This window comes from Podarcis muralis, chromosome 3 (assembly GCF_964188315.1).
Source record: "Podarcis muralis chromosome 3, rPodMur119.hap1.1, whole genome shotgun sequence".
In the NCBI taxonomy this organism is placed as follows: Eukaryota; Metazoa; Chordata; class Lepidosauria; order Squamata; family Lacertidae; genus Podarcis; species Podarcis muralis.
The window spans coordinates 82,550,843-82,806,397 of NC_135657.1; the positions used below are offsets into that span (position 1 = coordinate 82,550,843).

Genomic DNA, 255,555 nt, shown 5'->3' on the forward strand with positions numbered 1-255,555 from the left:
CACTGCCCTTCTTTGGGATTGGGATGTAGACTGATCTTCTCCAATCTTCTGGCCACTGCTGAGTTTTCCAAATTTGCTGGCATATTGAGTGTAGCACCTTAACAGCATCATCTTTTAAAAATTTAAATAGTTCAGCTGGAATACCATCACTTCCACTGGCCTTGTTATTTGCAGTGCTTTCTAAGGCCCATTTGACTTCACTTTCCAGGATGTCTGGCTCAAGGTCAGCAACCACACTACCTGGGGTGTACGAGACATCCATTTCTTTCTTGTATAGTTCCTCTGTGTATTCTTGCCACCTCTTCTTGATGTCTTCTGCTTCTGTTAGGTCCTTTCCACTTTTGTCTTTTATTATGGTAATCTTTGTACGAAATGTTCCTTTCATATCTCCAATTTTCTTGAACAGATCTCTGGTTCTTCCCATTCTGTTGTTTTCCTCTATTTCTTTGCATTGCTCATTTAAGAAGGCCTTCTTGTCTCTCCTTGCTGTTCTTTGGAAATCTGCATTCAATTTCCTGTATCTTTCACTATCTCCCTCGCATTTTGCTTGCCTTCTCTCCTCCGCTATTTGTAAGGCCTCGTTGGACAACCACTTTGCTTTCTTGCATTTCCTTTTCATTGGGATGGTTTTCGTTGCTGCCTCCTGTACAATGTTACGAGCCTCCATCCATAGTTCTTCAGGCACTCTATCCACCAAATCTAAATCCTTAAACCTGTTCCTCACTTCCACTGTGTATTCATAAGGGATTTGACTTAGATTGTATCTTACCGGCCCAGTGGTTTTTCCTACTTTCTTCAGTTTAAGCTTGAATTTTGCTATAAGAAGCTGATGATCTGAGCCACAGTCAGCTCCAGGTCTTGTTTTTGCTGACTGTATAGAGCTTCTCCATCTTTGGCTGCAGAGAATATAATCAATCTGATTTCGATGTTGCCCATCTGGTGATGTCCATGTGTAGAGTCGTCTCTTGTGTTGTTGGAAAAGCGTGTTTGTGATGACCAGCTTGTTCTCTTGACAGAACTCTATTAGCCTTTGTCCTGCTTCGTTTTGATCTCCAAGGCCAAACTTGCCAGTTGTTCCTTTTATCTCTTGATTCCCTACTTTAGCATTCCAGTCCCCTATAATGAGAAGAACATCCCTCTTTGGTGTCATTTCTATAAGGTGTTGTAAGTCTTCATAGAATTGGTCAATTTCAGTTTCTTCAGCGCCAGTAGTTGGTGCATAAACTTGGATTACTGTGATGTTAAAAGGTCTGCCTTGGATTCGTATCGAGATCATTCTATCATTTTTGAGATTGCATCCCAGTACAGCTTTCGCCACTCTTTTGTTGACTATGAGGGCCACTCCATTTCTTTTACGGGTTTCTTGCCCACAGTAGTAGATGTGATGGTCATCCGAACTGAATTCGCCCATTCCCGTCCATTTTAGTTCACTGATGCCCAGGATGTCAATATTTATTCTTGCCATCTCATTTTTGACCACCTCCAACTTTCCCAGGTTCATGGTTCTTACATTCCAGGTTCCTATGCAATATTTTTCTTTACAGCATTGGACTTTCCTTTCGCTTCCAGGCATATCCGCAACTGAGCGTCCTTTCGGCTTTGGCCCAGCCGCTTCATCAGCTCTGGATCTACTTGTACTTGCCCTCTGCTCTTCCCCAGTAGCATGTTGGACGCCTTCCGACCTGAGGGGCTCATCTTCCAGCGTCATAACTTTTATATGCCTGTTGTCTTTGTCCATGGAGTTTTCTTGGCAAGGATACTGGAGTGGCTTGCCGGTTCCTCCTCCAGGTGGATCACGTTTGGTCAAAACTCTCCACTATGACCTGTTCATCTTGGGTGGCCCTGCTCGGCATAGTTCATAGCTTCTCTGAGTTCTTCAAGCCCCTTCGCCACGGCAAGGCAGTGATCCATGAAGGGGAGTGAGGTTATACTCTGTACTAAATAGCCATTCCCATTACCACATGACGGGAGGATAAAAGTTCATATTCAGTCAATTCTGATAGCTTGTCCAGCACAAGGATCCTGCTTTGTATATCTGAATAATTTTCATGTGTGGGATGGGTCAGAAATGAGAGCAGCAACTACACTGCTGCCTACATGTGTGAGATGGGAGTAATGGCAGCATATTGGATATGGGTCCAAGAACTGTTGGTCTAGGAATATGATTTGACACAGAGCCTCCTTGCCCCTGCTTTGCACATGTCAAACTCTATTGGTTGAAAGAGAGTCTCTTTGTGGGTGCAAAGTTTGATCGCATAAAAGCTGCACCTACAGCAATTCCCTTTTGCTATGGGGGCGTACTGGGAAGAAAAAACAACAATATCTGATCCCCCATCTTGGGAATTGCACAAACCAGCTGTTAATTAGGAATCAATGAAGCAGTCCACTCTGGTTCCTTTGTTTTACCAGTCTTAAGTTCAGTTTGCCACATTTCCACATCAAATTTTGCAATTTTTTATTTTAAAAAAGTCCTAATGAAAATCCACCAGCATTTTAGTGAAAATGTCTTATATTAGACACCTTTTTGCAAGACTCTTTCCCTACTATTATGCATTTAAATGTTCTTTTTCACTATTACAGTGGTACCTCAGGTTACATACGCTTCAGGTTACACACTCCGCTAACCCAGAAATAGTGCTTCAGGTTAAGAACTTTGCTTCAGGATGAGAACAGAAATTGTGCTCTGGCGGCGCGGCAGCAGCAGGAGGCCCTATTAGCTAAAGTGGTGCTTCAGGTTAAGAACAGTTTCAGGTTATGAACAGACCTCCAGAATGAATTAAGTTCTTAACCCGAGGTACCACTGTATTGGAGTTCCTGTAGGCATCTGGTTGGCCACTTTGCGATCCCAGCTTGCACACACACACAGACCACCCCCATAGCATCTTCCTCCTCCCATACGTTGCAATTACAATGTGCCCTGTTCACTTCCCACACAATTATGAAACCAACATCGCCTCCCATTCTGCAGCACCTTTCAGACCTTCAGCAGCAGGAGGCCCTATTAGCTAAAGTGGTGCTTCAGGTTAAGAACAGTTTCAGGTTAAGAACGGACCTCCGGAACGAATTAAGTACTTAACCCAAGGTACCACTGTATATGCATTTTTAAGAGCATTTCTCCCTAATAATACACAAATTTGTACACATTTTTGTTGGGACCACTGCATCACAAAATTCAGAAAAGTGCAAATGTAAATTATACTCATGCCTCAGTTCTTGGATGCAAATTAGGTAGGTTTGCATTAAGATAGGAAGAAAACCAAATTTCTCCTCCATCCCTAGCTATTACCCACATGTTCCTTGATAGGTGGAGAACAGATGGTGACAAATGAAGTCTTCTGGCATTCATCTGTGTTTGCTTCTCTTGACTGAATGAATGCTTCAGCTTCAAGCACTGCCCTGCTATGCTTCACTTGTATGTTTATAATGTCCCATTGAAATACAGCCATTAAAAAAAAAAAACAACTTTGCCTCTTTAAGAATGTATAATTATTTATGACAGCAAACCGGCTAGAAGAAGCACTTCTAGATTAATTAACAGTGACCCATAATTAAACACAGCAGTACTTTAGAGAAGCAACAGACCCTTGATAGCATTGCTTTTGCTATAATGAGTGTTTATCATCCTTGTTTGCTTTCACAGTGGTAGTTATCAAGTTTAGTTACCAGGTTTTTTAATTAAGTGGAAATGTGGATAAGGTACTGTAAAAATACCCAGGATTTACAGATAGCTCTCAGTGTATCAATTCCATCAGAGAAACATTCATGCGGCCCATTCCTGTCTTTATTTGCAAGTAAATAATTCCCACTAAATTCACTTGAGTTTATTCCCATGTGAGATGATGCTGTTCATATCAATGTGCTGCCAAAACTTCCAGTGGCTGTCATGGAAAGTTGTTTTGTGTGTGTATATACATTTTAATGAAGTGTAGGTGTTTTGTATGGGCTTTTCTAATGGTATGATGTGTTTATGTTTATGTTTTAAAATGTGCTGTTAAGCCTATTGTGAAAAAGAAGTTTTGCAGTCTTTTCACAAAGTTGCTGTATATCTTAAGTTTATTAACGTTAGCAATATGGAAATTTTGCAAAATACGTTATCAGTTTTTGGTAAATTTTAATGCACTTACAATCTCAATAGCAAAGTTTGATAAGAGAGTGCTGGTGCCAAGTAATTTTGTGCAAACACACATTAATTTAGTAATATGCTAAGTAGTAGATTATTCTGTTCTGAATATGTACTGGGTAACTAATAATCAAATCTTGGTTCTGCCAGGTGGTATTTCAGTATTGGGCTCAATGCTTTTAAGCATTCTTCAAAAACTTTGATTCCATTTCTCTGCCTTTCCTAGTGACCATGATTATGTTTATCTGTTTTGTTAATTATCCTTTAATAATGAGTATCTTGGCTACAGAGCAAGTACAAGGCTTTCAGAGAACATTCAGTCCTCCTAGAAAATCCATTCATTGTCGTTGCAGAGGTGATGTTGCATTGAGAATTCCTGCAGTGTGTAAAAGAACAAAATCTCCTAAAGAATAGACAACTTAGTCTTTTCATCCTCTCATGTTGTGATTTTTACATGGCTTAATTATGGTTGGAGTTGCACGTTGTTCCCGGTATTTATGAAAGAAGAAATATCACCATAGCTATAGTGCTGCTGGTATTCTCATGTGTAGCTCAGAGTAAACCCAGAATTCCATCGTTCAAGATGGCTGATTTCCTGGCACAAATTTCTCTCTTCATTTCCAGCAGGCTGGAAGAAATATTTGTTCAGAAAACATAAATCTATACTCCTAAAGACTGTAAAAAATAAAAATAAAAAATAGGCAGCAGGGTAGGTCAATTTGGGGTCCCAACAGCAGCGGCTTTGTAATCCTTGCCACAAGTAGATCAAAGAGGGTGATCTTTGTTTTCTTCTGCCATTGTTTAAATCCCAAGTAAAAATAGAACTCTGACCAGGTTCAAATGAAGGTTGTTCTGAGAGCAACTTGTTCCTGCAGCGCTAGGAAAGTTTCTTGCCGCCAGTGCATCTCACAGTGTGAAGCCTAAGCAGGGCAAACAAAGATATGCAAGAGAATGAAAAGACCAATCCCATCATTATCCCTGCTTTTCTGGAAGATGTGTAGCCTCTTTTTAACCAAATAAAGATAACAGTACCCTGGCACAAATATAGGATAGGTCAATGTTACAATAGGTCCAACTATTATTATGGAATGGAATGCTGATTTGTAGAAGGAAATACTTAGCATTAACAGCATTGCAAATTTTGTTCGGCTTCAGGCTGCAGAATGCATTCCTCTTACTTTCCTGTCTCTGCCCATGAAACCTTCTTTTCCCTCCCCACCCCCTCCTAATCTCATTTGGAATTGGATGCTCCAAGTTGTGACTGCTACAGAACTTTCCTGCTGAGTCATGACATTGCTTGCTCAGACATTGCTAAAGCAGCCTTTTCATGGTTTGTTTGTTTTTAAGGGAAAGGCTCCGCACCGTCAGCTTGCTGGAAGGATGTTCGTTAGCTATGATTGCACCTCACCAAAGTAATGGGCTCTCCTACTGCTGTCATTTGCCGATGCTTCTTGATGTGACATAGGCCACATGACTGGGATGTCCAAATGGCAAGTGTTGACAGGTAATGGTCACTAGAAGAAGGCTTCCGTTGTTTATCATGGTGCTACTGAAAGTCTACTGGGAGCTGACAGATGCCACTCCAGAAGGTTAATAAGATGAAGGCAGCTCCTCCAGCTGGACCATAAGAGGGATTATGTCTGAGCAGCAGATAAACAGCTTATTCCAGAAACAGACACTGCTTTTTTTTTTCTTGTTTAAACTTCGTCACTCTTCTCCGAATTCTCACTCCAGTTCTACTTTCATTCTCTCTGGGTTATAGGTGTGAGCTTGAGAATTTGCTCAGGTTTTCTGCATCCACACCTGTTATTACACATCAGGCCAGAGAGCATTCTAAAAACGACTTGGGGTTTGGCAACCCCTTTCGGGGGGGTGGGAAACGCAGCTAATAGGAAGTTTTGTTCCTAAAGTCAGTCCAACGTAAGTTCTGTTTCCTGAATAACCAGCCTTGAACATTGTGAATGATAAAAAAGCAGCATGCATCTGAAAAGTGGATTAATATTTCTTATAATTTGGCTCGCGCTCCAAGTTCAAGGAAGCAAAGGTAAGTATATCTTAAAGTATATTGATGCTTGAGTTGGGGGTGGGGTTTACCTGAGAGGAACAAATACCGAATTTACTGTGTGAATGTTAAAATGTGTTTTGCACTCCAGATTTGGGCATTTCATTGAAGAGTAATTTTTGCTATAGGATTTGTTATTCCTATTCACGATCGCTGTATTGCAGAAACTTTTTGTGCTACCCTTCATAAAAATTCCTAGTATGCCTGATTCAGTCAAATTAGCCTCTGTCAATGATGCACTTCACTTTAGACCTTTCAGTAAGACACATATAATCAAAAAACCAAAAAAGGCAATAAATTTGAAGAGGTAAGTATGGATTTCTGTTGAAAATGTTTAATCCAGCTAAAGTTGGTCATTTAAGTTAGTTGCAAATCCACTACCAACTTTTCCTTTTAGTTTCAGTGAGGCTTAATTATAAATAACTTTTGGGTGGATAATGTGCTTCCATTTCATTTTAAGAGAAACTGCTATAGTTCAAATTGCAGATGTACTTGTCATCAAGGTGTTTTTGTGTTAATGATAATGCTGTACAGGGATTAAAAACATTATTTAAGTGTTTGCTGAGAAAGGCATGAACTAACAATGATAATAAAATGGTACATACTACTTTTGCAGTGAATTAATTTTAAAAAACAAACAAATACAGTCTCACTTTATTTTAGAATGGCGTCCTAATATAAGCAAAGGCATTTAGTCTACATCAGAACTGGGCTATGTTCCTTCTGATGAAGTGAAAAGTTCACATGCTTTGAATTTTGTGTAACAGAAACAGCATTGTCACTGTTACGTTTCCCTTTTTCTTTCTAGGCAGAAAACAGCAATTGGGTGGGGGGGGGTTGTTATTATTTAGTATTTCATTTGGTGTACTGATTTTCTTTCCTTTTTAATAAATATATAAATTCACATTGCTATGATTGGATTTTTTTAAAAAGCAAGGATTCAGTCCACATTACAACTCTGGGTTTGTCCAACATATTTCCATGAAAAGTGAAGTACAAAAAATGAGTGGATTTTAGACTGTCTCACTCATTATTGAATAACTTCATACATATACCAGACGTTTCCATTGTGCAGGTAAACGTCAAACGGGATTCAGGATCAAATCTATTTTTATTGGATTGTCAAAATGAGTAGGGATAGATTAATGACAGTGTGTTCCCAATACTGTTTTGAAATAATGTCTCTAGATGAAACAATGCAGTCATTTTTCTGCTATTTTTCTTAAGCTGCCTGATAATAGGAAGTATAATCATTCACTAACATACTCAAATAGCTGTAGCAAACACTGATCAGAATCAACATTGAGAATATTTGTCTAGAGAAAAATATAATTTAGCTAAGTAGTAGTACCACTTACAGTTGTCTTTTGAAACCATTGTTTGTTATTCCATCTTTCATTTTCACAATCCAGTTAATGTAATCCTTTAATACTGTTTTAAAAATTGGGACACCTGGATGCTAGAGAAAAGTGAATGCTTATCTGCAGCAAGAGCTATAAGCAAAATGTGGGTAGAGATTCACTGCTCTTGCATTGAATGAACCTTTTAAAGCAATTAAAACAAACTTATTTGACAGCTTGTCAATTAACAAGGGTATGAATCTTGTAGCCTTTTTTAAAAAAGAAATTTATTATACGGAAATATATGTTTGTTCTTATATAATTCTTGAGGATTTCAACCCGTCTGAAATTAGGAGTTAGTAGATGACATTTTAGGAAGAAGAAAGTAACTATCTGAAACTTCCTGATAGAGATTATGAATTATTTCCCCAAGAAGTCGTCATTTAGAGGATAAGGCACAAGGCAACTACCTGGGTCAGGAGGGGACAGGAAAAGGATTAAATAATAAAATCTATTTTTTCTTATACTTTGAACCTGCACCAGACAGCTTAACTCAAGATTATTTCTGTGCATAGGGGCTATGACAGATCAGAAGATTTATCTTAAATAGTGCTGGTATTTGTCAGTTTGTGTTACAGTCTTCCCAATGTGATTTTTCCCCCTCCCCATTTTTCCTTTTTGGAAGTATGGGATGAAAATGCATGCACATATTTTGATACCCCTACCCTACCCACTTGATACTAGAGTCTTGTGGCATCTCAAAGACTAACAAATTTATCATGTCCACAAAGCAGTCCACAAAGGCTTGTATCATAACGAATTTGTTAGATGGCAATCCTAATTCCACATACCAGGGAGTAAGCCTTGTTGAATTCAATAGGACTTATTTCTGAGTCGAAATGGTTAGGACCACACTGTTAGGCTTTGTTGTTTTGGTTGCAGCAGGATAACATGGCTAGCCTCTAGAGATTTGAGCAGATATATGTTTTATTTAAATGTACTGCCAGGAAGTTGTCGTTATGCCTGGACAGTGATTAACGCTATGAGAGTTGCATTAGAAAACTTCAATTATTTGTTCAGATGAAAGGACCGCTTTGATACTGGGCTCATCAGTTTCTTGCTTGAGTAAAGACAGAGACAGCAATTATGCAGCTGCCCCAGAGCCAATTGTGATGTAGGTTCTCCTCATCCAACTATCTTTTAGAAACTTTCCACAACAGTAATGTCATCTTCCAGGAAGGTCTGTCATGTTAGATTCTACATTGGGATGTGGACAGTCATGGCATAGCAGCTTACTGTGATGGTGTGTATACGGGCCTACTCTTGACATAGCAATCTAAGCCACATCCTAGAATTCAGTTTCTAATCTTGGCTCTACCTCTGTTTTTCAGCAACTATTAGCTTTGATAATGGGTCTCAGACACGAAACACCATTTCAGAATGAATCTGATACCCAAATGATACCCTATTCAGGGAAGTTTTTAATATTTCACGCTGTACTGTTTTTAACACTAGATTGGGAGCCGCCCAGAGTGGCTGGGGAAACTCAGCCAGATGGGCGGGGTATAAATAATAAATAATAATTAGTATTATTAAATTGAAAGGCAGATGCAAGACATTCTGTCATACATGGACAAAGTGCTATGAAAGCATTAATTTGACTTATATACTGACTTCCTACTTATATTTAACTAACTTTGTTTTCCTTACAACAAAATTCCCCCATGACACAATTGAAATAGTATATCTTAATGGTTTGAAGTTGCAACTTCAAGAACCTTCCAAATATCAATGCACTGGTATAAAAAATAAACTAAAATAATAATTGTAAGTCTTCTTGTTAGAGAATTAGAGGGAAATACACCCAATGTTAGGAGGAGATTTCCAGATGATTTGACCCACATCAGGAATATAGGAAGCTGCTGTTTACCAAGCCCAAATCCATTGCTCCATCTAGCTTAGTTTTGTCCTTACAGTGATTTGCCGCAGTTCCCCAGAGCTTCAAGCAGTGCTCTTTCTCAACCTGCAGATGCAGAGATTGAACCTGGGTCTTTCTGCCTGCTAGCCACGTGCTGTGCCACTGACCTATGGTACTTCCTCATCCTTTCTTAGCACAGTAAAGCTATTTGGAATTTCCTCTTCGGGCTCCATGAATATTAGGCATAATTCCAATGGTTGCTCAGACATGTTCTTAAGCTGGCAACACACACACATCCCTCCTAAGCAGAATTCTAGTCATTTTTATTCCACACCCTGAACTACAAATACAAGATGCATGATCATTCTTGTCACAATATTATTGACTCCTTTTGTTGTACATGAAAATTATGTCATGGTGAAATGTTGCTGAAAGCATTAAAACAACAACCCTATATTGCATTTAATTGGGTCATCCACATGTGAATGTACTATCTCTTGATGATGTTCCATCCCTTGATGGCTTTTCACACACTGTGTTGCCTTTGTGGAAACAGTGCAATATTGTTATATGGCATCAAAGCATAATTCACACATCCATGTTATCATCACATGATTCAGGAGTTACTCGGTGAGTCATATGAATGTGTGGACATGTTCTTTGTCTAAATTACTTACACGTTGAGATCAAGTACCTCTACATTGTGTCCTTTCCTTTTCAGAAAAGAATACGAGGATCATGTGGTTCATGGAAGCCTAATGTGAGTTTTAGGTCAGAGAATAAATATTCACCAGTTTATTCAGACAGGCGCACAAAAGCTTTCTATGTGCTTTGAGAAATCATTCTAATTACTTCTGGCTTTCCACTTCCCCTCCTGACGGCCTCAGCAGTGACTAGCAACTGTTAAAGATCTCTGTTTATATAACTGACCTCAAGAAGAAGGTTAAAAATATCTGTACCAAGAGGCCCTCATCACAATTTTTCTTTTGTTTAGGCAAGGCTACAAGCTTTTGAGTGCTCAACACCATTCCACAAGTTAAATTTTCTGTTCACAGTGGAAATGCTATAGGCAGTTGTATTGGCTGTATGCAACCTGTTCTCTAACACAAGACCTGGGAGTGACCTTTTTGTATTATTGAAGTATGACTTATAAATTTGACATAGGGATAAACTAGTCATTATGATAGATATGCTTGTCATATTTATTGTATACCATCCATCTGGGTCCAAACTATTATGTTTTAAGATCAGGAGGGGGAAGCCTTTTGCCTACTTCTGAATGAAGATATATACAATGAAGTGTTTGAATTGACTGTGTTGGTCAGTTAGATTAGATAGAGGCATTGCATGCTTGACTCTTGATAGCATGGTGACTAGTGTCTTATTCCTCTGAGACAAGTCGACTTGATAATAACAGGGAAAATGGGGGTTTGGGAGAACTCTGGAGTGTGAGAACAAGGCAACTAATGCTAATAACAGACCTTTGTACAATAATGATCCAAATCAATAGGTCCAAATTAATACTGAGTAGTACTGTACTCTTGGCAGGAAGCTCATTCTATTGTAGTCTGTGGTCTGGTGTTTTCTTTTTAATTTCATAATTTTGCTGTCACTTCAAACCGGTCAGAAGAGCATTGCAATCTGTATGCTGTTCAGTTGCCTGTGTGTTCATATGGACGCATTTGCATTTGTGTGCACTGGAGACAAGCTCCATCTACTCTCCCAGGATAGTTATGTGCCCATATTTACAATCCTAGCCCAAGCCTGGTTTAAAGACAAAGAACCATAAAGAGAGGCATTGAAGTTGCTCATCAACAGATTGATGAGTTTACAGATCACCTAATCGCAGTCTTCCCAATATGGTGACATGTACTGAGTTTCTATTTAGAACAATCATTTACAGGAATCATTTCTAAACTAATTTGTATCTATCCTTTTCAGTTAACACATGCAAATTTAATGTCTTTACCTCCTCTTTTTTGGTGATGTGCAAGTGGTCAGCCTACAATCCCTATTCTGGGTCACTTCTATAGACTCTGTGGCAGGGGTGAGTGAATTGATCGATTGGGGTTTATTTGTTTCTCTTTTTTCCCATTTTAAGTTTAGTTGTCCACATTTCCACATCCATTTGCAAATTCTTTTTTAATTCCTCATGGAAATTCATCAGCGTTTTAGTGTGAATTTCTCCCAATACACGCAGTTCTGTATGGAATTTTGTCTAACATTTTTATGCAAAGCAATAATACAGTTTTATGGTATCTTCATTAAGGTATGCAATCTTTTTGTGCAATCTTTGCCATAGAGTATGCATTTTTCTAAGCATTACTTGCTTGCAAAATACAGAGAAGTGTAGATTTCTAAGGCTGTTTATCTTTCAGTTCCTGTACTGCACATTAGGTAGGTTCACCTTTAAATGCAAACTCAGTTGAATATCCCTCCCATCTCTACACTGAGGAAGGAGCTGGTCACTGAAGAATGGTAACCCTAGGAACTCAAGTGAGCAATTTGTTAAGAAGGCATTTTGAAAAGGCACAGAAGGGGACCAAAAAGGCCCGGGGGGGGGGGGGGCTAGTACCAAAATGAAAACTGTTGTTGGTAGACAGGAATATTTGGGCATAAGGTACCTCAGTATATATACTTGCACGGGAGAATAATTAGTGTATTTAATGTCCCTTCAATTGCTGTTTTTTCTGAATTTTGAATAATTTATTATTAACAATAACTTATTATTTATCCCACCTCTCTTAAAAGGTCTTCCAAGTGGCTTAGTGCATGAGTCTGTGTTACGTTTTTCTTCAAAGAACCAGCCAGCTCTTTCCAACTCGGCTCCTTTCTTATTTTCCCTAGAGGACCAAATCCTACTTTGAACTAGCCTTCACACTCTTTCATAGTATAAGTTTGGAACTGCCTTATAAAGAGGCAAAATGTTAAGATCAAGGCATGTAATGGGGGTGATGGCATTTATATAGAGCCTGTATAGCTCTATACATTTGTTGTGCTTACTGCTGGTATTTTAAATAGTAAGATTCCCTAAGGGCCAGCTGCTTTAGTACATCCAGTTGAGAGCTGATGAATGGCTGCGAAACCCAACTTTTAGCAAGCTGTATCCATTCACAGGAGAAGGGAGCAGAATTAGTCCTACTCTAGCAGCTCCAAATACACAGCCAAAGCTCTACACAAGCAGGAGCTACCCTTTTAACTTGTATTATAAGAAAGGGAAAGTTCTGAATGTGAATATTCCTCCCCCTCCATTGAACTGAATGGGAAATGCTACTACTGGAAAAATTTGCTCAAGTTGTATAGTATGTGAATGATACGTCTTTCTTATTCAGCTAGCAGACTCAAGTATTATTTCTTTGTTCTGACTGTATTGCAATGTTCATATTATAATATAAGCATATTCTTGATTGGATTTGCCCATCTGCCACATTTAAATACTGATCTGTATTTAATTATTAAAGCTCCCTTTCCATCATTAGTTTTGCCTAGTAATTTAAATACAAGCAGTGCAGCAGCTGAAAATGTAATTCTTGTTCTTAGCTTGCTTAGCAGCATATATAAGAAAGCTAATAAAATTATCCACTTGATAATTTTTGGAAGGGGAAGTTGTCATCCAATACTGCTTTTGTCTCTGAATTTATGCAACTTTTCCCATTAGTAATTGGTCTACAGTGGTACCTCGGGTTAAGTACTTAATTCGTTCCGGAATTCGTTCCAGTTTCTTAACCTGAAACTGTTCTTAACCTGAAGCACCACTTTAGCTAATGGGGCCTCCTGCTGCTGCTGCGCCGCTGCCTCACAATTTCTGTTCTCATCCTGAAGCAAAGTTCTTAACCCGAGGTACTATTTCTGGGTTAGCGGAGTCTGTAACCTGAAGCGTATGTAACCTGAAGCATATGTAACCCGAGGTACCACTGTACTCTGAAGGCAGTATGCCTTGCTAATCAATCAGGCAGTCCTGCCTGCATTTTGAAAGTATCTTATGGGACAGAAATAATTTGCTTTTCATAGCTTTCCAGCATTGGGCTGACCTTCAGGATATTATTGCCCCTTCCTCCAAAAGTATTCAAATTTTAGCAGGTTTGTTTTATGCGATCACCTACAGCTGTTTGGTCCACATTCTACATTTTGTTAGTCTTCTATTTTACATAACCATATTATTTATGCTTTTTTGCTATGGGCAGCTGTGACAGTGCCCCTCAAATGAGTCCATTATTTCTCACCAATTTCCTCATGCTATAATAACTCATTCTCTGCTCTCTCTTCTTATTTTGAGTCTGCATCACTATGATCTACTTTCATTCTGTGTGTGTGTGTGTGTGTGTGTGTGTGTGTGTGTGATAGAGAGGTCAGTGGCACAGGCGAAGCAATCCTATGTAGGCCTACTTAGAAGTATGTCCTATAGAGTTCAGTGGAACTTATTCTCATGTCAGCATGCATGCAGCCTTGTACTCAGTTCTTAGTGTCTTTGCAAGGGAGGAGGGTGGCTCTTCCAGTTAGCTCTGCCTACTTGTGATTCCCTGATTCTTCTACCCCTGGTGCCACCTACCATCACCTGCCATTCTCTGTGTTCTCCAGTTTGCACCTAGTCTCAAGAAGGAGTATGCAAGCAACATGTTGAGGAGAATGAGATGTGAGAGTACTATAGAAAGGTTTGTAGTAAGTAATAACATTAATCTATAAGTCAGCTGCCAAAGATTTGGCTAGTGTTCCCCACTAACCAAATATGTGAATTTCAGAAGCCTTTGAACTGTTTGGTCCTCAAGTTTAATTTTCATACTAAAACACACACATACTTAAAAATTGGATTTTCCCACTAAATACACACACGCTTTAAAATTCAAGCTAATGGTTATTCCAGGGACAGCTTTTGGAAGGAAAACAGTACTGAGAGAAGAGTTAACCTGTCTTCTCATGCTGTGGAGAGTCTTGGTCCATACTGGTTGCGGAGGATCTGAGTGGTGGTTGTCAATGAATTTGTCATCAACCAATGAAATGATCTAATGATCTAATGTTTGACGCTATCAAGTGCTGCCATGAATAGGGCACCAACATTGAGGGCTAGCTTGTTCCAGGAGGACTGTCAAAAGAATTTGGGTGACCATAGCAAGGGGAAAGAGTTGTTAATAGAAAGAATAGTGCCTCAAAGACGTACCAGCGAGTCAACATTTGCACAGAATTACGAATAAGAAAAACATTACATAAATGTTAAGTGATAATGAAAGGTCAGCGGTGTGTGACAGATGTCTGCCTATCTACAATTGAATTATAATTGGGGAGGGGGTAGAGTATTTCCACAGCTGTCTTCACAGTACAGAAATCAGGAAATGCCTTTGCAAATAACCAGAACTAAGTAAAAGGGCAAAATTATCATGCTTAGCCAATATGCCACATGCAGATACAACACTGATAATAGCATAAAATATTTGTTATATGTGGCAAATCTGAGGCTGGAGATTAACTATCCATGCTTCTGAGGTTATTTGAAAATATATGTATTAACAAACTCATATATGTAGTGCTTCTAAAGAGCGAGAAGCTGGATGGAGCCCAAGACTGACAAGTCCTGCCATTAGCTGTGGTAGGACTAAAGTAGAACGGAATGTGGTTACTAAGCAATGCAGGATACTCAAAAGCACTTCTTAAAACTGTTACTTTACATATTCTAGAATTGGTCTAACATTAAAAATGGATTCTAGGGCTAAATCCTTTCACAAATTACTAAAGCATGCTTACACCCAGCACAATTGAACAGCTGCCTCTCTTACTGAGAGAGGGAACTAAGCTGCCCTGTCGAGTGAATGTTTTAAAGTGAGTGGGTGGGGTGGAGGATAAATGGGAAATCCTTCTCAGACTTGGATTTTAATCCAAGATGGTGGATACTTTGGGGCTTGTGATACATTCCTGTTCTTTGAGCTGCCAAAGTTTCCTTCTTGGGACAAGCTAGGTAAGCTCCATCAACACCCCTACATTCTTGCCCCACTTGTGGACTTCCAAACAGTTGGCCACTCTCAGACATGAATCTATAAGGTCCAATTCAGCAAGCAAATTCATATATCCTTGTCCTGAATTTTCACACGATGTATATATGTGCTCGGTGTGTACTGATTAGCTATTTAATCCTGGAATACTCCTCTTTGTCACAAGCAGTTGAATGGGAGGCTGCTGGTCCCGCACTGTGTTTTACAGCAAGGCCCTTTGCTACTTTCTGGTGTTTGAATTGTATTTGTTTCGTTGAATACAGAGAGCAGCCTTATGCAGAGTTAGGCCAGCTATGCAACTTGCCACAGTTCAGAGAATGGTTAAGAGTCAAGACACACGATGAGTTCTGCTACTATGCATTGTGCCCTCCCCAGGGAGAAAGCAGAACTACACCTTTAAAAATGATTTGGTTGGCTGTGGTATCAGGTGCAAATGGGAATGGATCGTCAACACCCTACTAATAAACTTCTGTTGACTTTTAGAAAAAGAGAGAACAGGTATATCAAAGTTCACCTGTCAAGGATTTAGAATTATGTGAAGCTAGGATGAGTCAAGCTTAATCGCCTACAGAAGGAAAGGAAGGGAATTCATAGTAGTATGAGTAATTTTCATGTCACAGGACTTCTTAAAGGATATATTGTTACTGAGAGGCTATAGAACTTGGCAAGTGAGATATTTTAAAAGGTGCTCAATGTGGTGGCTTGCATTTTGTTGGTTTTGCTCTTTGGTGGAAAAAAGGTATGTAATTACTAGTAACTATATGTAAGTAAGATATGGGGGAGGGGCTGGTCAACAATGGTCTTTCCAAGTGTGGAGAGCTTGAAGACACGGGATATTGGGTTTATCTATTTATATTTTAGAAATGGATTACAGGGGAGATACAATTACCTCACAAAGGAGGTGAATGTGTTCTCGTCTTTCTGTGAATCCTTTGTCTGCCTTACTTCCCCCTGGTCTGGGAGAGGAGGGCCTTGACTGTGCCTAGTGACGAAACAAAAAGTACATGAAAGATCATGTGAGAGCAAGTATGTGCGGTGTTCAAAAAAGTGATGGGAAATGAAACCTCTGAATGCTTTCTTTTTGCCCTTTACAGCAAATATTTATGCTATCTGCAAGAACCAGCTGCAAGGGGTCTTTGTTTAGGCCAAAGTTTCCCAAACATAGGTCTCCAGCTGTTTTTGATCAGCTCCTATCATCCCTAGCTAGCAGGACCGGTAGTCAGGAATGATGGGAAATGTAGTCCCAAAACAGCTGGAGACCCAAGTTTGGGAAACCCCAGTTTAGGCATTTTTAAGAGGAACCAACCCCAAAGACACTTGCGTTTGCATCATTTAAAGGTGCCAGAATGTAAGCACCACTTAGGAAGGTAAAGCTCCCAATTATTCATTGCAGTTGTGGCTTTATCTGCCCTACACCTAACATCATGTGGGCATGACTAGCTAAAAACAGCTTTCTGAGCAAAAGTAGAACATAATTTAGCCTGCAGGCCAGAAATCCCTCACTCCTGCAGTGGAGTGTTTGATGGGGACTAGGGAGGCCTGAGTTCAAATTTCTCAATGTGTTAATGAAAAACAGATCTTGAATGAAAAATAATAGATTTGTTTACTGGGCCCAGGAAAAAACAACAACCCAGCATGTGAACTACATCGTGTTGCCACTTTAATGAGGCAAGCTGAGACAGTTGTGTCGGGCACCAAGCACCATTCCTCCCACTTGCTTGCTTCACTGCCTGTACCAGCCATACTCTACCCATCTCTGTCCACCCACCTTGTGAGGCTTTCTGCCTCCCTGTCTCATTCTGAAGAAGGGCCAGAGGTTTTACCATGATTGAGGAAGGGAGGAGAGGAAGACAAAGAGAGAGAGAGTCTGCCGGTACTGATGGCAAATTAGCAATACAGTGGTACCTCTGGTTACGAACTTAATTCGTTCCAGAGGTCCATTCTTAACCTGAAACGGTTCTTAACCTGAGGTACCACTTTAGCTAATAGGGCCTCCCGCTGCGCAATTTTTGTTCTCATCCTGAGGTAAAATTCTTAACCCAATGTACTACTTCCCAGTTAGCGGAGTCTGTAACCCAAAGTGTTTGTAACCCAAGGTGTTTGTAATCCGAGGTACCACTGTATAAGAAACCAGCACTGCGGTGAGGTAATTTTAGATCCTGGACTTAATGGTTGTGTCCATGTGCAGTACACCAGTTGTAAAGCACATGTTTAAGACTACTCTTCTGCCACCCCGCACTTGACCCAGCCTATGATTGCAACGGCCTCTACATTCCTGATAGATTAGAACCAAAACACCAACCAAAAATAGCATGGCAACTCTGTTAAAAAAAGAAATACTCTGAAAATGAACAATTTCTGTACTTCACACTCGCTTAAACCATAATGTCATCTCCACAACAGGAGTAAAATGGAGTTTTCTGTGTCTCAGGAAAAGAAGTAGGAGAAAAGTGCAATCCGTTATGCCAGCCCTGCATGTTGCTGTGCCCATTCTTCATGCTGGATCACAGAATGAACAAATAACAACTAACTAAATAAAAATAAGAACTTTTGTGAATCAGTTTAGGCCAGTGCTGGCTGGGGCTGATGGGTTCAGTATATCTGTGGGACTTCAGGTTGGGAAAGACTAATTAGAAGTTTACAGCATAATCAAGGTTTTATTCTCCCCGCCCCATCCTTAGAATTGTAGAGTTGAAAGGGTCATCTTGTCCAACCCCCTGCGATGCAGGAATCCTTTTGCCCAATATGGAACTCAAACCCAAGACTCTGAGATTAAGAGTCTCAGGCCAACTGAGATATCAAGAAGTTGTTCCATACATGCTTCACATTTGTGCCTTATGACTGAAAGGTTTTGTATAGTGCTGCTTTTCCACTTTGGCAGTGCCTTAGTTCATGCAAGGTTGGTTGTTGTTGTTGTTGTTGTTGTTGTTGTTGTTGTTGTTGTTGTTGTTGTTGTTGTTTACAAGTCCCTGTCAAAGCCTTCCCACTTATTGAATATCTAGTCTGGCTCTCCTTAGGTGTGCTGTTTCAGCAAACTGTTTTATTTGTGTTTGATGCTCATTTTGCCTGGTCACAGGTTAGTGAAAAACAATTGATTGTTGATAGAAATGGAGCTGAGAAGTATGGCAGAACCACATTGCTGTCTTCTCTTTCCTTGTTGTCAGTAATATATTAGAAGGTGTGTGTGTGTGTGTGTGTGTGTGTGTGTGTGTGTGTGTGTGTCCTGCCCTTGCAACCAACACTAAGATTTGTGCAAAAGAATAGTTCTGGACCAGACTCATATTATCCAGGTGTTTTACTCTCTGTGTGGAAGAGCACTTGTCTAAATGGTCTTAAAACATACTGGAATAACTGTTCCCAGCTTGTGTGTTTTGAAAAAGACATCCATTGGAATGTTAATTAAGAAATTATGCAACAGTCCAATGCACAAAGGAAGCTACTTTTTCTCTGACATATTACCGGAAGTGTCACTCCCCCCCCCCCCAATTTTTTTCCTGTCAGTTCAGATTCAATTCATTCAATTCCAAATCATCACAATGAAGCATATATTCTCTCTTATTTTCTTTTCATCTATCTAACAACCACTGACATAATAATGAATGTTTACGGCTTTGCTTGAAGCTATATTCTTCATTTCAGAGAGTAAGAGAAAACTATAGACGTAGATCATTCCTGCTACGTGGAAACTTGTCATGCTCCACTAAATATTTAGCTCTTAGTTTTCCTAATATTCTTATTTTCTTGTAAGCTTGATTCTCTTGAAAGACATTTGATGCCTTTTCTCTGTCCCTTACTGAATTTGAACTATTTCCAAATGCAATTACCATCTACAGTCAATTCATCGGTATCTAAGTTAGCTACACACATATTGTTGGCCTCCTAGACAAATATTTTCTGCCTCAGAAAGTTTTCCAATTATCTACACATTTTACCATTTCCTTTTCATGGAAGGTCTTTAAACAAATATTGGGATGCTATTTACCTTTCCTTCTTTTAGGTTGCTTGTGCAATTAAAAGACAGAACTGCAAAAATGCTTCCAAAGCATCTTGAAAAGTTCATTTAAAATCAACATTATAATTTTTTTTTAAGCATCAGTGAATAAAATTGAAAATATAATTACTTCACTGACTGCTCCTTCATTATCTCCATGAAACTGATAATGCAGCTTTTTTTTTTGAGCCATTGAAATTCAAAGCTCATAATTTCCTTACTGTTAATTCACACGCACCTTGAATTAGTATGTCATGTATAAAGTTGTGTTAGGCATAATATCTAGACTAGCAAATTCGCTGTACAAAGTTCTGCATTCATTTATTCAAGATTACTTTCCTGCATAATTTCCCACAAAAAGGTTAATGTCAACTTTCCCAGTGCTTTGGTATCTTTCATGAGCCAGAAGCAGATGTATCCTGGTGGGGCTGGGAGTGCCTGGAGTGCATGTGACTCGAAACAGCCAAGCATAAGCTGCTGAATGATGCAACAGGCAAACCCACTTTGACTTGAAAGAGAAGATAAATGTAGCACAGTGGACGGTAATGCATACATTAGACAGCAGATCTACACCCAGTTCCTTGTAACAGAGGCAAGTTATAACGAAACATTTGTCATGTTGCTGGTATTTTGAGGTAATAGTTTGTTTCCTTATTCTTCAGTAAATGGGGGTTGACTACTCACAACCATCTGTGTACTGTATATCATTTTATTGATGTATTTTTTTCTCTTTGACTTTCCTTTAACAGAAACCCCTAATAAAATGAATCGCGGTGAAGCAAAACATCTTGCAGATGCTTCAGGGTCTGAAAAGTCAGAAAGAACAACAAAGAGGTCTAAAGTATCCACCATCCGAAGGATATTTGATATGGCGAAACATCGAACAAAGAGGTCTTCTTTTTTCCCAACTGGAGTGAAGGTTTGCCCTCAAGAGTCAGTGAAGCAAATTTTAGCAAGCCACCAAGCTTATTATAGGCTAAGAGGTGAGCATGCCACAATTTGATCTGCTTTCGATATACCACGCAATTATTTTTGTAACAAGTACCCATAACCTATTGGCTCATAACCTATTGGCCACATGTTTGCTTTTTCTTGAAAGAAAAGACTTTGAAAGCAACTCTGTAGGCAGTGTTATATCTTTCCTGATATAAGTGGTGCAACACTGCCAGTATATTAAAAATGACCGTGTGAGGTCCCAGTGTTATACTTCAAGGTTTGCTGTGGAGAAGCTGGTGTCAAAATTCTCCTCAGCCGTGAAGATCCGTGGATGACCTAAGGCAAGTCAATGAAAGTCAGCCTAGGCCAGCTCACAAGGTTGTCTGATGCTAAAATGAGATAATTTTTAATGTATTTTATGCTGCTCTAATCTCCTTGGAGAGAGAGTGAGGTACAAATGTGACAAACAGTCTATAAGCAACAATTTATACTGAATCAGACAAACAGTCAGCCTGGTCTTGTACTGTCAATTCTGCCTGCGTTTCATCTCTTCATAAGTAACCATGTAAACCTGGGGTAAACAAAATGGTGTCCTCAATATGAGCTTGACTACAACTCCCAGAGGATTTCACAGAGGCAGCTAGTTGACTGCTGTGGGACATGGGACTTGATGAGCCCTTAGTCTTCTGATCCAGCAGGGTTCTTCTTGTTTGTTGTCTTCTTAAATTGCAGCTTAATTCTAGAGATGTTGTGTTGAATCAACGGCATTCCAGAGGCAGCTTGCCCTCCACACACACTGAATCCTAGTACAGCCCAATGTGAGCTGTGTCACATGAATTTCTGGATGATGTGTTTTCATTCTAGTAAAAGTAGCACAAGGTAGAAGTAGGATTCTTTCATGCCCTCCTGCATCACTTAGAACTATATTTAACCTAAGGACATCTGGAGATTTGTGCTGCACCAGACCAAAAGAAGGGTGTTGGAGGAAGGTTTTCCAAGACACACAGGCTTTTGAGGGGCTGTTTATAATGATGTAGCTGCTTTGAATTAAAAGGATCCAGATAGCGTACACCTGCAGTCCAAGACAAATTTAATAGTTTAGTGAAGCTGTTTGAGTTTGTCTGCTAAATATGATAAATGTTGTCCCTCTTCTGGAGCATCAGCAAATGCAGAAAAATTGTCATGTAGTTCCACATATTTCTGCATCTCTCATATTTATGTTTTGTGAGTTAAGATGTTCTGCAAGAATGTTTGTAGAACGTATATAATACATTATCTTGAATAATTCATCAGCAGCGGTGCCATAGGTTTTGTCACACATGAGTTTTGCAAATGGGTTAAAAATGATTCATGCATATCAGGAACTTGTGGTGTTTACAGAAAAACTGCAAGCAGATAAATTTTCTGCCATTTATAGAATGGAATAAATCCAACCTAGAACTGTAAAAGTGGGTGACTTCCTATTTGCCCAGAATGGCACCTATTTTCTTCCAGACCTAAATACCGCAAGAGGCAACACTCTTACTACTGTAGAATCACAGGGATAGGAAAAGTATGGTTAACCATTCCCTTTCCAGCAAGAGCCTCTCCCTGCATAGTAATTATGCTTAGGAAGAAAACAAAGCCCTCTCACTGGTGCCAAAAGGAACATTTTTTTTTCCAGCCTAATTATAGTCCTGGGAGGTAAGAGGGATTCCTGTTTGTATTGCTGTGTGTGCTCCTCTTTTTATGCTACGATCCCAACAAAAATCCCGACAAGATGTGGTGTGGGGCAAGGAGAAGGCATGGCTGGGTGTGACCTGCAGGTTGGTGTTCTCTGACTACAGGATTCCATGCATGCTCTGAATGTTAGTTGGTATCATTAAACAAAAAGTGATTGAGCAGGAGACGTAGTTCATCTGCCAAGGAAGAGTTAAAGCATCAAAGACTGGGAATGTTTAGCATGGTGTGCTGGCATATTTTGGGTATAGCTACTTCAATAGCCTCTGAGGTACTCCTTAGGTAGTGGTTTTACTCAGTGGTGTTTCCCTGTTTGTTGAACAGCCTCCTCAGTGTGATGTTTCTGTCTCCTTTGCTCTTAACATTCGGGAAGTTGAAATAAATTAAAAAATTAAAAAATTGTCTTGTACCACCTTAGAGACCAACTAAGTTTGTTCTGGGTTTAAGCTTTCGTGTGCATGCACACTTACACAAAAACTTATACCCAGAACAAACTTAGTTGGTCTCTAAGGTGATACAGGACAATTTTTTAATTTTTTTCAATTACGTCAGACCAATATGGCTACCTACCTGAATTCGGGAAGTTGTTTTTTATATTGTTGTATTACCCTTACAAAAAAAAGCAGCTACCTAGAATGCAGCTACCCTAAGCAGCTACCTAGAATGAACTAATGAGGATGGAAAAGAAAGTTAACCCTTTTATTTCAGCAATTATTGAATTCACCAAGTCACAATGTTTGCTTCCTTGAAGTGAGTGTTTTGAGCTTCCTTAGCAATTTCCCACTCAAATCTATGTTGAATTTAGTAGCACCATGGCAACTTTTAGCAATCAATTCAACAACACTTAAATCTTGCATTGCACCAGGTCCTATGCACCATTCAAGTTTCTGTCCATGGATGCCTCTCGTCTGGTTGGTTCCATGGCCAACTGTTTTAGGTTAGTCATTAAGGACACCTAGAAATGTTACCTCTTTTTCATCACTGGAACATGGTAATCAAAGTCACTCATCATTACAATATTTCTTCCTACGGCTTCCTCCTTTATTTCACTCTATATCTCAAAATCACTCTGGATGTTTTCAGCAGGGGATGATGGTACCTTCCTAGTACTAAATTACTCTTAGGGCCTTGTATTGCCACCTAAGTGATTCTGTGGAGAAGTCCTTTTTGGATTTCTAGTTCGTTCGACACTAAAGTAAAGAATGTTGTGGCTCCTAATATGTCCTTTTGGTTTGTATTTGTATCCAGAGATAGCCATGTCCCACTGGCTTTCTCTCCACTTCACCATGTTTCTGTTTTGCCCATTATATTGATGCTCTCCTTTAAAATCAAGCACTTCATTGGCTTGCCCATCTTGGCACAGAAGTCTCTAGCATATAAACACACATACATGGTGCCTCTCTCCAAATTTCTCTGGCATGTGTGTTTTCCTCTATGGCGCTTTGGCCTTTGTGAATGCCTGTCGTGCCCCTCTGCACTTTCATTGCCTAGTTACTCTAATCAAAAACATTTTCACCCTCATCCCTTAGGGATGATTCATCTGTAACGGCATGGCCCTCCCTTCCATTTGGCTTTTTCCTAGGGATCAGTTTGCTCTGCCACCTTTTAAATTTAAGTGCAAGCAGTCTGGTTGCACTCTGGTTCATGTGGAGCCTTTCTAGAGGTCTGGCTTGGCCCAAAATATTCTCTGGGGCCTAATAAATCTAAAACATCCATCTCATGCACACATTGAGACTCATCAGCTGTAGATGGCCTCACATCTGGAAGAGGTTGCATTTTAGAGAAATTACCTTGAAAGATTCTGCTTTCTACCTAGCAACCTAAACTTTGCTGCCAAGATCACACAACTACTTTCCCCCATGTCATTGATACGAACATGCACCATGATCACGATCTCCTCCTGAACTGTACAGGCTATCTAGATGACTTATGAGTTGTGATCTGCAATTTTGCACCAGGCAGGCAAGTCACCATGCGGTCTTGCACACTCATCACAAACCCAGCTATGTTCTGATTTAATCACCCACTGCCAGGAGCCCCTGACCCACTGAAGGAAGTACTATCAACGCAAAGGTTATTTATTCAGCCTCCAAGGAATGAGCCCATTCAAAGAGATCAGTTCAAAAGAAGGAATATAGTGACATCTATCATATCACTTTAAACAGAAAGCAGTGGGGAGGGGGACATAGCTCTTATTTTGTGTGCACACTTTTGTAGTATTTCTTACCTGTTCCGTTATTTATAATTTACTGTAGTGTTAAGGCTTCTGGTGGTAAAGGCTTCTTTGGTTAGGCAGATGGCTGGTTAATATCTCAGTTGGATTAGTTGATGGCTCATCGATGGGTTATTTATTCACAGTATTTACCACTTTTCAGGCAGACCTCACAAAGCAGTTTACGTACGATTACTACAACAGTAAGCATTGCTTTTTAAGAAACAGTTGCAACAGAATGGATAAGGCAACTTGTCTGTTTGGAAGAAGCTGTTGCTGCTGCTGCTCCCCTCCCCTCTGGGCAAGATGGTCCTTCAGAGGCCCCCTGTGGTGGCAGTTGGGGGGGGAGGGAGGGAGGGAGAAGAGGCCACAGAGGGATATCAGTGGTGACAGTTCCTCAAGTTTCTTTCTTCTCCCCTCCCCTCAGGAGAATACTTTATTTATGAATTGCTTCCCATGATACCTTCCAAAGTGATTCACAATATGATCAGAGTTATGTATCTTAAAACAGTTAAAGCAATTGCATATATAAAAAGCAATCGTATACAGGCACACATACAACAACAGCAGATACATTGAATCAAATCCAGCATACCAACTTTTGCTACCAATTTAGATACCCAAATACTAATAATGATAATAAAGTTGCATTGATTATTTAGTATGTAAACTAGTCTGTCTCCTAGTATTCAGCGATGGTAGTCTACTGTAAATTTTTGGGTTTATTTGCCTAAATTATGTATTATACTACTTTTCCTAACTATTCAATAGTAAGATACAGATTGCAGCTGCATGAGCTTATTTTTGTCATCAGTCCCATACCTGAGTTGAGCATTAAATTATGATGCCAACCTGGGCCTTCACCATGCAGGGTGGCAACACCTATGAGCACTTCATGTTGATTATATGAGATGCACAATAATGCTTCTATGTGTGGTGATTCACCACCATATGATTAAAGAACAGCAGTTGTTCTTCCCAATTATGAAGTGTGAGGATATCTCTCTTTATGAGGTTTGTGATAAAAGCTTACAGAATCTTTCTTTCGTTCTTTCTTTCTTTCTTGCATTCATTCTTCCTTGCATTTTCTCTCTCTATGCAATCCTTGCCTATATATTTCTACAAATGGATTTTCAAAAAAATTAGCAAAATTAAATTGCATAGCAATTCTTGATTTTAGACTGCAGTTCTCTTCATGCGTATGGGACTGAGCTTTCTTTTTCAGGACTGTCTTTAAGGTATGGAGGCTTTTATGTCATGAGTTTCATTGCATCTAGAAACTATGCATTTCATATCCAGGTGAATATGGAAAGAATTCCCACAGGCACCTGTTATATTAGAGTTCAAAAAGTAAAATTCCTGACAAAGTTGTTGAGTCCCAAAAATAGTGATTTTAGGCTTTTGGAGCTGTTTCTGCTGCTTTTTCCATCGTGTTGCCATACATCTGGGTATTTCCTGGCCAGCCCCAGAGGCACCATGCACCTCGGAAGCTTGTAGCCTGGGCTGCTGCAACAAACAGCTGTGCAAGCTTTTGGTATGCAGAGATGTGAGAGGGCATCAGAGAAGGGAGAGAAGGAAAAAGGGACAGAGGCCAGTGTTGCCCGCGGCAACCCTGACCATCATTCAAGGCACCCTAGGGTGCCATTGCACACTGGTTGAAAAACACTGTTCTGGGGAAAGGCTCTGGCTGCCAGTTTCCTCCTCTTCCTTAGTTTCCATGTTGCTTTTGTAGAGCTCAGCAGGAAGGATGGAGGCATTAGAAGTAGAATTAGTTGGCCATGCTAGTCATTGGCTCTAGCGCCACCTGCTGTTGGCTTCCTGCTTTCTGTCCCACCAGTTCCAATGTATACCAGCCGCTACTGCCAACTTCCTTTGCATCTATACCCTCCATCCATTGTTTGAGGGCAGATATTGTGCTAAAAGCATTGGATCAAGGCCGCCATTGATATATCTCCCTCCCCATCAAAAAGGGGGGGGGGAGAACCAATTGAAATTTGTTTTTGGCTTGTTTTTTCCTCTCAAAAACTCCCCTCAGACAAGATACGTTTCGTCTGTGTAGTGCCCAGCTCCCTTTTAAAGCTATTCAAGCTGGTTTGTACGATATGGCAAAAAAACAAAACCTTGTTGCTTTTCTTTGTTAGGAATTAATTAATGGGCTTGTGTAGTCTGACATGCACACATTCATTTATGAACAGCAGGTTGTTAAATATTTGTGTGCACGTTAGTCCTCCTTTTTGGAGCTTGTTGTATTAATTGCACGAGGCTGCTGACAGAGGCTGAGCAGAGGGGACTCTTGGAACTCTTCCTTGCAGCCATGAGATTTTACCCTACTGTGTGTTTGTTCTGAAGCGTCATCCCAGCCTTATTAGTTTTGTGCCTTTGCACATGCTTGCTTTTATTTCCCCAAATGATACAGAAGCCAGCAGTTGTTCCACAGCTGCGATGGCTGTTATTTTCCACCAGTAGCTACAGTTTTGGCATGCGGTTCGGTTAGTTATTCAGCATCGAGAGGGAGCACTTTAACTTTTAACAAATTAGAGCCAATGTACAAAAGAGGAGAGTTGTTTCCATGGGGACTATACATCAAAGCAGGTTTTCTTTTCTTTTTCCTGGAGGGTCATTTGAAACGACAACAAATGAAGCGGGAATATAGATGCATAGGACCACATAATTATACTTCGGACAGTATAACATTTATGAGTCAATAGATTCGGGGGGGAATAAAATGTACACTAGAATTGGCATTATCTATGGCTAGATTATTTCCATCTGTGCCTAGGCAATTCTTTCTGTGGAACAATAGGAGAATTTTTCCCTTTTACCACAGGATGCTGATCCAGCTTCAGTAGCTTGGTTACTGTTCAAATGTAATGAATGAGAGGGCATGCCCAGAGAAAAACACTTTTTTTTTCAAAAATACACCATTTCAAGAGCATTTTTGTATCATATTGGTAGCCCTACACTGTAAAAGGCTGCAGTAGGAGCCATGAGGATCAGCTGATAAATAACTATGCTTTCAATAAAGTGTGGGTTTTAAAACCCTTTGAAAACCATTTCAGGAATTATCTGGGCATGAATGTGAGGAAAATACTTTACTTCCAATAGGAACCGGCCATAGTCACCTTTCTTTATTGCAGCAGCACTAGGAACTAGTTCTGGTGACTAGCTTTAGATTTTATAAGGTACAGGTATAAAGCACTGTGAAATCCTGTGTTGGGGAATAGTTTTGCAAGGTCTAGAACAGGATATAAAAACTGGATGGGTGTATGTACTCAAATAATGGTTCTGTAGTATTGCCACCAAATATCTAAAAAGCTATTACTTGCCCAATAGCTCGAATCTCTTGTTTATATGATTTGTTGTCACCAATTCGCCCCACCTCAATCAGTGCAGCTTTTTGCAAACAGCAGTTTCATCTATCCAAATCTGTGATTATTCAGATGCCAATACATGCGCAACTTGCACTTGCCCTTCAAAGCACTTTCTTTCCCTCAAAGAGTTCTGGGCACCATAGTTTACCCCTCACAGAGTTAGTTTCCAGCAACCCTTAACAAACTACAGTGCCCCGAATTCAAAGGTAGTTAATGTGCTTCAAATGTGCACTAAATATGTCTAGTGTGTACAGAGCCTTGGAGTAGTAGGGGTATAAAACATGTCTCACAGGGAGTTAGAGTTGACATATTTTATTGCAGCAGAAGCCTGTTTGATTGAGGTAGAAAATCAAGAGGAAAGGCATTTCTCATTATTGTACTTGCCAGGGTATTTCCACCTGTCAATGTAACTTTTAAAAGCCACTCTTTGGAGCCTGCTATTTTATTTACTACCATCATACTTAGTGCAATTTTCCTGCCATAGGCCTGGTTCTTCCAACCACACATTGCCGCTTGATCATAACCCCAGCTAAAGGAGCCAACAGTTCAATAACCACCCCATACCCATGATTTTCACTATTGATTAATCTGAAGAAATTAGTGCTTCGTGACTGAGTTAACATGTTCACCTCCTAATTACAGCTGAGCAAGCTGCTGTCCTTTCTCTGTGTCTTCCCTTCGGCTGAGACCTCATGATTTTCTGAAACATTTTTAAAAAAATCATTTTGGGGAGAAGGCTGAATAGAACTATAACCACCTAGAATTACAGTCGCAAAAAGGCATATCACTGGGGAAACAAAGTCTATCGTTTGGAGTAAGTGGCTTTACTGTAAGCTTTATTGAACAAATAAATAATTACTTCTGAGTAACTCCCACTTAAGTGAAATGCCCTCCCAATGCATATTTATCAGGCTAATCTTTCTATGCACATCTGGCAAAAACACGACTGTTTTGGAAGACATTTGATTATTTTATTGGCTTTGTGGTTTTATTTCTGTTCCTCTATTACTGTTTTTTGATATATGAATGTTGTGTGTGTGTATGTCCATTTTTAGTAGGTATTTTATGGTATTGTGTGATGTTCTTATACTGTAAGCTGCTTTGAACAAATCTGTAAAAAAATTAACAATGAAATAAACATATGAGGACTAGTTCTGACTAAACATACTGATGAGCATACTGCACATTTCTTCCCAAAAGGAAAAGAATGGGTGTAGGGGGGTGGTTTTGCCTAGCTTTGAAGTTGCTAGACAATTCTAAAGAGAGAGGCCACCAGTGGTCCTTTTGCTTCTTAAAAAAGTTAGAACTAGTAAGCGATTGAATGAGCTTCAGAGTTTGGGCAATTTGGGCATTTGTGGAGCAGAGTTCCATGTAACCCAACATTTAGCTGTATATTTTGCCAAGTAAAGTGCAGGCATTCTTATTCTGTTTTCTCAGTCTGCCAAGAAGCTGTATGGGAAGCCTTCCGGATCTTTCTGGATCGGATTCCAGATGCATCAGAATACCAGAATTGGGTCACTGCCTGTCAACGAGACACTTTCTGCATATTTGACATTGGGAAAAATTTCAGTAATTCTCAGGAGCATCTGGAGATAATTCAACGGGTAAGACCTAAAGACTGTGTTTTCTCACACTGAAGAATGTCTCTTTTAAAAGACCAAGGCACATCAAAAAAAGATTTAAAGGGTCCACAGTGGAAAAGAAATGGCATTAGACTGAATCATGGCATTACAGCTTTCCATTTTATGGTGGAAGAAACTTATAAAACTTTCTCTTTTTAAATCTTTTTGCAGCGAGTAAAACACAGAACCTTCCAGGATAGGTAAGTAAACCAAAATAAGAGTTCTCTCCAGTTGATGTTCCTGCCTTCTGTAAACAAAAATGTAAAAGGTATGTAAGCATTTTGAATGCTATGTACAGTGGTGCCTCGCAAGACGAAATTAATTCATTCCGCGAGTTTTGTCGTCTTGCGATTTTTTTCATCTTGCGAAGCACGGTGTCAGAAAAGTTTTGGAAAAGCTTCAAAAATCACCAAAGTCTTCAAAAACCTCAAAAAAGGCTACCACACCGCGTGCTATGAGTTGCTCCTCGAAGTCAAGTCGCAACTGTATTAACGGTGTTAAGAAAAAGGAAACAAACTTGCAAGACGTTTCCGTCTTGCGAAGCAAGCCCATAGGGAAAATCGTCTTGCGAAGCAGCTCAAAAAACAAAAAACCCTTTCGTCTTGCGAGTTTTCCGTCTTGCGAGGCATTCGTCTTGCGAGGTACCACTGTACCCGTAGCTTATGTGTATGACATACATTTATTACACCTGCTACAGTTAAGAAGAGTGTAAAAAATCCTGAGTCTGGTATGTCCATGAATGACTCCCTCTAAAGGTCCAGTTACAGATAGGTAGCCGTGTTGGTCTGCCATAGTCAAAACAAAACAAAATTCCTTCCAGTAGCACCTTAAAGACCAACTAAGTTAGTTCTTGGTATGAGCTTTCGTGTGTATCTGAAGAAGTGTGCATGCACACGAAAGCTCATACCAAGAACTAACTTAGTTGGTCTTTAAGGTGCTACTGGAAGGAATTTTGTTTTGTTTTCCCTCTAAAGGGTGAGTGATTCAGAATCACACTCTGTTCATAAATAATTTGATCCACAATCCTATCCAGGAAGATTTGGGCATGAGCTATTGTAGGCTGAAGATCTTTCAATCTCCAAAACGATTTCTAAATAGACATAATGCAATATTCAGGGGAGAAATGAGATGGATAATGTCAAAATTGAAGTCATATAAAGTTATTTACTTCTGACTGTATATTTGTTTGTTTAAAATTCCATGAATTTTTCAATAATGTGCCCTGTTACATATACCATTCTGTAATCTGCTTTTTATCAACATTTCCAAATTCAAGATGTCCAGTCCAAACCTTTTTAAAACAGTTCTTGTGATCTCATATGATCGGAGTAAAGTCTGGCTAGGAAACCCCAGAGATTCCACTTTCAACAGAGTGTGAAAGTTGGTATATAAGTTTCCATTTCATTGGTTCTCATGACTAGACCACTTGTGTGAGCTGTTAAATGTACAAGAAAGCATTCCTGTGGCTTTAATCTGAGCTTTAGCAGCCACCAGATCAAGCAGAAAGAATTTTGAGAAGACCTTTTGTTTGGAAAGATGTTACTTTAGATACAAGTGTGTTCTTAGATATTTGGCCAGTTATAATCTGAGAGAGAGAAAAGAACATGGAGTACTCTTCATTCATTCATTCTTTCTTTCTGATTGCCAAACTCTTTTCTCCTTACAGTCCTCCCCTCCCCCTCACTCCAATCATTCCTCCTCTGGCAATGCCATAGTAATAAGAGGGCATGCTTTGGATGCATAATGTCCCAAAATAAGCCTCTGCATGGCACCTCTAGTTGAAAGATACCAGGTTGCAAACGTAGAGAATTGAGAGAATTAAGAGAATGTGGCAAATGGATGTTTTAGAAAGGGTCAACACCCTAAATTAGAAGAACGTTTAGCTTGTCATAATGCAAGACAAGACCCTCAAAGAAGGAGAACACATAGATTTCCTGACTTTCATCTGTTGTGTGGTAGCCACATGAGGTGCCGTGTCATGCAGAATATTGGAACAATTCATCAGAAAGGAAAGGAAATATTTTACCTCCGTGAAAATGACCCCTGTGGTTGTTTGTTGTGGCACTTATTTGTTTTATTTACTATTGCTTCCACTACTACTCTTTTGAAATTGGATCAGTTTTGTAGAGGGCAAAAATTAAAGGAACAGCGTGAATGGAGAAAAACTGAGTTATAGGACCAGTTCACGCATTATTTATAGAAAGAAACAAAAGCAGTCTTTTACATTGCCTAAAAAATAACCCTGACTAGAGTTCATTACAAGTGCAAACTGAAGTGAGACTACATTTGGTGCACTTGTATGTGAATTGGTTTTCCCTTCTGAGGCCTTCACATCATTGCCTCACCTTACCTTTCTCTGCTTGTTTTCTGTTATACCCTTTTATGACCTTCGCTCCTCCAACTCTATTAGCCTCAACTTTTTGCCCTCTTAGAAGCAGGTACAGCTGGCAATGATGGAGCTGGTTGTCATCCCTCACTGCCCCCTGTGTCTGAGCTCCTTTTCTGACTATGAGAGCAGAACCACCTTTTTATTTCATATCCCCCCTCAGAACCCTCTGGTTTCCTAAGGATTTTGGTATAACCCCTTAACTCTCATCCCCAGCTTTAAGCAAGTCCATGTAATATTAAAAACACGATAACATCAAACATTAAAAACTTCCCTAAACACGGCTGCCTTCAGATGTTTTCTAAAAGTCAGATAGTTGTTTATTTCCTTGACATCTGATGGGAGGGCGTTCCACAGGGCTTTGGATTTCACACTTCTCTGAATTTTGCGCTGTAGCTCTTGGTTTTAAGGACATACACATTTTAAATGTATATTTTAGGATAAAATGGAAGGAACTTGATATCACAGGAAACATTGCTGACAGAACAATCACCTGTTCTGGGGATTTCCCCATCCCCACCTTGAGCCAATTTTGGGAGGGTGGGGGGTAGAGACGAGGGAAAACAAGTTGTGCAAGTCCTTTGTGTAGGACTTCCGCTGATAGGACTCATTAGTTGAATCTCACCCAGTGTATTTAGAAAATTTTACATTGAGATAGAAAATGTATTTAAATGCATTTGTGATAAAGCGTATATATAAATATGAATTTTTGTATGGATTTATTTTTTAAAAAACAGAAACAGGATGCCATTGACTTATGAATAAACAACTTGCAAAATGGACAGAGACCAGAAACAGACTGATTCATTTATGGATAGTGTTGTTGTTGTTGTTGTTGTTGTTGTTGTTGTTGTTGTTACTGTTACTGTTACTATTGACAGAAATGTTTTAATTATTGGGAGGGTATTTAGAAGCATTTATTCCATTATTTGGGCTGTGTCTATAAAACTAAGGCACCTGCCCAGCCAAAATAAGCAGTTTTAAGTTCCATTGATGTAAGTGCAAAGAAGAGTGAAATAGAAGATTCATTATCCTATTGAAACCAATAGAACTTTAGAGAATACCTTTAGTTGAATCAAGGCCTTAATCTGTATGTCAAAGAGGGAAGAATTCCTGTTCCTTTCATCTTCACTGCATAATTTACAGTGTTCCTTATTTCTTTCTGATAGAAAAGAGGAAATTTCTACAGAGAAAACTAGTGGCAAAAAAATTGAAGAACCTTCTGTTGCTACAGGTAAATTAAAAGATGTCATATGTTTCTATCCATTAACCCTGAGTATTATTGTTACTTGTTGTTCAGAACTCTGAAATATAATGGGTGTCGCAAGTGAAATATGCTAATGGCATGTGTTTGGATTATAAATCTCATATCTTTCCCGTAGCTTTCAGTGCTTAAACCAGAGCATTTAACTGTGCACTATTCATCTTGTTTCTGCTGTAAAATACTTCTCAGAAAATCTGCTGCGGTTTGCTAAAAGAAATAATCAGGCAGGAAATTGGCAACACAGAATTTCATCTGGATGGGGTTTGATGGTATGTTGTTGAAGGTAATGCTGTTGTTCGTGCAACTGCATGAACGGCTTTCAAAAACTAAATGGCAGCATTGAAGGGGCCATTTTGGTGTGTGATCCTAGCAGGGATGTAGGAGGTTCAAAACCTTTGCCCCTGCTATGGTTCTAGTCTGTGTTGGGCCCCTCACTCTGTACCTGCTATTTGCATTGAAATAAAACCTTCCACTTGCACCAAAAGTCTTTCTTCTAGTGCAAATAGTAGCTACAGGGCTCCTAATCTGGATTGGGGCTACAGCAGAGGAACAGAGGCTTAAAGCCCCTACAGTCCCACCCCAGTCAAGGTCCTGATCTGAATTGGGGCCCTTATGCCTACTATTTACTTCAAAACATTCTTTACGTAATTGTTAATTGCCTGAATTGTTAATGGCACATGTTGTTTGGCCTTTAAAGTGAAGTTCTAACTCATGGTGAATTCAGTGAGTCTTACTCTTAAATTAGTGTGCGTAATATTGTCACCCCAATCTGTGCCTTTGTTTCTCTTGAATTATATACATCACAAGTGGTAAATGTATATTTTAATTCATTGCTTAGTTTCAAACTGGTTCTGTTATTTTGCTAATTCACAATATTTGCTTCTTGGGCAAAGAAAGAGCTCCCACGCCTGTTTTTAACCCCTCTCTACCTTTACTGCACACAGCAGCCCCTACAGGCCCCGTTGTCGACGACACCAAAGTTCCTGTGAAGGTGAGGGCACATTAACATTCCATATCGCTAGCCAATTGCTCTTGGTTTTCTGACTCAGTGACTTGTGTGCCATTAGAGAAAGCCATTAGGTTTTCTCTATATTCACTTCAGTTATGATGTAAATGTTGTATTAGCGTCTCTCCTGTGAGCTAATTGTGAATGATGCTTCCTGCCCACGCTTGTGGAAAATAATGGTCATTTGAAATGGCTTTAAAGCAAAGGTTTCACCCACCAATGTTAATCAAGGCTTTTTGACCTTATTGCATAATCCATTCCCATTACACAAACAGAAGCCTATGCTTTGCTATGAAAGGGTGGGAAAACAGATCAGAGTTTTCTTTTCTAGCTTCTGGGAATGAGGGAAAAGGCACTGAGGAAGCATTGGTCAAAGGAAAAGCCTGCCAGGAATTCATGTAAGGAATACTTTGAAATACTGGCTGGTATACACAAAGTAACCACAAAGCCCTGAGCTGAGCATACCTTGGTCCATTGTATGTTGCAGTCAGGACCATTCCAACTTGCCCATGCCATTCATGCAATCATTCTAGAAACCTGTATGTTTAGGGTCATTAGCAAAGCTGTGTGCATTTTGCGATGTGCTCCCCAATAGCCCTTCCATTGTCATAGAGGATGCTACAAATCTTCGGCTGTAGTCTTCAGACTCACCAGAGCATCCTCTGTGCCATTACAAGTTATCATGGGATGCACCTCTCGGATTTTGCAGCATAGCTGGGCAGTGAGGGAATGAAGTATTGGGATAGATGTTAAGACCCAAGCAAACTGGTGGCTGGCATCAGAACCACTAAGGGCACCCCACTTAACTTATTCTTGGAAAAGTCTCAGCTGAAAATAGCAATGACTGGCACTTCTCCTTGTTGTGATGCTGTTACTGGTTGTATCAATCTAAAACTGGGAGATGTTGCTTCTACAGGGATTTCAGAACATGGTAAAATATAGACATTTGCATGCTGACAGTTTTCTAGGAAGTCGTAACTTATAATCATATTCATGTACACATAAATATTCATGATTTTAGAGATTAGTGCTGTATTTTAATGCAAAATCAGTTGGTGTATATTCTGTGCCCAGTTATTTTTAAATGACATGTGCATGCATCTTTAAGAAATATCACACAAAATTTCTTTAAAATATAGAACTAAATAATATTAGTGAGTTCTGCGACAAGGTGTTGTAGTGTGGAGTGCTCCTGTTGAAGCACAAGCCAGCCACGCCATTTTCCAGAGTATTCCATTCCCCTTCTCTGGTTCTCTGTTTTCTTCTTCTTCTTCTTCTTCTTCTTCTTCTTCTTCTTCTTCTTCTTCTTCTTCTTCTTCTTTTTCTTCCTCCTCCTCCTCCTCCTCCTCTTCCTCCTCCTCCTCCTCCTCCTCCTCCTCCTCTTCTTCCTCTTCTTCCTCTTCTTCTCCCCAGAACCTTTGACTTTTTTCTCCTTTTACTTTGTCTCCTTTCCCAAAGTTTGTGTGTGTGTGTGTGTGTGTGTGTGTGCGCGCGCGTGCGTGCGCGCGTGCTTCTGCTAACCTCACAGGTTAATACCTCTGTCTTGTGTGTGGATGGTGCGGTTTTGATCGCATAAGATTGGCAGAGAATGAGTTCACTTTCAGTATACAGGATATTGGGTGTTGCCCAAGTAGGATGGCAACTCATTTCCTCTCCTGTTTTTCTCAGGAGCCAAAGCCAGAGGTTCCGAACATAGTCCCTGAACGTCCTGTGGAGCAGATGGTGGAGTTCAGTGTGACCCTCACTGACCAGGAGTATACTCCAGAACTGAGTGATCCTACATCTCCTCAGTACCAGAAACTAGCTGAAAAATTTCAGCTTCAAGTAAGAGCACTCAGTTATTCAATGACAATACAACTTACGCTTGTTTAATTAGAGGGTTGGTTTGGGTTGGGTTTATTTAGTGGGACATTATAGACAGTGATAAATAAGAAATGTGTCTGTTGTCTGCTTTGCTGAGTGTTGATATAGAGTAGTGAAATTATTTAGACTGAAATCTGTGGGAAGCTGCTTAGGTTTGTGTTTCCCAAGTAGTTCAGATTTGCAAGGAAACAATGAAGAGCTCAATCCAGGCAAGTTAAGCGCTTTTAAACCTCATTGATTTGCTATGGGAAGGTCTTGTGCTTTCAGCAAATGATAAGCAGCCCCACATTTCAGTGGGGAAGATGCATCAGTCCATGCCAACTGTTCAGTCCACAGTTTTGTACATTTGCATGCCAGGGTCAAATCAATATCAAGATGCAAAGCTAAGTAAAGAGCTTTCTGCCATACAAACTAATTAAACCTTGCTAAAACCCAAGGACTAGTGTTTTTAAAGTACATAGTCACTGTGTCCAAGAACCAGTTTTCCTGATAACCCAGCACCAGAACCAGAACCCACATTTCACAGAAACCAGTTGATGTTCTACTACCCTGGACCACGCTAGCTGTCAGGAAGTAGTAACAGTGACGACATTCTGGCCTTATGGTAATTGCTCTTTATATCAGTTGGAACCTCAATTAGTTTAAAAATTCAGTCATTCAAAATAGAGAACACCGCTTGCTCCTAACTCTTACGTCCAACACTGCAAAGGTACCCTGCACAAACTGTGAGCCATTAAGCCAACAGCCATCCATGCAGAGGTGCCAACTTGAATAAAATATTGTGGGGGCCCAGGTAAGCCCTGCCCCGCATAATTGATCAAATGATGCAGTCCACACACACCATTTGAATGGGAATGCCCATCAACCTTGGGGGGGCAGCCCCCTCAAATACTTTCTAATAGGGGCTGAAGGCCCCATAGCCCCTAGGAGTTGGCTCCTATGCGTCTATGGTTGCCTAGAGATTCAGACTTCCTGTTTTGGTTGCCTACCTGAGACTGCAGGGTTGAAGGGGGAGGTGGTCAAATACCTGACAGGCCCCACAATATGTGATTGGTTGGTTGTGTTCAGGGTTGAATACTTAGGTGTGCACAAATTATATGAACTGTACAGTCTCTGTTGCCATTTATAGACATGGTGGCAGGAGGAACAGTGAGGTGGTGATCATCTCGTGGGGTAGAAATGATGTGACCCTGGAGAACCCCATGTTGACACACATATTTACTTCATCTTTAGATGTATCAGGGAGATCACAAAAGTGATTGTGTCAAGCTGCTGCTTAAAACTCACCAGGGGAGAAGGGGGTTGAGCTGACCCACATTGTGAAAAGATCAATTCTCATGGGGTGGTTCTTCATTATCCCTTAGCCGATGCCTGTTCATGCATTTTGGGAAAATTTGGTTTGGAAGGAGACCTCTAAAAGCCTGTTTAGCCATTTAGATTATGCTGTGTGAACATGATGTGGTGTTTTCCATTGTGAAGCCCAGCCTTTGGAATTCCTTCTTCCTAAATATGACAGGTATTGACCTTTCTTGTATTTTGACATCTGCTAAACCCGGAAGTGTCTGCGGACAGCGCTGGCCCCCGGCCTATAGAGTGAGATGGGTGCACAACCCTAGAGTCTGACAAGACTGGCCCGTACGGGCAGGGGTACCTTTACCTTTACCTTTAAAGACATTTATTTCACCAAGCATTTGCTGATATCACACACACACACACACACACACACACACACACCAACCTTCATCTGAGGATCAAAGGTGGTTTGCCATATAAAAACACAAAAATAATTAACATAGTAACAAACAAAACAATACCCTCCCTGTTTAAAAGGCCATAAAATATTTAATTAGCCAAAGGCCTGGGAGAGGTGGAATGTTTTCACCTGGCACCTAAAGGTATGCAATAAAGGTGCCAGATCAGTCTCCATGGGGGAGAGCATTCCACAGGAAACCATTGCAGAAAAGGCCCACTCTCATGTTGTCACCCTCTGGACCTCTTGTGAAGGGGGCACACAAAGAAGGGTCTTATGATGATCACAGGGTCTGGATTAGCTGCAGGAGATGTGGTCCTTGAGGTATGGCAAAGCTGAGCCATCTTGAATTGGGCCCAGAAACTAATTGGCAGCCAGTGCAGTCTTGCCCCCGTGAGCAACTTAGCTGCTGAATTCTACACCTGCTGAAATTTATGAGCTGTCTTCAGAGGCAGCCCCACATATAATGCATTGCAGTAATCCAACCTAGAGGTTACCAAAACATAGATGACAGGAGTTAGGCTATTCCTGTCCAGATGGGGCACAACTGGGTCACCAGCCGAAGCTAATGGAAGGCACTCTCTGACACCAAGGCCACCTGAGCAATTAATCTAGAAATACCCTAAAACTATGTACCATCTCCTTCAGAGAATGTATAGCCCCATCAAGAACAGGCCACCTCTCATCCATCAAGTCTAGGAAACCACTTGGTGCCTCGGTCTTATCTGGATTGAGCTTCAGTTTGTTGGCTCTCATCCAGTTCGTTACTGAGGCAAGATAGTGTCCCGGCACACTCACAGTCCCCCTTGCAGATGTAGCCTTCAGTGATGTGTTTTCTATTTTTTTCTGATGTGGATTGCTGTATTTAATTTACTACTGTTTTAATATTTTCTGTAAACTGCCCTGAGATTTGATAATGAAAGGCGGCATATGAATATTTTAAATGTTGTTGTTTAGTCGTTTAGTCATGTTCGTGACCCCATGGACCAGAGCACGCCAGGCACTCCTGTCTTCCATTGCCTCCTGCAGTTTGGTCAGGCTCATGTTGGTAGCTTTGAGAACACTGTCCAACCATCTCATCCTCTGTTGTCCCCTTCTCCTTGTGCCCTCAATCTTTCCCAACATCAGGGTCTTTTCCAGGGAGTCTTCTCTTCCCATGATGTGACCAAAGTATTGGAGCCTCAGCTTCAGGATCTGTCCTTCCAGTGAGCACTCAGGGCTGTTTTCCTTCAGAATGGATAGGTTTGATCTTCTTGCAGTCCATGGGACTCTCAAGAGTCTCCTCCAGCACCATTATTTAATATTTTAAATAAATAGACAAAATAATAGAACTATGTGTGCTTGTAAAAAAAAAAAAAAAAGCAAACAAACAAACTTAACAGGAAGATGCTTCTAGCTCAAATCCTCTGGGCATGTTCCAAGATGGTACAGGCCTATGAGAGGCCTATACTACTGTGCTGCACTCCTTCTCCTCAGGTGGTTTAAGCATCTGTTCCCCCGTTGCCAGCATCCCCTCAGCAGAAGACAGACTATAGAGTTACCCAGTCAGCAGAGAGCATTAGTCGTACTACACACCATTAGGAAAAGTCATTTGAGCCTCATCAGGAATTAATGGACAGTACTTTGTAGCGATTTCATTTCAACAATAAACCTAATGAGCAATCTAAATACGAATGTTGAATGAAATTAGCCACTGTTGTCTGAACTACTTTTCAAAGGAAGCTGCCAGGGGACCCAAAATCACACATTCTCCTCTATTCATTTGGGCATTATCCCATTTCCTCTGAGTTAGAGGAGAGATGGCATGTTTATATCATTACTAAGGCTAATTGCATGCTTCATTAGCTATTTAATAGCCAGCAATTAATGATCTGAAGGTTGCTTAGTTGAAAGTTAAGCAAAAGTCAGTATGGCAAGTGAAGAGGGAGGTGTTGCGGGAATGCTGCTTTGGGATATTCACTTTGCCTTTTGAATTCTTAAATCCTTTGCAAATGCAGTGCTTATTCAAAATGCGTTGAAAAAAACTTCAAATAACCTCTTCCTAGAATGTAACACAATTTTTTTATGCAAAGTTGTGGGTAAACTTTCCACATTGTAAAACACCCTACTGAGATCTGAGAACTAATAAACTGACAGGCCAACAGCTTTTAAACAAGTTTTGAGAGAGGTGTATGAATAATAACGGTGAAAGTGTGTTTGCATGTATCTATCAATCTATAATTTCAGTCCAAATGTATATGTATTGACTGAAATTGCCACTGACTGCTTTGAAGGGCCTGCAGCTTTGTTCTCGAGATGAAGTATTCATCAATGAAATTGTTCACAGCTCTGTCTTTCATGCCTAGACTCATTGGCCTCCTCCAGAAAGAAAATCTAAGAATGCAGTGGGCGATGCTAACCAAATACAATGCTCTCAGTTCTCTAGCTTTTGATGCAAAATGGATAGCGACAGATCTCATTATTCATGGCAAGGTCTGTAGCTACCCTGCCACCACTTCCATGACAAAGAGGGGAGAATTAACTGACATGTTCGCTGCATTGCCATTGCAGCACATATTCCAAGAATAAGGGATTTACCTCTTTTGACTGTTGAACAAAACAGTGGTTCTCCTGCCCACTTGGCAGATAGGCTGCTCCCTTTCCCCTGATCCAGCCCATCATGAGAAGGAGAAGAATGGCCATGCATGGACAGAACATCTAAGTACAACCACCATTCTTAAGTCAAAATTGCACAGTTGGGTATTGTATTTTTCCAGGAGGTTGACCAAGTGTTTTTTGACCTTCATTTTTGGATTACATACACTTAGGCAGTATTGGGATGTGTGGGGTAATTGAAGGAGAGGCAGGTGTGAGGCAGGTGTGCTGTCCTCCATGTGATGGACCAGGTCAGGGGAGTGGTTTCATCCAATCCAGCTCATAGACAGCCAGCATTTCAAGTAGTTATAAGCACCTCTGGTAAGTTACCATTTGATCATCAGTCTGTGTTCCTGATGGTCAGTAATCCAGAAGGTCTATTTATGGTGGACTATAAATACAAAAAAGAAGATGATTGGGCATGTATAGTATATGTACCACAGTGTTTAACACAAAATATTAACCAAGAAATGGCAACCAAGAGAATAATAATAATAATAATAATAATAATAATAATAATAATAATGGCCCATAATCAATCTAAGCTTCCCATGGGAAAATGAAGCTTAGCAAATCTTTACTTTACTTGCTTCAGTATGGGATGATTCTTTCGGATAGCCATAAAGTTATTAACTTATACCCGAAAAGCCTTCTGTGATTTGTGTTTTCAAGATCCTGTAGTATGTTTGTAAAGAGCTGCCGCTGTAGTACTGGTTTTGCTTGGAAAGAGAAGCACTATTTATATATTTATTCTTTTTATTTCCACAATTTATATACACTGTAGTCTCTAGGTCAATAAAGATACAAAAGAAATAAGTTGGATAAAATAGGTTACAATTAACCACAACATCAGAAAAGCTTACAGTCGTACCTCCACTTATGTATCCCTCCGCTTATGTAAACTTCGGGATACGTAAGCCGCAAACCCAGAAGTCTATTTCCGGGTTTTTGCCACACGCACATGTGCAGAAGCGCTCTACCACCACACGTGTGTGCGCAGAAGCGGTCCCTCCAGTTGCGGAAACCTGGGGATCCAACCAGAGTTCCAGAATGGATCCCGTCTGCAACTAGAGGTACCACTGTACTTTAAATACCTGCTGAAATAAAAAGGTCTTCTCCAAGTGCCAGAAGTTCAAAAGGGAGGAGACCTCTCTCAGCCAGGAGGAAGGTCCACAGAGTCCACAGAGTTTAGGTATTGAATGGGTACCTCAAGATCAGGCATTCAAGATACCCAGCTAAGAAGCTAGTGCCAACTTACCTGGAACACAAATATGCAGTCACATGTGGGGTAAATAGAATAAAATAAATAAGAAAGGAGTATTGCAAAGGCAGCCTCATCGTCATCAAGCTCCTTCCGAGGTCCACATTGGAGCAGGGAACTCACGGCCAGTCCTCAGAGCCCTACTCCTCTTCTTTGATGTTAATGTTGGTCACTTGCCCTCACCTAGCTTTCAAGGGCAAGAATATGGAAGAGCGCCCACTGCATGCTTTGCCCTCTGTGCAGCAGTAGTGTGCATTTGGCCCAGAAGGAGAGTGGAAGACAATGGGCTGTGTTGAGCGTAGCAAGGAATCTGGCCGACTCAATAAGGGAGGGCACTGAGGGCATCTTCCACAAAAGAGTGATGTCAGAAAGGCAACGTAGCCATTCTCTGTCATTGTTCCCTCCTCCCCATTACTGTCAGCACAGCTTTGACACAACCTGATCTACTGAAACAAAGTACCTAATAATTTTTCTGTCATTTGTATTATGCACAGTATCATCCAAGGGCTAATTAGGTAGCAACAGCAATAGCCGCTTCCTGAGCAAGTGGGCTAGGATGGATCATTAGGCTGCATTATAAGCCGGTGGATTTAGGAGAAGGCCATTAGATTGGTTGGCTCACTTGGGTGGGCTTTTATTTCTCTGCATCATCCATGTATGAGGTTCAGCCTTTATCTCCTGCATCCCACTTTATAGTGTCTCCATATATACCCATCACTTAGTCACTGGAAATAAACTGCCTTATGTCATTTATCAGGTGTAGGAAGTGATTGTTGTGTAACACAGTGGAAGCCTTTTCTAATGATGATTTGTGGATGTAGGAAGTTGGTCATTCATGAACTAAAGAAATGTTTTGCTTCAAACCTGTGGTTAAATTCTTTTATGGGATTTAACTGCCACAAGTGCAGGGAGAGGTGGGACACAAGTATTATAAATGAATGCCAGGAAGGCACACCCACCCACTGCCTACTGTTAGGTGGTGTGAAGCAATGACCCGGGTAAAAGATTCTTGGCAGTGGAGGGGTGTTGGGAGGACCAAACAGCATGCGCCATGTATCCTGCACACACACCCCGGCTAGCCTTTGGCTTCTCAGTGTTCTGCCAGCAGTGGTGAAATCAGATTTCATTGTCATTCCAGTAAATGGGGAGAGGACACCCTATTGCCCATTGCCTCTGGCAGCAAAATGCCGTGATCTTAGGTCTCAAAGCTTAGGTCATACAGTTTCCCAGCTTATATCACGACGTAGTAACCAACTTAGATTTATTACCAAGTGTACTCTAAACAGCTGTACCTAAACCAGGCTCCCTTATAAAGTGAGCCACCATGATGCATTTGTTTGCAAACACATGTTCCTACCTTGTTCACTTTATGTTTTAAGGATGCATCAAAAACCATAAAGTGACTGAAGAGGTTGATAGTGGAGTTTGGTGTTCTGCACATGCTGAGAGGAAGTCGAACTGTCATATTGCTTCATGTAAACTGGAGCAAATCCTGGCCCTGGAAACCAAGGCCCTGGGCTTAAACAATGCCCTCTGTAACCTTATTGCAATCACCAATACAAATAATGCATACAGGCTCACTAGGTGAGAAAAGCTGCAACGTTGCAGGGCTTTGTCCAATAATCTAAACAGTATCTCAGCATGTCCAAGTTAAAATGCTTAATTAAGGTCTCCACTAACCATGCAACGAAAGCAAATTCCCCAATGGTCTTTCTAAATTCCAAAGTTCTGTTTTACAAATGCTAGAATAGGCTCTGCTGGGAGTAAATGCTTATTTAGCTAACATCTGTTAGTTCCCCTGACAGAAGAATGAACATATAATTAACTTTTTCCCCTCTCTGTTTAATAGATGCAAAAGATATTTGAGAAACTTGCAGGATTCAAAGAAATCCGTGTATTAGGATTTAGGTAAGTGATAACGTTATTCACTTTCTAGTTAGGGGTAAGTGTTCCCTTCTCAGTAAGGAAGCAAATAAGGCATTTTATTCTAGGAAACATTTTGTTGTACGTTAGCATTTCAGAATCTTCTAATCAGTTTTCTCTGTGATCTGTAGCTTTGTTCTGTGTTTATTTGGCTTTGGGGAATTTTTCTGAATGTTGCTGTGTGTCCTTTTATTATTCTCTGGGGACCAGATTCAATTCATCCATTCTGCTAGCAGAAGCCAGTGCAAGGACTCCTGCTAGCACAATGGGACTCTCCCCCAGTCCCCCCTTCTCCATGCCTCTCCCTCTGGAGAAGCCCTGGGACAGCAGTCGGGGGTGGGGCGGAGAGGAGGGGAGATGGTTCTGATGGAGAACAGAAATGCTTGCACTGATGGAACAATCTCCTTAGCAGTGTGTTGAACTCCACTCTATGTAAACAGTTTAGCGATTTATTTTTTAAGTGGTATAATTTTTAGTGATTTCAATCAGTTTTGAAAGCCGGTAGAGAGGTTAGTTTAGACAAAAGTATTTCTAAATTGGCACTTCAAGACAGTATGAGACTGTAGACCCTGCCAATACCTCTTCCTCTGTCACCTCCTTTCTCCTCTCCTCTATCTGTTGCTCCACCTTTCCGAAAGCGATAGGCAGGAAGCTCCAAATTGTAGGTGCTACCATACTATAAGATCAAAGGGAACATGCAGTGTTTTCTTACATAGAGCAGAAAAGAAAGTCCCTGGGGACATTAGGTTATTACTCACGTTCTTTACAACCCACATAAGTGGTCCCACAACTACAGGTTTATTTGCAGCGCACTGAAATTTTCAGGGATCCCAAGGGACAGCAAGAGCTCATGTGGTGGTGCGGACAGTGATTCTGCTTGGGTGGAGGCTGACATGTGAGGAAGCCTCAGCAGAACTAGGTCAACATCCCATTCAAGCTCAAGTAATGCAGGAGGTTGGCCTCTATTATTGTCTCCATCTTTATGCATTTAGGTTTTCAGGTTTTGTTTTTTTATACATCCTAGTTAATTCATGACTATGGTGAGATTTCAGTTGGGGACATCCCAGCTTGGTGCTCTCCGCCACTACAGTACTGTCTACCTGTGATGCTGTAGGTGATGTTCGTTTACAATTCCCATCAGTCCTGAGGATGAGCCAGGCTGGCTGGGGCTCGTGAAGTCCAACAACTTTTGGGGGACTACAGGTTCCCCACCCCATTCTACCATAACATCCATCTTGACCAGCGGTTCTCAACCTGTGGGTCCCCAGATGTTGTTGGACTACAACTCCCATCATCCCTGAGCTCTGGCCTTGCTAGCTAGGGATGATGGGAGTTGTAGTCCAATAACATCTGGAGAACCACAGGTTGAGAACCACTGATCTAGACCCTTTCCATGCCTTGAAGAAAGCTTTCTATCATTCCCCCCCCCCCAGGTGCTGATGTTTTTACCAATATGATACTAGTGTGTTATCCCACACCTACATTTTGACCAGATGTGGGGAACCTCTGGCTTCAGATGTTGTTGAACAACAACTCCCTACACCCCTGGCTATTAGTCATGCTTGCTAGGGCTGATGGGAGTTGTACTTAATAATAATAATAATAATAATAATAATAATAATAATAATATTGTTATACCCTGCCCATCTGGTTGGGTTTCCAGGAGAGACAAATATTTTTGACAAAACTTCACAGCACATCACCACCAGAAATAAAGATCAGTTACACAAGGATTAAAGGTATCCTGCTGCATATGGAAAAGAAGCCTCCATATATATCATTCACTTACCTGGCAAATTTAATATATAAATGTTGGGAAATAGCTAGTTTAGAACCTGGACCTACACAAAGATTCTTTCTATTTACCTCTGAACATTTAGCAGTGCTAGAAATGGAGTCTTGACTTTCATGATTACCTCTGAGAGAAAAAGTAGTCTTTGTTTTGGTGCCTTCCCTTCTTGTACATCTCAAGCTAGGAGAAAGAAAGCTGTTCTGGGAGAGCCACATGGGTGTGCGGGGGCAGCTAAGGAGCTCCATATTTGGCATGGAAGATATGTCAGACAAACAAAGAGAGGACAGTATTACAAAGTGTCATGGCAGGACATGGCCTCAAGAAGTGTGCATAGTCAGAATGATAATTAGGTCAGGTTACTGAGGCCCGGATTTGGACAAGAGCCAAACAAAGTCAATCCCAGCTTCTTCGTTGCCACGGGAAAGGTACAGATTAGCACCCGATGAATTGCAATTAGTGACCTCTGGGGAGGGGAGGGGAAATGGATGGAAAGAGAGGGGAAAGCGGAAGAGCTTTCTTTTACTCCAAGAAGGGAAAGAGAAAAGGAGCACTCACGTTTTGTGAAAAAAGGAATTTTAATGATGGAAATCACTTGCCCTGGCAAATAACAAAGAGGAAAGATGCAGAGTATATGACTAACCACAAGTTAATATGTTTGTATGCTTTCATGTTCTTCTTTCTTTTCCTTTGAAATATTTCCATCTGTCCTGCCTTCGTGTGCTGGAACTGAAGACAGAAGAAGGAAAAAGATGGGTAATTTCCCCACACTTTTTTTATATAAAAAAACAACAGCACATGATATGACATGCATAGTAATGTCAACGTGAAATTACCTAGTTTTAAGATACAGAATCTGGAAGAAACATGTAGGCTTGGCTGACTTTAGGCCACTTTAGCCTAAGCCATTATGCAGCATAGGCAGACAAAGACTGATGCGAACAGCAGAAAGTTCCTCCATCTACAAAATAAAATAGACAAGGGAAATGTTTTTGCTTTTCTGTTCTGCTGAGAAGACCAGATTCCCTCTCCCCACCCCCCTCTCGATAGGGTCATCATCCTATCACAGAGCTACTGTAACCGCCACCTTGTGTGTAGGAGTAGGAAGCGATAGTGCTAGCACAGTAAATTAAATGCATTTATACATGGCTTTAGAAAATGATAAGAAGCAAACTTATTCTCAGGCTCTCTTTATGTATCTTTGAAGTGCTGATGGAAGGACAGTTATCATCTGACTCACAATGGGAAGTTGTTTGAGGTGTAGGTTTTTCGGAACCCCTTAGGTGCCTACCAAGTAACTATTGATTTTCAATGTATGATACAAGTCTAAAATATTTTTGAAACCTATTCCCCACCCCACCCTGCCATTGAGGAGATTTGCCACAGAGTAGAATATGGAAAGCACAATTCAGTGTCTCCCCCTCTCTTTAGATGTTTGCCATTGCAGAGCAGTTTTAAGCAAGTTTAGTCCATAACTATTTGTTGTTCCTTTTCCCATTCAGAAAAGTGAAGATTGATATCCTGATCCTAAACATTTGTACTGTTAATTGTCTATGAGGTTGATGTAACATTATTGAAGCACTGACATGATGACACTTGCAGTGTGGTGTAGTGGTTAAGAGCGGTAGACTCGTAATCTGGGGAACCGGGTTCGCGTCTCCGCTCCTCCACATGCAGCCGCTGGGTGTCCTTGGGCTAGTCACACTTCTCTCAGCCCCACTCACCTCACAGAGTGTTTGTTGTGGGGGAGGAAGGGAAAGGAGATTGTTAGCCGCTTTTGAGACTCCTTCAGGTAGTGATAAAGCGGGATATAAAATCCAAACTCTTCTTCTTCTTCTTTCCTTAAGGAGTCATGTTCCCTTATCCTGGAATCCTTTATCCTAGAACAAACCAGCTCTTTCAGGTCTGCTTGTGATTACTCAGAGGTGAAGAAAAGGCACATTAATCTGCTTCATATGACGTATTAAATTATAGTCAAATTTGCTGTGGTTTAATATGAATGACACTTTACTCCTCCCCCACTTCTGCTGCACTGCCAAGGAACAAACCATGATCTGACTTGTCAGGCCACCTGAGCTTGGTCTCATGATTTATTTCCCTCAAACAAACCATGAGTGGCAAACTAAGAACAAACCTTGGCTTCCGCTTGTGGTTTGTTCAGACAGAAACAAACCACAAGTCCAGGTTTGGACAACAAGGCAAGCCATACCATGGTTTGTTTCCTAGCAGGAGCAAGGGAAGGGTGAAGCACTGCTTGTTCACATTAAATTGTGGTTTATTTTAGCTATGGTTTAGTGTGGCATGTGAACCAGGCCTCTGAGCAGGGGCGCCGACTTATAAAAAATATTGGGGGGGCCCATACCGGGGTCCTGCCGCTGGTTCGCTCGGGTAGCCGGGAGAACGCAGTTTGAGGTGGCGGTGTTGGGGAGAGACCCTCGCTCAGGGCGCCACGAGACTTGGCGGCCAGCGGCCTATCTGGGGGTTTTTGGAGCGTATTTCGGCGGAGCGATTGGGGAGGAGGGGGCTTGTTGCCGGATTCTTCAGCTGGGCTGGAGGTGGGGAGGAGGCGGGGGTCCTGATACAGTCGGGGGCGGAGGCAGACGGGGCCGAGGGGCGAAGAGGGCAGGCGGGGCACGGGGCGCTTGCTCAGGAGCTCAGCTAACCTGTCCCAAGAGACATAGCCTAAGTACTCCTTCCTTCCTTCCTTCCTTCCTTCCTTCCTTCCTTCCTTCCTTCCTTCCTGTTTTTTCCCCCTCCCTCTTTCCACTGCTCCTTCCTTCCTTCCTTCCTTCCTTTCTTTCTTTCTTTCTTTCTTTCTTTCTTTCTTTCTTTCTTTCTTTCTTTCTTTCTTTCTTTCCTTCCTTCCTTCCTTCCTTCCTTCATCTCATTCCTTCTTATTTCATTCATTTTCTTCCTTTCCTCCAACCCTTCAATGTTCCTTCCTTCCTCCCTTCCTATTTCATTCCTTTCTTTCCTTTCCTGCAACCCTTCCCTGCTTTTTCTTTCCTTCCTTCCTTCCTTCGTCTAATTGCTTCTTATTTCATTCATTTTCTTTCCTTCCTTCCTTCCTTCCTTCGTCTCATTGCTTCTTATTTCCTTCCTTTCCCCCTCTCTTTCCTTCCTTCCTTCCTACCTTCCTTCCTTGCTTCCTTCCTTCCTTTTCCACCCCCTCCCTCAATCTCACCCTCCCTCCCTCCCTTCCTTTTTCCTTCCTTTCTTTGCTCCAACCCTTTCCTTCCTTCCTTTCTTCTCGTTGCTTCCTGTTTCATTCATTTCTTTCCTTTCCTCCAACCCTTCCTTCCTTCCTTCCCCCACCCCTCCTCCCTCCCCCTCTCTCAATCTCACCCCTATCCCTCCCTTCTTCCTTCTCGCCTTCCCCTTCCCCACAGATTCACACTCTCCCCCCTCACTGCCCGCCCTACAGCCCAGCTGAAACTCTCGCTCACCCTCCAGCCGCAATTTATTTTATATCGCTATTATCCCTTACTCCCCGCTGCTGCCTCTCCCCTCACCCCCCACTTCCCCCCCCCCGCCCACCTCCCAGCACTCGCCTTTCCCTGTGGTGTGTGTGTGGGAGAGAGAGAGAAAGGGGGGAGGGAGAGAGAAAGAAAGAAAGGGGGGCACACACCCTTGTCGATGCCTTCTACACACAGAGAGAAAGGCAGAAATCACATTCATAATAGGAACCAGAGAAGCCACACTGAGGCTGGCAGGTGGGCGCTCGTTAGGAGCACGCTGGGCAGGTTGTGTGTGTGTGCTTGGGGGTGGTGTCGGTGGAGGGGGGGCGGACAGACCGTAGCTGGGCGCCGTGACGTCAAGGCGAGAGGGAGGCTGAGCCGAGGAGCAGAGCCGCGCGATCGGCGGCGGCGCTCTGCTGGAGGGGCGCCCGAGATTATTGGGGGGGCAGAGCCCCCCCAAACGAATTTTTGAGGGGGCTCGGGCCCCCTCAGGCCCCATGGAGTCGGCACCTATGCCTCTGAGTACATAGTCACTCCTTTTTTATTTGATGTGACTCCTAACACAGAACAGGTCTTATCTCCTGACACTTTTATTTATGTGCCCTGTTCCTCCTAAGCATTCATGTACTGTTCCAGCAAGAAGGGTAGAAAAACAACTGATTTTGATTGACTGTTCAGCAACTACTCCTAGGGACTTACCCAATTAGTGCTATAGTCAACGTTACCTTTAGTACACAGCATGATATGGTTGCCACAGGTACTGAATGTGGGAGGCTGGAATGTGCCTTTTTGCTGGGATCTGATAACACCAAATTATAGGCGTTGAGGTGACCTAGCACTGGAAGAGCTATGTTTTTGATGCTACATGCACGCGCACACAAACCTATATCATATAGTGAGTTATAACTTACATGAACACTTCTGCACTTGACAGATTAGGAATGCAGGAACATAGGAAAGTGCCTTTTACTGAGAAGTCAGGCCATTGGCTATCTACTGCCATTGGCATTATGGCAGTAGCTCTCCAGGGTTTCCCCACCGTACCTGGAGATGCTGCAAACAGAATCTGGAACCTTCCGTATGCAAATAATATGCCCTAGTCTAGCAGTCACCTACAACCCTTCCTTATAGGTTCAAACAGGGAGTGTCCAGGCTCCAACTATCTGTTTTAAACATTTTAAACTGCTTAGAAAAGGCGCCTTACCCCATGGGTTGAGTGGGATTATTTTTATCCAGCACTAGTTATATAATAAGTGCTGTTCAGTAGCTGCCCATGCCATGTGTACCATCCTGCAGTACAATTAGAAAAGCAAGGGATGTGCTTGGAGAAGAATTTTGCTATTTGAATGCTGAGGAAATGTTGTCATTCTGTTTAGGAGATACTGGTTAGAAAGCCATCTAGTTTTCCATGCAAGTGAGAAGCAAAGTTCATTTATTATGCTAAATGGGATTTTAAGCATCTTCCCCTTCACAAACACCTACCTGCATGCCTCAATCCAAACTAGGAAGGATGGGATATCTAGTTTTTAAATTTTGCATCGTTGATTGTGTTGGATTGTGGATTGAATGTTATTTTCCCTTGCTGATATTTTAATGTGTTGGTTGCCTGGAGAAGGCATTTCAATAATTTAGCCAAGTTGACCTTTACATGACTGGAGTGAGTCATATCGCAAGAGTTCCTGTTAACTCGCATCAGTGGCAATATCTCCTAACCCATCTCAGTCACCATAAAAGCAGTGTCACTGGGTTTTAACCAGTGAAGAGGGCTGGGTGACCGAGGGAAGGTGTGACTCATTGCTACTAACTTAGATTAGAAATCAATCACCTAATGACAAGCAGGTCTTCCATGTCCTCCTCTATTACTAAACCAATTTCAGTGAAATATGAACTTGGCACAGGTAAAAGCATTTATCATACACTTAGTTTCCTCCCACACCCAAAGGTCAAGCAGCACGGTAGCTCGGTATGTCATCAACTTTGAGAGAGAGGAGTCCGAAGTTAAAGGTCCTGTGGATGACATCTCAACTATCAGCTCCAACAAGATTGAAAACGAAAAAGGTTCTATTAGTACGGAGGGCGAGATACCAGCAACTAAACCAAGAGTGACAGACCTTCAGCAGATGGTTGCCATGGCACTACAGGAAGATAAGTCACTGTCCATGGATCTTGGGACACTTCAGTTTGCTGACGGTCAGTCAATCAGATTTTCCTCTTTGTGAACTAGGGAGCCAGTTGAAAATGACCCTGCGCTGTGCAGCATTGATTCCCTCTGAGGTTACAGAGATGCAGTAAAATGAATAAATATATGTACGAATGCAACAAATGGATTTGAACAGCACATATATTGCACAAGCGTACGACATTTGTCAGCGAGTTAGAATTAACTGATGCTTTGAGCCAAATAGACACTCAGTAGTAAACCCAGACCTGTTGCTGTGTAATGGGAACAATGGCCTTGCAGTGTGGACATCCTGAACAATCTGAGTTCATACTGCTCTTTCCCATTAGTTCATTTAGAGAGAAAGCTCAGTTCTCTGGAGTAAGCAGCATCTTTAAAATTTAAATTCATATTGAATGACCAACCCTCCCCTTCCCAGCTCTGTAATTGTATTTGTCATGTGACATTACTCAAGTTTACAACATAGCACCTTATGTAACATTTTGCACACTTTGATCAGTAAGCATGCTTCTTGTCATTTATGCAGATTTACTGAAAAAATTCCCTTTGCATTTGTCTCATTTTGCAGAAACCATTAGGCCATCAAGTGACGTAGATAATGATATCCAATCCATGGTAACCGATGGTGTCGCTGGACCTGGGTTGGTGAGTAAATTTTCCTGCCTTTGTTCCTTAAGGTAAGATATATACCAGGAACCCAATAAAATCATAGCAAAATAAAACTGTGACTATGACTGTGAATATGAGTAGCATCCAACAGATCCAGGCTGCTATTATATCTTCTCTGTCAAATACAACTCCTTCTGCTTCACGCAATTTTCGTCCCCCTCCCCCCGCCATGTGTTTACATCCCATGAAACCCTAGTGCTGGAGTGAACTTTTCAACACTGTTGTTTTTAAGGCAAAGTTTCCAACACTCAGCCTCTTGCCCTCCCGATCCCCCGCATAAACTCCTATTTTGTGAACTTGTATATTTTATTCCATTGGTGGCTATTAAACTTTGTTTGCTAAACCAAAACAGAGCTCATCTGCCCTAGTTTTAAAAACTAGCAAAGGAGGGAGAGCCAAGAGGTTCCTGCCCCTTCTACCATTTATCTCAGAGCAAATCTATGTCTCCCATGGTGGGAGGAGGCAACAGATACTAAAAACAAAATCTGGAGCATGCATGACTTGTGGCACCAAAAAACAAAATGTGTTTATTGCATATTGTTTATTTATTGATCATGTGAAGATGTCATATAGCAGGAGTGACCTACCTGTGACCCTCCATATGTTGTTGGGCTCCTACTCCCATCAGGCCCCTCCAGCATGGTCAGTGATGATGGGAGGCATGGTCCAACAATATCTGGAGGGCCACAGATTAGCCACAATATCTGTGGTTTCAATGATACGTTGGATCCAGGAAAGAAGAAGGTGGCCTGTTATAGATGGAATTGACTCCTCTTGAAGGATCAGGTCTGTAGTCTGGGGGTACTCCTTGATTTGACCTTGTCACTGAAGGCCCAAGTGGTATCTGGTATGGAGTGCCTTTCTCCAGTTGGGGCTGTTTCACCAGTCATGACCATTCTTGAATAGGGAATGGCTTGGCCATAGTGATCCATGCTCTAGTAACCTCCTGTTTGGAGCACTGCAGTTCACTCTGTGTAGTATTGTCCTTGAAGATGGTCAGGAGACACCAGCCATTTAAAAAAATGCAGCGACCACAGAACTAATGGGCATGCAGTCTTTAAAGATCTGCACTGCCTGTCATATTTGTCACTGGACCTATTATAAAGTAACAGTTCAGATGTATAAAGCCTTAAACGCCTTAGGACCCAGTTACCTGAAAGATGGTGTCTTCTCCATATTGTCCTTCCTTTGATACTGACTATGGAGGCTCTTCTGGTACTGCCAATGTTAACTGAGAACAAACAGTGAATATTTATTATTTGTTTACAGATAGTTGCCTTGGTGATACTACCTTGTGTCGATTGCAGTAGTCATTGTATCGCCACCCTGCTCATTATTTTAATGTTAACTGAGGCCAGGATATCTACGACCCCCTCCTATAGACAGACACACCAAGGGCCTTCTCAGCAACAGCACCCTGGGCTATAGAATATTCTCTCCCCTGAAGTCTAGCTAGCACCTACTCTGTCAGTTTTCTAGTCCCAGATGAAGGCAGTTCTCTTGCTTCAGAGTATTTTGAATATTTGTGAGAGGACAGGTGAATGTGTTAATGTTACGTTTATATATTTATATTGTTATGAGCCACTCCAGAATCATATGTGACAAGTAGTGTAATAATAAACTCTATAAATAAAAATACATGCATGTGTGCGTGCACATACGTACACAGTTTTAAAATATTTTCTGGAGTGTACCTGTATACATTACACCAGAGTTTCCCAAACTTGGGTCTCCAGGTGTTTTTGGACTACAGTTCCCATCATCCCTGACTATTGGTCCTGCTAGCTAGGGATGATGGGAGTTGTAGTCCAACAACAGCTGGAGACCCAAGTGTGGGAAACCCTGCATTACACAGAGGCAGCGCAGTTTATAGAAACCAGAGCAAATCATGTTTCTGTAATGTACACTTAAATCATAATAGACAAGCACTTAGCAACCTTAATGTGTGAAATGGCCTTCCATGGACCACAGTTAAGTATCATAGCAATTGTTCCTCTCTTCAGGTTTTCTTCATCCTCTCTTTCTTCTCTTTGCTAGACCTCTGAAGTACCACTGGTTTATGCAAGTCCAGCAACAGTTAATGACATTGAGGATACAAACCTCATTCTAGATTACCCAATGCCCACAGTGCCTTTCAATGCCTTGGATAGTACTGGGGTTCCTCTCAGACCAGGAGATCCTGATTCACCTCCTCCAGCAGATCAATCAGCCAGCAATGATTTAAGCCCAGCCTTTTCTGAGATGCCGACTGAACAGTTATTCACACCTGCAACACTTACTGCTGGTATCTTTCAGGAGGTTAGCGATGAGGAGAGTGAAGATGAGAAGATGAAAGACCAGATCCCCAGCACAGACTCAACAATCCTCCTTGATCAAGGTAAGCGATTTAGTACCTTTCCAGTACAGGAGATCCTGTGTTCATACCATGTGTTGACAGAAAGCAGATAATGGCATTATATGTAAAATGTGCATTTACTGTTGCAGAAAGGCTTGCATTTCCCCTCCAGACATCTTTAATGAACTGTGCTTATAATAATGTTTAGCATGTATATACTGCATGTCAAGTGTTCAGTGGTACTCACATACATTATCTCAGTTAATATTACAACACTCTGGTAAGGTGAGCAAGAATTATCTTCCCTATACTGCAGGTGAAGGGAGTGGGAAAGCTGAGGCTGAGATAAAGCAGCCACATGTTGATGTCACACTGCACTGTAGTTTAGTGCACCATGAATGGGCCTGGCCCCCTCCAGCAAGATCTATACATGGCAAACCATTCAGATAACCCAGTCGGAAGCAGTTTAGGGCTTTAGGTAAAGGTAAAGGGACCCCTGACCATTAGGTCCAGTCGAGGCCAACTCTGGGGTTGTGGCGCTCATCTCGCTTTATTGGCCAAGGGAGCCGGCGTACAGTTTCTGGGTCATGTGGCCAGCATGACTAAGCCGCTTCTGGCGAACCAGAGCAGCCCATGGAAACGCCATTTACCTTCCCGCCGGAGCAGTACCTATTTATCTATTTGTGCTTTCGAACTGCTAGGTTGGCAAGAGCAGGGACCGAGCAACGGGAGCTCACCCCATCGCGGGGATTCGAAGCGCCAACCTTCTGATCGGCAAGTCCTAGGCTCTGTGGTTTAACCCACAGTGCCACCCGTAGTAGCATATTGGCAGCCAATGCTGTTCTTTAAAAAGCAGTGTTAAATATTTGCATTAAGCTTCCTTAGTCAGCAGCCTAAGCACAGTATTCTGCATTAGCTGCAGCTTCCGTACCAATCTTAAAGGTTGCGCCTCTTAGAATGCATCACAGTAGCCCAGTCCTGATGTTACCAAGTCAGTGTGGCATGGTTAGCGTGACACAAGAGCAGTCATACCTGCAACACCAATCAAAGGTGGTAAAAGGTGCCATTCCCACCGCCTGGGCATTCTGCACCCCCAAACTGCACACCTGCTCCTTCAGGGACAGTGCAGCATTATAAGTTGCCTGCCAGACTCGGGGCCTCCATCTTATTTGCATTTAGCTGGAGCTTATTAGCTCTCATCCCATCCGCCACTACATCCAGGCATTGATCCATCACTTTCATAACCGAGATGTGATTCAGATGTAACATAGAAATAGAAGCAGCATCACAGCTGGGGAAGGGAGGTTGGGACAGTGGGCAACCAGCAGCTGGGACCTGCCTCTTTTCAGTGTGTTATTTTCATGATCTTGATGTTCTCTGCAATTGCATTCATAGGCATGTTAATTGTCCCAAAATATAACATCGGAAATGAAATACCTCAGCGTGGTTTGCGCAAGTCAGCATTCTTTTATTTTGGAAATCATCTCTTTGGTGGTCTGCATTCTGTAGCCTTCCAGGGTACTCTGGCACCCTGGGTCTGGAGCCTTTGCCTGAATGGACTGTAGGATTTTCAAAGTCTCAGCTGGGATCTGCAAAGCAGTTCCATTTTTCTTCTTTCACATTGCTGTCACTCTCAATTTAATGGGGCTCCAGGTTTGCTGGAATCATCATGAGGTGCATGAAAAATGCACACGCGTCACTGGGATCCTATAAATTCTCAGCATCTCAGAGCAGAGTGGCCAGTTCATGGCAGCAAGGAAGTGTTAAGATGCTGAATGTGAGGCAGCCTTTCTTGGCATACATCTGGCAGTTTGTTGGGAGTCAAGATTATCACTGTCCCTTTCAGAATAAGGTTTACGAGGGCAAGGTAAGAAACTTGGCTTCCCAGGAAGCTCATTGTTCACACAAGAGAAAGTGATCCAAGGTGTTTTCTGTTGGGGCTTGTGACAAAATACTCAGACAGGCAGTGATGAAATGGAAGTTATACACTCGGGGGGTATGAAGGGATTTGCTGTAACTCATTCAGCTGACGGCAAAGTGACAGCAATTCCCAGTCTGCTTCCACGTGTGATACATTAGCTGCATTTCCCTTATCTGGCTTTCTGGTTTGCAGCAGCTAACAGGGTACTCTGAAATGCTTTCCACAGGCAACGGAGGGGGGGAAAAACTGTGCCAACAAGCTTAAACAATCATATCTTGGTTTATTAAACTGAGATTGTCAAAGGGCTTCTGTCCCCTTTACCCAAGCCATAGTTAAATCTGGGAGCTTTTAATAAACCGTAGTTTCCCAGTTTTGGAATGTTCCAAGATAATAAACCAACTTCAGTTTGTAGTTTAGTATCCCGGATTGTTCCAAAACTAATAATCCTAGTTTCGGATGGAACAGGAAACTGGTTAGTTAGATGCCTCATTGTTTAATCATGGCTCACAACAGAGGCAGTTTAAGGGCAGAGCAACCAGTTGGGTCGCACTGGTCACCATGCTGCTTGGGGCGCCATGACGATGCTGTAGAATGGAGCATGAGAGGCGGGGTGGGCACTGGATTTTATCAGCGCACAGGGTGCCACTGAAATTTGAGAGCTCCAAGTCTGCCATTGCTCGCAACAAAGGGGCAACAGGTTCGTGTATATCTTTAAGCTGACGTATGATCGTTCAAATGTCATATTGTATGCCTCTGCACTGTGGACCTTAAAAGGAATGCGTAACCTCTCTTCTGTTGATTTGAAACTGACCATGTTTTGTGTTGAAATTGCTTTGATGATTACCGATGGTGAGTTTAGCCGACACCTGCAGCAATCTGTTTGCTGACATCGTAAAGCCTAAAACTGCACAGTCCAAATGATAGAGTGCATCGTGGCTTTTTCCACTTTATTGGCAGGGGCTGCTACTTGGCATGAGCTGTTGGAGCACCTGGATATACCTGTAACACCAATCATTCCACCATCTTCTCTCCTTCGTGTAGCATTTTGTAACAAAATGAAGCTGCGTTTTCTGGGCAGCTCAGTGTGTTGCAGGCACGCTTCTACATGAACTAACTGGGGAAAAATACTTGAAAACAAAGAGCTGTTTAAATAAGGGAAACTATCAGTTCTCATTTGATTTCCAAGTACATGGAGGCAGTTTATTCATGCAAAGGGGCCCATCTCAGCGCTTACAGAATGTTGAACAGATCAAAACAAATATGGTTTTCTTTCAGACATCGTGGACACAGCCTGCAGGCAAATGCAGCTTTCGTCTCCATCTCATTAGTTTGTAGACGTTGTCACAAATCTGTCTCATGTTCCAGATTGCTGGATTTTAGACAAATCCTTTGTTTGTTTTTTAGTGGGCTGACAGGTATTAGTGCTTTTCGTTCCTTAACCAAAGTAGCAGAAGGGAATTATTCATTTCAGAAATGATTTGAAACAAACATTATGCTAAATAACTTGCTCCTATTCCCATGAACTGATGGGAAGTAATTTTCTCAGCAACAGATTCCAGCTAGAGATGCCCCTTTGGTTCCTCCAAACTTCATATTTTGATCTTATTTTTTTAAAAAAATTATAATGACTAAAGTGGGCCCAAGATGGAGCAGACACTTAAGCTGAATACACTGGCATAGCCATGATGGTGTGATTTTTACCTTATGAAAACTATTCCACCTCTAGGGACCTAGTGTTATTTGCTGAGACAAAGGGCAATATTGTCATCCATTCTAAATAAATACAAGGGAAGGTAAACAGTACAGGACAACAGAATCCAGTGCTCAGATTATGTGGAAAGAAGATAAAGTCACAGGGCATTTGAACATCGTGGGCCCCCAAAAAATGCATTTTGCGGGCTAGGGTGCATGAGGTTATCACCCAAAATGGCCACCGCAATCTCCTGCAAAAACAACAACCCCAAGTTGTCCCATTTTTACCAGGGCCCTTGGCAGGTATGTGAAGTACATTCATGCTTAAGTTACCACTGGAGAAGTGTGCCACTGTTTGCGGGTGTAAGTGCGAAAGCGTCCGAAATGACATGAGACACAGGACCTTTTAAAAATTCTTTTGGATGAGCAAGCCTTGTCAGGTAAGAACTCTGATTTCATTATCTTTACTTTTAGTTCTTACAAATTCTATTTGATCACAAACTGACAAAGTCATTGTTAACGTTTTCATCAGGAGCACCATCCACTGTCTGCCAATATCATTTCCTGCTATAGATGTGTTGAGAATGATCTGGCTGAAGTCAGTGCTTTGAAGATAGAAAAAGTAAGTCCAGGTATGTACCTTTTATGAGAATTACATGAAGTTTTGGTGAATATAAGGCTTTCTGTTTCCACATCCAAATGGATAGATAGATGATAGATAGATAGATAGATAGATAGATAGATAGATAGATAGATAGATAGATATAGATATAGATATAATGATATTTTGTGTGTGTGTGCTGCTTTAAGGTTAGAAAGCTTTTCAGCCCTGGGAGTTGAAACTCTGAAAGCAATATTAGATTGTATGTGTAATGGTTATTTTTGGGGTTTGGGAGAAGCAACATGCAATTTCATCAGCAGCACAGGGTATTGTAATAAAGACACTGATCTTGATGTTTTCAGACAGCTCATATTTCTATGTTCAAACATCCATATTTTTTGTCAGTTTTTTTTTTAAGTCAGTCATTATTCTGTAGTTATTGTTTTCTGCAGAAGGACTGCTGTACAGATACATTTCAGGAATACGTTCACAACTTTCAGGTTAGATATAAACTTTCCTTCAATAACACATTGCTGCTTTCATGTCCATCCAAGATTCAGCCCAGCTATTTTCCCGAAAAGCACTGTGCAGTTCTATGCATGCTTACTTGGAATTTAGTCCTGCTGAGTTCAGTGAGGCTTCTTATTGCCAAGTAAGTATGCAGACAATTGCAGCAGCATCATGATTGACTATAGGCCAAAGTTGCACATTTTCTTCCACACAAATTGCTTTTTAAAATGTTCATTCAAAGGAACTCTGGTTCAGGATGTCCCCAACATGTGAAAGGGTGGGAGAAACAATTGGAATTTCAAATCAAGATCCTTCATAGCCAGTCATCCTTTATAGGTTATGCCTTAAATCCAACCTTAAAATGTACTTCAAACACACCAAGATGTGCCAGGGCTAATGTGCCCTAGGTATTGAGAAATAACAAATAGTTTTAGTCCACCTAATTGAAGAGAAACAGGCATTACAGTTGAACCAGTAGGATTGGTGTTCTTCTTCAGTTTCTAATTTTCTGCTTGCTTTTTTTTTCTTTTTTAGGAATCTTGGCTTATTCTTTCACGTGTTTTGTGCCTTGTTGACTCCTGTCATTGCTCCATCCAATAAACGCTGATACCATAGAGCTACGTTTCCGGGTATTAAATTAGCCTGTGAAAGGGTTTGCCATAATGTTCAATATGTCATATAGCAAATGAGAAACAAAGGGTTTAAGCATCCTATTTAAGATTTGATTTGGAATCACATCTCCATTTACAGAGAACATGCATTGTATTGTTTCACGCCACTCCAATCTCCAAGCAATGTGAGATTCCAGGGGTTCCAGGGGTTCCAGGTGTTTAACCAGGCTCCATGTTTCCTTTGGGGAATGAGGCACAGCAGAGACTATGCTGTCTTTATGATATATTGTTTATTTACATACACACACAACCTGGAGGGCTTCACAGCACTAACACTCCAAGAAGGTCTTGCTTCTCCCATAGGCGCAGCCTTGGATCCAAACAGACTTAAGACATCATGCTCATGCTCTCCAGCTTGCTGACTTTAACAGCCTGACACCTTTTTGTCCTCCCAGCTCACATCACAGCCAGCGCTAAAAACTCTCCTTCAAACTTCTAACTAACTCTGAGTTGAGGGAGTGCCCCCTCATCTGGCATAGAGCCCCCTGTCTTTGGTTTCCTAATCGCTCATTGTCTTCCTTTTGTTCTCCTAATGGCTCGTCTCCCAGGCGACTACCTCGTCAGGAAACCGGTCTGGCTTATATTTTAACATTTGCTGAATCCAGGGGTTCAGTGTCCGGCACCCAGAAACTCATAACAGCAGGGAGCCTGAAGCTCATAACACAGGGGATTCTGGCACCCACAAACTCATAACAATGTACTGAGCTTGTCAAAATATAATTTTAAAGTGTCACCAAATAGTATGCTTACACAGACAAGCAGAGTTATTTTAGTTCTTTACACTTCTTTTTTTTACCTTCTGTAGATAGCTTTTTGGCCCCCTTGCGACCTCTCTCATTTTGAAAAATGTTAAGTATGCTGAGAATCAGGCACTCCCTCATTTTGAATAATGTTAAGTATGCTGAGAATCAGGCACTCCCTGCATTTGATTACTATTTTTGGTAGTGTTTTGGAGCAAAGGTCATATTTTTGTTGCGACAAGTAGCTTTCCATCAAAATGCTCTGCAACTGCTAAAAGTATATGTAGCAGCAAGGTGTAATCCGAAAGCCAGTGACAAACAGTACAGTGGTACCTCGGGTTAAGTACTTAATTCGTTCCGGAGGTCCGTTCTTAACCTGAAACTGTTCTTAACCTGAAGCACCACTTTAGCTAATGAGGCCTCCTGCTGCCGCCACCAGAGCACAATTTCTGTTCTCATCCTGAAGCAAAGTTCTTAACCCGAGGTGCATGGTTCAATTTAGCAAAAGTTGTTCACTGGCTTCTAAATTCTCATTCTAAGATCTTCCTAGATCATTTCCTTCAGGACTCAGCTGCTTAGGGCTAAGCTACCCTGACCCCCTGTGACATCAGAGCAGCTAAGCCAGAGGGGACACAAGTCTTTCAGAAATATTGAAACTTGAAGCTGTGTTTTAAAATATTCTGTCCCTGTTCTTCCAGCAACACTATGCCTGCATGCTGAAGTGCATGCTGTTGGTGGAAGCTGAGAGAGAGAAAAGGGTTAGACGTCGTACAGGAATATAAGAATCCATCCACAGTTCTTCAGCATACATACCTACTTGCTGCTTATTTCATTTTCGGTCTTTCTAGAAATATAATTGAAATGTTCTTTTGGATACAGGATTCCAATGTAAACAGCTTTTACCTGGAAATTTACCTATAGATTCTGAATCAAATGAATAATATTCTGCCCTGAGAGTTCTGTCCTAACAGAGTTAGGTGTGCTTGAACTTGTATAAATTAGTGGTCTCAGTGCTTTTTTTCTAGAAAAACTGGTGCTGGTACTCACCACACCAGGGAGGGCTATCGGACCCTGCCAGAGCATCATGTCTCTGTCCCTAAGCTGGGGAGAAACTTCTCTGGCTTTGGGAAGGAGATGTGAGGCTCTGATTTGGGGCAGAAAAATACACCGCCAGAAAAAAAAAGCACTGAGTGGACTTAACCCAGATTTAACACTCTGTTGGATTGTGGCATATGCCTTTTTGTTCTTAAACTACATGTTGCTTTCTATAATGTTTTGGTAGTCCTTACATATTCTTTTTTTTTTAACAGCACTTGAGAGGCAACAAAATATAAAAGCAAAACAGGAAGTTGAGTTACGGATAAAGGATTCTTTCATAGGCCGCCTCTGACCTGCAATTCCCCTCCTGTCATATTAGCCATCTAATTAGACTCACGCTGTTTTGGTACTGTAATAGAATTCAGTGGCATGGCTCTCACTTTATAATCCTTTCATTAGGAAACACTAATTCTCTAAGCTGCCCAAAATAGTTAAAGTACAGTAAGCAGAAATAAATAGTGCATTCCCAGAAAATACAGTGGCAAATAATAAGCATACTGTAATGATTGCATTTTTTTCATGAAATGAATTTCTTCACAATACCAGAGAAAGTATTAATAATGAAGATGCAATTTCAATCTATCTTGTGTGTGTGTTAGATGTTTTATTACCAACTGATTATATAATAGATTCATATTAACACAGAAATATTACTACCTTGTATAGTAAACTACTTCTATTCCTGTGAAACCTAACTTCTCTCCCATATACAGGCAACAACCATTTTGCACGTACCCGACTGACATGCGGCTACCGACACACACATCATTTTCGGCCCAGGAAAGGGGTGGAATGGGCAGAATGGGGTGGGGGCAGAATGGGCTTATGCGCTGACACAACTCCCCCATACAAATGGGGAGTTGCCTGCATTGAATCACAGGGATCTATTTCTGTAAGTCATTTTTGTAATTTTTTGGTATCCTTCACCATAGCTGTCCATTTCATAATTTTAATCTGTTCCCATAAATTGTACATTGGTTCTGTTTTAGAGAAGTTTTGCATATAACATTTTTTTCTGTTAGTGAGTATATAAATTTATTTTCTACCTGGCATGCTCTTCAGTATAGTTTGACATAGAATCATAGAATTGTGGAGTTGGAAGGGGACCACGAGGATCATCTAGTTCAACCCCCTGCAATACAAGAGTGGATGGGTGGCATATAATAATAATAATAATAAAAACCAACCATAGGGCTCGAATCCACAACCCTGAGATTAAGAGTCTCATGCTCTGCTGACTGAACTATCGCAAAGCTTTCATGTAAGGTCACCAAACCCCTGGAAGCTATTTTGATAGATGATCTTAGGAATGTGTGTTTAGGAAGGTTTATAGCCTCTGTATGCTGTTAGGTCTTCTCAACCTCAGCTGTTGCCCAACCTGTTTGCGGTTCAGATCAGTAAAGTTACTCAACGTTCTAGGTACTTGGTGGTGGTGATGAGAATATTAAGTTTATGAAGTACAGCTTTTTAGAATGTATAAGCTAAAAAAGTTTCCATTTTCCTAAGTAGTAGTAAGCCTATCTGCTTTTTGTAGGGGGGTGGTGCCACAGTCTGGCTAATAATTCTCCCCCACCAACTTGAGCACTGAAGCTCCCTGCTTCTAAGTCAATAGGTGACAATGAGAAATATCTGAGAAACAGGCCCCCTAGAGCCAGTGTCCATGCACCACTGATATTTGTCCCCACCTGTTGCTGTTGTAGGAAGCACTCCTGGTAAGGGGGTCTCTAAACAGTGATTATATAGGGTGGGTGAGTGTAACGTAACTTCAAAGACATTTGCCAGCAGCACTGCAATAGCAGAACAAGTCAGTTGCATAGGAGAAATGATGGCAGAGACTTGAGTTATCTGTTTTGCAACACTCACTAGGATTGTGGAGTGGAATAAACTGTAGATTAGACCTAAATCTATTCACATAAAGCAAGTAAATCACTGTGTTCAAACAAAATGTACGTTATTCCACCATATTCATTCATTTGCACCCAGTCACACTCAAACTTCATTAAAAGATAATTACCTAAACAAAAGTCAACAGCAACCCACGTCTGTGTCTTGCAACCACTCAGCCTTTGACCAAGGTATGTTGGCAAGTTATTAAGGAAATATTGAATCAGTGAATTTGTGGAATAACTGAAGAATGTGCATAAGTGTATTCAGCAAATTTGTATTGACTACACTCTAGGAGATAGTCAGCTTTACCATTTTGATGTTCAAACCAAAGGCAAATCATTGTCATCTAATTTGCACCTAATTGCACATGCATCAAAGGTGCGACAGTTTGTCAAACCAATTAGTTGCTGAAGATTTAATCATAAAAATGAAGATTCTGAGCAAGAAATGTCAGCATAGCAACTTGTAGGACACAATATTACTGAAGCGAATTATTCTTGATATAATTGTCATCATCCCTTTATCTTTATGCTGTGCTCCTAATTCCCTTTCCTGTCATATTTCTTTTGGTTACAGACTCTTGAGTACTCTATATTTCTGTACAGAATACCAAGGCCTTTGCACATTTAGGAGAAAACATGATTGGGAGGGGGTGATCTGTAAGGAGATTTGGTGACCTAAGATAAATTACAAAAGTAATCATGTAGAGTTATCATTACTAAAATAATAGTTTAGGGGGAAATGTCTAAAAGTGACACAATGGGTATCTGGGGGGCAGAAAAGGACTGCACCTGCAGGCACCATCCACAGTGTCATGCATTCTGCCTGCTCTGCCATCCATGCATTCAGCACATTTGAAAAGGGCAGCCTACACATATACATCTGAAGGAGTGTGAGCTCTCTACCCACTTGGGAACGTTCACCATGTAGTCTTTCAAATCATGCACAGTATTATGCAGCTGTACATGCACAGGGTCTCCTTTTGAGATGACACACAGATTCATAGGAGCCAACTCCTAGGGGCCAAAGTCCCTTCAGCCTCCCCCAATAAAATATTTGAAGGGGCGGGGCCCTCCAAAGTTGATAGGCATTGCCATTCAAATGGTGTGCGTGTGCCACGTCTGGTGGTCAATTATGTAAGGCAGGGCTTACCTCTCCCCCCCCCCCCAAGATGTCAAATGCAGGTGCATAACATTGAGGTTAGGGCTAACCCAGGTTGTCCTCCTTCCTCTGTATGCATGCACCAAATGCATGGAGATGACTGTATGAACCGAGTTGAAGAAGTAGGCCAATTTTTCATCTGAATATGGTCCTTACTAGAATAAAGAGAACAATGTTTGAGTTGACACATTAAGATTTTCCCTGTAATTCATGTTCCACATGCCTCCTCTGTTTGAATTAGTGTGTTTGTGGGAAAGGAGGCATGGGTAAGTCCTTGTGGAACTCATTCCATATGGATGGATGCCTCACTTCCACTCAGCCAGATGGTTAGCTAGAACACGGTTGTTCTGTTGGACTATTGAGACTATAACGGATTGGAGTTGAATTCCTGTATTTATTTGCTGAAGCTTATTGACATTTTAATAAGGCGCCCTGATTTGTATTTTGCTGAATTACTGTCATTTCAATTACCCGAATTGGGTTTTAATTATTCTTTAGTCATCTTGTGTGCGTGTTTTCAGTGGAAAGTAGGGCATAAATGCCATAATAGGGAAACAATTCCGCTTTGACATCTTCCATAGCAGACCTTAAATGTGTGCTTTCTACAGTGTTGTTGTTCAACGTGTTGTTTCCTTTTTAGATGTAAAGATTACTGGTGAACTGGAATCTTCAGGCGATGAGATTTTGGCTGCAATTACTACTATACCATATGTCATTGGTTCTCCTGCTCTTCCCACCTCTCTTCCCGAAGATGATATTTTGGGGCCTACAGATCAGATCATTTTATTGCCTGCTGTAACTACCAGTGGTCCTTCTGTTGTCATTGACCAGTCTTTCGAAGCAACAAGCTCTGGGTGGGCAGTGACTGACGGTGACATCCCTACAGGATTTGACATGGGGGTGCAAGATATTGCTACTGAACTAGATACGGCTGACATCATGAGGCCAGCAACAATTAGTGAGGATGGAAGTGGCTACTATGCACTGCCTGAAACTCCGGATATGACCCCAGCTCCTCCACTGAAGTACGTAACCACCAGCTCAATGACAACTGCAGCCAAAGGCAAAGAGCTAGTAGTCTTCTTCAGCTTGAGAGTAACCAACATGCGGTTTTCCGATGACCTCTTCAATCGGAGTTCCTCAGAATACAAAGCACTCGAACAGCAGTTCATGCAGCTGGTAGGTGGCAAAGAATTGGCTTTAATGCATTTATATTTGCAAGCTGTTATGCGCCCCGTGCCATTCCCCAAGTTAAAAACAAATTCCAAATAATGAAAAGCATTTTAAAAAGAAAACTGGCACCTACTCTTCTTACTACCCAACCCTGTTCATGATGCTAATCACATGTGATGAAGGGCAGCAAAGAAATTTAATGATGATGATGTAGTTTCAACCTCATCCCTGCCTCAACTTGGGTTGGAAGAGGAAGTCAACTCACACTTAACGGCAAACCTAACCTCTGCTTTCTGAAACAATAGAAAACCCCAAACACACTCATTTTTTTCAAAATCCACACTTCCCTGAATTTTATTGGGTTGTTCTTCACCTGAGTTGTGTATCTAGCTATGGTGGTGGTTAAAGTCTTCCTCTCTAACTGCAGCTCTATCACCAGCACCTCTGGAAGAGGGGAAGCTGGAGAGAGAATATTTTAACTTCTCCCACAAAGCAGAGCCCAGCAGGCATGAGAGGATAGGGCCTCCCTTTTAGGTGTGCATGAAGGGAAACCAGCACCAGAAGATAAAAAAAAATGACATCCGTTGAACTACCTTAGCTACCACTGATCACTCCTGCTGCCATTGCAGGGCGGGACTCTTTTGACTTCCTCAGCCAGAAGGCTGAGGTTGGAAGTGTGAATAATCATAGCTGGAGGCTGCTAGCTCTCCTTGCCATGAAAGAACATACAAAGCATGCTCAGTTATTGGCTATGCAGTGCAGAGCTCCCAGTATACACAAGTACTTATTGTTGACTTTGGCAGCTGGGATATAAATATCCAAGGCTCGCTTTTTCCTTTTAACAACTAACAACACGCATAACCCTCTTGAAACCATAGAACTGCCTTGCCTGTGGCTGCAATTCACATTTAAACATGTTTAAGTCCCATTGATTTCTTTTTTAACTGGATTGCAGCCTATGAAATTTAATTAGAAGGAAAATCGCACTCTATCTATCTTAATAGATTATTGAAGAAGATCTAACCAGAGAGACAGTTAAAGACTAACTGAGAAACTTAACCTGGTAGCAGATGTAAAGTCTGCTAATAAAGTCAGTGAAACAGAGCAGTTGATTTATGTTCCCTAAAATGAAAAGTGAATATAAGTGGAATCAATGATACATGGGCAGTGATAGAGGACTTAAAAGCAGGCATGTCCAAAGTCCATTTCGGAGGCCTAATCCTGCCCTTCGGTTGATTTAATCTGCCCCCTATGGCAGTTTATTTCCTGGGGTAAAATTGTAAAAAAAAAAAAAACTTCAACAACTTCAATCCTAAAAGAAGCTCAACAACTCCAACCCTTAAAAAAAAATTAACAACTTTGGTTGACCCTTTGGTCGGCCCCCACGGCCCTTCACTTCATAAAATCTGGCCCTCTTTGAAAAGTTTGGACAGCACTGACTTAAAGTTTACTCTTTTCTTTTTCTTTTTTTCTTTTTGTAGCTCCTTCCTTACCTACAGTCCAACCTAACAGGCTTCAAGCAACTGGAAATACTGAACTTCCGCAATGGAAGTGTGATTGTCAACAGCAAAATGAAGTTTGCCAAGTCAGTGCCGTACAACATCACAGAGGCTGTCCATTGTGTGCTGGAGGATTTTTGTGACGCAGCAGCTCAGCGCCTTAACCTTGAAATTGACAGCTATTCCCTTGATATTGAGCCAGGTGATGTAAAAAATGGGGCAGTGGGGGAAGAAACATCACTCTCCTGCAAGCATTTCACGATGTCGGTTGCTCTCTGTAGGACGGGTGGCCCAGGAAGAATGAAAAGCCCCAGGTTGTCTCTAAGTCATGATCAGGGTCCCTCCTGAGAACCCAGTGAAACATGGCACAGAGCCCAAGAGCTTAAATAGCTGCTTTTTATCAACAGAAAATAGCAATTGGGGAAATGCATATTTTGACAAGAAACATTGCCATTTATATATGCATTCTAAGCGAACACAAGGCACATGTTGTTTGCACTTATTTATTTGTAACAAAATGTAAAGCTCTTAAACATTCCTTAAAGGTAAAGGGTAAAGGGACCCCTGACCATTAGATCCAGTCGTGGCCAACTCTGGGGTTGCGGCGCTCATCTTGCTTTATTGGCCGAGGGAGCCGGCGTACAGCTTCCGGGTAGTGTGGCCAGCATGACTAAGCCGCTTCTGGCGAACCAGAGCAGCGCACAGAAACACCGTTTACCTTCCCGCCAGAGCGGTACCTATTTATATACCTGCACTTTGACGTGCTTTCAAACTGCTAGGTTGGCAGGAGCAGGGACCGAGCAACGGGAGCTCACCCCATCATGGGGATTCGAACCGCTGACCTTCTAATCAGCAAGTCCTAGGCTCTGTGGGTTAAAAAAAAGGTACCTAGAGAGAAACTGACTATACTGCATATTTACTTTTATTTGAAAAAAGGATGCCAAAATCAAGGAAGATATTATTTTGCCCACAGTCCAAATGAAGTCAGTGGGAGTTCTGGCAAATGTTCTATGTACTTCATGCTTACAGAGAGCACCAACAGAATCACTCAAGAGTAAGAGGCCCATCCTGCCAAGTGCAGCAGCAGCAGGGATCTTGTGCCAGTTAAAGCTACTGGCTGGGAGGGCCCAGCCTGATGACTGAAACAATTCTTCTGCAGCTGCAGGTCTGTTGCAGCTTTTCATTGGGAGCAGCTCCTGTAGGGCTGTAGGGAGATTTCCTAGCTGTTCAGTGCCCTGGCCAATGTCCGACCAAACATCATGTAGAACATGGCAGAGAACTGAGTCTCTTAACGAATTGACCTTTCCTACAAGCAAATCTAAGAGTAGAATGAAAACGGTGGACTCTTCTTCTTAGAAGAATGTATCTCACATGTCCCAACATAGCCCAAGGATCACTTGGTTTTCTGGTCAACATGCTGCTGTCATTGAGTTGCTCTGCTGATTTGCGCACACTTCCTATGACAGCTGCAGCACTAAAGAGCATCTATTTATTTGGCCACCCATTCTACAAAACTGGTGAAAGAGTTCATCAGGCATTACAGACCTGAGTTCTCATTCCTTTGAAGAGTCACACTTCAGGAACATGGCATAATGGGCACTGAGTACCCTGCTGCGAGATAAGCACATGTTACATTGAGGTTATATGCTTGGGTGGAGGAGGAAGCTGAGTGTGCATTTCTAACAACAGAAAACTGTCTGCTGAACAAGGAAGGGTGAGGAGGCTGGCAGCCAGGCTACAGTAACTGAGAGAACCTTAATGCAGGCACAGACAGTAACTGTGAGAAATATCTCAAGGTGGCATAGCAACTGTGCAATGTGAACTCCTTATCTGAAGTTGCGTGTGCCACTGTGTACTTCATGACTTAAAAATGTTGTCTTGACAACAGTCCTGAAGGATCCTCCTTCTACCTCACATCCTGGAATGTTGACGCCGCATTTAAATGAGATAAACAAGATGGGTGTTAAATTGTGTCCCTTTTCTGACTAGAGCAAAGTTTGTGGATTAAAATGTGAGATGCCATGCAGCCAAAAGCACTGTAAGCAAAACCAAACATAGTTGACCATTTGTTTTTATGTATGTCTGAAGGGATGAGACACTGCAGTAGCCAGACCTCCTCTGGGGGTTCTTCAGCACTACAGTTTGAGAAGGTTGTAGACATTTGGAGCTGGTTCAGAGGACAACGATGGTCAAGGGTCCTGCAAAGAAGTCCTATGAAGAACGGGTGAAGGAACTAGGTCTCTTTAGCCTGGAGAAGGGAAGACACAGAGGACATGATATTTGTAGTCAGATACCTGAAGGACTGTCACCTACAAGAGGGCAGAGACATCTTGTCTGCTGCCTGAGAGGGCAGGTCTAGATCTAATGGGATTAAGTAACAGGATGACTTTATAAAAGGATTAGACAAATTCATAGAGGCTAAGGCTTCCAGTGACTACTAATCCGAATAGCTATGTTGTTCCTCCACTGATGGAGGCAATATGCTTCTGAGTACCAGTTGTTTGAAATCGTCAGTCAGGTGCGGTTGTGCTCAGGTTCCATTTGTGGGCTTCCCACAGGCAGCTAATAGAACAGGATACTGAGACGAGATGGGCCACTGTTCTGATCCACCAGGGCTGCTCTCCTTGTGCTTTTATGAGGGTGGATGTCAACTGAACATTAGGAGAAAATAAAGTTAAGAACAGTTCAACAGCGGAACCATTTCCCTGGGTGGCAGCGCATGAGATTTTTTGGAGATCCATCTCTTGGAGAATGCTCTTAGTCTGGATTTCCTGCACTGAGCAAGGGATGGGACTAAATTAGGGTTTCCCAAACTTGGGTCTTCAGCTGTTGTTGGACTACAACTCCCATCATCTCTAACAGGGATGCTAACTGGAATAAAATATCGGGGGACCCAGGTAAGTCCCACCCTGCATAATCAATCACAAGATTCACAAAACATTTGAATGGCAATACCTATCAACTTGGGGGGTCCCTTCAAATATTTTATTGAGGGGCCCTAGGAGTTGGCTCCTATGATCCCTGACCACTGTTCCTGCTAGCTTAGGGATGATGGGAGTTGTAGTCCAAAAACAGCTGAAAATTTTGGGAAACCCTGGACTAGATGAATGAATGAACTATGAATGAAAACTGAAGTCGACAAATGCCTGATTGGTATATGTAGAAGAACAAATATATCTTGCTTTCCTATTATTTGTTTTAAGGGTAGGATGAAAACTCATTACTTGAAAAAATAGGATTATGTCTGAACCAACTTTGTTCCTAAGATTCTGCAGAAATATATAATCTCCAGATTAAAAGTGTTATAAGCCGAGTTGGGGATTGCTAACTATAACGGATATTCTAATAAATTCTGTGCAAGGCACACAATTACTTGAACCAGTTTCCTTAGCATGTCCTAAAGGATTTTTTAAACACTGTTACATTCTCTTTTTAAAAAAGCCTGGGAGATATAAAATTAAAAGTTCAGTGTTGTGGGGAAATGAGGAAAAGATCTACATACTGGTTCTCAGATATCTGGAGATGAGGCAGACTGCCAAGGAAACTGAGCCAAGTGACACACGCAGCTATGCGTCTCAGGCTTGTGTGGGTAGCAGACTATTTCAGAGAGGGAAGAGGACTCCTTTCCAGAAATAAAAGCCCTGCTGGATCAGACCAATGACTTGTCTTGGCCAGGATCCTGCTTCCCACAGTGGTCAAACAGTTGCCTTCAGGAATCCTACAAGCAGGGCATGAGAGTAGTAGCGCTCTCCCACAGTTGTTCCTAGCTAGTGGTTCTAAGAATTGGGAGAGCTTCAAGATCTGATAATGCTGGTGGATTTCCAAAAAGATCAGTTAAGAAATCTTATGACACTTGGAGTATTTTAAGTATTAAAAAATAAATGTTATAATAAATACCAGTGGTGTCATTAGACCAGTGTTTCTCCAACAGTAGACTAGGAACCACTGGTGGGACTTGGGCCATTTTCAGGTGGGCTTCTCTGCCTAAGCTTGTCCAGAGCCTCCTTACCTGCCAGCCATGCCATAGCCTCTTGGTTGTACTAATGCCAGCACTGGCAATTCCTTGCATACTGAATCAAGCTGGTTAGAACATGGGGTGAATTGTATTAAGACATGGAGAGGAGCACTAGATACAGGGCTCCCATTATTTGTAATATGCAACTCCATTATTAGTCTGAGCATACGACTGTCACAGGCAGGAGCATCAAGTAAACGGAAAGCTAGATCACCAAAGAAAAGAATCCATAACTGCAGCTTGTAAATGCAAAATGATGCCGGCTCTTCTTCTAAGATGTATTTTACTGATAGACTCGTACTTGTGGGAGGAGCTCCTGTTTCCCTCCTCATTCAAGAGTAAGTTTTTGTCAAGTGTACGTGGCACTGCAGCAATGGACCCATTTTTAAAAAAGATTATCCTTTTCTTTTACAGCTGATCAAGCGGATCCTTGCAAGTTCATGGGATGCGACGAATTTTCACAGTGCGTAAAGAACGACTGGACGAAAGAGGCCGATTGCCTTTGTAAGCCTGGTTATGTACGAAGAGATGGTCTGCCGTGCCGTAGCCTGTGTGAAATTGAGCCACACTTGTGTGTTAATGGTGGCAAGTGTGAATTGGTTCCTGGAAGAGGGGCAGTGTGTAGGTAAGTGTCATCACTATTATATTATTATATATTTATTTATACCCCTCTTTTTCCCTTGGCAGTGACTCAAGGCGGCTTAAAGGGGGGGGGATAAGAACAGCTAAAAACATTTTTTATGTAAATTATTTGTTTTAAAAAATCATTTAAAACAATTAAACACTAATCAAACACACACACACACACACAATTAAAAACGTACAGATATTTATAATAACAGCAGCAGGGCACCAACCCTTTCATTAAAAGAAGTCTGTTCCTTGTTGTCCTTCCAGAAGAGGAAGGAGCCAGTCTAGCTTCTCCAGGGAGGGAGTTCCAAAGTTTTGGGGGCAGCCACTGAGAAGGCCCTATCCCCACATCCCTACCAAGTATGCCTGTGAGGATGGCAGGACTGATTGTGATTATGAATACAGTGGTACCTCGGGTTACATACGCTTCAGGTTACATACACTTCAGGTTACAGACTCTGCTAACCCAGAAATAGTGCTTCAGGTTAAGAACGTTGCTTCAGGATAAGAACAGAAATCGGGCTCTGGTGGTGCGGCAGCAGCAGGAGGCCCCATTAGCTAAAGTGGTGCTTCAGATTAAGAACAGTTTCAGGTTTAGAACGGAACTCCGGAATGAATTAAGTACTTAACCTGAGGTACCACTGTATTGTGAATATCAGTGTTGCTGTAGAATTTGAAAGATATTATGGAATCTATTGCATCATGCAAACAGCATCACATGACAGAATGCAGCCATTATTCTTGGTTAGACATTGACTAGGGAGGGAACAGTGGTTTATGGCATCCATACAGAAAATTCCCAATTGTAAAGCTCTCTGGTAGCAGGACTGGGAAGATCCCAGGAGAGCTCCTGCTTGCCATAGTAACAGTACTGGCCTAAATGGGCCAGTGCTATGTTATGCGCCTGTGCTCAGCATCAAGTTTTTGGTTCCCACATAGTCATGTTGACTTTCCACCTCCATTGTTTGCCATAAGCTGGAATCTACTTCATGCAGCTCAGCAGAAAGGGCTTCAACGTTAAAGGTTATTTTTGTCAGATTTGAACATTGCATGTACTTGTCAGCTGTGTAATGGACCATACGCTTTGTTTAGATTTAGCTCATTTTAAGAATCTGTAAATTGAAGGAGGTAATCTTGGGAGTTTCCTCGTACCCTAGTTGATAGATACTTACAGGAATTCCTTCAGTCGCCTCATCAGGCATAATAGAAAAACAAAATAAAAATGCAAATCTTCCTATATTCAGGCCTGTTATGGAGAGAGGAATGCATGAGCTTTCTGGTAGCCAATGCACCTGTTCTGCTATTGCAAGGGGCATGTGCTAGCAGAACACTTCCCTCCTCTCCCCTAAAGCCCCCTGCACACCCTCAAAACCAGCTCCAGGGGTTGAGAGACCCTCTGGAGAACATTTTGGGCGTGGGTTGAGGAAATGGAAGTGTCGCTGCACCAGCAGAACTCCACTGTGTTGCTTTGGATACAACCCCCTGCTTCTATATTCTAAAACTGGGAGGCTGGCCTTTCCTTGCCTCGCAGGCACCTCTTGTGAGGAAGACCTGCTCCAAGCTCTTTTCCTTATAGGACCTTCCACCATTCCAAGTGAGCATATAGAGCTTCATGAGGTAAGTATCTGAGGCTTCACCGTGCTTGTGGTGGGAGATGTCTCCGTATAGGAAATGAACCTGAATGAACACACATTTGCCTGTCAGCCACTTACACCACGTTATTATTAGCAATTCTATTACAGGATTATTACCATAATTTATGTACAGCATTTATAGCGCACTCTATAGCAGTCCTCAGGGTGTCTTACAAGAAGAAATCAAACAATTTAAAAGTTAATATGGAACCATAGAATTACAGAGTTGGAAGGGACCCTGAGGAACTCCCTGCAATGTAGGAATATGCAGCAGTCCTATAGGGGCATCGAACCTGCAACCTTGGCATTATCAGCACCACGCTCTAATCAACTGAGCTATTCTATAAATGACTGGCATTCAGTGGAGTCAGCCTGCTTGTGGAATTGACATCCACATGAGCTATAGGACTTCCCCTTCACTCTCTTGCCTGTGTGCCTCCAAACTCCACTCTGAGTGGTTGTGGGGACCCCTGGAGCATATCTGAGCTGGGGGGAAAGATAGGAAGGGGAAGTTCTACTGGGTCTACTCACACTTTGGGTGCTGGCTGATAAATATAAATGCAGCATAAAAAGTGGAATAAAAAGAAAAGTCCTAAAATCTAACACAGATTAAAGGGTTTAGGACAGGCATGGAGAACCTGTTTTGAATTGTTTTTCCTGCGTCCCCTTGGTCTTGTTTTGACATAAAACTCCTTTGCTTCCCTTTCCGTCCATGTTTTAGATGCCCAGCCCGTAGAAACAGCCGAGGGCGTTGTGCAAAATATGCTCCAGCACCTACCCGGTCCAACATCTCCAAAGCTTTGATGCTTGGCTTATTAAGCCTAGTTATTCTTCTCGTCACTTTAATATATAAGTTGCGAAGAAAATGCAATACCAAGCCTAAACTGGAGTAAGCAGCTTAACCCTCCCCCAACAGTTTTTTGGAACTTTTAAAAACTACAGACAGGAAGTCTTACCCTAAACAAACATGTTCTGCCTTGTAGAGGTCCTCCTCTCAGCCAAAGCAACACAGAGAATGCTGTCAGAATTAATCCTGCCTTTGACCACCATGAACCCATCAGTAGTTTGTGTCATGGGCCATGTAACGTAAGTGCTTGTATCAGTCCTTCAGAGAGCAGTGATCAAGGAGCATTGCAAAAGCATGAGCACAGAACAGAGCATGGAGGTAAAATGCATGCAAATACTACTCGTTCCTCTTCAAAATGTGTCTTCTCTGAGTTGCCCTTGTTAACAACCAACTTCAACTTGCCTTTGGTGTTCCACAACTAAAAAGGACTAACCCTCACTGTCTCTAAAACCTCTTGTCACAGCTTCAGACCAGAACATTCTTGTTAGCACTTCTGCACTGTTAGCACTTTTGGCTCTAGCTTTTTGGCTTTGATGGCTTGTATAGCACGCAGTAAACATTCATATCCTTCTTTTCCTTACAGGCCACCTGATACAAAGCAAAGACTGATGAGTTAGTATCTGACGCCCTGGATTCTAGGCAACAGTCAGCGGACATAAAGGTTTGTGGTTTTTATTTTTGTAAATAGCTATATATTGTGTGGAAACCTCCTCTAAATATATATACCTTTGAGAGTCAGAACCTACCCTTCATGTATTTATTTGCCACTGCTATAGTTGAGCCCTTTTTAAAATAGCCTAAACAATCATTGAAGAGTGGTGTGAAAGTAAAAGAAAACTGAGCGCTACAAAAGCCTGGTAAAGGTAAAGGTAAAAGGACCCCTGACCATTAGGTCCAGTCGTGGCCGACTCTGGGGTTGCGGCGCTCATCTCGCTTTACTAGCCGAGGGAGCTGGCGTACAGCTTCCGGGTCATGTGGCCAGCATGACTAAGCCGCTTCTGGTGAACCAGAGCAGCCCATGGAAACGCCGGAGCGGTACCTATTTATCTACTTGCACTTTGACCTTGTACAAACTACTAAAGGAGAGGATCTTGGAGTATAAACTGGATTCTAGGGGTGAGCAAAAATGTCTGTCGTCGTCCCCCCTCCCCGAATTCTCTGCCCAACTTGTGGGCAGCAGCATGGTATGGGTATTGGAGGAGGTAAGCAAACATACATTTTTGTTTGCACTGGTAGATGAAGGTAACGATGGAGTAAGGCAAGGATGGAAGGAGGACTAAGCGCTTTGCTTCCTTCAGCAATTCTAAACAGTATTAACACTGGATCTGTATTTAACTCTCTTGGTGGGAAATAGAGGGGTGGGGTTGCCAAATACAGTGGTGCCTCACAAGACGAAATTAATCCGTTCCGCGAGTCTCTTCATCTTGCAGTTTTTTCGTCTTGTGAAGCACGGCTATTAGCGGCATAGCGGCTATTAACGGCTTAGCGGCTTTAAGAAAAAGGAAACAAACTCACAAGATCTCGCAAGACGTTTCGTCTTGCAAAGCAAGCCCATAGGGAAATTCGTCTTGCGGAATGACTCAAAAAACGGAAAACCCTTTCATCTAGCGAGTTTTTCGTCTTGCGAGGCATTCGTCTTGCGGGGCACCACTGTACTCTTGGTGGGAATGGAAGTATCCAGCAATTCAGAAGGCGTTCAAAGAAGAAAATATTCTCAGAAAATGTAATAGTTATCTTCTGATAAATTTTGGCCAATAATTTATCTCAAGAGAAGTCTAAGGTGTGGGGCATGTGTCACCTCAGAAACTACCGTATTTTTCGCCCTATAGGATGCACTTTTCCCCTCCAAAAATGAAGGGGAAATGTGTGTGCGTCCTATGGGGCGAATGCAGGCTTTCGCTGAAGCCTGGAGAGCAAGAGGGGTCGGTGAGCACCTCCAGGAAGGTGAGCACCTTCCTCCAGGCTTCAGGAAGCTATCCGCAAGCCGTGGGAGAGCTGCCTGCACCCCGACGCCTGGGGGGCGCTGAGCTCAGCACGCCCCAGGCTTTGGGCTTCGCGCAGCTCTCCGCTAGCTGTGGGAGAGCTGCGCGAAGTCACACAGCTCTCCCATGGCTTGCAGATAGCAGCCTGTTCTGGGGGCTGGGGTCGGGGGAAGCTCGGGCTTCCCCCGCCCTGCACCTGGGGGGGATAATTTTTTTTCTTTATTTCCCCCCAAAAAAACTAGGTGCGCCCTATGGGCCGGTGTGCCCTATGGGGCAAAAAATACGGTAACTCTGGAATTTGAGGGAAAGCTCTCAGTGTCTTTTCAGTCCATGTTGGCCACATTATTGGCACTTTGTTTCCACAGATTTTCACCAAGAGGACTGCTGGTTATACCAAGTTCACTCACCTGGATAAATGGAGTCTTTGGGGGAGGAGGGAGGCAACAACAAAGCTTCAGAAGGCAACCAATACTTTTTTTCCACAACAGTGAACACATTAACTGAAGTAAAAAATAACAAGGTGGCTGCACCTACTTTTTGTCAAAACTGTTGTCCTCCATTACATAATATCCATGTTATCATGAATGCAGTGCTAAATGTATTTAATAACTGTACAGTGTTTATATGATAAATATTTTTATTTTAAAGCTTAGATTCAGATGCAGAAGTCTCTGCTGGAAAAGTTACCATCGGTGGTATTCTATCCCAAAATAAATGAACAGAAAAGTGGCCGACACATATACTAACTACTGGAATGGCTGCCAGTTATGTGGTAGTAACTGTTTTATTATAATTACTGGAGAATCGTATTGAAGGCTTACCATGGGGTTTTCAGCCCTAAACAACACCACCAGTGATTATTTTAAGTCTTTATTAAATTTGTTAGTCACTTTCTCTTGTTCAGGGCAACCTAAAGTGACCTACAATCAGACAGACAGAAACTAAACCCCACAATGCTGTTCTTTTACAGATATAAAGACATTAAGTGGACATTTTTATTTTAACTATAATTGCTAAGAGATTTTCCTATATGCTTTTGAGAATCGGCCTGTAAATTTTAGGCTGTGTGTATAAGGGATGTGTTTGCTATCATATAGTTGTGATAGATTGCAGTAATTGTTTTTGTTCGCACAGAACAGACACCAAGCCACTAATGTGGTGTGATTTGTTACTGTACAAGACTTCTCAACTAGCAACATGCAGGCACATCTAGTAAGATTTTTCAAAAAATGGACACACACACACACCCCAACTACAACCCACACTTCTGTGCTGGGTCATTTGTCTAAATGGAACGATAGGTTGTGCAGAACCTTCAATGCACGCTAAGCACTGCATAACTGGTAGTGATCCGAATTGCTTTCAGTAAAAACAAAGTGCTTCAGGTGTCTGCAGCAAATAGGGAGTAGAGACTTGTTAGATAGGTTGGTGCATGTGTGTAATCCTACAACCAGCCAGGAATATGCATGAGCCTCAATTTCAAATATTCTACAGCAGCAAGAGATGAGGAAGCGCAGCTTAGAGGTCCTTCTTCACCCCAACCCCCAGATGTACAGACTATCCAAAGCCAGAATTATTTAAAGTTAGGTGTGCCTAGGAAGCGAGCACTAAGGGGAAGTCTTTTACTAGGGCTAGCATTGCTTCCTTTCTTTTTTGGAGCGGCAGGTGTTTTCCTTTAATTATCAAGTGCATTCCTGCTCTGGGTATAATCCTAGTGCCCTGAACCGTCTCTCCTTCCTGCGTGCATTTAGGCAATACAGCTTATATAAACAATACCATGGCTAATTGCTTCTCTTAAATGTTTACTCGGAGCCAATACCTGTAAGAGTTGAGCTAACTAATCTTCATCTATTTATTTTACGGTGTCAAGAAAGTCGCCTGCCAAGTTATATTCTCATATGGGCTTGTAGACGCCGCGTTAGAGGTAGTCAGCCGCCTCAAGGTAAAAAAAAGATGTTGAGTTTACAGTCAAGTATAACATTATTTATGTATACATGGAGAAGATCTCATCTTAAGGAAGTCAGTGAGGAAGCTTACACGGACGCCAAGGTACCATTGCACAGCCTAGATGACATCTTTAGGGCATATATCTGAAGATATCCCACTATACACCAGGCACTATTGGAGGTTGTGTAAGTTAATATTCCTCATTGTATTCAATATATTTTCATTTCAGAGCTATTTTTTTTTTTTATATGTTTATTCATACCAATTTCTATAAGAAAAACAATAGAAATCGTTTTTACATGTCAGTTTTAATAATGAAACAATTGTTCTTGACCATAATTTATCATTTTCAAATATTAATTACCAAATATCTTTGCTGGATGAGAGAATGTTTTGTATTTCAATAAAATAATAAAATATTTAACTAGAGTGTAGACAGACTGTATTTCTATGTTATATATCAGAAAAACGTCTGCTTAGTAGTTAAAAGGTTTTTTCCTTTTTTGCACATCTAGGATGCATGCATATATATAACATAAAATATTTAAAAGCGATATAAGGGCAATCAAAAATATTTTATAATCTTACAAAATATTAAATCCAGTGCTTGTTTTAAGGTAAGTTGTAAACAACTTGGCTTCATTTGATTCAAGCTGGCTTATGGTCACAACTATCTTTAATTGGGTTGTGGGAAATTATGCATATTTGAGAAAAAAGCATTAGTTGGTAAGAAGAATGTTAGTTAGAAGCAATGACAACCCTCGACACACACACCCCACCACCCCCCAAAAGTTCCTCGTTGGAATATTATGCAAGCCAATTCATGAGACAGCTTTAGAAGCCTGTACAGTGGTACCTCGGTTTACATACTTAATCCGGAAGTCCGTTCTTAAACTGAGGCGTGCTTTCCATAATGAGGCCTCCCGCTGCCGGTGCCCTTCCACCGTTTGGATTCTGTTCTTAGACCGAGGTAAAGTTTGCAAAGCGGGACACTATTTCCGGTTTTGTGGAGTTCGTAAACTGAATCGTTCTTAAACCGGACTGTTCTGAAACCAAGGTACCACTGTATTACTTTAAAATCAAATGTTGTTCGTTTATTTGCTTTAATGGTTACACTGACTTGAGAAAGCAAAGTGCAAGTTTCACAGCTCCCCCAATCATTCTCACTCTTTCTTAAATAAATAATATCCCAGAGAGATCAATGGAGTGTTTTTATTTTGCAGCAATTTTCAGTACATAATTAAGGTCATTTGACAAAGTACTTAAAACAGTTTAGGGTGAAAATAACCCAGGGATAAAGTAGGCAGAGATACCAGAAGCTGAGGAAATTTTCAATGGAATGTTAAAGACATTGTGCTATTTTCTGAAGGGAAACGTCTGTATAGGTTTTATGTTCCCAGTAAAGTAACATGAATTGAGACACAGGGCATGTTTATAACTGCATTTTCATCACTCAGTGACTGCGACCAGCATGTGAAACAGTCATCGCAGACCAAACACTATAGAAAGAACTTCAGCAGAACATCACATCCCCTGAAACAATAATCCAAATCCATTCAGGTGTATTCAAGTAATGTACATGCATAAGTAAAACAGCACCGCCAGAGATCTTATAACCAAAAGACAGCAGTAGGTCCATTTCTAGTTGCAACAGAGGGCTTAACTTGCTTTCTCTTAAGCAACCCATGGTGGTTACTAATTTTCATGACGAAGCATGTAGCCAGATTATACAGAAGTGTGGGATATTGCAGTTATCCCAATCAAAAGTATATATAGATGGCATCACATGCAAGCATTTGGGGGTTCCTTTTTCACAACCACTTCCTAGGATGCATTTGCTCATGGCTTTGCTTCCCAAATATAATGCATACAACTCATCTATTATGTCAGCTTACGCTCTTAACTTTTAGTTACTCCCCCTTTTTTGTAAGCCGTACCTTTAAATTACGACACAGAAAATAATTTAAAGGAGAAAGTGCATCTTTTATATGCCATTAACGATTTGATGTGATATGGGGTCCATAAGAAACAGCCCCAGACATGCCAAGGAAAGCGAGTGGCAGCAGTAATTAACGAGGGTATTTAAAAAAAATAAATAAAAAGCATGCATAATGTCAATAACTGTTTGAGAGGATACAGAGACCATAAGAACATACACAGGGTAAGAGGCATTTTTCAACTGAATGTGATTCTCTCCTAGTAGGAAACACAGAGAGGTGTGAAACTCTCATGTAGTGTAACATATCTATTCCTCATTAACTATTTTCCACCCCCCTTTCTCTGAACCTCTTCGCCATAAAAATTGTTGTGTTATCCACAGTGCTTTTTTAGAAGAGGAAGAAAAAGGTGCCAGTACTCACCATGAAGTCGTTACAGTAAGTGACACACTTTTAACGTTTGAGGGAGAAAAGGTGCCAGTACCGTGTGCCCTTGAGTACCCTCAGGGAAAAAAGCACTGGTTATCCAACTGGCCTTGTATGTATTTGTGACACCAATCAGATCTAAAGCATAGCATTCAACTAGTGAAGTATCTGATTAGATCATGGTCAGTTAACGCTTAGCTTATGACTATAACTTTAATTCTAACATCCAGTCCCTATGGCCTCAGTTCAACAATTTTGCATTGAATATACTAATCTTGTTCTGCCGAACATTGATTAGAGGGGTTCTGCGAGTTCAGGACCACCACAAAAATCCTCTCTCGCTCTAGCTCTACATGGCAAAAACGTGTTGTATGCATTGTTCCTGTTGCTGGATCCTAACCATCCAAAACAGAGGGCTCCATACATAAACTTGGATCCCATGAACTGCAAGCGGGCTCTGTGCTGCCTCCTCCTTCCTGTTGCTCCTTTTGACCTAAAGTCAGGGTTTTTCTAAAATAGCAAATGGTGCAATGAAGGCTGGGGACAGCGAGACGCTCCTTTGTGCGATTAGAAGTGCCTTCAATTGGGGTGGGCTTGTGACCCTCTAGATTTTGCTGGGCTCTGATTCCCATCAACTTCAGCCAGAATGGCCAATGGTGAGAATTTTAGTTCAACAACATCTGGCGAGCAACAGGTTCCTCATCCCTAGATTTAAGTCATGGCTCCCACTGGGGGGTGAAGGTTGCATGTGCAACCTCTGATGGATTTTTGGTGGTGGCAACTTCGACAATCAAGGCTGTCAGAGCGGACCATGCCAACCAGCTCTTCAGAAAGTTGATGTGCAGGAATAGGGGCTTTTTATAGACTGAAGACAAGATGGAAATAGACAGGGTGTGAACAGTTTCAAACCATGCATTAAAATTGGAGGTTAATCAATATTGCAGTTTTACATCCTCTCAACCCTGTCCCAAAGTTGGTAGCCATGTGGGCACATAGCATTTTACACTGGATAGTTGTTACACTGCAGAGGGTATTTCTGCCAGGAGGCATGCTACGGCAGAAGGCAGTGACAATGGTGTGCTTAGAAAGTATATTGAAGAATTAAAAACTACAGCCCAGAAATGTAATTAGCTTCTTAATATAATAAGGGAGGGGAAGCCTCCCCAAATTCAATCTGTTTCCCTCCCAACCAGACAATACTTATTTCCCCAAATCTCCTAACACTGAGATAATACCAAGGTTTAATCTGTTGATATTAGCCAGCTATAGGGCTATCCAGCAACATCAATAAAAGGCAACTTCCATCTGTGTGAAACAAGTAATCGTTATACATAAGAAATTTAATTACCATCCAGGGTACATTAGCAAAAAAAAGCAGCCCACAAAGCCTGAAGTTGGAAGATTAGCTGGGGGAAAAAATCTGTAAGATTAGAAGAAAAGTTTATTACTTTAACACTATGAAGTTAAGCCATTTGAAGCAGCATGGCGCAATTAGAAATTCCAGTGCTGTGCCACTCGTCAAGAGTCTGAAAGTTTCTGACAGAAGCCACCTAATCCCATGTGCATTGCACTGAAGTACAAAGGAACAACAAAATTCAGCTGACAATTAGGCTTTGCTGTCATGAAAAATGGAACCCACTTCCCTTATGCTTTCAGTCCTAAATGTATCTAGATATATATTTTTGTAAAATATTGCTTAACTCTGTCTTACTTCATTTGACTAAGAAAGTTATAACCGAAAAATAAAAATGAAGAATTGCCTGAACAAATTTGTCTTGTAAAAAATAGTTAAAAAAGGAAAAACCCACTGCTTAGTAAATTCAGCATGCATCAGCATAACTATCCCTAAGTACTCCAGACACAATTGTCCTGCTCTCAGTATTTGAAATCCTGCAATCTACCTAAGACACATTTCCCAAAATGCTTTCTTGTGGACATCTACCTAGATGTCAAGCAGTTTTCATAAGTTGCACATGAAGTCTTTCATCTTATAAAAGTTTTTTTTTTAACCTCTAGAGTAGAAGTTAACAATAAGGCCTCACAATTCCAGTTATAAGATGCAATGTACTTTTTTTCTTTTTGCTATGCTATCTTGAAGGAGAGACTAACATTCTGGGTATCACAAAGGAATTAACAGTGTAAAGAGGAAGACAAAATGCAGTCATTGTTATGTAGTTAAATCCCAGTAGAGTGTTACTCTATGTTACAGCACTTTTAGTGTCATTACAGATGCTATGGGCAGGGATTGGTGCATGAACGAAAAAAGCAAACCACGTAGTTGGCTGAAACGGATGTTCAGACCCTCAGAACTAGTGAATTCACTACACAAATTAAAACATCAGAAATACAAATTAAAAACTGCCACATTAATAAAATCTGTTTACTTTATATTAAACATCTCTAGACAATTACAGAATGTTTAAGTGTCCTCTGCTGCTCAGAGGAATTCTTCCCTTTATTGTTAAGGTGGGGGACGGGGGACCAAGTGTTAATGTAGAAAGTGACTACTTATTTCAATAGGTTCTGCAACATAGCTGTTGCATACGTAGGCCGAGCTTGTTTGCTCTCAATCGCATTTTGAAGATACTGGATTCCCCCACAGCGCTCCCAGATCTCTTCAAACTGCCTCGGCAAAATCTCAGCTCCACGCTTACGAGTCAAGCCAGTCTCTTCAAGGTTCAGCTCGCACATCTCCATGTCATCCTTGCCTGGAATGTCAAAAAAGCGGGGAGGGGGGGAGAGAAAAACACCACCAGATTTAACAAAACATACAATGGGTTTCCAGTTTCTCCTACACTGGACTTACTGTGTTGTGTTTAGATTTTAACACATTCAGTGGTACCTCGCGTTACATACGCTTCAGGTTACATACGCTTCAGGTTACAGACTCCGCTAACCCAGAAATAGGACCTCGGGTTAAGAACTTTGCTTCAGGATGAGAACAGAAATCGTGCTCCGGTGGTGCAGCAACAGCGGGAGGCCCCATTAGCTAAAGTGGTGCTTCAGGTGAAGAACAGTTTCAGGTTAAGAACGGACCTCCGGAACGAATTAAGTATTTAACCCGAGGTACCACTGTACTCATAAAGTTGGGAACAAAGTAACAGTGAACACGAGAAGGGCATTACCTCAGTGCTAAAAATATGGCCAGAGGTCTTAAGAGGAGATATATATATTTATATTATACACATAATATAAACTCTGGGAACCTTCGGGAACAGTTATGTGATACAATATGAGATACTGGGACTATAAATAAGCCCAAAGCTTCTTTAGATACAAGCCATTGCTTTGAGAGTAAGGAATAACAAGACTCCATTCTTCATAAAAGGGCAAAAGAAAAATATTTGAATGTCTTGTCTTGGATGTAAAACCCCAGTCTGAACATGTTTCAGTAATACTATACAGGCCTCTTGCCAGCCTGTACCTCTTCAGAATCTAAAAGTCTCCTGTCATGTAGAGAGAAAGCTGGACTTAAAGAGTCTTCACCATAGCAATATTGCCACAAGTTGGGCAACTGCCTCCGGAGGGCACCCCGTGCTTCGGTCTGCAGGCTGCCGCCCCAAGCCTCGCGCGCCCGGCGGGACCTCCCGTCGGGCGCGGGAGGCTTGCGGACACCTTCCCGAAGCACGGGGCGTCCTCCCGAGGGCACCCCGTGCTCCGGGCTGCAGGCTGCTGCCCGCAAGCCTTGCGAGCCCGCGGGAACTCCCCCGGGCTTGCAAAGCTTGCGGATAGCTTCCTGAAGCCTGGAGAGCGAGAGGGGTCGGTGCGCACCGACCCCTCTCGCTCTCCAGGCTTCAGCGAAAGCCTGCATTCGCCCCATAGGATGCACACACATTTCCCCTTCATTTTTGGAGGGGGAAAAGTGCGTCCTATAGGGCGAAAAATACGGTAACAATAGCAGAGGATTGGTTCACATATGCACGCCCATCACTTGATGATTGCAGCATCAACTACAGGCGAAATGTTATGATCTCTCTGCCTTGTACGTACACAGTGCTTTTCAAGGGGATCAGCTCAGCAATTTAATTGCACACCAAGTGATGTAGAAGGATGTATGAACTGAACCATGGTCTGTGGCGCTGTAGCTAAACAGTCTCAACAGCACCACGAAGGGGGTAGTGTGGTTTTAAACGCTAGGCGCTTACCCAGACATTTAATATGACTTTTTCTGAAAATGTGAGCATCCCATTTTTATTAATAAACAAGAGATAATCAGCATTCGATTTTGCTTCAGTCTCATTAAATGAACTAAATTACACTTGCTTGGATATATGGGATTTTCTTTAAAATCAGGCCATATAGATTAAGAGCAGTGTCTTACAGTAATACTCATCCGTATAACTTAGTCTGTATTAAGTATTGAAATGTGTTTAGGAGCTGCCAAATAATGTAGTTATTCTCATTACTCTAATTAAGGACTGATGTCTTTGGAAATTAGGGAGACCAAGCTTAATTAAACACATCCATTTTTATCAACAGGTCCCTTTCCCTCCATTCCTTATAAAAAATGCAATGTGCTTCATAAATTTCCTTTAGCCCAGTGACTCAAGGTTTCTCCATTCCCTTCAGTGCCAAGGATACTGGTGCATGAAATACTGTTCTAACCCTTACACAAACAGAAGCCCTGTTCATATTGTAATTCTAAGATAGCTCTGGAGCAAAATGGATCCTGAAACTTTTGGTACTTCCTGCTAGACTGACCTTTGAACACATTTTCTTCTATTTAAAGAAGAAAAGGAGGGTGCGGGGGGCATAGGAGCTGCTGTTTCCCCCCTATTTTCCTTGAAAGTAACAGTAGGATAACTTGTTCAAAGGCCAATCTAGTAGGAAGCATGAAAAGTAAATTAAAAGGTCTAAAGCTGTAAGGATGCTCTGCAAATATAATACTGATATAACAAAGCCATCATTCACTGCTTTGCTTAAGTGATTTTGGGGTGTTTCATAATGAAGTTGGTTAAATGATGGTACAGGCTTTTTGAATACAGCATTTGGATTTTATTTGTAACTCTTCTTTCCTGCAACATAGCTCAAATCTCAGCTTATTTGTTTTTTTCCACTAAAAGGGGCCTAGGATTTCACTTTTCATTGCATAATAAAACTAAAAATGAATACCAACCAGCCACTAGCAAGATAGGTGGCTTATCAGGATGAAGCTCCATTTGACGAGCAATCCATGGTCCATCAAAGTGTGCATACCACCAGCCTTTCTTCTTGTTCTGCGGATCTTTGTATTGGTCCGCTGGGCGGATGAAGGGAATACGAAAGTAACGCTGCTGCCGACTCATCTCTGCCTCTTGCTGCTGCCTGGCAGACAACTGGCTTGTTGGGTTCTGTTGAGCTACAAGGAATAACTAAGGTTAACATTTGCAAGCCAAGGATCAAAATCAGTCTTCAGTACAGTTACTTCTGTTGTTTAATCTACACAGAAAGTAGGGAAATTGTGAAAAGATGATTACAGTGGTACCGTGGTACCCGAAGGGCTTGGCTCCTGAACAAATCGGCTTCCGAACGCCGTAACCCTGGAAGTGAGTGTTCCAGTTTGCAAATGTTTTTCAGAAGCCGGATGTCTGACGCAGCTTCCAATTGAGTGCAGGAAGCTCCTGCAGCCAATCAGAAGCTGCACTTTGGTTTTCAAATGGTTTCGGGAGTTGAATGGACTCCCGGAATGGATTAAGTTTGAGAACCAAGGTACCACTGTCTGTATTCCATAGCAGGGAAATGAATCACGATACTGCTCCCAAAGGAAACACCTTAAAGCATAGTTTCACAAGTTAAGTTACCCTACAACCTGGAGTAGATACAAACGGTACAAGAGAAGGTGAATGATAGGTACAGGTTGAGAAACAGTCACCGCTTAGCTTACCTGAAATCCCACATTCTAAGATAGAGAAGGGGAGGGCCATTTCCTGAACTTTGAGAGACTTGAACTTGGCAAAAATACCAGTAATATAATTAATCATGAATTCACAATAGCATTACATAAATCTGATCCAGTAGTAGAAACTGGTCCCTTAGTCTGCACTAAAACCTGCTGCAGATAATGTTAACTGAAACCAGGCTCAGAAGTAGCCTCAACTTGATTGCAAATTCCAACATTGCCACTGAAATTCAGTGCATTCTGTTCAAGTTCACCTAAGAAAGAACTCTTCTCAACAACTGTTTATGTTGTGAACCACCCTGAGATCTATAGATGAAGGGTGGTATGCAAATTTAATAAATAATAAATTTTTTTTTAAGATGCTAAGAATTCAACTGTTGTGGGCAACTAAACAGAAAAAGACATTTCAGTAATTCAGTATTAAAATAATTAACATTGAATTCCTCTGTTAGCCAACCAACTTTAAGTAGTGAATCTGGTTATGGACTCTGCCTGGCTGAATAAAAAATGATGAGCTGCTGATTGATTGATTTATTCCATCCCCTCCCAATTTATAGGCAACATATTGGCAACTAGGAACAGAAAGTAAGTGTATCTTGCCCTCATTCATACATGTGGTGTTAATAAATCCAGAAATAGCCATTGCTTATCCCAGTGTAGAAATATTCCCAGTATAGAAATGAGTAAAAAGACCCTTTTGCTATAATTAGGCTTTAAACCATAAATATTATGTCCAATTTATCCATTGGCATCACGGCAAACATTCATGTAAATAGTCAGTGTGTATTTTTCTGGGAGAATTATTAAGCCTGTTTATTTTCATTTAAATGAACTGACATGCAAAGTAATACATCTATTTCTGTAAGTCTCCTCAATATACTTTGAAGTAAATGGAGGCTGTGGCTTTCACGAATGTGCATAATGGTGAGCCATGAAGAGGGCTGAGAATTAAGAGCATTTTATTGGCCCTCAAAGGCAGCTAGACAGGTCTTTTTCCTCATCCTCCTGTACTCAGACCAAGGATATTCTGCAGAGTAAACAAAGCCCTTTGGAAAAGAGAGATTAATTTCCTCCTCCTAAAACCAGCACCGTAGGTGTTAATTTTTATTCTAAGGTTAGTTGATTAACAACAGTTTGAGTGTTTTGCTACAACAGAAAAAGATGTCTCTGACAGGCACAAGCTGCAGAAATGCCACATCATATGAATTTATCATCATTCCTTTTTATAATTAAGAACAATATTCCTACGGTAACATGAATATCATCATGGGCTGCTATCGTTTTCCTGCAGCTCCCTGAGCACTTTTAGATGACAAAATAATTACAAGGCCAAGTATGATGTGACACAAATGTAGCAAAACACAGTATTTCGTTAGGGTTAGTAAGTCGGAGCCTATGTTTTTTCCTATGTGCAAAGTTAGCTGAAATAAACCAATTCCCTCACTTACTTGAGTTGGTCAAAAATGGTGCAAAATCTGCAAACAAACATTGGACACTGAAGAAACCATAAAACTTTTTGATCCGAGCAATCTGAAAAGGCACTCTTTCAGTAATTCAGTGGAACGTGCCATTAGCCACGTGTAACCACTGAATGGGATGGCAACAAAACTGGAAAGAGGGGCTCCTGGCAGCTGGATTGTTGTGCTCACCAGGAGGGAGAGCGGGCAAAACCATCAGGATGCCAGTGCAGGCATAGTGGTGGGCATCCCTGTTTTGGCTCCATATCTATGACTGCACTGTGTCCATCTCCCCACAGCCTTTACCTTCCCATTTCTGGTGGGCACAACATGGCTGCTTGGAGGCCGGGTGTGTGGCAGCACACATCCCCACCACCCTGTCCCTGAGAAATAGCTAATATGGACAATATACGATTCTCCCTTCCTGGTTAAAAGGGGAACAGCGCAGGGCCTTAGCTTGTTTCCTATCTTGTTTGCAGGTAGAGCGGATTGGAGCCCAACCAATTCAAGACACAGGGAATGTTAAAGCAAACAGTATACCATAACTATGACGTGTACAATGCCACCCAAAGTAACAGGAAAAGGTACCCAAAAATGCAAGAAACAGATTCTGGTAATCACTCAACTGTCTAGCTATCCTGTGATAATATTGGCGGGTACCCCACTCCAGTAACCTAGAGACTCAGGCTCACTCAGGCTTTTCCCATTCAGGTGTGCTAGCAGGAGAGTCCCGTTCCCATACATCTACTTCTCAGAAGCCAATAAATCTGGTCCAGTCCCTTCTGTAAGACCCTTTTGTCCAAAAACTGACACACTACACTGTGGGCTACACCCAATGCTTCAGAGGGTAAAGGGAACCACCAGAGCAGATTTTGGGGGCATGCAGCAGAGGGGAAGAGGAAGACTCAAGCTTTTAGCCCTATGAGATAGAGGGAAGTAATTTGAACCATCCGTGCCAGGATAGACACAGATGCTGTTCTACTCAGAAATTATTCTCTGAACAAAACAAAGGCGCAGTTCACAGAGGCACGCTCATCACATGATGACTACAGAAGTTCTTAACACTAGGACATTTCCTCTGAAGGCTGCATGGACTGACAGCCAAAGAAAGCATCCCTGAAGAAACAGAACAAGAGAGGTGTTCTTTTAGTTTTAGTTATCACTTAAAACAACTGGGATATCAATGTATCTCCCAGCATGGGTGGGGTGTGAATTAAACAAATAAATATCAATCTCCTATATGTTACAATTACAGTGGTTGTTGTATTTATTAACTCTAAATCTAACTTATAAAAAAGTAGCCAAAATATCTGAAAGGCATTTCAAACTTGTGGAAAACAAGTCTTGCTAAGAACTGGGTTATTTGGAAATAAACTGGACCCAAGCAAAATTACACTTCAAACCAGAGTCTCCAAGGACATTTATGTTAAAGCTGTACCTGGAAAAACAGAGCCAATGTGGTTTACTATTTGGTAACAAAATTGAATGCATTATATGAAGTCTTTGGACTCTCTCTCTCTCATCTGTCCTGAGCATCAAACAAGAACTAGCTCCATTTGGCAAGGCAAACTGAAATCTTTATTCAGGTAAAGATAATGGCAAATCAGCCAGGATATAGTATTAACTGTTATAGATGACACCAGTTAATAAAATAGTAAAACCCCTTTAAACAAATATATTTCTGATGGTTTTGCTTTGCTCATGAATTATATTTTTACTCCAGAAGACAAACGGGATAGTTTTCTGGCTACCTGGCTTCATTTGCCTTCCCGCCAACACAGCCAGTTTCCCAGAACATCCAGAGCTCTTGATCCTGCAAGCCTATTTCTGGAACACATTGGCTTTCCATTCGTAGCACATACTGCTCTAGATCCCATGGATCAAATTAGTAGGACATAAGCTACCTTTTAAGGGACGCGGGTGGCACTGTGGGTTAAACCACAGAGCCTAGAACTTGCCGATCAGAAGGTCGGCAGTTCGAATCCCCGCGTCGGGGTGAGCACCCGTTGCTCGGTCCCAGCTCCTGCCCACCTAGCAGTTCGAAAGTACGTCAAAGTGCAAGTAGATAAATAGGTACCACTCTGGCGGGAAGGTAAATGGCGTTTCCGTGCGCTGCTCTGGTTTGCCAGAAGCAACTTAGTCATGCCAGCCACATGACCCGGAAGCTGTACGCCGGCTCCCTCGGCCAATAAAGCAAGATGAGCGCTGCAACCCCAGAGTCGGTCACGACTGGACCTAATGGTCAGGGGTCCCTTTACCTTTACCTTAAGCTACCTTTTAAAATATTCTGAGGGGCAATTAAAGTTCTTACTTTATTCTAAGGTAACTATTAACTTTTCCAGGAACCTCATTCAGGTACTCCCTATCTTCTTAGCTCTCTCTCCCAGCATTTTTAGGGTAAAAAAGGATTTCCCCTCACCATAGTCGGTCACTGATTTGGGTGCACGCTGTTCTGTTTCTGTATTGCGCTTCTTATTCTTGGACTTCCAAGCATGATAAACCTTTAGCCGCCTGTGAAACTCTTCTCTGCAAGCTGCCAGCAGTTCAATATCTGTCTCAGACAAAACACAGCAGGGGTGGAATAAGTGAGGAAAAGCAATAAACAAATATGCTTATGAATTGTGTTGACAGAGCCAAACAACCAAAATTATTTTGGAGCAAGTTATAACATTACTTCTCACAGTGTAAACTTATCAAGCTGTGGAAGAGAGAGAGAAAATTGGGGAATAACTTTTTTCTTTTTCTTTCTTTTTCACGGTTTAGCCATTTTTAAATACGTGACAGCAGAAAAACGACATAAAAACAAAACGAAAAGAAACCCACCGAAAACAGTGTTTCAAAAAAGTATTCAAGCTTTACAATCTCACATTTTATCAGATCTAAAGTTAACCTTCTGCATGCAGAAAGAATCTTCCGCCCAAGGAAGGGCTGTTTTACATCTTGCACTCAACTGTGGTACAATGAAAGGGAAACAAAAATTCAAAGATGTTCTGCTTGTGCAACAGGTTTTTGATAACCGCTATAGATACCACTATTATGCACATTACACAAACTCTTGTGCGTACACAGTTGAATCTCTTAATCCTTCTATTCCTGGTTCTTTGAACTCAGACTGATAATACCTGAATTTCTCCCAATTATTGCCTCCCTCATTATGTGTGTGTGGGGGGGGGGGTATTATTTGGTCTCTGCCTCAACACAACATTGCCAATGGCATTAGGAAGGATGAGAGCAGACCCTCCAAGTATCCCTATTTTCCAGGGACAGTTCCAGATTTACAGAAGCCGTCCTGGTTTCTGATTTGATCCCGGGATGTCCCGCTTTTTGTTAGGATGTCCCTCTTTTCATCGGAGAAATGTTGGAGGGCATGGAATTATCTGACCCCCGAGCCATCTGTGACATGCAGTTAAGAACCCTTTCCACTTTGATATGCAGGGGACAGACTGCCTCACACCAAGTGTTGACCAGGAAATGCCTGAAACACACACAGCAAGAAACAAGCGATCCACTATTATTAGATTTCTACCACAGACCTAATTGTTCACACAGTTGCTTAAGAGTTTTGCCAGGAAAAAATAAGCAAAAGTGCTCCTACCAGCCAACAGGCTTCTTCTCCCCCAAATGGGCACCTACTTACCACAAGAGGTATTGATGGTATCACGTAGCTCAGCATACTTCCACTTGCTAAGGTCATGTTTCTTAGTGCCAGCTGCAGCTTTGGTGGCTTGCACTGTGGGTCCCCTGAAACATTTTCATTAAGAAGTTATTGCAATATTCGCAACAACAAGGAAGTGAGGTCAGGAAAACAGGAGACGAGAATATTGTAAAAATAGGGAACCATACAGCTATAAGGCAAACAAAAGGACAACTGCACCGAATGGTAACGCACAGGGCTTTCTTTTCAGCTCAGTGGACGCCATTGCCATTATAAGAGAACGAAGGAGGTGTTCGTGGTGAGTTCTGCCACATCTTTCTCTAGAAATAAAGCACTGGCAATGCCCCCAGCACTTTGGAGGGAAGGTTTTTTTTAATCAGAGGGAAACTTTTTCTGTACTTCTTAAGAAGTGAAAAGCATTCCAAGTTGTCTTTCTCTTATTCTTTGACAAGAAGATGCCACCATTTGCCCCTCTTGGAATACTTTCACGACAAGACCAAGGACATAGCAAAGCTCTTTAACTTGAATAGTGTTTTATGTGGTTCCTTTTGTAGGAATAGTGATCGATTCTCATTTGACTCCCATTTTCTGTTACTGTCCATAGTCAGGCATGCTTGCCTGTGTACAAACTACATATGTACAGCGACAAAGCAAGCATAATTGGGCATGTGTTGCTTTTAAGAAGTGTGAAGCGGTTCCGAATACAGCTGTTAAAGGTAAAGGTAAAGGGACCCCTGACCATTAGGTCCAGTCGTGGCCGACTCTGGGGTTGCGGCGCTCATCTCGCTTTACTGGCTGAGGGAGCCGGCGTACAGCTTCCGGGTCATGTGGTCAGCATGACTACGCCGCTTCTGGTGAACCAGAGCAGCGCACGGAAACGCCGTTTACCTTCCCGCCAGAGCGGTACCTATTTATCTACTTGCACTTTGGAGCAGGGACCGAGCAATGGGAGCTCACCCCGTCGCAGGGATTCGAACCATCAACCTTCTGATCGGCAAGCTCTAGGCTCTGTGGTTTAACCCACAGCCCCACCCGCGTCCCATACAGCTGTTACAAAGTGATTAATAACGATGAGGAGGAGGCATATGCCGAATACTGTACACACGTACATCACCCTTCACATTTGACAGGATGTACCTATAATTCAAGCGGGACACGGGTGGCGCTGTGGGTAAAACCTCAGTGCCTAGGACTTGCCGATCGAAAGGTCGGCGGTTCGAATCCCCGCGGCGGGGTGCGCTCCCGTTGCTCGGTCCCAGCGCCTGCCAACCTAGCAGTTCGAAAGCACCCCCGGGTGCAAGTAGATAGATAGGGACCGCTGACCGGCGGGAAGGTAAACGGCGTTTCCGTGTGCTGCGCTGGCTCACCAGATGCAGCTTTGTCACGCTGGCCACGTGACCCGGAGGTGTCTCCGGACAGCGCTGGCCCCCGGCCTCTTGAGTGACATGGGCACACAACCCTAGAGTCGGACACGACTGGCCCATACGGGCAGGGGTACCTTTACCTTTACCTTACCTATAATTCAAAGAGTCAGATCTCTTGCATTACTATTATTAATTAAATTTGTATGCCGAGGTGCTTTGCATCAGAAAAATACAAAATGAGAATACAAAATACATAATAAACGAAAACAAACCAGTAACTCTCCATATCACAAACACATGTAAAAAGCCATAGAATGTTAATCAGCTGGTTGAAGAGAAACATTTTTGCTTGGCACCTAAGGCTATGTAATGAAGGGGCCAGGTGAGCCTCCCTGGGGAGATCATTCCACAACAGGGAGCCACCACAGAAAAGGCCTGTTCTCATGTTGCCACCCTCTGGACTTCTCAAGGAGGCACACAAAGAAAGGCCTCAGATTATGATCGAAGGATCCAGGTAGGTTCATATGGGGAGAGGCAGTCTTTGCATGGCTTCATAGCTTTGTCAAACAGACATATTGATCAAAACAGAGACTGAGGATCTCTATTCTCCTTTCTGGTCATTTATTTCATTTTCCATCCTGTCGTTCTATATAAAAATCCATCCAAAGTTAAACATCATCTTTGAGAATTCCAAAAGCTTCTAAACAGGGAGAAAGGATCTGCAAGAAGCGGCCACAAACAGGAAAACAACCAATCAAAGGAAGCATGTTTACCTCTTGAATACCTGGACGATTGTCTGTCTACCAAGAATAGCTAAATATCCTTCAAGCTTCAGAGCAGCAGCACATGAAATAGCCGCACCCTTGGCCCACAGGACACATGTGTGCACACACATCATTCCTCAAAACTGAGCAGCCTATTCTATTGCTAATAAATCTCCTCTTTGCCCTACAGAAGCCTACAGTGCCTTATCTCTCACCTCAGACCTGGGATTTCACCCCCCCCCCTTCAAGCTTTCCTTTTCATCCTACTTTCCCCTCTCCTACTCAGCCTACTAATTCTTGATATTCACCTTTTCAACCCTGCCTATATTCCCTGTGTGCTCCTAACTTTGAGATGCCATTGATAAAGCAGAAGCAGCTCCTGCTAGCAATGTTTCCACCAACTTCTATGGTCTTCCCCTCCCAAGCTTTTCTCAGGAACTGTTTTCTGTTGGGAGAGGGAGTAGCAGCAGCAACAGTTTGTCTGAACTGCCTCATTGCTCCATTGCTCCATATGACTCAGGGACAGTGTTCTATGTTATAACAAGAGCTGCTTAAGAAGACCATCAGAAAATTGAAGATGGCAGACAAAACCATCATGGAGCCAAATGGCCGCACAGCAAACACTCTTGCTGCATAACACAGAAGTATACAGTTCTCTAACATTGTCATTCTTTGAGTGAAAGGAAAACTAGCCAACAGTCTTGCTTCACTCCCACATTTCTCTCTAAACTCATTCTGTAGTAGCTGCTACAATGGCCTCAACGCTGAGGCTCTAGGTACTGCAGAGATACAATTCCCATCATTCCTAACCATTTGTCACTTTGGGGTGGGAATGAAGGGTCCTGTAGTTATAACAACATCTGAAAACCCAAGGTTCAGGGAGGATGCCCTATAAAGGACAGGTGTACTTTTATCACTGCAGTTATTATACTGTTTTCTATTATAGATTTTTATGTACTGCTTAGAGATCTTAAACATTAATATGTTTAGAAATGCTTTAGAATAAATAAATAAGGTTCTGGGTAAAACTGGTTCAATTCTCCTTAAATCTTCAATATCAGTTTTTACTCTTTTCTGCCACTTAGATCCATTACCCTTAAAAATATGTCTATGAGCATCTGAGAATTTAGTTAAGAGTGCCTTATTATGTTACAAGCAGTGTCTAATGTGATATTAAAGTGCAGCTTTAAAAAAAGAGAAGTTAAAATGTTGTTAGGACTAGACAAGATTCTGCAAGTTTATTATCAAGAGAACTCAAGAATGCCAGTCATATTGATCCAACTATCCTTACCAACAAGAACTCAATTTTTATTATTAAAATATTAACAATGTGCTCTGTTCCTTACTGTTTAACACAATCTCAAACGTGGCGAGTGGCCTTTTGCACAGCTGAGAAATCAATAGCCTTTTATTGCAGCCATTACATTAGTGCATGCCATAAAAGTATATCTTAAATGACAAATTAATTCCCCATTCGCTATTTAAACAGCCTGAAACTCAAATACATTTTAGAGACTCTCATTGCCCTTATAACTATATATACACAAAATGCAAGTGCATAAAATTGTGCATTGTAACGGCACAATGAAATGTAAAGGTTATGTTTTAAACCGCTGGCACACTTCCTGTTAGACACAAAAACAGTGGTTGTTAAATCTAATTTCCTCAATATAATGACTAAGCCTCTTGAACAATTAATGTGACAAATCCTGAGGATTTTCTTTATTTAGCTGCACCACCCGTAGGCCTAAGTATCCCTCAGATAGTTTAGATCAGCAGAACTAGGCCAAAAGATCTCTGGTTAAACAAGTAATCTTTAAGAATGGTAATCCAATTGAGTAGCTTAGCTTTTCTTTGATGGTTCTGCTAAGATCACAGTTATGTGGACACAACAAACCTGTGATTCATAACTGTCAGTAAGATGTGATTGGTAGTGTCTCCATTCCCATTGTGCCCTTTCGGACAAACCAGGGTTTACTGCTGTGCAACTTGTGAAACAGCCCAATGTAATGGATAATCTGTCAAATACACATGCTCATTTAAGTTATTCATTTTGACATTGCAACCTCATTTGTCACATGAGCAAGCATGTCATTCATACATAAACTTGCTAAAGGCAAGCACCCTATTCCAGAGGCTCAGATTCTGTAACACCCAATATGAAAATAGAGATTCATGTGGCCAGGAACTCCTGCACTCTCTTCAATGTGGGGAAGTGTGCACACAGTCTCCAGAATTCCTGGAAATTTTTTATTTATTTTTAAAGAGAGGTGGAATACAACTTCATGTGTGTATTACAGGTTTATTACCTTTGGCCTGAGTTTTCAGAAGTTGATAGTTAGGGGTGGGGAATTGGATACAGATGACACGGTTTGGTCAAAACAGCCTTGTAGGCCAAATGGGGAGGCCCACAGAACAGAAGGTTCCCACTCCTGCCACAGACGCACTCAGCACACCAATGTACAGATGCACTGAAGTAAGTAACTGTCAATAAAGTAAAACTAAAGGAAAGGGATATGCGTAACAATCATCTTGGCAGCTGAAGTGTTAAATATGAATACAAATGAATTAAGACCCAAATAATTATTTCTGGCAAGTCCAAAGCGTGCGCTAAACCAGGGGTCCCCAAACAAAGGCCCGCAGGCCGGATAAGGCCCGAGGGACTCGTTTATCCGGCCCGTGGCGACCGCTGCCACTGCCCACTCTTACCGGTGCTGCGCTGCACGGCTGCCCACTTCCGGGTTGGAGTTGCATGTGCAAGCGTTATTTCTGGTGCACATCTGGGTAGGAGGAGGCCCATGCACATGTGCACAAGCTATTTCCAGTGCTCCTCCAACCCAGAAGTGCGCCAGAAATAGTGTGTGCGCATGGGTATGGGCACGCGTTCCCCCGCCCTCCAGGCGATCGGCGCTGGAGACACCATCCCGAGGCACGGTAAGTTTGCTGACCCCTGTGCTAAACCAATGTTTTTTTCTGTCTCCAACTCTCCTCTTTGAACACTCTGTGTGTGTGTGGTGTGTGTACACACACACATGTACACGTACACAAACACACATCCCACCACCACCAAAAGTAACCACCTTAAAGGAGTTGGTTCCCAATCATCATTCCAATGCCACAAAGTTCCTCTGCAATTCTTTTTACTTTCATACATTCATTTCCATGTGGCATGCAGCTGTTCATATCCACAGGACCCTCTCTTTCTATTCCCATGCAAAACAAACTAGCCAAACTGTTGTTTGGATTTTGGCCAGTATATACAATAAAAATGGGATGTTCTGGCAAATCAATTACTGGGACAATAAGAATGCAGTTTGATATACAAAACGGTCATATGCAAAGAGCTTAACATCCAACATTTGCTTATTTAATTTTCTCAAAGCATTACTTTTATTTTTTTTATTTTTTAATGTTTCATGCTGCATCTGGCCTGGAGGTGAGAATGGACAACGTTTAATTTGCAGCTCAATAACACACGGAGTCCTTTTTACTAGAAAGGAGGAGTGCATTCTAACATTCTCTGTACAACAGTACAATAAGAACATTATTGAATATATGCCACATGTCTGTAATTGGTTTAGGTAGTACTATTTGGCAACAAGGTAAGATTTTGATCCTGCTGTTCTTTAAAATAGATCTGTCAGGATTTCAAGATTTAATAGCTTTTCAGAAGCCACATGCTAAGAGGCAGTTACTGCGGCAATTCTCAATATGGAAATGCATGAAATGCAAGTTTTTTTAAAGCGGCAAGAAATCTCTTCAATTTATGTACATCAATAATATTAGATAAGAACTTTGATGAAAAGTAATTCTTCTTCGTGCAATTCATAAATCTAACAGTGAAATTATTTCTTAAAAGAAATCTGATGGGTGCAAATTGGTACTAAATTGGTGCAATGAACGAATCTTGATTAGAAGTTATTTCTTCATTTTCCCAAAGTAATTCAAATAGAACTGAATTGTACTTTATTTTGATTTATTATGATTATTTCATATGGCGATTGAACTGATTTGTTTCCGACAACCTGTTACACCCACCTAGACAAAATTTCTGACATTTCAGTGGCCATTTGCTCCCTATAAAAGAATTAAGAATATATGAGGGTAGAGGGAATATAATGTTTAAAAGTGCTAGCATAGTAATTCCAGTAGTTTTATAACATCTAATACTGGATCAGCAGACAGATGTCTATCCTAAAAATTATGCTACACTAAACCGATCCAGAGTTTTATCAGTAAAACAACAATTAATCTTTGTTTAGCTGATATCAGAAATATACACTTTGATTGAATCAAACAACCACACTTACATAGGTGACATTTAAATTACAACCAATTGCACCTGTATATAAGCAGTCTGAAAGACTTACACTCAAACAGGACTCATGCTCAAATTATAACTATGCTGAGGTAAATGGAAATAAAAGAACATTCATTAGCAAGGTGGCTTACACTGTGGAAAATCATTAATTTTTTTAAAAGCCCACAGATTTCTACAGAATGCCCCATAAAAAAAAAATTGTCATACGCAGTCATTTGACATCTTGTTCCATTGGGTCTGCAAATAGAAGATATTTTGGTTAGTGTAGCATTTTCCTAAGTTAGTTTTGCAACATTACAAAGCCTGTTTGGGCAAATGAATGCCTGCTATTATCCAGAGGGACCAGCACCTGCTTCTCAGGGGTGGCGTCAAATGTTGTTTTTTCACTTAAGTGTTTTTCTATCTAGCCCTTACTCCAAATTGCTCAAGGGAGTGTATCTGGTCTCTCCACCATCCAATTTTATCCTCACCACGATCCTCTGAGGTAGATCATGGTGAGACAGCCAATCCCCCCAAGGTCAACTGGTGGGTTTCCTAACAGTGTTAGGATTTGAACCTGGGCTTTCCCAGTACTGAGCCAATACTCCAGCCCTAGCACCATATTAAGCCTAGTGGTGAGAATTAACAGAAGGATTTCGCCTATATATATGATGCAAAGGAAGGACAGAAGACCTAAGCAAGTTTAATATTTGGATATGTTCTAAAGTAAATTTGACTGGAGCCTTCTTACTCATTTATACAGCACTAGGAGGATATGTGTCCGAAATGAAAGGATAGCTGGTAAATTCTTGTAAAGTTTCTTTGGTCTGGGGTTACAAACCACACACAGTAGAACTTATGCTGCACTTAAATGGCATGCTGCTATTAAATTGGCTTAATGCTAAGTTAAACCATGGTTTAAGCACAAACAAGCAAGCACATGGGTTCCTGGAATGAAGATAATCTTTTAAAGGCACTCATTTTCGTTTTGGGCTGGGTGTTTGTTTTATTACTGCTCAGTTCAATCTCTCTCTGTGTGTGTTATTCAGAAGGGGCTTCCCAGGTTTATCAGTATTTGTGATGCTACTTGCATTGTAAAAGGTAAAGGCAAAGGACCCTTGACAGTTAAGTTCAGTCGCAGACGACTCTGGGGTTGAGGTGCTCATCTTGCTTTACAGGCCAAAGGAGAAGGTGTTTGTCCGCAGACAGTTTTTCTGGGTCATGTGGCCAGCATGACTTCTGACGCAACGGAACAACGAAACCAGAGCAATGCACAGAAACACTGTTTACCTTCCAGACAGAGCGGTACCTATTTATCTATTTGCACTTTTTTGGGGGGGGTGCTTTTGAACTGCTAGGTTGGCAGGAGCTGGGACCAAGCAACGGGAGCTCACCCCGTTGTGGGGATTCAAACCGCTGACCTTCTGATCGGCAAGCCCAAGAGGCTCAATGGTTTAGACCACAGTGCCACCCACGTCCCTAATTGCATTGTAGATTGTTTTTATAGGCACTTCTTGGAGAAAGTGCTCATTCTTAAAGGGGGCATACAAATGTTTAAAATGCAGTACATAAAATAAAATAAGAAATAATGTTAGCTTCCTATTTAGGAAAGACACCTTTTCAATGGCAATATCTTTTTTAAAGGGCAAAACTAACAAAGTGCAATACCTGCGCAACCCGAGGTCCAGCTGAGATTCATCATTGATGAGTTCAGACTCACTCTGGGCAATTCTCATGGCCAGCTCATGGTCTCTGCGCTCTTGTTCCAGAACCGCCTGCTGCTGGTTCGCTTCTTCGCGTTCTTGTGCCAGCTGTGCCTCAACTTCAGCCTGGAGAGTGACGTAAAATTAAGTTACATGGGGAAACATTTCCCAAGTCGATACAGCCTGCTTCTGTAGAAAAATGATCACTTAGGTGAAACACACAGTCGAGTTTACAAAATACAACCTAAAACACCTGTGCTCCAATGGGTTACTGTAAGCCCATGGAGAGCTTGCAAACAGTGTGGATCGAGATGAGAAAAGAAGTATAAGTTCAGTACAGGAAGCCCTTCATATGTTAATTTAGAAACCAGGTTTTCATGATAGAAATCTTCAGAGTTGGGAAAAAGCAATACAGCTCACAGAAAATCAACAAATTTTAGAAGAAATTCTATAGACCTCTCAGGCAAAAGACATTTAAGTGGTTTACATAACTAAATTATGGGTCCAGACAGCTGCAGAATTGTCTGCAATTGTACATAGCAGAGTTTTACCCATTATCTTTTTTAAAACAATAATAATGCTATGTAGTTGAGACTGCTTGGCTGAGTTCATGAGAGAGAGGACTGCAAAATGCATTTCTCAAAGCACTTGTAATGTACTGGCTTTTCTGTGTTCTTTTGCATTGCGTTATTCCAGAATGGTGCGTTTAGGGAGCTGCTTCTATAGGGAAATATCAAAAATTCACTCCAATTATGTCTTTCTTTTTTTATTGGCCACTTGTGAATGAAACCTAGCGACCATGCTACCGTTTCCTACCTGAAAAAGTTTAAATGAGTAGAATCTTCCATGGAATACATGACCCATGCATCTCTTACCGAAAGTGGAGTAACTGATGATGTAGGTTTCCTACAGCTCGAGGACCCAAGCAGCTGTCATGTGCCAAAATACCTCTCTACCAACACACTCCCAACAGCCCGCTTGACGTTCCCTAATTCAGCAATGCCTTCCCAGAACGGTGGGCTGGATGACCGCCACAGACTGGTATGGGCTCTCATTCCAATTATGGTATTATCGAGTAAATCTTCATTTCTGCGATGGAGACTTTCCCTATGCAGATCCCTACTTTGGATTACCCGGTGGCAGCAGACACAAGAAGGAAAGCCGATTGAATGTGGCCTAAGGAAAAGCCCCACTGAAAGGAACAGCTGCTCTGCTGCTATCGCCAAGTGAAAGGAAATCCACCGAAAGGTCATAGACTGAACTGAACAAGGCATCCCTTTACGTCTATCAAGACCAAGGCACAGTTACCAGCATACTTGGCCGGCCGACCAACCAGTCCTGTGCAAGCGCCATTACCAGGAAAGGGAATAACAGGAAAGAATGAGGATTGAATAGCAGCAATTGATTATGCCCTCAGTTTGGTTGCAATGCATGCTTCAGCCTGGAAATGCACAAAGGGTGCCTTTTTTGTTGTATCTATAATCCCTTGTTTATTTGCATTATTTAAATGCTACTCAATAATGGCATTACTCTACGAGCTCCTTGGAGGAAAGGTAAAATATGAATAATAAATAAAATAAACGTAACCCAGGGCACCAGGTGAAAGTAAGAAAGATCCTGCTGTTAGATCACTGATACAAAGCTGGTTCTCTGTCTTCAGCTCTTAAAATGTGTAGACAGAGATTATAAACAGACTAGAGAATTAGCTACTGCAAGAAGCATGGAACTACTTAATTAGACATCTTTCCAGTAACCTAGTCAGTTACAGAACCAGTAAAAAATACAGAAAAAGTAGTGTCCTTGTTTATAACAGGGAACAAAGGATCCAAAAACAGGTAAAGTACCTTCGGTAGATGACTTTTCTTAAATGGAGCTTAGGTACACAACTCTATAAAAAATTTCCAGAACTGGCAGATCGGCAAAGCTTCATATATGCTACACATCCTTTAAATACATCCCAGCCAGGAGTTATTTAAACACAAAGTGGGCCAAGATTATCTTGAAATAATGGGTATGATACCAACAGCGATCTTTTGCTTCTCTTAATTTAGTTTAAGAGATTAATACAAAGTCACATTATGAAAAAGAAAACTGGTCTATATAACAAAAGAGTGCAGAACTCAGCTATCAAGTAATATACGTTATCATTATGATTCCATTAAAGAGCAGCCAAAAGCTTCCGCAAATGAGTGTTACTTTGTAAGGAATCTTTTTAACAAAACTGACATTTAAATCATGGTTTCATTATTCTGTCATATCTGTGAGTAGCAATAGCCCTCTCATTAAACCTCCACGCTCAAAACTGACACATTCCTCCTAGCAGGTACTTTTCTCTTTGAGGCAGCGTAATCTCCTTCTCCTCCGGTGCTCCAAATTATATTAATGTTAGTAGTGGATTTAAAGCACAGAACCAAATCTAAGGGCTGAAGCTCACGACTGTCTTAAATCTAGCTTGGTGGTACCTATTTTAACATGAACATTTAATCACTCCCTGTAGCAATATCCTTAAGGAAGTTGGAAGTCTTACCTGTTACTCTGTGAGGCCACTTCCTGTATCTCACCTGCCCTTTTGCCGCCACCACCTAATTGTTCTATGCACACACACACTCCAGCTTCAACAAATTGTGTCTCAGAACACTTGCTTTAGTATTAAATTTGAGCAGGTTCCATTCAGTCCGTTGTGGAAACTTTGGGGAGTGAGGGCATGACTGTGAGACAAAGAAAGTGCCAGTAGTGCAACTGTCCCACCTGAATTCGTCTTTCTTCTTCTTCCCTTTTTTTCCTCTCCTCCTCTTCCTGTTTTCTCTTTGCTTCAATCTCATACTTTCTAGAAAAACAAAATTGACACTCCAAGAAAATGAACATTCAGGAACTGTTCTGTCCCTTCCTCTCACTTTACCGTTACGTCGTTGTTTTCTCCCACAAGAAAGCAAACAAGTTTACATCGAGAGGATTATTGGGGGGGGGGGAGAGACACTCAAGAGACAGTCTCTTAAGAATACAGTTTCCTTGGGATTTAGTCTTCTATCTATGGTTAAAACAAGGATGTATCTATCTGGCCCTTGGGCTTGACCCAGGCCACACTGCCCACCCCCATTGAGTGATTTTGGCTGGTCAGCTCTTTCATTTTCTGGAGGGAGAGGGTGGGGGGGGCATGTGCAATAACCTCTGGCTTTTCATGTCTGGAATATCGCCTACTGTTCCTCTGACCACTTTTGCCTTTGGCTTCGTACACCACTGGCATGAAGCCCCTGAACAAGTTTCCCATGAGGGAACATGGCTGAAAAGGTTTCCCCAGCCTGGATCTCTGTAGGATAATTTTCTAAGACTGAAAGTTCACTTTGGACGGTTGTCCATGCCTGTATTTCTGTTGGCCTTGGCCCTAGAACTGGCAATTGCATTGGACACTCACAGTCGCCTTTCGTCCTCTTCCTTCTTCCGACGTTGCTCCTCTTCCTCACGCCTCTTCCGTTCTCTTTCCATTTCCTCCTGGATGCGCCGCAGCCTTTCTTGCTCTTCTTCCTGTTGCTTCTTTTTCTGCAGTGAGCCCAGAAGCTGCTCTGAGCTTCTCACTAGACCATCGTATTCCTTCTGGATCTGCTGCCTAGGCATTTCAGTGGCCTGCAAAACAAACCATTCGTCACTAGCCTTCATGGCTGCAAAAAATGTGCTTCAAAAAGAAACGGAAACGACTGCTGAAATTTCAGAGACGATGAGAGATTGCTGAATAAGATTTGCAGTAGCGTGTCCAAGGAAAATCCGGTTTCCTCACTCCTTTAACAATGAGCAGAACCAGAAAAAGGGTTGTAGAAACAAGCAAAAAAAAAAAAGGCACAGAATTACACAAAGTAGGAAGAAATATGCATATTTACATCCTTTTTAAAAAAAAGCTATCACACAATTCATCTTTTCTGTGTGCTGCATGGATGATTAGGGTGCCAAATTTTAAAGATTTAGCATGAAACACTAAGCGCCTTGCATATTTTTAAACTTAAGCCTTAATAGGAATTTGATTCTGAATCCATCAAATGCCCCCCAAGGCCTCATCCCTAAGAGCAGAAGATCTGCAGGACATAATATGCTCTCAATATGTTCTCTTACCTTGCTCTCAATATGTTATCTTACCTTAATCTTGATCATCAAAGCATCAATAGACGTTTCAAGGTCCTTGACCTGCTTGCTCATTTCTGCTTTCCCCTCTTTCAGAGCACTTACTACTTCATTGAATTTATCAAGCCTGTTCTTCAAGGTGCGGACCTTTATTAGCCCATCAATGCTGTGAAAGGAACATTTCTCTACATTTCAGAAAAGGCTCCCTCCTTTGAGAAGCAGACAGCAAACATAGAGTGAGATCTAACATCAAGCAACGGGGCATCTACTTATATCAGGGGATACTCCTTCCTCTCCTCTTCTGGGGGACCCTGGTGAGGAGCACATTTCTGGGGGGTTGTGTGAGAGCAGGATAAACACCAGAAGCCCTTTTTGTGCAACCAGATTTCCACCGCACAAACTATTTGTTGAATTTATATGCTGCCCTTCATTCCAAGTTCACAGAGCAGTACACAGTAGGTATCACTGGATGTTAGCTATGAACCGCTGTCCCATGCTGTGCCCTCAGGTTCCCCTTGGACAAAGCCATGGAGTTCAAAAGAAAAATTGCAGACAGGGTAACAAACAGAGCAACTGCACCAATCTTATGAATTCTCTCTTGCACTGCAAGTTTTATGGCACACAGGGACTGTGATGGAAGATACACATTTTTTAAAAAAAAGTTTGTTGCGTTACAGTTGTTTTTCACGCCTGGCTTTATTCCAGTGCTGTTTTTAAACTGTTTAGGGTTTTCTCTCTAGGTTCCTAATTCTATACTTCATAGCTGAAACTTATTTCTGAACCGCCCAGAGATTCTGTATTTTATTTTTGCAGCTGGGCAGTTCAGAAATGTTGCAAATACATCACATAAATAAGTAGTTTTGAAGGCTCCCCTGAGCACTTAATCTTTCCCAAGATGAGGGAGGGCAGCACCAATAGAACTGAAGTCTTGCCCACCCACCACCCTTGCTACGTGTGTGTGTGTGTGTGTGTGTGTGTGTGTGAGAGAGAGAGAGAGAGAGAGAGAGAGAGAGAGAGAGAGAGATTTACGAAGATCATATCTGGGGAATGTGGGGGCAAGCAGATTTTTAATTTTACTTCAATTAAAACAACAAAAGCGTGACCGCTGCTCACGGCACTGGTGTAATGTGAAGTTGGCCCTAAGATGAGCAGTACAGCATCCTAGAAGGAACACCCCTAACATCCCTTAGAACTCTTTCCCAGGCTCTCAAGGCCTTGGATGAGATGTACAGGTTCTGCCAGCAACAAAACTGGATGGGTCATTCAGTACACTGGTATTTAGGAGTGGGGTGCAAGCATATATATAGGATTGCTTCTTCTTACCGTGGTTTATGCTTTCTCTTGCACAGCCACATACGAATCGTCTTTTGTATTTTAATGCAGGCACCGGCTCTGTATTTTATTTTGTTTTTCACTGTGAAATACAAAGAGAAAATTGAAAGACCATCACAAATATGCAGGTAGGGCATAACCCCGGTACAAGACAGCCAGCGTGGTGTAGTGGTTAGAGTGTTGGACTAGGGCCTTGGAGACCAGGGCTCAGGTCCCTGCTCAGACACGAGGCTGACTGGATGATCTTGGGCCAGTTGCAGTCTCTCAGCCTAACCTACCTCACAGGGTTGTTGTTTTGAGGATAAAAGGGGAAGGAAGAAAACTACGTGTGCCACCTTGAACTCGGAGGAAAGGTGAGGTTTAAATGTAATGAAATAATAACAATATATTATGATGCTATAAAATGGGAGTTGGAAAGCTAGGGTAAGCAGATGACAAAAACTTCACGCAATGTTGTTTGGGTTTGGGTTTTGTTATTTAAAAGCAAACCCTGGAGCAGGGAACCTGTGTCCTAACAGATGTTGTTGGAATTTAACACCCTTCATCCCTAACCACTGACCATGCTGGATGCAGCTGATATGAGTTGCGCTCCATCACCATCTGGAGGGTCATCAGTTCCCCAAGCCTGAACTAACAGATGTCGTCATTCCCTTTCCTCATTTGTGGTTAAGGCAACTGTGGCCGTCAACAATTCTTGTGTGAGCAGTACTCATGCTTCTGAACAAATTTACCTGGCTATGAGCCCCACTCCCATGTGTGGGAGACTTAAATTATAATGCATGGGGCCTGCTGGATCTGACTAAAAAACCCTCAAAACCGAGCATTGGGTTTGCATCCATGACCAGTTTCCAGTAAGCTCCCAAATTAAGAGCACAAAGTTAGCAGCCCCTGTTGTTATTTTTCTACCAGCTTCTGGTATTTAGAAGCACACTGTGCCTCTGGGAATTTGATCATTCAGTCTATCTATTAATCTATGAGCATTTCTCAAGAGCCCTCTCACCCAGGTGTGCAGTATTTTTAAGGCCTCTAAACCAGGGATGGGGAACCTGTGGCCCTTGAGATGCTGTAGGACCCATCAGAGCCAGTCACTATGACCAATGGTCAGGGACGATGGAAGCTGCAGACCAAAAATACCTGGAGGGTCAAAGGTGTCCCATCCCCTGGCCTAAATTGACAGGCCATCGCAGCAACTTGTGATAAGGAATTCCACAACTTAATACAGGGGACAGCAACCTTTTTCAGCCGTGGGCCGGTCCACCATCCCTCAGACCATGTGGGGGGCCGGACTATATTTTGGGAAAAAATAATGAATGAATTCCTATGCCTCACAAATAACCCAGAGATGCATTTTAAATAAAAGCACACATTCTACACACTGATTCATGGACCGTCTGCGGACCGGATTGAGAAGGTGATTGGGCCGCATCTGGTCCCCGGGCCTTAGGTTGCCTACCTCTGACTTAATATATGGGCATAAGAAGATCGCCTACAGGATCAAACCAAAGGTCTGTCTCATCCACTCTGTCCCATTCCCCATGATCCCCAACCAGATGCCTCTGGGAAGTCCATAGGCAAGATACAAAGGCACCAGACCTCTCCTGTTGCGCCCCCCCTAGCAACAAGTCCTGAAAAACATCCTACCTCTGAAATAATCCTGCCTATAACCATCCTGAGTAGTAGCAACAGCTAAGCTAGTGCTCATCAGGGCATCTTGTGGCAGTGAATTCCATAAACAATACAGTCCATAAATAATGCACTGTGTGGAATGGCTGTTCTGAACATACCCCTGATCCATTTCATTGCATGCTCCAGGGTTCCAAGTAAGTGTGCTTTAAGAGTCTGCAGCTTTAGGAAGCTTTCAATGTTGGCTCACAAATACCCCCCTCCAGACACACCCCCAAGAGACCCGTGAATACATACATTTAATAACCGACAGAGAACACCACTGGACCTTCTTCCAACGACTGCAGATAAGCCAGTGGTTGACTCGTTTAACCAACTCAGCGAGATGATCTGGGTCAGACTTCATGATCTGATCAAACTCTGCAAACTGAAAGTGGACACCAGCATCACAAAGAGGAAATCATTTACATGACAGCTGTTTTGGAATGTTGAGGGGGCTCAGGTGGGATGAAGCACAAACAGAATGTTGTAACCATGGCAGTGAAGGCCATGGCCACGGGGGTCGGGGGGCCTTCTGGGCTCTATTCAAGGCAATGGTTTTTACATTTAAAGCCAGACTGTGATGGATGGATGGATGGATGGATGGATGGATGGACAGATGTTAAAAATAAAAATGGGCCTAGGGTCCTTTAAGGACTGCCTGATTGCTTAGACTCCACCTTGATCACTGAGACCATCTGATGAAGCACTTCTGGTGGTTCCTCACTCCCTTGAGGTTCAGCCCAGGGACTGAGCATTTAGTGTGCAGGCCTCGCTCTGTCAAACATGACAGCAGTAGAGGTTCAATAGGAACCACTGCTCCCTTCAGAAATCTTCTGAAAACTTTGTGTGTGTGTGTAAAGGCAGGCATTTACAACATAACTCCCCCCCCCCTCCTCTTTAATCGATCGGTATTTATTGATGTTTTTAAATGCTGTTTAATGGGTATTTTTTGTTTATTTTATTTCTATAGGTTGTATTCCACCTTGTGGGTTATAAATGCGTGAATAAAAATAAAGAACTAAATAGATTTCCTTGCATAAGCCACATGCACTATAGATCTGGCTATCTGATGGTCTGGCAAACTGCCTTGCCCCAAATCTGAGCCAGCAGATGAGGATACAGCTGCAAAAGCAATGAAAGAGGGCTTTTGCAACTGTAGCCTTAATAATAATAATAATAATAATAATAATAATAATAATCTCTCTAAGAAAGTTTGTTATCTCCCCTGGCTTTTTGAAAAAGGTGTCAGTCCTATTTGTTTACTAAACCTTTTGGCGCCTAAGGCTTTACTGCTCATTGTGGGGTTTTAAACCATTGCTCTCATTTTTTGACTTTTTGTGTTCCAGAGATTTAGGTTTTTAAATCTGCTATCAGCCAATCTGATTACAGGGAGAAGTTTGATCAAGGTATTTTATATAGATAAGTAAATAAAACATGGAAATGGCATTGCTAATATCTGCATCATCAGAAGAGACAAAATTAAATTGTGGTTTTGTTTTGTATTTTTTTTAAAAAACAACCCAGCTTTCACGTATCTTAGTTACCAATTACTTTACAGAAAGAATGGGTAGAAAATGTTCACATTCATCAACTCTCCTTGGATAACAATAACACTTACCTTGCCAGGTCTAAAAAACACTTTGGTTAATCCAAATTTATAATCATTTTCATTTAATCCAAGGGCTTTGAAGAGTGCCTGGGAGAGGAGAAAAACACTTTGATGAATAAATCCTTTGAGAGGACAAAGATTTCAATGAATATCAATTCTCTATGATAAAAAAATACAAAGGAAGTGTATTTAGCATTCTAGACGTTAATACCTTGCAGAAGAGTCTGGGATCCAAACGAGACAGCTTTGCAGGCATGTACTTTTTGTACATGTTATATAGCTCATGGAATGAGGCTCGGGATGGGAAGCCACCTTGCATCAAATCCAAAACAGACACCATGCCTAGAGAAACGAGCATGCAAAAACATGTCACCAATTCAGTTAAAAGGACACAGCTGTCACTCTCACAATGCTCTGGGGCGGGGATCATTAAAACTTTGCAAGCGTTGCACATTTATTCTGAGACACAGTGACTGGCTGGACATCACCCAAGGACCAACATATCCCAGGAAGCCCCGGTCACATTTTACAGAAGGGAATGGCGAGAGTGTCTGTCTGTACTAGTAGAATTGCTCAAGATCAACTGCTCAAAGTCAGATCCCAAGTGAGTCACATCACATCACCACATACACCAAATGTTCAATACTATCAAAGGTGTCAGGAAGTCCAAAAGGATCGATAGAATAGCAGAGTTACTCAAGAATAGCAAAGGTGTAGCAATTTGGAAATGGCAAGCGGGCAAGAGCTGGAAAATACCCACTCGACTCAAAACCTTTCCCATGAAGACAGACTCACTGGACTGTTTGAAGGGGAGTGAGGTTGAGCAGGGATGACATGAGCAAAGGTGTAAGGTAATCTGGTTGTCTAGCCTCCAGAACGAGATTTAAAACTTCCAGTTCTTGTATAGACTGGACTCTAATTATAATGTGTGCATGGGTACAATGCATCCAGGAGTACACAAATGCACATGTGCTGGGTATTTGTGTACTGAAGTTTAATATTTTATTTTAGAGACAGTGAAATTTCTTACTGGGTGTGCTATTAGCTATTGATTTATTGCCTGAAATTTGTTTTTGTTTGTTTGTTTGTTTTGTGAGAGTCGCCTCTTCTGCTAAATTTATATTATTCTGTCCTGGCTAGGATGGTTTCATTTTATCAACTGTTTTATCTGTTTTTATAAGCCTATATTACGACGTAACCTGCCCTCATGGTGAAGGGTTAGCTAAGAACTCTTGTACAACAAATCAATAAATGCAACCTTGGAAGAGAAATCCAAATAAATGGGAGATGCGCAGTCTGTCATGTGGCTAACAGTCCTTTCTATTTAAAAAAAGGGGGGAGACAGAAGATGCTCTCTGCTGTATTTATTCTTGGAGACATTCATGTTATTTTAATTTCTCCCTCCCCTGCTTCTCATATTAATAAGCCATTTATTTTTAGCATGTTTCTCCCCCTTTAAATTTGCATGAACTTGTTTCTCAACGAGAAGATGGAAACAGAAACCCATAAAAGAAAACCACGGCTTGTGAGCAACACGGAAGTACGGCGTTTTATTACTTCCCCACCTCCCTCTTTCACAGTACTTGCCAAGAGCGATCAGCCTTCAGATTATCAGCCAAAAATGGTGTCAATAGAACCCTAATTAAAGCAAAGTTGTTAAGCGTTTGTGACTGATTTGCTAAATTAAACTTTAAATGTAACTTGACATGACAAGCAAGAGGGAGCATTGCCAAGATGAACCAGATGCTTAAAGTCTCAGGGCCCCCCTGGCATGCTAAATTAAGAGAAAAGCTGAGGTGGCAGCTAATGGAAACTGGAAGCCTAACTGGAAATGAGGCTTATTTCAGAGGAAATTAGGTGCCTCCTGAAAACCCATTCTGTATCCCAGATTTTCTGTTGTCCAATCCACAGCTCTGCTTGCTCCCCAGATGACAGCGAGTGAGAGCATTTTGCCGAGACTGGCAGAGATTTAGGCTGCAGTTTTATGCATAATGTACCTGGGAAGTAGTTCCACTGAAGTCAACGGGGCATACTTCTAAGTAAAGGAGTATAGGTTTGCGCTATTATTTGTCACTTTGCTACTCATGTATCCAAAGTGACTTAGATGCAAAATAGCCACCAACAGAAGTTAAACAATTAAAATGCTAGAGAAGGCACTAGCTCTTTGTGCATGTGTGACTTGAGGCAGGTATAGCCCAGAGTTAGGTAGGTACACACAGGATTTGTGAGCAGTGAAGAAAAGTGGATGCACTGGGTCTATTGCACCTGAATTATAAACATTCCAGTGGGAAAAATGTCAATGGAACCTCCGGCTGCGTGCATTAAGGGCTGCAGTCCATCTTATGAATGTATCTGCAGAAGTAAGGTTCACTGAGTTCAGTGGGCGCGGCTCTTAGATTAATGCACTGCAGCCTTAGAGTATATGAATCAACATACTATTGATTTCACAGGTTTGGAGTCAAACCTTCCTGCTCCCATTAGAAAAAGCTTACTTTTAACAGAAAAGGGAAACATTTTGATCCAATCCACAATACCAGAAAAGCATCCTGATTTGGTGAGGTTGTGGCTTCTTTTGAATAAGTGCCTAATAATAATAATATTTATTTATTTATTTATTCATACATACATACATACATACATACATACCCTGTCCATCTGGCTGAGTTTCCCCAGCCACTCTGGGCAGCTTTCAATCGAGTGTTAAAAACAATACAGCATTAAATATTAAAAACTTCCCTGAACAGGGCTGCCTTCAGATGTCTTTTAAAGATAAAATAGCTGCTTATTTCCTTCACATCTGAAGGGGGGGCATTCCACAGGGTGGGCGCCACTACCGAGAAGGCCCTCTGTCTGGTTCCCTGTAACTCGCAAGCTACATTACTCTCAAATAGTTTTAAAAAACAGGTTTCTAATGTCATCATTAATGCCGATTCCCCCCCCCCCTCCAAGAGAAGTCATCATGGACAAGCCATGCAGGAATGTGGACAACTCTTTTTATAAAAAATAGAAGGAAATAAATACATCTCCTCCGACTACTTTGGGAATTTGGCACAAGAACTCACAAGGAAACTAGTCCTATAATTTACATGAACCTCAAAAAAGTGTGTGCCTTCAATGTTTGCTGTCATGACACGTAGCTTTGACTAATTACTACTCCAGGAGGAGATAATGGGGTCTCTCCATGTGGTCATGTTGACTAGGGCGGATGGAGTTCAACAACATCTGGAGGGCACGATGCTGTCTACCCCTTATCTACTTCCTTGTTTTTATAGTCTAAACCACTGAGCCTCTTGGGCTTGCTGATTGGAAGGTCGGTGGTTCGAATCCGTGTAATGCGGTGAGCTCCCATTGCTCTGTCCCAGCTCCTGCTAACCTAGCAGTTTGAAAACACGCCAGGGCAAGTAGATAAATAGGTACTGCTGCGGCGGGAAGGTAAACGGTGTTTCCGTGCCCTCTGGCACTCATCACAGTGTCCCATTGTGCCAGAAGCAGATTAGTCCTGCTGGCCACATGACCCGGAAAGCTGTCTGTGGACAAACGCCGGCTCCCTCGACCTGGAAGCAAGATGAACGCCACACCCCATAGTCACCTTTGACTTGATTTAACCATCCAGGGGTCCTTTACCTTAACTTTTTTTTAGTTTGACCCCAGTGTCTAAATATGTAGCCTCTGGGCTACCTGTTACAGATTCCTTTGCTGCCCTCCTGGATTTCCAGGAGTAGGGGAAGTACAGAACTAAGTATGATCTGACTTTTTGTTCTTTAAGGAATGAAAGGGGCTTGAGAAAGGTGGAACCCCTCTCCTACAAACACAGCCTGCTGTTTTTCTCTTCTCCTTCCCTTCCCTTCCCTTCCCGTCTCCTTGATGCCAGTGCACAGAGCAAGACCTCAAAGTTGGATTTGTGAAATACCAGCTCTGCACTAAAGATCTAAGGGGATATACTGGCATCTTCCATGACCACCTCCCCAATACAGTTATTTTACATTTGTTGGGGTGGTGAATCTGGGGTGTGAATCTAAACTGTAAACTTTTCGTAACAGAATTTCCATGCAATGCTTCACAAAGAACTTCTATATGGAAGATTAATTAGTATAGCAGTAATTAGATCCAAATCCAATATATGCAAATGGGAGGACAGCAATATAAAAGATTTCAAAGGTGCTCAGGTGATGATGGCATGGTGCTCTCTTTCTAATCTGATAATGCATTATGATCTCATGCTCAGACCGTTACCATTAAGCTTCCCTTTTACTGCAGACAAGATTGTGACATGGCATTTTAAGAATGGACAGGTGCTTTCTGGTTGCTGAAGCAGCTCTCACCAAGCAGAGGTTCCTGCTGGAAGAAGAAGGGCTTTGGACTGATTCTCCTTTTTACCTGCAGCTCCCAGCACCACCAAGAGCATGCTGCTCTTGAGGATCACCCAACTCTTCACAGCAGATTTTCAGGAAATACCAGTAGGTTGCAGAGTGAGGGAGGAAGTGACAAAAAAAAAAAAAAAAACCCTTCCCATGGAATGTCCTGCAAGTGGGAAGTTTCAACCCAATCCAAGTGCATAGAATGCCCAGTTCTTTCCTCTTTGCTTTTAAAATGCTTACGTGAGAAACAAGGAGTAAGTTGTTGCCCTTTAAAAAGTAGCTGGGTTAACTAAGAATCGATATTATCTCCCACTTATTGTTATGCACCAGTAATCTTGCTGCACTGGCAGAGCTTTGCTGAAATTAAAAAGTAACCTGTTGTTTCTAATTAAGGAAGACTTGTCTAAAGCCCTGTTGTTACAACTCCACATGAATCTTTTCATCTACATGACAATCGTGCTACAGAACTGAACAAGACACATCAAGTTACCTGAACACTGGAGCTGGGAGAGGATCTGGGCGCCTTCAAAGTGGTGGCTTGTCATCTTTAAATTAGGCTTGATACAGCGAATAAAGCTAGACCCCTGTTGGAAAAGACAGCAGGTTGGCAACATCGCAAAAATACATGCAAATCACTTATAAGTAAAATAATAGATTTTGAGGCTTCAGGCTTTACCATCCCCATATGAATCCAACTGCCCATTAAAACCTCAATTATTTCACCTTCTGAAAAGCTGGCGTTTAGAAGCATTATCTAAATCAAACTGCTCTTGTACCATATTAGTACATATTAATATTTTCTCCATTGTTTGGATCCTCTTCTTTGAGGGGAAAAAAGGGGGAGAGCAAGACAGACAAACTTTGCAAAAGATTAAACTTCCTGTACGTTCAAAAAGTTACACACCTTTTGAAGGAAGGCAGCCAGCTCAGGTCATCTGAGAATTGGATAAAGATTCTAAAACTGAGCCTTTCCCTTTCTAGATACTACCCCTCACTTCTTGACCAGTATTTTTCCTCCAGGCTTCTATGGTAAAAGATACCTTGTTTTCCCTTTTAAGTAAATGCAAACACAGAGAAAGGCACAGGAATATTTTACTCTTTGAAGAACAAGGTGCTTTGCAATAGTTTTCCCTAGCTAAAGAAGAATTCCTCTCTTTTTTTTTATTGAGACTAGTACTGATACCCAGAACTCAAGTGCCTTGGGAAAGTTACATTTCTCAGGATCCCTTGCAGTAGTGTACAAATTCTGAAAAAGGAATGAGGGAGGTTGTACTGCCACTGCTGCAGTTAACAAAAAACCCCACAAAATTTAAGTGGGGACAGAACTACAGGGCAGACCACAGTGGCTTTTGAGAGAGTACTGAGTAGTTTTCAGGCCACTGCATTCCTGATGGTGTTCAGAGAGTGTGGGTGGCAAGTCAAGTTCTGAATAGGATCTGGAATAAACTGATATATATATTTCCAATAGGGGGAGCAGCTCAGTTTATAGATATTGGGGGAAGAGAGTACACTCATCACTACTACTCATTCATCATGGGGTATGGAGGAGAGGATAAAATATTTTGAGCTTTAGGCTGAGCTCCGAGATAGAACAGATGCCATCAAAATAAGGCATTTTTTAATCTGTCTACACAACTTCAGAGCCATAAAGCAGCATCCCAAAAGGCTGATAAGCATTCATTTATCAAGGAAGCATTTAATGAATACATGAATTGACAAGTCTGGCTCGAGGTCTTTCTGAGGGGCTCTTAAATCAACTCATAATTATGTGGCAATTATGGCCAGAACATCTCAGACACTTATTCCAAACATCCAGAGGACAATATACAAATAAGACTGCAGCTAATGAATGACACCATCAAAAGACAGTCCAAAAAGCCTGAAGAACATTTACTCTTCCTCTAGAATCTCCCTTTTCCACCTCTCAAGTTTTCATCTGGTTTTGAAGTGCCTTTTATATCTAGGCAAGAGAGGCAGAGAAAACCAGCTTCCATTATTTCACAGCATTTGTTCACACGCTGCTTGAAAAGAACAATGTTTGTTCATCAATTTAAAAGGCTCTCAACTAGCTGTTCCAAACCCTGTCCAGATTCAATAGTATTGGGATGCTCTTTCCATAAGCTATTTTGCTCTGTCTTTCTGTCACATGCACAGCTTTATCACATCACACGCATGAGTTGTGGTGGCGCCTGCTGCTGGGTGGACAACACACCAAAAACCCTTAAATCCATATCTGGATGTGTTGGATACTATGAACTAAGAGCCATAGCCTTGTGGTCTCTTCTAACTCTGTGATTCTATTATTCTATGAAACTGAAACATGTGCACCCAGGAAGGCTGTGATCAACTCCTGCCCTGAAACCTATGTCCGCACTGTGGAAGGACGTATGGCTCCAGAAGTGGCCTCCACAGTCACTTACAGACTCACTGTTAAGACCCTGTTCATGGAAGATGATCTTACTTGGCTATGAGTGACTGCCAAAGAAAATAAAGAAGTGATGTTTTAGTAGGTACTTGTACTTTGCATGCTAAGAATAGGGCAGATAAATGGTCTCAGATGTGTAAGCAATGATTCTCAATACATCTCATTGTGTTTATCATGGGCAATTATCTGCTAGCAAGTCTTCCCCAATACTTTGATCTGGCACTGAAGCCCTCAAGGATGGGATACTTTAAAAATATACATATCTAAAACTAAATAGTACTTTGAAAATGGTTTGAACCACATCAAAAACACTCAACCTATGCACACAGAAGGCGCCATCAATTCATGTATTGGATGGTAATATCCAAAATGTCTGACCCCAATAACTAACTTGTTGACATGGATCATGGAACAGCCATGCTTCAGCAGATAAAAGCTTGCCTCACTATCAAATGCAGTGGTTATACAGTTAACTTATTCCTGCAATACGTCATTTGAAATCTATAGATTTGGTGTAAATGCAATTTTTTAAAAATTAAAACAAATGTGAGTTAACAGAAGGCAAAGAATCTCCACTTACTGTACTGCGAAGCTTTTCCAGGAGCAGATTCAGCTGAGTCTGTAAAAGCAAAGGAAATTGCATCAGTATGGAGAATGGGAGATTAGGCACACAGGACACACATGGGCATGGCCAGGCTTCATGTTGTGGGGGGGGCAGAACCTCAGTTAGCTAAATATTTTTATTGATTTACTTGATGGGGGCAGCTGCCCCCTGCCTCCCCCCGGGCTACACTCATGAGGACACATCATTACTTGCATGCATCACTTAGCACGAGCTCCCCATGCATACATGCACTTGCTCAAATGGAGGTGAAAAGGAGAATGAGTGCATAGGATCTGTCAGTCCACGGTACCAACACCTTCACTTGCTACTCATAGTCAAACCGCCTTAGCAGCAAGAGAATTAAGGTGGGAAGCAGCAATGCCATACCATACCACTACCAGAATTCTTCCACCCGACCTCATATGTACAACTTAGTACATAAATGTTTCTTTTACCCAAATGGTCTTCCAAACAAAGGACCTTTAGGAATGTCTCCTTTCTATTCAATGGAAAGCACCACCAATTTGCTAAATGTGAGCTACTCTTTTAAACACTGAACACAAGGGTAAGCCAATATGGTGCCCTGCAGGTGTTGTCAGGAACCAGATCCCATCAGCCCCAGCTAGCATTAGCAGTGGCAGGCGTGGCAGGGGCTTTGGCCCAACGAATCTGGAGGGCACCACTTTGGCTTCCCCTTGACTTACACTACGCATTCAGCTGGCACATAGATAACCTGATCCATGTTATTAGATGAACCTTACATGGATTAAGTGGATGGTGTAGGATCAGATACAGTATCCCAAATGATGAGGGGAGTCTTGTACTTTGCCAGATGCAGCGGATGTTTGCACATAACTCATCAGGAACCAGATAGGTTTCAATAAACACTTTTTTCAGCCATTAGGGTGTGTTGGTCGAAGTTACAAAATGTTTAAAATATAGACTATGCATTGACTTAGTGGTCTAGATTTGGTTTCAAATGGTGATTCACAAAGCCAATCACCTGCTAATGAAGACACACCCACCACCATTTTTTCCCCTCCCCCATGGACCTCCCTTGGCATTGCACAGAGCCCAGGGAAATGCAATTTTCATGTTGGGCAAAAGAGGGTCAACCCATCCAATGACTCACCTGGCATGCACAGAGAAACTTGTTGGGGGAGCAGAGTCAGTTTCTTACCTGGCATTGCAAAAACAGCAATGTAGGCTTGAGCACTGATGTTTACCTTTCCCTTGCCCCAAAGCCCAGTGAGTAGTAGGAACAGACCTGCTCACCTCCCCAAGTCCTCTGTGCATACTAGCGGACCCTCAGGAAGAGTGGGGTTTTGTTTCATAGCGTGCTGGGCTTGGCAGAAGCCAGAAGCAGGGAGCATCTCCTCACTTGTTTAGAATAGCACAGAGACTGGCTCTGCTATCCTATCCCGTCCCACTTCTCCCCCAACCCTATTCCAGCCCCCATTATCAGGCCATTCAAGGGGGCTGGGGGGATGGGAAGGCTCTGTGGCAATCCCAAGTAACAGAGGGATCTTCAGCTAAGCTGAAAAGCCTTGGCCCTGCTATAATTTCACCTACTTCTCTGCATGCCTGAAATCCTCCTTTTGCATTTTGATTTCGGAAATACACACCTACCCTTTCTACCCATGGAAAATGACTTATCTTTGTAAACCCATTTTCTATTTGAAAAGCAAGCAAGTTGCCTTCTTGGTACATTTAGCTCAGTAGGAGTAGCCAACATGGCGCTCTTCCAGATATAGTTGGACCACCTTGGCTGTCTCTTACTGCAGACCCTGCTTGTGGAGCCTGAGTTCCCACAGCCATTAACAGAATTGGCTGCAACAGCTGCAGGTATGTTCTGTACTCAAGAAAGTGTTTTATTTTCTTGATAATTTTGCTGCTTTAAATGTACATTTTATATTTAACCTCCATTAGTAAAGATTTCCATTTGAAATCTTTAAGATGATATTTTAGTTTCCTGTTAATTATGCTGCTTTGGATGCATACTTTATATTTGACTTTCTTCTGTAATGTTTTCTTTCGGATTGTTTTATTTGGGTACTTTGAGATCCCCCCCCCCATTAAAAATGTAAAGCAGGATGGAAATGAAATGATTATTATTAATAATAATAATGATTCACAACTCCCATTCATTCTAACCAAGAATGATGGGAGCTGTGGTCCATTATCATTCATGTTGGCTATGCCTGATTCTACAGCACGTGGCAGCCTCTCTCCAGAGTTTCAGAAAAGGAGGACTGCTGGAGGAGAAAAAGAACTAAGGCAGATTTCATACATATCTTCTGGGATTGTGCAAAAGCAAAACCTCTCCGAGTTACAATTTTGAATATAGCAGGAAATCACCGGCTTTGCATTACCTAGAAACGCAAACACAATCCTTCTTTGCATGCGGTGAAGTTATAAATCCCGATCTCTAATTAGTAACTACTCTTTTGACTATGGCGAAACTCTATACAGTCCAGAAATGGAAAAATAAAGACCCTCCAACCAACCCACAATGGCTGAGGAAAGCTTGGGAATGTGTCACAATGATAAAGCTGACAGAAACACTTTAAAATATAATGATCAAAACAAGTTTATGGGCTCTGTTCATTCAACAATCAAATCGCAGGCAAAGTACCCCTGTATATTCTTTTTATGTTAATTTAATAGTATCTCATTATGCAAGCTATTTTCTCCAACCATTTTCTTCCTCTCCATTTTTCTCAATATATTTTGCTTTTCCCTCTATTTGGACGGTTGTGATATTTAATTTAAAATTTAAAAAACGAAAGTGAAAAAGAAAACGAGCCCCCCCCCCCCCCGCCAGCTCTAACTGAATTGAACCCAAGACCCTTTGCATGCAAGGCACACAGTCCAACCCTGAGCTACTGCCCTTCCCAGGTCCCACCACAGATTTAATACGTGGTTTTTAATGCATGGGTTGTTGAGGGAACCAGCGACAAAAATAAAAACCCTGCTGTGGAGTGGAGGCATTTTTCTAACGTTACATGAAGCAAAACTGATGTGCTAGAAATAAGAATTCTGGCTGAAATTACTGCAGTTTGATAAATAATGAGTCCACGAAGGTGATACATTTACCTGCAGCCCTTGGTTTTGCCTCTGCCTGCTTTTCCTCTCAACTCCCCTATAGCTTCCCCTCCAGCCATCCTGAGCTGGTAAAAGCCAACTAAAATAAAAACTGATGAATAGGGAAAGGAAGCAGAAAAACAGAGAAGGCTTAACACAGAAAGAGCAGAAGACACAGAGGTCAGATTTACAGCTAAGAACAAAAGGAAAAATTAGGAAAAGCATCAGATAATACTGTTAGGAGAAGGGCGGGGGGGGGGTGAGAAAAGGAATGCTCAACCCCCCGAGGTTTTTTGGGTTTTGTTTTGTCTTGTCAATGCTATTAATATTTTTAGAGGGTTCAGAGAAATGATAACACTTTAAATCTACTTTACTGTCTCAATGGGACACCCACAGCTAGCTTCTGTTGACTGAAGGGGCTCGCTTCAAATGTGCAAATTCTCATTATACAACAGAAAGCAAAGCTTTTTAAACCACACATTTAGCTCTGATAAGAAGTTGCTTCGGGGTCTGCAATTAATACAGACGCTAAACATACAGTATTAAACTAATACAGATTCCCATTTTGGCAATTCATTCGCTCCCTGTGCAACATACAATGTGGTGAAGTCTCAGTTGCAACTTTCGGCAGCCACAGCCAAGAGAAGGTGGAATGACAGAGGCAATGGTGGAAGTGCGTGCAAGTGTGAGTGTGCGACTGAAGAGTCCAAGAAGCCCCACATAAAACGTTGCAGAGGCAGATTGCAAAAGCGGGTGTGTGTGAGAGAGAGAAGCCATTCATGCTGCTTGTGAGTCATAAAGGAAGGACAAGGAACAGAAGTGAGGCAGAGGGATGTGTGGAAGAAATGCGTGTTACCTGGAGATCGCACAGGCCTTTCTGAAATTCAAACACGGACTACGAAAAACAGGGAGGGAGGACAGAAGGAATACCCCGGTATCCTCAGGGCATGGAGAAATGTTGCTTCAATATCAGGAAAAGGCAAAAAGCCACTGAAGATTTGCCTCAGTTTACTACAGCAAAGGCCAGACTGCATGAGTTATACCTGTCATATCACAAAACTGTTTGAGGTTGCAATTTTGAGCATGCATCCTAGAAAATGGAAATCCTGCTGAAACCAGCAGGGATTGCTTCTGAGTAAACAAGGATGGTCCGACAAGAGGAATACGTGAAACTGAAACCACTCATGCTGTCTGCCTAACTTTACAGTCCCGTTGTGTTCATAGAAAATGGAAAGGAGTCCCGGGAAAGGAGAAGGTTTGTCATGCCCATACCTTAAATTTGTTTCCCACACTGATGAAACTGAGCTTCCCTGCTTTTTGTTTATGGTCCTTGTTGTTGTTCGTGTTGGATTCAAAGAGCTGCCGGATAAATTTATCTTTGGATTCACATATAAGGGACTCCAGAGACATATGCAGAGCGTCGTTGTTTTTCTCCACAAACTGGGTCTGAGGAAAATAATGAAAATAATGTTAGGTAGGAGGGAAAGTTTGCACATGTCTATGCTATCACTTGATCACTGAGGCACCTGGGCAGAAATTGCACATAGGCACTGCAGACCAAACATCAATGATTGTAAAAAGCAGAAGCAAAATTTGTTTTACTTCATTAGGTTACACCATTCAGAAACTTTTAGTTGCTCTCACAAACAGTGTTGCCAACTTAGATTAACACCTCTTCCCAATGAAACGTCTTCAATATTCAAATTATCTGGTGGGGTCCTAAGCATGATGTTGAGTTCTTCCTATAGCCTTCGTAGATTCTCACCATGTAGCTGAATATATTTTATCTGCTCAGCCACACTCACAAGGATCCACTACACAACAGATATAAATAATTTATTTTTAAAACTATACAGAAAGATGAAATTCAGTAAATCATGTTCACTTACTGTCTCGTAACATACTGCTCCTGCAAAATGTCTGATTATAAAGCCCTCGTCATCTCGGATATTTCTGTGAACAGCCAGTTTAGATTTCCTGGGTATCTGAAATTTAAAACCAATATTTTATGTTATTTATTTATAAGTGTCATAGAACCATAAAATCATAAAGCACAAAACAAATGACCAACTACGTAGATAAAACTGCAAAGAAAAAAGATTAGAAAACTACGCGCCCTTGTAAGCCCCATGCATTTTTACATGCCAGTTCTAGGCAGCCATTTTGGCATGCCACAAATTAATGTGCTGCTAAATGGCAGCTCTTCACTGCCCTCATGGTGTTCAGCTAAAAAGGGCAAGAAAGTGAAGGCGGCTAAGACTCCAACCACATGGACTGCACTGGTCCCTGGTTGGGTTATGTATTTATTAATTAAAATATTAATGCCACACCTTTTGTGTCAAAGCAGTTCAAAGCATAGAAAACATACAGAATAGCTTTGACACCTATTAAAAAAAAAACCCAGCAGCAACAACTAAAATGCCCAACAGCAATATCGCAGCTATGGGGGTCTTGAATGCCCTCTGAAAGAGAACACTCAACATGCAACTGAAAACTAGCAGTGCAAAGGCAGACCACACTTTCCCAGGGACAAAGTTCCAGAACCTTGGGCCCAACATAAAAAAAGGTAAAGGTACCCCTGCCCATACGGGCCAGTCTTGCCAGACTCTAGGGTTGTGCGCCCATCTCACTCAAGAGGCCGGGGGCCAGCGCTGTCCGGAGACACTTCCAGGTCACGTGGCCAGCGTGACATTGCTGCTCTGGCAAGCCAGAGCCGCACACGGAAACGCCGTTTACCTTCCCGCTTGTAAGCGGTCCCTATTTATCTACTTGCACCCGGGGGTGCTTTCGAACTGCTAGGTTGGCAGGCGCTGGGACCGAACGACGGGAGCGCACCCCGCCGCGGGGATTCGAACCGCCGACCTTTCAATCAGCAAGCCCTAGGCGCTGAGGCTTTTACCCACAGTGCCACCCGCGTCCCCCCGGGCCCAACATACCCCCCCCCAAAAAAAACCTGCCTATGAAGCAGATCTTATTGAACAGGTATATGAGAGAAGACAGTCCTCATGTATGTTGGACCTGGGCACTTTAGGTCTTTAAAGGTCAAAGACAACTCATTAAACTGAACCTGGAAACAAACCAGGAACCACAGCCGGCATGTCAAAATTGGTGCCACATGCTTTCTTCAGCCTACTCCATTTAACCGTAAGGAAGCCACATTTTATATTGAGTTTGTGACCAAGGCAACTAGATTGCAATCACAGCCAGCAGGGATGGTGGTCAAGGTTTTATCAGGAAGACAGACATATTCGTTTTTGCAATATGATCACATTAGTGGTTTCATTTGTAGCTTGGTGGAGTATTGTGTATCGGAATCTTATCTGTATATGTCACTTGGAGAGTTCTTGTGGAAAGTGGCTAAGAAATTAAATGTGATGCACTGCAGATTCTTATCCACCTCCTTTTAAAATTCTGTGACTCAAATGAAGGTTGGAGACAGTGTGCAATTGTACTGACTTTCTCCCAGAACCTCAGAGACCAAATGCTTCTTTATGCTTGGTCATGGTAAATAAATCAGGAGTGTACGTTTATAATATTCCCTTTCGTTTTGCTGTAAAGACATATGGAGATAAAACCTGCCATGACTATTGCCAAGGACGCTTCCCTGTGATGGGGTCAACACACTGGGTTTCATAACAAATGGGTTGATTTGGAATTTAAGGTGACATGATTGCTGCCATGGGTGCATCGGGCATTCATCTGTGTAGCTCATCCATTATATAAAATGGCACCCTTAACTAAATATTTTGGTTATTTTAGAAATATTTTAGATAATGTCCCATTTGTGGAGATGGAAACTTTTTGCTAAACCAAGCTGTCGTGCGGGAGAGAAGGTGATTTTTGAGGGTTGGTGAGTTAACCAAACATTGCAAAGCAAAAATTTCATTGTTCTCTGCAGTCAATCTCTCTGTCCTTGTGTCCTGAATTCACACATTGCAATTAGAAACCAAAATACATATACATGTAATTGTAGCTACACTCTCTCCAAGCAAATGAGCCTCCTTAGGACCAGTATTGTCAGTAGGAAAGTACTCTGGAACATCTGACAGAAAAGGGATAATGGGGGAATCTTGGATGTAATGTACAATGGTTTATTTATGACAATTTATAACTTGGGGTAAACAAACTGATGCCAATATAAAAAAAAAAAAATAAGCCTACCGAGAGTCTGAAATGATCTTTGTGCTTCTGATGTACCATTGATGTAAAGTGCTGATCACTTGGCTGGGGAAGCCGATTTTCTTCATCCAAAATGTCAAGAACACCTATTAATTTCCCTTCGATCAAATCTGTTTGCAAGACAGAAGCCAATAGGCTAGTTAATACAGTATATACAGAGTAGTGACAAGAGTGTTACCAAGCAATACAAAGCTTTTACCTTTCCTAAATACATCTGCTCTTGAGTAATCTGCAGAATCTGCAGCTATTCTATTAGCTGATATATTAAGTGGCTTAGCAGTAAATGTCAACAACCTAAGCAACAAACCTGTGGTTTGTCAACAATATGTGGATTCAGACGTTTTACAACAATTAGTTTTTGCAAAGTACCTCCAAATTTCATATTTTGGTTTATCCAGGTTTATAGTGAGGCTCAGAACCAGACCTTAAAATAAACTATGTTTAAGCAAACCACAGTTTCACATTATGTCCCGTCACTAAAATATCAAAATATGGATCTCTTATCAAGTATGAAAGGAGCAGGTGTAAAATACGGCACGTTTTCATTCAAAAATCATTTTAAATGGCCCATTTCACCCTCCTGCTGCTTCCAAGAATGTTAAAGGTTAAGGAAAACAAAACAGATATACTACCATTCAGTTTCAATGAAAACCACAGCAAATAAAACTTTTTCTTTCTTTACACAAACGGCATCTCAGAATTCAACATGCATACCTATACAGTCTTGGTTATCTACATAGTGGACTTCATTGACACCTAAACCTTCTTTCTGGTAAAGTTCTTGTTCCTATAATAGAAATAATGAAATTATCATATGAGTAAAATACTGCTCATCTGTCCAACTTCTCATATCCTTTACGTGAGGGCCGAAGGTACATGCTAGCAATGTCACACACGAGTGCCAGCACCATCCCTTATTCTGGCTTGGTTTTATTTCAAGTCAAGCTGATCCTGTGATAGAAGAACGAGTAATGTTCTCAGTGATGAGCCACTTCACAGTCTTAAGCAACCTGAACTTTGTGGCATGAAACAGTTCTGAAACAGCTCGGCACTTTTGCTCAAACTTCCAAAAAACAGCAGTCCTATATTTTTCTGGTGCCCTGAACCACCTCCTATGTCATTTGCTTTATTTGTTTCTGGGAATATGATTGTTCAGTATCTCGAACATCAGGCCTTTGTCAAATTGCTAGAGGTGCTATGAAGGCTGACCTTGTTCAAACGATTCCAGCATTGCTGTCTAACTAGCATCACCATGTGCACTGAAGTGGAAGCTGAAAAATAATGTTGTCATTTGGAAGTTTTTCTTCATGGTTTTCAAATCCAGTAGGACATTCAAGCACATCTGTTATATGCATGCTCTTAAATGTTAATGGGGGAAATAAGGCTGATTCAGACACAACTTTTCTGTACATCTTCGTAGAAGGAATTTCAAATCACTTTTTTTTTATTTTAAAAAATTACATATATGGGGTATCTACGTGATGCAATATTTGTGTAACTTTTTTCAGGATGACCAAAAGTCCATGAGACTCAAGGAGTTGACTCCTAGAATTGCTACAGGCAAAGTTCTACAGATGTATTGTATCTGCCGATCAGACACTGGTAACAGAAAAACCTCAGTGAAATGACTATAAACAACATGTATCACATTCTAAAATGGTAGCTGCATTAAACAGTTGTGGCAAAAACAAGAGTCTTGTGGCACCTTAAAGACTAATGAGTTTGTTCACTGAACAGCCTTGTTAACTGGTCACTGTAAATACTTTGCTTTCAAGTACTTATCACTGGATTCTCCTGAATTTCACTTTGCATTCATTGTTGTATATCCCATTCCCACCACCTGCCAAATGAGGATTACACTTCATGCATCTGAGGAAGCGGACTGTGGTCCATGCCATAATAAATTTGTTATGGTTGTATACAATTACCTCTTTGAGAATCCTTTCATTAAAGAACTGCTGCAGCTTCTCATTACAGTAGTTAATGCAAAACTGTTCAAAGCTGTTGTGTTCAAAATATTCTGTAAAATAAAGGAATTAATATGCTTTAAAATGGGTGGGGGCGTCAGCTAGGAAATACACTTATTATAATCTTATGTTGGTTTAAGGCACAAAGTTCCAACATTAGGTCTTCCATGCAGGAACACAGTTGCAATTCAGAAGAGTGAAGTTAGACTATCCCCTACTGTTCTCTTTTAAAATACAAAGGAAGTGCTCAGGTAGCAGCTCTGACTTTCTGAGGGTAATTGCATACAGAGTCGTGGACTCAATTCCTCTTCCCACCACGGGAATTCCAGTTGCATCCAAGGCTTAATGAGAACAATTTGTTGTCATATTTCTTTAGATTACTCCACATCTTCCATTAAGCTGAAGACAGGTAACATAGCCAGGGTAGCACAGTGGTTTAAAGAAGGAGCTTTGAAACGGGAACTCATGGTATCAAATCTCTACCCAGCTTACTTGCTGATCTCCCAGTCTCCGGCTCCCACAGCTCCTTCTGCTATAGGTTGATAGCACTACTTGTTTATTGAATAATACCACCCGACTACATAGTACTTTATAAAAAGGAAGTGTCACCACAACATAAATGCCACCATCTAGATCACTGCTTTGGGAAGGTTTCCTGGGATCAGGCTTTAGTCATTTGGACTTTTAGCTTCCCCCAATCCTACGCAATGCTCACTCTGCTTTGAATGTCAACAGACTTACACACAACGCTAAGTGATCACTCCAATGGAAGAAATACAGATCACTAACTAGATCCCAGAGCATGGTCTGAAAGCAGATGATGCAATACAGCAACCATACTAAAGCTAAACGGCAATTTAGAGTTCCCTATGCAAAAGACTTACCAAAACCTGCGATATCAAGAACTCCAATGAAAAAACAGGACGTCTCAAAAGGGAAACATTGGTTTACCCTGTTTACCACGTGGTCAAAGAGGTGACTGTAGACAGTTTTTGCCAGAGCATCACGTGCATTGTTCGCCTGTTCTACTTTCAGTGGAACCCTGCATGGTAACAAGAGGTTATTTGTTCATTTCCGTTCTCCCCATTTTTGGTGGCAAGCCCTCACAACACGACTTCCCAAAACAAATGCAAAATGACAGAATGAAACAAGATATAATCTTCAAAACCTCAGATAACACCATAGAGATCTAGCAATATGGTGGAATTTTCTTTTCTTTTTTAAAGCCTTTTTTGTCCTCTTAAAGGCTACAAGAAAAGGGGACAAGTGGAGTTCTTAGGGGAAGGAATTCCAGAAGCACGGGGACCACCAGTAAAAAGGCCAGGAACCTAACACCCATCAACCTTGGTGGAGGGCCCGATACCAGTAAAATCTTAAGTTTGCTGTTCCAACATGCACGCATTAAGGCAACAGACAGGAGTTTCACCACTTGAACATAGCTGTAGGGTGCCTGTACCTGAAAACCAAAACAGAATGCGTGGAGTGGTTCATATGCCTTGGAGATATGCTGGTCTTATGGCCGAGCTGAGCTTGCAAAATTGGAGCTGCTGTGTCTACAGCTCCAATGTAGAGACACCAATTTGCATGAATGGTGTCTCCCCCACATGGGTGCTGTATTCACAGCAACGTCAATTTTCATTATAGCAGAGGAATGAAAAATGCTGTCACCCTCATGGAAACTGGGGCATCCACAGCCACGCTACCTACATGGATGCATCGGTTCATGTGAGCCCAGACTGTCCGCAAGCCCAAAAACAATCCCATGTGTTAGCAAGGCGATTATATGGAGTGCTGCTCTGTGGTGAACTCCTTTAAAAGAGGTCATACATCCTCTCTCTAGGCTCCCTGGAACTGCGTGAAATCTGTATCCAAATACTAAGCACATAACATCTTCCTTCATTATGTAATACCAGGAAGAGTAGAAATTGATGTACTAATCCCTTGCATATCCTCTAGTTCCACTCTGTGGTAATAGGTAAAGCAGCTCTTTGGCACTGCTCATTTAACCACTTCAGTGCCCTCTGCCTCCCCCCTTTTTTCTGTTTACACCCTGTTTTATGTAACAAAGCACACAAGATGAAAGATTGCTATTTAAAATGCTTAAAATCCACAATTGGAAGGAAGCAGACTCAGTTGAAAGTGGGAGAGCATGGAAGATGAAGGAGGAAAGGCCGGATTCAAAACACTGGATCCTAAGGAGAAACTGGAAAGAAGAGAAGGAAGTACCTCAAATAAGGCTATTCCAGGTATATTTCTTTGAGGGCTGAGCCAAATGTGCTATTCTCAGCACACACAAAAAAGGTATTTTAAAATTGACCTTCTTCCTGGTAACAATGATCTCATCACACAGCAATTTATGTTTGGCAATGTGACACCACCCCTGAGGGCAAGCGAGACTTATTTGGACAATGCCTCTTCAGAAGAATTGCCCTCACTCAGAATTAGTTTTGTGGGCTCCGTGATGTCACATGATGGGGGGTGGCATGAAATTATAGCCAATCAGGGACTACTGCAGCTACCTAAAACTCAAAATATTGGAGAGAAAGGAGGGTCATCTATAGCCCAACCTCCTGTGAAGAGTGCCTTCTCAGTGCAGTAACCAGCCACAAAAATGCACACCCTCTAACAAACCACCAGGAGCAGGGCGTGCCTTTTGTGGAAAGTTTGATTCGTTTTATTCACAAGCATACAGGCATGCACTGAAAACAGAAGTAGACACAAAGAAAGCTAACACTGAAAATAGGTTTTCCAAGACAGCTTTTCTGTTGTGATGGGGGGGGGGGATAGAAACTTTAAGACATTTCACTTCTTCGCCCTCTTCCCCCTTACCTGGCAGCAACGAACACTTATTTGCAAAAAGAAAAGAGAAAAAGAACAGAAAGCCGCACAGGGAATTTGAACTGTTTTGGGGGCAATTTTAAGCCCAGCCTGAAAAAAACACAATCCCATTTGCACCGAGATGCTGACACTGTCAGAGAAAAGGATTAGGAGTTACAGTCCTCTCTACACTGCGCTCTTCTCTAGGTCAACACAGAGAGGAATTGTAGAGAGCCTGCAGGGCAGCTGTCTAGCATTACACCATTCTTAGGGGTATAAAAGGCAGGCTTTCCTCTATCGCAGTAACGCCTCTCCTCTGTGTAAAGGCAAGCTGCTGTGCATTGGAATTCCCCGCTATTGCAAACGAAGTATCTAGGAAATGAAGGCTCTGTTCATCTGTTCATTAGGAATGGCTGCAGCTACATTACATTAGAGTGTAATTAGCCTTAATGTACTATCTCTTGATTTATCTTAGTGTAATAGGTACTGACAGCAATCCTATCTTATAAATAGAGGGAAGGTTCCTTTACATTCCCCTTCTGATACGTTTAAGAGCTCAGCGCTGTAATCCCCGTCGTTCATGTCAACTGCCAGTCTTTTATATAAGGCACTAGGCACACCATAATTTTAGGGCCCCCCCCCAAAAAAAACCCCAGCAACTTTCCACAGTAGATTTCAAAATTAAAGGAAAATTGAAGGAAGAAGAAAGTAGTATACATTAACACCTGTAGTTTAGAAGTAACTATATAGTCATCTATACTATAAAATATGATGTTGCCGAACCTCTTCAAAACAGAATGCAAACTTATCCCTCAATATTATTTCTACAGTATTGGCGGCTGGGCACCCCAGCCCTAGAGATGTGAAGGCCTGGGAGGAAATGGAAAATGTGGGGCAGGACCCATTTCCCCCCGTATTGTTCTGGATCCCCCCATTGTTTTGGAAACACAACAGGACAAAAAGCAGAAAAATGGGGGGGGACTGGGATTTCCCCCAGTTCTTCCATTTCCCCCCTCCTCAGGCCTTCATAACTCTACCCAACACTTTGGAATCTTGAAATATTAAGACAGCCAAACTGCTGTGGCTATAAGAAAAGATCCAATTCCATGCTCCCAGAAGTCACACGGGTGTCAAATTGCCCTTTTACAGGTTTATGGTTTGTCATGGGAATACTGGCACAAGCAGCAGGGGACCAAGAATGAGGCAGGACCCATCTAAAATTCAAACCTGTGCCCCCATTACTGCATAATAGTTACATTAAAAACTATTCATTTATTAACTGTTACTATTATTAATAAATTGATTGCTTGCCCTTAACCAACAGATCCCAGGAAGGTTACAACAACAATTAAAAAATCAGAAATTAAAAATGGTTAAAATAAATTACAGTCATAGGGAGAGGGTGGGTATCTGAAAACACACACCTCAAGTTTGAAAGGCCAGGGTAAATAAATGTGTCTTCGCCAAAAGCTGTATAGGGAAGATGCCAGATGTACCTCTGTGGGAGGAGAGGGGACTAAGGGCATGCCATGGGGAATGTCCTCTCCTAGGCCATCACTACCCCGAACATCTGGGAGCCGCAGATCTACTAAGAGGGCCCCTCTGCTGATCTTAACACCAAAGAGGGTTTGTAAAGAAGGGCAAACACTAGCACAAACACCTTGAATTGGTCCCAGAAATTAACCGGCGAGGGGTGTTTGAGTGTTGTCTAGGGACATCCCCCCTCCAAAGTCAATAATCTGGCCACTGCATTTTGAACCAGTTGAAGTTTCCAAGTCACCTTCAAGGGCAGCCCATGTACAGCGCATTAAAATAATCCAATCTGGAAGTCGCCAGAGCCATAAAGTACCATGGCCAAGTCATCTCTGTTTATCTCATCAAGCTCATCCCCACTACCTATTAAGCAGCTCATTCTTCCTAAATCTTAATACTTAAGTATTCTCTGTACTTTCAATGGGGAAAGTGCAGCAATCATCTTTTTTTGTTGTTTTTGTTCTTCCTTTAGTCACTCCAAAAGTGGCTGCATTTCCTACATTTTCATAGAATCACCAGGTAGTATTCTACTATGTTTTACTCAGAGCAGGCCCATTTAAATTAACACACGTGACTAAGTCAGGCCCATTAATTTGAGTGGGCCTACTATGAGTAATGCCTGCTTGAATACTGCCCATAGAGTCGGACAAGACCTCCAAGGTCACCTAGCCAAGCCTGCTGCAGATGTAGGAAATCCAGCTTCTTTAATCAGTAGCCTTCAGCCTCTGCTGAAAACCTTCTAAAAAAGGATGGTCTATCATTTTCCAAGGAAGTTTGCTCCACCGCTGAATAGTTAGTCATGTCAACAAGTTCTTGCTCATGTTTATAATCTAAAAATGGGCACTTGCTTTGGTTTAGAAACCTGTTCAATATTTGACACAGAATTTAATCTAGACCTGGGGCTCCTCCAGATGCCCTAGTTATTGAGCATTCATCCTGATTTGCTTCCATAAAGCTTACGTGGAAGTTAGATGATATCTGTTCTTTATTGAACATTTGTTCCGATTTATTTGTTATACAATCGGCATTCATTCCGATTTGCTTGTGGGGTGTTTATACATGTTCTCATTGGCCAGTCAGTCATCTCATGTTTTCCCGTCACTTTCCTAACTGCAAAAGTTCTGTTTCTGAATTAGGGGGACCCCTTGAATTGCGCAAACCTAAACTTCCTGCTGTTGATGAAGACCCTGATGTTGGGAAAGGAGAAGGGGACGACAGAGGACGAGATGGTTGGACAGTGTTCTCGAAGCTACAAACATGAGTCTGACCAAACTGTGAGAGGCAGTGGAAGACAGGAGTGCCTGGCGTGCTCTAGTCCATGGGGTCACGAAGAGTCGGACACGACTAAACGACTAAACAACAACAAAACTTCCTGCTTGAATCCCTCCCACAAAATACTGACAGCTTGTTCGGTTCTGCCATCCTGTAGCACGGAAAGGAAACTTTTGGTTAAAGATGAAGTTCATCTCACCTTTTGTACCCTGGGAAAGTACACCTTGATTTATTAGAGTGGGGAGGTAGCAACAATGCCCACTGAAAGTTGTTGAAGTGAATGAAGATGGAAACCCATGATATATCAGTGTTTTAAAGGCCCTCCTGGATGGCAAGTAGGTTTACTGGCTCCACTCAAGAAAACATGGGAGGGTAGTGCACCAATTGGGCTTTCAAGTCCCCTACTTCTGAAAGGTAAGTGTGTGATGGGGCATGGAAAGCTACAACAGTTGAGGAAAATTGGGGCAACTCAGCAGGACTGCCTTGAACAAGTGGAAGTGTCTTTTCACCATGAGCGCAGCAGTGGTTGCACTGCCTTCTCCTTGTACAGAATGACCTCCTTCCCCACTGCTGCCCTCCCACCAGCTGCATTAAGTCAGAAGGGATCTCGAAGTGGCAACACAGTCTCATTCTGTTCATTAAGAGTTCTTCCCACTGGATTGGCACCTTCTCTTTTTGAGGAAAAGCCAGCCTCATCAGAGAAAGCGAACCTAAGCAAATGGTATGAAAAGGTATGAACTTTGGGCTCTTGACACAATGTCATGTAATTAAAATGGAAATTTGGGGTGGTGCACTGAAAGCCCACCTCAAACCAAACGACATCATCTTGCAGAAGTAGGCAAGGTTCTCAGATAGCGTAAATCACTGGTAGGATGAATCATTGCGAGCGCGAGCTGTTAATAGCCGAAGTGACTGAACAGAACCCATCCACAATTCAAGCAATGTTGACAGGAGACAAACCGTTTACATAGCAGGCTATTTGCATAACTCATGCCTATAAAGCGGCAGTTCTGCTGCACAGTGCTGCAAACCACACACACAAAAGAGTAAGTTGCAGTGCTTAAAGAACTGAGTGAACATTGGAGTTTTCCACTTCCATCTTTAAAATGTTCCAAGGAGCCGTGCAGGCTGCACGCTTAGTATAAACATCATGCTTATTCCCGGGTTTTTAGCAATTATTGTTATGCGAATATGGATTCAAGCTGTGCCGAGACACACTGCAAGGCATTTTCACTTTCCCTGCTAGCGTTTGACAGGTTAATCATTAACAAAACTGCCAGGCAATTTTTTTCCCCTTACCGTTATTGCACAGATATATTCTCTCTTGCACACTGGGATGAAAGGGAGACAGAAATAAATTTGGCACAGCAACAGATGTTTTATTGCTCTTCGGAAAGTGCTATTCATCTTGCAGAACAAAGCAAAAAGTAAAAAGGAAAGGAACGCAACTCTAAATTTCTATTTCGCCATAAACAGTTGCAAGTAAGACATTTCCGAATAGCTCAAAGCAAAGATTTAATAGGCAATTTTTACAATCTCCGTTTTTTTAAAAAGACAACTACCATGTAGGGCAGCTGTTTGGGGTGGGGGGGGGGAGAAAAACAAAGAGAAACATGCTGCTTTTCTGAACCACTTACTTTATAACCGTTCCTTTGGTGCCCCCTGCTGTTGTCAGCATGACTCTGGTGGTGAGGCTTACACGCAAATCATCCTGGTCCAAACCGAGGAGCTCTGCACAGCATTCCAGAGACTGGCTAGATTTATTCTTCAGAGTGCAACCACCTATTTTTAAAAGCAAAAGGGGGAAAACATCTTAAAAGTGGGTTCAAAAAAAATTCATTAAAGTAAGGAACCGGCAACTGCCTACAAAGTCCTTTTCTTTATACAGCTACTTGTAACACACAGCACAAACTATTCCACAAAGCATGAATGAACAAGGCAGAATCACACATGTAATAATAGGCATATCCCTTAACAACAGAAAATCACCACACACAAACAGGAAATCCTCTGTGTTCCCTTGCTGAAGTGCACCAACTTTTCACCAAAGCAGCAACACTGCTCGATGCAAAATGAAACCAAAGTTACTGATCTAACCAGAAGTGCTGCCAGCTTCTTCAAAATCAATATTCCCAAGGTGTAGAACGCCAGCCACCACCCGGAAGAGATCCAGCTTCTCTTCATCGTCTAAGCCAATCTTCTTCATCGCAGTGCACATTCTGTTGAAGTCTCCGTGATCATCGAGCAAAGGATCTTTCAGAGAGCCTGATTTCAAGTACTATAAAAGCAAAACAAAAGCAGTCTCAAAATGCTTGGAACTAATATTTCCCATGGTGAGCATCCAGCCAAAGCAAGCAAAAGTGTATTTGATGGATAGAGCTCAGAAATACCACACATAAAAATCAAGATTTGTGTTCTAGCAAGGTTTGTCTAGCATTATAGATCAATGTGGAGGACGGTGTTGAATGTCGAGAATGGAGTATATGGGACAGAGTGATTTGAAACTTCACAAAGATCTACCAGAAGAATGTATGGAAGTAGTGTTAACCAGAGACAAGACAAAATGTGTGTGTATGAATGCTTTGATTTTATTTGAGAAGTATCTTCTCGTTTAGAAAATCTTCAAGAAAACAGCCCTTAAGAGTGAGGGCAGGAATTATTGTCCTCACTCTGAATTGGCTTCATAGCATTCTGACAGGGTAGCGTGACTCTGTCACAGATGCTACATGATCCTCAACTGTTTGCTATCACATAATCAGGTCACAGCAGCCTGAGAAAGCAGCCAAACATTTAGGCAGTAATCAAGTAGCTGCATAAGGAGGAGTCAAGGGCAAAGGAAGTTGCCTCACTCTAATTCAAATCATTGGTTGATCTAGCTCAGAATTGTCAAAGCTGACTAGGAGCTCACTCCAGTGTTTTGGAAAGGAATCATTTGCAGCCCTACGTGGAAATGTCAAGGGTTGATCTTTAAATGCGTTCTAACACTGAGCTACAGGCCCATCCCCATTTTGGACCCCATAAAATGGAACAAAAATGTCTGCTTGCAAACATTTGGTTCAGGCCCAATGTTAACATTCCTCAGTTTTGGCACAAGAAAAGTCAGGCGACAGCAATATACGTAGATTATGAATGAAGTGTGGGATCATAAAATTCAGCAGAAAAACAAACACTGGTCTGGCAAATAGAACTGTGTACAGAAGTCCATAGCCCGGTTCTTATGAACTTGTATAGTGCATAAGAATTCACCAGGCAATGGGTTCTTTGTGGGGAGGGAAGGTTACACACAGAGTTATGGTTATTCAGCTGTTTTGAGTTCAAACACCACACACCACCACCACCACCTCTAAAATCTAAACATTTTGACTAAAAAGCAAGCTACTACATGCAAGGGAGTGGGGAAGCATGCAGAAAAATAATCCTTAAATCTTAAAAGTTCACTGTAAACCCAAAGAGAAGATGCAATTTGACTTGCATTGTACCCACTTTAATCCCAAACAAGGGAAACACTGGTCTAATCATCTAAGAATAAAAATGCTAACATGCATCTGAAAAATTCACATCACGTAGCAATTTAATGAAATTAAAATTTCAAATTATACAAAGTGATCACCTCATCTTCCTGATAGGAAAAGGATAAAAATAATGTAAGCATTAATTGATTACTCCGCTTACTATTATTAAAACATGTTCAAGGAGGTTTAAAGATGAAACAACAAAGATAACTTATACAATGGAATAGCTTGATGAAAGAGCAGAACTTATAGTTAGAAAGGGCAGGTGACATTCTTAGGAATCAATTCCAAGATCCATACCGAGATCACAGACTACATATTTGTTTAAAACCGAAGACAGAATTTGCATTTTAATATACCTCTGAAAATAGGTCATCCTTCAAGATCACATATTTTTTAAAAAGGGATCCCTGTATTTACAAGATGGATCTTCTCTTCATTTGACATTAACAATCCCTTCAAGTTTTTGACACCAGGCTCATTCACATGGCTTTTAGCCCACAACAACCAAAGCTTTTGATCAGTAGAGGGGTCAAGTAGCTGTGTAAAAGACACATATCACCCGCTGAACTGAGAGGAAGTTAGTTTTTTCACATGGTATCCACATAAGATGGATGGGTGGAAGAAAAGAGAAAAGTCAGGGCTCCCTGCACCTTTAACAGTTGAACTGAAGAGGGAATTTCAACAGGTGAAGTTTGTGACACAGCAGAAACCCTATCCCCTTTTTTCACTTGACCACCCTCCACCCGCACCACAGCTGTGAGAGCATGTCTTACGCCAATGATGGCCAAACTTGGCCCTCCAGCTGTTTTTTGGGACTACAATTCCCATCATCCCTGGTCCTGTTAGCTAGGGATGATGGGAGCTGTAGTCCCAAAACAGCTGGAGAGCCAAGTTTGGCCATCACTGTCTTATGCAGTCCGTGGCTAAAAGTTTATTTAAGACCCTCAAGTGCCACTGGTCCAAGCAATCATGTGAATAAATACATAGTTATAAAGCAATGCCCACTCATGGCTAAATGAAGTTGGTTGTGCATTCTTTATATGACTGATTCTTTAGAGAGAATACTGTTATTTTTATTTATTTTTTTAAATTATTACTTACACGTGTCTTATAATAGTAATAAAAATTAATGTCTCTGCACTACATAGCAATACTAGGAGTTGGACAAATTACTTTATTGGACATTGCAACAGCTCCAAGCTACCACAAACAGATAAATTAATGAATAATCCTAAAGGTGCCAGTACATAAGCTAACTGTTCTCCAATGTGCTTTCTGGGGTACGAATATAAACCATTCCTACATGCCCAAAGAGCATTGCAAGTTACAGAGAGAAACCATGAGTAGCTACTTACCTAAGCCCATCTTAGGCTTGTGGTACTAGCACTTCATTATAAGCCTGATGCTATGCTGCCATATTAGCGATAAAGCACTGATGTGGCAAGAAGATTTGCACTGAGAAAGGGATTTTCCCCCCCTCTTGCCTCACTAGCTAAGACTTCATGGCAGCCCCCTTGTAAGAGCAACCAATAATGGACCACAGCTGCAATTGTTGTGGGCACTCACATGGGGAGTGCAGCATTTCTGTAAACAGGTACCCCCCACCTGGAGGCTATATATTGGCGATGACTAGGGAGTGGGGAGGTAGGGAAATCAGGATCAGCAACCTAGCCCAATAGCATACCTTTATTGAATTTTGCTTTTCTGCTTGTTTATTTTACTGAGACCAGCATTACAATATACACTCTGTACGTTTGGGCTTCTGCAGGTATTTAAACTCAACAATGTCGGGAAATGTTAAACTACACAGCAAGCAAAAAATACCTGCTGTGCTGTTTCATTTCTATAAATAGTCAAATTGGGGTGGGGTGGAGAATCCAATTGGGTATTCAATTATAGGCCACTTTCCTAAAGAATGTGTGCCAGTGAAATTTCAGTGGCTACAACTTGGGCACATAGGCAAGAACAGAACCTCCCAAGATTAATCCATATGTACATAAATAAAAGTTCAGTTCATGAAGGGAAGCCACAGCTGAGACAATGGGTCCCAGTTGAAATGCCCTTACATAGAGCAGTGGATAGGTTTTCCAGCTGCACATTAGGATCTGCATGCACTAACAGATGGCTGCTGTCATTTTTGACAGTGCCAATCATTTGTCTGAAGTAGTAGTGGTGGTGACATTCAGTCCCTGTTCTCAAACAAGGATCAGTGTTGCCAAACTGCTTGCATACAAAGCAAAAAGAAGTCATACAATGTGAACCAGATGTGAAATAGCAGCAAGCGATGGCGGCAGCAAATGCTGCTGCTGCTTTGCAAAGTCTGAGCTTTTAAACATGAATGTAAAACATACGGAGTAGCTCTCATACCTGAGGACTTTTGCGGTTCTGTAAAATTTGCTTATCTGTTTCTTTGGTGGCAAAGTACTGAGTACAACCACGATTCAAATACTGTTGTGAAGCAAAGGAAAACAAAAGATACAATTAACAACAAAAACTATAGAAGGAAGCAGAAAAATATGGTGTATCATCATCACGTTACAGGATGTAATTGTAAGATCATGTTACAGAATTGTTAATTTGCCGCAAGGCCTACTTTATGGACTCATTTACACCATAAGGTAAAGGTAAAAGTAAAGGGACCCCCTGACCATTAGGTCCAGTCGTGACCAACTCTGGGGTTGCGGCGCTCATCTCGCTTTATTGGCCGAGGGAGCCAGCGTACAGCTTCCGGGTCATGTGGCCAGCATGCCTAAGCCACTTCTGGCGAACCAGAGCAGCACACGGAAACGCCGTTTACCTTCCTGCTGGAGTGGCACCTATTTATCTACTTGCACTTTGATGTGCTTTCGAACTGCTAGGTGGCCAGGAGCTGGGACCGAGCAACGGGAGCTCACCCCGTTGCGGGGATTCAAACTGCCGACCTTCTGATCAACAAGTCCTAGGCTCTGTGGTTTAACCCACAGCGCCACCCATGTCCCTCTCATTTACATCCTATTACACATTTAATTATTTGAAAATGCAGGTATTATTTCTGGGTTAGATCAAGACTTGCTCTTCCATGAATAGAAGGGGTCCTATGTGGAACAGACTGATATCCAGTGAAAGTTCCCACCAGTGGAAAGGGAGGGGAGATTTGGGCTAAATTCCCCCTATGCCTGCAGCCCCTCAGCACCACTTTCCATACTGTTCTGAAGAATAGGCCAACCTTTCAGTGCAGATTTTTGGGGGTGGGTGGGATGGGGAAACCAGCATAAATCAGCTCTTCCATTCCTCCAGTGGAAATATTGCATGAGCTGTTCATGAGACCTCTGGGTCGAACCCAATATACTTTAAAACCAGGACAGTGGAACAAATAGACCCTCAAAACGAAATTCAATCAGAGAAAAACAACACCCATGGACTATTCATAATACATCGCTACAGCGAATTGAACTAGAGCAAATAGCAATTTTTTAAAAAAATAATTAAAGCAAATCATAGTGGGCAGTATTTGTGGTGATGGAACGTTTTGTTTTACCACGACGCTGAATTCCTTCCTATCATTTTGATCTGATTTCATATTATGTGTCATCCTGCAAACCATCCCACGCCTTCCGTAACAGGACACTAACACAAATAAAATGTTTATATGCATGAAAAGATCTAACTGATAAAAAATACATTATATGAGAATGCAGCAATATACAAGTTGAAGATGCAACCACTTTCGGCACGAAAATCAAGGTTTAGTACAGGGGTAGCCAACTTGGCAGCTTCCAGTTGTTGTTGGATTCCCAACTCCCATCAACCCAAGCCAGCAGGGACAATTGCCAGGGATGATGGGAATTGTAGCCCAGCATCACCTGGATGGCACCACGTTGGGTACCCTAGTTTCATGTCTGAATTGAAACAACAACTTCACTGTAAGCATCCTGCAAGATGGAGGAAAGTGGGGAGGAAGAACAATCAACTCACTCTAAAATTATCTGGCGAATTTAAATAGAGTTTCTCTCTTATATCTTCAGAGGCTCCAGCACACAGCCTGTAGAAAATATGGTAATTCCTTTCTTCTTTGCCTTGAACGCAGATCCTCGATTTCTCCAGCAGATAATGTGACACAAATCCACCAACTACGGAATTCTAGGAGGGGAAAAATAAAGCTTTTCTGAATGAGGAAATGGTTATGTTTAAAGGGATTTCCCAAATGAGATTACAGAAAGAAAAGGGAAATTCCTGTGCAAACCTACCATGCACAAAAAAGTACTGATACCTTTTCATTGAAATGGATTTCGACAAATTTTCCAAAGCGACTACTGTTGTTGTTACGAACGGTCTTTGCATTTCCAAAGGCTTCTAGAAGGGGGTTGGCTATTAAAATAAGAAGAATAAAATGAAAATGGCTTAATATGAATTTTTCCCATTTGAAGCAAAGTGGGGAGAATAATTATTTAAAGCACAGAAAAGCAAGCACAATTTTTAAATCCCTAAATGTGTTACTCTCTCAAAGAATTTGAATAAAATCATATTTTTCAAAATAAATTATAGGCAGATCACCTCATCTTGTATACTTATAGATAAACACAAAGCCATTTCCACCCTTCCATCCTTTTTTCAATACACAATTCAAGAAAGAAACCCTCAAGAAAATAAGGCAAGTTAGACTTTGCTCTAGTCCTTAAGATGCTGCCCAGAAACGGTCAGCATTATCAGGTGAGCAAAAGCTAGCTTTGGACAGAAAAAAAATGTCACACATTCAATAGCTTGTTTAAAGCAACTGCAGCTGCATCCCCAATCACATGAATTATCTCATTCCTTGAGAGAAGGACAATACACAAGGCCTCCAACTGCTTCTGTGATCCCCAGATCAGGGCAACTATCTGATGATAACGGAAAGGACAGCCCTGATCCCATGGCTCGGCTACAAACACAAACAGAACCACTGGCCTTGCAACAAGCAGGTGCCTGGAATCTTGCCCAGACTATGGCGTTTAAGCTGCGTTGCTGCATCACTGGGCCAGCAAAGACTGCACTCCTCCTTCAGCAACTAACCGAGCCATCAAAAACAATGCAAAACAGCATAAGCACGTGGCCACTTGCAATTGTGGACTGCTCTCCCCAGGGAGACCCCTCTGGCACCATCTTTATCTAGTTTTAGGCTCCAGGCAAAAGCTGTCATTTAAACCCGGGCTTTGGGCCCTGGATTTGAAGGGTTTTTAAGTATCTTTGGCCTCTTCTAGTGTGGCAGGATCTGTAAGTCCGGTCTTTTATTGAGGTTTAAAAAAGTTTTTATTCTGCTTATTGCAGTTGGTTTTAGTATTTCTACTGAGCCTATGAGTTACTTCCACAAGTAAAGCAACTAATAACCGATACAAAATAATAATAGTAGTAATAATAGGCTAGAGTTTCCCAATGGTAAGGAAATTTTCCATGCAGGGCAGGTACGAGGCAAATTAACAATATTAAGCAGGTGCAGGCATCATTAATACAAAACAAAGCCACTGATATTGCTCATTGCAATATCACCATAAGGAAGGGATGGGGAACCTGAGGCCCTCAAGAAACGCTGGCATGTTGTTAAAGGTCCAGCACCAGTGGGGAGGCCCACATGTCCCCACACCTGTTCTATAATTGACCTGCTTGACCAGACCACAGCTTACATAGTCCAGCATTGTATTTCCAACAGCAGAGGCTTCTGGGAAATCTTAAGAAATGTATATTTATCACTGCCTCTGCTGTATCTCCTGCCATTTGGCATGTAATATCAAGCCTCAGCAGGGATGTTGCACTCAAGGAAGTCCCCATTTAGGTCCCGTCCTCCTCAGATTCACATTACTGCTACACACACACGTTTAGCTAACGCCACATTTTAAAATTGCCTTTGCCTCAGAAAACATTTATCTATTTAGTCCCAACAATGTTTTAGGAATTGGGAAAGGGGGGGGGGCAGAAGTACAAGCATTAAAATGGAATTTGGACTTCTGTCTCTAAGGATATTTAAAGAAAACAAAAAGTACTGATCTCAAAATACCAAAGAAAAACAAAGATAGCTGACAGCTCTCAACCAACTTTTTAGTTTTCTTGAATGTGTGTGTTTTTTCTTTTTTCTTTATCCTTGATTTGTAACACAGTAAACAGTTTGGGTTGGTAGGTGACCTTTCAAGCTATCCAATTTGTCAGGCAAACACACAAAAGAATCACAACAAAGACTCAATGTTTACAAGTACTTCAAATGTGAGAAGATTTTTATTTTTTTAGAAGAGGCTACAAAAAAGGCTTTGTGAACAAGTCCTTCTGTTGTAACAATGCAGCCACACTGCACACATGCATATTAAGATGTGCAAAAGAAGACGGGTGCTAGTGTGCAGCGGTGGCAGCTGTTCTAGGTAAGAATGTTTTTTCAAAGCTTCCTCCCCAACCCTTTTGCAAAAAAACCTGAAACCTCTAGGTAGCAGGGTTCAGGAACTGTGCAGCTTCAAACGCTACGTCCAACTGTCAGCCATGAATTTGGAATGCCTATGTATTTGACTGTTTTTAAGAAACATCGTTCTCAGGTCTTTCATCATTCACTAAAGGTGGACACATTGCTCTCTGTTTGACACTGGCTAGAAAGCAGGGAGAGAGATGCTCAGTCTAGCCTACCCTTCGGTGCCCCAGTGCAATGTGCCCTTTCACAAAGGCACACATTACAGGACTTAGCTTTTTTCTTTATGTATCTAAATCTAGCTTTCTTTCTGTCCATCTATCTATATCTGTCTGTAACATCATATGGGACAATTTTAATTGCCCAGCTGAACAGGAGAATCTTACTCTCACATGTTATAATGAGCATACTGACTCATTGAAAATCAGGCATAAAAGAATTAAGAACTGCAGGATGGTACTAAAGGTATGGAAGGTGGATGGTTCTATCCTTTGCTCTGCGCCGTTCTATCTTTTGAAGCCTTTGAAAGAGGGATGCAAATTTGGAGAAATTCTTTCTCGTAACCCTGCCATGGATTCAAACCTGCCCTTCACAGAAGGGGTGCTTCTCACCTAAGCCACCTTCAGATAGTCTCCATGCAGAGAACCTACAGGTGGGAAGTGGGACTGTGCCACTGGCTCCGCTCTCAACATTCTGCATGGACGGCACTAGCCATGCTCCCTGGACATCCATGTGCTGACGGTTGCTCAAGCATGCACTTTCCCTATGTATGGACAGCCAGGGCAGGAGGTGGGGCTTGACCAGTGGCACACGGCCTTTTGCTTCCTTAATCCATGCATAGTGTCTACATGTGGATAATGCCTCAGTGAGACTACAGTACAGAGGTGGGGGACCGTTTGCAGCCTGGGGGGTCATATTCCCTTCTTGTGCAATCTTCCTATGGTAGTTTCTACACACATTCATACATAGGCACTTTCTGTGCTGGCTCCCAGATTGTGGAATGCTCTCCCCAGAGAGGCTCGCCTGGCACCATCATCACATGTTTTTAGGTGCCAGGCAAAAACATTCCTCTTTACCCAGGCCTATGGCTATTATCTATGGCCTGTGAAAGTGTGGCGGAGTGGACTGTTATTATTATGATTATTTTACTATTAGGCTGTCTCTCAGTATGTTTTTTATTATGTTTTTATCATTGATGTTCTGTAATGTGCTTTTAATGTTGTACACTACCTGGGATCTTCTGGTAGAGGGCAGTATATAAATTGAATGAATGAATGAATGAATGAATGAAATAATATACACTCCTCTCCAGCAAGAAAAGTAAGAGCTAGAGGCAGGATCATAGTTCAATGGAAGACTTCTGGGTCCACAGAGAAAGGTTTAGAGTAGGGTTTTCCAAAACTCGGTTCTCCAGCAGTTTGGAGTTCCCATCATCCCTGACAACTGGTCCTGCTAGCTAGAGATGATGGGAGTTGTCGTCCAACAACAGCTGGAGGCCCAAGGTTGGGAAACATTGGTCTAGAGGGTGACTTTTGGCCTCAAGGCCTGAACCCATTTCTGCTCTAATGTGGATGAGAAGAGTGACTCCAAACCCGGATACCGTATTTTTTGCTCTATGAGACTCACTTTTCCCTCCTAAAAAGTAAGGGGAAATGTGTGTGCGTCTTATGGAGTGAATGCCGGCTGCGCAGCTATCCCAGAAGCCAGAACAGCAAGAGGGATTGCTGCTTTCACTGCGCAGCGATCCGTCTTGCTGTTCTGGCTTCTGCGATTCAGAATATTTTTTTTCTTGTTTTCCTCCTCCAAAAACTAGGTGCGTCTTGTGGTCTGGTGTGTCTTATAGAGCGAAAAATACGGTAACTTATTGTTCTCGTATGCTACTGCACAAGACTTTGCCCAAGCTCCAAAACCTTTCACAGCCCTCTCATTACAGGCTCACTCATTCTGTAACTCAACCCTGGCACACTGCGGTGAAGAAGTATTCCACTGGTGCTAGTACAAGAGTTCATAGAACAGGTTCAGGTTCTACTTCCACAGATAGTTGCTTTTGCATCCAAGGCCCTGAGTCTGGTGGCAGTATTTCTGATTTGGATTTAAAGAGAGAAAGGAAGCTCATTCCCGATTCCTACAGACCATAACCATTCCGAGGTCAAATGCTGAAAGGGCCTACTGTTTGTCAACTGAAGCTTGACAGAATGAGACACCCTCATATTTGGTATCTTGGTAAGATAACTGGGCACATTCATTAGTATACTTTCCAATACATGGCCTGTTGTAAGGATGTTATACAACACCACATTTCAAAATGGCAGTGTGATACCTATTTCTTCCACCTCAGCTAGTTATTGTTAATTCATACAAATGAAATTTAAGCATGACAAAGTACCTTCTACAATTCTGTCATCAATATCTTGACCACTGCCATAGGATTCAGTCAAATACCTGTGTGAGAGAAAGAAAATAAACGTTATCAAATATATGTTTTCATATTTATATAACCACCACTACCACCCCAGGAATAATTATCGAAGGGTGGCTATATAAATTGGATTAAATAAATGTCACCACTTTTGCATTACTTTACTTGAGGAACAGCAGACACTGCCATTTCCCTCCTTTCTCCCTGGTTGTGGGCTGCATCCAAAAGTTATGCAAGTGAAAGAATTTTTGTGCAGTCGGGACCTCCAAATTACAACTACCTCTCCTAGTAGGTATGGAACTTTCCAGAAGAAAGAGTGTGGTGTGGCACCAGGATGTAGTGGAAGAGCGGAATTGGAAAAATCAAGACAGATAAATACAAGGAATTCAGGAAGACTTCCCTGAGGGGTGTGGTGCCTAGGAAAGGGTTTTCAATGACCTTATGGGCCTGCATTTCGTGGGGGGGGCAGGGTAGAGAGGTTGGGGAAATGCTGCTATATAAGCCGTGTTCACACATGTAACGTTTGGGTGGAACCCTAGAATGTGTATGTCCTGTGTCTGAAGAAACTGTTTTTTATCCAGTGAGACAGCATGGCAAATAACTAGTGTCCTGGTATGGGAAGACCTCAGCTGAAGTTGACCTCTGGGTCCACCACTGATTCTCAGCCTAGGCAGTTTCACAGGGAATGTAAAATGATGTTAAACCCATGAACACCATCCCTGAGTTCCTAGGAAAAAGGGCAATAAAGAAAAGTAAATTATGAGTGCAATGAAAGAATCACAATGCGTATTTTGAAAGCTTCCTGTCACCAGGAAGTCTCTGGGGCAAGTGGGGCTCCCTGTACATAATGGAACCACCTTGGAATTGCCATCCACACTGTTTTGTGTATCTGAATTACACCCATTAGGAATTTCAAGATTTCTTAAGAGAGATTAAAACAGCCAGCACACAGTATTTTATTCAATGGTAATGTTTTCAACTAGATATACAAACCGTAAAACAAATTTAGTGTTTTCTGTCTTGCCAGCTCCGGACTCTCCAGACACAATGATCGACTGACTCATCTTGAGTACTTTCATATCACGAAATGCTTTATCGGCTGAAGTAAACATTTAAGAGGACATTAAAATGGATTCATATAAAACAACACAGATCAATGTTTTCATTAGCCTTTTGAACACTATGTAATGTTCTTGTGTAAGCATCATCTGAAGTAATGAAATCACATTGTTTTGAAGTATTCACCTGAAGTTATTTACTTCCTGAGAATTCTTTCCAATACCAACAAGCAATATCATGCTAGACAGACAAATAATGTTTCTTTATTTATTTACAACATTTATTTCCCACTATTATACAATGCAATCTATAAAGTGGCTGACAAATATATGAAATTCATATTTGTTGATGTTGGTTTTAAGAAAACAAACACATTAAAGGAACTAGGTCCAAATAGAACAGAAGTAAATAAGTAAAAAATAAAATGGGAGCTGAAAGAACCCTCAAGCTACCTGTCTTTAACATGGCAAAATGAACAAAAAGTCAGAAGCAAATGTTGCTTTGGAGGCAACACCACTGAAAGCACCCACCTCATCTCCAATTGTGGAAGCCCATTGGATGATAATTGTGGTTAATGGGCAACCTCACAGAACACATTGCATTAATGTAACCTGGAGACAGCCGATGTATGGACAAGAGATTAAAATAGCTGGAGTAGGGTGACCATGTGGATCTAGGGTGTGATGCATCCACTACTTAATAAGCCCACACTGGGTGCAATGGTTTGCAATAACTACTAGTCAGTTACCAATACTCCTTTGGGGCACCGATGGTGGAACTTCAGTTGTACTTGGATGACACTGATTATCTGGATTCACTTCCATCTGGGTTCTAGTTCTGAAACTGAATCAGCCTTGGTAGTGCTTTATGGAGAGAGGGAAAGTGTGTGACCCTGTTTTCCCCACTCAATCTCTCAGTGGTTTTTGATACCATTGACCACAGTATCCTCCTTGATTGACTGTGTGAGATGGGAATTGGAGGCGCTGTATTACAGTGGCCCTACTCCTATCTGCACAGTCAAGTCTAGAGTAGCATTAGATGAGTGTTTTTCAACCACGTGTCAGTTCTGTCATGTCCCCAGTGCTACTTAGCATCTAAGAACCTAAGGGTCCACTTGGGATAATCTGACCACTCTAGACTGTCCCAACAGCATGCAACACCTTGGCTAAAACATCTGCACTGACTGGTCATATTAACCGTGCCACTTTCAAGGCTCATATACAAAGCCCTGAACTACCTAAGGACCTTAACATACCTTAAGGACTGCTTGAGCCCTTATATCCCAGCTTGATCAGTAAGATCATAGAGGGGAATACTGTTAGTTGACTCCCAAGTTACAGAGGCCCAACTGGCCTCTACAAGCCTGCCATTTAGCATCACTGGTCTCATGCTGTGGGACACTCTTCCAGCAAAGATTCAGCAGGTACCATCACTTTTTAGTTTAAGGCATACCTTGAAGATATTTTTAAGCAGAGAGGCCTAGGCAACTATTTTAATTTTTTGATCAGCCATTTAAACCATTTTGTACTGTTTTATGGTGTTTTATATTTTACTGCATACACTGCTATACACTACCGTATTACGTTGCATGAATCAGGGATATAAAAATGCTTCTATAAATAAATAAATAAATAAGCAAGAAAGCGGCAGCTAGATCATTTTTCTATCAGAGCATACAAAGCAGGCACACCAAACGAGGTTAATGAAAGGCACTTCTGGCTCCAGATGCTATGCAGGCATCCATGAATGGACCTAATCCTTGAAGGAAATCATAATCCCAACAAGAACAAGCAAACTACCTTGATCATGTTCAGATGGACTTCCTACCAGTTCTCCCATCTTGACTCAATTCAGATTCAGTTTAATTAGACTTCCTAAAATCCATTACTAATACCAGGCACCATCTTAGGACACCTTAGTGACTGGAGACAATTACCCATTTTTCTCTGTTTAAAACAAGTGAGAAAACACCCTAATATCATGAGCCAAATAAACAAAACAAAACAAAACAAAAATGCATCAGGATTGGAAGCAAAGGCAAAATGGTATATTACTTACCAATTGCGTAGACATGCGGGGGCAGTGTCCCAAGTGATCTACCCTGATACTTTTTAATAGCATCTGATGAGTAAAGTTTAGGTATATCAAAGTACGGGTTCACTGCTATCAGGATGTTGGCTACGTATGTCTGCCAAAAGAAAAGATAAAAGAAAATCCATAACCGTGTTTCATTGATTTGGAATTTCTAAAGACTCTAGAGATCTACTACAAAATTCAAAATGAGAACGTGACTTTGAGATTGGACTTGTGTATCCGTAAGGTCAGTCTCATCGCTTCAAGAGCCACTTGAATTCAGAACCATTTTGAAGTCAAAGCATATGTAACAACCGTGTGTGTTTTTTAAAGCTGCATTTGTTAAATGTATAATCTGCAATTAAGAACCGTTTCCAAAATTGTGCAATTATACACCAAGCAATGAAATTAATAGCAATAAACATAATAAGAGCCCAATGCAGACAAAATATGTAACTTAGGATTTAGGGGGCAGGAGTGCAGAAAGGAGGGGAAATGTATTTGATATAATAATAATAATAATAATAATAATAATAATAATAATAATAATTTATTATTTATACCCCGCCCATCTGGCTGGGCCTCCCCAGCCACTCTGGGCGGCTTCCATAAAAACCAAAAATACAATAAAATATCACATGTTAAAAACTTCCCTGAACAGGGCTGCCTTAAGATGTCTCTTGAATGTCAGGTATAATTGCGTATCTGTTTCTGGCACCCTTGCAAAAGTTTCTTCCTTCTATTTCACAGCTGTCATTTGCCAGAGCAGATGGTGGGGACTATGTGTCATTTAGTCAGAATTCATTACATGCAATCAGGCAATCTGATAGCTACATAAAAGATTAAGTTGGCCAACTGAGCTAGGAAGGGTCAGAGGTGGCATGTGCTTCTTTTGTTTTGTTTTTTAAAGGAAGGGGGAAAATGCATCTTTGCTATTAACATGCCATATTCTTGTAACTCAGGGGAAGAGGAAAAACATTTAGAAAGGGGCTGTGGGGCCATACGTTATAAGCATGGGCCATCTGAGGTAGAGAAACCTTTGTAGGTTTGCCTCTTCACACACAGGTTCCCTGGATTCTGGAACGTGGCTTGAGCCATTGTTTGTGACAAACACCTCTACCTCCACATTTTACAAGTCAGTACAGTACTTACATAAATTCTGTCCTTACTGTATCGAACTTTTACATTGTGTAGGAGTGTGGCTTCGTTTAAATACATTAGCGAACCTACAAGGAAAGCACAGCGATGTTTTATAACACAGCACACACACTTGTTCCAGTTTTTATTACCTTTCTTCACCTCCAAATAGTACACAGAAAACAAATGCTCTCCCCAGAGAAGCTCACCTGGTGGCTTTAGGCAGCAGGCAAAAACAACCCTCTTCTCCCAGAGCTTTGGCTAATTAAAGAATCTATGGCCTTTGAAACTGGGGGGGGGGGGGGGTATTGTTTTGTTTGTTGTTATGCTGTATATATATATATTTATTTAATAAAAAGTAAATATAAAAATAAACTTTTTTATTTAATAAAAAATAAATATAGAAATAAACTTGTTTATTTATTTAATAAAAAATCAATACAATTATTATTATTATACACGCAGGCATAATATGTTTAAAATGGTACCTAAACATGCATAGTGAGCCCTTGGGGGGACAAAAAAATTATGTTCCTCTCTTGGAAACACGCCTACAAAACAGCTGAAATGGCAAGACTGATGGGAAAGATCAGAAATCAGGAAGACCAATTTGTGAAAGACTGGATTAACTTTTCAATATATTTGAGAGACCACTGTAAACAGTTGAAATCATTGGCAGGAATGCAATGACCCTTGTAAAGTAACATGAACTTTTGATATGATGGATATATAATAGATAGATTACAGTAAAAGATGCAGGGGGGGGGGTTAGAAATTGAACCCATGGAGGGTTGGAGGGAGGTCTGAAGGTTCGAGAGAACCTTGTTCTTTTTCTGTTTCTTTTCTGTGTGTATAATCTTTATGTAAAACTAATTTTAAAAATATTATTTAAAAAAATGGAAACATACCTACAGGAATAAACCTTACTTTTTGAATGGCTGTAGTACAGGCCATAATGAGTACAATGAGAGCCAGGAAGCAGCAACAGCACTCTGCTAGAAAACCACCCTAAACCCACATTTTGTGCTCTTGCACAAAAAGCTAGTAATAAGTCTTTCAGCAGACTTTCTTCAATCATAGGCGGAAAGGAGCAGCTCGAAATGAAATGTTAGCTGCCCATTTGTTCTCCAGGGATATATTGGGATAGCTTTCATTCTTTCCCCATACTATCTAACATCTAAACAAGCCAGTAAAGGGCAACACAGCTGCAGTTCAGATCAAGGTCTGTGTTGCTTTATTCTATTTGTTATATTTCTGATTCAGTGAGCTATACATCACAAAAATGTGTTCCCTCTCTGAAAAGTAAACCAGGGTGAACAGAGTTCATGGATTCGCGCATGCAGTATCCCCACGCCCCACACTTTCTATGTGCAGAAGGCTGAATCCAAATTCCAACCTCCACAAATACAAAGGCTGCTTCCGCCTGCAGTGTTGATCCAGTAGAGAGATCCTGCTGGCAAGAGGTGGGAGAGAGGGGTCTTTTGCCAATTCCCTCTCTGTCCCCCGCACTCCCTTGCAGCCCTAAGGATCACCTTCCATGCTGTTCTGGAGGGGCTGCAAGAAGAAGAGGAAGCTATCAAAAGTAGCCTTCCTCCCTTCTGCTGGTGGGAGTATGCCTTTGGTAGATTTCCACTTCAAGGATGCTCCCACCAGTGGCAAAGCCTGGTTCTGAGCCAGAGTGATTCAAACTAGGTTTGGGGCTCAAGACCCAAATCACTCTTCCAAGCAGAGTCTGGATCACAAGACAATATGCATCCTGTCTTCGGATAACTATAGCATATGGGTTAACTGCAAAAATTAAAGATCTGAATGGGGAAATAAGTACTGCTGGCTAGCCAAGCCAGGTTTTACAACTTTCACTTACAATTATCTTCCACATCCTTCTTACTGTCTTCTTCTGCAGGAAAGACTTGGTTGATAGCAGCATGAAAGGTCTGTAATTGAAAAAGAAGGTAATGTTGGCTTCAGCTATCCATTGAGAAGATATCTGAAGAAACAATTTACATGAAAGCACTTTATTTAAAAACTGAGCTGCACGGGGGGAGAGGGGAGGTTCAGGCATACCCAGTCAGTTTTTCTGACACACAGATTTCCCCAAAATGCTAATACCATTCAAATATCAGAAATGCAGTAAAATAAATCGGGGAACACTACAGATTGAGGCTGCTGCATTTGTGTTAATGGTCATGAGTTCCAACCTAGGAAGTATGGCAAACATACGGCAGTACGTGGCTTAGTCCCATCTAGATTGGATTATTGCAAAGCTCTCTACTGGGGCTTCATCTGAAGAGTCTTTGGAAACCTCAGTTGAGCCAGTGTGCATCTGCAAGGATGTTGGAGATGACTGACCATTAGTCCATATTACCGTCCCTTGTCCTCCCCAAGTTAGGCAAACCAAGGTATCTTTCTTTGATTTCAAACATCCTGGATGTTTCACTTAATTGAGCAGCAAAACTGTTATATTTTGCCTACATCTACACTTGACTATCCAATTTGTGATGTTGCAGGTTGGGTTAATAAAGACTTTAAATGTAATTCAGCCTTCAGAAACATTCCAGTTAAAACAAACTGCAAACATGCACCACCATATCAAATATTTTGTCGACTGTGGGTTACCCACCTGACAACGACAGAACTGCTAATAGTAACACTTGGTAGACCCCAAACCCTTCTACTCATACACAAGGTTTTTGAAACTGCCCTTCTCTAGAGCAAGCCCACAACACCTCTGGAAGTCCTCCCACAAGGACCTCAGCATGGCACCCCATGGGTGCTAGAAGCTGCTACAAGAAGGACTAGTGTCCTCTTCCCTTTGTGCAAATTGTACACATTCCATCAAAGAGAAGAGAGGTGGGAAGTTTATGTGGGTGACATTCTATGCAAACTTGCAATTGGTTGAAATGCAACCAATTTATTTTAAACAAGCAATTACACGTCAATGCAGACATTAAAATAAACATATGGTTCTGCTGAGATCAAAAGAGGATTAGTTTTGTCAAGAAGAAAGCAGACGGCAGAGGGGGATAAAGAGCTCGTGCTAAGTAAGACATATAGACAGTCATAATATACTAGATCCCTTAGCATACTTTTTAAACACATTTCCTAGATTACACATGTATATTTGCAGTGCTTGAGCATGTGTTTTTACTTCTGTGTATCAACTGTCCCTCTCAGCTTTACTGAAAATCGTTTTCAGACACCTCACATCTGAGATTCTTTGAAAAATGATTCTTAAAAAGACATTAGAATTAAAATAAATTATAAATAAAGGGCATCACTGTCATCCACTTAAAAAGTGATATCCAAATAAAAATGTTTCACAAGGCTTCACAAGTTGACTTTCAGCACAATTCAGTAAAATTTAGCTATGACCAAGTCCCATTAAAATAAATGGGATTTAAGCTATGAAGGAATGTCCGATTCCATCCCATTATCAGAGATCTCTTGATTTCAAAAAACATACCCCTTATCTGCAATGCTGGTCGGGATTCAGCCAACATGTTAATCACATTAATTTTCATGGAGAAAAATGAAGTTTAATTTAATGTAATATCAAAATACCATGTGACATTTATATAGCATTTCCATATTTTCAAGCTGCTTCACTTACATTATCTTGCAGAAATCCTTACAATAACCCCATAAGGTAGATTAGTATTATTTACCTGCAGAAGCAGGACTAAGACCAAGAGAATGGCTTGCCTCAGGAGACCTAGTGAACTCACGGTCCTACATGAACTCACAGACACAAAATGGTTCTGAGTCTGGACTGCTCTGGTCTAATTCAAGTGAGGAAAAAGTGTATTAACAGCTAAATAAGGCTCAAATGTGGACAAGCCCATGTCTCATGGCAACACCTTCTGGAAGCCTGCATTTACTGAGAAAGAAATTGGACATATTTACAACACCCTCAACATTTTCTTGAGACAAAATGAGAGTACCCCCTAAACATTTATTTAGAATAAAGCACTGATTATGCCTGAGGAAAACCCACCAACTTCCTTCTCACCGGACTTCTTCCTTAGGCAATATACCTAGCTTCCCTGGTAGAAGGAAGCCTGTGGCTTCACCTCTTGACCTACAACTAGAATTTCCACCAACCATCAATGCGTTATTATTTGTTTTGCAGTCTTACATTCCAAATTTAGATATACAAAGGGTAAAAATAAATAAACCTACAACCTATTGATTTTCTGTACATTGTTTACCTATGCCTCATGGATTCTTTGTGAGTCACGCAACAGGAACAGTTGCTTTTTTAAAAAAACTGCTACAAAATAGCAACCTTTTCAAAATAATAACCATATTTATTAATAGCATTACTAACTTCAGGGAACTCTAGACATTATTTTAACCTCTGGCCCTCCAGATGTTGCAAAATTACAGCTATCATCTGCCCCAGCAAGTGTGGTCAATGGACAGAGCTGATGGGAGTTGTAGTTCGACAACTTTTGGAAGGCCCAAGATACTTCTAGTTGTATGACTGCAGCTGAAAATGGCAGCTAACTATCTAGCTTCCCCAAGTAACATCTAGTACAATTTGCCTTGTGTTACAATGTCACAACTTCCCATGTTTTGCACCACCAAGAAACGATGGAAGGTGAGGGAAATCCATATTGTGGTGTCACAATATGAAGTAAGCTGCACCAGGCATTGAGTCAGATTCAAACTTAGTTAGTAAACTTTGGTCCTAATGTAATCAATCGGACTTAAAACATGGCTAACTTGATCCACTGGTTTCAATTAAGCCTAAGTATGGTGCAGGACACAAATACTTTGCTAGAGTGCCTTTGCCAGTGTGCCCCACCCAAGAGGCTCGGCTGCTGTCACCACCACTCCATAATGATACCTCACTTATGGAGCTCCTTCCCATTGGACGTACAACTGGATCTCTCCATATTGTCTTTTAAGAAACTTTTAAAGTTGCATTTATTTACTTGGGCTTTTGGAGGAAGTTGAGGTATTAGGGCTCTTTTGACTCCTTGACAGTGTCTTCTGAGGTCACTTAATTTTAATGTTAAATTTAAGGACATTTTAATGTATACTGTAGTTCTGTTGTCTGTTTTATATTATGATGCACACTGCTCTGCAGTCTTCAGATAAAAGGAGGTCAGCAAATAAACTAGCAATAATTTATATTACTACTAATACTGCTAATATTACTACCACCATTAGTAGTTGGTCTGGACCCAATCCATTATGGGAGAGGAGTGAGCAGAAGCATGACCACGGTTTTCAGTGTCTATTACAGATTTACATCAGTCTAGTTCAGCCTGTAATCTATCCAGAAATAAAGTAGCCCCAGATCCCAGATATATTCTGTACATAAATTGGTATGAAACACGACATTTGCCAAGTATTCTTACAGAGACAATTAGCCATATGAGTAACAATTTCACCGAACAAGTATCTCTTACAAACTAAAATTAAATACATCGTGACAGCTTAAGTCTTGTTAATAGATCCATCTTAGCTTTAACATTGAACGAAGTTACCGTATCAATTTAAGTGACAGCGATAACAGAGGTGTAACCCTTCCGGTTTTCTGTGGCCTACATCCACTTTGCCTCTGAAGAGGTGCTGAACCTTAAACAGACACATCGAAATCATTGCTATGACATTTCTCAATGAGCCTCTTACAGCCGCTGCCTCACAATCCAGCAGACTCTCAAGTATTATTGTCTCCCATGAATGGTGCTTAAACATGCTGAAAAATACCAACAATTGCTCATACAGCAGCGATTAATCTCAATTTTATCAAAGACGTATCCACAATGATTTTATAATGGATAATTTAAGACAGCTCACCTACATTTTAGGTTCCCTCAGCTAGAGAGCTACATAGATTCATAGAATTGTAGAGCTGGAAGAGATCCTGACACTATAAAGTACTGCTCTTCCAGAAAATATAGGTCTTTCACTTGGGTGGGACATAAGATTGACAACAAGAATACATTCAAGATTAAGTTGCCCAAAGGTGCATTATAGTAACACTTCGTGGCTGCTTGTTATATCTCATAAAAGACAGAAATACAGTGGTACCTCAGGTTAAGTACTTAATTCGTTCCAGAGGTCTGTTCTTAACCTGAAACTGTTCTTAACCTGAAGCACCACTTTAGCTAATGGGGCCTCCTGCTGCTGCCACGCCGCCGGTGCACGAATTCTGCTCTCATCCTGAAGCGAAGTTCTTAACCTGAAGCACTATTTCTGGGTTAGCAGAGTCTGTAACCTGAAGCGTACGTAACCTGAGGTACCACTGTATACCATATTGGCCTGAATAAGCCTCACTTCTTCCCCAAATTCCGACCGTGAAAAGTTAAAGTGCAGCTTATATTCACGACATTACGGTATGCAGCCAGAAGCGCAGGGCAAACAGCAGCAGAAGCGCAGCAGGAGCATGGCACCCGCCCAACACGTAGTCCCCCGTCCTCTCCCCCAAGGCCAGGAAGGGAGAGAGCAAGGAAGGGGAAAGGCCACCGGCAACACAACATGGCTCCCCCCGCCCAGTATGCAGCCAGGAGCAGCAAGGAATGGAGCGGCTTATATTCGGGTGTGGCTTATATACGGGCCAATACGGTAGGTTTTCCTGAGGAATGATCAATCACCTGAAAAAATCTGGATCTTGACCAACTCACCCAACCACAACAACTTCCAGTTTAAAACTAGGTACATGATAAGGCAGAGAACTTTGATCAGAATAGGAAATGCAGAAAAGAAAGCAATGTATTTACAAGTCCCCATATGACATAGTACACATTTCCTACTTCCGCTTTCAGAGGCCTTAACAGAACTGTGTACTTTGGAATACTCCCCCCCCCCCCAACAGCAGGCCATAACACAGATCAAGCCACTGAGTGGAGCTTCAAAGGCAGTCTGGCGCCTCAAATCATGTGTCACAGGAACCAAGCTGCAGGTATGATCAATATTCTAAATTACTTGACAAACAGCCTCACCCTCATTGCATACACCTTCTCTTCAACTAAAACAATTTCTTGAAAGGTTTGTAATCACCTTTTTGGAGATACTTACCTTGCCTTTTTGATTTAGAGGTTCAATAGTTAAGGTATCAGGGCCAATATCCACAATTAATCCCATCTGAAACCCATCAGTCGCGTGCGGAGCCCAGACAGGCTTCCCGTCCTCCATTTTGAGGAGCTATTTTCTAGAGAGAGAAGGGGGAAAAATGAAGGTAAATCAATCAACCATCCGGTAAGATTAACACTGCAGGTATATTCCAAATATTTGGAGAAGGAAAAGGTCTAGCTCAGCCACTTCTGAGGAAAAGTTATACTAACTCAAGCAGCATGTGCTGATTTCAGTTCCCCAGTTCTCCAAACACACAAAATAAAGGGATACAACTGAGCTGAGAAATATTTAACAAATATTTTTGCATTTATCGGAGCTTGAATGATGACTGGACTCCAAATCCCTGATGCTGTAGAGTTGCTAAAACTAAGGAGGTATGAATTTGATCAGTCCCCTCAGTGAGAGAGCCATGCTGCTTTAAGTAATATTTTCTGAGGAAAGGCTATGGATTGTTCTCACACTTCAAAGACTAAACTTTGTTCCATTTAGCAGTGTAGATCCTATGTCTTTTAAATGTTCCAGTGCTTGGGGTTTTGTTTTGTTTTTTAGTTCCTGTTTACTTGACTTTCAACACATGTGGGCATTACACCCACAACTTTCTCAGTTCTCTTCTCAGGAACTGGAGATAGGAGGATAACAACCACAACGCTAATTCCACAATAAGACAGATGGAAGACAGATAGAAAGTGTGAATATTATATTAAAAACCCAATACATTAGGCAGGAGTTATTAAGGTGCAAAAGGTTGAGAATGAAATCCCTAACAGTCTAGTAGAAAAAGTCATGATGAATACCAAGAGTGGGCTTCTGGTCCAATAGCAATACTTCAGTTTGTCTCTTGAACGAAGCAACTGAAAGAAGCAGTTGGTACATAAAATGGATCTCTTTTATTTAAGCATGGTTCTATAAATTTCTAACTATGTATAGCATTGCATTGCATCATATCATATCCATTTTGGATCAAGATTACACAGCTTAAAATTAATCTAATACTCTTGGTAAGCGATTTGTCAACTCACATCCACACTATTAAATACAAATCGTCCTGCAGTAAGCTTCCATTGGTAATTAAATACACCCAAATCTCTGCTTAACAAGCAACCTTATTTTCTTGTCCCTTTATTACTGATTTATTATTTCAGATCTACATAAGGACTCAGGCCAAGAGATCCTAAGCATCTATGACAGAAAAACAGGTATCATATTTATGCATCTAAACTATTTAGTATGCTGATCCAAAACATATTTTATGATGGTAATAAAAAAAGTTCCGTCTACTTAGAACTTCCCCTTCACAAACGCTGCTGAAATTTATGTAACACAGCAAGTGAATATTGGTGGGCCTTTTCCGGTGTTTGATGTTTCTCATTCTATATGTCAAATTTGCAAAGCCGAGGTTTTATTGGTAAGTTCAGCGACTCTCATCGAGAGAGAGAGAGAGAGAGAGCTCCATTCTTCAGAATGAAAAAATGTATACAAGTTATAAGGAAACACCGCAATGTAGATGGGCAAGGTTGCCTCAAGAGGCATTCAGGTTGTTTCTGAAGTGCTTCACTTCTTTGATTTGTTCCTCCAAATCTAAAAGGCAAATTGGGATTTCACAAGAGAATTTTCCAAAAAGTAAAACCAACAGAAAAAGGAAATAAACAGCATTCACTCTTTCACCACACACGCCGAGAATTGTGCGCTTCCCAGTTGCCTCTTGGGAGACTCTTACTGAGGTTTCAAAGGAGCAGCTGTAACATGGGGGGGAAATGTCTCAACGTTCCATTGCGCACACAGCTCTTGTACAGAAACATGACCTTAAATTCAAGGAGTTTGCAATGAACTTCTATCCTGGCAATCCTCAAACTGTTGTGTTTAGACAAATTTCAACAAATTTTAAAAGAAAAAGACTTTTTTGTATTGCTATGGAAGCAACTAATTTATTTACTTAAAATGTGCATTTAAATTTTGGGTATTAAATTAGAATAATAAAAAAGAGGGGACACCTTGTATGCAATCTAACCTGGCGCCTCGCTTGATGCAGGAGAGAGAGATCATATTACATATATGTATACTAAGCACACATACAACTGTTTTCATATATAGCATTGTTTTCAAATGTTTGTAATTTTTGTATATGGAATTGTTTCAAATTGATTTATATGTGGACCTGTTTTTAACTGCTTCTACATCTTTATGGCTTTACGGCTGTAATTGTTCATTTGACTAATAAGTGCATTTTATTGCCCAGGGACTTTATGGGAAAGGCCAAGTAATGTTTAGGGGTACTCTCATTTTGACTCAAAGAAAATCACCATTTTATAGTTCGAATTGGGGGAAATAAATACAGTAAATGGACAAAAGTACAAAGATTCACAAAATGTTTAGAGGTATGCGTACCCCTGCATCCCCCCCCCCCGAAAAAAGCACTGTATATACCCACAAATGTACATATTCACATAAAGGCAGAGAATTCTGAACAGGGTGTTGACAGACTACCACATGGAGAATACATGCACTGAGTGGCCAATCCCAACTTTTGGATTACATGACTGACACTGCCCATGCCTTCATGTGAATATGCCACAGTCTTTTAACTCCACTGTATTTAAACTGTTTTTGGATCTTGCCCCTCTTCCCCCCCCCCTCAATGGTTGTTTCATTCTTCTGATTCCCAGCTGTGGCAACTTCTGTGTCACTCAAAAACAAAACCCTATTGTAAGATTTGTGTGTGCGATGAAACGTTGTGACACAATAAATCAGTTAGAAAATATTCTGCCACAAAGTGCCAGTCATCAGTCATAAAAGCACCTCGATTACCTCAAAGTAGTTTCCTTCCTTTTATTTTTTATTAACCTGCAGCAGTGCACAAATGTAGACACTATCGCTAGGCAATAATGGTGTGAGCTACATTGGACAGGAAGGGCTCACGTATCCTTCCTTTAAAAAGGCCTGTCAAACAAGCAGATTTTTCACTCCTACGTGTGAGGAAAGAGCCATAACAGGCACTGAAATCATACTGAGGTGATAGGAGTCAAGCTCAGCTTGATCAGAGACATTCCCACAAGAGTGGCGACAGTCGACAGCAGTCCCTCAACAACAGAGGTGGAAAGGGAATAAGGCTGTATTTGCTTCTAGAGGAAGGAAATCCTGTCAAATAGCAAAAGCATTCTCCTGTGAGGCAGCTGCCTCAAGCAACGCATGTTAGACAGTATCTTACTGACAAGATACCTCCCCTCATTTAATTGAATTTTGCATTCTGGTTTTTACCACAGAGGACAAGGGTGCTACCATATGCGTTTTCTTCATCTCAGGCATTAGAATGGGCTTGGGCTGGTCCTACTGGGCTGAGGTGAACAGGAATATAGGCAGAACTGGGAGAAACACGTGCCCAAATGTTACCATGGTTTGAACATGGCCGCTGCATCGAAGGAGCCATAGAGCTGCATCAAGTCGTAACTGCCACAGCCTCTGGGAAGAGGCTTCAAGAACTGTGATCTCCGGTGCTCTGGAGTTGTCTATAAATTTGGAATCCAAAAGCCATTCTACACATTCCCTTGCTCCAGTTCAGAAGGTGGCTTAGAGATGATTGAAAAGAAGGTGCAACGTCAGGGCTCACATGTGGTCTTCCCCTCTCCTCTTTTGCCCATGTGGACAGGAAAAGAGCCAAAGCTGGATTAAACCAATTACCCTTACATATGAATTGGGAGAAAGGATAGTGGAGCACACAAGCCCAAGGCTCATCGTAGGTCATTCAAATCATCTAAATGTGGAACATGTGGCCCTCCAGATGTTGCTGAGCTACCACCTCCACCATCCCTGATCATTAGGCGTGCTTGCTGAGGCTGACAGAAGTTGGAATCCAACAACATCTGGAGGGCCACAGGTGCCAGACCCAAGCCACAGAATGCAGTAGTGGAATTCTGCCTTATTTCAGAATGCTGATGGGTTGTGTATGATTATTTTTAAATGTTTGTCCAATCAGAAAGAAGTACTCTGCATATAACCAATATATGGGGAGGGGGAAGATTAGAACAGTCCTCTCCCTGCTAACTTATTACATGCACAGTTGTTGTTTTTTAAAAAAAAAATAGAAGAGCAGTAACACACACAAACACAAACACAAACACACACAAAATGAATCTCTGCATACACAGTTTGGCACTCTACCATCTCATTCTGCATTACATAAAGTTCAAAACAGCTCTGGATTTTTGTATGGGCATTTCCCCCAACTCAAGGGGAAAATAATATGGAATGTATAGAATCCCTGCTTCCAGACCACAAAAAAACCCCAGAGATGCCTGCAAATGCTTTCAATCCGTAAATGGCCTTATTAATCGCAAGGACAGAAGAAAGACTTCAGCTTTTGCCAGCAAAACTAAAGCTTGCAGAACCTTAAGTATTAAACATGAGCAAAATGAAAGTTTGTGGCTCTACACTGTGAAGTCAAGTCCAGTTTATGTTAACTTGGAAGCCTTCAGCTACATTCCAAGCAGTTCACAACACCCGATTATCCTGGTCATGTGTGCTGAGCAACATAGAGCAAATCCTTTTGAACAACATCTGTATTCAGTCAGACCTGGCCGGTGGCCATATTTATTTCTTTATTTAGAACTGTACAAATCAGATATAAGCCACATTTTCTGTAGGTTGAAATATATTCAATTCCTTCTTAACTTTGGGCTCCACTTTTTATCCAACCTCCAAGCATCCAGTAGCCACAGTAGCTCCAAGGTTACGACAGAGGTCAAGAAGCAAGTTTTTACCACTAACTAGGTGCCTATGAGAAGTTAACTGGCTCCTAAATTTTGCACACACTAAAAATCCAATGCTATGAATGGTAATGGCTCTTTAGAATATTGAAAGTGTATTGGATCTAAAGAGGCCATGACTTTCACTAGCCCCTGATTTATTTTTAGCATACGGTACTTGGAGAACAACATTCATTTCGGACAACCACAAAAACCAAAGGAACATTGTTACCAGGGCACACACTGCCATTTCTCCAGATGTTCAAGTAGGCTGCACAAGCAAGCTACCCTGAAATTAAAATGTATAATCTCTTAACCACCAGGCCTACAATAAAAGGTCAGTCAGTTGTCTGAGGAAGTAGCCACTTCTTAAATTCCAGTTCCACAAAGTAGGAACTTCAGATCTTGAATTCATTTGTTTACTCAAGAGACTCCTTTTTTCCATTGACAAAACAGACTATTTCTTTCCCTGATGCCACATTTGTGTCCAACAATTGAGCTATTATACACTACTGAAATTAAACCAGGGCGTTTGCAATGGTTTCTTATTTACTATCAATTCAACCTAATGTGAGGATATTTTTGTTTGCACCTCAAACTGTGCCTTTACACACAGTAGAGTCATAAGCCTTTATTTTATGAGTTTACAGAGCTCTGTTACAGGGCTGCTATACATCTGGAATTTCCCTGACACAGCTGGGATTTGTCCATCGAAAATGGCGTCCAGGTGGAATGTTTGAAAAGCGGGCGTATGGCAGCCCATACAGGAAGTGTGGTTCTTGTGGTGTGTGTTGTTGTTTTTTTGAGATTTCCCTAACAAATAGGTTTAAAACGTCATGGGGGGGGGGGGAGAGATTTTTATTTTATTTTTTTTAAAAAAGCAAAGCTCAACAACTTTTGTGTCCGGATTTTTACGTTTTGAAATATGGTAACCATATCTTTTACGATATAGAACTTTTCAACTACTGGAACCTATACTGTTTCCTTAATTTGTTTTTAATAAATTAATAAAGGGGCCTGTGATTCTTTTTTAAAAAACTGCACTGCTGCCAATTAATGTGTCTAATTTTGTTTTGAACTGTATTGTACTTTTATGATATCTTGTATGGGGTGTGTCCCTAATGGTAACCTATGATTAACTTTATAAATTTATTTATAAAACAAATATCAAACATAATTCAGTATTAAGCATGTGCCACAATACTGTGGTACAAATATACATCTATCATAAGCATATTTCAGTTTTGATTAGTTATTCATAACTTCCGGCAAACACTATTATTTTGGACGTATTTCACTACTGATCGTTTTAGATGCTATTCTATGCAAGCATCTGCCCTCCAGATGTTCCCATGCCCATCAGCCGCAGCCAACATGGCCAATGGTCAGAGCTGATGGTAGTCTAGAAACATCAGGAAAGTCACAGGTTCTCCATCCCCATTTTATACCTTGATAATTCCAACACGTGTAAATATCTGAATCACTGAAAATGGCATTGCACGTGTGCCCTCTGATCAGCAACTCAGTGAGAAACAGCCAACAAACAGGCAGCTATCTAAAACCTGAGTGAACCAGTCAAATTTCTTTGGGCCTGTTAATTAAGAATAGTGTACTGTATAGCATTATCCTTTGAGAATGAATTCCACATGTAATTGCATATTATATGAAAAGTATACCTTTTCACTGCTTCAAACATTTATCCTGTCAAAACAGGATAACATCCCTTAGATGTTCTTGGGCTGGAAAATAGCCTGCACCTCAGATAAAGGCATTATGGTTTGGTTTTGGTTTTATTTAAAAACGTTTCTAAACAACTTAAGATCTTTAAAACCTCTAAGCGGTGTACACTTTGAACAATATAAATAAAGTATCCATTAAAACAGAAATACAGCCAAAATCAATAAAACAATATGAAAGCACAGAAAAGCAAATAAAACAGATTTGGGAGTTTCATACACATAAATCAGGGTCCAATTTTATGGGTGACAGGAAATCCGGGCAAAAAGTAAGTCTTTACAAGATGTCTGAAGCAACTGTTTCACATATCGCAGGGGGAAGGACATTCCACAAAACAGGGGAAACAGCAGAACATGCCTGTCCCCCAGATTATCGAAGTGAACTTGAAGGTCTACACAGGGGTCGTTGGTCTTTCAGGCAACCTGATCCTAAGTTGTTCAGGGCTTTAACATGGCTTGCAGCTTATTGGCAGCCAATGTTGTTGCCCTGGCACAGGTGTAACATGTGAGAGCTCAAGTGTTTCGCTCAACACCCTGGCTGCAGCTTCCAGACCAATCCTAAAGGCAAGCCCCACATGGAGTGCATTACAGTTGTCCAATTTTAAGATTACAATGACTAAGCTATCCCTAGCCAGGAAAGGGCATAGTTGGCACACCAACCTAAGCTGGTAATAGGTGCTCCTCACCACAGAGGACACCTGAGCTTTCAATGGCTGAGATGGACCTAGGAACACCACCAAACTATACACCTGTTCTTTCGGAAGAAGTGGACCCCAGTCCAGAACTGAATCCTATGTCTATTATATCCAGAGCTAGCAGAAATAAGAGGCAGTTATAGATTTGATGCTGATGAACTGTCAGGGCGTGGGTGGGTAGAAGCCCTGAAAACAATATGTGATTATTTACTTCCGTACATTCTCTCATTGTATCTTACACTGTCTTTGTACTGGCATATTCAATCAAATATTGACCCTTCATATATTATTTAGCCATGCACAGTTTCATGACTTACGTTATTGTTTCTGTTTTTAGTAGGGTGTCTTGGATTATCCTAAGACTTGAGCAATCCTACTGCAAGTAATAAGTGATTTCTGTTGTGGCTGCAATTTCTAGCTCTAATATCAAACATTTATTAAAAGAGCACTAAATTATTTATCTAATGCTGCTGACTTGGTCTATCAAATGGTCTAAGGAGAGGAGAGTGGGGGATATAATGGGAGCTGAAAGGCGATTTGATCAGCAGCATAGTTTTAAATTAAGCTGAAATTTTATTTTTATTTTCATTTCTATACCGCTTTGTATTTTTAGGGGGGGGTCTCAAAGCGGTTTATGATCTACTTTAAAACATCAAATAAAACAATCCAGAATAGAACACTGCTGAAGAAAGTCAAGTATACTATGGCATAAAAGAGTAAATTGTAAAAATCCTTTATAGATCCCATGGGCTGCAACCATGTAGAAATTTGTGCTTGGGAATCAACTGATCTACAGTACATGCACAAACTTACCTTGGCTCTTATAAACACTTCATTCCATAATTCCGTCCATTCACTATGTTGGCTTGGACTGATGGGAGCTAGAGTTCAAAAACATCTGCAGGGCATCACATCGGCTATCGCCCGAGTGACAGTACAGTGGTACCTCTAGATGCGAACGGGATCCGTTCCAGAGCCCCGTTCGCATCTAGAAGCAAACGTAACCAGCGATGGCACGTCTGTGCACGCACACGTCGCTTTTCACTGCTTCTGCGCATGACGTCATTTTGAGCGTCTGTGCATGCGCAAGCGGCAAAACCCGGAAGTAACGTGCTTCGTTACTTCTGGGTTGCCACTGAGCGCAACTCGAACGCGCTTATCCCAAAACACATTCAACCCGAGGTATGACTGTACAACTCATACCCTCTTCTTTCTATTTATCTTCCCACAGCTAAAAGAATTTTTGTATAATGAACAGGAAGAGGTTACAAATCTTTCCAAGAGTGAAATCATAGCAATGCATTCCCATTGGAAATTGGCGCTTGCTTGCACATCCGTTTGGTGACGCTACAAGCAGTAATTTCATGACATCAAGAGGATTCATTCCTGCACATAAATCTCAGCAAATTGCAGCCTTTGCCATCTGAACATTTTTTTAATGCTCTACTGCATCCAGTATGCTACATTTGCCTTTTTTCTTTTTGCCACTGTAGCACATGAGTGCTACAGATAGCTTATTAGATAGCTTTGGGTTCCTAGGTAGCAGATCTAACCAAAAAGCAAAGGTTATCATTAGTGCCTAAATCCATCACAATATACACTCTTCCACAAGATTTCACTATCTTTCTGTTACTCCATCTTAACCTACATAAGCTTGCCACTCCTGCTATGAATTAAAAATACCTTCCAGTGTGATGCCATCTACAAATCTCACCAACCATATCACTATTTTTACCAAAGGTCACCTGTTAAAATACTGAATACATGGAATGAAGGACTGATCCCAGAAAAGTCTCTTCACATAATAACTTTTGGATTATGTCAGGCAGTTCCTCACCTATTTGAGAAACCAGGATAAAGCTCATTGAAGCCCATGGGTTGGGCATTCATGAAGAAATCTGCCAGTCTCAAAGCCTAATCAGACACAAAGACTTTGAATAATAGAACTGTACCAATAACAGCCCCAGTGGCAGCATATAGTTTCCTCCCAAACAGGTATAGACTTGACCTGGTAGATAATAAATGGTAATGCAAAAAGTAAACACAGACACTCTGGCCTATAACAGAAGTTCCAAAATCCACTTTACCGGAATACCTTTATTAGGCTGGCTAAAATGTCACCACAGGGTGCAAGCTTTCAAGTTCTCCGGAACTCGTCCATCACAGTCTGCATCTATTCAGCTCCCTAACACAGAATGGAGGAAGAGGCACAAAGGATTCAAATGGGTAAAAAATAAAAAGCTCTTGGCTTTAAGTAATGGAATGATCACATACAGAAAATTCTGCTATGCATATTCAGATCTCATATGGTAGATGACTGGTCAACCAGCCATCTCAAGACACTGTCGCTCCAACAACTTCCAACTATAAAGAGCTTCATCTCTTCAGCAGCCCAGCCTGTGACCCAGTTTTAAGTGTTCGCTTCACCACATTCTTACGGAAAGTGTTGCTCTTCACTAACTACGTTATGAAGCGAAAGTCACCACATGACTTGCAGCCCATCATGCAGCAAGTTTGCCTGTCTCCAATTTATGTCAGCAACAGGCAGAGGACAGAATTCCATTTTAAACCTTGGCACTGGGGAGGGCAGGGAAACACTTGTGCCAACACTTTACCCCATGGTAAAAGTTGAGCGTAGACATGGCTGCATACACACCAAACATCTAAAGCACATGACTTCCCCCAGAGAATTCCATGCTGGGAATTGAAGCTATGTGATGGGTAAACTCCAGTTCCAAGAATTCTTTACAGGAAGTCATGTGTTCTAAATGCTTTTTTCCGGGGGGGGGGGGGGCAGGGCTACGCATACCCCTAAACATTTTGTGAATCTAAGTTTCAATATTTCAATATGAGTAGGAAAACGAGAGTTACCCCTAAACATTTTGGGATATGCCATAACCACAGCTAAGTCAACACAGCTTCCTGGGCTAACACTAGCATTAGCAACATAATCATTAGCGCAGTAAATGCATGAGCTTGCTTACAATAGTGGCATGTTTCGTAGGTGTTGTCTTGCAGGTGTGACAGTGGCCTTTAGAGAGCAGCTTACAGGAAAGAGGTTGCATCACCCATGCGATTAGGAATACTGCTTGTTAAATGACTTCGCACTTTTCTGGCGAGCTCACAATGAGGACTACATTTAGAAGCAGCAAATTAGGATTTGCGCACACATACAAACCTATAGTTACCGGTGACTTACTTCCCCTCCCTTGCCGGTTTAATGAAAAGATTAACAAAGCAAACACAAAAGTGTGCTCATATAAATGCTCGATTTCTGTTTTTAAAAAGGAGGCAATGGAGCTGGAAAAGTACCCTTGGAACAAAATGCCCTCATCTCCTAATCCCCGACGTGTGCTGAAATTATTTGGAGATGAGGGAATTGCACTCTTCACCTGCTCAGAGGCACTTTCATCTATTTTCACTTCACATGAGCAAGAGGAGCCCACATTGGCCAAATTATGCCCTATGGACTGTCATTTGGCAGTGACACGGAAACGAACTTTTTCTGCTTTTGCCCCTGCCCTTTGGAATGTTCTTCCTCCTGCTATATGGGAATGCTTCTTCCATTGCTTGTTTTATGTGTCTTTTAAAGACCTAGTTCTTTGTCCAAGTTTTCCCTGACCACTAAATTTAGTTATTGAAGCTGGATCCTGCATTTGGTCGTTCTGACTTGAATTTTATCTGCCGTTATAGATAATGGCAACCCAGCCAGATGGGTAGAGTATCAATAATAAAAGTATTTAAATTTTTAAAAAATTATTATTATTATAGTGATGTTGGGGTTAATTGCTTTATGTTATTGTTTTTATATACTGAGCTTTTCACATCACTTAAAAGAATGTTTTCCTTAATATTAAGCTGGTTACAAATGTTCTTAATACTTTAGCGCTGAGCACCGGCACCAAATACACATACTAAGGCAAAAGGAAAAGGAAATTAAGTTCTGGCAAGACGGAAAGGAAACTAAGTTCTGCATCTACACACAATTTTTGCAGAATGTGTTCAGTTGAGAGCATCGTAATGGCTATGGTGAAAATCTTTTTTCTTTTTTTAAGGCGGGAGGGAAGAGACACCCCAAACTAAAAAGATAGCAGTTGGCCTTGACAGCTAAATATTCAAGGAAATAAGTGGGAGGCTGGGTGTTTTCTACACGGAGGAGGAGAAGAAAATGGAGGGGGCATGACAGTAGCGTCCAAATATGTATATATAGAAGGATGTCAAAAGTTTCCAGGTGCCATATGGAACAATTAGCAAGGGCCCTACACAGGGCAGCCATAACATGACTCAGACCATCTCCATGACACCTACATTCCATTCAATGTCACACAGCAGAGGCTGGAAACTTCAAGGCCGCTTTCCCTTCTGGTTAAAAGCCACGTGCCAATAGCAAGAAGAGAAGCAAGAGGCATTATCAGAGTTCATGGACACCATTCCAGCCAGGCAAAAACGCTCAGGGTGTGAAGTGAGGATTGTGGCCTGGGGAAAATTCCAAGGGCCAGACAGAGAGGGCTGAAGGGGCACATTTGTCCCAGGGACATGAGGTCCCAATACCCATTACAGTGGTACCTCAGGTTAAGTACTTAATTCGTTCCGGAGGTCTGTTCTTAACCTGAAACTGTTCTTAACCCAAAGCACCACTTTAGCTAATGAGGCCTCCTGCTGCTGCCACACCGCCAGAGCTCGATTTCTGTTCTTATCCTGAAGCAAAGTTCTTAACCTGAAGCACTATTTCTGGGTTAGCAGAGTGTGTAACCTGAAGCGTATGTAACCTGAAGCATATGTAACCTGAGGTACCACTGTATACAACTATTCCACACCCACAGAAATCCATGCCGCCTCATGGTTGGTGAGTTAAAGATTATTGCAGAAAGAGACTGCAGGAAGCCGCTGTAATTCCTGTCAGTGACCAACCTTTTGGCAGGCTTTCACAAATTTCAGCTGGGAGGAAGAACCAGTCATTATTGGTGTCACCATGGACTTTGCTTCCCTAGACTCCACTTGCACACACACAAGACTTGGGAATCCCGCCTTGTACTTCTGAGACTCTCCAAACCCCAGTGTGAGGTGAGAAACTGAACCCCTCTTCCTCTGTTACCCCAGATATCCTGGGAGTGTGCAAATAACTTAGAACAGAAGCAGAGACTCTGCTATCGAGAACAAAATAAGACCTCTTGTGCGTCTGAGTTCTCTGTGATGTATAAAGAGCCTACAGAAGAGAAAGGGACTCTCATTTTGTGTGATCAACCAAGAACTGTGGTCACCACTAGTCATCTGCAAAACCCCTGGCAAGCTGGTAGCCGAGGGACAGTTGTTTATTTAAAGTGTACATTAGACTGTGTCTAGAACAAAATGGAAAAAAGATTGCTTTAAAAATAAGCGTGGTGTGTAAACATTTTTAATTATTCCACTGCTGTCCCTTATCAGGACAACCCAATTAATTGCTGCTTTTATGCTTTCCCCTAGAGTAAAACAGTGGCTCTAGAACCTTTCTCCAAAACATAATTAGATCAACTGCTGTCAGCCACCGCAGCATCTCTGTGTTTTGTTATTTGCTGCATTTAAACCTATTATCTTGTTAATCCATTAGGGAGGAGAATAAAGCCAAAATAATTCTTAAATGTGCTTCAAACAAACTTAAATGGCTTATACTTGTTAAACTGGAACCTTCTGTGGCTGTAAGAGCACATTCACAATGGCCAGGAATGACAGCAACTGTAGTCCATAATTTATAGATGACACCCCATTGGTTATCCCTCATCTGGAGGGCTAGGGCAGCCAAGAAGTCACTCCAATATTTCATTCAAACTTTTAAAGCTATCTTCTACAAGGGATTCTCTTTTATACAACAAACCTTATGAAAATATGACAAATACACTGCTGGGAAAGGGAGTCAGGTCCAACACTTACTATAAACTTTATGTGCATTTGCACACTGTTACCTTATTATATATAAAATTTTGATCTGCATGGATGTTGTTTGAAACACTAAGCTCCTAAACATTCAATTCTTGGAGGAGGTTGCAATCTCAGAAGACAAATCACCACCCAAGCCAAAGCTCGTATCCACATTCAAACTTTCAATTTTCTTACATTTGCTGAGCAAAACTCTCTTCACTATCACTCTGAGAATACACAGCTATTCCCAACATGACATTCTAAGAAGATGACTTACATCCTGCAATAATTACAAGTCGTTCATGATAGGCAACAAGACGCAGATCAATTCAGACAGTCTAGTCCCACTTACACCAGAAAACCAAAACAAAGCTATTAACGTAAGTAAGGATCACCCATTGACACCATAATAATGGGCCTAGAGCTTCCACCCACTCTTCATTGTGACTCAAATTACCTCTGAGTGGCCACACCCTTTATTAAAAGTAAAGACAGATCAAAGGGTAGTGAGACAATTATTTGTAACTCATGGATCTATTAAAGAAGTCATTTCCAAGGTATTCATTTGATGCTTATCAACAGTCACCCCAGGAGACAAGCTGCCCTGACATACAGCTTGTCTACCACTATCAGTCTTGCTCGACATTGTGGAATCTACAATATACAGCCACCAAGAAGCATTGGATGTGTTCCAGGATGCACAAGGTAGCCCAATGCCAGGGACCGTCTGGACGCTGAGGAGTGGTGGCTGGGTACGAGTGGGAACCGGGAGAAGGGGTGTTGTCTTGGAAGAAGGAATCAGTGATCTGGGGAAGCCTGTAGCAGCCAGGAGATGAGTCAGAAGCAGGAGAAGCTGCAGGTTTGGAGAGTGAAGAACAAGTGCAGGAGTTTGGAGAGATAGGTCAGCCTGGTATAGAGTCTAGGGCTTCCATGCCACCTCCTCCTCCTGCCCCCACCTCTCCTGCTCCACTGTCTCCCAAGACCATAGAGGACTGAAGAGGGAGGAGCAGAAACAGGTTACATGCAGGTATAGTCTTCGCCTGCTTGCGTGCAGCTTGGGTGGGGGAAGATATAGAAGCTGAGGTTGTTTGGAGGGGTTCTCTGTTGCTGCATCTGCCTCATTGGGTGCACACCTAGGAGTAGCTGAAAGACAGGGGACTGATGGACCTGCCTTTTCCTAACTTGTAAGTGTGCTTTTATAAAGAGTTGATTCCTCACTTTGGACATTCCTTGCCTGGCAGTGCCGTGTCAGGCATGGTCAAGGCTCCATGAGAACTAGATGCATGCCCTGGAACATTCAACAACACACAAGAACTACAGAGCAGCTAAACTGACATGGAAGAGGCACTCTGAAGGTAGAAAGTAAAGAAATTGTTGTATTATCTGAACAGTCCATACAGCTTGGAACCCACATTTTATTTTCTTTCTAGCACTTCTCCCAAATGGTTCCCAACAGCCAAACAGCAAAATAAAGCATTTTTTTAAAAGTTGCTATATTCACTTAGTAACACAAAATGTAGATAGATCACTTCCAACTACGACATTATTTCATTTCTTTTCAATGGGAGTGCTACAGGGTGTTCTGAGTTATTCTAGTTTCAAAGTCATTAACAGGTGCTATTTAACTCGCCTTACAACTGGGCATGCCCAGGAAGCATACCTCTTGCATGAAAGTAACTTGACGAGTCAGGGATTTGCAAATTAATCAGAACAGCCAATCACTCTGAACCAAACTGGGTAGATTTTAATATGTAGGCATTTCTCGACAACAAGATTTAGTAATGAAAGGAGTTATTACTAAAAATGGTTGTCTACTAAGGAAGCCCAAGTATACATTGCACTGCAAAGTTTCTGCCCATACTCTTGCACAACCTTCCTCAAACAAGTACTTTCCAGATGCTTCTGGATTTGAATTCTCATCAGCCCCAGCCAGCATGACCAATGGTCAGGACTGATCAGTTGTGAGTCCAGAACTTCTGGAGGGTACTCAGGTGTGGGAGTCTGCTTCACTGCTTTTCTTCATTTACAGAAAAGTGAATTCATTCTTATAATTTAAAAACCACTGTATATTAGCCATCAGACACTCAGAATGGGAAACATAAGTCAATGATCCAGCACATTCTCACAAGCTACAGTGATAGACTGGCATTGCCAATACCACTGCCTCAAATGTATTAAGCATAAATATTTAGGACTTGGTTGCTGAGTGACCATTTCAAATAAAACGTTATTACTGTTTTTATAAGTAATATAAATATATATATTCAGGGATTTAATCCTATCCAAAAGGATCATATGGTTACACAATCACTTCAGTGACCAGAAGACTATTCTTATTTTACACATTTGATAAAGATCACACAAAGTCATAACAGGACAAACTGTTTTTAATTAAGTTTGTCATTCAAAAAGTACAAACAAATGTTTGTTAAAAAATAATAATAATGCATGGGCATTCTCTCAATGCTGCTTTTGTCCAAGAAGAACAGACAGTTCTTTCTCACACAGTACACAAATAAGAATATTTATATATCAACATATTAAAACAATGTTTTAAATACAACGGCTAAGATCCAAAGAACTACATTAGGTGTGCTCAGCGATCTGGGCATGCTCAATGGGATTTTTTAAATATATTCACCTCTCCTTTGAACAGTAGATCCCCCCACACACTATATTACAAATGGCTTTTAAGAGTTTTTTTTCAATTTCAGAAGAGCTTTGCCATGTGTCCAAGGGCAGCTCTTCAAAAGGCAAAGTACAAGGCTCATTTGACTGTGGGGAAGTAGTTGTCCAGTATCCCAAAAAGCACACAATATATTTTTACATAGCTTACTGAGCCAATGTACTTTCTCCTCTTTGAATCAGTCTTCCAATGACAGCCTAGAACTGTACCTCCCAGATGTTTTGGACTACAACTCCCATCATCCCCAGTCATTGGCCATGCTGTAGTAATACATTGGGGAAAGCTAGTCTAGAGGGATTGACAAACTAATCCAGTGTATCTCAATAAACATTTCGACATAGGTTACATTCAGTAAAAGGTCTCAAATACAAGCTTTTCAGAAAACATCATATTCACAGTAGCAAAGAACACTAAAGGGAGCATAAAGCTGGTTCTCTGTCAAATTCAATATTTATTTGGATTTTATGAGTATGGCATGGTTTTCCTCATCACATTTGAATTGGTCCTTTGTCCAAGTTGCTCAAAGCAGAGTTCATTTAACTTTATTCTTGGATTCACCCTGTGGGTTAATTTAAGTAATACACTATGTGGCACTGGGCAAATAAAGTAATATCAGGCAATGTACATTTGTGACTCTTTCCAATCAAAATCCTACGAGTGAACACATCTCACAAATACAAGCTGTTCATTTAAAAGCAATAATGAATATTAGTCTTAACGTTATGACAGTCCACATGAAGGATGGGAAAGCAGCTAATCGCAGCAGCCATTTACATGGAATGACCTCAAAGAACAGAAGTTTCCAGTTTCAACCTCACCTGTGCTAAGGGGCTTTAGGCAAGCTACTTTCACAGCATCTGCAATATGAGGGGATATTAATATAGACAGAGTTGTTGTAAGGAATGCAACAATATAATGCATGTGAAGTTCTGTAAACACTTGAAAATCCTATAAAAATGTTAGTCCGTGGATTTCAAAGCGTTTACCATGAGTATGATTAAATGTTAGAGATCACCTTTTATTTCCACTGAAACATGCTTAGGGCCCAGCCACAAATTTTCATTTAGATTCCACAAAGCCAAAGAAAAGTGTATTTGGGATTGTGGTTTTTCTCTTCTCTCTCTCTCTCTCTTTCTCCAAGTTGTAGTTTCTAGGTGTATTTTTCCTCTGCCACCATGGGGATCCGTTTTCTGCCTCAAAGAACCTACTTTTTCAGTAATGTTGACTAATATATTCAACACTGTATGCAATTCAAATTAGTTCTCTCACCAGAGACAGATTTATCCTGAGAGATTAGTTGTGCCAAAACAAACAGGAAAAGTCCCTGGATAGTCTTCACTCTTCAATATCATGCTACCCTACCATAAACAGAACTCAAGAACACAGATGATTCTTCCACAACTTTTGTACTATTGAAATTTTATCCTTGTAAAAGCCTACTTGCTATTCTTTTAAGCATTCCATGCTTAAAATGCAAAGGAGATTTCCATTTATTTCCAGCAGATGGACTAAAACGGCTTAAGGTTTTCATCTGCCTCTTAGGATCTCCTAGTCCTATTAGTCTGTTTTCATTAAAAATTTACCAGGCTGAAATATTGTGTTTCTGCCTTTGAGGCCATTAGAGGAAACCAAGTACATGCTCTACCTGACTGAGAAAGAAGAGCTACAGGGTAAAGCTAGGTAAGCCACAAAATGTCCTTAGCAAATATACTTATTCGGCAGACGTATGGGAAGAATTGCTTATAGAACTGGTGTCGAAACTGGTTTTATTCTGGCAAATTATGTGCAAAAACAGAAGAAGAAATCTATTAGTATCAGTATTGTTATTTTCTAAATTTGTATACTGCCTTCATCCGAAGGTCACAGGGTGGTTCACAACATAAAAATACAAAACGAGACCCAAAAAGGTCTAATAAAACAAAACAAAAACAAACCAATAATCTGAGAGCAGACCATCCTAATAGGCCCCCCACCTCTGCAGAGGCTGTAAGGTGCTGAAAGCCTAAACCTCAAAAGGAAGTGATCTGGCCAAGACAAGGGACTAATTCCCCCACATTCAGATCACCCTCTTCCTGCCCAGTTGGGGGGAAAAAACAAGGCCCAGAGTGTGGTTTGCCACATCCATTGGGCCACTGATGTTGAAAAAGCCCCTTGGTCATTATGGCAGCCACGAAGTTCTGAGCCACCCCAGAGCCAGTAGCCTCGGCAGAGATGTTGAAACCAGCATTCTGGGAATCTTCAACACTGCCTCCGAGAGCATCTCTGTCAGTGAGGCGGGTGTTAAACCAGCAGAATCCCTAATCTGTCCCAATTGCCCAATGCCAGGAACACACACTCTAGATCCCATCTCAGTTGGGACAGAGAGCCTGGAGAAAGAGATGGAATCTCTATAGACTACAGCAACTCCCCCTCCCTGACTCTCAAGTCTGCCCCAATGCAGCACCAAGCACCCAGGTGGGCACAACTCAGAGCTGAGCAACAGCAGCTGCAGAACCAAGGGCTGGCTGATAAGGACAACCACGATTCCCCAGGAACCACAATTCCCTAGCCTGACCCACCTCAACACCATACTTCCCTTTGCCCAGAGCCATTGCGATTAGTCTCACCCCTGCTCCCCTAGCTCTTCCCTTTCCATGCATATCTTACATCCCTTAATTTAAAAAAAACAAGAACTGCTAGGTAGAATTACATTTATACATCATTTAAAACTAAAGAAATAAGACTAAACATGTTCCATTCTAAAGCAGCTGACAATTTTACCCACTCGGCCTTCTTGATAAAGATATAAGTAAAAGATGAGGGTTGCCACTTCAAAACAAGCTGCTTTTCCTTGAATGTGTCCTTGAGACGCGACATTCTGCATGAAGCACTTTTAACTAAATGCTTTTCTATGCCAACTGTACTCACATCTACTTATCTCAAACAGGAAGTAGAATCGCATACAGAGAGTAGAGGCAAATGGTCATCGTATATCTGCTTCTGATATTTATGCAAAACTCATTTAAATGAAACCTATTCCTGCACATTACAGTGGTACCTCGGGTTAAGAACTTAATTAGTTCCAGAGGTCCGTTCTTAACCTTAAACTGTTCTTAACCTGAAGCACCACTTTAGCTAAAGGGACCTCCTGCTGCTGCCGCGCCGCTGATGCACGATTTCTGTTCTCATCCTGAAGCAAAGTTCTTAACCTGAAGCACTATTTCTGGGTTAGCGGAGTCTGTAACCTGAAGCGTCTGTAACTTGAAGTGTCTGTAGCCCATGGTACCACTGTATTTTTAAATCTAAGTATGCTTCACAGCAGCACCTGCAAGACTGGAGAAGCCATCTCCTGGTTCTCAGGTCAATGAGTAAAGCACACCCTTTTTTTAGAGTTTACCGCATAACCAGCAAGCAACTGTTCCCCTCCCACTTCCATGAAGGAGTAAGGCTTGAAATACACCAAGATCCAAAAAGGCAACTGTTGGTTTGCAAGATTTGGGAATACCCCTCCCTTTTGTCATTGTGCTTGTTGCCTATTGGTGCTGCCCTCCTACATTACTTGAGGTGTACCACAAAACTGACTCATTTTCTTTGAAGGAGTATACAGAGAAGTGCAAAAAGAAAGAAAAAATAACCTAACCAACAGAGACTTCTCCTGTCCCCATATAAACACTTCACAGAAAAATAGGGGTGGGGGATGAAACACAAGTTTATACCACATACAACTTATTTTAGTTATTTTTCATACCACCCTTCAGTTCAATAACTCCTAGGCTGGTTTACAATAAAAATAATTCGGGGGGGGGGGGGGAATAGTTCCAAAGATGTACAAGTATGTGAGTAATGATGAGCGAAATTTCAGAAGTCAGAGAGAACAAAATGAGGATGCCCAAGAACCACCGGCAAAACTACAAAACAGTAATGATTCCTACACATTACCGAGGTGGGGGCACCTCTGTTCCACTCATACCTTAATGCAAACTTACAAAATTTGCTCTTCTCAAACGAATATGTGAACAGGTCTTTGAAACCGAAATTTTAACTCCTCTGAATTTTGCGATGAAGTTCTCCAGCCAAATCATGCATACAGAAATGCATGCATTTGTAAGAAGTGCTTGAAAAATAATGTCTGAAAATGATATACAAACATGGATTTTATTAGGGTGTGTGTAAATTTCCATGCAAACTTTTTTCATGAAAAACTTTGCAAATGTTCAGCTGTTTATGAATGATATAAATTGCAAATGAAGAAAAAGGAACAATTAGAAGCAGAGGGGGACTTTGTACTTGTATGTGGAAATGGGACACATAGAACTTAAGATCAGAAAAAGTGGGAAACTGGAAGGATTTGAAACTGAGTGATTTGTCCACTCCTGCACTGACCACAAAACAGAATACAAACAGACCTCTGAATAACTAAAATTATATTGTTTTAACATATTGCATGTTTCAGTAATTTTTCCCTAGCCAAGCTCCTCCTTTCTGTTCCCAGCACCACCCAAGTTTAAAGCAGCAAAAGTTTCTACTATTAAACAAGTTTTTTTAAAAACTGTAGTATCTAATCCAATGAATATTTAACAGTACAGAGTAATGGGATTAGCACACTTAAGAGTCCAATGGACTGCACCTGTTATTTAATTCTCAACGGCCCAACTTTGCTTTAAAAATGCATTGAGCTCTATTTTTTCCACAACAAGGCCACACAACAGGGGTAGCCAATGTGGTGCCTTTAAGATGTTGCAGACTCCCACTCTTACCTGCCCCAGCTGGCATGGCCAATGGACAGGGCTGAGTTGGAGTCCCTGGTATCTGGAAGGCACCTAGTTGGCTACCCCCATCAATTTAAGGATCAATGAACTTTCTGAGTCTTCTGCAGAGGTTTTATTATGAAATCTACACTGACGTAATTACAAGTTTGCTCAACTAAAAAGCCCGGCACTGCAGAATTGCCTGATCACAACACACGTCAGGAAGCCTACATTAGTCCTCATGCTGGCTGTTGTCAACGCTACAGACTATATATCCTTTGGCATTCAACATCTTGCCTGGGGAAGATAAGGATGTTCCACATCAGCTTCATAATGACCTTGTCTGAAACAAGTTTGGCCAAATACAAGCTATATTTTTAAGCAACAGAGATTAAGCATTTGGGTGAGGAGGAGTATGGCAGTTGTGATTTAATTGCTTCTTGCCCTGCTGAAGTCTTGAGAAAATAAACAGAAATTTATTCTCCCTCATGTTCCACACCTTCCTTGCCATGACTCTCATTGGGACAGAAATGACATCATTTCTCATCTACGTGTGTGTGTGTTTGTGTGTGTGTGTGTGTGTGTGTGTGTACACATGTGTATACATATATATATATATATATCCCCACAGTGCTTGCAAAAAGTTTAGTATGTTATGCTAGAAGATGACCTGTCATCTACATGAAGATACACAGAGTGCCTTAAAGCAGCCTTCCTCCACCAGGTGTTCTCCAGATGTTTTAGACTGCAACTCATGTGCTGGCAGGGGCTGTTGCAGTCTAAAACATCTGGGGAGCACCAGGTTAAGGAAGGCGGTCTTAAAGAAAATGAATTCAGCTTATCTTGTATTTAGCACAACTGCACCAGCAAATTCTTGAACAACCTGTTTTATTACATACATTTAAACCTTAATATGGTCAGGGATACTCACCTCAAGGCCTGCTTTTGCCCATAATCACCAGCCAGCATTTAAAGATCGCCATCTCAGGCCCTGCTCTCTGTTCTCCCTTTAAATCTGGACTCGTTTGGCAAGTGGCCGAGAGAGGACCTTTTTGCAGTGACACTTCAGCTAGGAGCTCCTTCCATGGAGAAGCCCACCAAGCTCCTCCTGTTTTCTGGTGCTTTTAAAAAAACAACAAATCTTGGCTACTGCCCATGGTTAGTGAGGAAAAAGTTTAACCATGAGTCTGGGTCTGAGAAAGTTTCTCTGCCAAATATTGGCTTAGCTCAACGCAGCATGGAAGTAAAAAAAATACCCAACAAAGTGCCTGTGACCTCCTCTCCATGAGCCAACACGTTTGTCCAGTTGCGGCACTGTATAATTTGGTCTACTGTGTTGTGTGAACCAGGCCCGTGTTTTTATCCGTGGTATTTTTTCCCCCAGTTTATTTTTTAAACTGGACGGGTCAACCTGCTTATTTTTAAAACTGGATGGGTAAACCTGCTTTTCAAACTATTTTTTTTAGCTTTGCTGCTTTTCATTTTTATATCTTCACAGGCCACCTTCTGAGATTTCCTAAAAGACAGAGTATAAATCTATACTGTAATCTATCCTCCACAAGCGGCGATAAAAATTTCCATAGAGAAAAGGCTAGCTCTCGAGATTGTCACATCCCAGGAAAAACAAGGACTGAACGGTGTGATGCAGATGAAAGGGGGAGGCCTGCATTTATGGGGAGGAGTGGGCTTTCATTGCAACCTGGAGGATAAAATAACTATGCCACAAAAACAGGCCACCAGATCTGCCCTATAAATTTCCATCCCCGCTGGCACAAAGTCACCAGGGGCACCCTACAGCTAACCCTTATATGTGGATGGCTACCTTTCCCTGATAAATCACATGGCAAACCGAATGTTTTATTTCATAGAGTTTCTTCCCAGTGTAGGAATAAATCAGTGCTAATCAGAGTGCAGTACATATTAATTCTAACACTTTCGTTTTACTTGTCAAGTTCTTGTACTTCTGTTGTAAAATCCATGTGATGCCCTAGATACTGGCCCAGTCTTGATTTATACAGATCCCTCAGGAGAGCTCAACTGTACCACACAGGGACCCTGTTTGTAATATTCAGCTCTTCACCTCCAAAATGATAAGCACAATGCTTGCTGCAGAGTAGGCTTGCCCAACAGCTGTGACATTACCTAGCTTTCTAAAATGAAATTTAAGCCTGCGTTGCTGAAGCCAATAGGATCTCACCTTTCACTTGACAGATAAGCTAAAGCTGCGATTCTAACCCCATTGACCTGGGAGGAAGCCCACCGAATTCAGTAGAACTTACTTCTGAGTCAGCATAATTAGGATTGTGCTAAGCTCCTAAAGCAAACATTCTTTGCAGTGTCCTCCTATACTGGAAAGAATGTGTATTCATGAAAAACAACCATCCTTTACTTGTCAACAACTCAGTGGAAAAGCACAGCCTATGATTCTCTATTTTGCTTGCATTAGGTCTCACATGGAATCCCTGGCACCTCCAGTTAAAATGAGCTCCAATAATGAGGCGTAGAGAAATTCTGTCCACAGTCACTGCTGGTCACTTTAGGCAATATTGAGCCTAGTCTCTGTCAATCCAAAGGAATACTTTTTAAAACAAAAAAACAAAAATTTGGCATAGCAAAGGATCTAATATGATAGTCAACTGGCAATTCTCACTTCACTAACCACCATCCCCTCATATTCAGTTGCCTTCGCAGACTTTCACCACATGTGGGAAAGCATCGCCTTTTCATTCTTTGCATATCAAGCACCTCCCATTCTCATTATCTATCTAGTTTATTAATTTTCTAGGTAAGTTACGGTAAATGCCATCGCATGGCCATTTTAAAACAATTCATTTTGTAAGTGAAGTACAAGGTAGACTGTAGGCTCATGTGTCCAAGAAAAATAAAAATTCCTCATGAGCTAACATCCATACAGGAAGAGACAGAAGACAAATGCAATCAAAGTGAGTATATTTATTATTATAAATATTATTATAACACTTAACATGAGTGTCTCACCAATGCATCTCTCTTAGACACATTTTATGTCAGGGTCTTTCTGCTAATTTGACAATGGGTGAGTTGCTGGGATGGCAGGAAAGGAGTATCCATCCATCATTACTTTGGTCAGCAACTGCCTAGAGCACTGTTTCCCAAAGTGGGCAATACGCCCCCAGGGGGGTGCTGGAACAATCCAGGGGGTGGTAGTAGCCTTGGGTGCAACTGGGGCAGGGGGTTGAATAAAAATAAGGGGGTGGTAGAAGCATAAAGAAAGAAGATTTTTTTGTAAACCATCCATACATGCTTCATCTGTTTTGTAATTATGCTTACCAATGTAACACAGAGTTAAAGTCGCCGTGATTACTTTATTTTCCAAATAAACACACAAAATGCTGGTTATAACTCAAAATCAGTGGTCAAGTCCACCGACAGATCTTAACAAGCATTTTTTATTTTAATATTATCCTTTCGAAATTAAAAAATTGTCTAGTAGCACCTTAGAAACCAACTAAGTTTGTTCTGGGTATAAATTTTCATGTGCATGCACACTTCTTCAGATACTTCTTCGTCAGACCAACATGGCTACCTACCTGAATATTATCCTTTGTGTGTAATGCACTATGTTACTATGGTTGATTTTAATAAGTAATTTTATAATTTAAAGCTTCAAGGTGTCTTATTTACAATAGCATCTTCCTTTACTATGTTGTAGGACATAGGTAGAAATATAGACACATAAAAAAACCACAAATTTGTCAGTGCATCTTTCTGTTCATTCACTTAAAGAAGGTAGATTTCCAGGAGGGCGCTAAGTAATTATTTTTATGAAAAAGGGGTGGTAGGCCAAATAAATTTGGGAACCTGTGTCCTAGAGGCAGGTTGAACATTATGATCAAGTCATAAAACCCCATGAAATCCCCCTCTTGGCTGGCCCCTGTCATAGTGCTGTCATGCTGCCAGAATTGCTTAGAGATTTCTCCAGTACCCTTAGGAAGCGCTGCAAACATTTCATGGGGAAAGCTACACAGGGTGGAATTCTAGCTGCTCTGCCCTTTTCAAGGCACAGTAGCCCTCAGGGCCAGGGCCTGGCAGCTACCTCCCTGCTTAGGCAAGAAAAGAGAGAGGCAAGCAGTAGCCTTCCAAGGACGCCCCACCCTGAAAGCGTTTGATTAAGAATGAAAACAGCTATGACTAACTGTGTAACAATGCAAAGTCCCAATGGGCAGAGCTGCCAGTTCCCAGCTGCCAAGCTGCTAATAGTCAACGAGTTTCACCTGCTACTACCTGGTATCAGGTGCTTCATGCTCAAACCAGAAGAAGATCATCACACCGGGTAACTTGGCACAATGACAACCGACGGCAAATGCCTCCTGATACAGGCACACTCTAGAAGGCAAGCTGACCCTTCCAAGTGGCCCTTCAAGAGAGGGAATCAATAATCAACTTCCACTTTGCTCTCAGCCTTAGGTTCTCCCATGCATGGTTTGCTTTAATGTTGTGGGTGCCCCAAAGGGAGATATCCCTGAAGAAGCATGGAAAATACCACAGGTTCAATCCCCAACATCTTTAGGTGGGGCTGAGAATCATAGAATCATAAACTTGTAGAGCTGGAAGAGACCATGAGCATCATCTAGTCCAACCCCCTGCAGTGAAGGAATCCTTTTGCCCAATGTGAGACTCGAACCCAGACCCTGGGTTCTCATGCTCTACCAACTGTGGGAAAGACCTCTGTTTTCAACCATAGAGAACTGCTGCCCTTCACTAGAAGCTTTAGCTACCTACATCCTGACAAGATTTCTTGACGTAATCAGTAACACTGGCTACGTTCTCCCCTGCCCTCCTATGATATTGTTCATTTTTCTTTTCTTTTCTATTTTTAACAGACATGCTGCTCATAATAAATACAACTAAGGGTGCAGCTAAATTACTGTTTATCCATCTTTCTGTGAAACTTTGTTCCGTGTGCATTGTCTACAAAGTTGCCTACAGCTATCCACAATAAGAAAAAAACAGCAAACTGCCTGGGAAAGCAAGCCTCTCTACAAAAACAACAACGAAAAAAACACTCTCATTTAAAAAAGAAAACCTCTTTTACTGTGGGGTAAATTGAAGTCAGAAAGGCTTTGCATCATTTCTTTTGTTTTGAACTTTTTGCAAGACTCCCGCCTTGGCCTACTAAGTTTTAAGCACTGCAATGCTCCGTTGGTTTTCAATAATAACTTGATAAAAATAAGAACTTGATAAAAACCATTCGGAATGGCACAGACCCCTTCAGACAACCGGGCCAGTTCCTTATGTGCTCTACTGCAGCAGTCATCACACAGTGTGAATAACCTGTTCCTCTTACAAAGGGTCTCTCATTTGGTGATATGCTTCAGAAAGGCAATTTTCCCCCAGGACTAAACCTGGAGAGATTATTTATACTACTGAGCATGCCTTACATAAATTAGGTTTTATTAAGTATGCTGTGAGTGTGTTTTATTTTTACCTTGTCAGTTACCCTGAGAGGACTTCTGCCCTTAAAAAATACAGCCTAAAACTCTTTCTAATTAATTAAACATGCAACAGTTTGGCTTTTATTCCAATCTTTCTCTTGCCAGTAAAGATAACAATGCATATATATTTTTAATTTTTATTATCGACATAATGATGTAATCCTTGAAAGACACTTGAGGGATGTTAAAATAACCACCATCAACAATTTATAGTGTACTTGGGTTTTGGCAGAGCTTGTTACTGAAGCTAAATTGGAGAGCAAGAGTCTCATTTTTCACCTCTGTTAATGTGTCATACTTGCAGCACAAGAAGGCTTGCTTTAGTTGTCAACCTTTGTACTCTCCTGAACTGAGGATCAGGTTCACAGGCCATTTTACAACTTAATGATTTCAAGAACAGTGTGAGGGAAGTAGCTCATCTCTCCATCAGCATTAGTTGCAAATGACGAGATCTAGTCCTGCTCTGGGATCAGAATCTGTAATTATTCAACTATATTTATTGCTCCGAAAGACACCATATTATCTAGACCAATTACTGCAGTATCTTTAGTTATTTTGCCTCTGATCTGAAGGGTGAAAGCAATAACACCTGTTAGGAACTGCTTGCATCACATTCACTGCTAAGGGACCTCCTGCATATGAGATTTTCCTGCATCTGTTCATATAGTACACCCAAAACTCCCGGGATACAAAGCCCCCATTTACAGCTTGTTGAAATGCCCTTTCTACACAGCACACACACACAGAATCCTGCACTATGGGTGGGTGGTGCCGTCTGCATATGAGAAAATATGATGCGAGAAATGCCATGCTATGGAAAATGCACACATTTTCTAATTCAAAGATCACTCCTGCAAGCAATTCCCTTCTTCCTTTGCCCAGGAAAGTGTAACATGTAAAAATAATGCATTCTGTCCACAGTCCAAAACAATATGTTGCATCTCAGGTTTCCCTGGTTAATCTGCAAAATATCCAGCACCATCTAATTATGTCATATAGTCAAAAGTACTGTGCTTCAACTGAGAAATATGTTGGCAAGCGGTTTTCACGGGTTACAGGAACATAGGAAGGGGTCTTATACAGTCAGACCATTAATCCATCTAGCTCAGCTTTGTCAACAAAGACTGGCAGTAGCTCTCCGCGATTTCAGATGGGAGACATTCCTTACCCTACCTTGAGATACCAGAGATTGAACCTAGGATATTTTGCATGTAAAGCTCTACATCTGAACACTTAATAGTTTGTGAAAATGCCCAATTAACAATGACCAAGATCCAAATAGAGGCATAGGTTTATGCAAGAGGCTTGTCCTAGTCTAATGGAATCTACAGTATAATTTAAGATTCCCTTGCCACCCAATAGCAACATTCTCTAGGTGGCTTACAGTATCCTAGACAACATTTTAAGAAGCTATACTTACTGATATACATGTACATGCCTCGTTCAGCTTTGCATAATTCAAGAGACAAATAGCATAATGAAAGTCACTCCCCTCTACCTTAAGGAGCATTTGAAATACCATGTCCCATCACCAACAGAGAATTTCCCCAAGGAAGAGACAGGCATGGTTCTTGACTTTAGCAATACCATTCCAGTGTCTCCACTTTTCCCAATTTCTGTCCAAAACTTAAACCCACACAAAGAAAGGCACAGCTTCCCGAAACAGGGGCCATCAGACAAACTGAAATTTAATATCAACAGCTAATGCAAGACCAAACACTTAAAATGATTAATTTTCTGCCACACGCCACAAAGGAAGCAATTTCTCAAGATTCATAGATAACCATCACCCTTCCTTCCTGAATTAATCCATGATAAAATGTATTATATTATCATTTTGCAGCCCAGTTCCTGTTATCTTTCGTTCTCACCTTGCTCACTGTGTGGGCAGTCAGCACAAGTTACAGCTGCCCTGGAGATGATGCCAGAAATTACCTCCTAGCACCCACTGTGCTTTGTGTCTCCATCTCCTATTCACTGCAGCCTTGGAGCAGGCCAGGATGGCATAGTTAGTACTTCTAAATAGAATGTATAGCTTCTTATAGTTCAGGCATGCTAGAGATCTCCATATACAATAAAATACGCTCACTACACAGCAGTTGCTTTTAGCAACATGTATGGGGAGACTGTAACGTAACTTAGGCTCACTATTGTATCTCCATTTCCTTATCTGTGAGTATGTGCAACAAAGGTAACCAACATGGCTCCTCCAAATGTCTCTGTACTCCAACTTCCATCAGCCCCAGACAGCATGGCCAGGGGTTCTAGGATGATGGGAGTTGTAGTCCTTCATTATCTAGGGAGCACCATATTGGCTGAAGTCAGAGAGAGAATACACATATGCGTATAAATATACGCAATTTAATTAGAACACCTGAGAGATTCAACAGGAGATCTGGGCCAGAGTTTGTGAATCACATTTTCTGCCACAGACAAATGTGTGCACTCTGTTCTCCATCTAGACTATGAACACTTCCCAATGGGGGAACCCCCCCCCCCGAGCCTCAGCTTCAGACATTCAACAGGAGTCCATAAGTACCACAATACTGGTAACCTCTCCTCCCTACCTACTAAATATCCAAAGCTGTTCCATTTAATGTATCTCACAATTAGTTCCTGGCTCTGAAAGCTGATGCAACTTCTTTTTTTATAAGTTTTTTTATTGTAGCAGACAAACATAGATATTCTTCTGTAACTTGTACTAATAGCCTGTGACCTTTGATCTCAGGTGTGCATTTTGGGTCAGAACCTTCCACCAAATGCTGGTGTTTATCTTTTACCTGAAAGTTTTGAGGAAGGTTATGCTGTAATAAACATCCTGATAAGGAAGTCTAACTTTTCCCTGCTGCAAAACCCAGAGTGCATCCTCATTGCTTCCTTCTTTAATTATAAGAGATTACTCAGGTAAAGGGCTCAGGACTTCTCTATTAACACCAGAGACTCAGGTTCCACAGTAATCATCACATCCTGAATTAATTAGCAGGCGGCATGTTAATTTAATGAAAGAGGCAGACAAGGTAACAACCACTGTGTGCAAGGAAACCTTCTTTAGTAGCTATAGTTTCTAATGTTTAGATGTTGCTGTTATTGTTAATAATAATAATAATAATATTTTAAACCTCATGAGTACCCGCTATCCTCCCACATCATAAGGCAACACACAGCATCAGGAACTTTAAACCCCGCTCCCCATTCTCCAAATACCAACTTTTCTGGAATAATAGCTGTCAACTTTTCCCTTTTCTTGCGAGGAATCCTATTCGGAATACGGGAATTTCCCTTTAAAAAGGGGGAAAGTTGACAGCTATGTCTGGAATGTCAGCTTCTTTCTTCATTTCAGAATATCTGATATACCTCAAGTAAGCAAAAAAACAGTAAACAAACCCAAGGTAAGTGTGTTTGTGGGGCGGAATTTTTTTTGAGAACTCAGAAACCTTCAAAGTTCTCTTTAGGTCAAAAGTTCTGCAGCCTCTCCCAGCTGCAATCACTTCCTACAGAGAGTAATTACCGCATTTAGAAGTTCTCCTAAAGGTGAGCAATCAACCTGCAACAACTGCCACCCAAAGTTTCCAAAATCAGAGAGAGAGGCTAAATCATTCCATAAAACAACATGCCGCAAATGACGAACAGGATGGAAAGCCACCCTTTAACCTATATATACACATACATGTAGATTATGACACATACATATGCACCAACATACTGTGTGTGTAGAAAAAAAAAGATTACTTGCAATGTACATAAAAAAGAGCAGGCTAGTGTATGCTTTTGGAGGTGACTTTTAATGCGTGTTTGTGGGAGGTGATTTTGGAAAGTGTTAAAAACTTCCCCAAACCAAAGCCTATGTTGCTGTTCATATCTATCTAGAATAAAACAAGTCGTATTCCAAGCTTTATCTAACAAAAGTCAATCAGGGTTCCCACATGAACAGCGTCAGCAACAGGAGGGGGAAAGCCCAAGACAGAAAGCAGACCCGAATGCAAGGGAGAGAGGGAGGAAGGGAGAGAGGAAGGGAGGCGGAGAAAGAGAGAAGAAACTCGGGATGGAAAAAGAGGGAAGGGGCTCAGAGACGGGGAGAGGGGAAAGAGCCAGAAGAGGCGGAAGGGGAGACAGGGCAGCAGCAGCGCAGCCGCCGGCTTTCTAAGCCAGGAGGGAGGAAGGCAGAGCGAGGGGTTCTCCGTCTGGCCCCCCCGTTTACCTGCCGCCGTCGCCGCCGCCGCGCTTCGTCCCCAGCTGATGCCGACTCGGCCCGGGCGTTGCGCGGCTGCTGCTGCTCCTCACAGCTCCGCCCCGGCGCTCCTGGGAGCCGAGAGCGGCCGGGCCGGGGCGGGGCCTCCGCTGACGCCACGGCAGGAGAGGGAGGAAGCGCCTGGTGCCGTCCGGAGTTGCAACTTGGAGCAGCTCTTGTCCGCTCTCCTCCCTGGCCAAGGGATGCTGAGCATGCGCGGACCCGGCCGAGCGTGCTCAGTAAGCGGCGCCGAAGTCGCCTGCCCAGTTCGTTGCCCTTCCTCGGACTTCTAAGTCACACATGCAAGAAGTAGAACGCGAGCGATCTGCTCCGGGGCAGGAGGACTCGGAGGGTTGTTCGGAGAGCAGAGTGCTCTCGCTTTGTCGTCCCTTTGGCTGCCCGCACGAGCCTAATCTTCCGAGTGTGTTGCATGGCAAAGCATCGCTTCAGACCCCCCACCCCATAGAAAAAGAGAGAATTGGTACCCACACAACGATCATACGCAAAGAATGCGGAGGTTTTATCTAGCACAACAAAACAAGGCTTGTGCGCAGCTACAGCAGTCCATGTGTTTTAATATTTTATGAAATATTATATTTAGTATTTTATTATCCCTGCCTTTCCATGTACAGTGGTACTTCGGGTTACATATTCTTCAGGTTACAAACTCCGCTAACCCAGAAATAGTGCTTCAGGTTAAGAACTTTGCTTCAGGATGAGAACAGAAATCGTGGCGCGGCAGCAGCAGGAGGCCCCATTAGCTAAAGTGGTGCTTCAGGTTAAGAACAGTTTCAGGTTAAGAACGGACCTCCGGAACGAATTAAGTACTTATCCCGAGGTTCCGCTGTACCTTGGTATTTCGAGGTTCAATTTGTGATTCAATATATTTAGGAAGTGAAGACTGAGTTTTCTTTGTTCACCCAAATGTGGGTTTCTGACATTCCCTTCCTCAACCCTTTTTTTTTTTTTTTAAAAAAAAGAAGTTTTTCCTGTCCTGACATACAGGTTTCTGAGATGAATGAATATCTGTAGCAATAACAAACACTTTTGGAACATTAGGAGAGAAAGGATAGGTGTTCAATGTGGGCATTTGTTAGGAAGATACATAAGGAAGGAAGGAAGCTCGGAGCAAGTAGGGCTCATGTTGTTTGAGCAGAGTAAGGCAATAAATCCACTGTCCAGCCCAGAATTTCCTGTGTTATTGAAACCAGCTCTGAACAAGTTTGTTTTCTTTTTCTTTTCATCTTTGTGAGACGCAGAGTGGCGCTTTCAGCTACAAAGCTGACCTCCACATTCTTGCAAAGAATACTTTCCTCTTTGGCCTAGAATGCAGGAGTGCAGGCTCAATGGAACACCTTCTCTTCTCTTCCCATGCCCATTGTCACAGGAGTGCAGTAGAAATCCCATTTCTAAAATAAAAAGCTAACAAGCAAAGTTCACAATTCAAAGCCTGAATAGCTTCACTTCAGGCTTTCCAAAAGCAGTTTCTGAGATGTGTTTGGGCAGGATTCTTACAAAAGGCATGCTTTGCAGCTAATTACATTCCTCATTCACATAACATGGCATTCACATAACAAAACAATTATTGCTGGGATGGTTAAAGTGGGTGACCCATTTCTGTGATGTCAGTGCAAGGTTATTTCCGCCTTGTTTTTCATGCCACTCCCACTTTTCTTCTTAGTTCCCTGTCACATACCAACCACCTTAGGTGATGACCTCTGTTAGGCTAGAAAACGCCTTCATTTATTTTTGGCACACACAGAGGCAATCACAGAGCATCTTGTTAACGGGAACTTTACAGGACATAGATGGTCTTTGGTTATTGTTATTTTCCCTTGTGTCAATTGTGTATAAATTTACATAGATTTTGCTCTTCAATACTGAAGGGTTCCCAGAGCAGTTATCATCCAAAAGCAACCAATGACCCCAAAGCCAATAGTTTCACTAACAGAGCAAGCAAACAGCAATAATTTTTTAAATTTTAACTGGCAAGAGACCACAGCTACAACCTCACTCCCCAAATTAACCCTTCATACCACAGTATCTTCATCCTTCAGGATGGCACTTAACTATTAATGTCACAAAAATAATAGTAAAACTGCAGTAGCAAGCAAAATATATAAACTGTGGAAGGCAGAAGAGAAAATCACACCTATTTCCCACCACTGCCCGCCCCCCCTTTTGTCCTACTCTGCCTGGGCCAAAATTATATAGTATATAATATAGTATTATCATACAGTGGGGGTGGGGAATCCCATGGACTGGGAGGCCTGGTAATTATTCAGGTTGCCATAGGTGTGTGTAAGAGCATTTAAGGTAAAGGTAAAGGTACCCCTGCCCATACGGACCAGTCTTGCCAGACTCTAGGGTTGTGTGCTCATCTCACTCTATAGGCCGGGAGCCAGCGCTGTCCGCAGACACTTCCTGGTCACGTGGCCAGCGTGACAAGCTGCATCTGGCAAGCCAGCGCAGCACACGGAACGCCGTTTACCTTCCCGCCAGTAAGCGGTCCCTATTTATCTACTTGCACCCGGGGGTGCTTTCGAACTGCTAGGTTGACAGGCGCTGGGACCGAACGACGGGAGCGCACCCTGCCTCGGGGATTCGAACCGCCGACCATGCGATCGGCAAGTCCTAGGCACTGAGGTTTTACCCACAGCCCACCCGCGTCCCGTTGTAAGAGCATTTAACTCTTTATTGATGTGCTGGAGTCCTAAATTAAATTCCTCCATGAAAGCTGCTAATTGGCACCAAGATTTCCTCACAATGCACAGAGCAATATAGGTGGAATCTTATTCAGGGCTGTAGCACTCAAATAAAGGGCTAACACTCACACACTTGCTGCAGCCTGGGTAATGATGAGCTGCCCTCCCTGCACAGTTGATGCTATTAGCATTTGCTTAAAATTTGCCTGTTCAATGCTATGATGCATTTAATGTCATGTGTGCTCTGGTGCTCTTCTCTGCTGCATAGTTCATGAGCAGGCTTCACCACTATGAGTATTTTATGTTACAAAGTGGTGTGCAGAGCATCTATGGAATTTTAAAGAGTTGCTTTAAATTTGCTGTATAGTGTTTTGTTTTGTTTTGTTTTAAGGGCACAAGCAGGATGCACAAGAGGAAATACTTTGCTGCAGCTTAATATATTTTAATGTACTGTATATAAATCACTCAGTTCCAGTCTCTTTTTTTGAGGCCAGAACTGCTGCCGCCCCCAGAACCATCTTGTGTGACAAACCTGTGGTATGCTTGGGGTTATTCCAGTTGTAGCAATATCCTACAAATATATGCTTCTCCATATACATTTTGGAAGCAGGCCAGGAATGGGTTTTCCCAATACAATGGTACCTCAGGTTAAGTACTTAATTCGTTCCGGAGGTCCGTACTTAACATGAAACTGTTCTTAACCTGAAGCACCACTTTAGCTAATGGGGCCTCCTGCTGCTGCCATGCCGCCGGAGCGCAATTTCTGTTCTCATCCTGAAGCAAAGTTTTTAACCTGAAGCACTATTTCTGGGTAAGCGGAATCTGTAACCTGAAGCATATGTAACCTGAGGTACCACTGTACAAGTACAATTATTGGCAGGCACTAACATAAGAGTTCTGTTAAATTGCAACTCATGTTGCACTTCAAAAGGAAGGACAGGGTCAATCCCACTTATAGTGGTGGACTGTGCTAATATGGCACCCTGAACAAGGGCACACTTTAGCACCCACTAAATATTTATGTGCTCTTGTGTGTAGAACCCTGCAAGGCAATTCTTGAAGTTTACACGATCCAATTGCCCCTTTTTAATACAGTCAAGCCTCAAACGGCTCAGTTTTTGAACGTTTCGGCTTCCAAACGCCAAAAACCCAGAAGTAACTGCTTCGGTTTTTGAACGATTTTCGAAAGCCGAATGTTCTACGTGGCTTCTGTTTTGAGTTTCCCTATTGTACTGAGGCTTCCGCTTTCCGTTTTGAGTTGTCAAACATTTTGGAAGTTGAACGGTCTTCCGGAACGGATTACGTTCGACAACCAAGGTTTGACTGTATAGAAAAAGCTGTAGTCCTATGTTCCTTTCAAGAATTTGAAGAAAGGACTCAACACTACTTCTTTTTATAAAGCTTTGCATTTAGGAAACAAACAAAACAACTCAAAAAAGGCAAGATGTGCTCCAACCAGATTGGTTAAATTTTTGGACAAAGTACACAATAATCTGCATTCAACTAATCTTTACTCAGAGTAGACCCACTTAATGAAACAAGTTAGTTGTGGCCATTCATTTCAATGACTCTATTCTGAGCAAATGTTCATGTTTCTGCTTATTTTTTTTTAAGAAAAAACCTAGTATGCTTTCTTCTGACCAGCTTTGGTTTTAATGCTATAAAGGAAAATCTTTGTAGTGCTTTACAAGGAAAGGTGAGAATGAGTAATCTGATGCATTATTTATAGACTTGAGTACATTCTACCCAAATACTCCAATGAAAAAGGAAATGCTGCCTTGGTTTACTGGCCCACAAGAATGTCTGGTTTCTGTAAAACTTCTCTAATGTTACAGGGGAAGGAACAGATCAAACTAAAGGGCAAAAATGAACAAGAAAATTAGAAATAAGATTTAAGTAGTGAAATGCATGCTAGTTGTACATACCCCACCAACTCAAATTATTTCAAAGGTGCACATACTCACTTTTAACCTAATACTTGGACTACCAATTCTAACACAAATTGCCAGGGTTGGTTTCTTACGACGAAATGAAATCTAACAGTATTCAGAAAGGCTTCCTAGAATTAGGAAATTTTCCTAGCCAGAATTCTATATACACTGGCACTGTAGTAAGTTCAAGTAAAAGTGTTGGGACTTGCCTCCAAGCAAGATGTGTTTAGATCAGCGGTTCCCAAACTTTGTTGTTTATCTCTGGACCACTTGGAAATTGCTATGGATCTTGGTGGTTTTGCTGCCTGTTTAGCAATTGTAAAGAACTGTACTTATGGTTCACCATACTGGGAGGAAAGTGACAAGTGGGGCACCGCTGGGATCTATCCTGGCCCCCGTGCTGTTCAACATCTTTATAAATGACTTAGATGAAGGAACTGAGGGGCTGCTCATCAAATTTGCAGATGACACCAAACTGGAATGGGTAGCTTGTAATGCAGAAGACAGAATCAGGATTCAAGAGAAGAGTAACACATTGGAGAACTGGGTCAAAACAAGCAAAATGAATGCCTTAGTCATACCCCACCTGGAGTACTGTGCCCAGTTCCGGGCACTACAATTAAAGGAGGATATTGAGAAGCTGGGATGTGTGCAGAGGAGGGCAAGCATGAGAAAGGGCCTGGAAACCAAGCCTTAAGAGGGATGGTTGAGAAAGTAACAACAATACTACATTCTCCATTTGCAAAACCAAACCAACAGGGAAGATCTACTGAAAACAAGAGGAAAATATTAAAGCATACAATGCTTGGGAGAATTTTTAGAGGTCATGAAAGTTGGTGTATAAAGTTTCTCAAACATGTGTCTTCCCACTCCTGCCCCCACACTTTTCCTATCATGTGCTCCGTCATTTTATGAAAACCTGCTTTGAGCACCATCTCACATTTTAAAAGGGGTGTCTGAAATGTTTCTTCAGCTAAACTTGTCACGGAGCTTTGGGAAAGGAAGATACAAACATCTAAATAAAAAGGAAAGTCCTGTTACACTAGATTAACCGGACCTCATTTTAGAATATTCCCCAAATGTTCTGCACTCTTAAGTGTAAGCAGGCAATTCTCTCAGCAAGAAAAATAAAGAATGCCACAAGGGAATATTAAATGTCACCTCTCCTTCTGCCTCTAGCAAATGTTTACCAGCACATCATACATTTTTCATGCTAAGTAACCTAAAACTTTTATAAGAATTCCTAACAGTTATTCTATCCAACATGAAAACCAATACAAGAGAGACATCTAATTAGTAAGCTATTTGATAGCTTTCTCTGAAGAACTCATTCATGCTGCTTTTAATGAATACAGGTCATACTGTCTTAAAGGCATTATTATGCAGGCAAGAATGTATTTCTATAAACACACCCACTCTGTGTATGTCTACTCAGAAGGAAGCTTCACTGACTTCAATGGAACTTATTCCCAGGCCAGTGTGTTCTGGACTGCAGCCTCTACTGGTGCATTCCCTCCTTTGGTTTCTCTGTATAGGATTTCAGCTCGACTTTTATACTTGAACTCAGGTGCTGATTAATGTCAGATGAGCATGTGCTGTTGTTTTTCAATACACTGTAGAAACAAATCAGGATTAAAGCTAGGCAACATGCAGCATAAATTACCCAAGGTCTTCAAACTTGTTTTTTGACCATTTTATTAAAAAAATAAATTTCCTATATCAACATGTGTATCAGGTTGCTGCATGACTGATCCATTACCATAATATTAAGAGAAACATTGCATTCTTCACATCTCGAAAAGGAATACAAGCTCCAGGACATTCTGAAAAACAGAACCATGTAATCAGAACTAAAGTATACCACAACCTGTTTTGTTTTTGTTTTTTTAAAAAATCATTTCAACAAAAAAACCTTGCCCAGGCTGGTATGCATTTTGCTAAGTCTACTCTTCTAATATAACTTGTTCAAGAAGTACTATTATTATTATTTTGCCACACCAACAAATGTTTACATTTGTTGTCAATCCTTTTTAGGTTTTACTCTAGCTAGCTTTCTAAAAAATGACTAGTAATTCTCAATTTTGAGGCATAAATGCTGGATCATTAGTGCCACTTGTGCGCTTTCATATCTAATGCCAAGAGTTGTTTCTTCAGAGTCACAAGTTATCCCTATGGATTTCTTGAGTGTAACACTGACAATGCCATGAGGGTTCTACAGCTGGTCTGACCACGGCAAATATTGGGAAAGTATGGAAAACCTAAGGCTGCAATCCTAAAGCTGGGCTCCTTAAATTGAAGCCAATTAGACAGAAGCAATTTTGTGTGCTGCACTACAGCTCCAAACAGTACTGCACTTGGTCTTCCTCTTTGGACAAAGTAATATCAGAACTAGCTGCGTGTAAAAACAAAAGCAAAAAGGTGTACTGAGCGGGTGACACTGCTGTAAAAATCAAGAACCGATGCAAAAGTAAAAAATCCTGTGTATACAGGTTAAAAGGACATACAGAGTCGTGATGGTCTAAAACTCAGCATATTCCAACGGTATATTTCCTCCCATTCAAAGTCTCTTTTGGACAAAAGCATTGTTACACCAAAACGTATCTGCAAAGGAGTTTCTGTTCCCCACTTTTCAATATCAATACCTTGTGAATATTTAAGGAGTTATGGAAGAGACTTGATTTCTTTTGGACTTTTTAGAAAAGCTGGCATCATAAGGCTGTACTTCTTGAAACATAATTTAAAAATCAAATTACATCATGGAAATATGCCAACAAGTTGTCTCAGTATTGGAAGATAACTCTACTTAAAATTGAGGGGGGAAGGAAGCAAGCAAGCAATGACATCTAGCAATATTTTGGTTTTCTGGACAATACAAAAAAATAGTACTCGTACATTTAAGAAATGTTCCATCAGATAGATAAAGCACATATGAATGCACATTCAGAATTCTGACACAGAAAATGTAATGTGGACAATTTGCTGCTATTTCCAAGCACACTTACAAAAAATACAATTTTATAATGAAAGAATTGTCAAAATACAGTTGAACAACGATCGGGAGCCACGCCCCCAAAAAGGATTCAACAGTATTACTTAAGCTCTGTTTCAGACTGTATTAAATACTGCTTGAGTAAACTTGTGGTCATAAAGCAGCATTATTCCAAGCACTTGTGAAGTTCCTTCTTTCATTATCTGAAGTGTCCTTTACTAAAGATTACACTGCCTGGCACTCGGATTCAAAGTGCAAACTCCTCACCTTGGAAACACAATGCATTTAGACACATTCTTATATTGTTGTACATAGCTGAAGCAGACACATCTTGTATATGGCAACTGTAAATCAAAGTATGGGTTTGATCACCTTGCTACATAGGTATTCCCCGTGCATTACAGAAGTCTTACTGGGAAATGTTCAATGACAACTTTACTTAAACACAGAAAGAGTTAACCAATTCATCCTATAAATATCTTCTTTATTTGCTTTGTGTCTAGAAGTTTCTATTAAGTTCTATTAACAGAAATACATAACAAAAGGTCTTCTATGTAGTGAAAAACTTAATTACAAATATTGAAAAAGGTTGGACTAATTAACATATGTACAGATTTGTCTAGTTAATATATTGAGGGGAATCTGTTTAATTAATGACATACATTTATAAGCATCAACAGTAAGTTTCAGTTGATAGTACTCCAAGTCCTTAGTTTGGGCAATGAGGATATGGTAAATTTCAAGATTGTTTTTTTAAAATGTAGCCATAACATGCAACAGAAAATATTCAGTCTGAACAGCTGCTGATAAATTGTTCTATTCCTTCCTGAAAAGATTTCTCTGCCAAATTAGTGTCCTTCTGTCCCTTCTTTTCTTTGTTCTGCTGTTCCTGTAGATTCAGGATTATGTTTCGTATTTCTTCCCGTTTTGTTTTCATTCTTGGGCGAGGAAACCAGTCTGTTAAATTCATTGGTAGTTCAAAACTTAGAATAGGAGTCTAGTAGAGACAAAAGAAGTAGGTTTATAGCAACAGGGCCTATAATGTATGACTTTTATATGACGTATTCAAAAATTAAGAATATCAGAAAATGCCAGATTTGTTACATTTTTACCCTTCCTCCAGTTTCCTCTTAAAAGAGCATACACATAGTACAACATACTCCTAAAGAAAACAATCATACAGAAATTCTCAACAAAACAATAAAAACTATATTTATTTCTGCTTGCTGAAATGTACAAGGTCTTCATGAGCGGACTGCATAAACTAGCCTAGCTAAACTAGTTTTGATTACACTGAAACATTGATTACTATATTTGGTTCTATTCAGCTACTTTCTTAAGGTCCCATCTACACAATACATTTAAAGCAGTGTCATAACACTTTAAACAGTCAAAGCTTCCCCCTTGGAGTTCTGGGAACTGTAGCCTGTCACAGCTGAGAATTGTTAAGAGGACCCCAATACCCCTCATAGATCTACAATTGTGGCTTAACAGTCAATCTGTCTTCTCAGGAACTGTAGCTCTATGAGCGGAATTATGGGTCTCTTAACAACTCTCAGCACCCATAACAAAATGCAGTTCCCAGAATTCTTTGGAAGAAGCCGTGACTGTTTAAAGTGGCATGATACTGCTTTAAGTGAATAGTGCAGATGGGGCCAGGATAAAGCTGTGACAATGTTCTGTAGTCCCGGGGCATTAGGCTAGAATGCTGGCTTAATAATGGAAGCAGGAAGGTTGTCTTGCTCACACCTTACAGATTAATCTATCGTTAGAAGCAGTTTATGGTTTTCTACCAGAATGCCCTAGATAACTTTTGCACAGGGTCACACGACAAAAGGGAGTGAGATGCTTTTTTTTTGTCACAAGTGGAGCACAGGTTTGCTTATCTGCCATTGTTGTAGTGCTCATGATGTATTATCATCTGCAAATAATTCTATAGCTCCAACACTCAGCACAATACAACATGCATTGGAAAGGGTTCCTAGTGACACCTCACTACACAATTTAAATGTGTACTTAATCCATTTGCATCTATAAAATTGTTCAAGGCACACTGGGGAACTAGAGTCCCCACAGCATTTTAAAGCTACTTTACTTTAAATATGTGCATGTTTATATAACCTATAGAACATTAAATGTGTGCATGTTTATATAACCTATAGAACAAAACAAAACAAAGTATCAACAGAAGCATTAATCCTAGGATTCAGCCATCATCATTATTCTATGTTGTGGAGCAAGCTACACTCTTGCTCATTCTTCTTAATTTAACCTATAATAGGTGCTGCCGCCAACTAGTCATCCTGACACAGTAACCCACTGAGAATGTGGCTAAGATAGGCAGGAGTTGCCTTATCAAATCCAAAGCAATCATAACATTGGGAACTAACTGGTCTTTTATAAATGCTGTACTGCAGATTGTTAACTACCTCTAATCATTGTAAAATAAAAGCCATGGAAGTAGAAAAATGGAGACAGGGCCAAGAGGTGCATACAAGCACTGCTCCCAATGTTCCTGGGTACATGAGCTTCCGTTCAGATGTCTGGAGAAAGTGATTAGTTCTGCATAAAATGCCATATTCCACAAAGAAAGCAAGATAGCGTGACACTGAATTCCACTATTTTTGGCTATTACGAACATTCCGCCTGCCCGAGCTTGCCAGATTGAATGATCCCTCCACCCCTCCCACTGTGGGGGTAGCAGGGGACACATGGGGGAAGAGAGTACAGTCATACCTAGGATCCCAAACGCATTGCGACTTGAACGTTTTGTCTCCTGAACGCCGCAAAATGAGTGTTCCGGTTTGCGAATGTTTTTTGGAAGCTGAACGTCTGACGCAGCTTCCGATTTGAGTGCAGGAAGTGCCTGCAGTCAATCTGAAGCCGTGTCTTGGTTTTTGAACCTTTTTGGAAGTGAAACGGACTTCTAGAACGCATTCCGTTCAAGAACCGGGGTATGACTGTATAGAAAGCCCAGCTGCATGGAGTTCATTAGGTGACTCCCATCCACAGGCTCCAGAAATGTGCATGGTGGCTAAATTAAACCCGATAATTTCAATGTCCCTAAAATTTTAAACTAAAAATACCAATAATCTCACCTCAAAAAAGCTCTCCACATACTGTAGCACATAAACTCCACAATCACTAAAGTTGTTCTGCTGCGGCACTTTAGGGTTTGAGCCTTTCATAACATCTTTGGAGAAACTTCTTTTAGTGCCTTTCCTGACTTCCCACTCCACCTCCAAGTATCTGCAATATAAAATCAAGAGGATGAGAAAAATGCTTTTATGGGATGTTCCAGCACTGACTGAAAAGGTTTTGCTTGAGAGGTCAACTACTTACTCCCGTAGTGTTCTAACGACGTTTGATCGGGAAGGCCCTCGCAATGAATCCATGAGAAGAATGCAAGGCCTACAAGAAAGCAAATTGTTTTGGTCTCATTAGAATTTTGCATATGCCACAGTGTTAAAACAAGGAAATGATATTATTTGATGAGGGTTCATATAGCTCTCACAGGTATGTGTAAAAAGAAAGAAGTAGATTTCTTTCATGATCCATACACAGTAGAAGTGTCTTTTTTCTTCTTCACATCTGTGCACCGAGGAAGAAGACACAGGTTTTGTTTCACTCCACCTAAAAGCTATACTGCATTTTGCTTTCATTTCATTGTGAATGATACATGAATGTAAAGTAAATTACAATGAGATTTAACACAGGACTAAACACAAATAATTTGAGCAGCTATTTACATGTATTATTTCATTACAATATAAGACTAGATCAGGAACAGGGAGCGAGCTTGCTGCCCTCAGGATGTTGCTGAATGAAAATTCCATTCTTCTCTGACTACTGGTCATATTGGCCATCCCACTGAGTGATGGAGTCCAAAAACCTCTGAAGGACCACAGGTTCCTTAATCCCTTGCCTAGACAAGACCCAGAACTACACTTGAAAGATCAGAACTTTACTTCATTTTTCCTCTAACATGTATATCTCAAAGCAAGTGGATTTAGATTTGCATAAATATGCCTACATTTTTAATCACCTACTATTATTGCAAAGAGAAAAGTTTATGTCCAACTCTTTATATTCTTATAAGGCAGATGGGAGTTGAGGTTGTGAAAGAGTGCTGAAGGTCACATAATTACTTCATGATGGAGAGGAAATAACAGCTCAACTGTAGAGCCACAATGCTAAATAATCTACCTAATTCTTAAAGCTGGAAGGTAATTAACAACTATACAACAAATGTAGCCCAAGTGTGTGTATAAGGATAGCTATCCAGCTGCTTGAGACAATCCATGCCAGGCTGTGGCACAGAGTCACAGTAGCTCTGAATGCGATATTCTAAAAGCTTACAACATTAACAGGTTTCTCTCTGGTGGAGCAGGCAGACTGTTAAGAATATTTCACTTGTGATGCAGATACTTACAGCAAACATAAGCCATAATAATGTAACAATGTATATTAATTCTTTTGTAAACCCAGAATTGGCAAATGAAGAAAAAGAGGTTGAGTAATCTAAATTCTGAAAGAATAAAAAAGCAGAGATTTTATACAATGTTCAAATCCTGCCTGACCAGAGCAGGAATTAATTTTTTTAAAGTTTGAGCTCTAAATTTGGAAATGACAGAACAGGGGAATGAAAAGAACACTGGATTCAGAAGACCCATCTGTTGATTATTAATGGAAAGCCATAAATGTGTCACTTCAAAACTTACTGTTTACATATAGTTGGCTTCAGATGCCATTGTCCCAATTCTGAATTGCAATGATCATCCGCAAGACCATCATCATCACTGCTGTTGTCCTAAAACAGAAAATATGTATTTGTAAGATTCTATCTTAAGAAACTCAGGAGAAGCTAGATTTACATATGCAGCAAGGTGGCATGATCCATGTGGTTATAGGACTCAGGCAAAATGCTAGCTCCCTCCCCTACTCATTCATGCCCTTTATGTTACAGGCATTGGGGGCTGGTGCACATTGGGATTCGTGGGGCAAAGGCAGTAGGTGAAACCGGAACCAATGACAGAGAGAGACAGAGCCAATGAACTTTTCTTCTTTAAGTAACCGAGTTTGGTGGGAGTGGAGAAAAAGAATTTAAACTTTTTCTGCAACAAAGACCGCAACCTGTATTTGAACTACTCTTTATAATAAAATCAGGAAGCAATTCTTCTGTTCCAGGAGAAACATTATCTAAAAATTAGAAACCAAATGAACCTATCAGTACAGAAAACCCCCACATCATATAATGATGGGAGGAAAATCATTACACACAAACAATATGGTTTCCATTTCTGCAGTAATCTCTGCAGCCTGCAATGCAATGTAATGGGCTATACACATTTCTGCCTTTATGCATGTGTGATACTTCAAAGTTTTGAAGTTCCACCTTTATGCTATGTGAATATTTTCTTGGAGGACAGCAAATGACCCTTCACCCTTCTGAAAAACTGACCTGCTTACGAAGGCAGGTGCAATCCAAGTACGACTGCAAATATATGAATTATATATGACTATATAATTCAAGCGGCACACAACACAGAAACTACATTCAGTAGATTGCCTGTGGCTCTTGAATAAAGGCAGGAGAACTAGCCAAAAGAAAACCTACAGGAAAGGCTAGAAATAACCCAGACAAAGATTACAAAGTATTTAAGAATATAAAAGCTAGATAAAGGGTTATGTTTAGAAATTTCTAGGTGGAGGACTATAAAGCCAAGCCATCTTCCTATTCAGAATCTAAGTATCACAGGATGAGAGTATTTCAAGTGTACCACAAGGACTATGAGGATAGAACTTCTTTCTTGGCTATTTTTATTTCCTGAACAGCTGTGAAAATGCTTTTCAAAAAGATTCTGAAGTCCCTCTAGGTAGAAATTACTGACCTGCATCCAGTCTCACTATGCCTCACATATACAGCTGATGAAAGGGAAAACAACTCATTGGATGAAGGAACAGGACAGCCTGTGAGTACTAGTCTGTATAGTCTTTGAAATTGAAAACCACTCTAGTAACTCTTCAAATAAAGACTGCCATTTAATATATAACTGGACTGATATCCTTGAATAATAGAAGAGGAAAAAGGGAAAAGCAACATTCCCTTGGTGCATGTAATGTGGAACAAGTTCCACATTAAAGTGAAACTTTAACACCGTCCGAAATTCTGTTTAACAAAGAAGCACTTTCTGCTCAATTTTTAATGATTACAACGATGGATAAAGCTCGCCTTCTAGTGGCTGGAGTTGGGAACATAACCATGGAAAGTGCTCCAGAGAAGTACTGGAGAAATGCTAGGCTATTTTATTGAAATGGAAATAGTGGTAACAGCACTGAGTAAGAAGCCTTAATCTTTATATATATCTTTAATATATAGAATACACGCATGTACACACACACGTATCACTAGGTAAAATTAATCTTCCATTTGTCTTTGCAAAAGCACAGCCACTTGAAAACACAGTTAAGTGTCACATTGTCATCTTATGTTAGTTTACTAGCCTAAAATAAATGACAGATAGGTTGTTGAGTCTTGCAATATACACACTAAGAACACCTCAACTACAAAAATGCTGAACACCTACTTTTAAGACAAAATAAGTACTGAAAAGGTGATTAACAGGTTATTTGCTTCATTTTAATACCTGTTCTACTGAATTCTTTTAAACACCTTCACCTCTAGAAATAAAGAATACTAGTTACATCCAAGTACAGTGGTACCTCGGGTTAAGTACTTAATTCGTTCCGGAGGTCCGTTCTTAACCTGAAACTGTTCTTAACCTGAAGCACTACTTTAGCTAATGGAGCCTCCTGCTGCCGCCGCGCCGCCAGAGCACGATTTCTGTTCTCATCCTGAAGCAAAGTTCTTAACCCGAGGTACTATTTCTGGGTTAGCGGAGTCTGTAACCTGAAGTGTATGTAACCTGAAGCGTATGTAACCTGAGGTACCACTGTAATGCTGTTTAGACTATTTACCTGGTTATCTTGATCTTCTGAAAAATCTATTAGTTCATCTTCATTTAGTTTAGTGCTGTCAGTTGAATCTTCACTGTAGTTTAGTCTAATTTTCTGTAAACCATCTGCATTAACCACAATAATTAGTAAAAAAATGAAAACAGAATTGCCACAGACATATACATTATATACATTACCTTCTGGACAGGAACAGTAAACCACAAAGTGGAATAAATGCTTTTTTGTCAGCATCATACATGAGAACGAATGTCTAACTGAAATCTATACTTCCAACAGTGCAATCCTATCCATGCCTATTCAATAATAAGTCCCATTGAGTTCAATGGGATTTACAGGCAAGTGGGTTCAAGACTTTGGGCTCAGCTATCAACCTAAAAACACTCAGCTAAATTACATCTCACAGCAGTGCTGAGACATAGCTTACTGTACTGACTGGGAAGCAATATAGCACACACAGCAACACAGCAGGATGTCAGCTTGTGAAACAATTTTTTCTGTTGTGTGTTCAACATAACATTAAGCCAAACCGCATTCCCAGAGAGGAGATTGCAGCCACTTTGCTCCTTCCCTGGTCCTGCTATTGTGACCTAAATTGTGGTTTGGCTTAGGGCATTGTCAGAACCTGGGCTTGTAATTTGTCTTGCTCCAGACAGAGCAGGAATTGCAGCCCAAGTTTGTTCTTGGAGCTCAGGTTGAAATGACACCCTAAGCCAAAAAGCAGATTAGCCAGCAACAGGACTAGAGGAGGTAGGTAGGTAAGCAGTCACAATCTTCCCACTCGCATTGAGTCCACCCATTCGCAGTGAGCCAGTTTGACTATTATGAATTAGACAGATGCACACTTTCTATACAAGAACTGCTTAAGCAGACAAATCAAATAGTTTGCTTGATCAGAACTAAGTAGACAGTTTTACTCTTCTCCAGTTGTGAAATGATATTTATTTTTTTTAGTGTGGTTTGCAATGTGCACAAGTAGGAAAAAAACACACAGCAAACTTTGAGCTTGGACATTCTGTTCTCTCCCTTCCTCCCTTGTGGCCAGTAGGATTTCAGAAGTTTTAGCTTTTACTTTTGGTTTATCCCCATCAGCCCAAGGCTCACTGCAGCTTGTGAAAGTTGCACTAAAACAGGGTTTATTGAAATGTGTGAACAGGACCACATATTTCACTATGTAAAATATGTTGTAAAAATGGTGTCCGGGGTGTGTGTGTGTTGCCAAATCAGCAAGATGTCAGGGAAAATCTGGACATAAAGCAGCGTAATAGAAAAAGCTGTGGAAACAGCTCAAAAAGCTTAGGTTTACCCAACAGTTGGGGTCATCCTAAAAAAAAATAATAAATCTTGAAATATGGCAACCCTAAACAAGCTGATCACTAGGCTCTAGTTATACTGGGTGAGTCCTTTAAAAGACGCCCCATGGATAGTGCGACATCTTCCTCATACATTTACCTCAGCGACAAATTACTTCAACAAAGTACTGAATGCTGCATATTTTTAGAAACCAGTAAAGCTTAGTATCTTAAGGAGGCGTCACTGATTGTATTTCTGATTTTGAAACTGGTGGTCTTTGAATTCCATATCTAATCTCCAGAAGGAGCAAAACAGTGATGATCTGAAGAAAATCTAAACTTGAAATTTATAACTAAATTTATATTAGCATTTCTGCAGCTCTAACTAAAGAAAATATAAATGTGAGTTTTTAGTTTTCCAAGCCAAGATTCACCAACCACTGCACATTTACCGTGGATCAGCTGAAATTCTTACATTGGTGTTTTTGCAACACTGAAATGTTACCATTTGATGCACAGCTGGAGGAAAATGTGTAGAACAAATCTTATTAGTGGCTGGCTGATTTCTAAAGAAATGGGATTCTTAATGTGAATCTAGAAAGTGGTCTTATAGTGAGCATATACTTGGCTTATCTAGCACAGTATTGTTTACTGTCACTGGTAGCTATTTGCCAATGCTCAGCAGAGGGCATTCCCGCCAGCAATCCCTGATATGCTTTTTTACAAGATATGCTCCGTATTGAACTCCCACTTAGTTTTAGCAGTGCTACAGTCTCAACACTCCCCTCCCCCATCATTCTCTGGGATTTTTTTTAGCAGTTTAATTATTTAAAGGAAAAAATATATAAGTTATATTAGCAGTAATAAGGTATCAAATTCCAAATATCAAACATATATAGCCAAAAGTACATACCCGTAGCCTGGATGTGAATTTTATCTTCATTCTGCATGCCATTTGCCTCTGAAATCCTGTGGTCATGTTTATGAAACACAGATTCCACAGTTCTCAGTCCTTCTGGGGTGCTGTTTAACTGATTTAGTTTTTTTAAGCCACTTTTCACAGAAGGGGTTCTTTTGCAATACTGTGATTCAGTCTCCCCGGCTTCTATGCTTGTGTCAGTTAATGCTGCAATATGTTTCTTGTTCAGCACCTTCTTTGTAAAAGATGCAGAAGTGGAGTGATGTAACGGATTCAATTCACTAGGTACAGGAGAAGAAGTGCTTTTTTCTTGATCCAAAGAGGAAGATTTAACCTGCATAGATACGTTTTCGTGGTAGTACGGATTGGTCTCATATATTGCATTTTCTAAACCAGGGAAACAGATGACAGCCAAAAACCAATGGGCCCTGAAAAAAATAAAAACAAAACTAAGAATTGACTCAACAGCTATCATCATATATATGTATTACTCATTTAGTATAGATCAAATAACTCCGAAATTATTTGTTAGTTATTTACATTCTTATCATAGACATCTGTTTCACACATTCAGATATGTAAACAGTGTGGTCACATTTAGAGAACAAGGCACAATAATTATATGTATAAACTGTAAAGGGAAACTTAAAAATTGCCTCCTCCTGGAAATTTCTGGTAAATTTTTAAACCAGAATCCCTGGTCAAGCACAATGCAAAGCCAGGATTCAGTAAAAAGGGAAACTAAATGTTGCTGAAGTACAGAGCAATCACATCTTACGCATTCCATTTCAAAGGTTCTGTGTACAGTGGTACCTCAGGTTACATACGCTTCAGGTTACAGACTCTGCTAACCCAGAAATAATGCTTCAGGTTAAGAACTTTGCTTCAGGATAAGAACAGAAATCGTGCTCCGGCAGTGCGGTGGCAGCAGGAGGCCCCATTAGCTAAAGTGGTGCTTCAGGTTAAGAACAGTTTCAGGTTAAGAACAGACCTCCAGAACGAATTAAGTACTTAACCCAAGGTACCACTGTATAGGCAAAAAACACATATACTCAAGCCCTTAGAACTGAACCCCAAACTGAACTACCTAGGGCTTTTGGAACTGGTACATTGGCTCTTATGAGATCTTGCAGGGCCATCCAAGTTCCCACGAAATCTCACAGATGCATCCCTGATCCAAGAAGAGGAGACAGCTATGCTTGGGAAGCAAGGCAGAGAGCTTAAAAAGCTCTTTTTGCACCAGAAAAACCCAGCACAAAAAAAGCTTGCGGGATTTCAACCAGCTAGCCTTCAACTGCATATATTTGAAATTACGCAAGTCAGATGTGCGAAGATGTGATTGCATTGTACTCATCCTGTGTGGTCAGGAGGGGAATTTGTGCACATGTGTGTGCCTGATACTTTGCTTGGGCTCATTCAAGCTCATCCTCATAGCACTACATCATGGTTTAGCATTACGTGCAAACACAGCCGATGACCTGTGCAATCCTAGCATGTGTTTCATCATGAAAACAATATGTACCAAAAACACAGCTGGTTTTGCCCATACTAGCTGCACTGCTCAGGAGCAAATGTGTCCTTCAAACAAATAGATAAGCCGCATTGCAATGCAGCCACCTATTCCAATTTTCCCAGATAAGTGATTTATGCAAGGATCTCTCTGTAGACCTAGTTTCCCTACTGGGGGGAACTTGAACCAAAAGAGAATCTTCAAGGACATCAGAGAGGTGGAAGAATACTCAGTTTGTGGTTCTGACAGTTGAAGAGAAGGGGGGGAAAAGGATAGTTGGGGAAAAGGTATGTATACTGAGAGAGTAATAACTCAGGCCCCAGAGTAGATGGGGTTACATACAGATGATATCCAGGGTTTTCTGGACAGTATGATAGTTGAGAACATGGCTCAGATAACAGACACACAGTCCCAGAACCAGTCATAGCAGAACAAATTCTACTTACGCTTCATTAAGAGGAACAAAAATAAAATCTTTTTCAAAGATATCAACATGTCGTGTCCATGTTTTCACTCGTCCATGCCGTTTCTGCTGAATTCTGTGAACACATCAATATAAAACAATATAAAACACAAGGATTGATATTTAGGTGATATTTATGTATTCTCCTCTCCAACAATGAGGGTTTGGCTATTATCACAATCTTGTGGCACCAGCTATGTGAAGATGTTTAGGACTTCTCCTCCATCTTCAGTTGTTTGGGCAGAAATAATATTTTTAAAAAGTCAAAATGAATTGCCAAGTGGTAAATCATACAGCTTTTACTTATAAAAAGTACCATTCTGTTCTTCTACTCAATTTATGATAAATGAATTTGTCGCATGTTAATCTGGGTCAGATGTACATGGCCCTCTGGCTTGTGTGCTCCCTCCCCTTCTCTGGTGCAGCCAGAGGCATGTGGGAAATTTTTATTTTCAATCTCCTTATAACTATATTGGAAGGGGGGGGCCTTGAGTCTGAAGTTCATCTTTAAAAATGCCATTGTCCCCACAGGGGATGGATGAGACATGCTGAAATTGGAATTTTATCATACATATTTTAACCAAACTTACGTAAGCTTTGAGGTTTCTTGGAGATTTCTCCTCTCCCTCTGATTAAGGCGTTTGTAAAAGAAGGAACTGAATACATGAATTCTATCAGCATCTTCTTTTTTCAATTGTTCAAGCACCAAATATCTTTATTTTGAAAAAGAGAAACAAGAACAAAATAAAACAATGCTTTCATTCTTGCCTCTAAAGACCTGTTATTCTTGAAAAGACTGCCACATGCTGGCCATTCTACACAGACAAAAGTAGACAAATGTAAGAACTTTATAGTTTCGGCAGATATACTTTATTTAGAATTTAAGGTTTGTCCATCAACTTGCCTAAGTTAGACAGACGCCACAAAAGGTTTCAATACACTCAAACAACTTACTTCAAATAGAAATCAATGATTACGTCGTTTAAAAATTCTCCTTCATTTAAGCAATGAAGATCTTCATTGGTCACAGAAATACCACCCTTTGCAGGAGGTGGGGGATAAACGATCAACCTGCAAATAATAATAAAAAGTTAAATAAATACTGAACTTGTTATTTAGGAAATAATTACAACATTCAGAAAGACCTCTTACTTTTCTATAGGACCTATAAAGACTGTATGTGGTTCAACACTTTCATCATCATCAAAAAACTGGAACTGGGTTGCATTTCGCAGTTGCATTTTGGATTCAGAGACCTTAGAAAAGAGAATACTTATTTACAATGCAATACCAAAGTCATAAAATATTAAAATCCTTTCCAATTCCCAAATAGAACAGCATGTCCCTCTTTTTCTAAAACTACCTGTTGAAACCAAATAGAATATGAATTTGAACATAGCGGGCACATAGAGATGCAATGCAGACAGCATCTTAAAACCATGGTTTATGGTGCAGACAAAGAGCACCAGGCCTGCACCCTCCTCTGTTACCTCTTCCCCTTCCCTGCTATGTCAGCTCCAGTGCAGATTTCCTGGACTGTTTCAACCAGATTCCCCATTACAGTATGTATGAAACAGGCAATTCAATTTTAATATCAATTTATTAACCAGGATATTAAGTTAAGATCAGAACCTGACTAAATATTCTGTTTAGTAGACAGACATAAAATAGCTGAAATATCACATTGACAAAATATGTTACATATATTGCATATATTTTGACTTGATAACATTTCATTTTTTCAGTTTTACTATCCAAAAATATATACTTTGGCCCTCTCTTTAATAAAATTTATCTAGAACATGGAAGCAGCAGACATTGCAAAGTGCATTTCTAAACAAATGACTTCACAACTTATCTAACATTTTAATTCAATTTTGAAGAAAAGGAGCAGTACATGTTTTGCTTTGCCTTCTTTATGAGCGGTGCTTCCTCGAGAAGTGTCTTCAAAGGATTTTGTAAAGGCCACAAGCCTACTATTTGCTTCTTCAAATGTAATCTTCACAAAAAAATCAGAAATGTTGTTCCTAACACCAATATCAACGATTATTTTTTCAAATATTGCATTTGCATGTGGATCAAGGCCGGTCTCAAAAATTAAAATGATGTATTGTTCTTCAGGATCTATGGGGGGGGGGGAGAGTTAGGAGACAATGAAAGTATACTTTTAAAACCATAAAAACATTTTCAAAGTTAAAGTTGATAATAATAATTTTATTATTTACACCCTGCCCACCTGGCTGGGTTTCCCCAGCCACTCTGGACAGCTTACACATATTAAAAATGTTTGACATCTAGGAATAACAATCGCAGCTAAGAGGTCCCTGGCTGAACCACTTAAAGTATTCATAAGAAACCGCCATATAAATGGAAAAAAACTAAAATTCAATGCCTCATTCTAAAGAAAAGGTTTTGCTCATGAAAAAGCTAGAGTAGGGCACATTATGTCAACTGCTACTCATGCAAGTTGCTGAAGAGACTGATGGAAAGGGAAAGAAATGGACACCAAACTCAGTTCAGGCACTCCCTTTTTTACTCCACAGCTCAAGTGCTTTACTACTTTCCTATTCTCTGTAATGGTAGCAAAGCTCACCCAAGTATGGGGGGGGGGAGTAGTATTAAGATACTGATCCCATTTTTATTTTTATTTTGTAAAAAAGGGCAGCTTGAGCATAACAGCACCCACAGAGTTTTGTGCCGCACACTATTATCTCTGAGTAGAGAGAGCTGTGGTTCCTAACCTATTCTGGGCCACAGATCCCTTTAAGAATCTGATAAAAGGTATTAACCCCCTGCCCAGGAAAAAAAAGGACATAACACATACCAGGGGTGCCAACTTCTGGGGGCCAAACCCTTTTGCCCCCCCTCCACCAATATTGTTTGGGAGGGGTCACTCCCAGAAATGCAGCATAATTGCAATAAAACATTCCAAACCAGTGTGTTACTTAGAACTTCAGGAAGCTGGGAAATGCAAAATATGCTATGTTGTCTTCAACATGATCTAGACAAAATTTTCTAAATATGCCAGACAAAAATATACCGTTTCCATTTATTAACCTAAAAGTACCACTGAATTCTGATGTTGGCAAAATATGACATTTTTTCTAGTGCTATTTAATTAGAGCATTTTCAGAGAAACCAACTTAACATTTAGTGAAATACAGCTCATCTCTAACACATAACTGTTTCAAAATATTTTAAAACACATTAAGTTTCAATACCATACAAAGGTTCACTTACTTGCACCTTTACAGTCATACCAGACATTATCTTTTTGCCTGTTCATCTTCAGTTGGGATCTCAGGCTCTGACAAGCAGCAGGTATAGTTTGCAGGAAAACTACTGGCAACTTGCGAACACCACACCACTCACACTTTGTAAGGTCAGATGTTCTTAAAGAAATATCTCTAGTATCGTTTTCTGATTCTAGAAAGGTTCAAAACATATTTTGGTCAGAGTTACTTACATTAACATTATCTGAAAAATGTAACTGTTTGTATGCATTTCAAGAAAATAAAACCTGTTAATCAAAGACAGGCTACATTTCTATCTCTGAAATTTGCAATAGGAGTGCACCCAATTATTCTCTCCACAGTCTTTACAACCCTGGACAGCATTGTTTTTCCCCTGACCGTGCAGCTCCCAAACCACACACACAGACCATAAGTTAATACTCTCTCAACAGTACAAAGGTAAAATGCCATCAGCAGGTCCTTTGAGAGGTTATTTTTCCGGAGGATTCTTAGAAAATATAACCTCTGCTGTGCTCTCTTCATCAGGTCTTTATTGTTTTCTCCCCAGGTTAGGTCATCTCTCAACTCCATTCCCAGAAATCGAAACCCCGACTTCTGTTCCACACACTTCCCCTCAATAATGAGTGGCATGAAGAAAGACACACAGTATTGTTACTATAATTATTTTATATTGTAACCAGAAAACACTGTATTTAATGACTGCATGCAAGTGGAGAAATTATAACTTAGAATAGGGAAATACGAACCTTCCAGACGTATCTTGATATAGTCTAGGCAAAACTGAAAGAGAAGGTCCAAGTTACTGAAGTTATACACACAAGGAGAAAATCAACATCACACTCTTCTGATCGTTCTGTCAGCACGAACTTTTCTGCTTGCCAGACAGAACAACCCAATATTTTCACCCTCCCTCCGTGTGCAGTTCTGGGGATTCTCTTGACCCTCCAGAGCGGATTTGGGGGAGGCATGAGGAAAAGCCCCACTGCACAAGTAGGAGTCCTTATGATGGCTTCCACTAGTGCACTGGGTTAGTTGAATCTAGGCCACTGTCTCATTAACAACCTGCCCAACCTATTTTTCAAAATCAAAGCCCTAGTCACAAACCAGATTAGAAATTGCATCTCCTGACATAAAAGCCCCACTTTCTAAACCCCAGCATCATTTGACTGTAAAAGAAATCAATTTTAAGAGGTATGCAGGATATAATGAAGTAGCATCTGTATACTAATTTTATAGACGTTTAGGAATGCATGGCTTTCTAAACCTGCAGGAACTATTCCCTTTTCATTGCGGTGGAAATGATAGCTACTTTTCAATCTAAGTAGAACTAGATTTTTTATGGTGACACAACTACGTCTCCTGAAGCTCTACTAAGTGGTGAACATGGTCCTCTAATACATTTGAGTTTGAACATTTGTAGCCTGTGGCAGTTCAAACTAAGCACACTTCTGAATCAATATGTACACGCACCCTGAATGTGCAGTACAAGTATAGGTAGAATTATCTTCAACAGTGATGGTTGCCATCTGATTTTCTGCATGCAAATACAGATGGCACGCATGCACAAGACTCTAATAAATGGGCATGCTGTTTTTTGGGCACCTGCTAAAGTCTTTCTTCGTTCAAAAGGCTTTCTAAACAGATTTTTATTCCAGTTGGCATCTGTATTGAAATTGTTTTTATATAGGTAATTGTCTTAACAATTAAAACTTGCCATTGTCATAATCATCTTCATATATCCAATTGCATTTAGTTCATCATCTTCCTGCCACCCAGCCCACTAACTGCATTTCCAACCTGTTCCTTAAGGATTTCAAAATTCATCTTGTTGGCCCAGCCAACCATCCAAATGCCTCCCATCCAAATCTCCATATCCTTTGACCTCCATATTTTGAAAGACTTCCCAAATACTGCTATTGTCATTCCCTTGTTCTTAACTTCAAGAACTGCTCTTCGCAGCCTTTACTATGGAATTTCCTTTAAAAGACACTTCCTGTGTTTCTCACACTTGGCTCCTTCCATGACCTGCTATTGATACTGTAGCTCAGTCATTTTTCATCACTCCATTTTATCTGCTGATTCCTTAAACTCTTCAAAGTTTCCATTTTCAGCTGCTTCCTACCTTCTACTCTCAACCTGGATGCCCCATTAACCTATTTGTTATTATAAAGCAGGAACTAACCAAGCACAATATTAATTCTTTTACTTACAATTACAGGCTCCACCACCATTCTTCGCAGGGTTCCTATTCTTATGCTTCGACAGTTTAGGATGACGCTTTCATAATTATTCTGATATTTTAAAGATACGACGACGTCAGTAGCAAGTTCTTGGGAGAGGACTTTGCGCCGCTTTACTGGAGCATTGGCTACAACATTGCCAAACTGAAAAATAATTATCAGAATTCATCAAAACATTTTTACTTCAAAAGTTGCCTTTAAAGATGATCAGGCATTAAAGGCATTGATGGGGGGAAATGTGCAACTGAAGCTTTTCTTTCTTTAGAAAAAAAAATCCAAACTTCTGTAAACATATGGAAGTATGCAAGAGATAAAAACATTCCAGGGAGGGAGGAGACACACCAGAAGAGTCACGGATGGAAAAATAAAATTCTGAACAAGGACAGCAAAATAATTGTAATGACAAAAGAAAAAGGCATTAAGTTTGTTTGTTCAGAGAAAGAAAGAAAGAAAAGAGAAGAGAAAGAGGCATCCTAGCCAAAAGCAGTTTTTACGCAAGCTACTGCTGTGATGGTCAAAAGAGAATTGACTGGAAGGCTAGAGCCACAATCTCTTAATACATGTGTATGGAAGTTAGAGACAAGGAGCCTACCAAGCCCATGGTCTAGCATTAAGAGTTTCCTGAATGAGCTTGGCACAGGCACCAACGCCATATGTAGGACTACACAGAGACTACAAAAGAATATATACATTTTTTGATCTGGTCTAACTGTTTCTCTGCCGCATGCATTTATTGGCTTACTATATTTACCCGCATAAACTGCACTGCCTATCACCTCACACCAGTTATAGCTTAAGAGTCCTACTCAAATCAAGTTGGGGAGACTGAATAGTAGGGTAGCAGAACAGAGGACGTGCAAAATAACAAAAAGGAAACACTTCAAAACCAACCATGAAAATAGGTTAGATCGAAATAATGAAGTAACATCAGACTGCATTATTTTATTGTACAGCAACACCACAGGCACAATCCAAACAAATCCCACTGATTTCACCACAAGATTTAATCATGTCCTCCCGCTGAAATCAATGGTTAACTGGGAATGAGGGAGGAGTATGATCCAACTAAGTGACTAAAATACAAAATTGGAAGATCACAAAAAATTATAGAAAGACAATCAAGTAATTTAGGTTCCCTGCCAGAGGTAAAATAGATATCATATATCGAAACCAGTCTGTTTCTTCTTTTTACATTATTATAAGCCCTGGACAAGCACACTATGTGAAATTTCTTTCTGTAAAGTTTCTGTGACCCTCTAATTTTGCCAAGAATAATGTATATTAGTGATTTGTTATAATTTCTATTACATAACTTCTAATATTAATTTACCAGGTTTGCCTAACAGTCTGTATGGGTTGTTTAAATGTTGCCTTTTTGTCAGCGTATGTTTGCAGGTCCTCTGTTCAGCGGACTTCTCTGGAATGTCTTTTGCATGTTCCATGTATAATATCTCCACAAATCTCAAGAAACCACATATTTAAGAGCTGTAAGCAACTTCAGAGGTTTGAAGATAAACTGTTACATAGAACACGCCCTTTTTTAAAGAATTGCTGCCACGACTGTTAAGTCTTAAATTAACATACCGTGAAAGTTGTCCCCCTTGACAGCACTGCTCATGGTGCATTTTTGTCTTTGTCTATCCAATTCTTGCAGAGATGCTCAAACTAAAAAACAAAAATCCCCACCACGAAATCCTTATATTAAAGTGCTATTAATTGGGACAATTTTCAAAGTACTTTAATTTTAAGGAAATTATCGTCCTTGCTGGGTGTCACTTTGCTTACAGACAGCTAGTTCACACATACCAGCTGCACTGTTGAAGCCACTTCCCTGTTGCTACTTTCCATACTCCACTGATACTACAGGACTAAAAATAACACATAGGACGAGTGAACCACATGAAAGAATCATCCTCTTCCCCCAATCTTACTGACCTGACACTAAAGTTACCTTGCTCCTCTAAAATGGCTCTGACAATGTAAACTACCAGCACAGTGTGAAAAGCAGTCACAGGAAACTGGTTCTCACATGGTTGAAGCAAACTAAACTCCCAATCCAGGGAACACTTTTAATGATGCATATGGACCTGCTTGTGCCCAGTGTGCTTCCCCACCCCCCTGCATTTAGAATGCAACTTTCTCTATTCAACCTGCTTCTAAATCTTCCAAGTTTCAAAAGCAGCTTGTCACACAGTCTGTGGCATCCAATGTTTTCAAACGCCTTGCTGGATTTATGCTATTAGCCACACACATTTCCAGATTGTGGTCCAGATTTGTGAAATAGCATTTGAAGATGTTAAGACAATCCAATAGAGAGAGAGAGATGAAAACTATAACGTCATGTTTTGTTTCGCTCAAGAGTAGATTATTTTCCCATAAGAATACTGCAGAATATTTGCATGTATTAACTACCATATGTTCACATTTATCTATCAATATTGTATATGCGCTTACACAATCATTTCAAACTACATATGGATGGACTACCTGGTCTTTCATTCTTGATTTTCTTGGTAATATGACTGCAGGTTCTGTGTCTGCTGTAATACTAGTTAACCTTTGTTCTAGTTCACAAGTGTTTTCCTTCAAGGCTGCCTCCACCTTTCCTGTGGAAGGTGCAGGAGAAGAGCAGGCTGAATCTGCTGGACGTGGCGATATGCTCTCAATTCTGTTAGTGCTGCCAATCTCCTCCTCCTCTTCGTCATCACTGGATAGGACAACTGAAAGGAAAAGCATTTGTCTCAAGTTCAAAATACTAGTAACTAGAGGTGGTGACCTTTTAAGATCTAGGCTACTAAGACCACCTTTTAAGATCTAGGCTACTAAGACCATTATTACCCCCACAGCCCTTTCAGGTAACCAACGGTTTAAGACAGAGCTAAAGAAACCTAGTTTATAGGGTGATAATCCTCCCTTTTGAATTATGGTGCTGGAGGAGACTCTTGAGAGTCCCATGGACTGCAAGAAGATCAAACCTATCCATTCTTAAGGAAATCAGCTCTGAGTGCTCACTGGAAGGACAGATCGTGAAGCTGAGGCTCCAATACTTTGGCCACCTCATGAGAAGAGAAGGCTCCCTGATGTTGGGAAAGATGGAGGGCACAAGGAGAAGGGGACGACAGAGGATGAGATACTTGGACAGTGTTCTTGAAGCTACCAGCATGAGTTTGACCAAACTGCGGGAGGCAGTGGAAGACAGGAGTGCCTGGCGTGCTCTGGTCCATGGGGTCACGAAGAGGCGGACACAACTAAACAACTAAACAACAACAACAAATCCTCCCTACCTTCTCTACTCAGTATTAATTACATTTATACCCCCTTTTCTTCCATGGAACACAAGGCAGCATTCCTCATATCTCCATCAAAGCAGTGGCAAGTCCAGAACTACTTTGCTTGCACCAAAACCAATAAGCAACATCTTGCATTTTGTTTTCTCCTCAGAATTATCCCTACCAAGAGAGGGACTTTTTACAAATTAATGTATAACCAGCATTATTAGGAAGTCTATGGGTTCAAAAGAACTCTGTATTTTATTGTTTGAAATCGCTGTTTTATATGTATACATTTTTTTCAAAAACTTAATAACACACACACACAGCATTATTTGTTCTATGATTTAAAACTTACTTGGATCATTTAGATCAGATGCAGTTGTATTCTTCTGCCTTAAGTTTCCTGTAATTTTAGAACTGACTTTTCCATTCAGCCGCAACATAGTAGAGCCGATGTTACGCCTCGCTGTGAAATCAACTGAAACTGCCCCAGGAGAAGATCCATAAAACTTCTTTGTATTTAGTCCTGTGTTTAAAGATTTTTGCCCTGTTGAATTCTCATGTATAGGTTCTCGTGCTAAAGGTCCCAAAGAATCATTTAACTGAACACTTTGCATGGACTGCCTTTGCAAGCCCCCATTACAAAAATTTCCACACATTTGGCATTTGATCTGACTTTCATTTGGTTTTCCTACGCATAGGCAAACGGTGGAGTAAGTATTCTGTTCCAAGCCCTAGGGATTAAAAGGGGGGGGGGGGAGAGAATAAGTAGCTGTATTTATTTTGATCACATTTTCAAAATAAACACATCAGACATCCTATAAGGCTTAGGCAGATTTGAAGCGATAAGATGGAAATTTAAGCAATCTCTGTGTGAAATTTCAGGTTGAGAACCTGCCACAAGAACCTGGCTGCATAATTCAAATTATTAGGTCACATCATTTTACTTGGGCCTGTGCCTCCACTTCTAGTCTTCCCTCAAGTCAGTGTTGTTCAACCCACATTCTACTTTACCTCTGCCCTTTACTCACACAGTTTCCAAGTCCTCATATCCTTTTGCCCCCGTCAGCCCCAGAGCTTCTTGCCATTCACCTACCAGGCCTCTAAGCATCACTGTCTACCCAACATCTTCAATAATTTGGAAGCAATGTTAGAATTGTTGAGGGGCAGATGTTCAAAATGTAATCAATATTCATTATGTTTACCATTATTTTATCCCATCTCCATACAGCAGAGTACATGTATGTGCATGCAAGCCAAAAAGCAGGAATCACCAAGTTTACGTTTTGGGGAACAGTATTGGGAAATCAAGTTCTTTGCTTTCCAATTAAGTTTTGACTGGCAACAGTTTTCTGCTAAAAACACAGTACCAGTGCTGTTGTGGTAGCAATGGCACCTGCAGCCAAAGTACAACAACTACAAGATATTATGTAGCCCAAGACCTAAAAATGCAAATTAACCTTCTAACAATATCAACTTCTCAATGAATTTAACAGAATTTAAGGAACTTTCACCATATAACCCACCTCTAAGTGAGTTGCACATTTTTTGGTAGCAGGAGATGGAAGCAAACCGGACTGATACAAAGTGCAGTGACGTTTCAGTTGTACCTTCCTCGTAATTCCTGAATCCGACTCTGAGTCAGACTCTTCTCTGTTCTCCATCACACTTTCTGAAAGGGGAGAGTGAAATCATTAACAACAACTTCCCAATGTCCTCAGCTGAAGAACAATGTAACTCTAATTTACTCCTTTATATCACTCTAAAAACAGCAGAAAAAGTTTCAAACTGCCTATCTCCATGTTTAAATGGAAGGTCTGAGCTGGTACTTCTTGAAAGCAACTACTGCTCTCTGTGTGAAAGAGAACAACAAGTTTTTTCTGCCTGTTGTAGCCATTGTAAGCACTGTGCTAGATGCTGTACAATTTTTAATTTATTTCTACAGATATACTGCACACCACCAGAATGAAACTCCGCTTGGAAACTCCTTCAGTAGGTTAATCTGTAGGTAACCAATGCACAAATGCCAATGGCCAGCTATGTGTAATCTTGCAGCATGTATTGCTAACATACCAAACAAAGCCAAGAAAAAGCACTGCAGGCCACAGCTGCCACATGGAAATCCAGTAACAAATCCAGGTCCAAACTCTGGTCTATACAGTATAGGATAATTTGATCTCATCTATAACAGTCAGATTTGGCCTACTTAATCTACCCACTTTGATCAACTGTGTGTTACCTGGATGAAGCTTAAGTTTATTCACTCCCATGACGTCTACCACTGATCACAGGCACATTTAATGCATACTGATGAAACCAAAACATACTCCAGTAAGCTCAACTAACACATGCACCATTCTAACGCATTTTATCAAGAGTGCTTCTACTCAGACATTCGTTAATGCACTTAATCCATATATAATGTACACCTATTTGACAGACATTTAATGGAAGTAAAAACAAAGTAAAAAACTTACGCATCTCCTGAAGCCGAGACAAACTATCATAGTCATTTTCTATCTTCTGGATGTTAGGAGGATATTCTTTTCTGGGGGGGAAATAATTAGAAGCTGTATTCAGAAAATATATGGCTTATTTAAAATCTTAATTTAGAATATTGAAGCTTGCCATGTTCTAAAACAATAAATGTACACATTCAAACACAATTCCAATGCAAACAAATGAATAGTCAGGATAAATGAGAAAAGATAAGTTTTGCAATGTTTTTAACAAAATATCTTTTTTAAAAAAATGCAGTAACCATATACACACTACTTTTCTGATTGCAAAAGTATCCATCATACAGCACTGCAAACTAAAAGTTTAGCAGAAAGACTACAACTACTACTAGTTACAGGTATGTAGCCGTGTTGGTCTGCCGTAGTTGAAACAAAATTAAAAAGTTTCTTCCAGTTGCACCTTAGAGGTCTCTACGGTGCTACTGGAAGGAACTTTTTTATATTGTTACAACTACTGCTGTCTTGATATAAGCCCAGCTAAAATTTGATTATGTGCAGCATATTTTTAATTTTCCAAATACTTGTTAATTTTCCAAATGCTTACTTACCAAAGCCTGGTAAGGGTCTCCCGCAACCTTCCCAGAGCCCAGGAAGTAAGGAAAACCCACTTGGTGCACAGGTGTGTGTGTTTTATTTATTTATTCTCTCTCTACACGTGGTATGTTGCAATAGTATATGTAAAGTGAGCACAGGTTGCAGGCCCACTGTGGGAAGTGGCCAATATGCAACTGATCTATTATGGATGCAGAAAGTTATATGTTGTTTTATCAAGCTTCTGGATGCTTTCACTCAATTCACTGCATAAAATGTGGCTGTTTTCTCTTGCGACTGTGTGTCTGACACAGCCTTTAATACTTCATATTGTTTTATTTGCAAGATAGACATGTTTATATAGCTGGCTCTATTGCAGTTTCTACCTCAAGCCATTTAAGTGATTTAACAGAATTCCTGCTTAAAATTTTCTCATATTTAATAACTGTCCAACATCAAAAGACGTAATGTACAAGACATATGACATCATGTCCATAGTGCACATTCAGCTTAATACCAGCAGGGATGGTTAGAATAAATTCTCAAATAAAGTTGTTTAATTCCATTAACAACTCACATAAATTACCACTTTAGTATTAGTAATCTTTCATGAGCAATCACAATGAAACCCCTGCCTAAACAAACCCAAGTACTAGGAAAAAACAATGACCTGAAGATTCCCTCTGCCTGAACAAAACTCAGGGAGGTACATAGAACAATTTTAGTTCTAATAAAATGGACAGCAGCTTAGTGTGGTTTAGCTGAGAACAAATCTCAGCTTGTGGTTAACAAGGATAAAGCTTAACCATTAGTCCTGGTTTGGCCCACATGCTATGCCATACATTGGCTTAGCTAAGCACATTTGTGCTTTCTCTCTAAGTCAAGGTGTAGCTTAGTGTGTCAGACAAACCACATCAAAACATATTCACATGTGAGAACTTCCAGCGAGGCAAGATGGTGAGCACCACAGCCCCGCAGAGCTCCTAAGCAGCACCAGCTGAACTGCCTGACTGGTCCCCGCACCACCAATACAGCCACTGCCACCACCATGATCCAAGGAGAGTCGGAGTGCTCACCACAGAAACCAAAGAGGCCACATGGAGCCCCCGGGACTTCCCTGACAATCTCAACCCCATTGGGACCAAGATTGCTCCAGTGACAACTCAGTGGAGCTCCAGGGCCCAGAGGCTCCAGAGTTGAACTAAAAACCAAGCAGAGCGGCCCACCCCAACCCCTAGCCAAGCACCCACTGATTGCCATCGCTGCCATAGCAACCACCAAGGGAGAAAGGTAGGAGGAGACCGGGAGAGAGTTGGTGCAAAAAGAGCAGGCCGGTGCCGGGGTTCACCCAGGAAAGCCAAGGCATGGCGCAGACCTTCACTTGCTGGCATGTGGGTGCTGCTGGCTGCCAGAGACGGGCACAACAAGGATCTTAAGACTAGGATTTTTATTTTATTTTTTATCCCCTTTTTATTAAATAAATAATTTTTTATTAAGAATTGTAAGGGCGGCACCCACAAAGGAGGCCTGAACCATCAGAGGCCACTTCCAGGGACTGCTGTCTTAGCCTTGACGCAGGGACCCTCACCAATACCCTTTTAAACTACATATGCAAGCCTCCATTTCAACAATACCACTACATTATTACTCATTTTCAACTCATTTTTTATTCACTTTTCTTTTCTTTCTCCCTTTTATCTGTTTTTTTTAAACTGCCCTCTCATTTTTAACACATATCCACATGTATAAAAGAAAGAAGTTCCCATGTATAAGGAAGTTGCAGCAATGTTTTGTCATTATTATAAAATGTATAAGATAAATATCCTCAGAATAAAAATCAAAACTGCACTTTTCCTGACAGAAAGATCTCCATTGAAATTTTATAAAGAAAAAATGCTATTTTTATCCATTATACTCCTTTCCTACATAAGTGAAAAAGCAAATCAAACATGTACTTTTGTGTAACAGAGTAATATTGTGTATATTTGTTTCATATACTGCTTTAAATAAATCTAAAGCAGAAAACACAATGTTGCAAATCAGTTCTGCTTATAATCCAACTACACACACACACACACAAATTATGTAAAGAAACAACTTGCAGAATGGCTCCAATGGTTTCTTGCACCAACACACTATCTCACCCCCACCTCTAGAATGCTAGTGTAAAGGCTCCACCACACCAACCAAGGCACTTCTGCTCACATACTAAAATGCTTCTTCTTTCTAAATCCAATCAAGGTCGAAACATCTGTGAATGTGAAATTCCCATAGTAGAAAGAGAACTGCCTCAATAACTACAAAATAGGCCCAGCTCATGGTCTCACAGAATGGCCTATCTCCCATCAGGAGATCTAGAGCAAGGACTCCCCTTGTTGATATTAACTGACATGAAGAGTGGCATGGCAAGACACTGTCCCTTACGTAGTGGGACCCATGCAGTTTCTGGCTTTAAAAATTAACACCGAATGATTGTAAAAGACAAAAATATATACCTAAAAAGTGACTGCAACCTTTCTATACCCACCCTGATGATCTGCACAAGTCAAGTGCTGGATAGAGTAGCAGTCCAGGATGATATAGGACAAAACAGAGCACTCTGAATCAGTCAGCCAAGTCTAATGCAGCTCTGGTTAGCTGCCACTTCTATAACGTATGGAAGGCAGATTTTTTTTACTGGCAGTCAGTTTTGCATTTACCAGCAATAACGCCATTCTGGTGGCCCCAATAATAATAATCTAAAGTATGGGTGCGGGCTTGGAGCTAGATCACAACGATGTAAGATGTCCCAAGTTCCCTTACCTTCCTTCTGAAGCCATACCTTCTCTTGCTCCAAACCTCCTGCATGTTTGCCCTGGCCAATGTCCTCCTCTGTCCAATCTCAATAGAGACACATTTCTCCTTCTCCACCCACCACAACCAGCAAGCGAGATCTGGTATTTCTGTTTAAATTAGCATATCACAGAACACTGTTTTCTTGACTAACAGTGCAATCCTAACAAAGTCTTCACAAAGTCCTATTTAATTCAATGGTGCTTACTTCCAGTTAAGTGGAGCTTAGGTTGCTGCCTTAATGCCTGTGCTACATAGATGGACATATGTAGTACACAAAGATGTACGCATACATGTATCACAGGTATTTAGTCAAGAAAACACACCAATTTAAACAAAACAAAAAATCATTACAGCTAAATGAGTGGTAACACACCAATTGTTATTCTAGCAAAATAGTTTTTCCATCAATGTTGACCATTAAGCTTGCTAGTGTGGATTTAGCTATGAGACACAACTTCATTATTTCCACCACATTTTTATTACCATGCTCATGTCACCATTGAGCTTACCTTTCCTTTCGATCCAGATTGCTTAAAATATGAAAGAGAAAAATATAATAAGATACAAAGCCCTTAATTTGTAGAACATCAGTAGATTTGAAAAAAGAAATCTGGATCTGGATATCCAATATTCAATTTAAATTTGAACTCTTTGTTGTAAGTAGCACTTAGCATCTAAATTTGCCAAAAAAGATCACACTTTTTAGCTGCTTAATACCGTATCATTCCAGGTCTGTCAACAGTTACTGGCATAATGCTCTATAGAATATATGTCAGAATATAACTGAATGTATTGTGTCAGCATATTATAGTTCTGTAAGGTTATTTAAATAACCGTATAACAAACATTCATTAACACTATTGTATAACCATTGAGTCCCTTTTGCTAAGAATTTAAAGGCCAAACTATGAAGATGATCCTAGCGAGATGTCCACTAAATAGTGGGAACACATACAAAGGAGATTTTATGATGCAGCAGCATCTAGGCCATATTGTGTCGTGCACGAGATCACATTCAAGCAAATGTCTCTAAACTTCCTATTCAGGTCTCACATGAATCTGCCTTCTTCCAGGTCTAAATAATTCCTTAGTGTTTTTAAAAAGTGGGGAAAAGAAAGAGAAAGGGGGGACAACCAATCTATTGTGTTTATATAATATGAAGAAAGCATGTAAATGAATGTCCATGGAGGGCAGCAAGGCCCACATGTTCACATGGTTGGGTTTGTAGAAAAGTTTGGTAAAAATAGGTTTAAATAATTAAGGTTTAAATAATTAGGCACAATGGAGTAGGCCCATTTGAGCCTCAACATCCCCATCTTATTCCCAGGCTTTGCCATCTTTATTTTGTTTAGTTCCCATCTTGTCTCATCTTTACAGCCCCTGCTTCCTACACCTGCATCCTTTTTCAAAGACTTGCACTGTACTCTGTCAGTTTCCTTTCCCTTAACCTCTACATACCTTGTTTCTAAGCCAGGTATTTAGCATTTTAAAAATCTGAACAAAGTAACACTTCTATTCCAAAATGTCTGGCAAAGATGTATTCACATTTGACAAAGTTGCTGTTTTAAAATTTTTTATCCCTTTGCCTCTTCATAAAAAACTTTTAAAAACCTTTCTAAATATGGCATTCGAGCTGCATATGTAACCAAACCTCAAGTCACAAAAGCAATATATGATGCAAATTTGGGGATTCCGTCTTAATTTCAAGAGAAGATAAATTTTGTTAATCTTACTGAAATTCTTATCAGGAATATATCATTTGGAAAAGAAAAGTTTCACTCTGAATGTTTCACTCTGCTTTTCTGTGGGTTGAATCCAGGCTTGGTCATGCCTAGAATAGATCTATTTAAACCAATGTAATTTAAGTTAGTCATAACTAACAAGTCATAGATTTCAGCGAGTCTATTCTAAGCATGACCAAGTTAGACTCCAATCCTAAGTAAAGAACAAGCCATGGGAAAACATATATTGAATGCTTTGATGGTAAGCACTATGCATATGGCAAATAAGTCGTGGACATGTCCCAAGTTGCCTGGGAGCACTTGTTATAGTACACAGGTGAAACTAAGTAACTGGTGGACTATCGTTGCCTAAGAAGTTTGGGGATCTTACACCATTCAACTTTATTTTGGTAGGATACAGTAACAATTTCCCCTCAGTATACGAACAGAATACTGTGGTGCAAATGACAGTGTTGTCCCCTCACCACCTGCTACCCATGGCTCACTTTGGGAAAATCTGTTAAGATAGAGAGTAGTTACTTAAATTTTAAATATTTACAAACTTAATGTCTGACTGCATTATTTACATGGCATAAGCATGGAATTGTGGCAGGGGTGGGGGTACATGAGGGCTGTTAACTTTATTTTAGTTTCTAAAAATATATATAAGAAGAGGAGGGAATATTCTATTACTTCATCTCCATCCTCCACATAAAGTTTGGGAGCTTCTGTCTCACCAAAAAACCTCATCTAGGGAAGCAAAAATCAAAACTATTTCCCTCAAAGTCCAAACCTTGATTCCTTAAGAAATGCACTACTAAAACCCATGGTGAAGTAGGAAGATTGCACAATCAACCATACTTTAACTAAGAAACATTGTTATTTTATTTATCAAATTTCCATGCCACTGCTGCCTGCCCCGCCCCCCCCCCCCCCCAGATCTGAGGTTCACAGGGTGGTATACAGATCAGACTTTAGATTAAGGCTCAAGTGTGGTTAACAAGTTCAGGACCTGGCATATTATAAAACAATGTCCAAATTTGTGATTCAATCAGGGTAAGGAAAGGTATAGATGAAAAGCCTACACCACAGACATAGTAGGCAGACTGTGCTCGGTGGACCTACAGTGCTCAAAATATCTCTTCTTCTGGGTTGTTGAATGAGTCTAAATACTGTAAGCTGGTGAACACTCAAAGCTTCAACAACAGAGAGTTCCATGTATGAGTTGACCCATAAATAATACAAGTAGGACAGAAGTAAGTAAAAGATGACAGACATGTGTCTTTATTCCCCAGTAAAGCTTCATTGTGGCTGCCTTAGAAGTACAACTCATTGGACGCCATGCAGTTATACTACATACCACTTACTTGGTCTAGAAAAGACCCTAATTCACTTACTCTTATCTTAGCCCCTAGCCAGATAAGGAACAAAATATTCTAGAACCTCTTAGACTGGTTGCAATACATACAATTTAAAGTCTCAGATAATCAAAGTGACTTTTGTGCTGTTTCAGCACATGATGAACCCACTATGGCAGCACTACCCTTTTTCAAAGTTTCTACATTTTTGTAAGGTCTGTAATATTTTCTGATAGATCCTTCTTCTCATCAAGTAGTGTTTCACAAGTCTACACCCAACCTGTTTTTGTTGTGCGCATTTAATGAGAGTCTTTAGCTGTTCTATACTCTTGGATTTGGATAAGGGAAAAACAAAATGAAGCTCTGGGTTAGAAAACCAGCCAATCTGGAAGGAGGAATCAGCACAATTATACTACCAGTGGGGCTCCTCCTGTCCTCAACACTCACTATGGAAGCACAGGTGGGATATTTGACTAGGCGTGCCTTTCTTCACCTTCAGTTGATATGCCAGCTATAATCTTGGTTACGAGATATCAGGCCCTGCCTCAAAGCCATGCCTTAGGTGAGACTACTGTAATGCAATCAACAAGGGCACCTTTGAAGACTGTTTGGAAGCTTCGACTGGTGAAGAATACTGCTGCCCTGTAAGTGGGAGCAAGATTAACAGAGTATGGCACTGATTCTGTACCAGCTGCACTGGTTACCAGTTTCTGAGCCCAAATCAAAACGCTGGTTTTGGTTTTAAAGCCCTAAATTATTTGGGATAATTATTTGAAGGACCACCTTCACCTATATGAACTTGCCTGGGCACTGAGACCTGCCTCAGAGGCACTACTCATGTGCCCACCTGTTAGGACAATTTGGTTCGTTGGCGCTATAGACAAGGCCTTTTCTATGGCGGTTCCAAGTTCTGGAACTCTTTCCCCACAGAGGTGTGCATGGTCCACCCCCGCAACACTACTCAGTTCTAAGCAGATATTTAAAGAAAGACCCACAGCATACAAAGCTGTCTTTTTTTTCACGAGAGAAATTAAATATGTCCTTTAAGTCTTACCTTTGCGCTGCTGTTTTTACTAAAGATGTTTGTGCATGAGCATGGTGACAGCGTCTAGCTTGTACTACTGCTGCAGAACAAGGAATATTTTGAACATTTTCACTGTAAACAGAAAAAAACAGGTAAGAAAAAAATGTTAGAATTCACACCATGGAAAGAATTATAAGTCTGCTTAATAATTATAATTAACTCCTCCATTACTTCATTTTCTAAGTGATACCTGAATCAGCACTTCCACTATGCTACCTAATCATAGTTACACTGACACTTTTGATTAGCCAGCTGCAGCAAGAAATGATGAGTTATTTGCAACTGGTGGGTGCAATCCTTCTCCATAGAGGATCATAGTCCATCATAGTCAAGATCCCAGGTCTTAGTCCACAACAGCACTTGGATATTACAAATAGAGCATCTAAATCTATTTTCCAAAGGTGCAAATGTAACAAACTTAAGGTCCTTTCACAAGCAGAATTCTCACAATCACTATTTCCCCCAGAAACAAGCCATTTACTAAATATTTTTTAGTATATTAGGAATCACTATACCTCAATTTCTTGCTGCTTCCCAACATGTTGAGTCCAATTGGGGTTACTCTTAAAGCACCAGGTTCAATTTTGCTTCGTCTAGCATATGTTCTCATAGAATCGCCTCTGGCACCAATAGTTCCTGAGTGAAATCGCAGCACCTGAAACAATTAGCAAAAGCTTAATCTACAAAGCAGCAGCTCTCAGATGGAGACATTTTACATTTTTATTAAGCTTTCAAATACTAAGATATTCTCAATAATCCAAACACCTACAGCCGACACAAAAGTCCTTTTGGACCTGGAAGAGGACAGACCAGGAGATGGGGATGGGGTCATGCACACTCTGCCAACACACTCGGGGGCCAGGAACAGAACTCCCACACAAACAGTTGCCATTTGTGATAATAATAATACAAATGAAACCGGTTGACAGATGAAATATGTTGTAAACTTTAAATATGAGATAATGTAGTGATTTACTATTTACTGTGTTCCTTTGCAGGGAAACAATCATGATTGTTTATTGTTTTTACACACACACCACAAGAAGCCAAAAGTTCACTTTGCCAAAGCTCCAAAGCTGCAAGGCCATATAGTAAGCTGCTGATAAAAGTTTAAGAAAGCATGTGTGTGCTCTTTTTTTAGCGGCATACACACTGCATGAGTTTGTAGCAGTCACCTCCTCATATTAGAACTTCTTTTTTAAAATGTGACATATTGAAATCTTTCACTCAATGTGAAATATAAAAATGCATTTTCATGTACATTATATTTGATAAATACTCACTTTTTTCCCACCAGTGGGACTGCAGCTTCCATCACTCTCATCCACAGTCAGCAGACTGGCTTCACTTAACAGGCAAAGAACAGGAAACAAAATATGTATATTGTAATTCAATAATAGCAAACAGGGTTTCAACAACTACTGCAAAAAGGTCCAAGTAATGTTTTCTCAATCTGTTAAACAATCATGTGGTTTACACTTTCCTCTAAAATATTTTGGTGCTAGTTTGCCTCAAAATAAACTGTATACAAAAGACAGGGGGAAATGCAATGTCAGTAATAGTATTACAAACCTGGTAATATGTAGAATTACTTTAGCAGATGGCTTCACAGTACGACTTTTGTATGGATTTTATGGACATTGTTCTAAGCAAACACAGAATTTGAGATCTAGACCTGAAACTAAATTTGTAACCAGAACATTTGCTTGTAAAGAGGTAGCACAATTTAGCAGTAAATCTAAATATGATTCTCTTCAGAATGCTCAGCAATAAATGTGTAGCTGTTAACCATTTGTGTGTAGTTCAAAGTATTTCACACTGAAGGTTGTGCTTCTGTTTTTGGAATATACAGTAAATCTTCTTGGCACCATATTAGGTACCTAGAAAAAATAGTATTCCTCCCAGAGTTAGTACATCCATTGCATTTACAAGGGAAGAATAGAATTAATACAAGTGGAAACTGCAGAAAAATGCATCCTTGTATCCCAGTAAGAGTGCTCCTGTCCAGGATTCTGCCATTCCACTCCCTACCCCTTTTATTTTATCTGACACTCAAGCTTCCATGGCTACAGCATGCTCAGTTTTTAGCGGACTTTGGGGGGGGGGGCGCAAAAACATGCCGATCTCATCCTACTAAGTCAGTTCTTGCATTCTTGGGGAAAGGTTCCATCGTTATTTCAACATCCAGTTGATACAACCACTTGGGCCTAGAACATCCATTGTTCCTAAACTTTGATACTAAACAATTCTCTGCATCTATGCTATGATTTAGGTTCCTTTCTTTTCTAAATAATTGCAGTAATAAAAGGATGGTGGAAATGAAGCACTAGAACCTGGGCAAGAGCAAACACAAACATAAGAAGTCTGCAAGAAAGTTACTGAAAATAAAAACACAAAATTCTTTTTGTTAATTAGCAGCACAGTGCACAAATAAGTACTATTATTCTGGAACTGAAGCACCCAAAATGAGAACTGTGGTATATTAGAAGGGGATGTCATGACAGCTTCAAACATGACCTTTTTTTTTTTTAAGGAATGATCCTAATATAAGAAAAATGTGTACGCAATCACTTGAGATGTACAGTATATGTTACCATATGCACACACCAGGAAGTCATTGTGTACATTGGCCTATACACACAAATGCCAAACTTCATAAGTATAAATGTCTTATCTCTCTGAGGAAAGTGTCATATGGTATAGAACACACCTGACTCTGAGATCTGTGAGAGAAAAGGAATCACTTATCCTTTGCGTGGGATCCAGCTATCTGTTGTTATGTTTCACTTGTCACTTTTTCACCCTGGTATTGTATTAGTATTTTTAAACGTTCATGAGACCAAATCCAATTATGTTGTTAACAAAAATAATTAGCTCGCTTACCAGTAGTTGTTCCATAACTCTTCTCCACCAGTCTATTAAGCAAGGAGGCTGAATGTCAGTCTACCACTCATCCCCAATCAGTAAAATTCAAAAAATGATATACTCCCATAAATATATAGTGTTGTAGGAGATAAATGAATGGAAGAATTTGTTGTCTATAAACTTTCCAAGCCAGGATTTTTATAAGACTCAAAACTAAGAAATTTGCAAGACAGTAGTCTTCAGTTTAGGTAAACAGGACATGGTAGGGTTGGAAGCCATCTCAAGAGACACATAACAGCATGCATGTAATGAAGTTTTTATATGACCTTCAAGTTTTTTTATTCTAAAAGAAGTACCCAAAAAAATTGAATTCTTTTGCTATTTAAAACATTTCAAAAGTTCCTGACTCGGTTGTTTTAACCTGAGCTAGGTAGGCTCCATAACTGCACTAATTCCCCGAGATTCTAGTTATTAAAGATTAAAAATGAGAAACCTACTACTTGCTTCTGGAATAATCCGTAACATCTTTAGGCAATAACTAGCCTGAGGAAAATCTTACATGAATGTGACCCTCTTGTGGGTATGAATTAGTGACACACTATAACACTTCCACTTTAGAGAATTAGAATTGGAGGGGTGCTCAGTTTTCTAATTACTGTAACGTTCCACATTTTATTTTCTGTTGCCTAGATTAAGGTATCCTTACTCTTTTTCTGCATCTCCTTCACTTTCATCTGAACAATTAAAGCCCCAGGTATTTTTGAAACCTCCATCTCGCTTGGACTGTGATGTATCCAAAGCTGAAACAAAAATAAGTTAAAATCAGTTCAGGTTCCAAGCAAGACATAATAAGAAAGGAAAAATTACAGCTAACAATTCCACTATTTAGCTGACAGATCACAAGACAATACTTTAAACACTATTTTACTTTTCTATTTATCAGCCTTGGAACATTTGAAACAACCACTTAAGGAGGGTGCAGAACAGGGCCAGGGAGGTGCAAAACCTGAGAAAGTCTTGAGGGCCAAATAGAGAAGCTTGGTGGGTCCCATGTCACCCCAGGGCCTGAGGTCCTTCATTCTTGATGTAAACCAAAGTCGGGAACATAATATTGATGATAGAAATAATGTTTAGTTATACTCTGAATTCCGTTACTGTCATGAGAGGGTTTTAAAAAGCAAATTATGTTTAACAGTATTATTTCAATAAAAACCTTAAGGTTTATTTTGGTGAACAGTGGAACGTTTTATTGTAGCAGATTTAATGACAAAATAACTGCTAGAACTTAATGGGTCTACAAGGCTGATCCACATCTGCTTCCAAATGATAATCACAGAACTCACAGCACTGCGCAGAATGCTTGAAAACTCTAATGTGGTATTTACAGACTTTTCTATGGAGGGGATATCATTTTTTTCTTAAAAACTGGGGTGTTACAACTGCCAAGACTACACTGCTAAACAATGGAGGTTCCAAAAGGTACTGGGATTCTTCCATTTCAGTGTCACCAACAATGCTCTTTATCTCTACTACAGTGGTACAGTGGGACTATATGCCACATCCAAAAAACCTTCCAAAAGAATCTTCACTCTATATATTTCTATCTGCAATGCCACTGTCTTTTACAATATCAGGGTTAATTAATATATCTTATAATTCTTGCAATTTACCACAAAAGCAGTGTTTCAAGTACATTACAGTGCTATTTCAGATTTTGAAATTAAATTCATATGACTCTCACTACAGATAAAATTCATTCTCATGCCCAATTAGATTCATTCATGAAGTATTCTTAAAAATCTATACAACAGCAAAATCCAATATTTCCTCAAACATGTCTATTTCCTGGGGACTCATACAAATCAAAGAGTCTCCAAGTATTTTGTACAATTTGTACTTTTAGCTTAATAAAGTTGCTCACTGCAACCATGGCAAATTAGGCTGCATACATATGATAATTTTACAAGATTCTGAAGCACTCTTGCATAGCTATTACCACCCATAATATACATAATCATTTTTCTATCCTGCTGTGGTCTCTGATCAACCAGGTTTTCAGGTTTCTGTAGCACTTTAAACAGTATCTGAAAGGGGAAAAAACTGGCTCCCAACAACTACTGCAACAGATGCACATACAGCTGTTGCTTAATAGTTAAAAGAAATGTTTAGTAGCTAAATACATATACATATCCACTTATGATTCCATTTCAAGAGAAAAATAATAACAAAAGGATACCTCCTTCCACAGTGTCAAATCACATTGTTTCAATAACATTTTCTTAGTTTTAATAATCAGCCCCCTTCTTCAGTACTTTATCCTTAGGAGGGAACATTATTAGAATAGTAACTGGTTTCCATCTGGGCTATTCACTTTCACCACTCAACTGAGACTCTTCAATCCACATTAGTGCATACATATATCAAAACGACAACTGCTGGTTCAGGACTACTGCCATGGTAATAGTAATGAAGAGGAAGCTCTCACTGTTCTATATAATAGCTGAATGTACACCACCTTAGCATGCATACCACCTTAGTAATGCAGAGAGAGAAAATGCCACTGTTTTAGAATATGAATTAGCATCATGTTCCTCAATTACTGCTGAGAACTAAATGTACTCTATATTGCATTGCACTTATGAAGGTAAATCATCTGATGATCATTATTTGAATTAAATGTGAGGATTCAGAATGCTTAGCTACTCAGGAAATAAAGTATTGTAATTCACATTCCAGCTTCTATGAAGAAACAGTATTGAGTCAGTCTGGCTGTGATTTAAACTGAATACAGGAGCAAGCACAGGTCAGTGTAGAGGTATGTGATAAACAAAAGCTAAAACACAGAAAGCTCAGAGGAAAGATGGTTTCAGGAAAAAAGAGAAGCATGAAGGAAAGTGGCTGCATTCCCTCAAGGGTAATCTGTTGGCTGTACAGGTGTTATGTGGGGTCAGGTCCAAAAGTGAGCAGTTTGTAGCGCTGCAGAATTGCATTGTTCCTGTTCTGAAACACTACTATGGATAGGCAAATATGTCAATTTCAATCGGTTTCTCATTTTTACCATCTTAAACTCAGCTCTCCAGATCAGATCCAGATTTTTCTGGAAAAAGAGCCTCATGAAAATTTAACAGCATTTTAATGTGTGTTTTTCCTAATACAATGGTACCTTGGTTTATGAACTTAATCCGTTCCGGAAGTCCATTCTTATACCAAGGCGCACTTTCCCTAATGAGGCCTCCCACCGTTGGTCCCCTTCCACTGTTCGGATTCCGTTCTCAGACCGAGGTAAAGTTTTCAAACCAGGACACTATTTCCGGTTTTGAGGAGTTTGTAAACCAAATCGTTCTTAAACCGGACTGTTCTTAAATGGAGGTGACACCTGGCTTGAGAGCAGTACATGTGAAAAGCATCTAGGAGTCTTGGTTGACCACAAACTTGACATGAGCCAACAGTGTGACGCGGCAGCTAAAAAAGCCAATGCATTTCTGGGCTGCATCAATAGGAGTATAGCATCTAGATCAAGAGAAGTAATAGTGCCACTGTATTCTGCTCTGGTCAGACCTCACCTGGAGTACTGTGTCCAGTTCTGGGCACCACAGTTCAAGGAGGACACTGACAAACTAGAACGTGTCCAGAGGAGGGCAACCAAAATGGTCAAAGGCCTGGAAACGATGCCTTATGAGGAACGGCTAAGGGAGCTGGGCATGTTTAGCCTGGAGAAGAGGAGGTTAAGGGGTGATATGATAGCCATGTTCAAATATATAAAAGGATGTCATATAGAGGAGGGACAAAGGTTGTTTTCTGCTGCTCCAGAGAAGCGGACACGGAGCAATGGATCCAAACTACAAGAAAGAAAATTCCACCTAAACATTAGGAAGAACTTCCTGACAGTAAGAGCTGTTCGACAGTGGAATTTGCTGCCAAGGAGTGTGGTGGAGTCTCCTTCTTTGGAGGTCTTTAAGCAGAGGCTCGACAACCATATGTCAGGAGTGCTCTGATGGTGTTTCCTGCTTGGCAGGGGGTTGGGCTCGAAGGCCCTTGTGGTCTCTTCCAACTCTATGATTCTATGATTCTAGGTACCACTGTAATATACATATGTACCGGTATACATATTTTGTATGCAATTTTGCCTAATGTACACATTCTTGAAGCATTTCCCCTAATTTGATGCATCATGTTATTTTAACTAATATAGGCATTTATATGAACACTTTACCGCCCTAATATATGAATTTTGGTACATATTGCTTGGCTGGCGAACTGCACTGCCAAATTCAGAGAAGTGCACATTTCAAATGATGGCTGTGTTTTTGTTTGCTTATTATTTCAGAAAGCGCAAATTCATCTTCAAATATAAGCTGATTCAAATCCTTCCCATCCGTAGACACCTTTCCCAAGCATACACTTTATGCGGAAGAGGAAGTGGTTCTCAGAGAGGTGGTTCATTGAGCAACAATGGGTACACAGAATCCCAGTGGGCACATGACATATGATGCAAGGCCACAGGCTACCCACCACTGGGTGAGAGAATCAGAAGGGAGGCAAAAAGGGAGCTCTGAAAAAACTTCACAAAGCATAAAAATAGCAGGTGGCTAGAAGAAATTTGAACTAGGTAGCCAGCGGCTCAAAATAAAAAGACCTAATAAAATTGCAGGAAGTAGAAACATGAGATTAAATGAAGAGCCAAAGCAGAAACACGGGACAGAAGGGGGGAGGTGCTCTTTCAGGTAAGCTGGCCCTGAGTATACAGTAGTAGAACACACAGTATCCTAAAGCAGAAGATTTCACTACTGAGAAGAGAGACTTTGCAGAAAACTGCTTAGAATTGGAGGCGGAGGTCACTCTGTCATATTTAACTCCTAGTCATGCTTCAGTACATCATCTTATGTAAATTAGAAACTGGCTTCCACCTTGTTCTCTAACTGCTGATGTCCTTATTACTAAACAACACAGAGGGTGGAGAGAACACTGTCAGATGTGTTTTTTCTTAGCTACCCTGCCCCACAGTGAGCCCATTTCATTTCTTTGCCATTCAGTGTCCTAGCTGGGATAAAAAATCTGCAGGAGCGGCAAAACTGAAACCAGAGCAAGTGCTAATGGAATCCTTTTATTCACTTAAGTCTGAAATGAATATATCTAAGGGGAAAATATTAGAAATTGTTCGCCTCCTTGGAAGTCTGTCTATAAACAGTTTTTAGTCCAAAGTGTATTAATACTGCCGTACAACAAACTGCAGAGAATGGTAATAAAGCCATGGTTTTCAAAGTGGGAGGCAGTTTTCCAAAATGTGAAATGGTTGCTAGGGAAGACATTACCAGGCACAGAGAATAAAAAAGTGGGGGGTGGGGGATGTGAAACACACACTGCATTTTCTTTTAGATATAAGATCCACTCATCCTACCAACAAAAATCTTTCCTTTTACATATTATGATCTCATCCATCATTAAGTTTGTTACCTACGGCAGACTAGCTTTTCAAAATGTAGTCATGCCCTGTGTTTACCCACAGTGAGCATTCTCTCCAGGCGCTAAAGAGGAAAGCACACGTCCACTTACCTAGCTCAGAAAATATGTTTCAGATATTGTTAGGTTGGTGGCAAAGGCAGGGGAATAAGGGGGAAATAGTTCCTTCACCTGAACTGCCCTCAGAATGGAAATTATTCATGACCAGTGACACTGTCAGAAGTACAAGGCCATCCAAAGTCAGGAGAATAAGACTACCAATGATTACTAGTCATGATAGCACTGTACTATCTCTAGTATCAGAGGCAGCATGCTTCTGAACACACTGATGGGGATCATGAGCGGAGGAGGACTATGTTCTAGTTGTGGCCTTGCCATAGGAATTTGGTTAGCCACTGCAGAGATTAGGGTGTGGGCCTAGCAGAGCCTTTGGTCAAATCCAGGCAGCCTTTTAAAAACTTACATAGAGGAGTACTGAGCATCTTCCCCTGCCCCAAGACCACAAACCAAATGTAGCCTTTTAGTTTTCCTGATAAGAATGAAGAAGAAGAGAAGAAGAGTTTGGATTTGATATCCCGCTTTATCACTACCCGAAGGAGTCTCAAAGCGGCTAACATTCTCCTTTCCCTTCCTCCCCCACAACAGGTGCTACTGGAAGGAATTTTTTTTTGTTTTGACTATGGCAGACCAACACGGCTACCCATCTGTAACTCCCCCACAACAAACACTGTGAGGTGAATGGGGCTGAGAGACTTCAGAGAAGTGTGACTAGCCCAAGGTCACCCAGCAGCTGCATGTGGAGGAGCGGAGATGCGAACCCGGTTCCCCAGATTACGAATCTACCACTCTTAACCACTACACCACACTGGCTCATGTTTCTGAGAGGAAGTAAAAGGGATGCTTTCAGAGATCATGAGAGTGGGCTCCTAAACTAGCTCCCTGCTCCTGGTGATGCTGACTACAAAGAAGCGAACCTGCTTCAATCTACATAGCCCCATCCTATGTTTCGTTTCTTGGGCATACTAAAGTACCAAAGAACATTTGGAACTTGGTTTTATAAATTGATTACATGTAGGGTTTCCCAGAATCCTGTGCCCCATGATCAAAAGTTCCTTACAGACTCAGAAGTGCAGTGATGCTTTAAAGCTACTGAATTTTTGAAATTAAAGAATGCAAACATTAATAAATAAACAGGAGCAGCTCAGTAAAGTAAAAGATAGGAAATTGCTACAGAAATGGTTTCATTCTCACTAGAAGTCACTGCTTGCTTGCTGTGGGAATTATATAGAAATACATTTACTCTATTTAGTTATTCTATACAAAAAAAATTATGACAAAATCCTGATGCCCCAAATCCTCATTTTTGTTCATTCCTATTGGAAATGAACACCATTCATTGGAAACAATAGCAAGAAGGGATTAAACATGCCTAACGTTCTTGACACTGGATGGACCAGCCACTTTGATAGGGACCATTGCATATCATAGTCAAAATTTGTTCATGCAACTATGTTCCCATAACATGATTGTGTGCGCTGTTCAATTAAGTATAAAATGTATTCATAGCCTGAAAAACTGTGCAAGTTGAGACCTATGCCATCTCCTAAAACTATATAGATGTAGAAGCTTAAAATACTGTTAATCGGGCTTAAGAATACCAACATGACCTTTCTTGTGAAAGAAAACACTAACTACCAGACCAAGCACTTCCTTCATTTGCAACTCCTGCCGTGGCCACCTGACATAGTCAAATTTTAGTAGCAAGGGACAGACCTTGATTTTCTATTTTGTGTTTATTTAAGGTAATTATTTTATGCTTTGATTTTGTTTACCTACCTTCAGCACACGACTGAAAATAATCACCATTTCATTTAACTGGAACTGAATGAAATATAGTGTATAAATGCAATACCTAGAAGCCTGTCATACCCCATATATATGAGATTACTAATAAAATAAATTTGTAATCTAAATAGTAATCACCTATCATACATTCCAGACTATTGTTTTTGTTGTCATAGTTCTTAACCACCATCACCAATAAGAGCACATCTACAACAGCTGGCTTTCTCTGCATATGTTCCATGCTGGCATACTCTGAACTGTTCTTGGCACTCAGTATCCTTGTTACTGACCCAGTCAAGACTTTAAAAATATTAGTCCAATAAACCTTTCTCAAAGAACTGCAAGTCATGGCTTGATTCTGGTTAGCAAGCCAGAATTATAGTCATCACTTCAACCTCTATTTCCTGATTTAGATGTAAGGGATTAAGCGTGGTTTAACAAACCCCAGAAAGTTTTGGATTAAGGAATGTGACCAAAGGGAGGAAAGACTCCTGCCACAACACTCAGTCTTAGCCTGATAAGATGGACCATAGCGATCAGATGGAGAACATTACATCTAAACAGGGACAACATATGTCCGCTTTCAGATTTTCATGTGGAAAGGAAATATCTCACTGAGGAGAAAATCACTGCCCCCACAATATCCCTCACAACACCTACCAAGACTCTGCAATACAATGCCCCCATAAGAATACAGCCTGGAATAGCAAACTGGATTACTTTTTTGAGAATCACAACAACACCCTCATCATCTTGCCAATTTAAGCAGCAGGTCGGTGTGACCAAGCAAACCAATTTGCAGGGACTACAGATGCTGGCTAAAAGAGGTTTAAGCTTGATTCACAGTTGCAAGAGTGCAAGCCTGACCGATTAAATGGGATTGCAAATGTGTAAACAGCAGTACTGCAACTTACTGTGGCAGGGTAGCAGAAACTAGTCAGTTTCTTTGTCCTGATAATAAATCAGCTTCTGCAGATATTGGCAATATTAAATGTAAGCAGCCTTCATTCACTTGGAACACACAACTCTTAACAGGCAGCAGTAGACTCAATTCACACATGCAACCATTCTTGTGAGTGGCAACGTGAATAAAGGCTCCTACGCATGTAAAATTCATTTCTATATTGAGCACCCACTAGTGTAGATAGTTGCATTTGTGGATCAAGCTTAAACCTTTTCTTTCAGCTTGCATCAATTGTGCAGTGTCATTTTCTGACACTGCACTGCTACATCACCCATCCAAAGAACTGTATTGGAGAGATTCTTCACATTACTTTCTAGCCATTGATTTTGCTCTTTGTACATTATAATAAATTAGTGTTTCCCTTAACAGATCAATATGAAAGAAAGCATATGAACTTGTACTCATAATTCTCCATCTCTCAATTTGAAGCATCAGTACTATTTGATTTATGGAACAAAACACTAAAAATAATATGTTTGACAGGATTATCACATATATTATCTCTCTAATTATGTGATGTATAAATGCATACTACCATTTTAAAATAGACATAACAGGAGAGGAACTATTCTTTGAAAATCTCCCAGATAAAGTATTTTTTAGAAGACAGCATGTTGCATTATCACTGTGGGGAAACAGGATGCAAAGCTATCATGCTTGCACAATTCATTAAACTCTCTGTACCCTAAAGAGAAACAGAACAATATTAGAACAAATTATATGAGTACTTTGCAAACTTTTTGCTGTACTTCATACATTTAGTGCTGCAAAAGCTACCTTTTTACAAATAGGACTAATTAAGTCTAAAAACCCTATCTACACTTTGCTGGAAGTAACACAGTGGGCCCAACCAATACGTATAGGGTCATGCTATATATATATGGTAAGTCGTTCCCTTACCTTTCCAAGTGAAGCAGGTATGAAAACAGAGAGAGAAAGAAAAGAAAAAGAGAAACCTTACATGGCAATATTCCCACGTTAGGATTCCCACCAACCCACCTGTTCTTCCTTCCCAGTATATTCAATATGGCATTTCTAATTTCCTTTAAAATAGAAAATACGAAGAAGCGGGTGGGGGGGGAGAGAAAAGGAGATGAGGTGGAAGGATGAAAAACAGGCCACTGCCCTTAGCAACTGACCACGGCGAACAGCCATACACAAAAAAGTAAAACCCGCTTGAGCTTCTCCCTAAACATTCACCTTTGCCAGTCACCCATCGCCCCCCCCCACACTCCCCTTTGAAAGACCTCGAAACTGCATGGGAAATATCCCCCCCCCCCCCCGCCACACACACACCCAAACGGGGCGGGAGGGAAACCTGCCGACCCCCTTCTGAACCTCCAGCCTCTCTTTTTTCACGTCTACTCGGAAGCAAGCGGTGTCCTTAGGCTGCCCACCCTGGGTGGGCTCCCCCCCCCCTTCCCGGCGCTTGCCATAATAAAACAACAAACCCAACTCACCCTCCAGGAAGAGGCTGTGTCTGGAGCCCCCGACGCTGCTGCGGCCCACTCCTCCTCCGCCCCCGACACCCCCGACGCCAGCACCGCCGGCCATTTTCGCTCGGCCAGCCCTTTCCTCACACCATCGCGCCCCCGGGGAGCAGCTGCTGCCTCTCGTGCCCAGGCGCCGGCGCCTCAGAGGCGCAGCCACGGCACTAGGCCTCGTTCCTCCCGCTTCGGCCTGCCTCTTCCGCCGCGGCTGAGGCCCACTCGGCGCACGCTCGGCGACTGGATGCCGGAGGGGGGAGGAGAGAAAGGGACTTCCAATGCCCCTCACCGGCCAACCGCCTATTGCAATGGCGGGCGGGGGGGGGGGCGGGGAGGAGAGAGCCAGACGCCGGTAGACCAGAGGCGGCGGCGGCCCCTTTTCCTCTCTCTCTGTGTCTCTCTCCCGCTGCCTCCCCTTATGGGGTGTCCGGCGTCAGAAGAAGCTTGCCCCCGCGAGAGAGAAAGGCGGCAGCCACGCCGGCTGCCCTTTCTTCTCCGCTGCCTGGCACCCGAAGGCGGGGGCGGCGAGAAAGAATGGACGGCAGCGACCGGGTCGAGCCGCCCCTCCCGTGTTGCTACTGCTGCTGCTGCTGCTGTGGTCAATGCCTTCCCTCAGAACGAAAGCCAGCCTCCCGAAGACGACATGCACCGCTCAACACACCACCTCTCTCGCTTGCTCTCTATTTATTTATTTATTTTCCGCTCCCTCCTTTCCAGAGGAGGAGGCCAGCCCTTAAAACACACGCACACAGAATGAAGGTGTAGTTCGTCATTTGCAAAAGCAAAACGCAACACCTCTATCCCTCCCGCCGCCCCCCCCCCCAAATGTTTAAAATGGCCGCAGCAGAGCGAGGCTGCTTGCCACTGTTGCAGCAGGGTTGCCCCCGTGGCTTTTCTCTTCTTTGCTCGCTCGCTCTCTCCCCCCACATGCAGCTGCAGAGTATGTGGAGAAGGCGACGACATATCAGCGGAGGGAAGTCGAGGAAATAACTTTGAAATTGTTCAGGGTGGGGGATAGGGTGAGTGCCTGGTTGGGCAAGCAAGCTTTCCTCACTCCTTTCCCTTCGAAGCATTAGGGTAGGGCATTTATTTTTAAGCATTATATGCATAGGGCATTTCCCTATATACACATACATGCACAAACATTTATTTAGAAACATTTCCTTCCCCCCACCTCCAGGCCAACCCCAGTTCAATGGGCTCTGGGCTGAGTAAAGCAGCCTCATCATGAACAGGATAAAATATGGGATGTTTCCAGTGGCATAAGTATAGCAATGCAGTGTGTTTTGTTTATTAAAAAAGAAAGAAAAAAGACTGTTGCAGGTGCAACACCCTGCCCTCAAGATGCCTTCTGGTATAACGGATACAAGTAAATACAGAGTATCAAAATGACATTCTTGAATTTTACTGGATAGAATACTGTCTTATTCAACAGTTATTATGTGCTATAGTTGAAAGTGCTGAAACATCTGCCCAATTTTGGAGTGCATAGCTCTAATTACTCCATTTAGTTTATACCAGCATCAAGGCTGCCTGATCTGCTATTCTGTAATACCATGATTCTATGGCCAGGGAGATTATTTCCTCCCTGCTAGCAGAGGAGCACTTAAGTAAAGGGGCCCCTGATCATTCGGTCCAGTAGTGGCCGACTCTGGGGTTGCGGCGCTCATCTCGCTTTATTGGCCAAGGGAGCCGGCGTACAGCTTCCGGCTCATGTCGCCAGCATGACTAAGCCGCTTCTGGCAAACCAGAGCAGCGCACGGAAACGCCGTTTACCTTCCCGCCGGAGCGGTACCTATATATCTACTTACACTTTGACGTGCTTTCGAACTGCTAGGTTGTCAGGAGCAGGGACCGAGCAACAGGAGCTCACCCCGTCGCGGGGATTCAAACCGCCAACCTTCTGATCGGCAAGTCCTAGGCTCTGTGCAGAGGGGCACTTATGCATCACCAAAAAAGAGGACTGATGCTTGTGTAACTTTGCATATGCTAACTAAATAGCTATAATTTAAATATAGTGAAAATGGAGAGCTGAGTGCCAGCTTCAAGGTCTCTGCTCTTCCTTATCCTTAATCCTGACTTAGACTGGACAGCCATTCAAATAAGGCTTGTTTTATATATAAGGTAAAAAAAGGTAAAGGACCCCTGGACGGTTATGTCTAGTCAAAGGCGACTAAAGTATATGGTCACCCTACTCTTCACCCAAAGTTTTAAAGGCCACATGTGTTTATATGTCTAAAGCATATTCCTGTTTAGTCTATTAAATTACAATCCTAAACCTAGTTACCTGGGAGTAAGCCACACTGAATTTGTGTGCATTTATCAGAAGGCATGTCTAGGATTGTACTGTAAGAGGCATGTCTCTCTTCCACAAATACTGAAATATGAGAGAATAAGCCTTTCTATAAATTTGCTTTCTCTTTGGACAGTCATCCCTAGTGTTTAGGTCTTTGCAAGTTTGTCTTCAAAGGCAGCCCCGCATAGGGCACAGTGCAGTAATAACCCAGGAAGTTAATGAACCAAAGATCAGTATACCAAAGTCTAACCTGGCCAGAAAGGACAGAGCCTCTGCACAAAGAGCAGGTGGAAGAAGATCTTCTAGTACCAACGTTCAGTTTTTGGCATCTCCAGGTAGTATTGTGGGAAAGAAACTTGTCTGAAACCCTGGAGAGCCCCTGCCAGTCAATGTGGACAATACACACCCAGATGGATGGACAAATGCTTCCATTCAAGTCATCTGGTTTTCATTTTGTATATCCCTTCCTTGGAGCACGCTAAAAGTAATAATAATAATAATAATAATGCTGCAACATAGGCATGCACACATTCACACATATTTATGCACCTCTAAAATGCAGGATGAGTAAATATTTGTTAAAGGATAATGTTACTCCTCCAAGATTTATTCAGTAATGGTATTTTTGGCACCATTCCAGTATCCAGCTGTAAGATTCTTTCCCCATGAGAACTTATCACAGAAATCCAGCTTTCCACTTACCTGTTTACCAAGTATTTATCAAAAGTAACACTGAGTGTGGTTGGGTGCTGCAAATGCTTCTAATGCAGCCATTGATAAAGGATCCATGACAGTGAATAAATTTGACAAATTTTGCAGTGCAGTTCTCCAGCCAAGTAGTGTGTACAAGCTGAACATAAAAATGCATGTATTAGTGGCAATAACATACCAAAATGCATTATATTAGGGAAAAGTGCTTTGCAAAAATGTGTGCATTAGGATAAATTTGCAGGGAAATGTTAATGCATTTTCTTGAAGACTTTCAAAAATCACAAACTGATGTGGAAATGTGAGGAACTGGACTTTAGATTAGAAACTGAGAAACTGAGAGGAACCAAAACTGACACCCACTTATTTCTAGCACGTACACCACACCTTGGTGAACCGAGACAAACGGAATGTACTTTGTACTCTATAAATGATCTCAGGAATGCGTAAAATCATTGTACTACATTTTTGTCTTGATTAAATGCCAAATTGCAATAGCAACTACTTTGAAGAGGTGCTCAAAGTGAGAGAGAGAAAAGAATAGTTAGACCATACTCAGTTATGTCCATCTGAAATTAAATGGGTGTTATAGCTCCACCCCATCCCACCCCACTGAACAAAATCTGCCCTTTTTCCCTTATGGGGTATCCAAGAGCCCATATAGAGTCCTGAAGTGGGTTCCCTATCGGTAGGAGAAAATAAAGAGGCCAACCAGAGAATATTGAGAACCAAAGTAGCTATTAAGCCTGATCTTTATTAAACTGTTGCAACAGGGTGCTCCCCCCACACGCAGGAGAGAGGAGGAGAACCCAGAACAAAGGTGTGCCAGCCCTTATGTAGACTTTTCAAATTGCCCACCCTCAAACTCCAGACCACCCCCAGAAACATCATACAAACATCGCAGAAGGGGTGAGTCAAAATGGTCTCAGGACTGTCTTCCTGAACTGTTTCAGACATGTGGTTTATGTATTTATGTACGTGTTTGCCTTGTACATTTAGTTTACATATTCGAAACCTTAAATTCTTATAACATAGCACTGTCTTGATCAAGAAATGTTTAGGGACTCTGTTTTTTGTGCAGGTGGGGGATGGTCAGTTGTTAGCCTGTGGGTTGGATCTGGCCTTGAAGGCAATGTTTACCTTACCCACAGCGGCCGTACCAACTTTTAGTCAATGTGTAGTAAAAAAGGGGTTTACTACTATTTCCCTCCCAAGGAAAGTTGGTTTTCCAAGTTGTAAGGAGCAGAACGTGTGACGTTATGCTTGAACACCTAATAGTGAAACACTTTCTGCAATAGCTTTAGTAGGGGGCCACTTTGTCTGGCATAATACACTTCTGACATGCATGCAGACCATTTGGAGAACAGAGTGGTCCACGGGGGCATGAAAGTTGTCTATATCTGATACAGAAGGCAACGCTGCTGTTGGAGACTAAGGATGCTTAGCCTAAACTCTACACAGAGGTGCCTCCTGACCCATGAAGAGTCAGAATATGTGTTCAAGCTGTACTTCCAAGTACAGCATCTTCAACCTGCTGTGTTTCTAACTGAAATAAGCTTCTTTATTTGGAACATAGCTGACGGGCAAATTGCGCCCCAGAGGATGACAACATTGTGCCTGCTGTGGTATCAGTGGCAGAGTCTCATCACTGCCCATCCCTGCTCATTTCCACCAAGGGTTTATTGGCAACATATAAATGCCTCCCTGAAATCCAATAACAGGGTATGTTGCGGGGTTGGGGGTTGGGAGAGAATCTGTTAAAAAAACACCAACCAGGCAAATTATACTACCTCTGAGATAATCAAGTGGGCTGTTGTCATTTATCATGATGCTCTCATCCAGTGATGCTGCTGCCTCTTCTCAGAATAATTACCTTACAATGTGAGTAATCCTCTTTTTTATGTGTGAAGGGCCAGTTATCAAAGTAGCCATGAAAGATATTTGGGGGAAGACAAAAGAGCTGGAAATTCGTGCATCCTTTAGAGGTAACCCATTTATGCATTGATTGGTTAAATTCTGGTGGTTGTTTTTAACCATTTTGCATGGTTTTAAACTTGATTGTAAGTCTCTTGGAGACCCCCTGCCCTGTGCTAGGTGACAAAGAAATAAAATTAATAAATTTGTGTGTGTGTGTGTGTGTGTGTGTGTGTGTGAGAGAGAGAGAGAGAGAGAGAGAGAGAGAGAGAGAGATTGGCATTCAGCCTGACATATCCAGGCAGGGTTGGGAATGTCCTTTAATCTGAAACCCTGGAGAGCTGCTACCAGCCAGTGTAGACAGTATTTAACTAGAGGGACCTATGGTCTGACTTGGCATAAGGCAACTTTCTATGTTCTTAATATGCTTTCCTTCTTTTTTATTTTAATGGACAGGGTAGGTTTCAGCATGCATAGCCAATATTCAGGGATTGTTTACAGACTGTGATAAACATCACTGAGCTTGTGTAACTTTTTAAAGCATCATTTTTCTGTGCCCACGAGCTGGCTGAATGTAGCTTCCCCGTTTAAGAGGAGATGATTGATCTGAGAAAACCTATATCCCCACCTTTCCAGTGTAAAAAATAAATGATGGTTTCCGACAAATTAAAATTTTCAAAATAATTTATAACTGTCATTTTGCTCTGCTTATTTTTTGGTTCTGGACTGATGAGGAATACAGTAATGAATGAAATAATAGTAGAGTAGCTAGCTTAATTGAACAAAGGATATCTAGGGGTGCTATTGAGCATTTTTCAGCTCCAAGATGAACAGAGTGGTAAGCTAGCAAGAAATAGAAATGATTTTATTTTTTTTGCTGTATTTTTTTTCATGTTGTAATTCTTTTGCTCTCTTTTTGACAAATATGTCCTACTTAAACTGCAGTGTTTTTGTCCATGGTCACTAAATGGATTGTGCTCGTTTATTTATTTATTATGCCAGGCTGTTGGTATAATTCCTCCAGAATGTCTGAATCAAGAACAGATGGTGGGTAAATGTTTGTGCGGACCAAAGGTGCCCAGCTCAGTCTCCCTACCTGTTGAACTTTATTAATTGAGCACAAACCTCTGTTTTGATAAGCCAGTAAGGTTTAGTGGTCAGAGCAATTAGACTAGGATCTGTAAGATCAGGATTCAAATCCTGAATCAGCCATGAAGCTCACTGGGTAACATTGGGCCAGTCAGTGTCTTGCACCAGTCACAGTCTAACCTACCTCACAGGGCTGTTTTGAGGAGAAACTGGTTATGGGAAGACTTTGGAGGAATTATGAGATATAAATCCATTTATTTATATAAAAGCTTTTCTAAATGGCTTCATATTTTAATATCTCTAAGTGGCATACAAAAACACAACATAAAAACAGTTTAACAGTACTGTAGAAACAGGAATTCAGTAATAAAAAGGTTGACTTGTAGGTCAGGAAATTCTGGGCAAAAAGATATGTCATTACAAGCAGGTAGCTAATGGATGATGCTTCATGTATGGCAGAGGGAAGGGCATTCCAGAACGCAGGGACAATGGTGAAAAATGGCATTTTTAGGTCACCGCCCTATGATAGTTCTGTAGGATGTGGTGCCATGAGTCAAACTACCCGAGATGATCTATGTAAGTGATCTTTTGGGTCTATACAGGCAGAGGCAGGTGGTTCCTTAGGTTACATGGTCCTGAGAGGTTCATGGATTTTGTACATCAGTAATAAGAATTTGAACAGGGCCTGGTAGCTATTTGGCAGCCATTGAAAATGTGATGACAAAAGAATAAACCTTACAAATCATTGGCATTGTATTAGAATCATGTGCAGCTAGATGCTTGTTCTCATATCTGTCCTGTTTTCTGCACTGAAAATTCCTTAATACTGTGCGTATCCATCTGTCTTACTGTTTCCAAGGTTTTCATGATAAAAAGCTTAATAAACATATCAAGAATGCTTTAATTGTGTGAAACATTTATTCCGTGCTCATTTTACGCCTTCTGTTAAGAGCAGTGCTTTATTTGCTGCTTCCAGAATTCAGTATAAGATAAAATTATGCATAGTTTGGATGCAGACAGCACAGCCCACTCTTAAAGAGAATAAAAGAATTCTTTCAGACTCACAGACCAGTTGATAAACATCCGAAATGCTAGTACTTTTTGTGTTTACTGCAGTGTGTTAACATATCCTTCAGAATTTGACTGTAATTATATTTCAGATGGATCGACTGTATAAATTTTATTTCATTTGACTCAGGATTCACTAAGAATGCCAGGACAGTTTTGGAAGAATATCACAATAGCTCTGGTAAGACACTTTGTTTCATTCAGCCATTTCTGAGTAAAGATACTATTCAGTATGACAATATTATCTTTGAGATTTAAGCTTTACGCCATTGCTATAAAGTAACAGTATTTAATGCCTTGGGTTTTATGTAATGACATTGATAGTTCATTTGCACATAGTTATGTGTGACAACATTTTTATACTTTGCTTTCATTGCAGTGCTAGCGTTGAATAAACTTCCAGTTCTAAAAATGCATATTGCTTCCTATGTTTCAGAAAGCGCTTTAGCAAAGTATAGCAAAATAAGAGTTAAATTGTTTAGTTACTGGAGTAAACAAATCTTTGTGTTGTCACATTTCTTACAACATGAAGAAAGACCCATGGATATGAAAGAGGAAGCTTATGTAAGGGCTGCAGTTACTTCTGACAATAACTGTTCCTTTTTAAAAACAAACTAAGAATAAACCCAACATGTGCAAACTGAGTATTCACTTTAAATTCTAAGATAGGGTTGTCAAATTTCAAAAAGTAAAAATCCGAACACAAAAGTTTGGCCAAAGTTGTTGAGTTGCTTTGCGGGGGTGGGGGCAAAGTTCTGGAGCGAAATCTCGAAAAAGAAGAAGTTTTTGAGCTATTTTTAAATGAAAATCACCAAGCTCTACACTACCAACATGGGCTGCCATATGTCCAGATTTTCTTGGACCTTCCGGCAATTTCCGTCTGGACACTGTTTACAAGGGCTGCATACCGCCTATGTCCAGGAAATTCTGGGCCTATGGCAACCCTATCCTAAGATCTAATTTCTGTGCTCTAAGGATTGTTCCACATGCTATCAAATTACAGGAATGCAATTTCTGGTATTGATGTGGGTGGCAAGAGACAGAACTCACTAGAGATAATTGGCCAAAGATGCACAGCAAGGGTCAAGGACCTGTGTATTCTTGGATAATTTTGTGCTTTGAAAAGGACACTTAAAAGCATTTGCTGTGACTTAGCTTTTATATGCATCATAACAGAAAGAGGGTGAGTATGGAGAATAGCCACACATTGTCTGCAGCAAAACAGGAAGGGGAGGCCACAAGGAGATCTCATGTCTTGTTCCCATGCCCTCTTCCTGGCTAATCCACTGTGGCACAGTAACTTTGTATAAAATTACTGGGCTGCACCAGGCGATGCTGGCTGCTGACGGTAAACCTGTGCTGTGTCACAGCAACATGCTCACTGGGAACAATATCCCCCTGAGCAGCGTTACTTGTGTCCTGTTCTGAACACCTGCTTGGTAATGAAAACAAGGGCCAAGCCATCATCCCAAACAACATCCTTACCACTTGAGTGGCTCAAGCTTCAGTCCAACTTTGATAGCTTGATCACCACAAGCTGTAATAATGAGAATCAAGGCATCAGGTCGGAAAGGGGGGGGGGTAGCTTTGATGTGCAGGACATAAATCTTATTTGTTCATTTTATAAAGAATTTAAATTGCAGGTGCTATTGGTGCTAGAGATGGGAAGCACATTTTTTTTTTAATGCTTTAAATAGCTGGAGGATAACTGGATTGAGAAGTATACAGCTTATTTTGCCTTTAAAAAACAACAACCCTAGAACTTCTTTAAGAAATGAGGAATCAGGGTTTTTCTCTCTCTGGTTAGTGATAATTATGCAGAAAACCTGTATAAGCAGTTTAACTAGAGCCTAAGATATTTTTTAAAATGCATATACTTGGATTGTGGGTGGTGACATGATGCCATCATACAACTTCCAGCCCTGGAAAATCTTATGTGTGTTTCCAGCCTATTAGGCTTTCTGAAATCTGTTATTTGGCCCACATGCAGCACACTCCAAAGCTGTGTTGCTGTATTTATTTCTATGAAACCTATGCTCAAGATTCCATTTCGGGTCTGTCAAATGATATTATACTTGTTCTAAACCAGGCTTCCTCAAACTCGGCCCTCCAGAAGTTTTTGGCCTTCTACTCCCCATGATCCCTAGCTAGCAGGACCAGTGGTCAGGGATGATGGGAATTGTAGTCTCAAAACATCTGGAGGGCCAAGTTTGAGGAAGCCTGTTCTAATCCCAAACAGTCCCCGGTGAGGCGCTTTCTAACATTCCTGGGTCCATGCAACATATATGAACATGTTCATGGCTGGCATCAAAGGTTGGCATGGCTGAGCATGTGCCAGGGGGCTCACATCCCAACATGGGGGTCACTGACAAGAACGCCACCAGACCTGTTCCTTCTCTGTTGCCACCAGCTTGTTTAACCATCTCTCTCTCTCTCTCTGGTCCAAACATTGGTGAGGGGTGAGAAGGTGGGAAGGAGATGCCGTTGTCTGCGTGCTCATTGGCTGTCTGCCTGGCAAGCCAAGAAACAGGTGATAGCAGTGATGAGGAAGAAGAGAAGCAGCTGGTTATAATAGTGGTGAGGAAGTAGACTCAATGAGGGAGAGCAGCTAATGAAAGGTGTCCTGCCCAAAGGCATTCAAAACAAGGAAGGTGCCACACCACACCGATAAAACTTCCATGTAGAACAAACTGATGTTATTATTTCCATCAATATCATAATGCCACCACGTTTGGAATACTGTGTACAGTTCTGGTTGCTATATGCTAATATAGATTGTGGCTCAAAAAAACTTTTAAAACAACTTTGGCTGCCTTTGCCATATCCTAGATGTAGAAAAGATTCAGAAAAGGGCAACCGAAAGGTTACAACATTTGGGACTTTTCAGTTTAGAGAAAAAGTGAGTGGTGACATGATAGAAGTTTACAAAATTATTGAGAAAGCGGATAGAGAACAGTTCTTCTCCCTCTTGCGTTACACTAGAACCCATGGGCATCCAGTGAACTGAATGCTGCAAGATTCAGGGCAGATAAAATAAAGCCCCCCTTCATGCAGCACATAGTTAAACCATGGAACTCGCTCCCACAGGGTTGACTGCCAACCTAGATGGCTTTTAAAGAGAGGACGCGGGTGGCGCTGTGGGTTAAACTACTGAGCCTAGGACTTGCCGATCAGAAGGTCGGCAGTTTGAATCCCCATGACGGGGTGAGCTCCCGTTGCTCGGTCCCTGCTCCTGCCAACCTAGCAGTTCGAAAGCACGTCAAAGTGCAAGTAGATAAATAGGTACTGCTTCAGCAGGAAGGTAAACGGCGTTTCTGTGCGCTGCTCTGGTTCGCCAGAAGCGGTTTAGTCATGCTGGCCACATGACCCGGAAGCCAGTAAAGCGAGATGAGCGCTGCAACCCCAGAGTTGGTCACGACTGGACGTAATGGTCAGGGGTCCCTTTACCTTTACCTAGAGAGGGCTATCGATGGCTAATAGGCATGATGGCTATGCTTTGCCTCCACAGCTGGAGGCAGCTATGCTGGAAACCACAGGACAGGAGAGTGCTCTTGTGCTTGAATTCTGCTTGCAGCTTTCCCATAGACATCTGGTTGGCCACTGTGAGAACAGGATGATGGACTTGATGGGCCACTGGCCTGATCTGGCCTACTCTTGCTATGTTCTTGTGTTCTTAGTGCTGCAGCCTGCTTCAGAAGTCACCTGGCCTTAGCCTCAGAATAAGATTCTATTTTGAACTGGGAAGCAACATATTCATAAATATATGTATTGTATGTAGCCTACCAGGTACTTGTCAACCTCTTATTTTGGTGGGGTTGGGGAGCAGGCTCCAGCAAGCAGCAAAACCTGGGTGTTTATCAAGACTCTGATGACGCATCAGCATAGCTTAACCTAAACCTACCTCACAGGATTATTGTGAGGATGAAATGAGGATGAGGAGAACAATGTCCACAACTTTGAGCTCCTTAAAGGAAACGTGTGGTGTAAATGTAATAAATAACACAGCCATTTATGGCTAGTGGACTATGTTCAACTTATAGATTACAAGGTGTACAGCTGCATAGAAGGTTCACTTCTATGTATTGCTGTTTTGTCCACACACATAGATATAATATATCCATAATTGTGAATACTAACAAAAATTAAAGTGTATGCAAAAATTTAATGAAGAACATTTGACTGAGAATTCTCTCTCCCCCCCAAAATATATATATATACAGATTTCAGCAGTTTGGGTCCTATTTTAAAGTGGGAAATTCTGATAGCACAGTAAACAACTTAAAATGTTAGTTTAATAATAGTTTGGTATAAGGAATGACAAATCGTTGTCGCTTAATGTAATCTTTCTTATGCTTAAATCTTGCGCATGGTTATCTGGTGGTAAGCGCAACCAAACACAGCACGACTCGTTTCCAAGTCACCCTCCATAAGATTGCACATTAAATGAACACACTTCAATAGAGCACCACGAGGTGGCATTGTTTTGTAAGCTTTGGACGCTGGTAAAGGAAAGTCTTAACAATAATTTTGATATCCCCAGAAGTATAGTTGTACTGCAGCCGATCCATATGGAGTGAGCACAATTAATGGAAATTAATGGGATTAGAAGAAGAAATCAATGGGATTTGCAGCCCAGTCCTAATCATGTTTACTGAGAAGTCCCACTGGATGCAGCTAATAATACCTAGGATTGCAGCAGCAGCAGTGGAGATGGAAACAAAAGGAAGCAATTCAATTAGCAGTAGTAATTAGAATTCACTAAAATTTAATGGGGAGGGGGTAGTGTCTTCTTAACCTCAATTTGTCAAGTGGACATAATTTCCTCTTCACTCAAGTGGCAGACCCACAAAACAGTTCCTTTGGACACAAAACAAAAGTTGCACATTGCTATTTCCAAATGACAGAGAAGTCTTAGTGAAAAGAAGGCTATAAAGTCCATGCCAGGGGTAGCCAACATGGTGCCTTTCAGATGTTGCTGGACTCCAGTTCCCACCAGCCCCAGTCAATATGGCCAATAGCCACGGATGATGAGAGTTGTAGTCCAACAACATCTTGGAAGCAACTTGCTGGGTACCCCTGGTCTATGAGATAGATCATGACCTGGGGGAATGAACACAAATCCTCCTGATGCGCAGTTGCTAATTTTAGCTTTTCAAAATACAACATGTGAGGTAATGGTATGAAATCTGGCATAAACAGGACTAGGTGGTGACTCAATAAACATTCCAAAGATAACCAGGGCTGTTTTATGGCTTTCTAGCATTCTGCACTGCGGTGCTGCTCCTTATTTACATTGGCTTTGATTGATGCAAGAGAGACAGCAGAGTTAATTTATGTCAGCTGACCCAAGTTTAAGATCAAGCCACGGGACTTAATTTGAAAAGTTGGGGAAGGAATGCAATTTGCAAGTGACATCATATGTAATCTTTGAAATACTAGTTATAACTTTAGGTTATTTTTGCAACCCACTGATCATGTATTATTTGGTATAGGGGAGCACAGCCAATTTTTAAACTGGGGATTAGTTATCTGACTGGAATTTATAAAAGTATCTGGCATTCCTCCACGATCTCCCACAGATTGTTTTCCCCATGGAGGCATGATTTTCCTCCAGACGACTCTGGGGACAGTGCAAAAGACGGTTACTGTCAGTTAGCTCTCGCATGTTATATATTTCCCACATGTAAAAATACTGGCAGTAATTTGGTTGGCCTTAATGAAAGAACAAAAATACTCTGATGGGAGTTTAACACTCATGGAACATGCTATATTGTAAACTGTCCTGTGATCCTAATAATAATAATAATAATAATAATAATAATAATAGGAGTCTGACTCCCTACCAGGCTTTGGCTGGGCTCCAAGGCAGGCCACAACTGCGGGTCCAGTTCTAAGCAAACAAATGAGAGTTGAAAAGAGTCATGTAACATGGCTGAGGACTATGGCTGAGGTCTAGGTGGGGTCAGATTCTGAAGCAAGCAGTCTAGGCGGGCAAGGCAGTGAGAGCAGTGGCTCAGACAGAGGAACTAAGCCTGCAGCTGCAGTTATATGGAGTCAGCCAGGAGCAGTAGTTATGAAAAGGCAACTATTGGTTCCTAACAGGGGCCCCATATTCCGAAGTACATTGAGGGAGCCCGATGCAACGTCACACAACATCCAGACATCACTCTGCTTCCGACTCTGCATTCAGCCTCAACAATTGGGGGGGGGCATAAAAAAAAGATTGAGGGGGCCCAAAGAGCCTTTGTCCCCTGGAGCAAGTGCCCATGGTTCCTAAAAAACACCCCAAGTTCCATATAGCCACACATCATATAGATAGGGTATCACAGCACCATATTTTTCTACTACTCTCAGAAAGTACCCATTATCCCACACATACCAATACTCTGTAATCCTCTCCAAACCTTGAACATTTCAAACACAGTTTACAAAAGTTTGATCCTTGTCAGAGAAATATTTCTGATTTTTAGTATCATCAATGGTAAATTATGACGCACTGCATCTTTCAGTATGTAAAGAAAACTCGCTTTGCAGGAGTGACTTATAGGAAAGACTGACAGGAACAAAAATGTGTTCTCACTAGACTACAGAAATTAGATAACTTGGCAAGAGAATTTTGGATGGTCTCAGGAGTAGACTACTTTACACTGGTGCTTGGCAATGAATTCAACAAGTGTTGAAATAGGATTGATGCTTCAACATCTCATCTCTCTGTGGTATGTGTCGGCTGGTTAGGAGAGCCAAAGGAACTGAAGGTGAAAATACAACTGTTTCGGTCACATAGTAAACAAGTAACAAAAAATAGGAAGCTTGGAGTCCACACTTAAAAGTGATGTGTTAAAAAATTCTAGCTGTAAAAACCACAAAGGTTGCGAGTACTGTGCTAGTGGAAGTGAAACTGAACTGTTCCTCCTATGGAGAGGATCACATTGCCAGCCCAGCTGGAGAAGTTAATCCATGTTCGAACCCTTTCCTTGAGCTTTTGGGCACGTTTGCAACATTCCTGATCTCATAAATACATTTTTTGCCCTCTCCTTGGCTCTTCTCAGCTCCATATCTGTGACCTCCTATCCCTCAGGGGTGGATAAATATAGCCTACATCCACACAATACATTTAAAGCACTCTTATACCACTGTCAACAGCTAAGGCTTCCTCCAATGAATCCTGGGAACTAGTTTGTAAAGGGTGCTGGGAGTGGTTAATGGAACCTTAACTGGCTATGTGTCTTTGGGGGAAGCCATGACTTTTAAAGTGGTATAATAGTGTTTTTGATGAATGATAAGAATGTGACCTCAGAAACCTATTGGTTATTGGACTCCACTTGGCTTGAGCCTAACACCTCTGTTGCTCTTTGGCATGAATATCTAAATAGTTGCTTTATTGCACTGTGGAGAGTGTATTAACCTATGGTCTGTGTGTGTGGTTTGGGAGCTGCACGGCCAGGGAAAAAACAATGCTGTCCAGGGTTGTAAAGACTGCAGAGAGAATAATTGGGTGCACTCTTCCCACCTTAGATCAAATCTATGCTGTCAGGTGCCATAAGAAAGCGGCAGAGATAGCGCAGGATAGTACGCACCCCGGAAATGATCTCTCTCTGCTTCTGGAAGAAGGTATAGCGTTATAAAGGCCAGGACTAGCCGCCTGAGAAACAGTTTCTACACAAATGCAATTCTGGTTCTAAACGCAGCTTAAGGGGTCTCTAGTCTATAGTATAGTGTATTTTAAAATGGGGTTTCAGAGTTTTTAGGGGTTTTTGAATGTTTTATGTAGTTTTTCAATTTCATTGTTCTGCATGGGACAATGACAATAAAGATATCGTATATTTTTCAGTAACAATAAACTGATGGGAGTATTAAGAATTCTTGAACGATTCTCTCATAGCTCATTTCGTAATCTGAGTCATTAATCTGTCTTTTCTTCATTTTGTTTTATTTTACTCATGGTGCATGGGAAACTGTTATTTATGGTATATTCTCCTGTTTTATTGAGCCTGTACAGTGAGTGGGTTGGTGTGTGTGGTTTTTTGCTTAATTTATTTTGGATCCAAATTCTATGAAGCTCAACACAGAGAACTCCTCAAAGGCCTTCAGGTGTAAAAGAGCTGACTGAACCTCTTTTTTAAATCGTGTCTCATCTAGTGTAATAAGTAAAATGTTCTGCTCATATATGTAATATAATAAAACTTTTAAATATATCAACTTGCTCTCTTGGGGGCTATTGGTTAAAAGGCAGCAAGCTGATATTGCATTGATGAGAAATATTAGATATGAGCAATAAAAGAAATATATTACTCATAACACTAAGCTATTCCCGAGTGGATTTTATAGATGTGAACATGATTCATCATTTTAGACAAATATCATTCAGAAGCTTCTAAAATAGGATCTAATCCCAGAGGCAACAATAACCTAAACTGCAGGTAAAACCTTTATTACAAGCCAAGCAAAAACATGTCAAACTTTCGAGTTATCTTGATAACACTCGTACTACTCCCAAACTAACATCAGTTCAACACACCTTAGTGTGTTCCCATGCTGGTTCTGCCAGATGGAAATGTCTTGACTGCTACCACTTGCAGCAAGCTCCAATCTTCAGGCTGTTTTCTTTCTTTCTTAATATTCTCAAATTGCAAATAGTTATGCCCTCATCTAAACAGATATAGTCTACAAGTTCCAGTGAACTAGGCTGCATACACACTATACATTTAAAGCATTAACTTCCCCTGAAGAATCCTGGAAAATGTTGTTTGTGAAGGGTGCAGGAATTGTAGCTCTGTAAAGGGTAAACTACAGCTTCCAGGATTCTTGGAGGGCGGCTTCTCTAATCCTGAGGTCACATGACCTAGCTGAATGGGATTTGGAATACGGTTGTCTCCCCCTGCCTCATCTGACCACACCTCTTATTTAGGAGTTACCCCAGCCTTAGTTGAGTCAGGGTGGAAGATATAAGCCCATTAAGTTTGAATCCCCAAATTAAGGATCCAGGTTTGGAAAGGATCCCATATTTGGGGGGTTAATTTTCCTGAAGATACATGCTGCTGAGGAACTTCAGCTGGCCTAGCCCTAACCAAGATCTGAGTGTTGTAAATTGGAAAGGGGAAATATTGGTCTTAATTTGTACATCAAAACATCTACTTAAGTCACATAACACACCCACCCCTCAGTATTTAGATATTTTAAAATCATTTACAGGCATCAAGTAAAAATGAAACCAATGTCAGCTTAGGTAATTATGACTTTTAAAATGATTTTAAAATAATAATTTTAAAAACCACATGTGCAGAATCATATATCAACCATTGAATAATGGTTGCTTTCCTAAATCTGGACTATTCTACAATCCTTAAAACTATTTGTGATAGCGTAATCTTGCTGAGATCTGTTTCTTAACAGCACCAGAGTATACTGTGAGTAATTTATAGCCACCAATCTCCCTTCACACTTTCCACATAATCTTTTGTTTATTGGGGCACCAGTTTCCTGTGTTGCTACACAGGAAGAACTGCAGGAATTAGAAATTAGCCAATTGTCCATTTCGAATTGTTAATGCAGCCAGCGGAACTGTGCCTGGAATGAAGATTTCAGTGAAAGAGATTTCAACATGCGTTCAGTTCTCCCTACTGAAATCAATGGGACTTAAATAATGGTCTCGCCTGCATTGTTTCAGACAACATTGCCGGAAATGGAATATACAGTGCTCTACATGATATCATACTTTTTTTCCATTACTGTGCTGATAGAAAAGCATTCTATGTTAAATGGCCTCCATCTAGTCTAGATATAATTGAGTTTTTGTCCTGTTGACGATTGTAGTGAAACTGGAACTTGATTTTTTTGCCTGGACTGAGGCTCAATATGTATGCCTTACTCCGGCTTATTATACCGCTGCAGCTATGACCACCATGGCCACTGTTCTAGCTATTTCATATATATTAGATATCAAAAGTATGCTAGGAACTGTACTAAAAACATACATTATTAATGCCTTGCTCCAGGGCACTTATAATTAATGCAGGGTTGGCCAACATGATGCCCTTTAGATGCTATGAATAAAAATACCCATCATCCCTAAGCATTGGGCAGCCTAGCTACAGCTGATGGGAGGAAGTCTAGTTCTTGCATACCAGGTATACGCATACTCAGTGCTTTTTTTCTGGGGGGATGCAGGGGTACGCATACCCCTAAAATTTTGTGAATCTAAGTTTGGCCTCATTGAGGGGCAGTATTTCAATATGAGTAGGAAAATAAGAGTACCCCTAAACATTCTTAAAGAAAAAAAGCACTGCTCATTCTTACATTACTCCATGAACTTCATAAAGAACAGCCTGATGGTATGTAATATTTCTACATGTGCCTTGATTCTCTTCAATAAATCTATGTATGAGAGCTTTGTTGAGTTTTGTTAAATACTAGACTGAGAGAGAAGTCTCAGGACGGAATACACCATGTTGCCTACACCCTATGAACAAGACGATTGTTTGGACAATTGCTTACCTCATAGTCATAAATTGGAGAAAAGATAGCACAGCAAATAAGTTTAAGCCAAGGTCTCACATAACACTGTTTTGGACTGTGTCATCCTCATTGATTTGGCTAACCCCAATGTGCCATTTGGATGAGTAGGCATGGGAAGGATATCGTGTAGGCTTGTTGGTGTCAAATGCTCTATATTTCTATACCGGACACCCATACCCCCCAAAACTGGTGCCTATAGCCCCTTTTGCTCAGAAGGACGTGGCTTTTGCTTAGAGGGATGCTGACTATTGCTCGGGAGTGTGATTTATCATCTGCACTTGGCAGAGGGTAGGGAAGGGGATATTGAGTTGGCACTTTACTGTGAACCAAGGCTTTTTTTTTTCAGCCGGAACTCACTGGAACTTAGTTCTGGCACCTCTGAGAGCCAGTGTGGTGTAGTGGTTAAGAGCGGTAGATTCGTAATCTGGGGAACCGGGTTCGATTCCCCGCTCCTCCACATGCAGCTGCTGGGTGACCTTGGGCCAGTCACACTTCTTTGAAGTCTCTCAGCCCCACTCACCTCACAGAGTGTTTGTTGTGGGGGAGGAAGGGAAAGGAGAATGTTAGCCGCTTTGAGACTCCTTAAAGGGAGTGAAAGGCGGGATGTCAAATCCAAACTCCTCCTCCTCCTCCTCTCAGGTGTGTGCCATTGCCATTATAAGAGAACAAGGGAGGCATTCTTGGTGAGTTCCGGTACCTCTTTTTCTAGAAAAATTGCACTGAAGTGAACCTACCTAATCTGTGCTCAGACACAATGGGCGTAGCCAGGATTTTTGTTCGGGGGAGGGGGGAAAGCATTTTCTTAGGGGGGCAGAACCTCAGTTATCTATGTATTTTTATTGAATTTTATTGATTTAGGGGGGCAGCTGTCCCTCCCTGCTCCCCCTTGGCTACGCCCATGGACACAAACCAAAATGCAACTATGGGTTTATCCACACTTACCTTTCCTCTGTGCTTTCCAGGTATGGTCTGCACTTTAAAGTCCCATGTTTAAAGCTCTGTTTTTTGCCCCAAAGCTTTTCACCATGAAAACCTGAATTGGAGCAAACAGCAAATCCATGGATAACCCGAATTGCCATTTGTTGTACTTCAGCTTTAAAGAGCAGGTTTTCACGGGGAACACTCCAGGGTGAAAAACAGAGCGCTGGGACATTGAGCTTTAAAGCGTGGACCTGTGTTTGTTAAGCATGGGGCAAAAGGTAAATGTGGATAAGCTCAAACTTTCAAAATTTGCACTTCTCCAAATTTTTGCAGTGCAGTTCTCCACCCAAAGGACGTAATGGGGGAAGTGCACAGAAAATGCCCTGCTCCAGGGCACTTACAATTATGGGCACTTACGGTGGAGAATTGCTTGCAGAATTATTAGGACGAATGCACATGAAAATGTAAGTTTTGTGCAGACTTTTAATAAAATCACAAACTAATGTGGAAATGGGTTGAACTGAAGTTGAACTGAAGTTGAACTAAAGTTCGAGGAAACAAGAAACCAAGAGAAATAAAAAAGGATTTATCCATCCTTATTTGAGGGCTGTGTCGGCATTCTGCACAGCAGTATACATGGGGTTTCCTTGGAAAAAAAGCCCTGATGAATAAACATTCACAAATTCTTTACTGTAATATATAGATAGATAATTTGAGGATCTTTACAATTTTATAACATGCAGATAGACATATGTGTTGAGAAACCAGAGAAAGGAGTTGAGGGAAGTCGGAAGGTGGGGTAGGAGGTTGGGTTTTCTGTTTAGGGGGGAGGGAGAGGGAAAAAATGGAGGGGAAAAACAATATGGATGATGTATTTTTGTTAAAACTACAGTGGTACCTCAGGTTACATACGCTTCAGGTTACAGACTCCGCTAACCCAGAAATAGTGCTTCAGGTTAAGAACTTTGCTTCAGGATGAGAACAGAAATCGTGCTCCAGCGGCGTGGTGGCAGCAGGAGGCCCCATTAGCTAAAGTGGTGCTTCAGGTTAAGAACAGTTTCAGGTTAAGAACGGACCTCTGGAACGAATTAAGTACTTAACCTGAGGTACCACTGTATTGTGTTGAAATTTCTAATAAAAAAAATTAAAAAGAAAAAAAGCCCTGAAATTTTTGTTTGCACAGAATTCAGCAGCCCATCTATTGCTATTTCTTAAATATGTAAACAAATACCTGTGCAAAATAGATTTTGCTCCCAAGAGTAATCTAAAGGCCACTCTTCTCTGTTCCCTGTTAGAACCTTGCACTGGTATCTGCTGACTGCACTGCCTTTGAACAATTCAGTTTTGTCAGTGGATATCAAGATATTCATGTCACAGCCAGGTCATAAGTAATTATAGATTAGGAATGAGGATAGTCAATGAATAACAGAAGCAAATGGAGAGACAGCGCACCAAATATGTTCCCTTTTGAGCAGTCCTGTTTGTCTACAGATATTGAACTGTGTTTCATACAAAACTTTAAGAGCAGCCTAAATTTTCAGCCCTTGCCAAGCGTTGCAGTACCACAGCGTGAGGTAACCCGAGTGTGATCATAACAACATACCTTCTGAGGTAAAGGACATTGGCACCAAGCTATTTATTTCTCATCTCCCATTGAAATATTCATAGCTAAGCCTATGGCTGCCGTCCACAAAACATTTAATCTGAGTAGCCCATGCATTTGGAGGGGCACCTGTCCCAGAATGAGTCAGTTGCGGTTTGCAGTATTTTAGACAATCTCCCCGCTAGTAGTGATTTATTCAAGACTAGCCTTATCATTGGACAAAGCAAGGAGGCTAATTATGAGGCAGCATGTTATAGGAGGCAGCTGTTTTGTTTCACTGGCAGATGGAAGGGACATTCTTTTCCCAGAAACAGCAGGATGTGAAAGGTAAATGGAATATCAGATCACATTAAGGATTTGAAGAAGGACCATCATCATGTATTTCAGAAAGCAACGTAAGGGATGCTTAGCCTAGAGAAGAGGAAATAAAGAGGGAGAACAACACAATAGAGGTCTTCCAATACAGGAGATTGGGAGTGAGGGGCTTGTGTTCTCTGTTGCTCCAGAGGTTGGAAGATACAGGAAAGATTTCAGCTCAGCATTAGGGAAATGTTCTAAGAGTAAGGGCTGCTCAACAATGAACTAGACTTGGGTGGTGGTGGACTCTCCTTCCTGAAAGGCATTTAAGCTGAGTCTTGGCAGATATCTGTAGTGGTATCCTTCACTGCAGATCCTGCGCTGAGCAGTGGGCTGGAATACTAAACGATCTGCAACTATGTAATTCTTTGTTCTTTTCCAATAAAAAAGTCTCTCTCTGTCATCAAGGCAAAGGCAATTGCCAGGACTGAGCTGCAGGTAGGTTGGAAGCTATGAAGCAGAAGTTGCATCACAGAGTCAGATGTAGGAAACCTTGGCTTAGGCATTGGGCGTGTATCCCTCTCAGCCCCCTGCTGGGGATCTGAGGCTAGACAGGGTCAGGAATTCGGGGACACTGCAAAATGTGTGTTCACACAGCTGGCCCCCTTTATCCACACAGCTGAGGAGAGTACTATGACCCAGCACTGTGCGCTTGTGGTCAGAGACTCCCCTCAAGACCCCTTTAACGGGTAACCCTGATATTGCTGCCGCAGAAGGGGCGAGTCACCGCATCACCCGCTCACTGAATATTGGACTAATG

General features: G+C 41.2%; 3 protein-coding genes across 17 annotated transcripts; 1 reads left to right on the forward strand and 2 right to left on the reverse strand.

The window, feature by feature from the left end:
* The first annotated feature begins 5,372 nt into the window (after window positions 1-5,372).
* On the forward strand, window positions 5,373-78,232 carry IMPG1 (interphotoreceptor matrix proteoglycan 1). 5 transcript variants are annotated; one of them, XM_077926210.1, is made up of 19 exons: window positions 5,373-6,164; window positions 20,162-20,395; window positions 29,088-29,254; window positions 29,444-29,472; window positions 32,828-32,892; window positions 33,867-33,913; window positions 35,597-35,752; window positions 43,286-43,344; window positions 45,884-45,904; window positions 50,549-50,796; window positions 51,354-51,430; window positions 53,492-53,831; window positions 64,711-65,249; window positions 66,725-66,944; window positions 71,172-71,382; window positions 73,743-73,910; window positions 74,005-74,186; window positions 74,452-74,529; window positions 76,216-78,232. In XM_077926210.1, the coding sequence occupies exons 1-18, from the start codon at window positions 6,098-6,100 to the stop codon at window positions 74,475-74,477; spliced, it is 2,856 nt and encodes a 951-aa protein (XP_077782336.1). In that variant the 5' UTR covers window positions 5,373-6,097; the 3' UTR covers window positions 74,478-74,529; window positions 76,216-78,232. The 5 variants fall into 5 exon arrangements, with proteins under 5 accessions (XP_077782336.1, XP_077782337.1, XP_077782335.1 ...); XM_077926211.1 differs by having other exon boundaries at window positions 74,005-74,107; XM_077926209.1 differs by having other exon boundaries at window positions 74,005-74,529.
* A 763-nt stretch (window positions 78,233-78,995) lies between these two features.
* MYO6 (myosin VI) lies at window positions 78,996-184,233 on the reverse strand. 7 transcript variants are annotated; one of them, XM_028722810.2, is made up of 35 exons: window positions 184,076-184,233; window positions 153,869-154,001; window positions 148,704-148,773; window positions 146,855-146,928; window positions 145,688-145,817; window positions 143,564-143,669; window positions 142,538-142,593; window positions 138,001-138,098; window positions 137,706-137,870; window positions 136,119-136,199; window positions 132,334-132,514; window positions 131,874-132,018; window positions 125,499-125,656; window positions 124,576-124,667; window positions 123,362-123,434; window positions 122,630-122,757; window positions 120,358-120,453; window positions 119,741-119,914; window positions 115,361-115,399; window positions 112,846-112,939; window positions 108,209-108,339; window positions 108,007-108,084; window positions 106,644-106,773; window positions 104,715-104,805; window positions 103,407-103,557; window positions 102,694-102,902; window positions 102,030-102,108; window positions 99,247-99,407; window positions 97,807-97,836; window positions 97,317-97,355; window positions 91,133-91,236; window positions 89,915-90,046; window positions 87,487-87,513; window positions 85,277-85,498; window positions 78,996-82,868 (listed from the first exon to the last, which is right to left on the reverse strand). In XM_028722810.2, the coding sequence occupies exons 2-35, from the start codon at window positions 153,983-153,985 to the stop codon at window positions 82,669-82,671; spliced, it is 3,861 nt and encodes a 1,286-aa protein (XP_028578643.1). In that variant the 5' UTR covers window positions 153,986-154,001; window positions 184,076-184,233; the 3' UTR covers window positions 78,996-82,668. The 7 variants fall into 7 exon arrangements, with proteins under 7 accessions (XP_028578643.1, XP_028578644.1, XP_028578646.1 ...); XM_028722811.2 differs by having other exon boundaries at window positions 153,869-154,003; window positions 184,081-184,225; XM_028722813.2 differs by lacking the exon at window positions 97,807-97,836.
* Window positions 184,234-190,419: 6,186 nt separating this feature from the next.
* On the reverse strand, window positions 190,420-235,110 carry SENP6 (SUMO specific peptidase 6). Of its 5 annotated transcripts, none has more exons than XM_028722805.2 (24): window positions 234,298-235,106; window positions 225,275-225,368; window positions 222,987-223,050; window positions 222,219-222,358; window positions 221,674-221,775; window positions 218,050-218,070; window positions 214,133-214,203; window positions 213,182-213,327; window positions 212,011-212,389; window positions 210,871-211,103; window positions 208,354-208,527; window positions 206,890-206,923; window positions 206,130-206,315; window positions 204,787-205,013; window positions 204,042-204,145; window positions 203,844-203,960; window positions 203,480-203,602; window positions 202,873-202,965; window positions 200,911-201,344; window positions 198,709-198,812; window positions 196,452-196,540; window positions 195,073-195,141; window positions 194,829-194,979; window positions 190,420-192,727 (listed from the first exon to the last, which is right to left on the reverse strand). In XM_028722805.2, the coding sequence occupies exons 1-24, from the start codon at window positions 234,389-234,391 to the stop codon at window positions 192,518-192,520; spliced, it is 3,459 nt and encodes a 1,152-aa protein (XP_028578638.2). In that variant the 5' UTR covers window positions 234,392-235,106; the 3' UTR covers window positions 190,420-192,517. The 5 variants fall into 5 exon arrangements, with proteins under 5 accessions (XP_028578638.2, XP_028578640.2, XP_028578641.2 ...); XM_028722807.2 differs by lacking the exon at window positions 234,298-235,106 and adding an exon at window positions 225,575-227,996; XM_028722808.2 differs by lacking the exon at window positions 234,298-235,106 and adding an exon at window positions 224,587-224,618.
* Between the last annotated feature and the right edge of the window lie 20,445 nt (window positions 235,111-255,555).

Coding starts and splice junctions, on each gene's coding strand:
- IMPG1 (XM_077926209.1), top strand. CDS start 6,098: ATGCATCTGAAAAGTGGATTAATATTTCTTATAATTTGGCTCGCGCTC. Junction 33,914..35,596: donor ACACCAAAGTTCCTGTGAAG/GTGAGGGCACAT, acceptor TGTTTTTCTCAG/GAGCCAAAGCCAGAGGTTCC. Junction 53,832..64,710: donor AACAATCCTCCTTGATCAAG/GTAAGCGATTTA, acceptor TTTCCTTTTTAG/ATGTAAAGATTACTGGTGAA.
- MYO6 (XM_028722810.2), bottom strand. CDS start 153,985: ATGGAGGACGGGAAGCCTGTCTGGGCTCCGCACGCGACTGATGGGTTT. Junction 146,929..148,703: donor GAAGGATGTGGAAGATAATT/GTAAGTGAAAGT, acceptor CTTTCCTTGTAG/GTTCGCTAATGTATTTAAAC. Junction 87,514..89,914: donor CAAATCAGTGACCGACTATG/GTGAGGGGAAAT, acceptor GTTTGTTTGCAG/ATTTTGCACCATTTTTGACC.
- SENP6 (XM_028722805.2), bottom strand. CDS start 234,391: ATGGCCGGCGGTGCTGGCGTCGGGGGTGTCGGGGGCGGAGGAGGAGTG. Junction 218,071..221,673: donor GTAAAAACAGCAGCGCAAAG/GTAAGACTTAAA, acceptor TCATATTTTAAG/CAATCTGGATCGAAAGGAAA. Junction 204,146..204,786: donor AAGAAGGCAAAGCAAAACAT/GTACTGCTCCTT, acceptor CTCTTTTCTAAG/GTCTCTGAATCCAAAATGCA.